The sequence below is a fragment of the Vanellus vanellus genome (assembly GCF_965231255.1).
Source record: "Vanellus vanellus genome assembly, chromosome: 5".
NCBI classification, from domain to species: Eukaryota; Metazoa; Chordata; class Aves; order Charadriiformes; family Charadriidae; genus Vanellus; species Vanellus vanellus.
This window is the reverse complement of record NC_138910.1, coordinates 55,001,332-55,289,689: the sequence shown is the minus strand read 5'-3', so window position 1 is coordinate 55,289,689 and position 288,358 is coordinate 55,001,332. Positions and strand designations below refer to the sequence as shown.

The 288,358-nt window shown below is 37.5% G+C and overlaps 5 protein-coding genes and 1 long non-coding RNA gene across 7 annotated transcripts; 4 read left to right on the top strand and 2 right to left on the bottom strand.

The window, feature by feature from the left end:
* Window positions 1-92,985: 92,985 nt before the first annotated feature.
* On the bottom strand, window positions 92,986-203,199 carry CDC73 (cell division cycle 73; the record flags this gene model as incomplete). Its single annotated transcript, XM_082484334.1, has 17 exons — window positions 92,986-95,746; window positions 97,028-97,169; window positions 99,298-99,398; window positions 101,274-101,435; window positions 108,977-109,064; window positions 109,448-109,483; window positions 112,654-112,711; window positions 166,072-166,136; window positions 177,245-177,323; window positions 178,585-178,683; window positions 191,175-191,391; window positions 193,641-193,729; window positions 195,486-195,538; window positions 195,627-195,689; window positions 196,717-196,786; window positions 197,764-197,869; window positions 203,069-203,199. 17 exons carry the CDS (start codon window positions 203,197-203,199, stop codon window positions 95,710-95,712), a joined length of 1,596 nt encoding a protein of 531 aa, XP_082340460.1. The 3' UTR covers window positions 92,986-95,709.
* B3GALT2 (beta-1,3-galactosyltransferase 2) lies at window positions 140,622-141,890 on the top strand (the record flags this gene model as incomplete). Its single annotated transcript, XM_082484520.1, has 1 exon — window positions 140,622-141,890. One exon carries the CDS (start codon window positions 140,622-140,624, stop codon window positions 141,888-141,890), a length of 1,269 nt encoding a protein of 422 aa, XP_082340646.1.
* A 3,225-nt stretch (window positions 203,200-206,424) lies between the features above and the next one.
* Window positions 206,425-210,088, top strand: GLRX2 (glutaredoxin 2; the record flags this gene model as incomplete). Its single annotated transcript, XM_082483932.1, has 4 exons — window positions 206,425-206,498; window positions 207,110-207,179; window positions 208,641-208,817; window positions 209,391-210,088. The coding sequence occupies 4 exons, from the start codon at window positions 206,425-206,427 to the stop codon at window positions 209,508-209,510; spliced, it is 441 nt and encodes a 146-aa protein (XP_082340058.1). The 3' UTR covers window positions 209,511-210,088.
* A 7,023-nt stretch (window positions 210,089-217,111) lies between these two features.
* Window positions 217,112-223,723, bottom strand: RO60 (Ro60, Y RNA binding protein). The gene is made up of 8 exons (XM_082483388.1): window positions 223,126-223,723; window positions 222,403-222,623; window positions 222,012-222,158; window positions 220,425-220,562; window positions 219,981-220,097; window positions 219,131-219,244; window positions 218,583-218,729; window positions 217,112-217,322 (listed from the first exon to the last, which is right to left on the bottom strand). The coding sequence occupies exons 1-8, from the start codon at window positions 223,703-223,705 to the stop codon at window positions 217,170-217,172; spliced, it is 1,617 nt and encodes a 538-aa protein (XP_082339514.1). The 5' UTR covers window positions 223,706-223,723; the 3' UTR covers window positions 217,112-217,169.
* A 5,370-nt stretch (window positions 223,724-229,093) lies between these two features.
* Window positions 229,094-251,591, top strand: UCHL5 (ubiquitin C-terminal hydrolase L5). 2 transcript variants are annotated; one of them, XM_082484335.1, is made up of 11 exons: window positions 229,094-229,254; window positions 230,864-230,927; window positions 232,627-232,732; window positions 240,676-240,801; window positions 240,888-240,949; window positions 241,033-241,163; window positions 244,470-244,533; window positions 245,645-245,747; window positions 246,204-246,317; window positions 248,249-248,347; window positions 250,617-251,591. In XM_082484335.1, the coding sequence occupies exons 1-11, from the start codon at window positions 229,173-229,175 to the stop codon at window positions 250,659-250,661; spliced, it is 996 nt and encodes a 331-aa protein (XP_082340461.1). In that variant the 5' UTR covers window positions 229,094-229,172; the 3' UTR covers window positions 250,662-251,591. The 2 variants fall into 2 exon arrangements, with proteins under 2 accessions (XP_082340461.1, XP_082340462.1); XM_082484336.1 differs by lacking the exons at window positions 229,094-229,254; window positions 230,864-230,927; window positions 232,627-232,732 and adding an exon at window positions 236,402-236,580.
* A 408-nt stretch (window positions 251,592-251,999) lies between these two features.
* Window positions 252,000-272,311, top strand: LOC309672748. Its single transcript, XR_014269260.1, has 4 exons — window positions 252,000-252,059; window positions 252,988-253,129; window positions 271,002-271,287; window positions 272,169-272,311. It is a non-coding gene; the product is annotated as an uncharacterized lncRNA (long non-coding RNA).
* The last annotated feature ends 16,047 nt before the right edge of the window (window positions 272,312-288,358 follow it).

Sequence of the window (288,358 nt, the reverse complement as noted above, 5' to 3'; positions counted from 1 at the left end):
AAACTTAAGTAGGAATGTCCCTAATTTCTGTTGTTAGTCTGAAGTTTCTTTAAAAAGTGTGCTACTCTGTTCTATTTCTAGTCTTTAAAAAGTTTTTCAGCCTAATTTAACAATGCAAGTGAAACAAAACAAGCAATTAGCTAGTCATTAGTTACTGTAAATCAACATGGACCTTCTGAAGACTGTGAAGTGATATCATTTAGGTAACACTGCTGACTTCCCCTTACCTTTCTTTTAAACTCAACATTTTTAGGAAATTCTATCATGATGTTGGAAAATAAATTTATAGATATTTAATTTTCCCTTCTTTGACACCAACCTTCCATTCCAACAGTGAAAACTGGAAAAAGAGAATGTACCTTACAGTGTTTTGTTTGAGTTTTTTGTCAATAGCACACAAGCTTTATTTATCTTCTAAACGTCAAGGTAGATTTTAAATGTATTGTAATATATACTTACATTTTTAGGGAAGAATGAGTTGGTAAATTATCTTTCCTAATGAAATGTGCTGTAATTTCAGTTAGATTTTAAATGGGGCATGACTCATATTTAAAAGGACCATTGCATAAATGCCTATTAGTTGCAGCTTAATGAGTTAATTCCCAACTCATTTTTTCTGTCTCTTTCTACATGATTCTTGCAAACTTATACAGTACAAGGGAGCAACTCACTTTCTTCAGATTAGGATGAACTACTCTAAAATGAAATTATTGAGCATTGGAAACTATAGTGCACTCCTTTCTAGTCCCTGCCTGTAACCGAACAGCAAATAAAAAGAATTAGAACGCAAAAGCAGCAGAATCACAGAGCTTACCAGTTGCTACCCAAAAATAATTACATTGTTATCATGGTAGTGGTAAAGTGCTAGTCTTCATTGCTAATAATTCTCATAGGTCCCCTATCTTTACAGGGACCATTGCCTTTAAGTCATTAATGTAGAATAGATTTGCAGCGGTGAGTAAACAGGATCGATCCTGTTCTGCCTCTTATCTTACCCTTTCCACTAAAGAGGCAAAACTGCCTGCCTTTAATGGCTTTCCTTTTCTAGTGGCAGAAAAAGAACTTTGCATCTCAGTTAATTACCATGTGCTTTGGTTTACTTAATTTGCAAAGCATGATGTCTCACTGAAGAAAATGAGAATTTGAATACATGTCCAAAGTACTTTGCTAAAAAGAATTGGACTTCAGCATGTGTGTGTTTACTTGCATTGTTTCTCTAGTACTACATCCCTGTAACACATTCACTCCACAATATAACTTCCCAAAGTCCATGTGCCAATTTTCACCCCTATGAATCACAAACACGTCTTATCTCACACAGATTGCACAGGAGGGATGTCATCCATGTTTATATATGTAGATATGGACAATGACTTATCACTGAACTTGGAGTTGTCTCCAATAAAAAAAAAATGTCCGCTAGCTGAGAGAGCTTGTAAGAAAATGGCAGATAAAGTGGATCTCTAGTGTGGATAAGGTATTTCCATTATAGCAATATTTCTGAGACATTATAGACATTCTTTCTACACTTCTAATTCATTGTTATTATTATTTCTTATTCTTCACTGATTTTTCAAACAGTAACAAAAGGAAATTGAAAAGTTCATGACAGCAAAATCAAGCCTTAAGTGTATTCATCACACAAACAGCTTTATCCCTTGGTATTTTATGCTCCAATTCAAACAACACATCTGCTCATAATTGCATGCATGACTCGGTGAGATTACTACAGGCTATAAATTTATGTCTATGAGTACTGGAAATATTGTAGGAAGGCAAGGATAAAGCAGATGAAACAGGAAGACCTTTTAAGTAGTATATATAAAACACAATTTCAGACTTTAAAGTATCTCTTAACTTGTTTTCTTCTAATTCAAAGCCAAGGTATTTCCATTCCTAAGTCTGGTTGTATTGATGGACTATCATACAATTACTTTATAGAAAAGAAACGCTTATTTAGAAACTTGGAATTTCAATTTCCAAGTAATCAGGATTTAGATAATCACAATAAATCCCAGCTTCCAGGATGATATACATCCAACTTCTCCTGGAGTAATATACCAGTCCTTTATTGTTCCTACTAAAAGAATCACCTTTAACATACACATCTCAGGTCTAGCATTTCAAAGTTGATTCTATCTCACCTTAAAGCTGAGAAATATTTTTTTTTAATTCCATAATACTGAAATATTGATTAATTTATAGCTCTTCCATCAGGGCTCTATAAAATCTTCCTTCCCTATAAAACTCCCAATATCCAGTGGCATCAATATGTGACTGGTATCTCTCCCTCCTTGTATTTTTTCAGAAAAGACGAGTAAACCGGAATATAAGCAATGGAAAGCAGCTTGTATTCTAGACAGCATGAATATCCTGAAGAAAGAGTGAGGTGGGAACTCTCTCCAGGCAATTGGGCTTGACGATTTTGCCTATCACTAGAAAGGAAAAATACCAACGATTTTCAATAAGGGCTCTCTCTTGACCCAAGAACTCAGTATTGTGAAGCTTCATTGCATTTATCATTCTCTTCTCTATTACAGATCTAGTAGTTTATATTAATGCACAAGGAGGAATTTACAGAGCTCATTCATTTATTAACATAATTTTTAGGAGTGTAACATAACTATTTTATGTTAGGGCAGTGCTGTTAGTTAATATAGCATTGAGCATAATCTGCCAGCGCCTCACAAAAAAAAAAAAAAAAGCCATACTGGAAAAACACAATGTGAATTTCTTTTCATTTTTATAAGTGCCTTGGAGTGTATATTCTTCCACATTATACCTTTAATACCTCTTCCACCATAAAAAAACTTCCTGGCTGAACTTGTTACCCATGATGTTGCACAATATAAAGTTATTTGAGCAGAATGAAGAATGACACCTTCTGTCGTTTGTTTTATATCTGTATGTTGTTTTCCAGCCATTTACAGGAGTATTTAGATCAAGTGAGATCCCTTTTCTCCTTATGTGACTCTTATGCTTCACTTCCTGCAATGATATTCTGGTGTGTAATAGACTGTAATGGACTCAAAACTTGTATCCATTACCATTTCCTGATGATGATTCCAGATCTTGTCAATTTTAACTTGAGGCTACAATGAACCAGGAGTATCCAAACACCTTTTTCCAATTTTACAGCACCAATTGAATTTGCTGAGCCAAACAGAGACACCTACCATCATCTAGCATTAGACTGACTTACATTGCACAGCCACATAAAGTAACAAATGAGAGGTCCCGATACTCTTGGGAGCAGGACAATTTCCCTGTTTACTTTTCCCAATAGGTGGATAGGAAGTCAAGCCAATTGAAAATGGTCCTGCTAAATCTAAATAAAAAAAAAAGAAAAATAATCTTGGAAAGAATTGGGACATGTTTTGGAAAAAAGAAAGGTCTTATAATTAAATTTCCAGAGCATATATTAATGAATAAGAACAAGGACATTTGTAAAAGGATTTTTCATGGAAATCACTGTTTTCTGCACAATTTGTCAGGCCCTGTAGCGCAGGTCAAGGTTTAAGGCTGACTCTCTCAAAGAGGAATTAGAGCCGCGTTACTTTTATTCTGTCTGTACCTCATTCTGTCTCTTTGGAAGAGAATGGAATCACAAAAAAATAAAAGCTAAAAATTAGCTTAAGAGTCCTATAGAGGTCAGGGATTTTTAATTTTTTAAAGGAAGTTAATTCTAAAACTGAAAATTCTGCAGAGAACTTTAAGTTTAGCAGCCTAATAAAACACTTCCATTCAGGACTGAAGTTTTTATGTCCTTGAAAATGCTTTTGTAATGAGATAGATGATAGTTTTTCTATTTGAGTAACAGTAGCTGCCCTTTCTCTTAGCTTTGTCAAGGATTTTTTTATTCTCAAACACTGTACCAATCAATAGCTGTTCGATAATATACTTGATTACTGCAGTATGTACAACAGTGTTTTCTGCCTTCTAATGTTATAGGGAGCAAACGTAAGGAGAGATTTCTTAACCCCTTTTGGACACTTTTCCATGAAGAGTTTTTGTTAACCCTTTTGAGCTATTTTGTATGTTGTAATTTATAAAGCTCGAATGCCTAAACACAAAAATGACATTTTTCTAATTTCTTAAAATATCAACAGAGGTACTTCACTAAGTCGCTTAATATATCAAGCAGTCATTAATAAATCAGAAAAAAATATCAAAATACTTCTGTGCAACTTATTTATCATAAGAAATCATTGCTTTTACATAGATAAAAGGCATTTCAGAATTATATGAGAGAATAATTTCCACAGCTAATAATAACGCTTCTCAGATCAACTTTCTGATTCTGTAACTTGAAGATCCCAGAATTCTTCATAAAAACATGCCTTAGCTTTATAACTCTGAGATCAGTAATGTTAGTCCTTTTATAGCAAAATGCTTAAACATTTGCATTCACAAGCCTAAAGTCAACCGTTTGCCTGATCTGATATGGATCAATTACCTTCGTTTTACCAATTGCAAGCAGGAACACAGGAAAGATAAACAGTCTTTATAAAAACAATCTGTGCCAGAGAAAGAAGCTGAATTAAAGACATCTAATTCCAGGACTCCTGGAAGTCCATCACTCCTAGTTATTAAAAATGAAATAAGATTATTTAAGCTTTTTCCTCCTCTTAGACACTTTATGCATTGCTTTCCCCAGGTGCAGAGCCTATAAAAGAAAAAAATACAAGGTATTCCAAATGGTTTATCTAAAATGAGTGCTAAATCAATTGTAAAGTTGTCATATAATCTTGTACACCTTCAGTCTAAAAGTTTAGACTGCAATAATGTCTCAAAGATGCCTCGAAATACAAATGGATACTATCTAGAAGTCAATGAAGCTGCTGAACTGAAAGGTTAACCTTTGAGATTGGATCAATATATCATGCGGTGTTATAAACATAATTGTTGTTGCCTTTTTGTCTGAGATAGGCCTGCATTAATCAGAAACAGGAAAACAAACAAGCAAGTATTTATTAGCACAGAATCTTTTTTTTTTTTGAGGTAAAAAAAAAACACTTTTTTTTAAATGCCTGTTTTTAAGCAGCAGTAATAGAAGTGGAGACCAGGCTTACAAAAAGTGCCTGATTATTCCCACATTCCCACACTCCTACAAATGTTTCAAAGGGCTTAACTGCCTCTTAAGAAATTAATATTATAGGAAATCCAAAGAGGGAGAGGCTGAGTTATGAAAATAATGCAATGGTGGGAGAATACATTCAGCTCTTAATGTGAACATTTTACACCTCTAGGGTGTTGCACATCTTAGGCCACATAGCGTGGAATGAAATTAATTAACTTGTCAGAGTCAATGAGACCATTTCTTCCGACATCTATGAACTTTGTTTTAGGTTATATTTTCAGTCCAAAGTGTGACAATGGATAAAAATACAAGAGACTATTCAGATACCTAGTGTCTTTTTATCAGTACTCTATTGTATGGCCTTAGGCAACTCCTACCCTCATTATGCTTTTGTTTCCCCAACATGTAAACATTTCTTCACTGGGGAATGTAAGGCACAACAAAACCACAAATAAGTGTAGAGGCTTGTGTGATAACTTCCCTTTGAACTGGGTTATTTGTAGATAACACTACCATAGATAGTGATCAAAGGATGAGTATCTCAAATTTCCAATGCTGAATAAGAACCAGCTTGCAAATAAAATCCTTGTTATCCACTAAACATCTCTTGCAGATATGGTCAATTTATGAGGTTTCTGAGTCTAACTTCCACTCCGATTTCTCCCTCTCAGACTCTCAAAATACATTTAACTCCTGGACTTGCCATAAATAATCTACAAAAGCACCTTCATAACATTGGTAACATTGTTAGTTAAACATTAATTTCTAACTGAATAGAACACAACTAAACCTGTAGTAAAAACGCAGCTAATGAAGCAGGACTCTTCATGATAGTATGAAATTGCTGTCCTTAAAGTCATATACCCATGTAAACATTTCTATCTTGTTACATAGAATGTGAGCACATAAGAAAGCAAGATTTTACACATTCGCATTTTAGTGGTGTTCTTAGTAAAACTGATGAAAACTCAACAACAAAAAGACTGTTTTCATGTTTATATATATTGTGAAAAATACCCAACCTTTGCCAATGGCTATAGCCAAATTTATCCTACACAAGGAAGCTGTTATAAAGAGGCAATGAAAAGCAACTATGCAAATATTCCTGCCAGAAGCTGGGTAGACATTTGTGCAAACACATAATATACATCCCTTCTAGTTAGGCAAAAATGGTCCTCAAGTATTTAGAGATTATGAAAATTAAATGTAAACACATGACAAAAAAAAAAAAAAAAAAAAAAACACACCAACAAACCCAAACCTACATGTTACAGTTTGCTGACTGAACAAGCAACATAGTTTCTTAATGTCATGGCGTCTTAAGACTATTTGAGGAAAAAAGAGATTCCTTTCTTAAAATAACTGTTCCTTTGCTCAACGTCTTGATACTTGGATCATTTTCAGTAGGCATATCCCAGATAAGCTGAAGGCTGACGTTTCCTAGTTTGTGTTCAAATTTTCTGATAGAAGATACAAAATCTGAACACAGCCTTTGAATTTAAAAAATATTTCCTAAGAAACCCCAGGAAAAGGGATAGTTTAAAAAGAATGCATGTATATAATACTGGTTTTAAAAGAAAATAAGTTTCAGAGACATTTTATTAAACCTAGTAGAATTTTTTCCTTCAGGAAATTGTGTTTCAAAACTTGAAGCCAGAAGCTGAATGCAAGTCTTTGTTTTTAAGACACAGGAAAAGGAAAATTTGATGCCCACAAATCCTATGCTATATGACCTATAGTAAAATCATAGAAAGGTTTAGGTTGGAATCATAGAATCATAGAATGGTTTAGGTTGGAAAGGACCTTGAAGATCATTGAGTTCCAACCCCCCTGCTATAGGCAGGGACACCTCCCACTAGACTAAGTTGCCCAAGGCCATGTCCAGCCTGGTCTTGAACACCTCCAGGGATGGGGACCTTGAAGATCATTGAGTTCCAATCCCCCTGCCATAGGGGGTAGAAACACCAACTGTTTTCTAGCTACAAGAAAGATATTGCTAAATCTTTGTAAAGATAGTCACATTCTGCTTCCCATAACGTTTTCCATTATTTCAATCTAATTCTGTTAAATAGGCATACCTGAGAGGAGAATTTTAACCGTTAATCTCAATTGACTTACCAATCGATTTACCATAAGTAAAGAACTCTGTCCCTACTTATTGCCAAACCCATGCACCAAATAAGATTGTCTACTCTAGGGACCAAGCACTAATCACATAGAGATGTAATTAATCTTGCTTTTGGTGATTGCTAATTCCCTTTATATATGATGATACCTATATTTAAGAACCTTTCAATGCATCACTGAAGCATGTGAAATGTTGTACTCATTCTCCTATTCAGTGACAATAAACTGTACTTAATTCATCGATAAAGCCCATTTTACTATCTTTAGTTCTTTGTAAGAATCAGATAAAGGCTGATAATCATATGTACTAGTTTCTGTATGAGCCCTCCAGCACCCCTTTTCCCTTTTGGTTTTTATTTTGGTTTTCTTTTTTTTTTTTTTTTTTTTTTTTGTGTGTGTGTAATACAAATGTGTTAAAGATACTCCAGTGCATGGAGAGCCTCAAAGAAACACACACTTTTATTCACATATACAACACAGGAAAAAAAACTCCTCAGATGCCTTCAGGGCAAATTGCAGAAGTCCTGATTTTCCAAAGTGCTGGGCACTGGTCAGTCCAGCTAGAGTCAGCTGAAGTATATTTACACTAGAGAATCACACAAACACCTCCTGCTTCCTGCTGTTGCTGTCTCCCATTCTCAGTGTCTTTGCAAAAGGCACAGAAATGCAAAAAAAAAAAAATAGTCAATTAACAGAGTGGAAGTTTAAATGGATGCATTGACATGTGCAAATGGACAACTTTTAAATTGTGATTGATCTCTCCTATATGTCTATGTGCCCTCACAGGACCACCACTAATGCACTGTTAACAAGTGTTCCATCATCTGATTTTAAGCTTACCGAGAGACTGGATTAAAGATTCAGGCATGAATCCTGACTCTGTACATCTTTCTATGCAAATGTAACAAAATTGTTCCGGACTCAAGCATTATAGGTGGCTAATTTCCTTAACTGGTTTTTCTCATTATAAACTTATTTTTATTAGGGTTTTTTGTTTGTTTTTATTTGTTGTTTTTATTGTTGTCCCAAGGTGATCTGACACTTCTTCCTTTACTAGTTTTTAACAGTAGAAGGAACTCTCCATCTCAGGAAAGGGTCTGCTTGCATCCACAAAATGAATCAATGGGTATGAATCAATGAGAACTTTTGTATTATTATTATTCTACTATAAATAACAACTAAAACCTTTGCGAATCACAATAGCTGAAAATAGCAGTGAGGTTTGAAACAAAATAACAGGTGCTCTGTAAAATCTCTGTTCTATTCAGCTGTCTTTCACATGCGTACATAGGCAGCACTGTTCACATGCTTTGCCATTGAAGGACTGAGTGGATAGACAGACAAACACACACAACAGATGCTAGCAGAAAGTTTACTGTCAAAGCGGTATTTCACAAACGATATTAAGGACTATACTAAAGATGTTCAAATTTATAATTGCCAATATCAAGAAAACAACCAAACAACAAAAACTCACAACAACCATCCTGTTAATCAACGACAGAAATCAGCTTTGTCACTTTAAGTGTCAATTAAATCAAAAATATCTGGTAGCACTGAAAAAAATCTGCTGCTGCAGTAAAATACTTAATGTGATTAGATTTAAGTGTGGAGATGCATACTGAGCAAGGAAGACACAGAACACAAGCTCAAAACCTAAGGGTTATATTTTGACAGAAAAAGCTGAATAATTCCAAAAGCTTTAGCTTTGCAGGCAGTGAAAGGAACCTGATCTCAGAACATTTCTTGGGGTTAGGACACACAGTCCTTCTGAATAAGAAGCTTTTGGCAGATTCTGTCTGGAAGAACAACTCTTCTGGTTTTTTAATCTCTCCCTGTACACATAAGCCCAATTATACATAGCCCTTTGTGAGCAAGCCTCTTTTGCTGCAAGAAAAGCTCCATTGTGGCTGCCAATTTACTCTTAACTTACCTACCCATTCAGCACAGCACAAGATGGCAGCTTCAGCCAGCCAGAGCTCTCTCTCTTTTCCCGTCACCAAGAGAAAGCAGAACCTCTCCTGCAGAAATGTACTGGCCTACAGCATTGCTCTGAGCCATCTAAGCAAATCATTTCAGCCAGAGAAACAAAGCTCTTAAACATAGCAACAAACAACATTTCACAGAGAGAGGAAACTGGCTAAGAACAACAATGTGAGCATTTGAGATAGTGCCAGCTTATGCAGCAGAGAAAAAAGACAAAAATTCATCCAGCTACCCTAGGAAAAGATGTGAGAATAAAGGATAGAGTGTGGGAAAGGTGCCCTAAATGGGATGAATCTGAGAGGCATAACTTGAATGTGAGAAAGCAACATGGTACAGTGATCGGTTATTCATGTTAACGTAAAGAGCACACGAAACATAAAGCAAACCGATGCAAGAGGGTTTTCCTCAAAATACTACTTACTGGACTAATGTTACTTAGAAACCGACAAGCCTGGTATCAGTGTTGCATTCTGAGTAGAGCAACTGTTTTCCTAAATAAAGGTATTGGCCTCTACAAGGGCCATCTGCTCATACTCTTTATTTTCAAACTTCTTTTGATGTGTATTCTCATGAGCATTTTAATCTACATGGAAGATCCTGATTTTCTATATTGTTCTAGCATCAGAAATACTGTTTCATAATTGTATTACAAGGTCATGGTAAAGATAAGAATATACGTTTGCTAATTTTGCAAAGCTAATACCACAGGCAAAAAAATCTGCTCAGACAGCAGACTAAAGCACCTACTCTATTTTCATTGTCTCATAACATATTCCTTCCATGCAGAAAGGAGCTCAGATATTCTTCTTGATTCTGATCTGACATTTGAATCATATGTTTTTGCACTAATTAAATCTCCCTACGTATCAATGACTTCATCACATAGTCACATTACCCCTGTGTGCTGATGACGCATTTCTTATTCATGCATTTTTTTCTTCTCACTTGATCTCTTTTAATCATGGCTTTTTTGAACATATAGTTAACAGACTTCTTCTAGTGTTGCTACTTTCAAGAATATTTGACCTGGCCAAAGCAGCATAACTTTGATTCCTGGTTACTCATTAATGTTATTACTCCATAACTACTTTCATTTAATTCACTTTCCCCTTTAATACTGTTTGCGGTAAAGCCCTGTTCTAGTCAGGCAATACTTACAAACTACAATACACAAGATTAGTTCAGCTGATGCTATTCTTTAGTATTCTACAGTCATGCTGCTCACTTTCATCAAGTGTAGATTTCACTATTGATATCTAGAAAAGTCAGAGTGGGTGGAGGGTTTGGAGACAATTTGAACCACCTCACTGAAAGTCTCTTTACTGCTCTGATAACGCTAGCATTCTGATACGTTTTTCCTGCAGCCTTTAAATAAAAAACCCCAAAAGAATGTTAAAAACTTCCATCAATATTGGATGGCTTCAGGCACACCTTAAAAATCAAAACTGATGGTGTTCTGCTAAGGAATAACTTACATTTCACACACCCACCCACTCTTGGTAGCCAAAACAGAGAATCATGACTCTAATCTTATTTCTATGCAAAAGAGCATTATACATTCAAGAAAAGCTTTCGGTAAAATGAATCCAAACTACTGTCTAGTTTCAAAGTATATTAGTTTGGTTTATTGCCACCTATTTCAAATGTTCTATGCAACCTGAATAACTAACATAGATTTTCGTGTGTGTATAAATATATGCATATCAATACAAAATTAATAATGGAGCGCCTACATTTCAGTGACATGGTCTTGCTTTTCCTTCGGTATACGTTTCTCTAACAGCACAGAGTCATTTATCTCTCTATCTCTCTCTCTCATTTAGGAATTTCTACCCACCGGTGGTTTACAGATCCAAATCAGAAATATTTCTAAATCCAACAAAACTAATAAACATTTCTGCAATGTCAAAGAGCTTATTTATTCTACAAAGAGGAAAAAAAAAATCTATGTTTGTTATAGAAAGGCTGGCCTACAGAAATGTACGTGGTACTCAATGTTGCTAGTAAACGTAAGCTGTGAACAAACTTTTTTCATTGCATGAATAAATATTTCTCTGCCTTTCATTGTGAAGCAAGAGTAACTTAAATAAAACATATGCAACAATGTAGTTTTATCACTACTAGAAGCAAACGAGAAGACTAGAAAAAGTTTAAGTTTGCATTGTCTCCCTTTCCTTCAGGCTTATTTTCTCCTCTCTGGGTCTAATACAGGACAGCAAGGTTGTTGGCAAATTCTGAACATACACAAACACAACACAGTTATACACCTCTTTCAAATTTCTTGAGCCAGAAGCATTATGAAGAAAGTTGCAGGACTTTATTACATCTCCCCAGCCCTCTGTATAGCCATACAAAGAAAAGAAATATGAAAATGTATTGTTTAAAAGGCGGTACAAAGGATGAACTTAACAAAAGAAAAGAGAGTCTCTCAGGCATCATAGGAAACTTGAAGTTCTAACATTCCCAAGGACATCCACACCTGTTGCTCTTAGACACAAATTAACAGACACTGAAATAAAAAATAAACAGATTAAAAGAAAAAGAAAATGCCAAATTAAAAAGACAGTCAAGTTAAAGCGAGGATTAGAGAGAAAACTTAACTGCAATCTCAGTCTGAGCATGAGAAAATCATTATTAATCATAAACCATGTCTCGTGACATCCCTAGCCTTGTTGGAACAAATTTGTATACTAGATGAATTTCTAAATTGAACAGAAGCACTTTGGGCTGTGTGTATCTTCTTCCCCTCCTTTAACAAAATACCCCCACTCACACTAGGTAATATCTCATTCAACGCATAAAATTACCATCTCCAATGAGTCTGCTTCACACTACATGAGACATACTAACAAGGCAGGAAAATTCACACAAAAGCCCTTAAAACTCACAGGAGAGATTTCCAACTGATGTGAAATGTCACGGCTCCATTGACTTCAAATAGAGCTATGCCATTGCATCTTAGCTGAGGATGTGGCCTGCAAGCCTTTATCTATCCAGCAGGCTAACTTATCATTCAGACAAAGCATTAATGTCATCTGTTAGGTTTGCTCTGAAGAGTATATGGAAATTTCAGCCTGCGAGCCAGCAGGAAATACATGATTTTACAAGCATGAATTCATAGCAGAGCTGATGAAATGAAGCACTGAGTGCAGAACAGATCCCTCCATCAGAAATCATACCACTTGGAACATGCCGCAAAACCAGCTCCTCCAGGGCTCCTCTCAGAAGAGGGACAGACCGAAGAGGTAAGAGGCGGTATGAGAAATACAGGGCAAGAAAAGTGAGCATTTTCAGAGACCTTTTTTCTCAAGAAGTATCAGACATAAAAAGGAAAATGGATTAACTGTCAAAACAGCACTGTAAACATAAAAGGCCCTATGGAAAGGTAAGACGTTGGGAAAGTATGTGCTCAGGCTCCTTAAACAGCACTTTTAAAGCATAGTTGTCAATCAAAAAAAAAAAAAATCACATTCAAAGATAAAATGTTTCTATCTAATATTGTTCTTAATAACGCCTGAAATTATCTAAGAGCAATTTCAGGCAAACATTCGTGGAAGAAAAGAAAATCAATTTTCTTAATTTATTTTATGCACTTTGTGGTACAACTTGCTTAGCTCTTCTCCATGTGTAGTCAGTTTGGCACCAGCCCCATGAAACTTTGGCTGTTTAGTAAAAAGGATGCTAAGGCATGATGAAGTCTATAAATGCATCAAGGTGCAGGTACTTTTAGAGAGAAGATACAGTAACTAAGAGGCAATGCTAAGCCATGAAAAAATGACTACACTGGCCATTACATTTACAGCCAGAGTTAGCAGTAGGTTTTTAACCATGAGAGGAGAAACATCCTGGAACTGTCTTCCATTTGGAGTATCAGAAGGAAAACCTTGCCTGCTTTAAAGATGGAATTATTTACATTTCTGAAAAGGAGAATATAATAAGGGGCCTGCAACAGTACAAGGTTTGCCACTGTTTGATAGTTATATGTTTCAAGGGAAGTAATTTGATGATCCCAAAATGATTTCTATTGTATAGGAATCAGAGGAAAGGCTGGAAGCTGAAAGCCAAATAAAATAAGTCCCACAGACTCAATTTCGTAGGTTCAAGAAGTCTGCGCCGTTACTTTCTCCCTCTAATTCACTTCACTACTTGTATTTGCATGGTCAGATCCACGCCTTTACAAAGAGCACAATGTTGGGAACCCCTGTGTTTTGATGCTGGAGCCGATCAAAACCTCAAATTTCCTTTTTTGTGGTTAAACACAGACTTTAATAGAAGATTTGTTGTGCCCTGGAATGAAAAGGAAACAATTTTACAATACACATCTGCACAAAATGCATAACTGTGTCAATTCTCTAGTTCCTAACTGAAACAAAACATGCAACCCTTGATGACTGGGCATTTGTCAGACTGCCCAGAGCCTGCTGCTGTAGTTTCAAGAGCTGATGCTATCTGGAAGCCAAAGCTCCCATCAGGATTCTTCCAAGCATTTCCATGGTTTATGTGGGGGAGCTGCGAATAAAGTCAGAGTTCCCAGGACTTTCAGGCTTCTGGCATTTCTGCATGATGAGGCTGCACAAATGCACAATACCCAGCCCTTGCAGCCCAAATTGTAGAGCTGCTGCAATATTGCAGCTCCAGGAAACCTAGCAGCTTGCCAGCTGAGTTTGTTAGAAAGCAGACTGGTTTCCAATAGATGCAAATGCAATTCAGTTGGGACTACAAAAACCAGGCAAAATGTTCCAACTTCAGCAACTCAGCATTTTTTGAAGAAACACTGCTTCTTCCTGCATTCTTGACTACTGTAGCTTATTTCAGATGAACAGTAAATTCCTTTAAGAATATTTGTAAATTACAGGGTAAATACAAAGCAAATATTAAACACAAAAAGAAAACTAGAAGATTACATACAAGTGTCTGGAATATAGACTAATACACGTAGCCTCATGTCTAACACCACCGATGTTTCATCCACTATTTCTACAGTCCTAGAATCCCTGGTTAGATATTTGTCTGCTTTGTAACTCATACAGGTTTACTTAGCACTCTGCACTTTTAAGTAAAACTACTACTAATTAAGATAATTAAGTGATTTGAGTTTAACGTGGGATTTGGTACTTCTCTGTAAGTATATTTGGTTTTGCTTGGCAATAAATTAGTCAAATATTTAAAATTAAGAAATTCAGAATAATGTATATCTCCCTAATTTTAAGTACATTGCTTACAAATACAATTATTGTTACAGTTAAAGTACAGGAGTTGAGCTAAATAAAAGATTTATGAATGCTGATCTTTGACCTGTCCTAATCCTTTTGTCCAAAGCTATCATAACTTGCTTTTTTTCTCAGACATAAGTTTATTTGTTTTTTATCAATGACCAGTATAACATGCTTCTGATATAATAGGGCAAAATAAAAACGTCTGCAAAGTAAGATGCAGAGACTTAAAACATCTCCAGCACCTTGCTATAGTTTAAGGCCCAAATTCTGAAAGGATGTTTAAAGGGAATTCTCCAGGTGATTTGGTACATGAGATCAGATAAGATACCCATAACATCACTTCTGGGATTAAAATCTTATTGCAGACACATATGCCCACACAGAAACACTTTCAGGCACCTGGCTGGCATCTGGTCTATTCAAGACCAAACAATTTTTTCTAACGTTGCTAACTTTTGCCTTCCAGTCATCTCAGATTTTTGACTGACCTTGCTTAAATACATATGGATGCTTATTTTCAGAAAGATATTACCAAATCCTTTATCTCAATCTTGTGTGTAATGGAATACATGATAGCATGCTAATGTATGCATTTCTGCGCTAAAATTAATTATTTACACAATTAGTTACTCAGGTAGCATAGTTTCTTCATTCAATTCCTAAATTAAGTTACTTTACTTAAATGAATAAGTTAGACATAAATAAAACATATTTGATTTATACTTTCCATAGAAGCTGTCTTCATTTCTACTTTTAAAAATGGCAGAGAATACTAACCGAATCAAGTTAGGCACACCTCTGTCACAATTCTTCTAAGGCTTGAACTGGTGGGAAAATTAGCTATCTGTTTGAAACCTCAGGAGAGAACGACCACAAAATAAGGCACACAGGTTGAAAGCGTAGGGAGTCACGAAGGAAACCCTGAAACACGCAGAATGAGATGGAGATGCTGCTGAAGCCCACTGCCTGCTGCTCGGGACTCTGCTAGTGAAGTGCCACTTGACTAGCAACAAGTGTGTATTGGAATGCGTTCAAGTAAAAGCAACACACTAGCTTGTCATGGGCCCGTGAAGACGTCTCTCTGAGCATCAACACTTGTCAGCTTGAGCCTCACTCCAGACTTGTACCAAAGTTTGCCTCCAGACAATCACAAGAGCAGAACATTAAACAAGGAAAAGGCATAAAGGCAGAAAGTCTCAAACAAAATCTAAATGAAAATGCCACAAAGGGACAAAAGAATTCAGGGCAGAACATCCATCGAAGTCAGTGGATAGAGTACAGAGAATATTGGTAGCCTTGGTTGTTGGAGTCCTCCATAGATTAATCTCCCCATATTTAGAGAGAGTCTCCGTATTTGACCCCACCCACCAGATACCTTTTAAATAATAGAATAAAACTAAAATCTACCATGGAAGAAAATTCAATGTTCAACTTTTACAGCAGAGGCTTTTCCACAATCACACTTCTGAGATATTTTAATTGTAGAGGAGCCAGATCAATAACATCAACATCAACAGTTTTATTCACTACAAAGCAATAGGATAAGAGGAAGAGGTCGTATTTGTATTAGAAAATAAGCTAAGCAGGGAAGTTCTCTGCAAACTTCTAACCTAAGGAAGACCAAAAATCTGGATTTGGGCTTTTCATTTTTCTTTTTCTTCCACTTGACAACAGTAGAAGGATCACCTTTGTGTCTGAAAAGTGTTCGCAATATTTGTCAATAGCAATTCTAAAGCTTGTATGTCTGGAAAACTCTTTAGTAATACATTGTTTCCTAATATTTTTACTACCTAGATCAGTACTGATAGATTTCAATTCTAGTCAGAGACAGCACGGGCCTACAAGCAGATACTGAGTGGGAAATGGCCTCAGTCATTAAGTTCTATGAAAAGACATCCATTAGGTAAACAACCACCACCTTAGCCACAATTTTTAAGGGAGGTTGGGATTTCCTTGTCCGACACAAATGTGCTGGGCAGAACAGGAGCCAAACTGTTGTTTTTACTGATTCCTTTCAGCCCAAATAATTAATGTCACCTGTTTATTCTCACAGAAAGCATTAACCCTTTTTTTCAATGATTAGCTCTCTGGTCTCAGGGAAACACAAGATCTGTCGGCATTCTGTACTATAATAATTCTATATACCTTACAAGTAACAACTTCAGTATTTTCATTCATGGTAATTTAAAAGCAATGCCAATAAAAATAATGTAATTTCTTGTGCTTGCATGTCAAACAATAAAGGTATGTGAACACTAAAATTCATCCTGGTCTTAAGAGATTCTTACTGCAGTTCTATGGCGCAGACTCTTCATTATAAGTAAGAGACCTATTGCAAGCAAGCTTCAGGTCCAGAACGAGGCTTGGATTTCAAATGATAGCAGATTTTGATAGTGAGAGAAACAGAGATGATCAGAGAATGTCTTAAACTTTATATACAAACTTAAACATATGCCAAAAAGAACATACCACAAATATTCCTACAGTATTTTAGATTTGGAGATTTGTGAAATGTTAGTCACCTTTTTTTCTCTCATTCTTTAGGCAAAGCAAGAGAATAATCATATGACATACGAATACGAATGTATAGACTTCTTTCCAATCCAAAGCAAGAATGGGAAACTGAATGGGTCATAAATAATTTTACCTGTTCCATATTCCATGAAGTTAAATCTGAGTAGCTCAGAATGAGCTGGCTGCAGCTGCCTCTTATGAAACTGCAATATATTTAGTAATTTAGGTCAAAATATCTTCAGGCACAGATTAAATCCAAACACAGGGACATATATCATTTAAGTTTGTCTTTAATCTTTCATATTGCTTCCATGCTTCCATATTATTGCAATGAAAGGATTTGGAGCCTGTCTGTATAATACCTGTGAAAGACCTTGAGAAAGCCACAATAATAGGAAATTTTATGCCTCGATATTAACTATAAATCAATGCACGGAAGAGAGAGACATTTTCCAGTATTAAGAAGTGGGCACAAAAGCATGACTTAAGCAGGAACCAAATGAAGAGGATGAAAGTTATAATGGTGCTCCATAATCAACACAGCTGTGCAATAATTTGATTTTCCTTATAATGACGCTATTTAGACATGCCCTGCATATTGAAGATTGAGCTTAGTACATAATTATTGATTAGTTATAAACCATTTGTGTTTTGTGTTTATTGCATCTGACAATAATTATCATACATTTGCACTAATTAATTCATCATCTTTTATTACTGGAACTGAAAGGTAACTAGCATGAAACAGCAGAAAGGGCACTGAGAAGAAAAGTAGAGGGCCCTGTAAAGCAATAGCATTATTTGCAATATAATACTACAGTGACGCTCTTTGCTTTTTTCATTTTTATAACAAATGGGGGCAAATGATTTTCTAGCTAAAGTTTACTTGAAATTACAAGTAAATTGCTCTCCAAGGCATGCTGAAGTGAAATTCAGCAAATATGCTGATGAGATAGATACTGACCTATCATTCAGTCTTAATGTTAATTTTTTTCACGAAGGTCTGTGAAATTATTGGTCATTTTGGAATACATTCTAGAAATTGTGCAGAAGATTGTCTGGCTTTGGGAGCAGAAGTTCTTACACTACACATCTCATACAACAGTGTATTGAAAACTTTACAAAATGAAGCTATATAACATTTTGTGAAGTGAAGTTTGTTCCCTAAGTAGAAAGAAGAATGCTTGCATTTTTACTTATGGATGGCTTCATCAGCTAGTAATAGAATTGCTGTGAAGCACTGATTTTTATAAAAACAGTGTGCAACACTGCACGGTGCAGACAGCCCTAAGCCAGAGCCAAATGAGATAGATGCTAGAGAAGTAGCCACACACCAGCATGGCATGCTACTAAACCTTATCAAGAGATGTAATATACTAAACTGTAATACTAATGTGGTTCTACTTGTAAAATCTGAGCTTGTAACTAAGTGGCACTGCTATACTGTATAGAAGTACAAACTGGCCTATAGATGTGCTGAAGATACACATGACGCGCCATTGTCCTTGTGAATACACCTAAAAGGGATCAAATAAGGCAGTAATAAAAAGAGTCAGGAGCTATATAGAAATATTTGGACTTTTACTCACTAAATACATTTATAATTTGATGGAAAGACATATGCAAAAAGCACCCTGCTCTTCCAGAGGCCCACATGCCTATTCCTTAGGAGGCATCCCTAGATGATAGTAAAATTAGGCATTGCTCTCTCTGTTGAACTCTGTGTGGTGTAGACAAGCCAAGGGCAGGCAATGACCTGAAAGTTCATGAGCTGGAGGCATGGTGAGTGTGGTAAACATGTTGCAGGATGCAACCCAGAGCTCCTTCATGGGATACCAATGGAGATGTGGCTAGCAGAGCCATGCGCTTGCCATTATGAATTACATGCACCATGCATATTTAGTCTATACTTTGCTTCTCTGGTATGGTTCAGATTGTTTTTGAAATGTGAAAGACCATGTAAAAGTGTACAGTGCGGTTCCTGTACAGCACATTCATGTTACTGGCTGATGACTGAAGCAGACTCCAAAATTATGTTTATTTTGCCAAATACACACTCTGTATACTTTACTAATGAATTTAATGCCTTTTGAAACACTATAGCAAACTGTACCTATCTTGTTATGTGAGAGAAATGCATACTGAACTGAAAGACCCTGCTTTACTAAAGTGAGGGAAAGGCAATTTCAGACCACTGAGCCTGGTGGCTTATGGGTGGTCAATAAGAACTTGTGGCAGTGAGAAAAAGCGGACAAATAAGTTTCACTTTATCAAACTCACATGATCCTAGCAAATGTTTTCCTACTTTTATATCAACTTTATTCTCAGCACATCTGTCAGGCAGATTGTGGTGTTCTTAAGCATAGGAAAGCAAACAAATGACAAGAATTTTGTATAAAACCCTAAAACTCCAGAAACAGCAAGCAGTTCTTTTCATGCTTAAATTTGATCTTTAGGGAGCAATAGGATAAACTCTCACAGAACGGCCTGATAACAACAAACAGAACCCTTGAATAAATGGAATTTTGAAGATAAAACTCACAGAAAAGCAGGCAATCATACAGCAAAATGCTACTGAATAAATATCTAAACACTTGATATAGCCTCAGAGCAACATACATCACAACAATTCGCACTTTTATTTTTTGTTTTGTTTTTTGGCAACTTCACCCGATTTAAAAACATTCCAAAGATTGTTTCAAGTCCCAGAGTTTGGTTCAATCATTTTGTATTTAGGATATTCAAAGGTATACTTATGGTACCCCACTTATTGTGGCTGATGATATACTAGTATTTTCTTAAGCACACACAAACAAGGCAGTGATGAATAGATTGCTTAAATAAAACAAGAAATGTGACTCCATCATTTGTTTCAGCCCTCAAATTGTGAATGATGCTGTACATCTTTCACATACATTCACCTCTCTTTCTGCCATTTTTGTCCCTATTGAATTAGTCCTGATAAAGCCTCATCTAATACTTGACACCCATTGAATGTTCCACTGATTTTTCATTCTCCTCCCCAGGCAGCTCGCTCTTCTCTTTCCCCAATTCCCACCCTCCAAACATTCTTCTTATTTTCAGTTTCCCTGCTAATGATTCCTCCTGCCAATCTGCTGACATTCCTGGTTTATATCTAGGCACCAGGACACCGATCACCTCTTGAGAAACAGACAAGGCAGCTGTCCTACACAAATTTCCCAGGTAAACAGGATAGTAAGTCCAGGAAGCATTACAAGCATTTTATACGGGGTGATTTAGGAGTTCACTGGTATCAAAGACAGTAGGTAGCTTATCACCTCAACCTGATTTGGTACAGTCTTTATCTTCATGTGCAGTACAAGGTTTAGATAATGTATTAATGGCCCTCTAACTCAGAAAAAGTCCCAAAATGGAAGACAACTTCTTCCAATAGAATTAGAAGCTCTAGTCTGGGGGGGGGGGGGGGCTGGGAGAGGGGAAGGGGATCATATTAGCTTTTGAAGTTTGCCTAACATATTGAAGAAATAAAGGTGCAGTTGTTTCCAGTAACTGTTTCTTTTCAATGGCACAATAAGAGAATATGGCTACAATTCATTCTTTCATGCATTCATTCTTTCATGCATTCATTGTTGATTTTCACACTGGGAAATACTGTAGCAACATATGAAACATCATTCACTAAAAGAGGTACCCAGAGCAATTTGTTTAAGTATGTAGATTTCCTTCTTTTTTATTTTTGTATCCTGTGGAAGAGGCTTGCTTTACCCCATCATAACAACATAAGCAGAACACGTAAGGTAGAATACCTGTGTTATCGTCATAATTTTTCCTATGTTTGCAGATATTCTATTTTTTTAGCCAGATGATATCTGGTGTAATGTTAAATACTTTCTTAGAATGTATATTTGTGCCAGAAAATACCAACACAATTGAGCAAAATGTCTGATTAAAGGGTTTTGCAAATTCTTCAGAATTTTCATCAGTCCCCTCAGAGCTGATATTTTCTGTCTATCTTTTCACCACGCTACAAAGAGCCAGCAGGTGACATCCCCTGCTATACCAATACAATCACCCTGCTGTAGAGGGTTAATGACAATCAAAGCACAGTTTAGCATGACTGACAAATGCATTCATCCTTCATGTTGTTATAATCAGGAAGTTGATTATCAATAACAGAAAGACCACTGGAGAACACTTACTTGATACTAGCTGGGCAAAGTTAAAACAGACAACCATAATTGGCTATTTTTCAACAGACACCCTGACAATAACTAAAAGATAATTAGATTTAAGAGTAAATCTTTTTTGCTTCAAAACTCTGCCCACATGTGTCCACGACAACATGAAATAGAACCATGTTGTGCTAAATGCACATGTAAACATGCACTAGAAAACAACTAAAGGTGTGCAACATGACAAAGCAGCACAGTAATGGGAGTCGCATCATTTTATTGCCTTCATTTTTAAATCTGAACATAGCAGTGGAAGAGAGATTCATTGATTCACTCATATTCAAACACAAAATTTCTGGCAGTCCTTCCCTAAAAGGCAGTCTAACTGAGCTGTAATTACAAGCTATTTCAGACACAACTGAAAGCTAACATGCATCATGCTCTAAATTAACTCTCACAGTGCTGTCCTGCTCTGTAAAAAAAACAAACTGGACTTGGCTGCTGGAATGTCTGAATTACATCTTCTGTTGACCCTCCAGCAACCTTAATTTCTCTCACTAGATTCCCTGACTCAACAGTTTCACTGAAACTGCTGTATATAAAAATTTAATAAGTGAAATTTTTAAAACTGGTGATTTGTTTGTTTTGTTGTTGACTTAGGGAAAACCTAATGGGAAACTGTTGACACATTGTAAATCGGGTCAAAATTTCTAAGCTATTACTAAATAATGAATAATAGTTAATGACTTGTTTGATGGTTAAACGTCAAGATGAAAAGGCCAATGAGTTTAATGCTATAACAAATTGGCGTTAACTGTATTAGCAAATATTTTTGCAGCTGAAAAGTATAATTACCAAATAAACGATAACCTGTTTTCAAAAGAATAATACCACAGCTGATGTATCTGAGGCAGAATGAGAGCAAGGGAATGTGTCCATTGTTACAAGTTAAATAAAAATAACTGTGATGCAACACAGGTAAATTTTGCAGCTCTGAAACAGAGAATTTCTCTCTATACCTATCAAATAAATGGAAAGCATGGTTACCCTTGTGTAAAAAAGAAAACCCAAAACAACAACACAACTTTAAATTATCTTTTCATCTTCCTTCAATTGTTTGATAATACACAATATACCACTGTTTTTAAATGGTGCGACTAACCTGGCACAAACTAACCTCTTATGTAGAAAATCCTCTAGTAGAGGTTAAGTCACAAGGAATCTGCATTAAAAGTTTTTATGAAGAGTACATTTACCACCAGTATAATTTGGGACAGTATTTAAAAATGCCAAAATTGTACAAACCCTAGGCTTTACCACTATCTTCTGTGTGTCTCCACAACAAACAAAATATGCGCATATTAATGTGCACTGCAAAGATAACTAAGGCACTCTTAGTTTAAGATTGTTTCTTCAGCTGTGTGCAAAGAAGAGCAAGATCAGTAATAAAAAAAATGCGTAAAGTTGTTCAGAACGCTTCTATAACAAAAGCTAACATTATTCAACTTACAGAAACAAATGAACAGATTGTACAAAGTATTGGCAATGATTTATCAAACCTTAATAGGTTTCTGAGTCAGTGACTGATTCTCGTTCCAACCTCTTTTCACATACGCAGTTGATGAGAACTGTGATAAAGCAGCACACACAGCGTAAGGATGAGGCCAGCTCTAACGCTGCCTTTCAACTGCTTTCCTCACAACAGTCAACTTCTTTTGTTCCCCTTTTCCCTGCATGATTCTTTATGTGTGTATCCTTAGAGATTGCCCGTAAATTGAGGCAATTCAGTAGGATATCATGGAAAATGATGTCTTCACTGTCTCCTCACCCAGGGTCATCCAGTAATTACTTTCCCTGGGGATTAAAAGTAGAAGTGCTTCAGAGCAAACTAGTCACACCTTTGTCCCGAGACACAGGGAAGTGCTGTCCAGCCGCAACCCAGTCTGCCCTTTTGCCTTCAATAAGGTGAGTATGGATTTATTTTAATGCAACTGCATCCAGTCAGGCCCTCGGGTCCATTTGCAATTAAGAAACAATCATGCAGTGTGCACCTAGCATAAAATTCTTTAAAAAGAAGGCACAAGAATGTTGGTATTTTACTACAGTTGCAAAGTCAAGCCTACTATAAATACCTCTGTCAAATAAATTGTTATTGGAAAAATACTTTATTCAAAGAGGAATTGAATACCAGTTATCCTGCTTGTAAGCCTGAATTTTTAAAATGTAATTTCATGAAACCTCAAAACATTTTACGAAGTGAGGCTTTATGGAATTCAATTTGACTTATACCTGACTTTGATCAGTCAGCACACTTATGGTGATTGCCTCCATTGTCATGCTACCTTCCCATCTGACAGTCTTCTGAACTAAATGTAGTCTAAAACATCCACTCTCCAAAGCTAGCTTGCTATTACAGAATTAAATAGAACATTCTTGTTTAATTGCACATAAATTTGATCATTCTACACTCCATGAGGGATTATGAAATAATCACTTCTCTTATCCTTGGCCTCAGGGGGCGAGGGGGGAGTACCATAAAGTTTGCAAATTCCATTTGCCACATGAAAAGAATATTCTAACGGGTGTGGAGCACTCTCAGGTTCAGAGTAACTGCAGGATGTATACAGTGGGTTGCACTATCTGGCTTCATGGACAAATGACAATTATCAGCAGCTTTGCAACTGCCCTTTCTGGCCCAGTTCTGTGGTGAACAGTCTACAGATGTATTGTAGGGAAAGATATAGCTACACACTGATATGTGTATATATAACGAATATTCGTAATGAATAACTAATGCTAGAACCTGGGTTAACTTGGTTAAAATTACAAAAAGTAGTTCTCCAGCTTTCTAACTGCAGGACAATGCTCTGGAAACTATTAAAAAATGTCCAGTTTAGCATACTCTGGGTGTTAGAAACCGGAGGCTTCAGCATCCTTTAAGACATCTGGTTTTAGCCATTTTAAATATAGGTTTCTAAAAAAGATAGAATTTTTTTTAGTCTCATAGAATAGTTTTGTTCTTTGACAAGGTGGTTTTCTGAAAATACAAATGGTATTGTGAAATCACCAGATAACATATTTCAACTTAATAGTTTAGTGAATTTGCCTTATCTAGACATAAATAAAAAGTGACTTAGGTATTTCTGTTGAGGCTGGATGAACGGAACTTGTTATCTTTTTAGAAAAATATTATTTCAAGAGCAATTAAGTATTCCTTTAAGTAAAGATTTAACCAAATTGAATTTTTAAACAATGTTTTTATTTAATACTTTTTTTGTAGCATCTGGTAGATTTTACTCTGAGATTTAGCTGGTCATTTAAGATTAATGGACAAAAGCTTGCTTTACACAACTTTTATTAACTGAAAAACACTCTTAATTCACATAATACATTACATACTACGTGAAAGTGCTGTTATTGACTGTGCCATTGCAACTTTATTATCCTGTTAAAAGTTAATGTTGTAATTGCTCCTGGGCCATTGCTTTTTTAAAACTAATATAGGCCAATGGTGTAATTAATTTTGTGCAATTCAAAGAAGCCCAAGAGAATTCTTAGAGCTCCAGGATTATGGGCATATGTTTGTGAACAAACTGGAGTGGAAAGTACAGAGTTAACTAATCTGATATATCTGGAAGCAAAAATATTTATATGCAATAAGATAGTCGAGAAACAAGATGGATTTTTCTCATAGGTAGCTTGTAGGTAAGGTAAAAATCAAGTGTATGTACAGTACCATCTTGAGGGCAAGATTATTTTGAAGATGTTACCACAGAAAAAAGGAAAATGTTAAAAATTAATATAACTCCATTTTACCATCAGTCTCCAGCTGCCTTTGCCACAGCCTCATTTGGAACCAATACTTTCAGAGCTGACACTAGAGGAGGAAATGTTCTCCTTCTGCCTGGCAGTAGTAGAACCTCACCCAGCTTTTCGGAATACAAAAAAGACAACATTATTCCCAAGAACGGTCAAGTATGTATAGTATTCCCATGCATGTCTTCACATAGAGATTTCACTTAGTAGTCTCATCTTGGTTGCAAGACTACTCTAAATAGTGAAAAAGTTTCCAGCAAAAATTTATCTAGTCAGATATAATACACAAATATGTCATGAAAAGTATCATCAGAAAGGATTTTGTATCTCTTAGTAATTTGCCAGTTACTCAAGCAATAGTGTAATGTATTCAACCTAACTTCTGATCACACGAGCTGACTGTAATACTAAAATTGTCTAAACAAGGAAAAACAGCTTTGCAAATTTAACTGAGGTTCATTTGCAGGCAGACAAAATATTTTTTCCAGCAGAAATTCAGCTGCAGTCAATCATCCTTTGTAGTTCAGATGGCTAACTTGTGTGAAAAGTACAAACTATCAGGAATTTTACATTACTCCAGCTAATTTAGGTTACCACCTTTTTTCCCCCACAACTCAGACCCAGCAGAACATTTAATTCCACAGACAAGCAAAGTAGACTTCCTTTCCTCTGCCCCTAGTTACTCAAGTGACCAGACTTTCAAACATCAAGGAAGCTGAATATTTTCTATCAGCTACAATTTAGATAACCTCCACAACCTAATTTCATGATGGAATACAAATTTAAGACAACAGGATTAGTGAAATGAATTAGTACTCAACAATCTGAATAAGGTATCCAGATCTCGACTAAATTTTATAACAGACTTGCTTAAAAAAAGTTACCTTTAAAGTTTACACCTTTGTGATGTTTATTTTTCTGCTTTGCTTAAATATTTTTTAAAGCATGTGCTTCTGTGAGTGTTTTTACAACAATGCAGGAATTCCATGTCTTCCTTTACCTCTCTAGGGCCAGGCATGAATTTGAAAGGGCTATAGAACAGCTATGTGAAAATGCATTAAGCTTTCATACAATTCTAAAACAGTAGCACATCTCCTTTTTGCACATCACCGGTACCAAGAATTACATTAATTTTAACATCACTGACAACGGTTAAGTCTTTATTGCAGGAGGACTATTTAAATAACTCTGCACAAAAGAGGTTTTTATTCAGAATCTTTGAGCTACTCCACTTATAGAGGGAGGGCTGGCACCAATGAATTAAATGAGTATGTGCAGAGTTGTAATAAGTGCAAGTGTAGCATAACATACTAGCACACTGCAGGACATCCTTGTGACTTTGTCCTTGCATTGTAAGAGCATATTCCTGAGTGGATTTCGTCTTGGAGAATGTGACAAGGAGGTCAACCAAACCCACTTACTATTCTAAAACATGTCCTTACAAATACATTTACACTGATAGGTTCAGCCTTGCTGAATCCCATGCTTGAATCAAATTAAATCGTTTCAAACATAAGAAGCCATTATCAGGAGTATGACTGCTGTTCAGTCTAGCCCCACATTACAGCAGACAGGCATTCAGTGAGTGTTTAATCAGGGAATGCTTATTAAACTGCAGGTTTGTGCTGTTTCCAGGGAAAATATAAAAATAGAAACTTACTCTAGCTGTCAGTCAAGACAATTATTTTAATGCTGCCACTCTTAGTTTAAAAAAGTTAGAAGCAGCTGAGTTTAAATACATGCACTCTCTGCATATTCACTATACTTCTGTACCTTATTAACCTTTTGCATTACACCAAGTTCAGTTTAAACTTGCTATACTCTGCAATTTAGCTACATTTTTCATTGTCATACACCTACAGTGTCTTCGGTAATCTTGTTCATATAGTACTTCACCTTACTGATTATTCTTGTTAACAGAGAAAGCTTGGGGTGGTTTGTTTTTTCTTTTTTTTCTAAGCATTTCTGAACAGTAAATGAACTCAGAATTGGAATATGTAGCGGTATCAGGGAATAGCTGACCTCTACAGTTCGGATTTTGACTTTGAAGGGAGGAGAGAGAATGTTTGTCACTAGAATTAATAAGCACAAGGTGAAAGATTGGAATGAGGGAAAAAGTAGGAGAAGCTCTGGAGTAGACAGCCAGGAGACAATAGGAGGCAAGGCAGTTGATGTGAATTAGCTTACTTCCTTTTTTCTGCTTCCACCATAAAAAAGATCAAGAAAATAGTCATGACTAAGTCATAACTTGTTCTGTGGTTTGCACCTGAGTAACTGTAATTATCTACTGTCACACTTCCCCACCAGGCAGATTGCAAGACTGCAGATTAAGCCCCAGGGTGAGATGATCTGCACTTCAGTGGATACAGACTCACTGTACCTGAACATTCCATACAGCCAGCAGTGTGGAAGAACAACCACTAAATCACAGAACGTTGAAAAGGAAAGAAAAACAAAAGAAAAAAAATCCAATTTTTAAGATAATTACACAGGGGGGAGTTTACACTCTATGCTTAACACTAAATGACATTTACCATATGCTGAAATTAATCTCTGAGGACAACAGTGATGGTCAGCTATTTTCCAATAAAATAATTTTTAATAGAAGAATTCACTTAATAGAAGAAGTTTTGGTGACATTTTGATTGCAAATTGTTCCTTGGATCCAGAATGGAATGTCTGGTCAGACAAGGAGAAATACAAAATGCAAACCAGGAAGGATATCTGTTTTAAAGGGAATCTTAACAGATGGAAAAGGCCTAGCATCGGGACCATATTCAGTCCTGTTTAACCTCAGGACTTGAACTCCAGTTTTATGGCAGGTGAGTGGAGCCGACTAGAGAGGGAAATCCTCTGTGGCACAATGTTCAGCCAGCTATGAAATGGCTCTGGCAGGATCAATGCTGCCTACCTCACAGAATGAGTAACCTCCCGGTCCCAAGCATTCCCATCTCAAGGGGAACTTTATATGGAAAATTTGGGATGGAGGCAGGTTCACACCATACAGACCTGGAAAAGTTTTTAAATCTCAGAAATGTTCACAAAACGGGAAAATCATTCAGCTCTACCCTTATTAAAAACATTTTTTCTTTAACACTAAAGTTTATATAAATCAAATGCAAAGATAAATTCCAGTTTTAATGAAGGTAAAAATGTATCTGGGGCCTAAATTCTGACTTACAGTTCTTTTCGTATTGGATGAAAATATTTTAAATTATAATCTGAAATACTGATTAATGGTCAACCAAATATTCTGATAAGAAAAAAAACTTGTATTGCTCAAAAGTAGCTTAAATAAGTTGTAAAATATTCTAAGAGAACATGATGTTAAGCTTGACTGAAGAAAAAAAAAAACATAATATTCACATTGGGTAAACTTGCTGACTCTTAGATTGGCATATCTAAAAATCACTCAAGACATCGCTTTGAAAACATCCATACCCATCATGCAGCAGTGCTAAATAGAAAACAGAAGTATTGTAGGAGCACTATTATAGCTATCTCTTTGAATGTTTTGTTTGCTTACTTTATCTGAGACTCAATACATCAAACACAAATGGGAAAAAATCCTCATAAAGGACAAACAGGAGAAGCCACAGTGCCAGCTGGCATGAAAAGGGTGCAAATTTCAGTTTCATTCCAGACAACTGAGAAGAAATAGCAGTGGGATACAACATCTTAATATTTAAACATTCTCATAAATCCATATACTTTTTACTCAAATCCACAAGTGCTGAATTATTGCACAATTCAACATAAAGAATAAGTAAGTTTGAAATGAGCCATTGCTCTGTTGAAGATAACAAAATTGTCTTTCATTCAAAATTTCATCCCGTAGTGAAAAACAAAATGCTATTAAGCCTTTGGGCTTGTGCATCTTTACAAGAGCTAAAACCATGAAAGGACAAGAACTACCAATTCATAAAACCCACCTTTTTTTTTTTTTTAAATTAGATTTTCTGGTGACCAAAGAACTGAGATCAAAGGCAAGTCCTAAAATAAATATTCTTTCTTCTTCATCAGTTAAAATATATTACAGTACAGATTACAATTTTTTTCATTTCTGCACAAAACCAGGCATTCTCCATTTACTTTCTCTTCTGTTGCTGGAAAATCTGTTCCTCTGGTCTTGCCATTCTGTTCTTTGCATGTAGAGACATTATTACATCCCAATATTCTCATATCCATTAATTTCTCATCAAGTGTTCAGCATGTCCGGGTAGGTGATGAAAATTGAACTGTCCATTCACTATGTTCCGGCCAACTGACTAAAATTTAGGATCAAATGCAATAGAAAGAATCAAAGTTTCTTCTGCAGCAGAATTTCTGAATCCTGATTTCCCATGTTTTTCCTCTTTGCAGGTTCTCTACTATCTAACCGTCTGCTTACTTCTAACTTTACTTCCTGAAAAAACTAGTGTAAAAACCCAGACCTCATTGATGATACAAACACAGATTTGCAAAGGACCTTGAGATGATCAGTGGGATGACTGCACGTGGTACACAATTCTCATATGAACATGGGAGCCATATACTTTCCCTGGACCTTGCACCAAAGGAAATTTCCCAGACACAGACAGTACCTGCAGAGCACAACTATTTAGCTTTAGGTATCATACTGTCATCCCTCTTTCAGAGAAAATGTCTAAATTCTACTCCAGCCCTCTACTGTCTCTCAGCACTGATGTGGAGTGGCCCCACCATGACTACAGAGATACAGCTTGGAAGAAAATGAGCAAAGCATGTGTGAGGAGGAGGTATTAAGGAGCTAAGGAGGAAAGAGGAATAAATGAAAAAAAAAAAAAAAAGAAAAAAAAAGGAGCTCTCAATACCAAGGGATCTGAATCTGAACCAGAATAATTCCAAAATATGTAAAGGAATTAAACAATTTGCCCTCTCCTCTAAGAAGGATTTCTCTCCCATGTTCTTATTTCTAAATCACAGTAATTCCATGTCTGTATGTAAAAGGCAACAGCTATATAGAAGACAGATTTTTTTTTTCCCCCCATCGAATGGTAAACCATGGCTTAATTGGACACCCAAAAAGCCTTTTTGTTTTCCTTTTCATTAAACAGTAGTGTTTACCAGAAACCTTAAAACAAAGGACGTCTAGCAGAGTACTAGGATCAATATATTTTTTAAATATTGTTTTCCCATAAAAGCACTTTCATTTGCTCTTCTTTCTTTTCAGTACAGACAAGTTCCTTCTAAGCCATAGCAACTGAATTGGGATTTACACATTTCACTCTATAATTTTAACTATCCAGGCTTGCCTACTTGCTGCTCAAAGTCAACATACACTAAGCAGGATTATTTTTTTTTTTAAATAAAATCTACAGCATAATTGCTAGAGTTTACACAAGGCATTCTTTATTGAAACTGTAAGCAGGGTAAATAGCACAGTACTTTCCAATGCTAGAATTTCAATCCATTTCCAGTTAACCACTACAAAAAGAATATATTCTAAAGACTTTTGACTAGACTAGAAATGTATCACTGTTACATTAAATCCATCAGTGTGTCCATCACAGTGGTTCAATAACTAAACCACGAGCTGTAGAATTTGATTCTAGGCCAAGCCAGCTTTTATCTAAAAGTAATGCAAAGTTTCTTACTGTTATGGCTCTGGGAGGAAATCCTGAATCTGTAGCTCAGTTGACAACCCAATATAAGAGCAGATTAAAGGATAATAGTTTGTGTTCCTTTTATTTCATGATGCTTGAGTGCTTGGATTGGCCATGATGCACCCAGGGGGTTTAAGGTTCAAAAATGTTGAAAGATCAATGCTGAAATAACAGGAGTTAGATTCAAAATATGTCTGGATCAACAAGGTGAGATTCATTGGTAAAGACACATGTGCAAAATAGCAAAATAGATAGAAAAAAAGAAAGCTCCAAAAACATGAGAGGCAATTTTATACTGTGAAGGTAGACCACAGAATAAGAAACACAAAATGTACTCTCTACATTTTTTCTAGTGTGAACGAATGCACTCTGGACTTAATTGTATTCTATGTATCTCATTAGAGCAAAGAAAGTGGTAAATCAGAGAAGCCAGAGGAGAGCAGCAAAATTTATAGATACGCAACTTAGACTTAATTACAAAGGGTAATTAAAAGAAGCAATATACACACACATATAGCATGGCAACATACTTGTAAGGAGAAAAGGGAAGCGAGAAAGGAAGAAGATTGTTTACAAATATTTTAAAGCACCAGGAAAGAAGAGTAATTAGGAGTAATAAGGAATAAAGGAGAATACAGCTGTGATTGTATATCATGAAACACATTTGAACAGGAATTCTCTTCAGCTTTTGAAATGTTCCCCAATGCACTTAACTGATCCCTTTTAATCAAGAATACCCTGAGTAAATACTATGAAAACGTATACTGGTAAACAACCTTTGCTAAGAAGAGTGACTGAACAGGACTGCTTCACCTCTAACTCCTATAAGGACTGGAGCTCCTATTGGGTAGAAGTCACCTGAAAAGAAAAGTACTGAATAAACCTATGTGTATGATTAGGTCAGTAGCAACAGAGCCATATACACACTGAGGAGGAAAAAAAAAAAAAAAAAAAAAATGAAGAAAAGGCAATCGCTCTTCATATGACAGGAAATGACAGGAATGTAAATTATGGGAAACATGATCTATTCCAAACAAATTCCACTAAATGAAAAATGGTCCTATAGAAGCAAAGAGCAGTATCCCAACTTGTGTGTCGACCTATACTAAAGGGGACTTTCTATCTTCATTTCAGATTTGACACATTTTTCCTCTCATGAGCAAGAATAGCAGCAATTAGGTATCTTATCTCAAAATACTACAGGGATATTAATGATCAACTTATAAAGAGAAACCCCCCAAAAATTGACCTGTTGATCTCAGTGAGGCCTCCAGAATCCACACCAACTGAGAATCAGAATACAAGACGGGTTATGTTTTTTACTTCTTTCTTACTGTTACTGTGAGGTGAATTTTGCCATAATTTCTAGGGATAATTTCTAGGGAAGAGGGAAAAATCATAGATTCGGGGTGGGAGGGGGAGAAGAGCACCTTAGCTAACACTGCAAGTGGCTAATTAGTGGCTGTACTTTATTTCAGAATAAATCTGCCAACAATATTAACTTACAACACAAACATACTTCAAGCAGGCTTAAGAGTTAAAAGTAAGCAGATATGAAATATTGAGGACAGCTACCTCTCTCATCTCTGAAGAATCACTCAAGTTCAAAAGATGTTAACATTTTTACTTTTAATTAGTTGCCATTTTGATGGCAGCCTCTAGATAGCATGAAAGAGAATAGAACATCGATGGGTGGTTATGACAAAATCCAAGTCATCACCTTTCCTTCCAGATTTCCTAATCATCTTTGTTACTTCCAGAACAGTGGGTGAGATTCAAGAAAGTTGCGAGCACAAAAAATCCCCAGTCTCCGTCAGTACAAGACTTTTTTCCTCTTTACAGCTGCAGTGAGGTTGTTCACTAAATAGCAATTGAGACTCTAGGGAATAAGCACCACACTAAGCCTCGCTTGGAAGGGAACACAAAGTCCCTAAGGTATGCCCCGTAGGCTCAGAGAAGAAACACAAGGCTGCAAGCTGCCAGTGTTAATATATGAGATTCTGTTGGTTTTTTCCCAGGAAATGAGGTAAGTCAAGGAGAAATAACATCTGTCTGAGGCAAGAACACACACACATTTAAGTGCTTTTTGAGGGTGGAGAATGAAACAAACGGGTTCTTTCCTTTTGACTTTTTTAGGCTCTCCGTGGGTTTGTATACTGTTCAAGCTATTAAAAGAGAGACTGAGAAAAATAGCAATCAATAGTGTCAGCTAAAGGTGACAAACAGCACAAGGTACTGGAGGGACACACTGTGAAGATGGTGGCTGGGCAGTGATCAATTGCATTTCGAGATGAAGACAGACAGAGGGAGCAAAAAGAGGAATCGATCCAGTCTACTACATCTGCAGATATAGGCACCTGGAGCAGGTAGCATGTGACAGACAAGGGTTTAGTCTGTCAATAATTCATACTGCTTCACTGCATAACTTTTAGTAAGAGTCTGCCTTGAAAGCAACAGTATTGACACATGTTGTATGGTAAAGTTTTACTAGAACCTGGCATCTCCGGTCAAAAACAATTCAAAGCACACTACTCAGGATCCAGTCACCTTAGTCCTTTCTGCTGAATGAGTTTTAGGCCAAACTAAAAAGGAATTTGAAATACTGGTTTTGGCAGAAAAAATAATAGAGAAGCACTTCCAAAACTAGACAGAAAGAGGAAATCAAAAACAATCCTCTCTTTTAAGTGGATCATTCAATCCAGCTCCACACTGTTCAAAAAGCTATCCTCATATTTGGCCAGCATGCCTGATGTGATTTACTAATGAATTCAGCTGATTATAAAGGCCTGGAACCTGAGTGGGAAGAATGATCTAAGACATCTGAAAGCAGAGGCTGCAATTGTGAGATGCTTCCTGGGCCAAGGGAAAAGAAGGATGCTATTCACAGCCTGGATTGTATGCAGCGGCTAACAGAAACATCCTGTATTACTGAAATGTCACTAGTGGGCTGGTATTTAAAAGTGAATAGGGCTCAGCCCAATCCAATTTTTCCAAACCCTAGGCATTCAACTATACCAAGTGTAAAGTTAAATATGAAAAATAGAATTTTAATACTTACTTAGGAAGAACACAGGAATAAATCACCCCCCCCAAAAGTCTCCCATAGGAGAGTAATAAACATCACAATAAAACGCTGATTTTATTTGTAAAGAGGCAATGCAGCTAATTCTTTTAATAAATCTTTAATGTATTTGCTTGAGTTCCTGGATTTGTTTATTAACTTCAGTATAACCATTCTCAGGAGAAAAGATTGGTCCCTCAAGCATTGGTCCCTCAATGTCACAATTGTCAATTAATATTCCATTAATTTATTTCAAATCTTCTAAGTAACATTTGATTTAATTGGTACTTTATTTATTGTGATAGTCAATGTTATGCAAGGTCAAGCCTTTGATTAATTGCATATTCACCTTTGAAGACGGAGATAAAAACTGGTGGTGGCTATTATAACAAAATCCATATAGGTAACTGCAACATCTTTAATGAATGATAGAAAAAGTAAAAGTAGCATTTACCAAAACTCAGGCACTTATTAAATCACTCACAAAGGTTCAAAATTATCCTTCCACACAAACACTCACATATTTAAAGATAACAGATTGGTTCAAGGAGGCACACACATTTTAGCCCTGGTGACATCCATTCCTGACTGTATTCTAAACAATGTCAGTTATTTCTGCAAGAAGTTGTCATTGCAGTGTGAATTGTCTTTCAAACCACATGACTTTTTTCTTCCTGGCTGCTGGCAAAGACTCTGGTAAATTTTGTGACCCTCACATGAGAACACTACACGAGGTGCATCTAAGAAACTATTTCAAACTGTTGTATTGAAGAGTTTCTAAATCATCTATCCCCTGCTACTGCTGCTTATTCTTCTCCCTCTTCTTCTAAGTCTGAAACTGATGCATGGTTATTAATTTAGGACATGGTTATTAATTTAGAACATGTTTGGTTCCCTGCATTTGCTTAGTCCATGTTATACAACTCCTCCTAGATAAGCACGCTGTACACAAGTCATTAATTGGTACAGAAAAGTTCATACTATGCTGAGCAACAAGTCCCTCGTATTATAAAACAGGCCACTTGGCTGCTCTAGTGAAGTCTCTAGCGATAATTCACAGAGGAAAGTCAAAATGATTCAGCATTCAGCAGAGCCCTAAATGTTTCAGAAATCTGTTTTCCAAAACAATTGCTGGTACCCTGACAGCTATACTTAGGCTTTATACAATGCCTACAGATAAGTACATTTCCAATCTCATTACAGTGCTATCAACAGAAGCCAAGCATTTAAAATGTTTCATGCATTGGTTGAACCATATTTTAGTTTAGAAAGAGCAGGTAAGATCTGTTTCTTCACAAAGAGGCTAGACATTAAAGTAAACAAATCAACAACATCAATCTATGCTGTAACATCAAAGCAAATATCGACTGCTACATTCCGCTGCTGCCTACCAATAATTAGTGAAATTAAACAGACCGAGTTTCTCACTTTCATTTTTAGTGATTATCCACCATTTCATTAGTTCCAAATGTAAAAACTTGTTGCCTGTCAAAACAAAAGATGGTAACAACAAGCCCTTGCCCTTAGATGAGCACAGCAGGTTTTCAGCTCCTCAAAAATAAAGGCAGCTGCAATAAAGACTACTTGTGGTTGTTCATGCAGTTTGGTACATAAATCTTAAAATGTTCCATGTCATAGGCAATCTGTAATAAATTATACCTGCTTCATTAAGTTTCAGATGCACAGTTACTCTGATCATTTTAGGTGTTCTTCTGAGTTTTCCTAAGGCTAATGTCATTTGCTAATTATCTCCCTCCTCCAAATCCAGACCCATCTAAATCATCACCTTCTTACCATTCAGAAATTCTCTTGTCCAAAATCACAGGACGGAAAAGGAAAAGGGAGAGGGAGAGAGAAACCATAAGCACCGATTTATTTCACAGGGCCGAAGTGAGTGGGAACTCTGTGACTTAAAGTCTATGCAAGAACTGAACCGCATAAATTTCTAATGTGCTCATAAATGAAAAATAAGCAATTATTAAATTCTTATCAAATGTAGTATTGTCTCCACTACTATGTTTCTGCACACTTTTTTTCAAGAACATACTTTCAAGGCCAGATTTTTTTAAAAAATAATCTCAAAAAAAAAAAATCTTCTCTGAACAGAACAAAGTTGTTCCTAAAGTAATTTAGTGTCTGTGTGTGCAAAAAGGCAAAAAAATGGACAGGAATCTTACAAGTTTAAATAATTACCCCTGAACACAAAAATTAGCCTGTCATGTACAGAATGAAATTGTTTAAAATGCATTTTTGCACGTTGCACTCTGATAAGGGAGACAGGCTTTTAAAGGACAGAATTTGTTCTAACGATCCACCTGAAAAGTATTTTTTAATTTAAAATTAGAACTTTTATGGAGAAGTAATGGAGTATTTCTTTTTGATAAGCCCCTCCACAGAACAGGGATCAGAATGCAAATTACAGTTATTTGCTCTAAGTGGTTTTCCATTAGAATGGCATTAATATGAAACATTTTCTTTTTCCATTTCATCAAGACATTTCACAGTGTTTCTGCTACCTTTAAGACATGGTATATTAATTTAACAAAATTATATATAATCTTGGGTGTATTATGTATGCTTCATTTACTTTTTGCAACATTCATTATCTTATTTTTCATGTTTGAACCTGTCAATTGATAACACAGCTACATCTCCTTTCAGAAGATCAGGTTTCAGATCAGAGAAGCAAAGTCTAATTACAATAGTCATTTGTGAAAAAATGAGGGTTTTATTAAATAAAAGGATGACACAAGCCCTTGTGTTTAATAGTCCAAGTTCTTGTAGGTAAAAGCTTTCTTTTTCTCTCTCTCCCATCTTTCCTGTAGTTTAACCAGCAACACAAGTAACTGATAAATGTTTGGGGATTTTTACCCTAGCATAAACTAATCACGCTGGCAAAAAGGTGCTGTAGTATGAATGATCTGTAGCACCAAGAACACACATAGAAATTATTGAACACGTAGAAGTAAGAAATAACAAACTTATCTGTGGCTTTTTCACAATGACTATTCAAAGCTACTCCCACATACTGATTGCGAGCAGTGGGACACCACTCCACCAAAGGTAATCCAAAGGGCACATAGGACCATCAGAGCATATACTGCATCACCCTTTCTTAATGACTGAAAAATGCATTTTTACCAGCTTTTGGTTTAGCTGCAGGACCAGTGAAAATTACTTCAGTCTCCGTCTCACAAAGTATATTCTGTCTTACTACTTACCTGACTGACAATTTCCGCAGTTGTGCAATGAAAATAGATATGTAATAGATCTGGGATAACCTTTTTATCAAGCTTGTTTTCTATTAAACGCAAATCTTTTCCATATCTGTTTTCAAATAAAGCTGCACAAACAATTGTACTAGCACAGCTCAGAAGGTCAAAACTTGCATGCAGATATAAATTCTGCTTAAGCTGACATTCCCATAGAAAGATGTGCTCATTAAATGACACAGCCATGAGAAATGGTTCACATTAAGGACCCCTTTATAATCTTGATATTCCAGGCCACTAGAAAGGTCATTTGGTAACCTCTGTCAGAGAAGCTTTGAGTGTCCTTACTTTCTTCACACCACGGCATCAAGAAAGCATAAGAAGTGTTTTCTTACTCCTCTAATCTCTAATAATTTCCAAGGATGTAAAGCATCAGCAATGTATAGCAAAGAAAACTTCAAGAAACAAATGAAAACAAACCTCAACACCCTCCAAGACCCAATTGCTGCCACCACAAAGATTATACAGGCTTTTTGTCTTCCACAATCAGCATACACGTGGCTTGCTACATACACACAATAAACTAGGGGAAAGTCAGAAACAGAAAATACAGAATCAATAATCAGTTTTCTTATTCATGAAAACATAAAAAGGGGGGAAGGTTTTTGTTTTCCTCCACCCCGTCAAGTGCAATCACTTTCACAGTAATGCGCAGTGGTCTGCACGAGTAAACACAGCACTTAACACTTCTGGATTAAATTAGTAAACCTAATCTTTTCATTTTGTTGTGTCATAATTTTTATTCCCTTGCCTCATCCCTTTGGCTTTGTAGAGAAGGTTAAGAACAGCCCAGTGGAAATTTCCAGCACACAAGCTGTAAATCATAGTCCTGGAGGTCTATATAGGATTAAGTGAAGTCTATAAATAAATATTTTATTATGCAGAACTCTTTAAAAAACACAATGCTGGAAAGGGAGAAGAGAGATCCAGTGATGTATCTGTGACAATCACCTGCCAGAAAAAGTTGTGACAACTATCAGTGAATATAAGGACAAGAGGAAATGGCTTCAAGTTGCACCAGGGGAGGTTTAGGTTAGACATTAGGAAAAACTTCTACACTGAAAGGGTTATCAAAGACTGGAACAGGCTGCCCAGGGAAGTGGTTGAACCGCCATCTTTGGATGTATTTAAAAGCCGTCTAGATATGGTGCTCAGGGACATGGTTTAGAAGTGTGTCCTGTAGAGTTAGATAACGGTTGGACTTGATGATCCTAAAGGTCTTTTCCAGCCATAACGATTCTATGATTCTACAAAGAAAAGGCAGCAATACCAATTGTTCCACTGGAAGAGGTGGGCAAGCAATAGCACTATAGTATGGAGATAAATCAAATGAAGTAAGACACTAGTGAAAACTTGTGCTTTCTATCAAAAATGCAGAAAAATGAAGGCAGCAAGTGGGATGAAGGAAAAGCAGGAAGGAAAAAATATTCAGGATGATGAGCAAAGAGTATGTTATTAATTAAAGTGGAAATCCCTGCACTAGTGGCCACTACGGACAATTAACTAACAGTTTATTATTTATTTTAATTACCTGACCAGAAGGCAGCCCACATTAAAAAAACATCATAGTATGTAGTAACATTAGGTTTCAAGGGGATTAGCTCTTTTATAACCTGTGTTAACTAGTTTACAACAGCCATAATGTGCTTTTAAGTATATTGGTTCTGTGGCTGCTGAGAAATTGGTTTTTCTTCATCAGCTGACTATTGATTTCCTATCAATCCAAACACTGTTTCACCATTTCTCTTACATGTTTTCCATTATGTTTTAAGATAACCTTACACATAGAGTATGCAAAAATGACATAAATTTTGGTTGGTTTTGTTTTTGTTTTTTTTTTTTTCAAATGTAGTGATTACTATATAAAAGGAAGAAGCTCAAATCATTCAGTTCTTGTTCCAACAAATCTCCCAGAATCAAATCCTTCAACTGCCTTCTGTTTCTCAGGTCACTCATACCACTGTGACCTGCACATAAAAATAACACCAAATCAGCAAATGAAATAGGCAGTGCAAAGTAAAAGAATCCTGTCTGAGATTGTGAGTTCTCAGCTAAACCACTTTAAGATCACACTTGTCCCAAAAGTGTGGGGGACACTATCTGTATTTCTCTATCTGTATTTCTTTCAGTGAAAGAAGTGGTCATGCATTTCAGAGCAGAATGCAGCCCATAAATATTAAAACAAAACCAAATTAGTAAAATACAATCTTTGCAGTATCTAATTCACCTCAGACAGCTTAGCAGGGATCAGTCCAAATCCCTATGGGGGCAACATGTGAAAAAGCCCATCTCTCCACAATCAAGAGTTAGACTTGATCTTACTCAGCATCCATTGTTGTCAGCTGGCCTCAGCATCTCATCTATGCTTGAAAGTCTTCATAGACTATCTACAGTACTGGGCTGGGGGTATGATTCATTCACACTAGCACCACCTAAATAGGTAAACTGACAAAAGTCTACAGAGATGCAGTTAGACTAACAGTAAAGTCATTTCATTTCAACAGCTTATTTCTCCTCAAGTAACTTAGTTTAAAGCTCTCTTTTGTTCTAGTCCTTCAGTGGTGTGGTTCTGCTTGTGTGGCCACCCCACAAAAATTCCCCTCTGACAGCATTGAAAAGGATGGTATAAATGAAAGGAAAAATCCCATTTCTTATGCTATATTTCAGAAGAATCAGAAAAAGCAAGGTCAGTCAGCAGTCTCACATAAACAAGTGCCATTCGAGATGTTACTATAAATGAATCTCAAAATATTTTGGAACAAATAAGACAAAGATGCAGATGTCAAAATGTATCTGGACAGAATATACTGAAAAGTAGAAAGGTGACAGAAAAAGAAAGGTTTGCATTAAGATAGAAAAATGTGAAACCTCAGACAGGTGCAGAGTTGCAAATTTTAAAAGAAAGAATGAGAGAAATTGATGCCGGTTTATGTGTCAGTCTTATGGTATTTCACAGAGATTCAGAACCCATTTATAGGCCAAAATCATTCAACTGGCTCAGAAAATGATATTTTCCTGCACTAGACAGGCCAGTCACTGGGAGGGTTAAGGAAGAATACATCTGAAATACACACAAGTGTTTCTTTTATTAGAACAGAACTGAGGTCATAAAAACAAAGTCTATCAACTAAGTTCTCCTACATGTCTTGTTAATGTCATAAGCACACCATTTTTAGTTAGACAAGCCAAATAATTATTTATTTATATAAAATAGGGCCATGCTAATAGGAGATACTGCACAAAAGAGTACATCAGCAGATTTTCTTATGACATCTCACTTCTAGTCCAATGATTTGCTGCTGCCAAAGGGGAAATCCATCTTCCGAATCCTCCCAGGCCTGAACTGCCTCTTTTTCTTTTCCAGCATCTCTGGTTCTTTCCTGGCTTCTCAGTGAGCTCATTCAGCTAAATATATATATTTTTTTTTAATGTCTTTTTCTTCTAGTTTAGGAAACCTAGCAGGCTCTCCAAGTCGTCAGACGAGCACCAGAGGTCAAGTGACAGATTAGGTTCGCAAAAGCAAGAGAGAAAAGAAGTCTACCCCTATCCTCAGTCACAGACTATCAGCCACCTCTTGAAACTTCATCTGAGCTACGCTGCCCTGAGAAAATCCAGTGTGATGAGATTCAGATTGAAGTCTCTATTCCAAATTAGACAGAACCAGGATCTATACCCTAGGAAGATGTTCTTCCTACTACAGATCCCTTCCACAGTGAATTAATCTGCCTTTGCATTATCATTCATTCCTTCCTGAATTTAAGAAATGTCTCCAGTAAAATCTTTACCAAAATAGTGCATTTCTACAAAAAGATTTGATCTTACTATAGCAACAAGTTTCACCTCTCAAACATAATATATATATCCAAAAAATCACTGCCAGTAGTCTGTGGGATTTTTCTTTCATACTGTAGAGTAATTTATGGGGAACACATGACAGCAATTAGCTGGAGAATATGTCATGCAGTACAACTGAAGTAGCATTTCTACAGAAAGACAGTAAATTTGACATTACTGTTAAACTCTAAAGTCTTACTCGTACCCGGCAATTGCTCTTTACAGGGAGGGTGAATGGCTGATTACACAAGGTGGAATTTCACTATCTTCTAGACATAAATGTCCCATCATCATTACACTCCTTTGCTCACTTTGAAATAATTATGGCACTTAAGAATGTTGCTTTAGTACATCGTCCTTTTCCTGTTTGTCTGTCGCTGCTTCTTATTAAGCTGCCTCTAATAGCAATAACCGTACCATACACTCCCCTAATTCTGCACTCCTCCAAGACAACTCTCTCTTGTAATGATAGATAAGCAAAGAGGCTCCAATTATCCCTATTACAACAATCATGGGAAGATGGCCTTATAAGTTGGGAGGCGGTCTAAATTAAGGACTGTGTAATTGTCTGGACTGATCTGGTTGCAAAAGAGGAACACGAGCATTTTAATGAAGCAAGAAAACCAACCAGCATTTTGTTGAAAGTTCCTAGACAGTGACTGACCATCTCATCTAGGCATTAAAAATACATTTCCTTCTAAGTCCTTCTAAGACAATGTTCAACATGCTAAAAAGGGAACTAGGGTTTAAGCAGGCTGAGTTTGGCTTTTTTTCTGGCTTTCAAAAGAAGAAAAAGGAAGATTTCTTTCTTATTGTTTAAAAAGATTTGATTTATAAGCTTCATCTAAGAAGGTTTCCATGAGAAACTATCGCATTCCAGACCTGAGAAGATGATTATCAATAACATATAACGTAAGCTTTACTTCATAAACACATAAAAAGTATTAGTTACCCAGTAATTTGCTCAAAATACTGACTGTCTGACTATTACTGGGTTTGAACTGTTGGATGCAGACCCGAAGCTCAAGAAATGGGAAATTATGCATTTAAATTCACTAGTTTGTGTGGGTAACCCAAGCATCCATCCATCAGGAAGGAAGGATAGTACAAAGACAGACTAATTCTCTCCCAGATAATTCTACCTACCTCAAAATCAGACCTTAAACAGAAACATAGATGCTGTTCAAGTCAGAATCCAAAACCTACTAATAAGAAGAAAAAGTGGAAATATGAAAGAAAGGAAAAAAAAAAAAGGGTGTTGAAACAATCAGCTTCCTCACAGTGGAAAATAATCTTTGGAGAAATTTTATATTCTGTTATCAAAAATATGTGAAAATTTGTAATCAAAAAGCAAGAGATCAGCTCTATTGCTTAGTTCTATGTGACAGAATTATAGAATATAGCAATCACCTCAAAAAATAATCTACATCAGAGTTTTTCAATTGGTTTGATGGATCACATGACTTTTTGGGGAAAAAAAATATCTACAGCCGTACTATATATCTCATGTTGTCTGGAGGCTGAGAGAGTGAGGGGAGAACAAATCAGTACGTTGCATATCAGTCCATGCAATTTTACTGCTTTTACAAAATCATACATTTTGTTATTATTTTCATGACACGCCAATCAGGCATTGACAACAGTCAAGAGCTCAATCCCTAGTATGTGGTGCGATTAGCCATCTATCCACTGCACTTCTTTGCATGCACGTTTCAAAACTTTTTGCAGTTCTCCAGATCACCTTTTGAGGTTTTACCATCCATACACAGCACTTTTAGTAACACCAATGTAGTGCATTTCCACAGGTGCCCCTCTGCTCCCCCTTCTTCAAGAAACATCAGTTTTATCTGTGATATCCCCAGCAGACACATGCCTGCTCTGTTCTTAAAAACCTTTAAGGACAGAACAATATGTCCCTTAGAAATCCCAAACGGTTCCTGTTGTACTACATTTCCCTTTATGCAATTTGAGTCTGTTCCTTCTTGTCACGGAGCTGGACACTGGTATTTTATTTCAAATTTCTTTAAATTTATTCAGTAAGATTTTTCTCTTTAAAAACTCCTAGATTGTCCTCCCAGATTTACTGGCAAAATTCCCATTCTCTTCACTAATGCAGTATCTGTATCCATGACAATAAAAAACACATTTTAATCCAATATTTCCTTTCTTCTATGACAAGCTTTCCAACAGAAAACACGTTTAGTAAGTTGTCTGAACCATATGATATTCATCTAAGATGTCTGAAGGAACTCAAAGATTAAATGTTTGAACAATTGACAACAACTTTCTCATTAAAACTGCCTCTGAGTCACATTAAATGTAATACCCTCCTGAAAATTTGGCATCAGACGGTTACAGAGAATGGATCACCCGGAAAGACTGGCAGCCTTATTGGAAAAAGGGGTAGGAAATAAAATACATAATATTTTCCCCATAGATATATGGACAAAGCTGACACAAAATTTTATCAGTAACTTACTAATTTCAGTGTCTCACAAATACATTGGAGTTACCTGAGTGAATCTACAGGCATAACAGACAGATCACGATTATAGAGTCAGCCAGGATTTCTGAAAGGCTTTAAAAGAAGTTAACACATATTATGAGATCTGACCTTTCCAGGTAAATAATGTGTTAAGAAACCATTACAGCATACTGTTTAAAAATTATGGTATTTGCTGCATTCTAACAGGAAGCCCTATGTCCCTTCAAAGGCTTCCCTACACATCCATTGGATCTTCTAATGCATTAAATTAAGTTAATATCTCCTCCTCCTTATTTCAGAAACCAACAAATTTTCATTTTTTAAATAAACTTAAAAAATTCTTAAGCAAACTGATTTTTAAGAGACCAAAATGCTTGGAGAAACTGGTTTTTAAAAGATTCAGAGAAGGCAGCAGACTTTTTTCCTTATTTAGCACTCACACCATGAGAGAGGGACTTACCACCAAACATACTGATATAATTTAGTAGGCATTAAAAATACCATTCGTAGTAATTGCTATGAAGCACAAGTCCTCAGTTTAAGAGAAATGCTTCAAGGGTTAAAGGGAGTCTTGCCTTCTGAATTGCTGATACAAATTCATTGCATTTTCATTTTCCTCTGAGCACAGTCTTGCATTCCAGGTTGGGAATCGAGGGTCTGCATATAACTCCAGTGCTTAGTCAGTTGACAAAATTTGAGGTTCCTTATGTACAAGAAAATGAACAGTGAGGAGCTAGTAATTTCATCACCTGCCTCATCCCTCTCTAAACACTACTATACTATAGCACTATACTACAATTATTTTTATAGATCATGAAAATTAGGACTTCTTGAGACCTTGAGACATCTTATTTGAACCACTCTACAACCCTTAGAGTGATCAGGATCCATGTTAACTATTACAAAAGATGTGTGCATGTGCACGAGCAGATATGTAACCTGCAGTTCATTTGTAAAGTGCAAATTAGCGTCTTAAAGCAGAAGGAATTTTTTTAACTTAACAACATTACAATTTTTACTTTTCATCTTATTTTTATTCTATGTTTGCTTCAGCTGAAAGCCCTGTAATAGCAGTCCACATAGTATTACGTATGTATATTAATAAAATTCTGTATAATCCGCAATGGCACATATATATATTGGAATATGCAAAACTTACAAAGAGATCACATACTTTTTTTTAATTTGCAATTAGGCAAATTTATTTATCTTTTTAACATTTGATATTTGTTCCTTCTGAAAAAGAAGGTATTTCGAAACAGTAATTTACATTAGCAAGAATTTTTCTCCCCAAATTCAGCTCATTTGGATCCTTTTCTAAGTGATTGGCAAAATTGGGAAGGAATAGAACTGACTACACAGGGAAGAATGTCATCTCTGCTTCTTTCCTGATATTTGAAATAAAATACCTTATAAAAAAAAGTTCATTTTCAAGCTTGGTTGTTTTTTCTTTTTTCCTATCAGTTGTCACTGAAATAGATTTTATATAAATTACTAACATAACAGTACTGATAATTTTGTAAAGGTTATATGGAAATTGTACTAACATCAAAAGTCACATTTGCGAACTTTATGACAGCTTTTGCTATGTTGTTGGCTGATTTAAATTTCTTTGCAGAATACCAATCATATTCCTACATTTGTAGAATAAAACATGAATAAAATATGAAAGTTTGACATTAATAAATATTAATTTACAAGTCTTTCTTGAGTTCTATTCCATCTCTGGTGAGTTCTAAGTAAAATGTTAGTAGACTCACTTCACAAAGCTCCATTGACCTCTAATGATCATGATGAAATTTGCTTTTCATAATGTTCTTTCATGGGCAGTCCATAACACTTTTATGTTGAATAAGGTTACATTTAGCATTTGAATCACCTTTATGATAGCTACGTATAATTTTTATATAAATTAACTTGGTAAGGAAAGGAGGCATAAAAGATACAAGTAAGGCTTAGTAATACAGTTTTTAAATGAAAACTGTAAATTCAATTAGTGATAATGAAATTATTTCAGTACAACATCAATATATTTTGTTATTAAAACTAAATGTGAGCAAAATGTGATAATGATAATCGTTTCTATTTTAGGTGACGATTACACTGAAAACTAATAGGCTGAAAATTATTGATCACATAATAGAAGTGCAGGCACTCTATGAACAGCAAGAATCAAACAGGATAGACAAAAAGGTATGTATGAAAGTTTGAATATTGATAGAATGTCCAACAGGGTGAAAAAATACAAAAAAAATTAGGAAAACAGAGTTATCACTTTCCTGTATCTAGTGATTCCCAAAATAAATCAATGAATCTATACACGCTCCTTTCCATATTATTGTTCCTGGGCAATAACCAAACAAGGTGTTGAAAAGGAATATCTCAGGTTATAAAAATTTAACCTTATGGAAATATTCAAAATCTGCTAACATTTTTTAAATATGGCTGTGTTAAAGGAAAGCATTTTGTCTTTTAGGGTTTTTTTTCCCCATAAAAGTGTTTCACTTTAAAAAAAAACAAAACAAAACAAAAAGGTTTATTTGGAGTCAGGTTTTATCATAGGATTTGATGCTATCAAAGATGCAACGTTTTTACACTTTCAGTTTCTTCCCTTTGGTATTTGTATTCCCCCCAAAATTACAGAATTTTAAGGTTTTGTTCTGAATTAGAAAAATAATTCTTTTTAGTATGTTGCAGTGTCCCATTAAATGTATATTACATTTTTTTCTGAAACTATTCCTAGAAACTGGTAAAATCTTGGACTGTTCTGAATTTTGTCACTTAGCTCCATAAATCAGGATCCCAGCCCAGTCCTAGGAATCTCAAGGGAGCTGTAATCCAGTGGGCACTCCTGCAGCAGCAATGTTGAGCAGCCTGTTTCAGAATGGCATAAGGTAGCAGATCTACCTTTCTAATTTCTACTGAAAAGAATGAAGTTTAAGAAAAAAAAAACGGAGGAAGACTGGAAGACTCTACTGATTGTGTAATGAAGAATGGATAAATAATTAATAAATTACATTGGAAATTCCTTATGCTGTTATGTACCTTGTAAAGTAACAGGTAGATTCCCAATTTAGCCAGACATGGATCAAGGCTGCAAATACCTAAACTGGGGGACTGGCAAGAGAAGTGCTGTAAGTCATGATCTTGCTATAGTTTCTGCTGAGCAATGATTGAATCGTAATCAATAACTTTAGCTTGCTCATCCTTTTTGGTTACCAACATACATTCCACATGATTTCAGACTTCTCACAAGTTACGGTGAAATTTGATTGTCAGAGGAAAAAAACGAATGGTGACAAAACAAAAACCTGAATTTTACCAGCTCAAAATAGAAATTAAGATGCAAATAAAAGAAAATATTTTTTTAAAAAATGCAAAACTGAAGTGAAGCACTAAATCAACGTGACCAATACGGAAGTCTGTTCCTAATGGAATCTTTCATAGGAACAAAGACAGCTCTAGAAAAAGATTGACCTTAAAAATTAATTTTAGTAAAATAAGCTAGCATTGGCTAGAGGCTAATTTTTTTCTCAGCTTTGCATGAAGGTCAACCTCAGACTGACAAATTAAACCCCAGGTAGCATAATAAAATTTCAAGATACGGGTCTTAAGAGGTCAGCTAGGGATAACATTAGTATGCTAACAAAATACAGTTTACAATAAGAACAAAACAAAGATATCAAGATGTCAGAAAAGGATATTTAAGATTTTTAACTCTCTTTTTGACGAGAAACAGAAATTTCCACTGGAAAGTAAATAAATATTCATGAAACGGTTTGAGCCATGAGATGAGTTTCTCTGATTATGACAAATTTCCCATCCACATTATGATGAGGCTGTCATCCTGAATATGAGAAGGGAGGGAAAGAAATATGGATAGAGGTTTACTATCTCTCCAAGACAAGAGAATATTCATAAGAACCTTTCATACCTCTTGGTGTTTCTAAAGCAGCAGTAACTCGCTTTCTGCTTGGCTGTCAATAATGAAAGAGAAGCCTCTTTCCTTCTCTATCAAAAAAAAAGTGTTTTTAACAAAGAATAAGGGATATTTTTACTCATATTATGTACACTTAGAAGTACTAAAACAAAGCTGTAGAATTCCATAGACTCAGGAGAGAGTTATAAACTCAACAGAATGTTTAGATTTACTTGTACTCCAATATTTTCAAAGTTTAAACGCATCCAGTTTCTGAAAGAAATCTAACATGGGCATCCAATCTAAATTTCTTTCACAGTTTACCTCACAGCAGACAGTCTGAAATTTCCTAGAACAGGCCAAAAAGTTTGGAATACTTTTAGTAGCAACTGCCTGCTTTACCCTGTCACTAAAACCTAAGATTAATTCTCATTCACCCCTGGATTTTTCTGTGTAATGAAAGATGCAAAGAGCAATAGCCAGTGGTGTGGCCAGGGAAGATTGTGATATGTCATCATCACTACTAATGAGACACTGATTTTTCTGCATTCACTTTTGAGTACAGAATATCCTATCTCCAAGAAACAGAAACAGTAAGTCCAGAAGCATTAACATTTAACAGCAGAATTAACATCTGACAGAAAGACAAGACTAATTACTCTAGTCACTGTATAGGACTTCTTTCATCTGCCTTTCCACCTTATGAGTTTGGGAAGGTTTTGTATCCATAAGTCCACTGCAATTGCAAATCAAGCTAAACTTGCAATGGTTGCTTTATGAAGCAACTACTCACATGCAATTTGCAATCAAACTTAGGCACAAAGAGCAAAAATTAGTGGGAAGGCAAACTATGAGTGAAGAGAAAGCTCCATTTCACCTCTTTTTTTTCCTAACATTTCTACGCAGAAGTTGCTACACGTCTCGCTACATCCTGATATACATTTGCCTCATTTACATTCGGACATGCTGTCAATTGGAAATACATTTCATCGCATAAACTCAGAAAAGTTTCAGAGTTCCTGGAGGAAAAAGAAAATCTTTTGTTCTTCAAATCACTAGGCTTATATAGCAAACTGTTTTATCCTAAAATTTCCAGCTTCTCTTACAGTGGGTTGTGTCAGTTCATACCTCATTGCATGAGGTAATACAGTAAAACTGTAACCCAGCATGAATCATCACAAAACATACCAGTTAGAAAGCCACACAAGAAGTCACTCTCATGGATAATAAACATATAAAAATGTAATATGTTATGGTACTCGCAATGATGCAGCCAGCAGCGAGATGATACAAAGCATTTCAGCAAAGTACCAGCTTTGTAATTTCCTTTCTGACAGGTATCAAAGATCATTTCATAATGAAAGTGATTTTACTCCAACATCTAGTAACTTCTGATGACTTTAAAGCTATACAATATATTCTAACTCTTAAAATAAGTAATATTACTGTATCTAAAGGCAGAGTAAAAGTAAATTCAGTCATGTTCAACTTTAGCATTAAGCATACATCCACTTTAAAAGGACCATCTGCATGTCTGTTTTACAAAGAACTCCAACATTGAACAATTTTTCACTAACACTTGCTTTTGCTGAGCTCAGGCTGATTTACACTACAGGACATTACTATAAACAGACTGCTGGAAAGTCTTGAATTTGAGTCACTTTTGCAAAAGATTGTATCATTATCTGAGATGTTTTTCAAGACCTGATTGCAATGTCTGTACAGGCTACTCTTAAGTGAACTAATATGACCTATAATGGAATTCCCAAAAAAGAGAAATGGCACAGTATCGAGCGCAGACTAACTAAAGTGCTTCTACCAAACAAGTATTGCCCACGAGCCAGGTTCGTATGCTCATTTTTTCCTTTAGTTTGTTACTCATGCAGGAAAGCCTCACTCATAGAGCTTGAAAAAAAAAAAAGGGGGGGGGGGGGGGGGGAACGAACACACCCAAACAAACAAAAAAAACAACTGCCCACACAAAGAAAACTAGAAGTAGTTCTTGTAGGGCAGTCCCAAAATTTGAAATCTCAGTGTGGAGCTCTGTAAGACTGAAACATTTAGGTAATCCATTATAAAGATAACACTAATAAGAATTAGCCACCCCTGCATCCTTTAAAAATCCTAGCCTGGATTAATATATGTAACAAGACAGTCTCACAAAATATAGAATCTATAAACAAGCTGCAGTTCAGTTGAGTAAATGAAAAATACAGTGGCAGTCTTCAGTAGCAAGTAGCAATCTGTTTTAACGGACCATAAAGCAATCTTAAATGAAAGAAAATGAAAGAGCAGTTTAACATTTTTTTTGCAAAGCCTTATGACAATGACAATATTTACAGCCCACACACGGAAACACAGATGGGCAAAAATTAATCTGCCAAGATAACTTTTCCCAAACTTGTGGTGGACTTGCCTGTATGAAGGTTTTATTATGATATGATTAATAATGCTATTCAGAAGTACAGGGTCAAACAGCGGCACGGTGGTATAGACGTGGGTAAAATTACCTATTCAGTGTAAAGAAGTATATCACTCATTTCTTTACACACATATGAAACCTATACAACACCGCATGTTGTTTTTCAGCATCTATCTACTCTTTTCACTGAAGCAATGTACATATATACTGCATAACAAATTGACTTGAATAAAAGAGTCTGTACGGCTATGAATACCATTGAGTTTGCCGGTACTGCAATGGATTCTGTGCTAATTTCTACAGTAGGATGAGGGGAAATTGATATATCTTTTTTCTATTTTTAGTAAACCAACTTTTATGTTCCAAAGGTCAGTTATTTCCAGCAACTAGAATTGATTCTGAAATAGAGCAATATTCCCTCCTCATCAACACATTTACTTTTGTCATTCCATATCAGATATTTCAAGTTCTCAGAAGAAAGTACAAATTCCTTCTGCCATTTGTACCTGTTATGCGACTGAGACTCAGTCTTACATCCATGTACAATTAAGTTTATAAAAAGGTCATCCTAGCGAATTCCACACTAAGTGTAAGATTACAAAAGCTTGATTCAAGCCATTTATGTGGGCTGTATAAGAACAGTTTCCTGTTTTTAGATATTATATTGCCCTGTCTTACCTCCCTCTATAACTGTCTGGCAATCTGTTTCAGAAACTTTTCCTCAAATTAGGCTACACTTCGAAAAACACAAGGCAAAGTCCATACCACATGGACTTCAGGCCATCCTCTTTGGCCATAAAACATCTCTGATTACCAGAGACCACCTTTTCAGCTGTATGGCACTCAAGGTCTGAATTACTGGCAGAAAAAAATAAAATACAACAACATTTTTATTGCCTGTCTCAAAGGATGCAGTAATTAATTTCTTCTTAGTAATGTTCTTCATGTATGCTGTTATTGTTATGGTGACTGTTATAGGACTGCTTTAATGTGAAAATGAAGGCAGCACGACTAGAAACTTCAGAGGAAGACTTCTCTACAAGGGTCAGAGATAGCAAGTGAAATACAGAATTAAGTAGTGTGTGTTGTTATAGCCCAGAGATATTCTTTTGTTTCCCTTTCCCTCCTTCTTTCTTTTTCTTTCTTCTCATAATAATAATAATAATAATCATCTCTTGAATAAAACTACCATAGCTGTTAAAAAAAAATGCTACTGCAAATTTCAACATACCAAACACATTGGAAGGTTTTGGGATGTCAAAGTAACCTTGAAATATTTTATACTACTTTGTTTCCATGTTCCCTACTTGTCTTTTACTCAACACAGTAATTTCAGGCAGAAAAACTAGAAAAGGGGAGGGAGGAAGATTTAACATCAAATTTTGATCAACAAGAGACTATTCTCTACAGTGCAAATGAAGCAACAATACAAATATAAGAAATAGAGCAAGGAAAAAAGTCACTATGATCACAATTCTAAATAATGTGTCTAATATCTTTGCTGAATTTGAATTTCAGCTTGAAAGTATTCACACACTTAAAGTAGATACTTCAGTCCTTGGCTGGGTCAGGGAATAAATTTGTAAATTAGACCCTGTATGTAACAAGATCTACTACAGTAGTTTCTGACGTATCTTGGTTCATAGACAGAATAGTGTGTTTGAATAGCAGCATCATGCTTAGATTTTTCTGGACAAGCAATAGGATGTTCAATTTTAAATTGTGGTTTGTGTGGATGCAAATAACATCATATGATCTTGTAAGCAATATGTTGCTTACAGGTTGGGAACCACCATCAATAGAATATAAGAGATCCATATCCACTTTGAGTCATATACACTCCTTCTATATTTATAAAATTGCATATTATATGTATTTTTTCTTATTTAACAGAATTGCATCTCTTAGCTCAAAAAACGAAGGCTTATACTTTCACGTAATTCAGTCTCTGCTGTCAACAAACCACTCGGGCCCAAAGTTTAAATGCATTTAACTACTATTTTGATAATAATTATCAGCATCTATCAATAATTATCAGTGTGTACATGTATATATCAGCATATCAATAATTATCAGTACTTACATCTATATGTCAGGCAACTATCAGTATCATCAGCGTGATACCAGTATACAGATTATTATAAAAAATGTATATTATTCTCTCTTTTCCATGCTTTTTTTCATACTTTTACTGCTATATTCATGAAGCAATAGCTCAATTTCCTCATTCAGATTTTTGCTTTATACTTGGCACCGAATGTTTACAGTAAGATGAGAATTGGTTTCTTCTTACACATCTGGGAGATCACTGGCCTCTTCCACATTTCTACTTTAAAAATAAAAAAAGAAAAAAAAAAGCTTGGAAAAAAGATCTTTCAGGCTTTCAGAATGTTGTTAGTATCATTGTATAATCATTCTCTCTCACATTCTTGTACAAAGATGTGAGGTCCCTATAGACAATCAAACACCAAATGGTAATGCATTATGTTGATCATGCTTAAAATATTACTCGCCTTAGGCTCTGTCAGCAAAATCAGCCTCTCTCGATGATTTCCTGACTTTTGAAGCTATAAGGGTTTACACACATTTTCACTGGGGGAAGCCAGACTCTTCTTTACCCTTAGAGATTCTTACTCTAGAATGCGTGGGCAGGGATTCTGCACAAATACAAAGGTCCCTCAAGATGAATACAGGTGAGACTGAGTTTATAGCAGTAAACAACAATCTGTAGTTTCTCTCATACCATCTTTAAGATAATAGACATTGTCATGTGAAAATAAAACAAATACAAAGTTGCTCCAAAACGTGCCAAGCAAGTTTGCAATACTCTGAGTAGGTGTACCTACAAAAAAGTACTCCTAGCAAAGGTGCCTGGTAAACCCTGAGACAAAAAATAGGACTGCAGACTGTACGACACAAATAGGACATACAAATACAAGTATAAATACATTCCTCAGTTTAAATAACTGGCAAGATACACAGTTTTCATTTATTCCAAAATTTCACTGACCTATCTTTTCCCTCATATATTTAAAACCCATTTTTAGAGCTCTAGCTTGATTACAGGCAGTCATGTGTGTCACGATACCACCTGGAACATGAAGTATTACAGATTTTAACAGTAAATTCTATACCATCCATGTACTTCTGTTATTAAAGGCAGTTAATTATTAAGCCCCTAGTTTTCATAATACTCAGACAGTAATAGCCAGAGCAGCCCGACAACCTAGGCAAACAAGTTGCTAGCAGAGATGAGACCAAAATAATACAAGCAGCATATTCACAGATGTTTGTGCCGGGGCCTGAACAGTATGAATAGGGGCTAGTTTCTGTCTCCTGCAAAAAGCACGGTGTTTCAACACCCTTGAACTGATTAAAACCACATGGCTGAAAGGTTCATCTGTGTTACCAGATTCACCAAATTCTTTTTTTTAAAAATAAAAAAAAAATTAAAAAAAATTATTTTTAAAGAAAGGATTTTTGTTGGTTTTTTGTTTGTTTGTTTCTTCAAAATGCATAGAAAAAAATAATGCAACTAAGGCTCTAACCTAGGATTTAGAAAGACCTAGATTAAAAATATTGTACCGTCTCAAATTCCCATCATGATCTTGGTCCTTCAGTTCCTAAGGGCTTCTATAAATTGAGTCACTTCTCTGCCTCATAGTGGGAAGCATAATATTAGAACAGCCATACCAAAGCCCTGAATCCTGACTGTGACCATAGCAGAAGCAGATGCTTAAGGAACATGTTTCACCACTGTATTTTGCCAGTTTTTATCAGTCTGCTATATCAATTTATTTCATCTTCCTTAGATCTTGTATGGTGAGAAATGGTAAATAATTGTGCTGTATTCACTCTTTCCAGGCAACTCATAACACTGCATTATCTGCCCTCTGGTAAGTTTTTTCTTTTTCCCCAAACTGGAAATACTGCAAATGTTTAAACTCTTCTAGCAGAGAAGAGACACATTCCACTGCTTTATTGTCCTTCTCTCTACACTTTACAGTTCTCTACTGCATATTGTCAACATTTAGAGCTGGAGGATTAAGCAGACATTCACAGATTTGTAACAATACCATGACTACTGGTTTCTGTTTTCTTCTCCATTACTTCCAAATAATTTCTAACATTGTATTTGCCTTATTGACTGTATTAGCTAAATACTCAAGTCACATCAGAAAAACTGATTTTTATTAAATACCTCCTCCAATTTTCTATCAAATGCCACTGCTGGCAGAATGTTTTACTATCCTTGTAGATCCTGAAGATCCCTATATGCTGAAAGACCTGAATTATTTCATTCAAAAAAGAAACCTATTTGTCTCTGTAAATTAGTCACTCTGATATTCTCAGGATAATTACAGTATTAAAAGTCAGAAATTAAATTAGAAAAGTGAAGGACTGGTTTGAGAGTTAGCAGCACTCAGCAATGCCAAGTACCAGTTCAGGTCAGGAAATTAAAAACACTGTGGTCAGCTGAAACAGAGAAAGTGGCATGGATAAAGTGGGCTCATAACTGACTCCTCTAAGGTGCAATCAGATAATGACTGATTTCATCTAGTCAAAGCCTCGTAATTTGAAAAGATACATGAAAATGGTATCTCTGGGAGCACAGGCACTTCTGATATCAGAGAGGTGTTACGATTCCTGTGTTTTAATGGTCTTAAAAAGAAAAACACTGTCTAACATACCATTTCATCACACCTTGAACTTTCCTGTTTATATACTTCTCATGCTTGATACACCTGCCATTTCTGAGATACGAAAATCTTACAACCTAAGGTAAGAAGGCAACAGGTAACTGGCGTTATCACGAAAGCCTTCCATAGTTCTGGATCACAGTTGTTCGTGGTGTGTAGCTAGTTATTCCACATGCGCTGGTGGACGCATCGATATTGTGGAAAGAATGAATAAAAATATGTACAATTTAGGACAAACACTCAAGAATTTTTACTCTTCCGTGTATCCCAAACTGGAAACAAAAGAATAAACCCCCACTTTTTTACTCATTCAGAAAGCATTCCCCAGCAGAGATAGTGGGCTGTGTAAACAGCATATTCCAGAGTAAAAAACCATCCTCTGACCCACTCTTCCGGCACCATGTGCTCACAACAGTCATGAGGAATGAGAAGCAGCTAATGCCATGAACTTCACCTACAAATCAATAAGAAACTGGCACGATTCCTGGAAATGCAGGCCTAAGCCGTATTTTCTGGAGGGAACAGACAGCTGCTTCAGTCTGCAGTCACTGCAGTTTCTATGGCTATCTTGTGTAGTCCCACTGACAGCATAAACAGTAATCCACTCCGGAGGAGACAAACGGGGAGGTCTAAGCCACAAACAGCTGACATCCTGCTAGAGACGCTCGTCTGTAGCACCTTGTGGAACCTGTCAGAGAGCAAATCAAACCCTCACATTTCTATTTTTACTTGCAAGAGTTTCCCTGGGGATTACCTAAGAATGAAAATTAATGGCTAGTATATATACCTACGTACAGCATTACTTTCTAGCTTAGGGGGGAAAAAAATCTTTAATGCCTTATGCTGCTTAAAAGTTTCTCTTCTGCATAGGGATATAGGATTATTGTTCTCTTAAAGACTGGAAGAGGACGCTAAATTAATTCTCTCACTGATAAGCAGTTACTTTTCCTGTAAGAAAACAATAATCAGTTTATTTTCTAAGTCAGAAAACTACTGATCATTACAATGAAGATGTAAAAGTTGAGAAGTCCTTAGATGAAAAGTCTAATGGCAGCATTTAAGCAAAGACAGCATGAATAAAGCAAGAAAACACGCAGGAAAAGGTGCAGATACTGCTTAGTCCATACATAGCTCATTGCTTGGGCCTCATCTGCAGGATTATTTTTCCTACAATACCCTACCCTTCTTTCCAATTACTCCACTTGAAAAAGTGCAGCAATGAGATCTCTGACAAGGTATCAGCTAGCGTTTAGGATCAGATATCCATGCATGACCAGTACAGCAATAGTTGCCAATTTCTCTATAAGTACTAGTAACTCCAGTTGGTACTGGTTATGGCTACAAAGCACTTCTGGAACCAGACAGAAGTCAAAAGCAATTAGACTAAAGTCTGCATGGCAACATGCCATGAATAATGTTCCAAACCGATGCCAAGCTCAAGTCCTAGGAACGATTTAGCAACATCAGCCCAACACACTACCTAAACTGAATAAAGTTGGCTCCCAACAGGGACCAAAAAGCTCCTATTTTCATCAAAATGGATCAAAACCTTCCATTTATTTTTAAGAAAATATACTTTATTCACATCACTGACAAGTAGAGTCTGTTAGAAGGCAATCTTTCCTTGAAACAGAAATGTTTCTTCCCAGAAGCTTGCCCAAACGATCTTCTGCCTCTTCATTTCTGTATCACACTCTATCTTCTTGTAGAAAAATGGCAAAAGTTACAAATGAACACATGCACAGAGTAGATATTTATTGTGAAGGTGTGATGCTCTATCATATAAGCTTGTGAGGAGAAAAAAAAAAATTAAACAAACAGCTAAAAACTGTTTTTGTAAAAACCTGTGGAATGAAAAGTATTTCTACATTCTTAAGAATTCATTTATCTTTGTATTAGCTGTTCGAAAAGCAGCTTGAAAAATGTAACAGTGGTTTCCACATAGTAACACTTGTCTGAACTAAAACAAAAGCTCACAAATAGAGGGGAGTAGCTTGATTACATTAAGATTGACCACAATCCGAAGGGACTACAACCAGTGGGAAACTCATTCAAGACTATCCGCTAAAGAACTCCCTTTATAGCAAAAGAGGACAGTATCAGTGTAAACATACAATTCAGCAGTCCAGATTTTACTACTAGGGACATGATTACTGGAAAGTACCTCTGTGAAACTTGTGAACATAGATGGCAATGAATATTTGACAGAAACTTCTGCAGTACTTTGAATGTCTATATTTGACCTATACAGGCAAAATAGACATCAGCTCTTTTCTGTTACTTTTTTCTTCTTCAGTTCAGTCAAATTAACCCTTTTTTTAGAAAAAAATTAGAATGAAAAGCTAAAATAATATGGACATATAAAATATATCTTCTTTTTCATAATAAAAAAAAATATCTATTAAAAATATTGGTTCAGAAATATCTAGTTCTTGAAATTTAGCTGCCTATCAGCCATTCCATCCAGAGTTTTTTCTCTGAGGTGACAGAAGAAAACACACACTTTACTCATAAAAGTTATTAAATTGAGATAAATAAATTAACTATACAGACATCTTGGAATACTGTCGTCATCTTGCATTAATGCAGAAACCTGTTGCCCAGATGAAAAGTAGAGTGATGAAGTGACTCTCATTCATTTGGTATTATACTTTGCTTAACACCAGTCTTAACTTTCTGCTAAGTGACAGCAGATGCCTTGGCCATATAAGTCAGAAATGCTGAAAATAAAAGAGGGTATATCCACATGTAATTAGATTTCATTTTCAGGCTTAAATGAATTCTGAGAATAGATGACTGTGGTAGCCCTTGGAGCAGTCCTCCTTTTTCAAGAATTTAGTAAATATGCTGTAAGACTTTTGTGCCACACACAAATCAATCACATACAGACATGAAGAGACAGTGAGTCTAAAATGAGTATGTTTAGAAAACTAAATTAAATTCAAAATATTTACCTATGCAATATTTGAGCATAGTGGTGCCACAGAATATTCTTGAACAAGAAAAGCAACTTATGTTTAGCATGCAGTTTTTAACTGTAATTTTGAATATCAAGCACAGTATCAGTTTTAAAACTTAATTTAGGACATGTATTAGATCTTATTTGTAAATCACAAGAACACAGCTGCATTGAAAAGCTACAATCAACTGTGGAATGTTGAGTTTTTAAAAATTGTATATGAAAAATTATTATTCACATTGTAATGATTTTCTTTTTAGCTGGAGGATATTTCTCAATTGGCCAGGTTTAAAAGACCTGATCATCAATTTCTTTGAATCAAGTTGAGACAGAATATTATGAAAGATCCATTTCCTTTGTAAGATAGTATTGCTGTATTGCTCATTTCCCTACAGCTATACTATTTTTTGAAATAAAATATATATAGCAATAAATGTTAGTGTCTATGCCTAGGTAGAAATGCAGCAAATCCCCAAGTAGGTTGAGGGCAAGCTTACAACTGGGGTTATGGAGTGAGAGAGTTACACAGGCCTATTCAAAATTGTGTCTAAATGAAGAAAAATGTGATTGTTATATGCTTTAAATATTTTTTTTACATTTAGGTTTGAAAGCAAATCTTTCTAAATACTACTAATATAATTATATTTTAGAGCACACAGCTGCCACTTTCCCCCTGAAGTGATCAGGCAACCTACCATCACACAGTGTAGAGACCATTTTTGCCATTATGAATGCTTCATTTATGTAATAAAGCTAATTTTAGTTGAATTAGCTTTCTAACTTTACATTTCACTATTACAATTACAGTAAACCTTAGGATGCTCTGTCTTTAGAAGTTAAAGCAAAGTACTTATTCAAAAGCAGAAGGAGCTATACAAAAGTTCATTAATTAAAAAATCTCACTGTCTAAAAATAAACTCCACCCATTACCAAGGAGATTCTAACCCCTCATCTGGCTGCGAGTCTCCTAATACGTTTTTCCTTTTTATTCACTCATCTGAAGAACTTTTGATACACAACAATGACCAAGCACAATCAGAACTAGTCCATTCATTGACACACTAATAAATTAATAGTTGATCTAATTAACCATTTGCCAAAATAGCTAGCTGCTACAATGTTATTGCTTGGATACCATCATTTTATTCTATCCAGGCAATTAATTTCTAAGACACTCGTATGCACGAAGCTGCCAGTTTGGCATGCTGGCCTCATTAACTCAGCTGCCTGGCTTCTCCAACCCTATCTGCTACCCATTTCTGCGACAGTCCTCCTATGCTTTGACACTGGTTTGTACCTGTTTAGCTCTGTTGTATGGCTTAAAGTTTTCAAAAGACAAACCACAACAGCGGAAAGATGAATGTTTAAAGTAAGCTATCCTGGGGATGAGTGTCATCCGGTAACCTTTTCAGGTGGGTAAGCAGGACTGGAACATCATCAGCCAATACAGCTAGCACTGAATCCCATTTAATTAAGATGCGGATGATGTTCAAATCTCTCATTCTCCATTTTACTTTCTGGAACAGGCAAGCTGTCATCTGGAGGTTTACAACTGAGACTGAGTTGAGTTTTGCACTAAGGGCAATGCTTCGGTGTTCTTTTTTTAGCATAAAAAATTCAGTGGTCTCCGATTCTCAAGGAGAAATAAAAAAAAAAAAAGCTTGTAAAATAATGCATTTTTAAAAAAAAATGAAGAAGTAGGCCACTCAAACTCACTACCTTTTTCAAATCTTAATATTAGAATAGTGTGTTTTTCAGGAAAGCCTGTATATAATTAGAACTCACTGACTGTCTTGCATACAGGATGTTTGGATTAATTGATATTTTCTCATGACCACTTGCTATAACAGATTATCAGCAACAGCAAAATTGGAGAAAACTTGTTTAGAAATACTACCAGCTTTTACTGTTTTCTACTAGAAGGAACCTGAAAACTTACTGCTTTAATCCTTTTTTGCCTGTTTCTCTCTGCCCCTCCTCTTTGTAATCCAACCTTTGCCTTCTCCAAAGACAGCTTGGCTTCACTCCTATTAATGGTAGGGAAGGGAAATCCAATATTTAACTGAAGTTAATGTCATATAAGCCAGCTTCGAAATGGTAAGAAAAAGAATCCTCTAGTTAGGAAGTGATTAGTGAAGGGAAAGATAAGATTGCTTAGGTGCCATAATAACGCCTACTTTAATAAGTTCATGTTTATTTTAAAGGTATACTTACTTTTAGTTTTTCCAAACAGTGCTTTTTTGGGAGAGTTGCAAGAGATGTGGTATATCTTCCTACTTTACTCTTACAAAACAAATTGTATTAAGATGTACCTATTTCTACTCAAGTAGAAAGGAGATTATTATTTACAGATATTTTTAAAGTTCTGTTCTCCCTTTGTATTTTTTCCTCAAAATATGATTTTGCAGCAAGACAAAAAAAATAAACAACAAGCAAGAAGAGCACCTTTTGATACCAGTATAAGGACCTTCTTTACTCAAAGCATAAGTATCTGACAATCTAAAGACAATTTTGGAATGGTTTTGCAAAGTCAAATGAAAACACCGATTCAAATGAAATACCAAATTTACTCTCATTTCTTAACTCATTAAGAGTGAGTAAAAAAAGAACAGGAAAGCTTTGTAAAAGCTGGTAAAGCTTTTACAGATTTCAAGAACCAAAACACTGAGTTTTTCTAATGAAAAGGCTTATTTAATCTAGTAAATAATACTCAGCATCATTGCAACAATCAGCACGTTCAGACACCACAATATCGAGCATCAGCAATGACAAGAAAGTCATATTTTCTTTACCCCTGAGAATAAAACAGCTGCTGAAACACCTCAACAAGGTATGCACTAGCATCTCCATTATCCAGACTTTATAAACGAAGTCTGGGTTTCTTTCTGAAAAATATGTTCCAGTTTATCCCCCAGACCAGTTGAAGGGAAAATCTATGGCTTAGGTTGCCTCATGGGTTAGCTTAGATAACAATGGCAGTCTTTATGTGCCTTTAACACCACCAACAAAACATCTTATTGTTACGAATAGTAATAATGTGATCAAAATTCAAGGACACAGAGAGAAATGTCCTATCTCTCAACTATGTTGCAGCTACACTAATATTTCTGAATTTAGTACAACATCGGTGGAAACACTCTGCTGATAGGTTTTTAAATAGTTTTCTATCACCATTGTATGTGTACAAATCAATGAGGAAAAAATACAGGCCCATGGATAGTCAGGAGGTTTTTCTGGGTAGCTGATACTTAAAACACAAGGAGCAGTAAGACTGGAGTGCAGATCTCTATCAGATTTTGTTAGATTTTAAATCATACTTTGTAAGTTATTCAAAGCATGTTGTGATCCCGACATGTTTGAGAATACTTAGAAACATGGATGAGAATTGGAACTGACAAACCATGCAAAGAATCTAAGTGGACTGTCATTTTTATTTATAGTGTCAAAAAGGACCTCTTCTTATGTTACTGACATCATGATTAGGAAGTCTGCATATCACCACATCTTTTGTGCATTTAACAAGTTGCATTGTATCACTGAATGAGCTAGAATTATTGTTCAATACGTTTTAGGATGGATGAATTGATCCTAACAGAGGTAAAAAGCCACTCCTCCAAAAGAGATACTAATAACAGAAATTAATATAAAGATATTATAACAGCATCAAGTATTGCTGCTAATGACTTACAGAAATATATTACTTTAGTAGTGAACTACTGCAAAACAATAAATGCACATCTCATTAGATATAAGGTAATAATGCCTTTATGGTTCATATTCACCCAATACCCCAAATACAGTTAGCAGGCATTAGCCTTCTTTCCCATCATCTTCTAGTTCACAGACAAAAGGCTTTAGCCAGTAACATATCCAAATATTTTGCTTTAAGTCTCAAAATAAGTTTCTGGCAAAGTCAAGAATAGATCTTATATCTATTGAATCCCCTTCACTGCAAAAGAAGCCGAAGATAATCTTTCATTCCTCCAGCTGGGATACCGGAGCACTTTTAATAAGTCCCCAGTTCTCCATGATATTTGAGTAACAAACACATTGTGTAACATTTTCAGGTGAATTAAATAAAGGAAATAAGGAGAGAAAATTCAATTAATGCAGTAGTCTTGAACCTGAGGTCTAATGTTTTACATGTGCATTTTGAACAAGCTTCAGACCTCTATAAAGAAAAAAGGTTGGAAGATCCTAACCATGCAGAGGATGAATGGAGATTTTTGACATTTAGGGCACATAGAATTATGAGATAAAATATTTGGCATTGCCAAGCTCTCACTGCTCTAATTCACCTGCCTTCCAAATCCCATATCCTGTTTTGCTGTTCTTGCATGATGTCCTCTCCCAAACTCCTGCATTTTTCCAACCCCGGTTTCTCTCTCCTATCTAGGAGACCGCTCTCTGCTTACACAGTACTCACCATAACACTCCTGGCTGTCTCCTCAACTCATTTCTGGCGACTGCTAATTCTTCCATGTGCTCCTATCACCTCCAGCACATTAAGATATTCCTGTTAGACCGTATCGAGGGATAGCACAGACTCATGCCTATGCCACACTGTTGAGAGAAGAGGTCCTGAGGTAACCTGGCTTTAGCAGGAGCTCTTTCAAGCCCCTTCTGAGTAGTGGTACAGACAGCAATAGCGAGAAATGAGTCTGCCTGTGGCCGTCTGCCCTGAGGAGCTGAACTGAGGCTACTTTGTCACACCTGTGCACCCAGCTGCAAGAATTTAAGTTCCTGGAGGGGAGGGAGGGAAGCTATTTCTCTAACATGCCATGGCAATAACTACTGATACATGCAGCACGTTGTCCAAGGAGACAGGACATTTACTAGGGGATGTTTATTCACGTTTAATCCTACCGTCTCTACACAATGTGTTACATTTTCCCTGCTGCAAAGTGAAAGTAAATCTGGAGGGCTTGGGGATGCAAGGGAGTTCCCCTCCCTGGCTTGGTGGGCTCCAACCCAAGATTCCTCCCATCCCAGTCAGGCACAGGTAGCTGATGCAGTTCCCATTTGTGGGTCTGGCCAGTGGCAGAGTAGAACATGTACACCACAGGCACGTACACACACACACACAAATACGTTCAGTAGCATGCCCATGTACACACACAGAAGAGAGCACACTCATACAGAAAATAGTCAGGAATAGAGCTTAGTGAGAAGATACAGTAAGCTGTGGTGACAAAGTGTAGTGCTCAGCCAGGCAAAGGTACTGACCAGCAGCCTGCTTGCAGTTAACCATCCCTTTTTTATCCCCCCTCCTCTCTTTTTTTCTGTGCTCATTCATCTTGATCTGCCCTTATCTCCCCCTAGATGAACAACCCACTCCCACATACTTTTTCCCATTGGTCCCGGTTTTGCTACACATATGCCCGCTTTTTGTGTTTCTGATCCCATTACCTAGGTCATCTAAGCTTTCTGCTGTATACTGACCAGGTTACCTATGTTCTGTCTGTATTGCAAGATTCCACTCCTCAAAAGCTTCCCAGTACTGCCCTCCAATTATCTGTGAAGTTCACTGTCTCTCAACTAACTCCCCATTAATAACCTGTGAAATCCAGTTATACCACAGCACTGTCTGTACCCAAAGTTGGTGTTTCTGATCCCATTACCGATGTCATCTCAATCTTATATGGTATTACTGACATGGCTACCTAGGTACTGTTGGCTTTGCAAGATTTCCCTTCCCAAAAGGCCCCCCTTGCAACTATTTGTGAAGTCAGATATTTCTCACGTAATTCCCCCTTAGTTATCTGTGAAATCTGACCATTTCCCATCCCAGCACACACCTTCCCTCCACTCTTTTCTGCACTGTCACCCTTTCTGACACCTCTCCATGCCTTGAGTTCTCGCTTTCTCTAAACCTGCCGATCCTTCCAATTGCTTATCCCAGTCATCATCCTTCTGATCTCTCTTCATCCCTGAAGATGGATACTCAAGAGAAAAACTAGGTGATTAATGAAATCTAAGCAGATCTGACTTTTCCTTGGATAGGGATGGAGTTATGAGAATTTTTACATATATTTATCCTCCACCAAAGGATAAAGAAGTCTCTTCATTTGTTCTGTTGCTTTCCTCCCCTTCAAGTCCAAGAAAAACAGCATCTTAATATATTCTCCCTCCCTTTTCCTCCATCAGGTTTTTGCTTCTGTTAACAGGAAAACAGTCATCCATAAGAACTCCCTCCAGCAGATGTCAGCTCCTACTTCTTGTAATGAAAATTTCGCAATGAAAACAAGCAGAGAAAAGGGGATGATGAAGCAGGGCTCTTCAGCATCAGCAAGATGAAAAGTTTCCCTTCCCATTTACTAGTGGTGTAACAGCTGAGCTCCCATTAGTTTAACTCATGCACTCAGGATTCATTTCTTTGCTACCATTAATCACTTTATCTCTCAGCGAGAGAGCAGAAAGGTGCAAAGGATTCTGCTTTTTGGGATCACGACAAGATTCTCCCGATTGAATAAATTACACAGAAAAGAGTGAATAAAGCATAATTTTTTAATCAAAATTATCAAAGACTCCTTAACATTGATGTAAATAACTATGCTGTGACGTTTTGGGATATTTGCACATGGCTAATGCAGGGCTGAGCCAATTCCAGAAGGAGTTGTCAAATTAAAACCCTGTTGCTTATATTGGTACCTACTGCTCTAATCTCCCCAGATCACACACTAATTCAGTCAGTCCTGTTTCTCATCTTTCCAATTTCCAGCAACACCAAAACACTATTGTGATCCATTTACACTGCAGAAACACCTGCCAGAGAAAGGATTCATTAGCAACTGCTCTTACAGTAAGCAGAGATATACAACAGAGCTCTAGCAGGAGCACCAGAGTTTTGCCATAAAATGAGTACTTTTTTAAGAATCTTTCAGCACTATGCTGCTGGGCTTGACCTTGTTCTGAGGAGGAAGCATCACTGCCTCCTCTCTTTGAAATGGTATGTTGTGGTCCAATGCAGCCTAGAAGAAGGGACGGCCTTGGTCACCAATAATTCTTGGCATCCGTGCAGTAAGTAACTAGATAAACAAGGCCCATATAGCAAATTCCTTCAACTTCTTTGTAATAGATACAGCTCTGCAACTAGAGAAACAATAACTCAACACCAACAGAAAAAGTAGAGATTAAATCAGTGGAGCAGGGAAGTAACTTTAAATTCCTAAAAAGGAATTGGGGAAAATGGGCAAATAAATCATACCTTGTTGTCATTTTTATTTTTAAGTTAATAGGAGCTGAAGGAGATTCAATTTTGTAGACCAATACTTTGCAGAGAAATTTAATTTTTATAACATTCCATTTGGGGCACATTAAGACCCCCCAAAAGCTGCTTTCCAGAGGATAAGGAACATCTGTTTTCCGATAATCAGGGCTCCTACTTCCAAGTTAGGCATCTAAAATCACTTTTTCAAAATCACAGCATTTATTATTAAGGCACAGAATATTAGTGATCAATTCACTATGTCAATCCAAATTCTGAATAATATTCATTTATTCAAATGATTTCTTCAAAGTCAAAACTGACACTTAAGCACTTAGTATTTACCTATACTCTTAAGCAATTGCTCTCCAATCATTTTAAGTGTAACCATAAAATTAATGCTTAAGGGCCAGCCAGAGCGAGGACTCACTATTGAAACACTGTAAAAGATTAGTAAATTACAGCAAAGACCATGCAGCCTGAGCAGGCAAAACAGATAAAATGTGGAGAAAAGAATATAAACACAAAGCAGAGGGATCAAGGATTTCTTTGGAAGAAAGAATAGATTAGTAAGCTAGGGATAAGCTAAACAAAGAAGTGAAGAAAAAGAGGACATTGATACTAAAGGCAATGAGGGAGAAAGCAAGAAGGGCAAGTGTGGATACTGATATCAAAAGTAACCATAGACTGGAAAAGTGGGAAAGAAAGAAAGGATTGGATAACATGATCAATTGTCACAGAATGGAGGACATCCAGACCCCAGGAAAGATGCTGAAAGTTCAAAGGCTCCTGCTTTGCCTGCTTCCACATAATCCAATCCACTCACTTGACACAAGAATATACACCAGTGAGCAATTATCCACCCTCATAGGGAAAACCTTTACTTAAGCTCAGAGAAGCCTTATTTTTCGAGACAATATTTAACACTCTACACTCCAAAACTAAATTTATCTCAACCCAATTCCTCCATAGTGCTCAGTTCAAGCCTTAGTTTTATAAGGGTGTCCAATTTTAATATTCGTTCAATATCTTAAAGGCTAGCAAGTTCTTATTAATTTAGTAATATAGTATTTGAAAAAGAAAAACTATAACTAAACAGTGCCATTTAATGTTGTGTAAAGAATACCTAGGTTACTAATTATTTATTTTAAAAGTCACCACAAGATTGGATTTTCTGTTCTTTTTCAAATTTCGCTAGCAATTCGTCACAAGCAAGTTTTTGTATGTTGGCTAATGTACTCTATACTTGTTTTATTTTCATTGGTCTGCATATCCCCATTACAACTGAATTTACTACATTTGTTGTATTTTACATATGTTGAATAATTTCTGCTCTCTTTATTACCTCTAAAACTGGGTTTACACAGCTCCCAAGGCCGCATACCTTTGCTGACCAGTATCTGACCATGCGCCTTTTTTTTTTTGTCCATGGGGCCTCTGGTATCCTCATATACTTGTACATTCAAGGCTTCTGCCCATGCCTGTGCTCCCTTGCTCTGGTCTAGCATCATAGATAGCTCACTGTCCACAGAAGAACTAGTCACAATTGCTTTGCATTAGTTTAAAAAGCATTCACAATGTTAAGCGTTATGCTACACAACTGTACAAAGCTAAGCAAAAGCTAAAACAAGGTAGGCAATAGTCCCCTGGTCACTAGATAATAATCTAGCAGCAACTAGATGATTGCTGTTATAGCCAAACAAGCTAAAAAAAAAAAAAAAAAAAAAAAATCTCCATGCTGGCCAAGACAAGCCTAGACAAAACCTGACAGATACTGAAGTCTGCACTGTTAGTTTAACACAATACTGTGACCAGTTACAAGCAACAGCAACTCCACATTTACTGGGCTGTAAGACTATACCATAGATCATACAAACACATCCACCGTAGTAAAGAGATTTACACAGCTCTATTTTCCTGGGTAGCTGCACAGCTCTATAACAAGACATTGTTACCTGGTATGGTTTCATTCAATGATAACATAACTTTGTTTTATTCAGTAAACTTGCTACCTTTAATTTCCTATTGCTTTACAGTTTAATATTAGGAGCTTAGGTAAGATTTTAGTTGTTATTTCTGCTCCATGTATCAGGCTGACTCTAAAGAGCATCTGTATATCTGGCTTGGTTGCATCATTTTCTGTTAATATCCACCTTTCCTTTCTTCTTATAAATCCATTAGGACACAAATCGCATTTCCAGAAACCCAGCTAAATAATATCTGAAGCAGTATCTCATCATTCAAGGACAAAAATGTTTTATACTTTCATAAATGGGAGATTAAACTCCAAATCTACATTGGATACCGAAATCCTGAGTAAATGTGTAAATATTCAAGCATACGCTCTTTAACTTCAAAGAAAGCGTTTGTCACCTGGCCTGGTTTGAGGCAAAACAGAATCAATTTTCTTTTCAGTAATTTTACTTTTCAGTTAAATCTCTAACTGAACTTAACAGATATCTGAAATTAACGGCATATTTTTCAGACTATGTCTGCTCCAGAGTCATAAGGTCTGATATTTATAGTTAATGCCAACAAATGGGATGCAGAGATGCGCCTGCTTATACTTATTTCTATAACCACCAAGGTCAGCTAAGTTTGTTATGTGCCCCATTGGTTCTGCACCTGTGGGGTGGGGAGGAGAGGACAGGACAGGAGACCCAAACCTGACCAACAGGGTATTCCATCCCATCTGCATCACGCTCAGTAATAAAGCTGAGGGATCAAAGGGGTGAGTCTCTTTCTTCAAAGGCTGGTATCCAAGGAGGACTTTATCTGTTCGTCTGCCTTTGATTCCAATGTGTGTGTTCCTGAGTCCAGAGCCAGAACCCAGTTCCCATCCATCACTGAGTCCACTCTGGGACTTTTCCCAGTGCCTGCTGGTGATGTGTTCATCATCCTGGGAGCTCGATACTGGTTTTGTATATATTATATATATTTCATTATTTTCTAACTGATATTATCTTTTTTTTTTTTTTATTAATAGTTCATTAAAGTAGTTCAGCTTCTTTTCAACCCGTAAGTCTCTCTCCCTTATTCTCTCTTACTTCTCTTCTGGGAAGGGAGAGAGGTTAAAAAGAGCCTCTGTCACTTGTTAATTAGCCAACCCATCCCAAACCACAACAGTCACCTCCAAATAGTTCAAATAGGAGCGAGACTAGCAAAGAATTAGATTATGTGAAAACTGGAACTGAGTAAGCTTGTTTTGATTTTTTTGCCTGTGTAGTCTGTGATCCTATAAATTATGCTTTGGTCATATCTGTAAGACTAACCTCATATCCTTATATTGGGTAAAAATACTCACAAATGTGCTCTGGGAATTTAAGAGTTATTAAAATACAGAGAGGCCCACATCAAAATAATTAAAATTAACCTTCTAGGAACCACAAGTCTGTAGCACAAAGAACAGGCACAGGGGAAAAAGTAGGCAGGGATCCCATGAATGTTTTCCTCTAGGACTCAGGCTGTAACCTTGACCATTGAGTAGCATGTGGCATACCACTGCATTTCCTGCTGAAATCCCTTTGAAGATTTTAAGTTTCTCATGCTCCTTCCAGTGCCCTCAAAGCTGTTTTTTCATTTCCTTGTTTAATGTTTAACTCAGAGATTTCTCTGCAATTCTTTAATAAAGCAGGAAAATCATTGCAGTTTTTCCGTAAAAAAAAAAAAAAAAGGTCTTATGGGAAACATTTTTATAGTGTTTTCCTTTTAAAAAATACTGATGGGAAAGTTTCTATAGTGAAGAGTCTGTATTGCAAGTAAGAGAAGTTTGGAAGAAATACCACGTAATTGGTTTCCATTAATGTAACTAGGAAGCTGAGCTGAAGTTTATACAATTTTATACTTTGGGAATTGATACAGAGCAATTTCATTGTAAGAGATGAAGGTAGACACAGAAATCATAAGGTTCCATCATAAGATTTTTCCAGTTTTGTTAGAGTGGGTGTGGGAATACCAGTCTTAAACAGGCCAAAGTTGAGCATGGGAAGAAGGGGTAATAACTCACAAAAAAAAAAAAAAAAAAAAACACCAAAACCAAAAAACAGCCAAACCATTTTTTTTTCTTTCCCTTATACCACAGTTCTTTCAAATCAAAGGCCTTCTATCTAAGCCTCCACAAAGCTAGTTTCTCAAATTTACCTAAATTCCTTGCCTGATTTCTGTTGGAAGCTCAGACAAAACCAAAGCATTCCTAGGGAACATTACAGTTTCAAGGCTGCAGTGTTTTCCAACAGAAAGGCATTCTTTCCAAAAATTGTGAACACTTTCAATATCAATACCAGTGTTGGCTCAACCATTTTAGATGAACATTTCAGTCAACACTTCTGGATTTTGTTATACTAATTAATTTTCCTGCTATTCCCATAACTTCAAGTATCTGAACTTAAAAAATAATTTCTGCTTACACTGAAAAGTGCTTCAGAATTCCATTTAAAAACCTCGAAGGAGAAGACAAATAAAGAAACATCCCTGCTAAACTTATTGCATATTTAAAATCTTGTGGGTTGTTGGTTTTGTAGTCTTTAGTGCTGGAAAATGGAAATGGCAACTTATTAGAAGGCCCAGCAGAGAAGCAGCTAGCATATACACTGTAATACACTACAAATAAATGGAAAAATCACTCCAACTCCAGTAAACTTAGTGTCTATGCCTGATTTTATTAAGATGACGGGTTTGCCTTTTTTTTTTTTTTTTTTTTTTTTTTAATGTACTGCTCCTTTCTTTAGCTTTCCCTAGTTTTGGAAAATATTTGCCTGTTCACTCTTGTCTGAATAGTGAGAGTTTTATTATGCCTTAAAGGAGTATAAATAAAGCTATTAAGTAAACATGCATTTTTCTCTTCCTAAATCTCAAGGTGAGATTTATTTTCAAACGAGGTATGTCCTTCATTTCTCCTATTGTTTGCATATGCTAATTTCTATGCAGATCAAAAGTTTGACATATTCTGGTGCTTCAAGTTCATAATCACAAGACAAAATGTATTTATGTGACTGAAAAGTGGTGTGCTCTGTTTTTAGTCCACATGAAAAGGGTATGGAAAAAGCCACGGCTCCAATATACATGGCAAGAGGGAAGGGAAGGGAAGGCAAATCATTTTTATGATTGCTGAATAGAAACTGGATGAGAAAATAGCCTCTTTTCTTTATTCATCTCTCCAGAGACCAACTGAGAACTTCAGCTTATGAAAATGAGCTGTTCAAATAAACTATTTTCCACTGTTCTGAAACAGTCATGTTTCTTTGATAAGCAAGAAAGAATTGCTTAACTTCCACAGAAATTAGTGGTGTTAAATACAGGTGTATCCAATAAAGGTGTAACAAAGGACACCATATCATGCTGAATATAAAGTGACCTCAGTTTACAAAGACAAAGGAACAAAAAACACCTTTGCCTGACAGAGCTGTTCTTAACCCTGCAGTCCTTAGTGGTGCCAGCTGAACTTGCTCCATTGCAGCCTCTGCTAAGCAAGGCTGAGGAGGAGATAAATTTAGACTGTGCTGGACCCTACGCTCTCTTTCCTGGCTTTGCCAGCTATGACTGTGCCTGTCACTGCAAAGAGCTTAAAAACACATTATATAAACAAGGGATGGATTGGATTTTTTAGATCAATTTCAGTTTATATGTGGACGAGTAGAGTGTGTTGAGCTGGTTCCATCCCATTACTGCATTGCATCAGACCACCCCTTTTGGGCAGGCAGTACACAACCATATCTTGTGTTTGGTTATAACAATCGCTATGGAACTGGCAACTTAGTCTGCGAATTTGTATTGCTTTTTCAGACTCATGATGCTATTTCCAGAAGCCCTCCAACACCTATATAACGTCTTCTGTCCTTTTTTGGAAACAACAAGTTATGATCTGTTTAGTCCTAATCAATACATTACATGAAGTTAATCAGTTTGTCTTATTACAGACCTCTAAATCTTAAGAATGTTGAAAACTGAAGTTTTGCTTAGCATAGGTACTAGATTGGTGAAACCTTCCTCAGGCCCCAACCTGTAACATTCTGAATTCCTTCTTAGTCCAAGAATAAAGGCTAGTAGTTTTGTATGACTTTGATACACTGAAATTTAACTAACATAATGAAATTGTATAACTAATACTAATGAAGATTGTATGCTTGAACTATAATGCTTGGAAATGAAGAAAGGGACCATCCTACCTAGAGTCAGCAGAAGACATGAATTTCAGTTGCATATAGTGAAGAAAGGGACCATTCTACCCAGACTCAGCAGAAGATGGATGAGATCCAGGTGCAGATGGACCAAAGAGATCATGAAACTGTATAAGAAGGTAAAAGCACCTGCACCGAAACTCCAGTCATCGAAGAGGACACGTAACCATTGAACAATTTGATTGGACAAAAGACACGTTTGTCATGTTAACAGGTGCATGAACAACTTATGTCATAGATTGTGAGGCTTTAAAAAGCACAGGAAAATAACTGAGGGGTTCCCTCTTCTTGGAGGCACCCAGGCCAAGCTGCATTAAACCGACTCTGTGACAAAAGCTAGGGTTCAAACTCCTTTTTCCAGTCAGAGACTAAGATTGGATGCAGCCACACACAGACTCCTTTCTGAGAAGGAGTTTAGAAAGCAAGGGGGTCCAGTACGAACCTCACAACTCGGTGGAAAGGTCTTCCCAGACTCTTTTTCAACAATGAATTACCTCATATTAGATTGGCCAACAAATATAAAAAGTAGTATTGCTTAATAATGACTAAGTTCGAAGCCCCTTGTGAAATTATTTCTGTATTTTCCTCTGCTTCTCCCTTTCTCCTCCCCAGATTTCTTCTCTGTCCCCTTTCCTCAATTCCTGATTTTTTGTTTGTGCTCTATCATTTTACACCAAAAATTAATGCCCTTACAAGTCACATGTTAGCCACAAGTCAATCCTACATGTTTTTTCAGACATCAAGAAACATAGATACAAGAACTGTTCAAAGGATGGTTTTTATTTGCCATCATACCTATGTGAAGTCGAAGTTAATGAGTTTGAAAATCATTTAATACTTTTGGGGGTGCAGGGAGAAGTAACCAAATTAAAAATGCCCTATAAAACTACTCATTTGTTCTTCTAAACAGAATATTTTCTATGATCCTGCCTATGAGCTGAATCTTTCAGAAGTCAACCAGCATCTCAACATGAATTCTTTTATGTAAAAGACTATTTATTAATGCAGAGCACACAATGTCTACGTTGTGGAAAGACAGTGGTCAGATGAAGGTGAAGTCTCAATATTTAAAGGCAGTCAAAGCTAGAAATGAGGGAAACTATCCGTACAGTATAGAAATAGCTTACAAGATAGAAGAATTTCTGGGTGTTTGCAAGTTCTGCAAAGGTTTCTGAAACTGAGGTGTAACTGGGACACAGACTGAACCTCAGAGTTGTAGGTTTGGTGTCTTTTGTGTTTTGGTGGTGGTTTGGTGGGATCTTTTTGTTGTTATGTTTTTTTTTTAAATGTACTCAGACTGCAGGGACAGCAAAGCTTCATCAGCCTTTAATTCCCCAGAGGAATGCACATGAGATAAAGAGTTGTCATTTTAAAAGGTGTTTTCTGCTGTCTGCATGCCCCTTCTTTAACCTTCCCCTGAGAATACAATCCCAGAGAAAAAGCACTACAGTTCTGGATTGAAAGCCCTAGGGATCAGGAGGCTGAAGTTATCCCAAACAGGGAAAAACCTCTGCAGGTACAGCAAAGTACCCCCCTCCTCCCCTCCACTCCCCTTCTTTAATTTGAGATTAGCCTGAGACTTCAGTTGAGCTGCTTCCAGCTATCAGGATAGCAAAATATTTATAAAGTTGATTTGGTGCTCTCATGTTAGGATATCATACAGAGTCTGACACTTCTTGAGAAAACTGACTCACATCAAATCACTAGTCTCTGGCAGAAATTATATTTAAAACATATGTTGCTACCATAAAGTGCTGGTTTTATTTTAGGAATGTTATAAGTTGATCCCACAAATTGATGCGAGACAGAGTCAATTAAAATTTGGAATATTTATTTAGCAAGCGGCAGCAAGCAAAACAGCGCTGGGCGGCCCGGGAGTCTCACTCCGCCGACGGCTCGCGCTCGGTTCCCGAAAGTCTCTGGTTTTATACTCTTCTTTTTCCGGTAGAGAGGTACTCTGCATCTGCACGACACGACTTGTTGCTAGGGGGTCATTTTCTGCTTTCCTTTTCCTCCTGGTTGTCGCAGGGATGAAAGATTCATGTCTTCCTCACATCATGTACTCTTCGTCTTCATGAGCCCCCCTCCCCTCCTCCAAGTCTTTTTCACATCTTACTTTGTTTGCATAACCTGACCTTTGCAGTTTTAGCCTTGCCCGCTCACAGGATGCTGGCTATCTTGCAACAGCAGGTTCAGCAATTGCCTTTTTGTAAAACAATGTGACAATGCGAGTTTCTAGGTTTGGTGAACAAACAGCGCTGAGCTTATCACAATTCCCCCCTTTTACTTTTTACTATTTTGTTCATCAAACCGCTTAAGCGCTTGTGCTTGAGCTTTTATTGTGCTTGAGATAACCTACTGTCCAGACGGTCCTTGAGCGACTGGTTGGATCAGCAAATGATTTTCTGTTACTTATTACAATTCTTCCCCTCTTTTTCTTTTATTTACAAGAAATTTGCTGATCAAACCTGGACAGTACTTCACAAGCTGCATTTAACTCAGAGTTTTCATCTGGTATAATCTTCATTTTTAGTTTTGATTGCTTTATTACCATAAGTTGCACTGTTTTTAACTTGTTCTTAACAAAAGCTACAAATTTGTTAACAATAACAAGGCCCGAAGGTTAGAATTAAAAACAGTATTATGAGGGGTCCCGCCAGGGTGGAAATTAAGGTAGTTAACTATGGTGCCAATTGAAGGGTTGGTGTTCATTTTTTTGAGGCCGTGGTAGTGAAAGGATACCAGCTTTCATTTCCCCACTGTTTAATACCTCTCTGCCTGTCCTCGTCTACTCTCTTGCAGAGAGCAACGGGATATTAATATCTTCTCGGCAGCAGCAGGTAGTCTTCAGGGGAATTTTCTGGCTTTTCTTTTACCACGCCTTTCTCACTTTAGTAACTCTGCTGTTAATTTATCAATAATTCTTAAATATATTTCCACCTGTTTTGTTGCTGGACCTGTTTCCAGAGGAATCTTACAGCACACTGTCTTAAGGCTCAATACCAGTTCATTTCATATACCTCCTAGGGTTCAGATATTGATAGTTCTTATCCCCAAAATAATTTACAGATTTTTGCTTGACTTTCTGATTCTTGATATGTCAGATTTTTGCGACAATTCATACAGCAAGATTGCATGTTAAACGAGACACATGACCACTTCTTACCAAACTTTGCACACTTGCAAACAACGTAACATAGGTATCCAGAAGTATGGTGCTTTATACATGGTTAAACTATCCGTTACTTCTCTTCTGGAAAAGTGCATTTACCAGTCTTGTTCCTTAATCTTACTCAAAGGTCTCTCGGTTCCGACATCATAGTCCACCTTTCTGGGAAGATAGGTCCTTTTATTCTGCTAGTGTGGGTCTATCCTTTCTCCGCTGTCCATACTGCTGTATCTGTGTTAAGTAAAACAACAAAAAGGTCCCTCCCAGCGGGGCGTTAATGATGTTTCTTTCCTGGTTTTGATCAACACCTGATCTCCAGGTTGGATTCGGTGTATGGAAATGTCCAAGGGAGGTCTCTTCTTTTAGTGAGTTCTAAAATATACTCCATTAAGATTTCATCTTCGACTTTCAGGTGTTTTACTAATATTCTGAAATTGTAAGGCATCCCATACAACAATTTAAAGGGGGATATACCAGTATCTGTTCTTGGTTGAGTTTTAATATGTAGTAAGGCTAATGGCAAACATTTAACTCAATTCATTCTCGTCTCTACCTTTAGCTTGGTTAGATGCTTTTTTATCTCCTCATTCATTCTTTCTACTTTCCCAGAACTTTGAGGATACCAGGGAGTGTGGTATTCCTATTTTGTCCCAAATAATTTAGTTGCTTCTTGATTATTTTGGAGGTAAAATGTGGGCCTCTCTTCCAAGAGAACTTTAATAATTGTTTTCGCCGTAGTTCTTACCACCGAGAAGGCTTCTACAAAGACGATCAACCAAGACTAATAGATACTGATATCTCTCAACCTTCGGTAATTCAGTAAAATCTACTTGTATTTTTTTTTTTTTTTTTTTTTTTCAAATGGTCTTTTAGCCAATTCACGCCCTTCTTGTACTTTTTTTTTTTAAGTTGTCTTTTATTCACTTTGTGACAGGTTAAACATCTTTCTAAGATCCTTTTTGCTAAACCGTATATCTCGACACAGGCATAGTTAGTTTCAAATTGATCTACAAGGGCTTGAATTCCTCAATGGGTTCTGCTGTGTAATTTGTTAAGTATGCCCCGGGCTAATTCTTTTGGTAGGATTTCCAAAGGTATGTACCACCTCAAAGGCATACTTGGAATCCATATAAATAGTCCCAATTTTATTTTCTAAAAGTTTTTGGTGCTTTCAACATAGCATATGATTCACAGGCTTTTGCAGACCCAGCCGTATTCAATGGCCCCGATTCTCTTATTCGAAAAGTGTACTTATCCATGATGGCATATCCCGATTTTTGTTTCCCTTCCACTACTCATGAGGAGCCGTCCACAAAGAATTTTTCTCTTTCATCTAATTCTTCTTCTTCTAAATCTTCTCTTATTTTGGTCTGTAGATTTATTAACTGGAGACAGTAGTCTTTCTTTGGGCTCTCCGTATAAAAATTGGGCCGGATTTTGAATGGAAGTCATTTCCATTTCTAATCTAGGGGAGTTAATCAGAATTTTCTCATACTTCGACAACCGACTGTCAGTAAGCCATTTATCAGCTCGTTGTTGCAACACTCCCCGGATGTTATGGGGGGTATATACATTCAGTTCACCTCCTAAGGTGACTTTTCCAACCTCCTTTATTAATAATGCGGTTGTCACTACCACTTGCAGGCAAGTGGTCCACCCCTGGCTTACAGGATCTAAGATTTTAGAATAATATCTTACAGGTTTTCTCTGCCCTGCCTATCCCTGGGTCAAATCCACATATGTTGTTCTATTATCCACATTGATGAAAATTTGAAAGGGTTTACGGATATCAGGTAAGTTGAGGACAGGTGCTTCTATCAATTTTCTTTTTATCTCTTCCCAACGCCTCTTGTCCTCAGAGGTCTACTTTACTAGTTCATTTTTAGTTAATTTCATTCATATAAATATTTTACTTTATTACTATAACCTTTTATCCATTGTCGACAGTACTCTAACAATTCTAATTGTCTTGTTTGCCTTTTATTAGTAGGTATTGTTAGAGGCAAGATTCCCTTTACTCTTTTGGGATTTAATTTCTAATGCCCCTTTGTAAGCCAGTGCTCTAGATATTTTACTACTACTTCTGTAAACTGTAATTTAGATCTTGAAACTTTTAGTCTTTGGAGACTTAGAAAATTTAGCAACTTAATGTTTTCAGTTCTAACATCTTCTTGAGTTTTTCCAGCAATTAGTAAATTATCTACATATTGTATTAGAATCAACTCGTGATTTAATTTATAGGATTCTAATAATTGCTCTAAAGCTTGTCCAAACATATTTGGGGATTCTGTAAACCCCTGGGGCAAGACGGTCCACCGTAATTGTTGTTTTCTATGTGTTTTGGGATTTTCCCATTTGAAGGCAAAATAATCCCTGCAATCTTCCTCTAAGGAGGAGGCCCAAAAGGCATCTTTTAAATTTATGACACTATACCATTTGTAATCTGGGCTTAATTGATTAAGTATAGTGTTATACCAGACAATAGGACCCATCCGGCTGCTTTACGGGCAGGATGGGAGTATTGTGAGGAGACATACAGGGTTTTAAAAGTCTTTGGGTCAAAAATCTCTAGATTATTGGTTGCAACTCTTCTCTCCCTTCTCTGGAGATGGGATATTATTTTATCTTAATTGGTTGGTCTGGGTCTCTTATGGAGACTGTGATCGGTTTAATTTTTTTTTTTTTTTTTTTTTTTTTTTTTTTTTTCCACCGATCTTGGGCTATACTAGGTTTCTGGATTAATTGTGGCTTCATGTTCCGCAGTTAATAAGCATAATTTTACTTTTAGTTTCTCCTGATCTACTCTCAAATTAATTCCTAATTTTACTATCAGGTCTCATCTCAAAAAGTTATATTCAGCTTCTGGAACTAATAAAAATGTTCTCACTCCATATTTATTTGGAGTTTCTATCGTTACACTTTTTATCAGGGGCACTTTAAAAGTTTTCCTCTTTGCACCAATTACTCGGAGTTTTTCCTTTGATTCAACACATCCAGATGGTAACCTTTGGACGGTTGATCTTTTGGCGCCCAAATTCACAAGGAACTCGGACACTTCGTGTTGGGGACTCAATTTTAACTTCATTTAGGGCTCGGTGACTTTACGAGTCCCCAGTAAATAGAAACTTTGACCCCTCTAATCTTCATTAAAATCTTTTTGTCTTATATTCCTTTTCAACAATGTTTTTATAAATGTCGGGGGGGTTATCTTTCCTTTGATATTCACTAAGAGTTTTATTTATATTCTGTCTTTGAGGAACAGATTCTTTAATTTCTTGATCAACTCTGGTGCGCAGATCCACCATATGAGTTTTATGTTCAGTGTCTTGATTAGTCCAGTTTGGCCGCTGTAGTAGCCATTTAATGTCTGCACCTGGACTATGTCGATGTTCACTTTCCTCTATTATAAAAATTCTTTTTTGCTTAGGGCGAACACACAAACTCTGCACCTCACTCACTCAAACACTCACTCAGTCATATAAAAGAGCCTATTACACTTCTCACTCACACCAAAAGATTTTCTAATTAAAACAATAGCTAGTTACGTGTAACTTAAATCTTAAACTATTTGCCGTTTACCACTAATCTGCACCAAGATAGTCAGACTGATCACAAATCTAAATTGGCCAATATAAACATTTTCTTATTTGTTTCTTTCTCTCCATATTTCCATACAATAGTGAATCAATTTCACTTTGTCCTTACCCCGCCTAGAAGGGGTAATCATCCTAATATTTGATCATTAAACTCAACGGACTGTCTGGTGGTATTTGGGGGGGTCTCACGTGAGGTCCCAATCCACCCATGGAATCAGAGGGCTTGCTCTTCCTCTGTCCCATCTTCCGGAGTGCCTTCTTACACACACACACACGCTCCCCCTATTCGTGGCCCAGTCCCTCGCGGGAGATGGGAACCGCACTACTAAGGGGTCCGCACTCGCTTCATCCGGTGGACTACTAAGTCCGGTGGACGTCTCACATTATCACACTCCGGGATACCCAACCCCAACCGAACGGATAACCGGCCTATACTCACGCGTTCCTGCGTCTTCGTTCGGGGCTTCGTGCACAAAGATTACAGGGTTTGCCGGCTTTCTTTTGCTTGTTGCCGAATTTAGGGTTCGTCGGTAGAGGATGTGATGCGATAGCACCCAGCCAGGGCCGCTGAATTTCAGCGGGGCGCCTCCCTGTATGGGGCTTCTCACCAGATTGCCTCTATCCGAGTCACAGCACCAAAATTGTTATAAGTTGATCCCACAAATTGATGCGAGACAGAGTCAATTAAAATTTGGAATATTTATTTAGCAAGCGGCAGCAAGCAAAACAGCGCTGGGCGGCCCGGGAGTCTCACTCCGCCGACGGCTCGCGCTCGGTTCCCGAAAGTCTCTGGTTTTATACTCTTCTTTTTCCGGTAGAGAGGTACTCTGCATCTGCACGACACGACTTGTTGCTAGGGGGTCATTTTCTGCTTTCCTTTTCCTCCTGGTTGTCGCAGGGATGAAAGATTCATGTCTTCCTCACATCATGTACTCTTCGTCTTCATGAGCCCCCCTCCCCTCCTCCAAGTCTTTTTCACATCTTACTTTGTTTGCATAACCTGACCTTTGCAGTTTTAGCCTTGCCCGCTCACAGGATGCTGGCTATCTTGCAACAGCAGGTTCAGCAATTGCCTTTTTGTAAAACAATGTGACAATGCGAGTTTCTAGGTTTGGTGAACAAACAGCGCTGAGCTTATCACAATTCCCCCCTTTTACTTTTTACTATTTTGTTCATCAAACCGCTTAAGCGCTTGTGCTTGAGCTTTTATTGTGCTTGAGATAACCTACTGTCCAGACGGTCCTTGAGCGACTGGTTGGATCAGCAAATGATTTTCTGTTACTTATTACAGGAAGAGATGAATCTGAAGCAGTCCGCATTGCATAAAGAACTACCAATATTGCCATATGCATATGCTAAAGATTTGGTTCTGAAAGCTGCCTTTTACTTCTGAAGGAAAAACTGTTTTCGATCTCTTAAGTGAAGTACAATAGCACCAACTGCTGCTGTCTCAACCGATGACTGCTAGATCCTATTACTATAAAAGCATGAACTACTTTCCAGCACAAAGGCTCATTTACCTCCCGAATCAGCTGCAACCCATCTTTGGCCTTAGCTGCCAATGAAGCTCTTTCATCTCTATTCAGATGCAAACCTCCCTGATCTGTGTGATAAGAGAGAAACCACCATGGGGAGGGGGAGACCCAGCTAGAAAACAACTTTCTGGTTACAAAACAACAACAAAAACATCGCCCCCAGAAAGGTCAACGGAGAAGTATTTTATTCTTGCCAACAGATAATATTAAAGAACTCCTGTGTCATTCTTTAGCTTTGAAATGGCCCTTACAGATGTTACATATCTCCCTCGCGTATTTCTATGTCTGTCCCGCCTCCTTTGACTTTCTCAGTGATGATGAGCAACACAGAGCTGCACTGAGTATCCAGAAGCAGACTTCAGGGTCTAACAAAAGAAAAACTGTTGGAGCTCAGCAGCTGTATTTATTTGAAGAGTTTGACTTGCACTCCTTTACTAAAGTCTCCTCTACTGAAACATTTGGGAAAGGAGGTGATTTTTACACAGAAAAACAAAACAAAACAAAAACAAAAAAAAAAAACCAAAACAAAAAACAAACCACCAACTCATTGCACTCCTGCTCTATTCTTATTCACGGAAATCTTATTTCACACATGATGCTACTGCATCAACAAAATACAGCAGATTGTGTGGGTATGTCCTTTAATAATTTGGAGGTAAAAATAATGAAGCAATTACAAGGCAATGTTTACACCTGTAAAGAACCCCAATGCTCAAAAATAATGGCTAATAATACTCAACATCAGTAAGAGGTTAGAAGTTATTCATAATTTCTAGTTGCCTCTGAAGTATAGCACACACATCAGGACCACATCACCTTACAGTCTTCACTCTGGTCAGAGATAATTGGCAGTTTTCTACGTATGATTATGTCCTCTAATCTGTGCTACAATTTGATTATTACAGCTTTGGTGTTTATTGGCATTATGATAACTACAGAATTCCAGAGCACTAAAACTTTCTTGACTGCAGCTTTTGAACAATTAGAAATATGTAACAAAGTAATTCTGCAAAGCTCAGGGAAGAAATTTTTAAATATTATATACAAAGACATCAGACTTAAATAATGCAAATATATTGATGACCTCCATAAACACTGTTTGGAGAGATAGCACACCTGCTTTTCACCTCTAACAGTTCTACTTTCGGAACTAAGCAAATCATATTGTATTAAGTAACAGAGGACAATTTGCTGATCCAACCAGTTGCTCAAGAAACCATTGTGGTAGACTTGTATTGTGATAGACTTGTTAATCAAACCCGTATAAGCTATGCAGCATTCCACAATATGCTAATCGCTGTAAACCAGTATAGCCGGAAGAAGTAAACAAGATATGCTAGCCTTGATTGCTGATAAGGGAACACATACATACTTTTACAACTCTAAAGTGTTCCCGAGGCCGCAGAAGAAACAAGCGAAAAGTCACATCATCCCGGAAGAGAAGGACTATAAGAGGAGGACTCCGGAGGGGATAAAGTGTGAGCCCAGGTGGAGCTGCGACTCCCCGGCCGCCCAGCGCTGCCTTTGTTTTCCTACCTTAATAAATACTTAGTGAATCTGTTTTTGATTCAATTGGTCTTAATTTCAACTATAACAATATTAAGGTACTAGCTCTAACCCAAAAACTAATGCCCCAAATCAAAACCACTGTCCCAAGATAAACCACACTGTAGCTGATAAAGTGCTCTGGAAAGCCAGATAATGGCCCCTTCATTTGGAACGGGTACATACCTTATGCCACCTTCCTACACAGGAATTCACTTCATTTTGATCCATTGCATTTCCCTATAAAGGGAACAGATTGCCTTAATCAAATGAGCGAACTCTGGAACCAGTTCAACATCTTTCAGGGGCAAGACATTTTCAGCAATTGTTATTTTTAACATGTATGAACCTGTTCTACTAAATTTTCTTCTAGCATTGTCCAAATAAACCTGTCTGATTATGTAAATGTTTCATATGTTCTGCTTTTTCTTTTTTTGAGCTACTTTGATAGCAAATGACATTCTTGTGAAAGCTACAGCAGATTGTATTTTCTGTTACAGTAAAGCAAATCTCTCCATATTTTTTTCCTGTGTAGTAGAGAAGAGAGAGTTTCATCCTGTAATTCCTACATCTAACTCATCTCTAAAACTCATTATTCCATGTGCATATTGAAGAATCTCAGTCTCTAATAAGCACCCATCTAGATTTTTTCTTTTGACTTTGAGTAATATTTTAATATCCATTTATACCAGGGATCATTGCAAGAATCCTACACCCTCATATTTATCAAACAAACAAGTGTTGAAGGACTACTTTACTAAGCAGTGAATCAGTCCTTGTTACTTCAACAATAGCAGAAAGCCTCATGAAAGCCTTGAGTTTATCCTGAATAGTTCCTTTTATGTTAGGAATGAGGATGCTTCTCAGGAGGTTCATGACTTTGCCTGAGTTCAGGTGGAACATGCTATAAAGACAAGACCATATTCCATTTGGCAGCCTTGTTGCAGGCCAGCAGAATATGCTGTGCACTTGAAAAAGGCTTGTGACATGGCTGTAGTTCTAGATTTATCAGCTAGCAACACAGACAGTTGTCTGAAAGACCTATTTTTGTAAGAGAAAGCCTTCCTTACCTTCCCTGTATGAAGAACTGAGTACTGATGAGAAGGCAAATTAATTTCTTGATTAATCAGGAAAAGCAGAGGGACAGCAAAACACAAAATCACCCTCTGTTTTGTGTGAAGATATTTTATCAGAAGGGATTAAACCGCCTCCAATACCTTGTTAGAGGTGTGAGAAACACGCTCACTGTATTGAATTTTAGTCCGGGGCAAATTCAGTGGAGCAAAGAATATTTATTACAGCGCTGGGAGTTACACAGGGGATTTCTCCTCCTGTGTCTCATTTTTCCCTTTACAACCGCTTGTTTTTATTTCATATTCCTTATAATTATTCATGTTTCTTCTTGGAACATAGTTTGCATAATCAATGAGTTTTTGGAACGTGACCCACCCCCAAATACGTAATCAAAGAGTTCTTGGAATGCTACCCACCCCCAAATACATAATCAATGAGTTCTGGGAATGCAACATGCCCCCCTCCCAGGCGCTATGCTTCTTCAGGGGTCTTCCTGATAGTCCATGGAGGGAGGGCCAAAGTCTTTATCACCATGTCCTTCTTGTGGCTTCTTCATTCTTTACACTTCTGTGGTTATCTTAGCTAACTACACTACCCTTTGTTCTGCAAATTTTTGGTAGTTCTAACTGTTGCTTTCGTCTGATATCCTATTTAAAACTATCCCTTTTCCAAACGCATAGCAAGCACACACCCATCTTAGCTGAAGCCATAGCGAGCACACATTCATTTTTAGCTGAAGCAAAATTTTTGCCAAATTACTTATTACAGAGGTGATAGCTATGAGGCTGCGGGGAAAGATATCATTATAGAAGAGTGCAATGGCAAGATAAACAAGTAAGTTACCAGCGGTTAAAAAGAAGGCCCAACAAGTATAATCATAATCAGTTCCCTCACAAGACAGCCTTGGTAGAGCTATCTTTGCTGTTAACCTTCTCAGGAACTGTAAAACAATAGGGTCGAAAACCTGTATGCTTCCTGAAATTGGTAGGCTGACAGGTAAAAGAGCTCTATTAAGTTTCACTTGGCATACAAGGGAGAAATTTGAGATCTCTAAACTTAATTAATCCAAAACATTCAGTACTCAGTTCCGGTAATGAGAAATGCTGAAAAGCTGGTTCTCTATGTGAGGTACACGCATCTCAGATCTTTTTACACTTAGTGAAAAGTCCCTTTACTGACGAGGAGCAATAGCCCTAAGAAAAAGATTGATTCTGTGAGACAAATAACAGTCAGACCAGATCAGTGAAACTTCAAGACCTCTGTGAGATTTGGGAGCAGAAAATGAGATCTTTGAATGTTCATAAGATGCATAAAGCTATCTGTATAACAGATTTTTGCCTTGTGTCTCACCCTTACTGTCAAAGCCACCTTCTGTCTTGCATCAGTCAATATCTTCAGGTGGAAGGGAAGAAGAATCATACCCTAACATTAAACTAGGAAGATAACAGGCAGAGACCACTGACTACCAGGCTTCAGATTTAAAAAAAAAAAAAAAAAAAAAAAAAATTGATTACCCTGTTACCCTGTCAGGGACAAACAGAAGTCTCTCAGGGTAACCTGAAAAAATAATACCCTCAGGATAGTAGAATCTCCTACTTATGAAAAGACATAGACTAACTCATTCACCAGTGGTTAGAAGATCAAGTAGGTAAACAGATAGGCAGATGGGTCTAATTATTTGTGCATGAGTCTCAGAGCTGAGCTACATTTCAAGCCAATTTGTTTGGATTTCACCTGAAAGTCCCCAAACTCTGAAACGCCTTTCACACTGTTGAATGCTGCAATGAGGTTCCTCTGAACACAATTCCCATTCCAGGACAGATACAGCTGTGGAAACAGATTTGGATAAGGAATGGTGGTGAAAAGATACCAGCTCTGGATGTGCCCCACCAGTGTTTTAAGAAGCACCTCATGCTCTGAACAGTAGCTAGTAAGGAACAAGGCACTTCAGACAGATCACTGTTTCAGCGAATATCAAAATTATACAGTAACATGTCAAGGCTTAAAACCGGTTGGGAGGTAGGGAGGACTTTGCAAACATGGGGAGCAGTGTGACACAAAAAAAGCTGAGACTGAATGGGGGTGAAAAAGTACTGGGGACTATTTGAAGCCAAGGATTTCAAAGGGCCTGCTCCTTCTTTGCTATCCCGTTTCAGTCAAACTAGCCAGGCAGCTACAGAAACAGGGTCGCCCCATTCCCACTACAGTGAGCTGCTAGAAGAGCTGGGAGCTTGGTGAAGCACCATAGACTCTGGCAGTGTGGCCTCCTGGCCATCTCACCAGCGTGTTCAATACTATACCAAGCATACAGGTCCCACAACACGTATATGCACGAAGGTTTCCACTTCAACAGATCTCTGCAGTTGTAGGTTTATTTTTAACCAAAAAAAAGTTATTTCATATCGAGTTCATATACATGGATTAAGGGGGAGCAATTGGAAGACAAAATCTACCTTTTTGTTTCATTTAACTGTTCACCCCTCCAATCTTTCTTTTCACTTCAGTTCTCTAGATTCAACCCCAATTCACGACTAGCTTCATCCTCCCACGATGTGCCATTTCTTTCCCCGAGTATATTACTAATTAAAAAGCATTCACCATTAACCCTGCCTTTAAATTAAAAAGTTGAATTTACTTCACTTATGTGCCCAAACAGACTATTGGTCACGTGGAAAGAGTTATTTTTCCTGTGAATATAGAAACATTCAGGTTTGTGAAGGACACTTGCATCTCCCACAACTACTGCTGGTAGCACACAAATTTGCAGTAATACCTGGCTCAGTTCTACCATTTCTGTGAGAAATTATCATTTTAGCCTATTAGCAAGTTGCTTATGAAATGTTTCAGATGTAAGGGTTATGAAAATAAATGAGGGCTAATTATATTGGAAGTCACCTATCTAAATCATCTTGGCAACTCTGAAAATATATGAAATTTCTATAAAAAGCTTGTTAAAAAAAATGGGTTTTCATGCTAAGTTTTTGATTTCCACCTATAAGTGTGTCACACTGGTTTGAGGGAAGGTTTACAGCAACATTAATTTAGACAAGACTAGAAACACTGTGATTATTCTTAAAGTGTTTAGATATCAATTAATAAAACTGTGGTTGTCTCGATAATGGAGGGAAAAAATAATAGCCAACACTTGAAGAAAGGCAGCAATACATTTTTCCATTAAAAAATTACTATTATGGGTACAGGCTTTTATTTATTTAAAGCATGTCACAAAAAGTAACTTTCTCAATCTGGATCGGAAAGAAATACAAAGCAACTCTTGTAAGCGCTTTTCTGCTTAACCTGAGGCAGGTGTGAATTAAGCAACACTACTAATCGGCAGGGGAAACAATCAGCAAATAAACTTGATTGTTAATATTTACATAGGAAAATCAACTTGGCCATTATTAGAAGATTACTCAGAACAACATTTAAATAATACCGTCTTCTGCTAATTATAAACTGACTGATTAAACTGAGGAGACAACTGAAACGCAGTAACAGGCCTGGAGGCCAAAACTTACCTCTTTCCTCGGCAGCCCCAGAGCCTCCTGCTCTCCTGGGCCAGGTACCTCACCGGCATGGTGATGGGACAACGAGGGGAAAATAACATCGATTTTCTTAAAACTGCTGGGGGGTGGCCTATGAGTGGGCAACCAGCCGGTGCTGGGCTGCAGCCCCTGGGCAGGGCCTGATGGGGGGGGCTCCTGAGGCTGTGGGGGCTCCTGAGGTGGGGACCTCCTGAAGGGCCTGAGATGGCGGGGGGGCCTCCTGAGGGGCCACTCGCTGCCACCCAGCAGATCCCACACCAGCAGGGGTGCCCTCCAAGCCCTGACAGGAGGCAGTCAATCCTCTGCTGCTATAAGCGTGTGAGGGAGTCAGTCTTGCTTTGGAGCAGTGGTTATTGTTCATTTTCCCCGGAAAGCACCAGTAAGTCTGGTGTCATGGAAGCCCTCCACTCAGTAAGGAACATGAGCACATGACTAACTTTAGGTGCTTCTATTTAAAGGCAGATATATGATTAACTGGGTCCCAACATTGAATTACGTATCTCTACCAGATATGAGAATGATCAGTGGCCTTGAAACAGCATGAGATAGCAAGGAGGCAACTTGGGGAATTTGTGGGCTCAGAGAAAAGTCCAAGTCTTTGGAGATCCCCACGTCCAACCTCCTCTAACAAGCGGGGCAACAGACTAGGTCATCCAGAGACCAGTTAAGCCAAGTCTTGAGTACTTCAGTGAGGAAAAATTCCCACCACTTCATGAGCAACCAATTCCTATACTGAGTCGCTCTAATGAAGATTTTTTTCTTTTTTCTTTTGTCCAGACAGAACTTCCCCTCAAGCAGCTTGTCCCTGTTGCCTCTTGTCCTGTCATCACGCATGTTTGTGAAAATAGAACTGCTGTCTCCTCTACAGCTACCATTTAGGTAACGGAAAACACAGTTGATCTTCCCTGAGCCTTCAAAAAAACCATGTTCGTTTCTCTTCCAGTGATAAAATCAACAACACTGAAGTCAGGTGGAGAGCGGAGTCAACACAGGAGAAACATACTACATAAACAAACCAACCAACCCAAACAAAGTGCATTGGTCTTAGAAAAAAACTAATGCTGACAAAATGCATCTGTACCCCTGAAAAGTGAAAACAAAGTAATCTGTTTACATTGAACCATTTAAATACAACCTCCATTTGAAATGTTTTATATAACAGAGAAGTCCCCCAAAGAACTAGTTAGCAGGGCTTACATTAGCCACAAAGTCACTCCCACCACTGCAGGATCAAACTTAAGATGAAAGCTACTAGAGGAGTACAAGTTTTAGGCTAAGACTGCAAGCTGTTCACTTACCCTGAAGGCTTAGATCTTTCCACAGCAACTGAATTAGCAGTAGCAAGAGCCTAAGTTTCATGGATTTTTTTCATTAAATGTATGATGGCCATTCGTGACCTTTTTATGCAGAATCTAGAGTGAGCTTCAAGGGGGCACCTACATTATTGCTGCAGTTTGGATGAGGAACATGTTTCCACAGAAAACCCAAATGTTCCCTGCTTAGTTTGCTTGCACTCTGTTGTTGCTTGCTATGTAGGCTTTCCACATCTAATTTAGTTAGATATATTTACTTTAATACTGGAAATACTTGATCTAGAATCATTAATTTTTTCTTTGTGCTCTTTTGCAAGCATAATAGCCAAAAAGACATCTGTGGAAAATTATAGGAAAATTGTATTAGCTCTGCATGACACAAATAATGATATTAGGGTTTGCACTTTATCCTGTAACTTCAGTAAATCAGGTTTATCATTCTGTTGAAAGATGCACATATTACTTCAAATAATTGGAGATAAAAGGGGTGTAACAGGAAGGTAGACGTTAATAGCACAGAATTTCTTTGTAAAGCACACAAGGCATGCTATTTAGAAGCGTAAGTCAACAGCAATCATTCATACTCTCCAGCAGACAGCAGGCAGAATTTTTGCCTTCCAGGCATATATATGATGTTTGGACTTGCTACCTTCACAGGAAGGCAAATAAGTTATCAAACACTGGTGTCATTAGGTAAAAGCAATGAATTTCTGGAAAATTTAAAGACTCCAAGTAATCCATCTCAAAATCAATACTTTACAATATAATTTATATCAATCACATTACAGCATTGCTGATGCAAAATGAACCTGGCCCTATGCAAGCAGCTGCTTTCTCAGGCACAGGTGGGGACTTACAGCTTTTCCCTCACTTTAAAAAACTTAATAATTTTTTTTTTTTTTACATTGTGATCAATTTCCAATAGTAGAAAAACTGCTGTCTTTAGCAGTTATTAGCTACATACTCAGCTAATGTAAAAGCTATGTCAATTTACCTCATGACCTAAATTAGGGTTTTGCAGGGTCAGCGAGCTTACCCAGGGAGAAAGATGCAATAGTTAGCTGAGTCAGATGACTACTTCATTAGGATTGTTTCAGTTGCATGTTCCAATAAAGGAAATGGCATGATGAAAAAGTTGCATCATTTTTTTAGCACATAAAGCTTAACCTGAAGGTTCCTGTATAGACTTTTTCTGACATTTCAGATAATAGAGAAACTACATATCACTTCCTCTAACCTCCAGAGCCTAAAACCACAGCAAAACCCCCAAAAGTTAAGCCAAGATAAATCATGATTGCCAGTAGCCACTGTGGAAATATGATTCCTTTGATGGTCCTCAACCTCCTCACCTTATCATCATTTTATGACACAGCAGAAACCCCATTTCTCTGTCTTGTTGCTAAAAGCTTCAAGGCTATTGCTGGTTATTAAGGAGTCTTTTAGTCTCAAGACAATGCCACACACTGCATTTCTAAGTGTGGTATGGAACATTAAGAAAACCCAGACATTTATCTGTGTATTTCAGATATAAACTTTAACTCATGTTTCACTACTAAAAGAAAAAAAATTGACACGGATATGAAATTATCAATGACTGTTTACAAGGTGAGCAATATAGTACTGGTCAGATGAATTGTTTTCACAGAACTAAAAAGTGGGCAGGTACTGCAATACAGTAGAAAGATGTGAGACTGAGAAAACAACTGGAAGTAAATGCTGTGAACAAACCAATGGACAGGAGCTAAGAAAACTTTTCTACAGGTTGAGATAGTGTGGGAATGACGACTTATCATGTATTTGTATTGTTATGCCCCCAAAATCCCATTATTAAGCAATGACCGCAAGCCACTTATTTTTCCTTTTTTTCTATTATGTATCTCTTCTCAGATACACTACCACCTGCAATGGACATTATTTCGTGTCACAAGAGATACTGTATATTTAAGGAGCTAAATATTAGAAAATATTTACACCCGCCCCCTCCCCTGATGTGACTGGTAACACATCTGAAGGCATTAATCCCAGAAATAACGGTATAAATCACGACTCCAGAATATGAGGGGAAAAATACATTAAAACACTATGTTGCACAACATGACACACAAAGAATTGTTGGGCTAGTGGCAGCAAATTTATTACCATTTTGAGTTAACTGTGTGAAAGGTGAGAATGGTTTGAAGATACTTGTGTGACATACCGGGACCACCTCATATTGAGTGGATAAATCCCTGACATATTCAATGCATTTAGCAGATTTCTGGCAGATTTTGTTCTGCTCAAGTTCTCAAAGGCTATTTCTTGCTTTTGGGAATGGCTAGAGAACACAGCCTTCTTCAGTCTGCATCAGTGTAAAAATAAGCCTCCTGAGAGGCAAATTATTAAATGCAGAGTTCTCCTTAGCCATAATTTCTTAGGTAGCCTAGTCACCATATTGATTATTGTCTCATGTTGTATGGCCAAATGTCAAATTTGTTCTGCAATAAAATTTCAACATATGGAGAGCATTGCAATTTAATTTTGCTACATTACAAAAGTAATGATGTAAAAAATTACAACATGCATCATGAGGGATGCACATTTCTTCTCAGTGGAATAACGTGAATGTACATGCATATAAACACAAAATTAACTGTAATTTTGTACTTACAAGATTATCCAGCTGGCTTGATATTTGGGGGAAAGAAAAGGCTAGATGAACAGACCAACAGATACTGACCAAACCAGAAAAATCAAGAAGTTGAAAAGTGAAAATTAGTCAAATTCAGGAGAGATTTTATATCAAGTGAATCTGTGGATCATTCAATTTGATAAAGCTAAAACAAGATTATTGGGAACATCATTTGGGACATTAATCCAGAAATAAATTTGTTCTACACAGACTTCACAATGAATTGTTGTAAGCATATTTCAGTCTAGTAATCTCACTTTAAGATTTTCTAGGGTTGGGGTTTTTTTTGGTTGGGGGTTTGTGTTGTTTGGGTTTTTTTCATCTTTAATCCCATTATTCCCTTTTTAGCAACTTTTCAGCAACCAGACTAATCACTTTCATCATGCATAAAACAGGAGCTCTTTCATACAAGTTTTATTACAGAATAAAAAGTCCTCCTCTCCCCAGTGGAACCTGCAACTTAAGTTTCACACAAGATGTAACAAGTGAATTTAAGCAAAGTTAGGTCAATAGATGGCTGAAGACACCTACCATACAAAGTGGCTATACATGGCATTCTGAAGTAATTAAATTAATCTTTCACTCTAACACCTGTGTTATTTGCAGGATCTTCACCAGTGATATTTGCCGTAAGAACAAGTGGAGCACTGCTAAATAATTTTATTCTATTCACTTCAGTTATATCTTTTTAAAACCCACAGACATATTTTCAGTAGCAGGTTAGCATGAAGAAAATCACGACAGCCATTCTCAAGAACACCAGAATGAAGAACACCTGGCAGATAACCAAAACAAGCTCTGCAATCAGGGCTTTGAACATGTAAAAGACCACCTTCTTCCTCACTGCAATGATCGTGAGTACGAATGCTTGAATTGAGGAAGGGGTCAGCCGTGATGTCCTACTACAAAGAGGCAGCTGGTGAGGTACCGTTCAGTTACACTATCTTTTTCTGTGACCATAGGAACTTTTTAAGGGCAGATTGCAAAATTTATCAATAACTCATAGCCCTAGAAAACAATGAAATCCATGCTTTCTGCTCTTGGGATTAGTATTAGTTGCCGCTGTCACCTCACAATTCTTATGAAATTGTAAATAGTTCTGACTATTACGAGTGTTGAATAGCATCTGAAAAACAAGTATAAATTTTTTTTATTTTCTTCACTGCTCATAATTTTGTTACATTAGATCTGTCTCTCACAAAATCAATAACAAAGAAAACTAGTGTGGTGCTCCTCAAATCATTTGCCAGCTACTGAACAAAAGCTGTCAAGTAATTAAGTGGATAGATTTCATTCGGTCTCAGGTTAAGATTGACTCAGCTCAGCAAAGCTCAGGATAATCATTCACCATTTTGCTCTTAATACTTATCTGCAGTCACAGGGAGAAATCTACAGTTAAAGATCCTTGGAGAATAACTAGAGACATAATAATAATTAAGGAAATAATAACTAGTATGAGTTCAATAATTTTCTGTTCAACACCTCAAAGCTTCATTACTACAGGTCAAAACTAAACTAGAGAGAAGCACCATGGTCAGTAGGTAACACTTGCATCTTTTTTTTATATATATACATATATTTTTAAAGTTTGTAACCAACTCCTTGATATGTAATAGGGAAGAGCTTGCGCTTCTTGTGCTTCCACTGCCCTGTTCATGCACTGATGAAGATGGGGCAGAGGAATAATTCATGGATGTGTGCTGAGCTGAGGTCCTCAGAAAGCTTGCAGGTTTGGGAACAGTCCCAGTTTGGGAGACACAAGCAGAAAGAATGCATCAGGGAAGAAGATGAGGGGCTGGATGGGTCTCCTGGATAGGATTTCAAGAGGGCAGGACCAAATGAAAAACTAGAAGCAGTTTCTTTAAGGTATTTTTGACATTTTGTCTCACCAATAAAAACCCATTCAGTATTATATAAACTACAAGGTTGGTCTTGAAGGATGGGAACAAGAGAAACATTTTTATTTTTTTTTCTTTCACAGCTAAGTTGACTATTGCATTTAGAAAGACATCCCTTTATGCTAAGAATTTTCAAGAGTTGAACTGAGCTGATACTAAACTATTTGGGCCCACTAACACAGGCCAGAATTTATCATCTACAAACTCATTTAACCAAACCTTCAAGCAACTGCAGTCAAAGATTTACCTCTGACAGTTGTCAGCGATACCTGCCGGAACCTTGTGAAGCAAGTAACCAGTTTTTCTGAATTTGAAATAAAACACACTAGAGCAAAGGAATTCACAGATGCAAATAAAAAACATAAACCATGATACTTTTCTTACAGATTTTATGTACCACCTCATATCTTTCAGTTGTACATGTGAACTAGTCTCTGCAATAAAGTTTCAAACATTTGAGATTGTTCTTTGCATTTGCATTCTTATTTAAAAATCATAAAAATTTTGTTTAAAGAAAAATTAACACAATAAATCAGTCTGGATGCACGGCCTGTCACTGTGCACTACCTACCAATGAATTTTGCTGGATTAGATCTCATTATTCTCAAACTTACCCTCTACAATAGCATCACCACTGAGAATAACCTATAAGACAAGTCAATGACAGCTGAACAATGGACTTGATGTTACCCACTGGATCACAGATCCATTAAGAAACCATCTTTATCAAGTGCATGAGCTCAACTTAAAGAACTTCACACTTGAAGTGTTCTGTCTTCAATCACTGCCTCAGAATTGTTGCATCATGTTAGCACTCGTAGGGTAAAACAAACCAAAGAAGGTAAAGTGCACAATTGCTACTGAAGTATATAACTGTGCAGAAAATGAAAGTAAAACTGCCATCTCTCTTCCAAAAAAAAAAAAAAAAAACCAACTGAAAAACATCAGTTAAGTAACAAATGAGCAACTCAGAATATGACATTCAGAGATTCCAATTTGTGGCACATTTTTCCACAGATTAGTTGAACTGCAACCTACTTGGCCAACAGTTTCTTCAGGCAGGGATTTTAATTTTTCATGAACACATTGCTCTAATAAAGTCCTTGGCATTAGTTATGGCTTTTGAATTAAAATGCATTCATGACATTGAATTTTAAAACCCCAAAGCCATTAATTTTGACCAGCTTTCCCCGCCCTCCCCCCATCCCCCGCACAGTGTTTGCAAGAATTAGCAACTAAGTGCATATTTCACCAGCAAAAAGAGTGAAAGCTGTACTAATAAAACTTACTTTTGCAGGTCCCTGCAGAGAATGGTAATATTTTATACACTGACTGCATATCAAATGAAAGTCAAAAACAAATTTGCTGTTCTGATAAAGGCTTATCTGTCAAATATCACATAATAGTTCAACTTCCGATCAAGGGCAACTTAACACACAATCCGCTATGTTGTCGTCTGTATTCAGAAATAAGATTTACAGCATTGCAGAAGCGTTCTATAAATTGTCTAGCTCAAGCACTGACTTTAGTACCTATTTGTGAAACTATCTCCCCACAAAAATTTCCAGGTAATAACTAAGTAGCTGAGCCTACTCAATTGAAGATGCTGATCTGCAATTTCTTCAGGTATGCAAGTCCCTGTGGTCGCCCTACTTTACCTTACAAAAAAAAAAAAAAAAAAATCCCCCTTTGTCTGCTTTGTTCAGGGTAGCATTCAGAAAGCTCAAATAGTATAAATCATAGGTATTTTAGTTTTTAACATAAAATCATTACTTCAGATATATCTACTGGCCCCTATAACCTTGCTACTAAAAGAAATCATCACCTGCTGACAGTATGGGAGCCCAATAGCTGACTTCAAACCAGTTTTCATCTTGTTTTATCTCGTTTCATCTCGTTCATCTTATGAAACAGTGTAGAGTTATGACACTTAAGATGCTTCATAGAAACAGCCAATTTGATATCCGATTCCCATGCTAGTATCATTCTACTGTTCAATAAACTACAGTCAGTGAAGTAGCTCAGTTTTAGTTATACATTTTAATTGAGTACAATTTACACACTTTATACACCTCTAAGCAGTGTGTCAAATTTGCTCAACAATAAGAATGCAGATCACTAAAACAGATGTCTGATCCTCCAGCTTCCCCAGTTCTTAGCATCAGTTTTCTTTATTACTCTACATTAACTTGTAGATAAATTAAGCATAACGTGTCTAAAATTCCAGCTGTGTTGCAAAACGCTGCTGTAAGGCTAAATTTTTAAGTCCAAGTAGTTTCATAATCTATGTGCAGTTATTTATGAAGGCAGCAGGAATGCTATTCTGACAACCTAATTAAACTTCCAATAATGTCAGCAGGAATCTGATTGCAAAATGGCTCATTTTATAAACATCACTACTTTTACGACTGACAAAAATATGCACGATCAGGTGCCAACTCCTTCACAAATACATATTTTACAACTTGTGTCGTAAATTGCTTGCAAGTACAAAATTCTAAGATGTTAAAAGGTCTTATGCTCAATCCATAAAAAATGGCACAGTTCATACAAAGATTTAATGGATTTTGCTCTTCTGCCAGTTTCACATCCATGTAACTTCACTAGTTTCAGAGGAGTTACTCCCAGTATATACATAAATTTACATCTAATTCAAGCCATCTCCTGTATACAATATTGGATGTGGGATTACGCGTGTGTTTAAAACACAAGACAGAAAAGATAATTGGACCTTGCCTATTTTAAGACCACTATATAGTCTGTATAGCACAGTGCACATGAAGCACACATTTCTTCAGAATTTGCTTTTTAAAGTTTGCTGCCTATTGCAGAAGCCATCAAGTACTGATTAAATCTGAAAAAGTTACATTCCTAATTGGAAATCCTTGAGAGTTAAAAACCCATACATGATATCCCACTATTTAAAGCAGTAATGAACCCTAAACTGAACCACTTCCTCATGGTAGCGATCGCTGTGTTTATAGCCATTATAGCTTTTCTAATTGCAGTACAGGTTAAAACAAAGTATTGAATGTTTTAGCTCACTCATATATGACATGGATACACTTAATATAAGCTTAAGTATTGGGAAATTTAGTACCGACCAATGGCACATACAAATAGGGGATCTTCTGGTAGTTCTGTATTGCCTGTCACTTCGCAGAATCCATTCAAAAATCCAGTGTCAACTTCTTACAATCGTAAAGTCACTGGGGATTTTTGTTTGGTGATTTGTTTTTTTTTTTTTTACGTTTCCATTAAGACCATTTAAAAATAGTAGTCTCAATATAGTAGGGATTGAAATATGTCAGACCTCTCAGTCCTCACAAATTTAAGACATAGTTTTAAAAACCTCTTAAGGAGATGTGCCTTCTGGTTTTATTAAAAATGAAGGTAACATCAAGTAAAAAGCAAAACTAAAGAATAGGTAGAACATTTTACTTTCGTCAAACCGTAAATGTAAAGTATATTAAAAAAACATGGTTTGGAATTTTAAGAACAGGAATATAAACATGTATTTGCTATCCCAGAAAAAAATTCATGCGGGTGTTACAGTATTTGATCATTCTCTACATCCACTGGTATGCAACATGAACTTAATGTTATTAAATAGATACAGAGATACCATAAATTCATACAAATACCAGGGTCTTCTGACCTCAATTATATTGTAAATCAAGCAAATCTGTTCTTTGGTAATTGGAGTAGGTTCATTTTCCATTCCAATGCAGGACTGTTAGAAGGCCATATTAGCCACTCATCTCAGAAAAACTACACCTCCTGTAGACATAGTCTGGGCTACTTTTGTCACAAGAAAATAATGTTAGAGGTATAAATGCAAAGAAGTTAAAAGTATTCATTCCTTACGGTGGCTGTTTCAGGAAAAAACGTCCAAACTCTCTCCTTCTCTATTCACTGTTTAATCTAGGTAACATTTAGACTCATATGTAAAGGTATTTTGATAGATGGGAATGTACACATGCACACTTTTAGTTTAAATAAAGAGACCTGTGTGGAGAATGGCAATTTAAAGTTAGCATGACTTGAAGGTATGCCCATAATAAAGTTCAAAGATTTAGTAAACCGGGACGTTACAAATCCAAAAGTGTTTCTCAATTTTTTTCATCTTCCCTTTTTCAACAAAGACTGACAGAATATACATATACAGGTCGACATTTTGATTTATCCAAAACAATTTTCACTTTGCTCAGTTTGCAAGTCCTATTGACTAAAATGTAATATAATTCACAACAAAATATTTTCAGTAAGTGGAACAATAAGCAAAGAAAACCAAAATAAGCTCAGAAGCTAAGTGGTTTAGAAAGCCTGGTAACATCTATGTGTGCGTAAGTGTGTCTATAATTTTTTTTATACATTATATATATAGACACACACACACATATATACACACAAGTGCGCACATGCGCACACGCACACACACATTTGTAACCTGCAGTGAAGATCAATCTATTTTCTAATAAGGAACAAAACACATTATTTAAAAATGTGGCTAATATAACAAAACAGAGAAGAAACTGCTGCTATCAAAATATACAATTTGGATTGCAGACTAGAAGGCTAACAACATTAAAAAAATAGTTTTAAGCAAAACCCCTTTGCTTCTGAATAGAACAGGTATCAACCTGCCATAGCATGAAGCATCCAAACAAGATTTTATAAAAAGTTTAAACTGTGACCCTTCTTCATTTGTAAAGTTCTTGACGTATCATATAGTGCGAACTCTGGTCTCCAAACTGGAGCCCCTTTCATTTTTCTCAATCCATACTTCCGGAAATAAATGGCAGCTGAAGAATTCAGAATCTCAAGTGAGATTTGTGCTTTACCATATACCTGAAAAAAAAAAAAAAAAAAAAAAAAACGAACAGAAGACAACATTACTACTCTTCTGGTATTTATAGAAATTTTACTTTCAGGAATAATATGCACAGACTTTGTTAAAACAAAATTCTTAGAGAATTAGCAAATTGCTAAAGAGATGCAATGTCTTATATGACATACAGCTCTGTATTATGCACGATATTTGTCCCACTAAAAGACAGTCAGCTAAAACCTTTGCTTTGAAGAAAATTCATGTTTTTTAAGGCATCACATGACTTCTAACGTTGGAAGACTGTTGGTAAAGATAACTCTAGTTCATTCTGGAAATTCAGATATATAGTTTAGCTGAGACTTTTAAATAGGAAGCCATAGAAAGTTTGATACTTGGAACTATTTTGACAATTCCCACAGGATTTTTCTTTTTGAAGTTCACTCAATCATTCAAGCAGTTTGCTGTGCAATCAACGTGAAAATATTAAACATTCATGAAATGCATGGGCTTCTTCCTTCCCACAACATTTCTTCAAATGCTTCACAGTAAGAAATTTTCTCCTCTACAACATGAAAAAGGTATTGCAATGAACTTTACTATTCAGAGAGAGTTCTGAACCACAGAGGCTCAGAGTCAGAAGCAATACTGCTCTTCACAGAGGTGCTGGTGCTCCTCCATCCCTCACTCCTCACGAAAGGCAGGGATAAGTACTTGGAAGGTCCCTGAGATACAGTAGAGTCACTAGTACAAAACTCATTAGGTGCTGCATCTTTTTTGACTTCCTTCCTCTTCTACCCAGTGCTGTGGGTTCAAGGGAATCAGGATAAGATAATGCATTGTGGCTCTTTATCTTAAGGTAGTTCCTCACCTTTTCTAGACTGTCACCTAGTGAGGTGGAGAGAGAAAGGAGAAGAGCTTGTAAGCTCTGCAGAACTGCAGTCCAAGGGGAGGGCTGGGGGAACAAAGGAAAACTCTACAGCGCCTAGCTTGTTCTCCATTCTTTTCCTTCTGCCTGTAGGGAGGTGGGGAATCATGGTACTAATCAATGATTAATGGTAAATACCCGTCCTTTAAATCCATACATATTACACTTTGGAGACTATTATTTATAGTCTATAACAAAACATATAGTGGTATATATTTAACTGTATCATCAGGGAAAATCTAAACAAGCAGTATTTTCAAGCTAAAACATTGTTCAGATGTCTAAGCTGTATACAATTCCTTTGTTGCCACAGCTTCTCATTCCTGTTAAACATCATAGAAGCATGAGCATAAAGAATTTTCAACAGGAAACATACCTGTCCAAAGTTTCCCAGAAGCGTAGAAATACTGGCCTGTCCAAGTGTCTTTTGTGGTAGCTTAGTTCTAACACTGTTACATCCCATTTCTGTACATTTGGATCCAGACGTACTTCATCATATTTGAGATGAAAAGCTTTAACTACAGGAAATGGGAAAACATTTAGTATACAAACCTGATGACTTTACAGTGTTGAATTATTAGTCAAAGAGAATTCCCTCTTTTTTTCAGAATATTCTGAGCCTGAGAACAAAATTAATGTGCCCACCTCTCAAGAAAGTCAACTAGTTAATAAAAGGCACTGAGCTAAATATATAGTGGTTGGTGGCCGCTATCAGGCTCTCTTGCTATTACAGGTTTAAGTGAAAGGGCAGACCCTATTTTTAGACTCTCAGATTCCAGGAGAACAGCAGACATTCAATGCCAATTCAAGCACATTTTCTTTGGGAAACAAAGATTTTCAGAAAGAACATCTTTGAACTGTTCAAGAATAAAGAAAAAAAAAAAAAAAAGAATTTCTGAGACCACTGAGAAGTAAGCCTGGCTATTTCCTGAAAGCCTATGAAGATGACTGACAGCAGAATGCCAGTGCCCCAAATGCTACACAAAGCATTCTGGGAAATTTAGTAACTGCCTACTTCCCCTGATCTGGTACTCACTTACACTTGGTAAAATATTAACAGTTATTTTGTTCTTGGGAAGTATTGTCACATGTGAATTATGTAAAGCCTAGCGTGAATACAGTGAGTATTAAAATCTTCTTGTGATTCTTCTTGATTTCCTTAGCCAAATCACAGTTTTGACATAATCCAGTGCAAAGTATTCAAGTCTTGTACAATTCCAATCTGGAAACCAATTTGATGCATTTTGTATTTTGGATATTACTGGAGAAGTAAAGCAGAGGCATTTGCAATCCAGAGAGACCTGGACAGGCTTCAAAGGTGGGCCTGTGCAAACCTCACGAAGTTCAACAAGACCACGTGCAAGGTCCTGCACATGGATTTGGGCAATCCCAAGCACAAATACAGGCTGGGTGGAGAATGGATTGAGAGCAGCCCCGAGGAGAAGGACTTGAGGGTGTTGGTTGATGAGAAGCTGAACATGAGCTGGCAATGTGCACCTGCAACGCAGAAAGCCAACCATATCCTGGGCTGCATCAAAAGCAGCATGGCCAGCAGGTCGACGGAGGTAACTCTGCCCCTCTACTCCGCTCTCATGAGACCCCACCTGCGGTACTGTGTCCAGCAGGGCCCCCAGCATAAGAATCATAGAATCGTTATGGCTGGAAAAGACCTTTAAGATAATCAAGTCCAACTGTTATCTAACTCTACCAGGCCCATTTCTAAACCATGTCCCTAAAGAAGGACCTGTTGGAGCACGTCCAGAGGAAGGCCACAAAGATGATGAGAGGGCTGGTACACCTCTCCTATGAAGACAGGCTGAGAGAGTTTGGGTTGTTCAGCCTGGAGAACAGAAAGTTCCAGAGAGACCTTATAGCAGCCTTCCAGTACCTAAAGGGAGCCTACAGGAAAGATGGGGAGGGACTCTTTATTTATTGTTGTTAATCTTAAATCTGTCACTCAGAAGCCAATAGTCACTATAAAAAGGTCTATTTTCTAAGGTGACTCCACAATGAAGCAACAGAGAACAGAAGTTTCTTTCAATGTTATCACACACCTTACAGTCAGAAAGCTGGACTGTGTGAGAAAAGTGCAGTGTGTATAAAAGCAAACTGGGCATAATTGTCATAACTCAAAGAAAATGTTCAGATCTATACAGGGGTCACATCCAGCTCACAAATTAGAAGCATCTGTATCTTATTAAACTTGCAAGTTTTTGTCAGACACCATATCTTATTTGTAAAACTTTTTAAGTGAAATACTAGGTGATTAATCTTCTGTCCAAAGTAGTAATGAAATCTGAAGACAGTCTGTAAACCTGTTATCTATGAAGTGTTATAATATACATTGTCTTTTCACCTTTTTTAGAAGCTTGCAAAGTAGATTTATACAGTAGCTATTTCTGAACCTCTTGTACAGACGACAGCTATGAGAAGATTTCCGCAAGCTTCCACAGGTCAGAAGAGAAGAATTGCAGAGGGTACATTAATAATTTTCCATCTGTGTGAAGACCTAAGCACCTGCATTCTCAACCACCCAAGTCAAGCGCACTTTGGCAGTACTCTGCCATAAGCTTAAACACCCCACAACAAAAACTTAGAGTAACAAACGCCAAAACACTTAAAAACAGAACATAAGAAAACCCTTACTTTTTGCAAAGATATCAACAGGTGATCCATCGGGCAAGAGCCAAGGCCAGCCTTTGAACTGCCAAGCAGGACCCTGTACAAACACTGCCACCACACGATCCCTGCGAACACAGAAAAAGATGGACATGCTGATGCTCTTGAACATCTAATTACATGTTTTCTTAATCAGGCAATATATCTTAGCATAGTTTCTTATTTTAGTGACAGCAGTATAGCACATTTAACAACCACACCTCCAGCACAATTGCTTTTTCTCTGCTAAGCAAAAAAATTTCGTGTGATTTTTCTGGACTTCTAGCTCTGTCCCTTTGCAGAATGCAGCTCACTCTCTCATGTTACATTTATAAGAAGTCAAACAGTGTTTATTTCTAGTCATTATTACTTTGCTTTTAACAAGTGCTCCAACATTTTAGATAATCTTCTACAAATAACACTGTAAACTGAGATGTATCAATTTAAAAGCCTTTATTCAGAATAATATTAACTTCTATTCTAAAAATTTATCAGAACAGACAGCTGCTAAATTTCTGCTTCCAGTTGCAAAGTGCATCATTTATTGTAAGGGTATGTAACCATTACCTACAGTCCAAGAAAATAAATTTGTGATTAAGATGAAGCTTTTACATTAATGAAATATTAAAAAAAAAAAGAAAAACAGCTTTGAGAAAACATGTCCTCCCACATGTTCTATCTTTCTTGAACATTTACATCATCCGACCACAGTTCCTACCTACTACAACAAATAATTACCTCCCTAATCTGAACCTCAAAGTCTACCAAATCCCAAATGGAAAAGAATAATCCAGGTGGAGTTTTTTTGTTTTTTAAAAGACAGATTAAAGCTTTGCTATTTAAAATGATGTCGCATGTTTTGTAATAGCTAACAGAATAAAAAACAAAACCCAAACCAACAGTGGCAACATGTTGATTTCTAGATACTAATATCTGATTCTCCACTGGATAAAAATAAGGCAAAAAACCACACCACTTCACCTCTTTGGTCAGAAGCACTATGGGAACCATTTTAGATGGTTCTTAAAGGTTTGATCACGAAACATTAAGTGTTATTTGATATCTAGAATTTCAAAACCACAGATTTCTGATTAATTCAAGTTCTCAATATAAAGAAAAATTAATTTAGGAACAGGACCTTTTCAAATTATTCCTCTCTATTAAAATCTATTTTAGAAGTTACAAAGCCACCAAAAATGTCATCGTGTGTGTCTAAAATCTTCACACTCGTGAGGAAGAAGTAAGAATGTTGCCTAATTCATTGCATCAAATAAAAAAAAGTTTCTCCAGAATTGTCTTGTTTAAAGAGAAATATGTTTTCATAGCATCAAAGAATGGGCTAAAGAGAAAATAACGTTTCCAGCTTTTACTTAAAAGTAAAAGCTATCTACAATTCTGTTTCCACAATTGAGGCTCTCCCTTCAGAAGTAAGCTTCCATCATTGAATCCAATTCAATGGATCTGATTCAATACTGAAACCACAGTTCAAGTCTTTACTGTTTGATGTGTTATCTTTCTTTATCTTAAACTATTAAAAAAACTAGAATGTCAAATGCTGAAGGCCTGCAAGCATATCTTCCCAACAGACTCTCATTCAGAAAGCAGGTGAGAAAGGAGGACTTTTCTCTCAGACCATGTTCCAGTGACTTGCACACTACAGTATCACGAACCAGAAAACTCATATGAATATTCCTATTTTAACTTCTGGAACATTTCAGGCAAACCTAATAAAAATAGTTGTGCTGCTCATACTGTTAAAATGTAGTGTTGCAATTTCTTAAGATCTTTCAAAGAAGTTTAGTTTCATATTATTTTCAGCTGAAGACTCCTATACAATTAATAATCAAATCCATTCTTATGTCCATATCTTTACTTCCTAGTGAATTTAGCAGCATTTTATTGGACCCCTCCAAACTCTGCATTCTCCTGGTTAAGAAATTTTCTAAAGGGGAAATCTATTTTACCAGTCTTGTGGCATAAGTTTCAGAGGTTGGTCTACTACTCGATACGGTACAGTAACGCTGACTGTAGTTCCCCCAGGCTGCATCTGATCCTTCCTTCTCTGTATTAGAGTTTCATTCTCTCGTTGACAGCCTTGTTTCTTCTTTTCATCTGATGGTACAAACCTTGGGGAATAAAGAAACATTCAGTAGACAAAAGCAATTTATTTGACGTAATCAGCAGGAAAAGTAACAACTTCATCAGAACTTTGCATTATTGGCAACAGTCACTGAAGCCATCATCTCATTTTCACTACGCCAAGGCTCCATCACTACTCGTTCAGAACAGCAAACAACCTAAGAATAATGTTTCATAAGCCCTTAAAACCAGTTGTACTAAAATGTCCTCTGTCCCTCAAAACTAAACCCAGACCTGTTATGCATCCATCGCATTCCTCACCTACCTTATCCCAATACATTTGCAGCTGAGAAGCCTCATCACAAGCCACTGAATGGCTATAACTCATCCTTTTTAGCGATCAAGGGTAACATGGGGAAGGTCAGGTACTAAGAAACACTGGCTTCCTGGAGCAAATTTTAGAGCTCCTGCTCTTGGAGCCATCAGAATTATGTTTTCTCAAGAAAGCTGAGATTTTTGGTCAAAAAGGTTTTTGAATGAGGTTTTATTTTTTTGGATGACGGTGATTTTACATTATCAATGATTCATCCAGTTACTATGATGTATGCTACTACAATTCTGGATTATTTCTTTTTTCCTAAATAGCTTCTCTGATAGGTTAAACACTTGGAAAATATGGATAATGTGATCCTCATGTCTTATGTAATCTCTGTATGACAAAACTAAATGCTTAAGATGTGACCCCCCTGAATGAATTACAGATCTTTTATTTTTCAGGCCCCCACCTTAAGAAAAAAGAAGCGAATTTTCATTTCAAGAGTCTCTTTTTTATGGTGATGATAAAATAAAATACACAGAACAGTTCTCAAAATTGTCCTCATAAATGTGAGAGTAGCATAAGCCTTTTTACTGATGAATCTCAGTGGATTTTGTCAGAAGGGAAGATAACAAAATCACGCATTTTATGGAACTAAAACTATTTCATAGAAAGGTAAGCTGATGCGACCAGTAGTATCACCTGCCAGGCCAGCAAAAGAGCAGAACTCAGTCCTACCTCCTCCTAATATTCTGTTCAGAACCACCCAGCTGTGCTACTAACACTGTTTGCTGCTGATATTTCATTTCCAAAACTTCTGATAAAAAGAAACATCATGTTTCACTTAATTGCAAAATTTAACAGAGTATGGGTGCTACATTTTAAAAACACAGTACTCTACATAATTGGTAAGATTTCTCTTCATTATAGTACAGATGGTGCTTTTTAAAAGTTTACTACATTTCTCGAACAAGTTGTTTGCACCATTTCTATTTGTTCTCTTCAATCTATTTCTATTTGAATACTAAAACCCAATTTGAATGTGCTTAAACAGGCAGACTGCACTTCCTAGTGCTGGAAAGATAGAAAAAAAGGAATGAAAAATGAAATATGAGGAATGAAAAATGAAATATGAGGAATGAAAAATGAAATATGAGGAATGAAAAATGAAATATGAGGAAGAGTTCATTATTCAGTCAACTTGAAAATACTGTTTTTTGCAAACATCTTATATCCACTGAGAAAATGGCAGCTTGGGGAAAAAAAAAAAAACCAAACATGTTTTAAGGCAGCACCTGGAAATTGTCAATAAACCTTCAAGCAAAACTATTTTATTTTCCTAACATAGATAAACAGATGAAGCCCCTTTCTACTCTTCATGATTTAACTGTGTTTCAAAACCAGAGTCACAACCAATGTCTGAAGTGTGCATCCAAATGCATACAATTGCACTGGAAAATTAAAAAAAACCTGCAAATGACTATGAATTAAAGTTGACTAATATTGCAAATATAGAAAAAGTATTACAGATGTTAAATAATACGCTATAAATTAAATTATGATTATCTGTCTAGTACACGTAAAACACCACCATTCTAAAGAAAATATAGACAAAAGCGCTATACAGGATACAGTGGGAAAAAGTACACTTAGGCCACCTAGAATATTATAAAAAACCCAACATTAAGACAGTAATTTCACCAATAATTGAAGTAATTAGAAAATAGTTAATATTTACATATCTTTTATCTACCACAACTGACTGACACATAATCGCGTGCTACACACAAGTGTTCAACACAGTTCTTCTTTGGAAAAAGCTATGTGACATCAGCATTAAGTATTTCTAGTGAAGTTGCTAATTTAAAAACTCAAAAGCGAGTTGCAACTTTAATCATGAGCATACCTAATGGTCTGTCCTGCCAAAATGTTGCACGCTTTGCTTTGCCAATGCTAACTGATAGAAAACTCTGTTTTATAACTTAAAACGAGGATTTGCTTGGTGGTCTTGAGCTTTTAAGAAAGCCATTCATGAGTCGCTCCTCACCCATCAGAACTAAGGAATCTGGGCTGGAAAGATGGAAATAAAATGTTTGGGTTCTGGTTTTGGTTGTTATGGGTTTTTTTAAAATAATTTTAAAAATTACAACATCCACTTCCTTCCCTGCCTCCAAACTCCCTTTTACCCCAGTGGCAAGGTCTATATGAAAAGCCAGAATCACCTAAAATGGTGGGGAGTTTGAGATTTTTGGTTTTTCTTACATGTCCCATGTACTGAATGAGAACAAACTCTTACACAATATGTAAATAAAAAAATGAATAGCCATACGTACATTACAGTGATAACCAAATATTCACATGAGCGGCAACCTAGAAGGTCACATTTTTAATTTAATTTGTAAATGTGAGAAAGCAAACACATTTTAAGTGGAAAGAGGAAACCTAGCCACCCCTATCTAATTAGGCAAGAAGCAATAGTGCTATTTTACAGAGTCTAACAATTTTACCACCGTATCTGAGACCCCTCAAAGTTGGTCGAAACAGGCATTGTCAATTCTGCTTCTAGCTTTAAATGTTTCTGCATTTAAGAATTCATTTCAACACTGGTTTATTGACAGTTTCTCTCCATTTCAGCTAGAAACTGCGTTATAGCCATTAAGGCACCACTCAGTTGTGCCTCAGTTATGCATCTTCTAGACAATAGCTTTAGTTTCATTTACTGTAAAAATCTGAATGTTTTAACTCATTTCTCCAGGACAGCACATGAAATATCTTGTTATCTGAATTTTCTGAAGAAAAAAATATCAATGAGCAAATTCACATGGAAGAATAGAGAAGACGACCGTCAAAGAAAGCAGTGAAGAAAATGCTTACATATACGTACACACACAGAGCACAGGAATAAATGACAGTTTACAGAAAGTTTAGGAAATATATGCTTGCATTTCCAGGACCCATCGATTCAGTAAGTATAATAAAAGCCCTGTGCTCAAGAATTGAGAATCAATAGAAATTACTGTATGATTCTAAATATGATCATGGCTTACTCCATCACTACCTGGACATAAAAACAAGCTTAAGAAATCTGAGTATTAAGGAAAGCAGAAAAAAAAACAGCATCTCTCAGGAATTATTTGCTACAATACTATAGCTGGTGGCTTAACTACACATTTGTACTTGACACCTTTTTCATCATCCAACACCCTAGAAATGTGTTCTGAATTCTGACTGTGTACGAGCTTACATTTTTTTGTTGCTTCTCCAGATTACTATTCCTTAGGGGGGGGAAAAAAAAAAAAAACAAAACACAAACCCAGCAAACCTGTATCTACTTAGAATGCATATATACCCCTACTAGGAAATTAATAGCACTCAATTCTCTTGCTGTTAATTGCCAAAATCATTATTCACATAAAAACTGGTGCACGTTCTCCCTTCACAGAGGCAGCAGGTCCCTTTCCTAAGGTAACAGGCAAAGGATTGAACAAGATCAAATTATGGGAGGTAACTGGTAAGATACTATCCACTGAACTGCCAGAGCTGATCACGCCTGGGCTCTAAACTTACATCAATTGCTAGCATTAAAACACTTTCACTGAGGTCAGGTCAGCACTTTCTGGCCCCCAATTCAGACATACTGAAAAACGCATGGACAGACAATAAGCCAACTCCAACGCTGGACAGTAACTGAGATCACTGTAATATACATTTGATTATGTTTAGAACTGGAGACTTATTTTTACAACACCCTCAATATTTTTGTCAGATTACAGTATCAAAAGCTTCCTACACTTATTTTTGCAAAAGAACAAAGTTTTTTTTTTTGTAATACATCATCCCCAAATCTTTCAGATAGCTCGCTCAATATCAACTCAGTGAGTTGCCTGGCTGCATATGGCGAAACATATCATGAGTAAAAGCATCATCATCATAAAAATACATAATCATCATCTAATCATTTACATCTGCTTGATGTAATTCCTGCTTCGCTTTTGATCCATGTAAATCGTAAGTTTTGCCTCTGAAAAGCCTAACTTCAGATATTCTCAAATACTTACTCTGGAAAGCCAGATTTTACACAATAATTATGATATCCAGTGTTGCATTCAGATAGTGAATAAGAATAAAGTGTGTGGTATGAAACATTTTTTAAGAAGCTTTGCAATATAAAGTATTGCAGTTCTGATTTTAAATGAATTTCTATATTTTTAATATTTTAGAAGCTCTTCCTTTATATCTTGTACTTGGCTGCTTAGAAAAAACCTTTCTAAAAAAGGTTATCAAGAATATTTGCATATTATACAGCATGTGAATTGTATATATTACAATTATATATAGAAATGTCCCCCTACAAAACCCAAGTTGCGATAAATATATCCAACAGACAAACTGGGTATCTTAAAAAAAAAATATCTTAAACCTGTAACATGCTTCCAGTTTTTCATTATATATATATATATTTAATTCTACTCATGATAGCTTTCCTGCTTTCCATATTCTCTACCTCAAAAGAGAGCATAATGTGTGTGTGATGAATTAAACATGCTAAGCATCACACAAATGTCAGCCAAATTTGGCAAGTAAAAAAAACCCCAACTCACTACAGAGCCATGAAAAGGGTTACTAAAAATGCTGGTGTAATTAATAAGTTTCTTTCAGTCCTTGCCAATTGAGTTTAACACCTACCATAGTACTGGATGAAGAAGACTGTTCTGTTCATTTTACAACAACCAACCTAAAATATCTGCCAACGATACCACAATTACTTTTTCTCATATCCAAAGTGACAATGCATTGCAGTCCAGTTACTTACAAAAAAAATCCAGCATCCGAGACAAAAAATATCCGAAAAGATAGGAATTCCCAGCTATGACTAAGATTTGATTTTAAGTGGTTTGATCACTAATTACAATTTCAGCTTTGTTGCTTATTTTGTTTTAAGAAACATTTAAATGAGGGGAATCACAAAAGTCAATTTATGAAACCCAAATACTCATTCTTTATTATCACACACTTCAATGAACTGCACTGCCTTAGGTATCAGACAAGGAAGAAAAAGTTGCCCTGTAAACATGGGCATGTCACACATATATCACAGCTTCTGTACCCTAACAACCCTGGGGGCCTCATTCTCCCAGAGTTCTCCTACATTCCTTTTCTCCTACAATCCTTAGCAGTTTGGCTCGTACTCTTCCAGCTCCAAAAATCCCTTCTCCTTGTGCTCTATCACTGATCTCTTCTGATGGCTAATACAAGCAGCTAATTACCTATAGAAATGCAAAAAATTCAAATCTGCCTGCATCTTCCTAAGCAGGGGTAAGGAAAGGATTACTAATTTGGGTGTCTTTTCTATCTGGACAATATTTCTTTATTCCAAAACTTGTGGCAATGGCATGTCTTCCAAATCTCTACTCTTCCTGTCAAATTCAGCTGAAAGTGGGGAATGAGTTAAAGGCAGCAGCGACTTAGAGGCAGAAATTAGATAAGTCTTCTTTCCTTGGAAAACCACCATATATCTATCAATCACACTCCACATCAAGGCTAGTTCTATACTCTGCATACTTGAACAGTAAAAACAAACCCTGCAGCCATTCCTAAATAAACTACTTCAATAAATTTGAATGCAAAAAAATACAGGCCAGGTGGCATATTTTCTAGAAGAGTGCTAGAACTGCCATGGCTGAATTAATATTTTGCTCTTCTGAATTCTGCTATTGCATTCCTGATTCATTAACATACTTTTGTTTCTTCACTTTTTCTTTCCTACTTCTTAACTACATCAGTGCCCTTCTTTGACCCCTCAAATTTAATTTCATTTTTTTCTGGATCATGTTCTTTGCACTCTAGCTATCAGCCTCCTCCTGGGGCAGGTCTTTACAAGTTAACTGTAGCTCTACCGCAGAGCAGCTGAAAATAGCGCAAGCCTCCTGGCACAGATATACTTAGACATGTCCTATAGGTGCTTTATTCCATTATAGGTATTCCTGTACCAGAAAGTCATAAGTTACATAGATGTAAAATCCAGGGCTTTTACTTACGAAATTTTTTCTTAAACATAAAAACCCACATAAACAAGCAACATCCTCTGTCAACACAATTATATCAGTCCAGAAACTGCTTGCACATTAAACTAGAATGTTAAAAGCCGGCCTTCTCTCTGATTAAATATTTCAGAAGAGGCACCAAGAGTTCAGTACACTTACTGGATCTTTGATGATACGTGGCAGTAATCTAGGAACTAGAAATAGCTGGAGATCAGAAGGCACCCAGTATCTCACAGCACAGTTCAAAAAAATTCTAGGGCAACTCCAGTGAAAGCTGTAGCACCATAATAAGGACAACCTATTTTTGAAGAAAAGCAGTGTATAGTCTCAAAAAGGACAAGCAAAGTACTGAAGGTGGAAGAAAGAAGAGCTCTCCATTTTTTGAACATACCATTGCAGACAGTCTGTAACAGTGTATTTCTCTGTGAAAATGACAGTCTGTTTCAGAGAAATTAACTGGTATTAACAGACAGGCAACTCTAAATGCCATGATCTGTTGGACAAGCAGAAAGATGTTTTGGGGGTTTTGTTTGTTTGGTTGGTTTTTGTTTTTTACCATAATAGTGAATTTTACCTTACCATGAAGAAAGTGTTGATTGCATTCAGCCGTAATGAATTAAATCTTAGAACCAGATGTGTGATGCAAGCAACAACTTTTAGCGACTTAATATTTCACTGAATGAATACTTAATGACGATGCCTTACTCTTATTTTTGTTGTATGTGAACTTCAAAAAAAAAAAAAAAAAAATCTTTATTTACACAGCCAGCTGACCTGCTCAGCTGATACAGTCGTTTAGCTAAAACAGATGCCACCCTCTGATCCCCTTCTCCTTTATAATAATTGTGGTCATTTCCTGAAATCTTTTCTGAGGTCCATGAGCACATTGTCCTTACTCATCTTCTCGAAGTCTTCTTCCATTGTAAGGGTTCGCTGATCACATGTGTGCATCTATGTTACATAAAAGAAAACCACTACAGACTTTAAGACTTTCTTTTCAACCCGCCCGTTTGGCCCACAGGTCATAACTGTGCAAAAATTCTGAAAATAAGTTTTTGCTTTTTTCCTACTATTCAGGAGTCAGTAATTTCTTTTATACTCTGGTCTGCAAAACTAGCTTTTTATGAGACAGCAGACACTCCCTCTTGCTTAATTACCAATTTGGTACTAGTATACCTTTATATTTGAAAACCATTTTGTATACAGTATGTTCTAATCAGCTACTTACTTCAGATCTTGCAGAAGGTCCTTTGCATTAAGCATCGTTATTAGAGAGGTTGTGGCTGCTGGAATAATGATTATGGGAGTTCGAGATCCTGTAGAGATAATAAAGTTAATTTGCCTGTGGGTTTTTATTGTTGTTGTTGTGGTTTTGGTTGTTGGGGGTTCCTCCCTCCCCCTTTTTTTATTAAAGGAACTGTGCATAAAAACAAAACTCTTGTTTAACAGATCAAAATCACTGAAAAATATTCAAGGAAAATTGTAGTAAGTCTTTTCTAAACTGAAGGTTTTCATTCACAAAAAAAAAGTGTACCTCTGTCAGGAGTCTCTAAATATAGCTAGGACCCATATTTAGCAAAAGAAAACCCTGTTGGCATTCCACTGGCTGTTTATATTGTTGCTGGTAGTTCCAGCAAAAGATAGAGTGGGCACAACTCACACAAAAATGAAAAGGATTGTGTATCTAAAATCGCCTCACCTTTTTTCTGGTTTGGAGGTGGTCTTGCTTGAGAAACTGAGAAAAAACAGAAAATATGGCACAATGACTAATATGTAAATACAAATGTTGTCATGAAGCAACATTTCAATGCTTTAGTTGCAGGACTGAACAGAGAAGAGTCACACTATAGTCATTAGATCATTTTCACAGATGCAATACACAGTTGAAGAAGGGATTTATAAATTGGGTCTCAGTATGCAGAAGACAAACAGCTTTTGACCATCTGAAACGGATGTTGGGACAGTTGAGTCACACTCCCCTAATTTTACTGAAACTAGTCATCCTTGTCCATTTTCCTCAAAAGGTCGGGGCAGTATAGCACTGACAAAAATTGCCAGCAATCTTGAAAAAAGCTGCTTGTAGATCTTCAGTTCAGTGGTGTCGAACCAACAGGAGGACTGTTTCACAATAAACTAATCTTTACAGACCCTCACCTTTTCATTAGCAGTTATTATTGTAGATGATATTTGTAGAATTTAGCTATCAACAATCCAAATCTGAATTTCAGGCTTACTCACGTTAATTTTTGGATTGTGGTTTTTGAGTTACATAAGCAATTTGGGTGCCAGAAACAATGAAACTTGACAGATACAGTAGCACTCAAGCAAAAAAAAAAAAACCCAAAACCAAAAAAAAAAAACCCATCAAAAAAACCCACTCCCAAAAACCCACACAAACAGGTAAAAAAAAAAAAACCAAACACCCCCAAAAACCCAACAAAAACAACCCCAACCAAAACCCTTGAGCAACCCACCAAAAGAACCCCCACCGATCAAAAACACACAAGCAAACAATACTGGCCAGACAGAAAACAAAGAGTGTGACCTGTTCCCCCAGTAAAAATGTTTCCACTTCAGTCTTCCACATTGTGACCTCCTCAGTTTGGGAGATACTTCAGTGCAAAGTTGGAAGAGCATATTTGTTTCTTCACTTTAGTGCTATTACTGAAAAACCTGGCTTCTTCCAAATAAACATTTTCTAGTTCAGTTTTCGTGAATCCTAACTTAAGGAAAAAACTGTTGTGCTTTATCGTTATCATCACTTGTGTTTATCCTAATTCACAACATTAGAAAATGGTGAGTAGTAGAAACATTGATGCAGACTAACTGAAGTCTCAACTGCTACTATGCATGACAAATTTCATTAATTGACTTCCAGTTTCATAGCACCAACTTGTTCATGTTTATTTATGACCAACTGTTTCAGAAACTGGCTAGAACAGTATAAATATTCACAACACATAGTTGCCATTGTTGAAATATTGAGACCATATCCTTAATTATCTTTTCCTGACACTGTCAAATGCACAGATATAATTGGTGACACTATATTGAACTACATGAACTTTACCTACCCAGTGAATCTAGGTTTATCCTTAACATTAAACAGTTCCTGAAATATATATGGGGAGGATCTGTAAGAAATTTGATAGCTGTACCAAGACACATTAGTAGAAAATTAGGTACTGCAGAAAGGTGCACAAAAAAAATAGATTAAAAGCATATCTCATATGCATTTTTTCAAATCAGTATTGTACAACTGTTTCGTTCAATTCAACTAATGCTTCTATGTGCAAATCAGCAGCCCCCTGGAAATTGCACATTTTAAATACTTTGACTGCTAAGAACCAAGTAACTTTTTTTTTTTTTTTTAAAGTTCCAAACCCCGAAATATCCTAGAACAGGCAGAAAGATAAGGTTTGGGTTTTGGTTTTTTTTGTTTGTTTGTTTTGTTTTTTGTTTTTTTTTTTTTTTATGAAGGAAGCAGTACATACTTCCTTCAGACTATACCTCTTCATTCTCTCTTCAACTTACAATATAGAGGCAAGATAATAGATTAGATTGGCCTTAGAGAAGGGCCATATCAGTATAACCTGTATATGCAAGAAAAAAAAACCAAAACAAACCAAAATACTTCTGCCACTTTATGACTATGAAGTTACAGCTAGCAGTAGGGACCTGTGACAATTCAGTCATATTTCTGCTCTTGCCACTTCTACCCTTTTCATGCTGCTGTCTGTCAACTCCATTTGCATTATTATGCTTAACGGGGCTAGTGAGATAAATATGACAGGCAGCATGACCTTTCTGGTACCAAAATAACAAAACAGAAGAATCTGTGCACAACAGCATTCAGGTATGCTGAGAATATTCAATATTAGAATAGATTTGGGGAGGAGGGAAGGGGGAATAATTTTTACAATAGTAAATCTTAGCATTAAACCCTACTAATAAGTCTCAAGGAATTAGCAAGGCACACATTGAAAGCATTTAATAGTCTCAACAATAATATACAGTACTCTAGCATTACTTCTAGAAAAAGTATATTAATTTTAAGAGGTAGCTTTGTTTCCAGATGTCCAAAATGTCCCCTTTCCAATGCCTTCATAAACAACAACCATCATGTTGTTATTAAATAACACCTTTCACTCAAGACTTCCTTCCACCAAACTAGAAATTCTAATAGTATGTAAACTAGGTGCAGATACGCACACAGCCGTTTAGAAATACTGATCTTCTCATATACTGTCTGTACCCTTACACTCTTTTGAAGTCTCTAATGGTTTCTAATCAAAACACAACAAAGTACCTATATCATTCTATCTTTGAATCTAAATTGAGATTCAATCTGACATACAAAATTAATTTTAAAGTCCACTAATTGGAATTAAAATGCCAGTTGATGACCCTGGCCCTATTACAAATACCTTATGTGCTAAGAAGTGTGAAGAAGTGATGATAACGCATTCAGAGAAAGACATTTCTGATATATTAACAACAGAATTAATAATATATCTCTTTCTGAGATTAGCTTTTCTATTTAGGTTGTTTCTTCTTGAAGTATTAAGCAGTTATTATATATTTGAGCTGGCATTTGTGAACTACCAAGCTGACAACCAAGAAGTTTGTCACTTTTTAATTTCATTAGCGCATCCTTTCAAAGGGATAATTGGACAACAGACCAAAGAGAATGAACCCAAGCCCCAGACCCTGAACCATTTCAATTCGAGTTATGCACGGCATAACGTTAACCAAAAAGTTATGTGTTATTGCCAATACATATGCAGTTAAAGGCCACAAATACATGATCCTCACTTCATTCTTCAGCTAACTAGAGTCTTCAATAGTACTTTGAAGCTCATACTTATTTGGGACAGAAGCACAAATGAAAGTAAGTTACCTTACCTGGTCGTGGTACAGGCTGTGCTGCTGGAGTTTGTGTTTTCCGAGCAGAAGCACCTTCCTTTTAAAAGACAGAAGAGGTAACATTAATGGCTGGCCTTCTTGTCATGTACGTGTTTTTTTTTTAAATGAACACAGAGCTACAGAGGGTATCATGAAAACGAGGGCAATACATTTCCATTAAAGAGGAGAAAGAAAATAATGAATATATTCAAAACTCTTTACTGATTCTGTTTCAGACTTGGGGAAGACAGACAACCTCATAAGCATAAGCTTTTAACAGGTTTACATTAACCATCAAATGCCAATCAGAAACTTTTTTCATATAGTCAAAGAAACCTTTTCTCTTTATAGCAACATTTCATTTTACCTATGATCACTTTCACAACGGGTTAATAACTTAAACGTAACCAATTGACTACAGAAATTTCGAAACAAGTTCTGCTTATGCTCTCGATGGAAAACTAGGACCAAGAAATTGCAATGCATTCCTGCCTTGAAGAGTTTTAGTGCCCAGAAATAGCATTCTCATAATTAGTTCTGCTCATGCCTTATCCAATTACCTTAATGTAACAAACAAAAGACTTGCACTACTATTTATTCTTGTTAACTCCGCAGAGTCAACACGCCATGGAAGAGAACAATGAGGTCACACACGTCTGGTTCCAAAGCAACACTGAATTCCTGCAAGAACAAATTCTCTTCTCTGTTACTTCTGTGAAACCTCACTGAACAAAATATATACTACTAACAATATTACCAACGCTGTAAAAAAAAAAAAAAAAAAAGAAAACAACTACACATTCCAGCTACTTCAATTCGCAAGGCTGACAGAAAACCTGCTAACATGAAACCATGAATTTTATCTGAGAATGACTGAAACACTATGTGAAGTGTACCCTACAACTGTGAGACACTCAGAAAGGTCACAGATCCCACCCTGGGAAAAACCTGTTTCAACGTACTCCAATACGGCATTATCACATTTGTGTGTCCATGCATAAATAGCAGTAAGTTCTTTATTTCAAAACTAAAAAAGCTAATGAGCACGGGACTAAATGCAAGCAGACTCAAGTTCCGTGATTTAAATTACACCTAAAGAAAATGCTTTTAAGTCTGTACCATGAAAGTTAAAACTGTTTTTATCTCAAGAACTGTGAAGTACAAATAGAAGAAAGGATCACTTGACAAGCCCTCAGAAAACACAAATTTACTCAAAGTATCTCTTCCCCGAGCTTTAGTCAAAGCCACCCATGATTAGTTACAATAGGCTGGAGCTGACATTTGGTACAGTGCGCAGCTTTTGTAACTTTTACAGTCAGCAACCTCCTATTAATCTTCAGTATAAGGATTTAACCCCCCATTGCAAGAAACGGATTAAACTCGGATTTCTCCTGCACTCTTTTCTGCTTATTAAAATACCAAATGTAGGGCACTTGAGTCAGTAACTGTTATTTTAAGACTTACTTTTTTAGTATCCGAGAAAAGGTATTTTTGCCAGTGTCCTTTTACAATAATTACTCAGAAAATGATAAAAATCAAAATACCACACTGTAAAGGAAGAGCAGCAGGAAAGGCTAACTACCTTTGAGGAGCCTTGTGACTGAGAAACAGCAGTTACTTGAAACAACCTTTCTTTTAACCAAGAAAGTGGAAATAAATCATTTCGCATCTGTTTCTACAGAAAAATGTAATTTTTCCGTGTGAAAAGACTGTTCCTGTGGTGCATTAATTACCCAATTGAAGAAATACCAAGAATTCTCCCGTAACATTTCCTTATATTCACAGCACTTCATGAAATGGAAAAAAATAACCCCTGTTAAACTAAAGAAACGTCACTTCCTGTGATGCTACGTTTCAAGTTTCTAAATCCAATTCAGTTTGCTTGGCTGCTTAACTATTACTGCCTGCAGCACCACAAATCCATTCCTCTTTTCCTCTACAGAATCAGTAATGCAAGTTTTCTGTCTCCCCTTCCACTTATTCAGTGCCTCCAATGTCCCAAACCCACCCCGCAGGTCCTATGGCAGCTGCAACAAAGGGAGGAAACCAGGAGCTGCTGCAGAGATTCTGGAGTTTTGGTTACAATTCGTTCCAACAATTTCCAAAATCACAACCAAAGCCTTGCTTTGGTTTCCATGTAACTTGTGCTCATGATTTCTCTCTTCACCACAATTTCCATAAAGCACCAGAATATACATAGAATCAAGCCTAACAAAAAAAACGGCAAATGATCTATTTGGGAGTTTTTCCATACTTTCCTCTAAATTGTCTTCTCTAAAGTGATTGAAGGGAAACTTAGTGCAGAAGCCTAAAAGGAAAAGGCAGAGCTTTGAGAACATTGCAACTGAAACCAAAGCAAATCCCCAAAACAACAACAAATCACATTAAAAAAAAAAAAAAAAGAAAAACAAAACCAAAAAAAAACCCCAAAACAACGAAACAAACCAAACCAAAACACACACATGAAAATATCTGATTAATGGTAGGAAATAAATTCATTTAAATAAGTAGACACAAAAGACAGCTACCACTTCCACACCTATGACCTTTCTATTTGCAAGAACAATGTCTGCAAATCAATAAGTGATGGAGGCCACGGCTTTCAGTTCTGTAAATCACTGCCTTAGACTGCAATAATTTCATGGATGAACCGCAGCTCACAGCTCCTGATATTCTGGCATCTTAGCACAGCAGCTCAGTTGTCACCTACTGATGGCATAACATCCATTCTTTGTAACTGATTTACATCTTTCTATGATTATCAGTGACCTAATCACCACCTCCTATTATGTAAAAACTGTAGACAATGTTGCAAAGGAAGCTCTGATCAATATTTCAAGCCCGCAGTTCTTAAATGGTTGGTAAGGAGAAAAGTATGCTATTAACATGAGGAAAAAACAAGAGTGCAGAGCAGTCGTGGTTGACAAGATACAGTTAGTCGAGAAGAAAAACTGCTTTCAATAAGCTTTAATTAGCAGGATAATTTTGCTAACACACATTTCACACTGTTCTGAAAACAAAAGATGCTGAGCTTAGATACAAAACCTAATATTTTTCAAAATAATTTACAGGTATAAGTTTTTCCTACCACACCACAGTGATTTATGATACAAGCTCTGTTAACAAGGCAGGTATAGCCACAGAGAACTACACGACAGGATTTGTCCCAGAGAAAAAGAAAGTTAAGTTGATGGAGTAAACTTCATTGTTGGTTCATTCAACCACACAAAGTAAGCGCTGCTGGTAATTAATGGCATGTTACCTACTCCCAGGCAACTTCTCTTTTACATGGTTTAACTCCTTGTAAAGACAGTGGCTTATTTCTCAGTGAGCGCACAGTAAGACATTTCAAATCTTCTAATGTGAAGTTTTTAATGTTAATTTTACTCTTAAGTAACTAGCACACTGCAAATTCAAACTCCAGTTAGGGGAGCTTTTGTTTGCGCAGCTGTACCCTAAACATCAGAAGCAGCAAAAATCACTGTTAAGCTATTTAAAGAACATTAATTTCCTCAAAGTTTCTGAACACTTAACAGTTTTGCTCGAAGATGACATACCTAATTCTTATGCATAAGCCGTTTGAGACTGTTAAGGAGTATATTATGAATATTCATAAGTTGAAACTAATTTAGTAACAAAACCATGTAATTTGAAAAATACAAATCTTCCTTAAGACGACCACTTAACATTGTATTTTAATCGAGAACATATTACTTGGTTTAGTTGAGCTAATTTACCATAAAAGGTTATATATAGTTTACTTATGATTTACATTAAATATATGAGTATTTAACCATTCAGAAGCAACAACCTGACATAGGGTGAAATCAGGAAAACAGATAGCAAAAGTGTCATACTTCCCTGAATTTCACTACTTCGTTTACAGATACACCACTGTATATATTTTGCAGTGGAATTCATTCCATTTCAGTACTAATGTTTCCTATCACATTAGACAATTACAAAATGTCTGCTCCATAACTGTTTTTATTTTAGTGTATGCCTTCTCCTACTCAGCATTGTGCCACCTAAACAGCTAAAAATACTGGGTTCCCAACCCAGCGTGTGAATAGAAAACAGATTAGTACATGTGAAAAAAAAATTAAAAAAATCCAGATTCTCACTTATAGTCAAACAAGGAAAAAAAACCCCATACCCTGAAGGATGATTGACTTGATTATTGTATGCCCTGGTAATTAAGCTTTTGGTGTGTTCTTCCCTTTCCTCATGTCTTCATACAATTTCTGTGTTTGTCTTAAAAAAAAATAATAAAAAAAATCAGACACTGCTATGTGCTCTGCTAAGTTTTGTGAGAGTAAACTATGTTTACAATAACAAGAAGCTTTAGGTCTATTGCATAAAGTCCCTTAAATTTGCATGTTTTGCATACAGCTTACTTCACACCTTTCCTTTCACATGTGGATTCGTTTTCCCTTCCCTGGTTCTACATTATACAGGCAAGTTGCAATATATTATGAAGACGCAAATTGTTTTGAACATATTCTCAGCACACCTGTCTGTCCTGCAATACATCGCATCCTCAATCCATTTTAATGTAAAAAGTTCAACAACTTTCAAAAGATCTATGTCTTGCAATAGTAAATCTGAAATATTCCATCTACACAGACAACAAAAATTATCTGACCAAGAAAAAAAGTAAAGATAGTTGTATTGAGTTACCCAACAGTGGGGTTTGGTTTGGATTTTATTTTTTTTTTTTAAATAGCTTTTAAACCCTGCTGCATTGTTTGTTGACCTTTTTAATAATAAAAAAAATAATCTTCGTGTTAATTTGCAAAAACCACCAATTACCAATATTCACCCGACACCAGGAGCTAACTAGTATTTTTCTACATTCTAGAAAAAAAAGTTATCTATATTTTAGATACCTAGTACTTAAGACTAAATGAGTGTTAACACTGCAGTTAAGTTACTTTTACTCATTTCTCAACTGGAATCAGAAATTGCCTGAAGACAACTCATGCTACATTTTAGGAATTGAACCCTCATGTTTTAAGCAATAAAACATGTTATATTGGTAGTATTTTTTTCTTGGAGGCACATTTCACATATACCCAAGTTAGTTTACTCTCTTGATGCACAAAAAAAAAGCTATTAAATGTTTCTTATTTTGGCTTTGTAAGTTACAAATAACAGAAGGAAAAAACTCAAACTATTTCATTGCACATTCAGTATCCCAACTGGTTTCTATGTAGAGATGCACAGTCTGTAATATTTTGACCTTTAAAAAAATATTAGGAGCAACGGACAGAATCAACAATTTGATGCCATCTTGTGGCTTTTTTAATTTGGCCAATTTAATTTCTATCTTGTTCCTTTATAACATTTAAATTAGTACAAGATCTTTACCCCAAAATCTAAACATTATTAGATAACTTGCATGCCCCCGCACAGAAGTAGTACAAGTAAAAAGTAACATTTGATTCTGCAAGAAGTATTAGCAACCGCTTGCATATAAAACATAAAGCAACTTTCAGCTTGCCCATCCATGATGGAAGACAATTCAATCAAGGGCTGTTTTATTCATAAAGATGAACATAGTAAAACCACAGCACCGAATCTTCAATGAGAAAGAAAATAAATACATGTGTATGGTAAGCTTGTAAAATTACCTTTAAGAACAGACTTCAATTTACCTATTCAATTTAGGGCAGAAGAGACTAAGAACTCATCTTAATTACCAGCAACTATACTATCATTGTCTGAGAAATTTGAAGTATCGAACCTTTAAACATTCCGGTAAAGCCAGCCTCAAGAACTATGGCAAAATCTAGAACAACAGCTTAGTTAAAGAGTATTTTTTCTAGAAATTAAATCTTGTATACATCAACATGTGACAAACAGCCAAAACAACGGGACAACTTCAAAAACAGGTATCTAACATCTGGTCCAGATGCTCTACTTTAATCTTGACAGAAACACCTATCTATTTCATATAAATAGTTTAGGTTTTGAAACCACAGGGCTTTGTTCTAAAAATCTGAAGCCCTTAAAAGCCTTGGCGGGGGGGGGGGGGGAATTCCAAAGAACCAAGCAAAACAACCTAACCAAGTTGCTCTGCCTCTGCAGTCTTCCTAGTAACTATCTGACTTCAGTTCATATCAAGAAAATTTTAATAATATTTTAACTAGTGTTTCACATCATCATTTTACTTACACGTGAAACTGGGATAGCTTATTTGCATACTTCTGTGCACACAAATCTGCATAAGCAATCCCCCAAGACAGATATTTAAATAATAAACCGCAAGCTTTTAAATGCCTTCCTAATTTAAAACTATGCTGTAAAAAATAGAATTTAATAACAGGATCTTAACTGTTTTGCAAATACTGCTAATATCACAGTCATTTTAACTTCCATTGCTGGTAATATTAATAAAAAAGGTCATTTCTACTGTTTACATTGTTTCAACTTCCTTATAGTCTAGAAAAGAGAGTGGGAGTTTAAGCAGAATTAAATTTATTTGTATAGAATGAATTTGAATAGGAGAAGAGTTTACCATTATTTATCAAAGGCTTCTGATACCAACTGCCTAAGGAAAACACCACCACAGCTCTGCTATTTCTTACTTCAACCACTAAAAAAACTGATGTGACAAAAGGGGTCAGTACATATTATATAAATCGTATTTATTTCCAAATACAAAAGTGCTTATACTGAAGATCATGTCTTATCAACCACAGTCTGAAGAAGAATACCAATGGAAGATGGCCAATCCTCAAATTCAGTTGCAAGAAAGAAAACTTGATGCCCATCTTCTTACAAAGATAAGGCAAATTTCATTATAGTTTTCAAAATAAAGTTAGTACATACAATAGATTTCGCAAGTGTAAGGAAATCAGATGTAGACAGTCTCTTCTGAATGAGTACAGCATCACAATGATGGAGGAGAGAGAGGAAGGAGAAGCAACGGAGAGTGGCAGAAATAAAACTATGCTGGTGTCATCAAGGGACTAACCGAAATTTAGAAACACTAATACTTGTTGTTCCACAGCATTCAAATTAAACTTTTGTTTACAAATCTGGTCCTTTATTACTCCATTACAGAATTAAAACTGACAAGTTTACTCAAATTTTGAAATGTTGACACTTTAAGACGTAATAAAGAACAGGATTTTTTTTCAGTAGCAGGTTAGGCCTGGAGATCAGTGTCACCGAAAGAAATTAAAGAGACTCACTGCAGTGTCTTGTTTATTACAACCAGGTTAAAAGAAGTTCCGTTTAAGCACAAAAAATATGACTGAATTAATTGGACTGCTTATAGATAGCTTAGGCAATACTCTGGTTCTGCAAAGAAAATGGATGTAAGCAACACATAGCAACTGAATCTACACAAATACTGTAGTGACTAGGGACCAATTAAGGACAAAACTACAGAAATATGCTAAAACAATAATAATAAAAATTATTGGAGATGCTTTTGGAAAGAGTTAATGAAAGCAACAATTACTGATATGCCTTAAAACTTCAGCATTACCCTCAAAGCTAAGCTTTCAAAACATTTCTGAACAATCTTTAATGAAATGTGCTACAGCTCCTCCCATCTTTATCTTTGCACAAAATAGCAGTAAAATTAATATCTTCGTCTTGAATTTACATCAGTCATGTAATTTCAAACCGTTGCTATTGAAATAGCAATTTTGAGCTGAAGAGGAATGATGGTGACAAAGCCCAATTAAACATGTAAGCGCTTCCATTTTCCTGGGGATAAGCTGTTTTCATCAAAAACCAGCAACTCTTAAGCCTGAGAAGAGAACTCCACAGGTTTTGTTTGTTTGCTTGCTTTTAAAAAATAAAGGCCTGCCTATAATATACATACTTGTGTTTATTTAAATGACTCATTCCCTTGGAAGTACATGAAAAGACAAAAGTAGGTATCACTAAAACATTATTTTTTGCTTAGAATTCTTTCCCTTTGGGTTAATTATCTGAGCCAGCCTCACACACATTACTTGGCAATCAGTAAGATTTTTCACAAACACAGTTTGAGAACAAAAGGATTGGTTCATCTTTCTCAACAGTCAGGTGCAAAGGTTTATACACTACTGGTTTTTTGTATACTAATATCGGAACATGCCGCATCAATTCAATAGAACTGGAATTTGCATAATTGGGAATTTACTACAATTTGCTAATGTTTTAGTCTCCAACTTTCAACTTAACGCATTCATGAATCTCTAGTTCCAATAATACCTGTAACTGTTAAGTATTAGTAACTCACATGAAGTGTTTTTTCACCAGAAACATCACAGAATATGGGGCTCAAACAATTCATTTGCATAAAAGCACTGCTGACATGCAAGCTCCAAAAACACGTAGAAAAGCACTGTTATTTTTCTATTCAGATCCTGCTTTGGAAATTATATTCAAGGGAACAGTCATATATACATTAAAGAAAATGTTGCTCAGTACAGAGCAACAGAAAAGAACCCACTTACACCTGCATTCTGTGAGCAATAAATTTGAGAGGAAAAGGCTTAAAAGACCTCAAAAAGGTTCCTTTGCAACTTCTGAAACACTCGTGAAATGCTTTGTGTGAGCAGATTATTTTTAAAAGCTCTGCAGGTACCTAAACAAATCCACATGGATCCATAACTTCTGCACCTCCCCCCCAAAAAAAACCCAACTGAACCAAGACCCAAGCAATTGATTAACTTTATGTGACACTGTTTTATATTTCAATGCAACAGAAACTGATGAGATTCTTTCCAGACTTTCCTTGGTTATACTGAATCCTGTTGCTAGAACAGGAGATGCTGTAACAGTAGAATTCTAATACACAGGAAGCTATTAAAGACTTCAGGGTTTTTTCATGATTGCTTGTTCAACAAATTATCCAGCACCACTTTTTGCCAGTTGTACTTCATCCTGATGTGATTGTCTCCTGTCTATTCACTGAAAAAAAAAGTTTTAATATTATTCTTCCCTACCTTTCCATCTTTAGCAATTGCAGCACTATGGTTATACATTACATTATGTTACAAGAAAACATAATTATCATGTGTGGTCATGGCCAGAGAGATGAAAGCAATTTTCCAAGTAATCACCTTGGAAGACTTAAAATATCAGGAGAAAATCCTGAAACTGTATTCCTTGAGGAGCCAATGCACAAAGCTGAACAGTGGAGTGATGAAGTCTTAGTTGTTTGTGTTGCCTAGAAAAGCAACTGCCGAGTTCAAAACCAGCATGAGCTTTTTCAGGATCAAAAGCTTTAGCTGCAGCTATAATAAATTGTAATAAACAAGCCAAGAGATAAGAGGGCTTGAGCGATGACAGTGATGATTATAAGAATACAACAGACTATAACCACTTCAACATGGAAAGGGCTATTTTGAACTTTCACAGGCCAGGGAAAAGTCTAGAAAAATGTTCCAATTGCAGAACTGTCTTGACACTCAAGGCTTCCTCCTTTACGAGCAACAGCTAATCTACTATGCAAGTTCAGCTGCAAAAGAGTAGGTGGTTTTTTCAAACCACAAAAGGTGATGTTCTTGAGGCCTAACTGGAACAGGCTGCTAGTATTACAAAAGTACGGGTCCGTGCAGGCAGCCAAGTAATATTGGTAATGAAATTTATGCCATCTCAAATTTTCTTCTTAACTTATTACTTTGCGGGTTGCACACTAAGACACCCCAAGACAGTCTTGTGGGACACACACTTGCTTCACTGGCTACAGCAAAGTTAAGTGATAGCAACTGTAGGTATAGGAAATTAAAAAGTACTATAAAAGGGAAAAAAGTGTATTTCTAAGAGTTAACGTGCTATTTGCAAACAGAGTAGTAAACCTCCAGCATAACATCTGTGTAAAGCCCTCATATCAACAAACTGTCCATTGAGACAGAGCAGATTCACTATCTTTGCTGCTGCGACAAAAATATTGACAAAATATTGAGACACAGGAGATTATCTGTACAATATCAGGCCAGCAAGTTAGAAACAGAAGAGTAATTTACTGCAAAAATTTCTGAGTTTAGTCCAGCATGAAAGTCTTATGATTTTTGGACTTGCATATGCGGCAGTTATCCACACACTGTAATCCCCCCAAACTGGGAAGACTGGACAATTTAATCTGCTTACAAGGTAGCTAGAATACTGTCTCTAAACATTTGTCCTGCCCCAGCTGCATAAGTTCACAGACTTCTCTCCAATTGTTGTATTAAAAAAAAAAAAAAGACAGCAAAAAAATTATATTGAAGAATGAAAATTAACCGAAGAAACACCATATTCACAAAAAAAACCCCAGATTTTGTCCTGCTCTCACTCTACAGATCTTATTGCTTTAACTCATTTAAAAAACAGACTGAAAGGAAGAAAATATGTTGTGTACCATGAAGATAGAAAGTGAATCAAATCAGGGTGCAAGCACAGTTTTTTGGTGAATGCTGGTGAGAGGACAATGGGTGAACAGAGTTTTTTGTTTGCTTTTTGACACTGTGGCTAAGCACCCTCGTATCATAATGGCAGCAAAAGGTATTACTTCTCCATGGCAAGAACGCAAATTTCATCGTTTCCCCCTTTCTCAAATGCCTAATTATAACCTTACATTTACAGCTTGTACAATTAGAAGAGCCCCTGTGAAATGTTTGCCAAGCACTATATGTAAACACAGCGTTACTCAAGGTTAAAACACATGGGAACAGCAACAAAAACTCCAGACAAAGGTTTTTGCAATAAAAGCGCCGCTAGCTGGGGGGATGGGACGGGATCTACTCGCGTTACTGCTACCCCAGATTCTGTTCTCCATCTCCTTTCCTCATACGCGACAACATAACAGTCTTTGTCAACTGTTCAGAGGAACAGTGTTCAGAGGAACTGGTCTACACGCAGCTTTTATCACAAGAAGCTGCAAAATCTGACACATAACAATCTGCCCCCAAACACAAAGTTATTGGTCATCTTGTGAATAAACTTTTAGTTCATTAAAAATACTAAATCCGAGAGAAACCAACGATTTTGAACAGACACTGAACGCCTTGCATTTTCAAGGTTCAGGCTTGCTATATGGTGCCATACAGAAAAGCACTATTATGACTGGAGCTGACAGTGGATTGGAATGTTTCTTTCTGCCTGGTGATTTCATACACTTATCAAGTAAAACAAAAGATTTCAGTAGGTTTAATTTCAAAGAAAACACATCTATCACTGGATCAAAATGTTTACATTCAGATTTTCACAAAATAAACAGATCCATGAAAACGCTTTCCCACACTTTAACTCAGGGCACAGAAGCAATTTAGGATTTAAAAGAATAGACATACAAACTTCAAGAACCAAACCTATGAGGTTCATAAGAAATGTATTAATAGTACCTCAATCTTAGTATTAAACTTTAGGAATGACATGGCCTCTAGGTTCCCATGCTTTATATACTTAACACAGTAAAACATCATGGAAAAAAAAACTTGCACTCTTCAGTATCCTCAAATGGCTGCTCCACCACTAGTAAAAATCATTAACATATCTTTCTCAGTACGATATTCTGAAGTCTGAGCATTTCCCAAATTTATGATAATAGCATCCCACCTACACTAGTCACAGGAACTGTGACAAACTGTCTTCTAGACTACCTAGATCTTTTCCTTGGACTGCATTATGTAAAAGTTTTATACATACAATCATAATTAAACATCCAGAATCAAAATGCAATTGTTTGGTACTGTTATATGCCATTCGTGGTTCTGTTCTCCAATTCTCTCTGCCCCCAGCTTTACCAGTGAGATCCATTGCAGTACATACTTTTCATTGTAGAACTCTCACTCCAGAATTTTGTTTTAATTAAAACATGATCTTATTTACAATTATGAAGGAGCACTCAAATTAGACCATAACATTTTTTATCCCCCCATCCCCCCTTTTCCAAGAAATTTCCACTCAGTGCAACTGGGTAATTCCAAAAGTTTCTCTCCCTAAGCACATATGTAAATAGCTTAAAAAGTGAAAATATTTTGCAGGGATCACTACTACACAGCACTAAATCACACAACTGTACATGTCTGCAGTAACAGCCAGGAAGCCGCCTGAATCCAAAATTCTGTCCTAGATTAAGCCTTTATACTTATCCAACAGATTCCAAGATTAAAAAAAAACCCTAATAATCCCTCAAACACTACAACAAATTAAAGCCTTCTGTTTTGTATCCAAAGAGCAAATAGACAACGTACTGTTCAACTTTCGGTTGTCTTCAGTGTGTTCTAAAAGGCTGGCTCTTCGACAAAAGTTATACAGCCTTTTCATAGGGCTGTCTTACTTCAAAAAGAAATCCCGTATGTGAATCAAGCAGCAGAATCACAATATTAATCATCATATAACAAAGTCACCTGGGACACAGAAGTATTTTAGTCACCCATCATAGATTAATATGTTGAAGACAAATAATAGTAAAATAGATACCATGTTTTCATCATAGCAACAATGCTTTCTACTAGTATCCTTCTTGACAAATATTTAGGTTGAAAGAATTGCCTTCAAAATGTTTTTCACTAGCGTGCATGCAATAGAATTCGTGTATTATTGCTACAATCTTATATACCAAATAGATTGTGCAAACTGCTATTGGTATTTGTACCCTGAATTAACATATCCTTCATACCACCTTACTGTAGAATATAAAACCCAGTGATGTTATATGCCTATATCAAAACCTAACTTTAATGGCAATAAATCATGCATTAAGTTAAAATAAAGGAAGGATTCTGGCAGTATCACACAAAAGGAATTTTTCCATTTGGCCTTCTGCCTCTACTTTCAGCTTCCTTTGGCATTATATCTAAATTCCCCATTATTCTTCTCTCTTTAGTAGAGAAGATTAAATTAAGCCCTTCTCAAAGTACTAAGAAGACAGCATTCAACTTTTATTTTTTCACTTTATACACAATCCATATAGTAGATAGACTATCTCCAAGCTTCTATCTATGCATTATGAGATCTGGTTTATAAAATGACTGTTCTTTGAAATGGCTAGGGCACAGCTTTATTTTTGGTAGTGCAGAAATGCAGTCCTCTTAAATGAAGGTCAACTGAGAAGGTCTCGTTCCTACAGTCTCGGGCCATTCTATTCAAAGCTGAAGACAGGAAAAGGGCCATACAAAAACTCTAAAAATTTTAGGATCTTCCTATTATGTGATGACTTCTATGAAGTCTTCATCCATCACTGCAGAAAAATAACCCCCTGACTAAATGAGTGGACTCAAAAGCGTATTTTAACACAGGTTTTGAAAGTTTTCAAATGACTGTCTCTCTCACTCCCTATACACCCTCCCCTTACATGTATGTATACACAAATGCATCTTTAAGAACTTCCCACTGTGAATAAACCTCTAAGCTGACAGACTATGCCAGTCAGCACAGACACAGGTGAGGTTCACTGCAACTATTTCTGCTACTCAAATGTTAGCAAATATCAGTCATCCATAATGCTCCTGCGGATTTCACAGTTTATCTGAAGAAAATCTGCCTTAAGCAGCAAGACCTCTTCAGCTCTTCTTTAGCCCTCACATCTGTCCTGTTACTTCAAATAGTTGTTTCGCCTTTGAAACGTCTACTGTCAGTGATAAAAAAATAAACAAGATTTTTTTTTTTTTCCTACAGCAATCTGTTGCAAAGTAAGATCCCCTCACTGGAAAACTGAGTACTTAGGCAGCAGGAAATAAAACTGAGTAAGCGACTAAGAGCAGACAATGTTTTGGAAGAGAGTTAGACTTCCAATGCCAAGAATGATCCAGATGAGGAAAAAAAAAAAAAAACCCCAAAGTGTAACAAGACTCCTCTGTTATGACACCCTGGAACTTTCTGTACGTGCTTAGGAGGGCTTCACCAGTCACAAACAGACTCAATTTCATAGAGACTCATCCAATAACTTCCTTGTCTTAATCCGGTCGTGCTCTACTTTTATGACAACAACACCAAAACAAAATAGCAGCATCACCTTTTGAGAAAGGGCAGCACATTAATTTTACGTGTAGCTCAAAAGGCTGGTAATAAGTACAAAGCCTCACACATTTCTATTTATTCCTGTTCTTCTAAAAAAGACATTTTGAAACTGTATGAAAAAAACAGCTATTCCAGATTTTATGCCAGATTACATATTTCTTCCTTATTTCTCAGCTTCTACATTGTCATATTCTTAGGTAAATGAATATGTACCTATTTTGAAGGAACAGTAAAAACTCTTATCTTCTCAAAGAGACCTTTTTGTCACTGACTAGTGCCCACTTTGAAGAAAAACATCTGAAAATTAGATAAAAATAATGACAAGGCACTACCAGTATGAAAGCTGTTCTAAAAAACCCCAACTTATTACTGCCATCAGATCTCTATCAACTGGGATCAGATATTCCAGGCAGCATATTTCCCATTCCAGATGACAAGAGGTGCCTTAGATTTAGCGATTTCATTAGCTCAGGGCAGCTTCATAGAAACACAGCTAGTTTACTTCCCAGGCCAGCAGGGCTTCAGAAACAGCACCACCACACAGCATGGAGCTACTATTTATAAATCTTGCAAGCATCTCATGTATGCTGCAGCATTGTTTCAAGAACAAGCAAGCAATTCTACACAGAGTCATCAGAGCTTATTAGCTCTAGCCACACGGGACCTGAACCAACTCCACCAGACCATTCAGAGTAGGCTGATGCATCTATTCCCTAATGGTCGACGTTCCACAAGGCTTATTACATTTTGTGCATTATCATGTGAATACACAGATCCAATTTTAATCTGGCATTGGTCCCAATCAACCTGCTAGTGAGAGAAGTACAGAGATTCAAGAGAACTGCTCTAACCTTCCCCACTGCATCCAGCGTTTCCCACGTTACTGACATATCTCCTTGCCCATTCCCTTCCCCCAGCACACCACAGATAAGTGAAAGTTAATTACACATAACAATAAAAACCTCTTCTTGTCATTAGGCAAACCCAGCATAAAAATACAGATACTGGTGCATAGTTCCAGACAGCACTGTACAGGGTCAACTAAAAAAAAAAAAAAAAAAAAGAAGTGGCAAAAAAGAAAAGATTATTTTCACAGCAAAGAAGCCTTCCCCATTTGAGGTGACCTAGATTCTCAAAAAAAAAAAAAAAAAAGGGGGGGGGGGGGGGATTCCCTTTCTGTATTGTATCCAGGCTTCATTAAATTAAGAAGGAATTTCCATTTCATTTTATTGCTTTGCTTGCTTACCTAGACATGCAATAGAAATAGAAAATGACTGTTGTCTTTTTTGCACTATTGCACTTCTTACTGATATTAATAGAATTACAGGGCTTTTTATATCTGGCAAAATAAGTACCTCAAAGGAAAACAGTAAGACGAAGATCCAAAGGTGCAAGGGAAAAAGAAACAAAAGGTCAGGTTTGGTCTCCAAAAAGCTATTTCTTTTCTTCTGCAATGTAAACCATAATATGCACGCATTAACCAAAAATTACAGAAAAAGCATTTGTAGAAGTCTGAATGCTTAGTTATGCAAATCCTTGAAAGGAGACTTAAAAGAATCTGCAATATGTAACCCATCATCCAAGGTCATGAGATTTGCTGGGTTTTTAAGAGGATGACAGGGTTTTTTTTGTTTGTTTTTTTGTAAGAGGTTTGGGGTTGTTTTTTTTTGTTTGTTTGTTTTTTTTTAAGATGACAGATGCTCCCTATAAATTTACTTTACTTTAGTAAAATGGATCAGTGATAGATAGCTTTGCAGATGCTGATTAAGAGTTACAAGAATATATATCTCTATTACAGAAGAATATAATCTTTAATTTTAGGGCAAATTCTATGAATTCAGCATTATTATATTAAATATATCCACTATTTTCTGTTAAACACACTCTTCCCTACAGTATGCATTAATGATTTTTAATGTTATGTCAAGATGGACAAAATGCAAGAGAGCTGTCACTGTTTTCTTCCTCTGTTAGAAGCCACGTAATTACAGAAAATAAACACAGGAAATGGAGTTTGAAATATAGTTTAGGATAGCAGAAAACAATAAAAATTCCCTAGTTCTGAACCAATATTCTCTATCAATTAACATAATGCAAACTGAGCTCTAAGGATTTCCTCTAAATAACGTATTTGAGGTCTAGAAGTCCTGGTAACTCTGACTCTACATTAGCAATTTATGTGAAAAATATCCTCAGGCTCCTGAAATTAATCTAGAATCTTACAGATTACAGAAGAAATTATGACCAAAGTTATTCAGACAAAAAGCATGATTTCCACAGTATAGTTTGCTTTTCCTTGGAAGTCACTAAAGGGATGCTATCACTTAAGTTTAATGGGAATTTCAAAAGGAGAAAGAGAAAGTCTGCAGGACAGACTGGCTGGCAACTAGCGGTATGCAAAGTCATTTTGTACAGTAACTTGATTTCCTTGTTCATCAGAAGCATATACAACTGAACACTTACTTCCAAAGGATTTTTGCCACAAAAGAGAATTAACTTTGAAACAACCAGAAATCAGTTCAATTATATGAAGCACACTACATGATGAAACTCAGCACATATTAAAAATCAGCTTCTCATTAATACACACTGACTGGAAAGTACTTCAAGTTGAGGGAATCATTAACATGGAACAACATTAGGAAAAAACTGATACATGAAACTGGTTGGCCAAGCTGAACTAGGTGGCGTGCAGGGTGTTTTAGGTCCCCCAACTTGTCAAGGAATGGGCAACAGGGAACTGCTCTTAAGAGGGGACTTATTCTCCATTTTATGATCCAGGTTTTCTGTTGGATATCAACAAATATTGCTTAAATTTATTACAGGGATAGAACCTCTTGGATCACTGGAAAAAGGATTTTTCCACAGATTTTGTTGTTTTTCCTAGTTTAAGCATCTGTGCTTGAAGAAAAGGCTTCAGGCATTTAAGACACTTGCTAAACCTTTGTTATTTCTCTTGTAATCCCTGTATGTCCCACTGAATTAACTGGAAATGAGGATACCTACAGGATGGAGCTGTAGGAATTAATACACTAAAGCTACTGAAGAAAGGCGACAGATGGATAGAGTCAATACAGGTCTCAACCCCAAGACACGTGAAATTCCAGCTCTTCAGTTTCATATTATTTAATGTTAACTAAAGATCTGCTTCACCAATTTCAACTTCAAAACTAGGAATTTTTGAGGGTGACCAAATGCCTCCATACTCACATACACCGGGGAAAAAATTTAGTGAGCAAGATGAACAGTTGGAGCTGCTAATCTCTTAATCAGCCTTCCAAAAGGAAGGCTGCTGGGCAGGAGGTCTGCATGCTGGTGATGAGCCTGATAGGCAAGACTCTTCAAATCATTGGGAGAGAAACGCTGGATGCCTGATGATAGCTTAAGGGAAAAGGGTCTTTCTGTGCCTGTTGCGGGAAGGAATCGGGCAGAGAGAAGGGGCTGGATGGGTGGTAACAGCAGGAACAAGGCATTTTTCTCCTTAGGCATAAGACTGCTGACCTATTAACTCCCCCAGGATGCCATCTTCCTGCTTTAAGAGATTTGATACATAGAATCAGCTCCTCCCCAAAGTCTCATTTTCCATAAGAATTTTCATTTAAAGTTCTCATGCTGGGGGTGTGAAGGTGGGTGTTAGGGGTAACTTGATCTCATAGTGCAGGCGGGTGAAATGAAACAAGTCATACGGTTAGGGGAAAACCAGAAGTCTGTTTTCCAGTCGTTCTTTAAGCTGCCTGTGAACTTCTCGTGCTTCTGCTGGTTGGTCTTCTCCCTCCTGCTATGCTGAATCAAAGCTTCACGAAGTCCCCACTCTTCACAGAATGCAAAAGGAACACTTGTGACAGGCAGAAAATATTACTGCTGGCACTGGACTTTCAGTTCATCAGGGGAGAACTGCGCAACCAAAAATAGTGCACAATACAAATGAAATTATATTGTCCATCCCCAGGAAAAAAAAAAAAAAATAATCTGCATTTAGCACTTGAGATCAGCAATAATTAGATGCAAAGCCTGGGGGAAGACATGAAAAATCAAAATACAGAGAAGAAAGACAATGTCATAAAGCAAACAACACATTATTGAGGAAAGAAACGTGTCTGGACATCCAATTGCATCCAATATGCAAAATTTGCATAACACACAAAACCAGAACAGAAATAAAGTAGACCAAAACCATTTTGTACTTTGGCTTTTCAAGTGAATTTTGAAGCGTTCCAAACCTGTGTTCCTCACAGGAGGCTGTGATGGGAGAAAGGACTGAATTCCAGTTAGATACCTAGAATGTCAGTTTACTTAATAAAAAAAATACAAGCTTCGGAATTATGAAACATCCCTTGAAACGTTTCCTAAGGCACATGAAATAAGAAGTACCCTCCTGATTTGAAAAGATCATTCAGTCTTTTCTCTCACAACTTTGCAAACTTAAGGGATGTGCTTATATTCCTTACTGAATTATACAATTATCAACTACGCATTAGCAAACAAAAATATACACATTTCACAATAACTGGAAACCTTTTCCAGTGTTGTCACCATTTCAGATTGATTGTTATTGCTGTATTTCTCTTTTAAGTTTAAGTCAGTCAAATATGAATTAAATCACTAAGTTTATGACTTGGGTGTGATTACAATAGAGTGCAAAATCTTGGCCATTTATTAAAAAAAAAATGTACCAAGTGTAAGCTGGGTTTCTCAACTAGCTAAGCAATGGTGAAAATCTGCTAAGGAATATAAGGCAGGCAATACTGACACTTGTGGTCATTTCTAGATTGCTATTTCTCATTCAGTTAAAAACATGCTTGTGATAGTTATGAAACACATTGGGATCACAAAGTAGCCAAGTAAATTACAAATATTCTACAACCCTGTCCTCTCCACTCTAAATGACTAATGGCAGACGAACAGAATGGCCACTGGCCATATACCTAATAATTCTTAACACAGAAAATTGAAACTAAGCATTTATGACGTTCTGTATTAACACATTTCCAGAATAAAGTTTAAAAGCAAATAACCAGCCTTGAAAATGTTGCCATTAATCATTTTGAACTGTCACTTGAAAGGTTTTCAACACATTACAGCTGAAATAATACTACATGTTTCTATGATAAAATAGAATAATCTTTGCAAAGTACTCATGAAGTATCCAGAAAGCACATTCCATATGGGAACATTCAGTTGACAGGTCAGCTATGATGTACGTATTTAGTTTAACTTTCATGGGACTCACGGCCACCAGGCAGAAAATTACCAAGCAGTACACACCTGACTATCGCGAGTACTCTAAATTGCTTTGAGAAACTTCTGTTAATGTTGTCAAAAGAGAACTTTATTTAATGGCTCAACCTTAGTGTCTGATTTATTTTAAAACCAGTTAGACATGATTCTACTGACACCCTCTGCAGATGACATGCAGGAAGTTTAAGTTTTTTGAAGAAAATATTGCAAACTCACACACCTTTGTTATGCATAAGTACATTTTGCATAGTTCACAGTTGTCACGTGCACAGGTTATTTTAAGCAGATGTCTTTTACTCCTTCCATCTGCTTCTAGCTTTGCAGAACTCACTGAACTGTCAAGCTTTCACTGGGCACGGTAACTCCGTAGTGTTCCTTACACACACGCTGCACATCTTCACATCACATCAGAGTAACTCCTCCTTAGCCTTAATAGATGCCAGCATTTCAAACACTAACATTGCAGCTTCTAATTTAGGATGTAACCATAGTAACATTGCAGAACATACTATTCCTTGGATCAAGAACAAGCAGTCCACTGACCCTTCACGGTGAGTTTTAGCCGAAATAAAGCTCATTCCAACCTCCAGCCCAACAAGATTACTCAAACCTTCAGGTCATATTTCCAGTACAAAGCAAGCTCTGCCCTCCTGAAATACCCAGAAACAGTCAGTATCGTATAAAAATAGTAAAGAAAGTGCTCTAGAAGAAAAGGAATACGTTCCTGAAACTTTGACTCTTTAAAGCTACATCAGCCACACCCAGATAGAAAGCAGTGGAAAAATCAAAGCTTTTCCTTACTTTTCTGAAAAATGAGCTGCTCATCCTTTAAAAGCAAAGAATGAGTGAACATAAGAAATTGTTCATTAAGATTCAAGAATTCAATATTCAATTTGTTCACATGGCAAGATGACAAATTTTACACATATCAACAGGCAACAGTTCTGCCTGAACTTTACAAGCTATGCACAAAAGCGATATGGTCATATAATTAAAAGCTAAAGCTGACATTCGTTCCCTTCTAAATTCACTTTAAAACATATTCTGTTCAGAAAAAAAGGCCCTTGGGATTTTTGTACATTTAATATTTACTAATGAGCATCTATTGAAACATAAAACCAGCTCTGCCTGCCCCAATGTGTAAACTTACTACACATAACTCACAAACCTTACGCTTCAGGTATAGTGAAGCGGTAGTGAACAAATTAAGTGGAAACACTATGGATTTTAATAACCATTCTGCTGAAATTTAGACTTGTTTCCCGAATACAATGCTATGTGTCTTACCTAAAAATTCGAAAATCAGAGGCAGATTTACATGCTGGTATGCAAAAAAACCCCATTACTTGCTTCTATGTAAATCAACACGAGTAAATTAACTACACAAATATCCCAGTCAATATCCTACTCATAGCTCAGAACACAGCAAATTGACAATACTCCTAGCCAAACTCTGTCACATACTTCTATACATACAGCAACAGATTATATAAAGTTCTGTATATTATATAGGGTAAGGATAAGAAAGCTTTGTGCATTTAAGTGGAAAATTCAGTAGACTGAGCACACATGCAACCTTTCAAAGCACTGATCCTCAATTATTCATAATCATCCCAGAACAGTAAGTGGTGCTGGACACAGGTCTCTCCTCTCTCACCCCACCACCCTGCTGACCTCCCCTTCATTATTTAAATACAATATTTTTTTAGAGCGTAGGAGATACAAGTCTTTACTGATATGCATGTTATATTTGTAATTAATATTTAGGGAGTATGCTCATGTTCCGAAAATGTCCTCAAATAGGATCATAGGATTTGTGGAAATTGTCATCAGGATAGGAAATGCATACATTAAAAACAAGACTAAATTAATAGAGAAAGTTAGTGTACACAGCTGATTTAGTTAGGAGGATATAAATCTGATTATGTTCCTAGTAAATTATCAGAATACGTATCTAGAATAGTAAAACACACTGACTGCCTGGGGAAGCCTTATTTGCCAGTAGAGGATGTACCTACCCCCAATCCTACTAACCAGAGATACCATGAGAGAGCAATTATATTTTATTTATCCTTTGGCTAAAAAGAAAACAAACCAACAACTCAATAAAACCCAACAAAAAAAAAAAAAAAAAAAAAACAGTCTAAAGAGCTAGTCATTAACTTTTCAAAATAGAGTGGACACACATAGTGACTAATAAATACTTGGGTAAGTATGCTGCTAGCTTTCTATTGTCTAAGCTATCTATTGTGATATTTTATTTATAACATATAGTAAACATAATAAGATGCTTCAGTATAGGAGGGTCAGTATTGAAAGGACAGAAATGAAAGGAACACAAGTTTCATTAGGACCAGAAAAACATTTTGTATAATTCAGGTATGTCTGTAACAGATAAAAGACATTTCAGATCCATCAATAATTGAAATCAAGTGCCCCCAATTCTGCAATATCAGACTTCGACCTTTACCAAGGGAGAAAGCCATTAACAGCAGAAAGACAGCTTAACAGCATGTGCTTATACATTAGCATTGTTCAGCTTAATTGACTAACCTAAGATTACAAAAAGCAGCTTTTATAGCCTAAGCATGTGTAAAGGAAGTATGAGCAAAATAAATTTTTATTTTTTTCTTTGGCATGAAGGTGAAAGATTTATACTCAAAGAAAGCCAAATGGGTTAAATCAGGCTTTGCGTAAAGGAAGTACAAGCAAAATACATTTTTTTTTTTTTTTTTTTTTTCCTTTGGCATGAAGGCAAAAGATTTTTAGTCAAAGAGAGCCAAACGGGTTAAATCAAGCTTCGGTATTTAAATGCTTATAATTCCTTTGCACTGCAGAACAGCTTTTGGAATACAGGAATAGAATGTCTAGCATTAAAAATTCCCTAGAGAATCGTAAGTTACACTGTCAAGGAAAAGTGAAAACAATTTGAAAAAACCCTCAATCATTCATTTAATAATCATACAATTTTTATACTATTCACCTATCATTGTGCTTGAACTGAGTACGTATCATTTATCAAATAGGAGCAAGTGCCTGTGAAGCTTTCTGGCTGCCTTTGCATTTAGTCAAAATGAATGCAAACAATCACGTGGGATTCAGCCAAGCAATGACGTTAAATTCTGCTCTGTCAGAAGACAGCATCTGTCAAAGCCCACATTTAAACTGCTGCCTGCCTGTGCAGCAGCTGAGGAACTACGGAATGGATTTTATAGAGCAGAATCCTCGGTTAAAGCAGCTCAAAACCATTTCTATTACTGCCTAGCAACAATGAAGGAAGGAACAGAGGGGAAATCCTATTACTGAAGGCAACTGAACCACTACGCGCTAGCACTCCCTGCTAACATTACCATTAGAAATATGGATACTGAGGAGAAGAGAACACAGCACCGCATTGTCCGACAAGGGAAACACCAGATGTAAAAGCTCCAATACGTCGGCCGTGAACGCCAGACCGCCCCGATCCCAACAGAAACGAGAACTACTGTCCTTTTGTCTGAAGGATGAACAAAAAGCCCCAAGACAAGGACAACACTTATGAGCAAGGAAGGTAACACAGCAACGAGCAGACAGATGGACAGATTGGATACTGTGAAAAGCAATCGCAGGGAGCAGACTGTTGGGGGATGTGCGCATGTTCGATAGCATCTTTTTTGCTGAAGTGATGGCGTGCCAAAACTATTTTCTGTGGGTATAATCCTCGCACCATAAATGGCCTGACCAAGGAAGGTATGTCAAATCCTTGTGTGTGATATTCATTTGATTTGTCTGTTACCTTTTCAGCCATTACAGATAACAATCGTTGCTAATTTGCAGAGCCCGGAGATAACATGTCTCTGAAAAGGCAGAAAGAATTCTAGCCGGTTTTCCTCTCCCACGGCACAATGTCACTGCCTTACACTTACTAAATGCATTGCTTTCAGTCTGCACAAGGCTGGTGTAGCTGGAAAGGAGGGATTAAAGGGATAATGCTGCTGCTGTAATGATTGCTTTTAACTGAGAAATTAAAAACTCAAACCCCTCCAACACAGAAAAAACACAGTTAGAAATCCTCTCAAACTAGGTCAGAATTAATCCTTATCTGAAGTAATCTTAAAGCACTGGGAAAATGGCCATGATGAGACACACTGAGAGCACCGAACCACCAAAACAGACCACACAGACAAATTACGTTATCTTAGAAGTACCTTCAGACCTTTTTGCACTTGCATTTCCCCCCCCCCGAAACACAAGCAAAATGTCATCAGGCTGATAGCAGCCAAGCATAAACCGGGAGCGTGCGAAAGACTGGACATGATTTAAACCATGAGCAGTGCAATCAGGCACCACGTTTTACAAGTAACATCAGGCTCCCCTGACATCCCAAAAGGAAACCTTCAAACCTTCAAAATGGTGAGCACATAACTTATCTCATGCCATCACTGCAATTTCTGTTTAGTATGAAAACACTGACTGTTTAACTTTGATCATAAAATGACATTCCACCTAATTGCCATTCTTTCCTATTTATTGTTGAAAATTAAATACTTCATCACTAGTGGCAAACAAACAAGATGAATATTTGCAATACAAATTTAAGACTTAAATCTATAGCAATTTAATACACTACAGAAAGAAAGTGCTTACCTGCAGAATCTACCAATAAGCTATAATAAATCATTAAATGTCAATACAAATGTGCTTTCTTTGCCCGAGGCAATGCTAACATGCAATAAAACAACTGCAACTGGAAGGAGTTCAGATACCTAAGGATGCAGCATACAACAGTCACTGGTTTCAGATCACTTTTAAAGACATCCAGAAGATAAAGTCTCTTTCCAGAACTTTTAAAACAAAAAATTCTACCTGCAGGCAATACTCCTGGAGAAGCATGTCTCGCTAGTGGTGCGACTTTCGCATCTGACATTTAAAAACCTGCACATCAAACCCCATCCTGAGTACTGTTTTGTGCAAAAGATTAACGCAGTTTGTAAGTGAACTCAGGCACATTATGCGAGGCCTAAGATGCAGCCACTGCTGCTGTTTATCAGAATACCGACTCAGGCTGCCTTTTGAACTCTTCCCTCTAATTAAAGAGTTTACCCACACAGCTAATCAAAATATGAAAATCCAGGACGTGTGAATAGGAAGTCGAATGCTTCAATCTGCAAAGCTATAATTATAGAGCAGAACTGAAAGTACAAGGAACCAAAACACCAGCAGAGCACAGACCACAAATAAGAATTCAAGAGGCAAGCACAGTTTATATATTTGGCATTTGATTATGCATCAGTGACTGCACAGCCAAGTGCCAAAAATGAAGTAGAACTACTATAAATCATATCTTCAAAATACAGAGCTACATGCAACAACACACTTTCAGAGGACAAGGCGATTGTATGGAGACCTTTTGCTATACTTAGGGGTTGTGGTTTTTTTTTTTTTTTTTTTTTACCTACTGCCAATGGTTGGTACCTGTCCATAAGCTTCTGTGAAATGAAATTTTAAATATTTGGGCAAAAGCAGTAACCTTAATTAAAAAGCGCGAGAAAACCAATATTTTTATGATACTACTTGATGGTGGTTTAACGCATATTGACAGCAGCTTACATTATTTTAAAACAATGCATGCTAGCATGTAGTATTTTTTTAAAGGAGCAATTGCTATTGCTGTATTTCAAATGCTTAACACCCACTGTATATTTGAAATGTTTACACCTGAATTACAAAGAAAATCAGACACAGAGTTATTTGTGGGTTTTTTTTTTAGTCAATAGTTTTATGAAGCTTAGAAACAGATGTGGGTCCTTCCCCTACCCATACAATGCCTTTTTAAAGCGCAAACAGAGATTCAAGATTTTCTAGGAAATGCCCACCTAGAAAAAGCAAGGAAATAAGTGAGAAATTACTCTTTAAATTTCTTATGATTCTAGTTCCATCCCTCACTGTAAAACTTATCTTAATGTGCACAATGTGAGCAGTCTAAAAAAAAAAAGAAAAAAAAAAGGTTTCAGCCATTACAACTGCCTTTTCTGAGATACTTTTTCAGTGCATCATAGAAAGACAGCACCTGAAAACTCTTCAGTTTACACAAGTATCTACATAAGTTCAGATTCTCACTTTCGCCTATTGCCACATGAAAGCAGGTGCACAACGGAACACTACCTCAGTTAAAAATTAAACACAGATTAGTAGTACAGTGCAGATTTGCTGAAGTATTTGCATTTAATAACTGCAGTTTTAGAAGTGGAACAATTCAGTGTGACAAAATTAACCCAAATTCTAGCTGCTACTCCACATTCATAAAATTCTGGTTCTTCCTAAACTGCATACACATGCAATGGAATGATAATTAATCTAGTATTCCCACTGTTGCCCTCCAAAGTGGTATCAAACAATTAATTTCCCTGAGATCTAGGGTACCCTTTGAAGTGACATTTATGTTTGCTTATGCAGAGATATTCTTCCCAAATAGCTAAGTGTTCATTTAAAACTCACTGCACACTGCAGAGAACCTAAAAATTATTAGTTCTGAGGGCAGGCTTTATTTTCTAAGCATGCAAAAGCAGGTGCAAATGGTCAGATAAGCATAAGTCTTCTACCTTTGGGGCTTATTTTCTTTCACGTAAGGATAATGTCTGAGTTAAAGCAGCATAAAAGAGTAGTGTGGAATTTCAAGTTAATTCAGGCCACATACTTTAGACACACATGTTTAACAGCTGTAGACTGGAAAATAATTTTTGATAGATATCTCAGTCTACGGTAAGTGGCATCAGTCCCAAGCAGGTTAAAAAAAAAAAAAAAAAAAAAAAAATCAGGAATACTTTCGGTGAGCTTGAGAACAAAATTCATGAACGCTGTGTAACAGCACAACGATGGGGAAGAGCTCAATAGATCACTAGGCAAATATTTTACTATTTCAGAAAGAGAATTAAGGAGCAGCGTTGCCTTTTTAGATACGTTTACAGTGTTACAATCCACAGTTAAAATCCCCACTTACTTGCTCCTCCTAGTGGAGTTTAGCAAGAGAGACAATTCCAACTCGGTGCAATACTGCTTCCCCCTTGCTTCCAAATATGGCAAATGAGGCATCTTCTGCATACACGTTATTTTGTTTATATATAAACTGACATACAGCAATTAAAATAAAGCTCAGTTACGAGTCTCTCCCTACCCTTTTGAAATACAAATTTTCCTTTACATGAACCAGTCAGATTGAATGTTCACACACGCACAATTTAGTATTATATATATAGTATTCAACTGCCATCTCATCTTCAATTACTTCCTTACAATGTAAAATCCTGTAATTTCCAATATAACATGTCACTTAGCTTTTAAATGCAGAAATTAATGCAAATATTGGTTTTAGAAGATAGCAAAGCAATTAATAAATTATACATTTATATTAGAAATAGCATTTTCTATGGACTCCTGTTCAACTGTCATCCTTTTTCCTATACAAAACCCTAGGGCCCAGAAATAAATTAGAGCAAATTGAAAATCACAAATGAATTGCTACTGTGCAGTGAAAGGTTCATTTACAAGATGATGTGATCAGCTTTTAATATGCAGCATCATGAAGCTGCCATATTGACTCTGCTCTTGAATATGAAAAAAATTTAAGAGAAAATGAAGTACAGACTACTTTGGCACTTTTTCCTACAGTTACAGCTGTTGGTAACAATACTTGAAATTTCTGTATGATACCAGAATTATAGTACTTACATATAAATTTATAGAGGGGAAAAAACCCCAAAGTCATGTTCTTCAGACAGTTTACCAGGAACTTGGTGTTCTACAATTTTACTTCCAGTAAATACAAACTTTTACCTCAGATTTCTGCCTACTACAACAGCTACAACCACCAACAGCTTAATTTTACATCAACTGCATATGAGCCTGGCATAACAGCCAAGCGTTCCATTCAGTATTTTCCTTCAATGTGGAGTAGAAGGTTAAAGGTGCCGAAAAGGTGACTGAAAATGTTATCCTGCGTTACCATCTGAGGGCTACGAAGTGAGGTTACTGGACCCTGAAAATTAATTTTGACAGGTGCATCTTCTCATTGACTTTCTGAACACAGTCGGGGCCGGTGGAAACACACCAAGCAGTGTACTGTGACTAACACAACTCTGCCATAATCAACCTTGCGCCGTCTGTCCCACCACCAATACATGACCATTTTACAAAAAAGGTTTTTAAACTGTGAGCCGTACTAGCCTCTGCACGTCAAATCAATTTTAATTAATGCCAGTAAGCCTTCCATCTGGTATCAAGGCCTTTTCATTCAGTTCTTCTCAAACACTGTACAAGGATTTCACAGTCAGTATACACAAAGCTATTTATGGCTACTTCACACTTTTTCTGCTAACGTGATCAATTTATTATTTTTTCGTTTTATCTTCGGTACCCAGGATGTTTTTCAAAACTTCTACCATGCAAAAAGAATTTTTAAAAGCTAACAAATCAAGTCAACTGTAATCACAAAATAAGGTTGGCTTTTAGCATAAAAATCAAACCTTGTTTATATTAACACGGGCTGGTTTTTCAAAAAACATTGAACTCAATTTTATGTTTACGTCTACTTTCTCATTATAACCTGTTATATTACAAGCACGTAAAATTAAAGATTTCTGATTTTCTTTTTTTAAATCTTTGCAGAGTGAGCCATTTGGAGACAGTTACTCGACATGAACAAAAAAAAAATGAATACCAAAGAATAGCAGTGGATTCAAAAACGATCGAAAAAGCATTTTGCTTGGCCATTGTCTCATATCCCATCATTGGATTCTTACAACATGCTTCAGTGGAGAAGACGACACTGCTGCTGTGCAAAGATGACCTGGAATTCCAAAAGGTCTCTGTTTCGCACCCATCTCATTGGCCTGATCTCTCTCGTGTTTCTTTTTGCTATGTTTCTGTTCTTTAATCATCACGACTGGCTGCCAAGCAGGGCTGGATTCAAAGAAAATCCTATGGCTTACACTATACGAGGATTTAGATCTACAAAAAGCGAGACAAACCACAGCTCTCTAAGGAACGCGTGGAAAGATGCCGTACCTCAGACGCTCAGGCCTCAAACAGTCACCAACTCCAACAACACAGACCTGTCACCACAAGGAGTAACTGGTTTGGAAAATACACTCAGCGCCAACGGAAGTATTTACAATGAGAAAGGTACGGGGCATCCAACTTCGTATCATTTCAAATATATCATCAATGAGCCTGAGAAATGCCAGGAGAAGACCCCTTTCCTAATATTGCTCATAGCTGCAGAGCCAGGCCAGGTGGAAGCTAGACAAGCTATTCGGCAAACTTGGGGTAACGAAAGCCTGACACCTGGCATCCAAATTGTTCGTATTTTTTTGCTGGGGTTAAGCATCAAGATAAATGGATACCTTCAGCGTACCATACTAGAGGAAAGCAGGCAGTACCACGACATCATTCAACAAGAATACTTAGACACCTACTATAATTTAACCATTAAAACTCTGATGGGAATGAACTGGGTTGCATCATACTGTCCCCGTGTTCCATATGTTATGAAAACTGACAGTGATATGTTTGTCAATACCGAGTATTTAATACACAAGCTTCTGAAACCAGAACTTCCTCCAAGGCACAAGTATTTTACAGGTTATTTAATGAGAGGTTATGCACCTAATAGGAACAAGGATAGTAAGTGGTATATGCCACCTGATTTGTATCCAAGTGAACGTTATCCTGTATTCTGCTCTGGAACTGGTTATGTTTTTTCTGGAGATTTAGCAGAAAAAATATTTAAAGTCTCCCTAAGCATCAGACGTTTACATTTAGAGGATGTATACGTGGGGATCTGTCTGGCCAAGCTGCGAATTGACCCTATGCCTCCACCCAACGAGTTTGTCTTCAATCACTGGCGAGTTTCTTACTCCAGCTGTAAATATAGCCACCTAATTACCTCCCATCAGTTCCAACCTAGTGAACTGATCAAATACTGGAACCACTTACAACAAAATAAGCACAATGCCTGTGCCAATGCAGCAAAAGAAAAAGCAGGCAGGTATCGCCATCGTAAACTGCACTAGAAGGACAACACTCCCTCTCTCAAATGTACTCCGTGTGCAATTTGTAAATACCGCTGAACGCATGTACAGTGAAAATGGATGAGCTTAATGGGACAGCCTTTAGTTGATCCCCATCACATAGTGGAGTCTGAAAATTATTTTTTTAAGTTAAAGTATAGCTCTTAATAACACTAGTATTATGAAACTATAACCAAAAGGTTTTCCCAGAAAATTTGAGGAAAAAAAGGAGATGGTATATAAGGATTTTTGTGTTAACGTGCAATAATAAGCATGCACACTTTGGTGGTACAAATGCTGATTTATGTGCCAATAAAATATAATTGAGCCTATTTTCCACACTAAAATTTTGTTTAAAAAATGCATTCATAGCTCTAGTTCTCTTCAATGTAATAATTTCTTGTTATCTAGTATTGCTATAAAATGAAAAATGAGAAAGTCAGGAAATGCACAAAGGGCAGATCAGTTTTACCTTCAAATACCACATTAAAATTATTATACACTTCATTAAGGTACAACACATTTAGCAATGCCACATTTCTGATTTAGTAAGACACTACCCATTAAGCCTAAAACACTAAGTACGTACTCTCTTTAAGTAGGTCCAGTTTTGGGAAGGTTGCTTATTTTGGTTAGGAAGGAGGGGATAAATGAAATCAAAGTTCAGAAAATTGCCATTTTGTGCATCACCTTTGGAAATGCAAGTGGTGTTCCAGATTCAACTACATTCTTCTCAAAAAGTTGACTGAAAGTTACTTCATTCTTTAAAAGTCACAGGGCGAGCTCCTAAAATCTGGTGCCAAGTAACATTCGTCTCGGCATCGTTAATAGTAGATTCAATGAATTTGTGCAATTTCCTCTTGTAACTTCAAGGTAACTAAAAGGCTGATCAGAAATGCAAAATGGAACCTCAAGTCTTTCACTGTAGTCTCAAAAACATCCCATTTTGTGGAAAGAGGGAGAAAACCAACCAAATCTTTGTTGATTTTGCTCTTTCCTGCCTGCCAAAAAGGTGAAAAATAGGTCTGCTGGAGAAAATTAAGCCACACACCTTATGTTATATAGGTGGGGAAGACTAGATCATGGTAAAATTTAGAGTTCCAGATAGCAACATGGGTGAAAACAAATTCTAAGCAATTTCAGAAATTAAAGCCACAACACATACCACTGAAAATAAGTTGAGAGAAGTAGGTTAAATCTATTTACAGGTTTCCAGTTTTCTAACAAACAGAACTTTTAAAGTTTATTTTCCAACAAATTTACAGCAGAGTTGTATCAGATTCAGGTTATTACTGTTTGTCACAGTGCCAGGGTAAGCAATACCCACCTCTGATTTAGCAGCAAATGACGGAACTGTGATTAGTTTTCTGTTTGACTGGGACTTTTTAATTGGATAAAATACAAATATTTGATGTACTTTTATTATTTAATAAAATTGATTATATTTATGGTCTTCAGACTTCACTTTTTATGGAAAAGCTGCTCAGGAAGAAATAAATTTCTAGCTTTAGCATTACTTGACTTTTCTAGTGTTCCCTAGTTCTTAAAGCCTAGTTTTCACACCATGCACAATACAGAGATCACAGCAGGTTTTTTTTTTTTCTTTGTAATGAAAAGACAAATCATATTACTGAGCACTCTGAGCAGCCGTAAGGCTGTCTGTATCCAGGAACTTACACACAGACTGTATCACACTGGACTAGCCCTCTGAAGAAATTCTAGGAGCTCTTATTGATGATGGGTATGGGAATTTGCTCGTCGCTGGTGGGTTTCTTTTTTTTGTGATCCTCCACTAATTTTTCTCATCTGCTACATTTGAAGTATGATAATAATACATCTGTGCATTTTCAAAATACCTCAAATTGTAGAAATGTCCGTTTCTGGGGAAAGTAAATGTGTGTAAAAATAGTAACTCTCTGCAGAAGAGATTGAAAGTGCGTCCACTCAGTTTTGGTGATGATTATTGGCGTTCACGTAACACAGAGGTGCAAGCTGCGTCAGAAAAAGCCTTTGGGACCCTTTCAGCACCCATTTGTAGTTTTCTTCCCACTCCATCTGCCTGCTTCCTTCCAGCTAATGCAGGCCACAGTTAATATTCCAGCTGAAAGCCACCTGGCTTAAGTTAACTATATGCAAGCTTTACACAACAGTGCAAGTTTTAGACAACCAGAGTAAGTGTCGAAAGCCAGCTACTACTCAGGGGTGTTTGGTTCTGCAAGATGTACAATGCCATAAGTGGCTTCTCCTCGAGTAATGCTGACCAAGAACACAGTCCATCCTTTTGGAGGGGACTTCAACACTGTTCCCTGCCTTCAGCACTTTCAAGCTAGACTATAGCGTGCTCAACTTGGATTTTACCAACTCTGGCTAGTCCAAAACGCCGTTACTGGCTTCTCGGTATAGTCCAAGAGGTTAATAACTAAACCTTAAATAGTTTGGCACTGGAATCATAAGTTTGGCAGCCAAACAACCTCTCGGGTACTCCACTTTGGAGCTCGTGCATGATGCCGATCTGCCTGAGCTTGGCAGAATTACGGTACAATGCCCACAAGTTCAGTATATCAAACCTCTTCCTAGTTAAAATACTAGTGAGGAGTATAAGATACTAAATAAAAAGCCATTTTTAATGCCCTTTTAAGGGTCCAACATAATTTTTAAAAATTTGTATTAATGTTCGGGTATCAGTTGAAACTACTGCATAAATATATTTGAATCATTATAAAGACAGCCAAAGGTTACTTAAATCATTTGTATCCGAGTACTGTTTTCTTGCACAGTTCGTTACAAAGCTTTCAGAAGCAGGAGGGACAGCTTGTATAATGAAGTATGCAATTATGGAATGAAAGATCTACATTCCATTCTCTGAATGTTTTTACTGTTTTCTAGCTTGTGTTTAAGCTATTTGCTTACTCTACTAGAATATAAAAACAGTTCGTTCATGTTAAAAATAGTGCAATAATTATTTATATCATTAAAATCTTTGACAAGTTCTCTCACTTCCTTTCCCCATGAAGTAAGACAAAAAAAAAATGCATTTTCATTAGCAATAGGATACAAGCTTGTATCTAAAAGTCTAACATGTCTGCAGTGCAGTAAAATAAAAAAGGATATAACTACTTCATTCATGGAGGTATAGAAGTTTGTATAATATTTGCTTTAAATGTTTTTACTTCTCTGTGTGTCTGCTTCAGGGTGAAAACAAATACAAAAAGACATAATGACCCAATGTATTATAGGAAAAAAGTATACAATGTCATCAGTACCATTATTATGGCAAAGAAAAATCTTAGAAAAGCGAAGCATGGTAAGAAAAATCAGAAATGGGAATTCCGTAATTTTTCCCTACTTATTTAACTTTCATCTAAATAAAAATCTACACGTTGATACTAGATGACCAAAATGGAAGTCCCACAAAAACACATTATTCACCAGCAACAGAACTGTTCCTTTCAAGTTTCCCATTAACTCAGTGACGTGGGGTATTTGCAGATCACACATCTATAGATTTGAGCATGGAAAATGCACAACTACAGGTTTTGATGTAATACAACTGATCCTATCCCCAGCCATTGACAGATCTCTCATAGGTAAAATCTCACGATCTGCTACAGCCTGAAAAAAAATTACAAATAAAGGTACTTCCAAGCCTCAGTCATTGGTCTGAGGGAAGTTTCAGTGTCCATTAAGATCTTCACTTAAGTGTTATAAATTATTTTTATGTCCTATAAATTTAAAATTATATGATGGCAGTGATCTAGAAAAGATGAGACAGACTGGCTTTCAGGTTCGCCTTACTGGAATAGTAATTTAAAATTTGCTTTTCTTTGCAATGCAGTAATATAAAATGTGTCAGTCTGTATTTATAAAATATTTTCAGAATATATTAACATGTTAAGATACGCATTAACTATCTCAGAATCCAAGCTAAATCAAGCACTGGAGGGGAAGGAAGCCCCTAGTAGCTATTACTTTAGGCTGCTTGCCATTCTACTAATTTTCCTGATACGTTAACACAATCCCCAATCATACTTCAATCCAAAATACCTACGTAATCCCACAGTGCAAGAAAATCTTATCTCTTGAATGAATACTCATTGCAATGTGTGAAAACTTCCTAGGAGGAGATGAAAGGGAGACGGAAGATGCTATTAGAAGCTACTATTTCTTACATTTGTGCTATTAGCAAGAACAGGCTTGTAACTGATTTGCAAAAGCATCAGTAGTTGTTCACATATTTGTCCAATTTAAAAACCCATTTCTTAATCCCTATTTTATGCTGTCAAATACCACAAGCGAATAAATATTGGACAATTACTTAATTAACTCTCCTACAATAACTGCACCTATCAAATTTTAAGAGCGTTATCATCCTTTCCATTTCAGATCGCTCTTCCAAAACAGCACGTGATTCAGGTAGCACGCAGTCTCGCCCTTGCTGACCACAATCATTTCAGATGGCAGATCATACCTAATAGACATGGCATTTGCTGTATTACTACAGATTACAGCTCTAGCCCGTCCAGTCCCGCCTCCCATCTCCAGCTCTGCTTCCTAAGATCTAGCCGCTCCAGGAGCGGAGCACAGGGGGAAGGAGGGAGGCAGGGAAGCTGCACCACCGGCTTTGCAATGCTGCACTGTGAAAATGTAGGTCAGAAAGAAGAGAACGTTGTCTTTGCTTTGTACCCACGGCAAAAGTGAAGTCAAAGGCTTTTTTCGGGGTGGAAGGCTGGGGGAGGGCTGCAGAGAACAACTTCTTACCGTAGGTCAGTTAAAAAAGCTCTTGAATGTCAGAAAACAGAAGAGTGAAACTAAAAACACAGCAGCTGATCAACATTTCACAGGTTAAAAAAAAAAAAAAAAAATATAGGGCAGGCTCTGTGGTAACGGAAAGCATTAAAAGTGAGGCCAAATCAGAAAGCAGGATCTGAATTCCTATTGACAAGGGTTTGCACTTCTCCCCTTCCACAGAAAATAAGAATCTATTATTAGGCAAATCCATTCTTCTAACAAATTTTTTTAGTTTGTGTTAGCAGTGCATACTTTTTATTATGGTCAGAACCAAAGGAACCGCAAGACGTGACACGGTGGCATGAATAGCAGGTCAGTAACTCCACAGAGAGTACTTCACACATATAGGACTGTCAGCATACAGTCAAACCAAAAGCAAAGAAAATTAGATCAATTGTATCCAGGATTTATATTTCATTTTCAAAGAGTTAATGCCAGTCTTCATTTGTCCCTGGTTAACTCAAAAGAAATCCAAGCTGGTACAATATGGTACCTTCCTTTCACAGTTAAATGACTGCAAAGGAATTTAGCTGAACATAGGATATAGATGAAAACTACCACGTTGCCGTTCTGATATTACCATGGCAACAGTTACAAGAGCTCTCTTAAGCATTTAAATCTGACAGTTTTCATGATAACAACTAACTGGATCATAATGATGCATTTTGGTTCACGACCTAACTGCTGTATAACTCAAACCACAGGGTACGAACCATTCCCTTCGCTTTTCTCAAGACTATGCTTGTGGTCAAAACATTCTGAGCAAGACAGTAACCTTGAGTTACCACTCTCTCTCAAAAAAAAAAAAAAAAAAAAGAAAAAAAAAAAAGAAAAAAAAAAAAGAAAAAAAAAAAGAAAAAAAAGTTGTTCCTCCAGCACAGGGAGTACTCATTGCTTAGAGCTTTATGTACTCTCAGAGGTTTCCATCTGAACGCTTAAGTTGCACACAGTTGGTGTAACAGGGTGGAGAACTCAACACTACTAAGATCTTTGATGGGATTTTTCTCAAAGGGCTTTCATTTGCCTGGGAAGGCTTGAGAGAAGGATACGCTTTCTAAAGGGTGAATTGAATAGCTGCTAATATCTTCTAGGTATCATTTGCCTGAGAGAGGAGGAGAAGGAGGAAACCAGTGTTTTTCTACAATATTTATCAGTTTGTAACCAATACAAAATAAGAAAACCCTTCAAGCCGCTTTTCCTTACCAGAAGCCAAAGTGCACTGAAGAATATACAAGCATGCCTCTGAGGACAAGTGCATCAGAATAAGTGCATCTATCTCCTTTTAGCCCATTTAACTTTATCTAATATTAATTGACGTTTCAACTGTTTAATATGAATATTTGGTGAACCACTCACTCTGATCTCCCAGATGCTCAGTGGGAGAAGAAGAGGAGAAAGAGAAGTCTCTTTTTCTTTGCCTCATTAGAAAGTGAAGTGTGTGAAACACATTTCTCATGCTAACATTTTAAGGATACCAGCTTTGATATTGTCTTGCAATTAATTCAACTGAAAAAGATGAAGAAACTGAGAACAGTGTGAAATCCTCAAAGGTTTAAAATTTCCCAGGATGACAAAAATCAGGCTAGGGGAAATAGCCACGCTTGCAAGGATGTAAGAGATTAATCTTTTTAACATAAAAAAGTCCTCAAGAAGTTCAGTATTCCCAGTTCATTCTTAACACTTTTTAAAGTTTTGTATTAAATTAAAAACATCCATGCTGTCATAAAAATACTAAATACCTCGACTCTTGAAAAACCACAACCCCACCACATCTTTTCTTGTGGAAAAGCCAAGTGTTCCCACATCTCAGTAAGCTGAGAGTTTAAAACAGGAAAAAACAACTACCACAAGAAATCAGTTGTTAATAAAATACCAAAGAAGTCACCAAGGAAAACAAAGACCTTACTCACTGCCTTTACTAAATATTTAACATATCCTGCATTTAAACAAGCTGAGATCTAAGAAATAATTTGAGAATAACAGAGACATTCTAGGTTTCATTCGGGATTTCTATGTCGCTGTCATCGCTTCCAAAAGAAGCACGACTTTAGTATACAAAAAAAATCTACATCATAATTTAAGCCTGTTGTGCCATAACATAGTGGCTGATACAAGATGATAAAGCAACAATGCAACACTGGAAAACATCATCTGTGACTCAGTCAAAAATTTAATACTGCCACTTAATGCAAATGCCTGTCTTTTTATAGGCATTCCTCCAAAGTCCACCTAGGCATTGATTTCTGTAGACATAAAAATTCAACTCAATTATCCAGCCTTCTGAATCAAGAGAATAACCAGTTTCCCATTGTATCATCTTTGAATAATTTAAAGTATTGTGTTTCATTGATCGTTTTTTAACATAGAAAAGGGTAACATTTTTATGTCCCATTAATTTAAAGAAACGAGATTACAATTCAGTGGTACTCTTAACGTTACTTAAGACTCTAAAATAAAAGTAAATATCATATACATACCTGAGGGGACAACTAACACATCTGTTCCTCAAAAAGCAAATTACAAAGCTTATGCTGTAAGCGCACCGAGGCATACCAAAAGGGAAAAAAAAAAAAAAAAAACAAAAAACAAACCAACAAACTTTCTGAAACCATTGTTCCTATATAAATGTATGTTCAACAGAAAAGTATTTTCAATAATGCTTCTATTAATGTCATGAGAGAATTCTGTCTTTCATATCTGAAATGATTTTTAAAAGTCGATGCAGAAGGTTACTTCTATCATTTCACCAAATTTGAGACAGTTTATCTATTTTGGAAGTTAAGCACATTACTTAAAAAAGCTAATCTTCTTCCTGAATTCTCAAAATGGTAAAAAAAAATAATAAATAATTAGAGGAAGAATGACAGATAATCACAATTATTTTACCTTATAAAAATTATAATTTCTTCAGATTTAAAAGCCATAGTTACTACTTTATACTATCTAGCTGTGAATTATCCCTTTTAAAAAAGCAGGCAAGTTCGCTTGCTACATCCAGCAAAGGTATGATTTTCTTCCTAATCAAAATTCAGTTGAGAAACGAATGCTGCAAACAACTTAAGATATCCAACTTTCATGAAAGTTAATAAAGGAATGGCAGCCTTCTGCCAATAATTTGGGGGCTTTAAGGTGAGTAAAACATAATGCTGCCATATTCATTAAAAAATGCACTGTATGGGTCTCTCAACATTTTTTAATTTTTTCCCTTCCACCATTTCCTCATTTTCCACTAGTCGAAGTTAAACAGTTCGAATGATTTATTGTCCAAATTTCACGCTAGCAGAGCGGAATGGAAAAACTAAAGTACACAATACCATTTTTTCCCTACCCCTCTTCCTATTCATCAAAAAAACTTTACACACATGAATACACACTTTCTCTAACTAACATCTTCCGCACACATTCCATAAATCAAGCCTTTTTGAGAAACACTACTTTTGTTATATGTAAGACTCCTTATGATAACCAGTTAAATACTAATATTTTACCTCTTCAAGTTCTGTAAGAGAAAAACACCTATCGTTCTTGTATTAAAATTTTTTCATTGCAAGATTTTACATGGAATGAAGTGTGTCCCCCCCATTTCTTATGACAGTATTATCTTAGACTTGTGAGCACCTGAACTCCTAATACTTGGATTCATAATACCTTGATTTACTCATAGAACAGATGAATCCTAGAATGTTCATGACAAAACTGATCATCATGAGCATTAATTGTCTCTTCTTTTTTCTCACCATCCATGCAAAACTGAATTGCAAAAAGAAGTACACACTGTCACATTATAGCTAGGATATAGCAAAGTACTTTTGCATCAGTTTAAAGTGCTGAAAAGAAAATATTCACTGGCAGAGTCATTTTAGCATATACAACTATGATCCAGTTTAACGTTAAGACAAATTTCAGAGTTGGACAGTGCTCATGCTCTGAAAGGATGGACTGATTCAACCATGCCAGGACGCTGAGTAGCTGACCTTCACACCATTTATCATAACCAGCTCTATAATGCAAGGTGCTGGATAATTTCCATTTTTTTCTGTGACACTTAAAGACTCTTGAGCAAAAATAGCTTTACATATTTGCTGAACATATTTTACACTGACTTTGTCAGTTACTTGAAGTGAAAAATGATCACAATGAGATGTGTTGCCATAGAAAAAAAGATTGCCTCCCACCACGGCCAACTAAAAAATTTGGCACTTTGTTGGTTTCAGTGGCCCATACAGACACAAGAATCCATGTTCCTAGTTTGTCCCTGGCTTTGGGGAGTCAACAAAAGTGGAATTCATTTTATAATGGTCAATAAAGGTTTCTTTTCTTGCTGTCTTACTTACCTTTGACAACTGCCCCTTCACAGCTAAGTTTTTTCTCAACTTATCGAAAAGATATGTGGTAACCCACTAGAAGTGAGTCTCCACAAGATGCAATACGAAAAACTAAGCATTTTTTCTAAACAAACACCATAATCTCCTTCCCCACCCAAACACCTCAAGAACATGCTAATGATGAAACATTCTCTCTCAGAGAAATTTCTAACTGCTCTTGTTTATAACACCTGAATATTAAGAGAAGACACAAACCTGTCTGGTTCTGAGAAATACTAAACTGCAGTTTCTGAATTTTCCATACAACATTTTCAGAGCTTGAGTCCTTTAGATGACATCAGAGAATTGGTCATATATGGCAGACCAACTATTTGCTTAACAGTGGCATAAGATGATATTAGACCAAATCAAAACGGACTTGTTTCAATGGTTTGCCAATGTACCAATACAGATGTAAAAAAAATTCAACAAGTACAAATAAATGTTGATTAGGGCCAGTTATCACCAAAAGTGTTACCTGAACTTCCCCATTTACTGAAAAAAATAATGATAGAACACAGAAATTCACCTATACAGACTCCCCTATATGGATGTTTTAATCCGAGACTACACTATCCTCCATATATGCAGTGTGGGAGTAGAAATTATCAATACATTTACTGTGTTGCTGCTAACTACATTAAATGAAAAATATAAAAGAACAGTAGAAATATTTTGTAATTATTGTCGATTATTCTAAACTTTTAAAATTGAGACACTTCAGTAAGTGTTACACAGTACATCTCTTTATGTGAAACAGAGGTATAAAAGACGCAAAACCAAAGAAAGCCACTTTTGGGGAAATACGCAGGCAGAACAAGCACCAAAGGCATTGTAAGAGAAAATATTCTGCCCTAAGCAGCTTAGTAAGTAAATGAGAGGACAAATTTTAAGTGGTAGGCTTCAATTGATCAGTTTAAGTACCGGAAATGAGTGTTTTTCCTTGTGTAATGACAATCCAAAAAGTGTGAAAGGAGTGACTATGCCCTAAAATAAAGTCACCCTATTAAACATCCACAGCAATTTAATTTCCTATTCCCTTCTCACCTTAAAGACCCCAAACATTCTACATAAAACTGAAAGCAAAACCATCTACCCTTGGGTTTGCCAACCAAAATAAAATCAGAAGTTAAAAAACAAACAACCAAACAACTAACTTTGCAACCTTTTTTTTTTTTTTTTTTTTAATATGCACAGAACAACTGCATTATGAAAATTTAAAAAAGGGTACTGAATTTACATGGAATCCAGAATATCTTGAACTGTGCATGCTGGAAAATGAGCAGTCCTTACAGGCTAGTTAATAAATACCATCATAGTTCTATATAATCTAGCCGTTACTACCTGGACTGAAGACCGGTAGTTTAATTTTATTTGTGGCTCTGGTTCTGATCAAATCTGCAATCCTATGTGAGCTGGTACTGAACGCGCACCCAGCACTAAGAAATGGAACCTCAGCAACAAGAAGCAGGAAATGCGTACGACAGTCTGGGGAAGCTGCTCCCAAATTTAATGGGCTAACAAATGACCTAAAGGTTTATAAAGATTCAAGGAAAGGTGAGAAGTCAAAGCATATTAATTTAAATGCATTAAATTCCCACATGAATTTTCTATCTAATGCAGGATTAAATTGGCCTTCACTCACTGTAAACCAAGGAAATTAAACTAAATCTAACTAAGGTAATTTTATTCCTAAAGACATCACCAGCCAATGGCAATTTAATGCATTGTAACTTATGAATGTTGATGTTGTACACTTTGGTAATTTGCTTTAATTTGCTTGAGTGCCTTGATCTAGATATAGCCTTAAGGAATACTTGTATATTGCCATATTAGATTGCATCATCCTTTGTATTAAGGAGAAAAGGTTATTTCTGAATGGCAGAACCGTGAAGCACTTGCTTTAACAGGAAAATAGAGACGATTGTCAAGGACTACTACTTCCTAATGACTCCTAGCCAGGCTTAGGTGGCAACAGCTTCACCCTGGAAAGACTTGAGGTGTTTAATTACAAATAAAAATAATTTAAGATTTCACCCTTTAAAACAAATCCTGTATTGGGGAGCTCAGCAGCTACAAGAGAAGGCTGGAAGGAATTTCCAGAAGATCCTCGAGTCCCTGAAGGGCACTGACTGACTCAAAGGCTACCAAGAAGAAAACAGGTCCTGTTTCAGGCAAAGAGAAGGGGATTTTCCACACACCCCCCTCCAAAGCTACACACAACTACTGTTCTTTGATTAACATTTGCATGAGTGTAAAAGGCACTTCCATAAGCCTACCTGTTTGTCACAAAATCCCTAAACGAGATGGGAATCCAGGCACACCTGATGCTGAAAAAGGCAGGTAACTTGTGAACTTAAACCATTAGATAGCTCCCAGGTCAGCTGCAGGCTGGAGGCTCCGACAGCCAGCTAACAACCTACAGTAGTTCAGAATCAGTTTATATCAAAGAGATAACACCTGTGAATACTGCTAGAAAGCACACGGGGTCTACCATGAGTCTCTCCTACAGCAACTTGGTAATAAGGAGTATGCAAGACTTCAGCCAGAGCTTTATCAATGGAAAAGAAAAAAAAAGATTAATCAAAATAACTGAAAAACAACTGAAACCAGTTTTAGATAAGCATATACCTTTCTTAATAGAAAGGTTTTAAGTTTTATATATTTTACAGTGAAAAACAAAGAATTCAAAAGCGAAATACAATTCACATAATACCTACTTTTACACTAGAGTACAACAAATTCACTACAGATCAGTGTTGGAGCGAATAAACTCTCAATAAATAAAACCAGAATACATCTTTTTCTTCCATCAAGACAATGTCACAAAGCACAAGAAGTTTAAAAATTATTGAAAGCCCTCCCTCCCCACCAAAAAAAAACCCCGAATCCTATTACAGAAAGGTATAAACGCCTTTCTGCAATTTAACTAGAAGCAAAATATTTTTCCTGCATCATCTTCAGACTTGCTAGAGAACCTTATTCTACTTCTTTCACCCTTGAGAAAAGAAAACATCTGCCCACCCCATCAGAGTTTAATCTTTTTATGGACAGAATTAATTTAGCTTACTCCTGGGGAATGTGGTAGGAGAGGAAATTGGCCAAGCCTACTTGAACAAAAGTGAGCCTTTTGTTTAAAAAAAAAAAAAAAAGGGGGGGGGGGGGGAGGAGAAGCACAAAAAAATAACATTTCTCAAAGCTGTGAATGTTCTTTAGTTATGCCACATTTATGAAGTATCAATATATCTCTATGCATTTTAATATAGTTTAAATATGGCTTCACTAAAGAAACATCACTTTACTGAACATAAGGCAGAAACTCCTTGAAGTTTGCCAAATATTAAATGTCAGGTTTATCAATCATTTTCATTCCACTTGTGAGAGGCATCAGAAAAAGTTAAATTATTTCCTTAAAGGTATGATTCTTATTCATAACTGAGAATTTTCACAAATATTAGTATACCAGTAACTACTGTTTAAATGTAATACATTCTTGATCTTAACCTGGAGGATGTTGAGCACTTATCTTTTATATTCTTTTCCTCTCAGCTCCATATAAAGCAGTGATAAAATAATACTTGAAAATATTTTCTCTGTATTGTAAATTTCCATCTATAAAACATTCCCTGCATATGGATTATTGTTATGGTACTCATTGTTTAAAAGGATCTAATACCTACGTTCGTATTTGAAAGAACTGCAATTCACACTGTTTGATAATACAAGCCAACCACAAGCAGCTTTCCAGAGAAGAAAATAAAAGGGCATTAAGAGTCTTGCTGAGAACTGCCAGGGGAAGGAATATAAGAAACATATTGAGTATGTGGTTTTGTTGTACAGTACAATAACATTAATATGAAAGTTACCCTTATTAAACATTTAGTACATCCAAATAAAGGTGAGCAAACTGCCCGATTAGGCTATTCTTTTGTTAGTCTGAATGGCAACTGTAACAAACAAGTAAATACAATTTTCAAAAGGTTTCAGGTATGAACACAGAAGTCAATTTACGTGTTCAAATTTCACATATGAAATTTGAGCCAACTATAAAACTACCTTTTAAAACCAGATGTAACATTACATTGCACCAGGCAGTCCAGAGTCCCTTTAGATTTTAATTTCTAAGATATCATTATGATCCATTTAGTATTCTTATATGTATTTTACTACTTTAATCTGCATTTCACCTGCTGTTCATGTCCAGATATTTTTGGAAGTTTTTTCATGACATTATTTTCCAAACCTAATTATACATGTGAAACCTACTATAAAATTGGTGGTTTGCACAGCATACGATGTCACCCTAAAACAGAATGGATTTTATAGACCAATATGAGGTAGCTGTATATATTGTGTATATTATAATATATTGTATACATTATTAGCTACAAAATATTTGGCTTAAGGCCTTACAAAGCCCCCTCCATCCAGAAGTCTTCTGTTTTACTTAGTAACCACAACTAGTCAGGCAGGTTATCTTTTTAATGACAACTGGATTCCATTTTAATTTCAGTAATATTGCAAACTGTTTGCCTGACTTACATCAACTGCTCCAAAGATAACTAGTAAGTAGGACTGATGGATACTGCTGCATGACGCACCCTCAAGTCTCCTTATTCCAAAGTAAAAGGAACAGGTTTTTTCCCTCCCCTCCAGGAAACAGATTTGTTAGCAGGCTGCTTTAGTAACATTCCCTCCCTTCTTCCACAGTATGTTTGGAACCTACTTCACAATTTCAATAAAACCTGTAGAGAAGTTATTGCCTTTGTCAATTTTTATGAGGACTGCTGGCCAGGGAAGTGAAACCCTCAAATTACTGCTCCCAAGAAGGGAAAGGCAGGCAGTGCCTTTTCTCTGTCTCCTCAAAATGGCAGCAGCAAGCCACCCAAAACCAAACAACTCTAACTCATCAACTGCGCTTCCCTCCAGGACGAGGGAAGATACGAGGCGATTGCCACTTTTCTTAGGTGGAAGAGAGATTTAGGTGATTATAGAAAAGAAATACATTACTTTTATGCCCTATGAAGAAACCTAACATTTTTAAAAAATATTCTAAATTAACAGTACTATGAATTTACAGCAACTAGACTTACAGTTAACCACAAGAAATCTTATCACATCACTACATCACTTTGCTTAGTCACACAAAATTTTGCTTCACACTTCAACTGAATTTTTAAAGCCTATCTGTTGCTTATGCACAAAACCCACTCATACACCTTTAGGGAGGGAAAGCGTCACCTGCTTTTAACCTCAAAGAGCCAAAAAAGTGAGACATCTTAATTCCAACAATACATCCTAAGTCTCCTAAAGCAGCAAACCAACTAAATAGTAACATCCTAAAACTTAGCCTGCCAAATGCTATGGTAATGTAAGGTGAAATAAAAACATGCTTAGTTAATATTCATGTTACATGAAGTCTAACCCAAAGTTTTATACCCTAGCTAATCAAAACATGTATTTGTAGAAAACCAGTCATTCTCAAAGTTATTTATCAATTTCTTTCAATTTACCAACTGCTTTAGATAAATTTTGACATTTTAAGTACACTGGACTATATTCATATAATAGCAGACAAAAATCTGAGAATTGCTTTTACACCTAAAAAAAAAGAAATCGGAGGTTTTTTTATCTCCAAGAAACTCACATTGACACCATGCATTTATCAACTCACAAGATTAGAAACCAGATGGATTTTTTTACCCAATCAGTATCTTCAGTGTGAAGTCTCAAGTCCTATATATATGAGGTTCCTGTGACTTAGAAAACCCTCAAACCAAAAGCCTCCAGAAAATCCCGCAATCCTTTTGGGAGTAAAGAAGGACAAAATAGATAGTGGTGAATGAAAACTAAAACAGACAATATATCTTTCAATGCTTACCTGCATGCACTTTCATACATACGCAGGTCTCCCCTTAACTCACTCAGCTTAGCTGAGCAGTGTCTTTAAGAGAGTTTTAGATTAATAAAGAACAAAGAACCACCCTTCCAGCTGCAGTGATGCAAGTAGTCCACAATAGCATATTGCTCAGTGAAAAAATAAATATAGCTACAGATGGCAGCTCTGCAGATTGCAATCACAGGTATATTACAGAAGGTATGATCAGTATTGCCTAAATGCTAGCTGAGTGAGCCATAACTAATGCAGAGTTCATTATATAGTCTTTACAGTCATTTACCTAACGAGAAAGCCTACACTGAAACAGACTGTATTCAGGACCACCAGCAGCAAACCTGAGTAAACCAGGACTTTGCCTATAAATTGTCCTAGCAAAGATATATAAAACACATTTAAACATCCTCAAAGCGAGGATGCAGATTCAACAGCAACAGCATGTGGCTGCATAAAAGACACAGGCAGATTAACACCTGGATTTAGATGGAACAATAAAAATCACAAAATCACATGACCAAAATTCAGTCAGCTTTAATCAATTACCTTCTTAAATGGTACAAGAAGGAATTGCCTTAAAGGCTTAAAAATATCACCTATTTTGCTATTCTAACTGGACCTCCTCATTAGTGATGTTGCACTACATTGAAATAGCGTTGAACGACATCACTTATAATCCGTCCCCCATAAGTCTCAGGACCAGGGTTCTTACCTTAGCATTTCATTAACATCCGCCTCAATTCTGAGCAGGTTTCACGTACTTGGAAAATACCATCTTTGCCTTACATATTCTGATGCAAGAACTAAAGCATACCTGCCTGCAACACACTCTTGTAATAACCATACACCTGTGAAGAAAGTCTGCCACACTGAGATACCCTCTGGTTGGATTCAAACACTAACAGCCACATACTGACAAGAGTTCACTAAAAGAAAAAAAAAAAAAAAAACAAAAAAAAAAACCCAAAACAAAAACTAAACAACCCCAAACCCACAACTGCAAGAAGCAGCAAAGGAGGTGGACTTTTAAAATAGCAACTCCAGAACAAAGTCCACAAATTGAAACAGCAGTCCTTAAGAATGTTCAAAGAGGGCCTTGACAATAAGGACAAAGTATAGAACTTATAAAAATAAAAAAAACTCAAAGAAGAGTTTGCTCTAGCTTAACTAAGTAGCAGTCAGCAGCATGAGTGAGATGTACGTCAAGACTGGGCTTTGAGGCATGTTCCTATGGACATTGCTAGGGTAACAATCAAGCTATCGTACTTTCCAAGCTCAGAAAAAGGTATGACTATGATGCTAAGTTACATATAAGCAAGTACTCCAAGCAGAAAACTTGTTTCCACAAATAATGAATCTTACCTTACTCCAATAAGAGCAAATCACCAGGTAGTAGTGTCACATCGCTTAATGACAATGGTATAATATCAACTGAGTGGAGAAGGAAATCATCTCAGATTAGTTACGTAAATGACTCAGATGATCATGAAATACTTGAACTGTAACTTTGACTTAGTTACTGTATCAGGAATTGCAAAGTGTGTTAGAAACCTTCAAAACTTTGTTAAAGACAATGAGATGGCTACCCATGTGATTATTTCGGCAAAAGCAGAAAAACTTGCAGGGAGGAAAAGGGATGTTAAAGTGAACTGCCTTCTGGTCCCCTGTCTGTCACATGCTCATGTCTACTGGGTCCGTAAGACCTTTACACCGCCTTCAATAGTTGCGAATAAATTACAACACTACATAATAGTTAAGTTGTTCTTTCCCCATTAGAAGAAATTTAACAACTGTCAGTTGAAGATGCAGCTATTACATATTCAGTAGATGTTCGGATATAATTTGTAGAGGGAAATATGTTAACAACATTGTTTATTGTTCAGAACAACTAAGACAAAGTACAAAAATCTGTAGCTCAAGTTCAGCTGGTACTATTGCGCAATGCCCTATGAAACTTTCATTAATAGATATTACACATAAATCTAAGGACCTGAGAAACACAAATCAATCTAAGCAGCTATATAGGATTCAAGCAGACAATGGACATCCAGTTCAAAGAACACAAATGAAGTTTCCCAGACATTTTTATTTGGGGTCACGCTTCCAAATGAGAGTAACTCCTGAACCATTCGTAAAGGGTTTGAGTCCAAGTGCACATGGCAGATGAGCTTCTCAAGGAACACCCACAGGGCTAGCAAATAAACTCATATCATGCAGCTTTAGGTCAAGACAGATCTAGCAAGTCATCTTATAATTAATACCAAGAATTTTTAAGGCACTCAAACTTTTGTAAGTAAAGATCCCTGGATGTCTAAAGCTCCACTTCAATGTATGCTGAGAAATACTTCAGATTCTCCTACTTGGCACTCCTCCATTTAAACCACTGAAGGACCTGACAGGCATGCCACAAGCATACTTAGCACGCTGACACAATCAAGTTTCACACAGAACAGTGACTTCAGACGCGTTCATTCAGTAAAAAAAGCTAGATGCTCCAGGTCTTGCTCCCTCTTTTGTTCAATAGCTTACTGGGCAACATAGCAATGCCTAAATTCCAGATGTGTGACCAGTTATACAACATCCACTTCTTTTCTTGAATTTGCAGTTCTTAGTCTCAAAATAAAATAAAACCTATTATGAAGAACAAAACAGGCAGTTCTATTGTATAATGCAACACAACTGCAAGATACCTTGGCACAGATGTACGTGACTTACAATTGCTGAGAAAAAGAGTGCAGCACTGTTCAACCTAACACATTTTCTTGAAAGCAGCATTTGTATGTGATTTTTCCTTGGTTTCTATCAGCTTGATTACTTACACTAAAACTCTTTAAGGGAGAGTAATTTATTTAATGTTTTATGACTAAGGCAATGAAATGCCAGCCACTGAAATTGTTTTCTGGACCTTAAATGTAAAATACAGTAATAGTTCTTTGGAAACCTGGTTGCATTCATCCACTCTCATTAGAGTAATACAGACACACAAGGCCGCCTAGTCTGTTACCCCAGAGCAGTGTAAGGTTGCTGGCAGACTGTTCCGGGGAAACATCCATTTCTCCAGCTCAAGGATTTTTTTTTTTTTTTTTTTTTTTTTTTTTTTTTTTTTTTTTGAGTTCGTGGTCATGTCCTAGACCTTAGCCCTCACGGTTATGTCTGAATTACAGTTATAGATAAATATGCTTAACATGAAAAAAATCTGCAAATCCAATAAAAACAAAAGTCTCTACCTCCAGCATCATCTATGGAATGCTCTTCTCAGACAATTATTACAGTTTTCCTCACCTCCTCTCAATCGTTAAAAACTGAACAGTGTGCACACAGAAAGTTCATGGAACGCTGCTCGTGGAGGGGAGTGGGGGTGTGGACAGGCTGGTGTTACACTTGCGTCAAGAATAATGACCAACTTATGCACAGACTGCATGAAAATTACGCTCTGCTTCAAAGCCCATTTCAAATGCTTTCAAAGAGTCTGTTGTTTAGTTGACTCATCCCACAATAACACTGCTCTCAAATATTTTAATGAGATTAGGACGTGACACAGAAAACTGGTGTCATAAATAAATACTAGATAGGAGAGAGATAACTAGTTAAGATGTATTAAATTTTTATTTTTTTTAAAAAGGTAAGTGCTATTGAGAGATATAGAGACAATGCCCAATTCCACCATATGCTTCTGAAAAGTCATTTCAAGTTCCGGCACTGAATCACAATCTTAATTCCTCACAATAAATTAAAAAAAGATCTCATGGGTTTACCTATTTACACAGAAGCATATCCGTTATCTGCAGGCTCTTATATACAATAAGTGCATACACCATGCTGGTTGCTTCTGCCTCAACATGCTACCTCTCCAGTGGCCCAGTCTTTAAGCAGCTAGAAACCTAGATTTCCCTTCATTCTGCTACACGCTAACCCTTTGAAAGTGCACCAGAGGTTAAACCACCTCTCAGTTAAAATAATAAAGTCACTTAGACTATACCATACTCAAAATATTCTGAGGGCAATAACAGAAACATCCCTCGATTAGCCAATGTTCAAAATCTGATACTGACCACAAACTGCTGAAAAACGCTGCTGAACCAGTCTTCCAATTCTTCTAAAATTAGGCCTGCTTGTACTGTGGCTTACATAGGGACCCCCTTTTTTGTTAGTTGTTTTCTTTGGGATTGTGGAATGTATTTGTTTCGACTGAAGTGCAATGCACTTTCTTTAATTACTGATAGTCTCACATGTTTACTCTGGGTAATTTTACAACTGAGAGATTGTTGTAAAGCCTGGCAGTTTACACTGGAAAGATGGATGTTACTTTTGTCAGAAAAACATTATCACTGAACTCAGAAGCACTGAAAACTTACATAGAATTTCTTCCTAGAGATAAAACTTACATGTTTGAATACACTGCAGAAATTTGCATTTAAGTTCACTACAAGCGACGTGCCTCAACTGAAACCCTAACTATACTGATTCTTCAAGCGTAGCCCCAAGTTACCTGGTAAGGATATCATCTCAATACCTAGAAGAGCTGTTGTATCCACCCCTTTACTGAACAGTAAGAGAAAGAAATGCCAACAGTAGTTCTGGCTGCTTATGAGTGCAGATGATCAACGACATATTCTATTACTAGCAGCAAGAACAAAAGACAAAGGAAGCTTCTGAGCTCCAGCAGCCGCAAACACTAAAAGAAATCAGAAGTTAAAAAACAGGAGAGCTTTCTAGCAATTAGGAAAGGCAATGAAGTAATTTCTACAAGGGCCTACTGCAGTACTATGCAATCTTTTTTGCCTGCACCCAGTGTATAACCACACTGAATCACAGCTCATGACCAGTCAGGACTCTCCAAACTCAGGAAATCGTTCCACAGAACTCCATATGTTATCACTCTATTCCCTTCTTTCATATTGAAGTAATGAAAACTTAAGAAAAAATCCACAAAGATGAGTAAAACCAGCATCACTGTGACTATTATTGTCATGGAGAAGCAAACATTATTTGCATGTGCAAATGTGTAAAAAATCAATCCAAAGCATGCCCTCAGCTTGGAAGAGGATACACTTTAGTACCAATCTATAAAAGCCAGCTTTATCAGACACTCACGGAACAAGCAGCTTCTCCCGTATCCTGACATAGGTGCAGAGAGCTAGTTTGTTCTGATGTTGAGATCTTAAGCTATAGTAATGGTTAAATACTTCACATATCCTAGTTACAGAAACCAAAAATTCAATTGCATTTTATGTAAAAGGTCAGACCCACTTACCAGGCTTCCACTAGATTAACATTTCTCTTTAGGAAAAGCAGGAGGCTAATGCCCTGAACATGTCAAATTCACACAAGTAAGAAAGAACACGTTCAGAACATCGGCTTAAGATTCTCTCTCAGCATTCCCTCACACCCTGCGTGGTACAAAAATGCTAACATACTTATCTTCCATAGCTCTTATTTGATCCATCTCAAACAGTAAACTTTCCTACTTAAAAAACAGGAGTTGCCCTGCTATGCAGGGGATTATGCTTTGAAGTGAAGCCTGCAGGTAGACCGGTAAGTTTCTAAAAGTCATGCTGCACAATTTGCAACATCAACTGCTGGGTAACTGGATAGCAAGAGCTACCACCAGTAGCTTATTCGCTTCCAATCCATCATCAATCCAGGCAAATAAGAGTTGCCACAGGCATTAAAGAAAAGCTTACCAAGGACAATGCCCTGTTATAAACAATTCTGGGTCCAAAATAATGAAATCATGCCTTCACAATAAAAATTCATTAAATAAGTCAGTTCTTCCTAAGAGAAAGTAAGTATGCCAATTAAGCAAAAACCCCGTTACAGGGAAGAACTGCCAGCAGCACAAGTTATTTTAGCTGACATTACTTCAGAAAAAGCCCACCATTCACCATCTGTTCTGGCACAAATTTTGAATGCTAAGAAACTTTCCAACATCACTGATGAAAAGAAAGCAGTTAAGATGCAGAAGTTTTTGTTTTGCTGGTAAAAAGAACAAGCATCTAGGACAACTCACATTTCAGCAAGAACAAACACAAAACAGAAGTTTTGCACGTTTCATAAAAATCTTTACAGAGAATTACAATAAGGCAGAGGGCAAGTGGAAGACATGTAGGGAATACAACACAAAACAAATAAAAGCTGCTTATAAATTTTACATGAGAAGCAGGTGGGCAACTCCAGACAGTGGGTCATGGTTTACACTCCAGGTAATAAGCATATGTCTACAAAGTTTTTTCCAATTGCTAACAAGATCAAAACTTTTGGAAGCTAATGGATCCATCAACCTTTTAAAGAGAAGACTAACCATCAAAACAACCTGTTTCATTCAGACAAAGAAAATAAAGGACAATGTGTGACAAGGGAGCCAAAGGCATCAATGTAACACAGACAGAACACAAGTCGGGGTAGATGGTATTACCAATAATGTTAAACACTCAAACAAACCACTACATTAGGATAAAAATATATATATATATATATATATATATAATTCCTACCAACATGCAACTCAATAAAAGTTGAAACTAGAGCAAAAATAAGAAGATATAAAACAGTGATAAAGAATGAAGATAAAGTAAAATACATAATTCATCAATCTCAAGGCAATATTTATCATTTCAGAAGCAGTAAGAAATTCTTAATGCCTTTCTACAAATCATTGGTGAGATCTCACTTAGAAGACTCCATGAAATTTTACTTCTCCATGCTTAAAAAAAAAAAAAGACAAATTCTAACTGGCATAGCTAGAAAACTCACATGGAAATTGAAAGCCTATTTCACAATAAGACTTGTTTAGCCAAGCAAAACAAGAAGTTTTAAGAGAATATGACTGCTCTCCATAAATACATTCATGGAAACAAAGACTATAGAAGGAACAGAGGAGCAACCTAAGGCAAGGAGACCAGTGGCGTAAAAATGAACCTTTCAAATTTCACCATTTATCTGGAAATAAGAGATCTGAAGTTTGACGACAGACTCTAACAAAGAGCTACCTAACACTTCAAATGCCTTTGAAATCTTTGATGAGTTCACAAAAGGGATTATACCAATACTACGAAGACAGCAGATGACATCATGTAGGTAGAATGCAATTCCAGTGCTATCCTCCATATTCCTATGATTTAGCCAATGAGTATAACATACTTTTCCGTTAAACCTCTTTCCCATTTCCTCCCTACTTTTGTCAAGCATAGAAAACAGGAACGAAACAAAAAAAACACACCCACCACCTGAGTAAAAGCATAATATAAGATTTGCTAACTGGTAGGAGATTAAGTATTCTATACAAACAATGATGTGAAGATTATGGGTTAGAATTAAGTGGTCCATCACTGTGACAAAGTTCAGACAAAAACAGATGAAAATTTCCATGCCACATACTTCACAGATTTATTTCTCCCCCATCTGAAACACAAAGTCAGTATGTCACCACAATTTATGAATGAGCTAAACATCTAGGGCACCTTTTTAATAGTCTGGAAAATAAGGCTTCAAAAATCCCTTACAAGTTCGTTCTTAGAAAAACGCTAAGTGACAGATGGAGGTTTAAGATTTCTCATGACACCAGAGGATGCATTATGTGTAGTCAAGCAATACCTCTTAAATAGTTATTAAAAAATAAAATCTAGTTTATGTTGAAAAAAGATTTACTAGTAATTTAATATCAGTTGTATTTTCCTTCTTAATGGAAGCAACCAGCAAGAATGGTTTAACCTCAAAACTCCATGTATGCTGAATACATGAGCTAGGGTTCCTAGAATAAAAAACCTTGATTATTTTTTAATGAACTTAAAAAAAACATCATTTTTAGAGTTACTGTGCATCCCTTCACTTTTGCAGCTTTTACACTGACAAGCTTAAAACATTTCAGCATTTCTATTTCACTATAATCTTGGTTGGGGGGTTTGTGCCTTTTTTTTTTTTTTTTTTCTTTTTTGTCCCCACAGGGCAATTTATCCAGAACCTATTTACTAAGGCATTTACTAAGCCATTTCAATTCATTACCACTTGAAATAGACATATTATACAATAGAAACTTGGGTTTGGTGTAACACCACTGCTTGATCTCTTATAAAGCAGCCCTAAATCCTGCAAGGTTCAAGAACAAATATTCAGACATAATAGGTTATTTTCTTCCTTCACCCAATCAATTTCTGAATCTAGAAACAACACTGTTCAGAATGAGTAGACTCCTTCCTTAAAATATTCCTTTTTTTTTTTTTTTTTAAAGTATTTTTAAGTCCAGAGGAGGTTGGGAATGAAAGACTTGGGCAAGAATTTTTATCAAACAAGAAAAAGCTCCAATTTTTAAGAAATTTTCATTCAAGATACTATTTTATGTTCAAATTAGGAGTGCAAATTAGAAGTAGTGCATGGATTTAGGATAGTGTTTAGTGCTGTCTATTCATTAGATTTATATAGGTATGCAGATGGCAAAAACCTTAACGAGAGCTCTACATTAGTTTTGTAGCATCTGTCCTACTTACAAGTAGATCAAAACAGCATTTGTTTAAGAGCATTCAACCCACTTACACAAAAGCAGACAAATATTGGCCAAAAACCCCAGAAATCTGTTTGAGGGTCTCTTTCTCATCTGTGTTTGTAGCAATTCCACTGACAGCATTGTAAAGTCATACAAAAGAAGTCCGTCTCACTAGGCTACAAAGCTTCAACAGTAACGCAGAGGTCAGATTCTTCCACCACTAAACAATTTTATTGTTATTAAATGCAGAGTAGGAAACAGAGTGATACTCCAAAACCTAGTGTTATTACTTCAGTTTTGTGAGTATAGTTTTATCAGTTATCATTATGAAAGATGTCCCTCACAGACATACATAAGGCTAGCAAAAATAGCGGTATCTTAGTATAGTCGAGCACAAAAAGGCTGCACCTCCACAAGAACTTGCCAGCAAAGCCTTCCCAGCACACCTTTTTACTGCAGACAAATCCCTTGAGCAAATATCTCTAAAACGTGCAGACCAAATCAAAACACGTTTTATCTTTTCACAGAGAAGAACTTTCATCAATTCTGTTAGTCAACCAAAGTTACCTTCCAGAGCCTAAGCCAGGCTGACAGAGATATACATATATAGGTATGCTATCATTTCTTTAAAACATATGTAAGAAAAGAGTTTTAGCTTACCGTTACAGACTTCAGAGTCATTCCGTGATAGGTGCCCATGGTATCAATTTTAAAGCCTTCCGTTTCTGCAAAGGAGAACAGTCTCTTGTAAATCATTATGAACGTAAGGACGTCAGGTCTAGATGGACAACACTGGAAATATCTTTGAAATTATTTTTCCAGAGAAAGCATCTTGCTATTGGTAGTGATTTAGGTTCTGTTCACAATACAAAACCTGGCTAGTAATTAAGAAATCTGTGTTTTCTTTAGACAGAGGTCCGTTTGGTATTTCTGCTTTCTGTAACCAGAGTAAGCTTTTCCTGCTGCACGGAATCATTCAAACCACTCCAGAGAAAGGATATTAATTTAAATCTTTGTGAAAATATGTTACAACATGCATGCTGTCTCAGAAATTCTCTTCACTGCAAAATGGGGAAGTACCTCATACTCCCAGAATGCATTATAATGCAACATATTCAACTTGTAGTTGTATTAATAGAAAAAATAGACTTAAGAAACCAGTTTACATCCTGAAAATAAAACCATAGCCACTTAACATGATAAATTCACTTCTGGAGTGCAGAAGAGCAACAATGTCATTGTCATATGATACAGAGGACAGAATCTGCATAAATTCACACTACCAGACTAAAGGTAATAAAAGGGGTTGTTTGGGGGTTGAGTTTTTTCAGTAGTTTTAATCAGACTGAATTTATGCTGAGTAAGTGCCAGAAGCCTGGAAGTGCTCAGTGACTAAACCTGCTGCCACTAGCCTGTTTGGTTTTGAATACTCCTTTTTCTGTCCTCTATTCTCAGCACCCTATGCTCACAGTCAGCTGCAGAATATTGCCACCAGGACATGCAAGAAAACCTTCTTCTTTTTGTAAATTCCCTAGCCTCATGCATCTACTGTCTACCAACCACATCAACAAACCACACAATTAATTCATGCTTAAAATGGCATCATTATCACCAATCACACCACGATAAGCAGGTATTTGTCTACACCTAAGCAACTTTTGGGCTATTTCAACTAGACTTGGATAATGGTAACTGATACTGTGCAGAAATAGCAATTCGGAATTGGAAATTTTGCCATTTATTATATCACCTTCATACAATGCATCAGTACAAAAACATAACAGACCAAAAATAATGCAGAATCAAAGTAATGCTCATACCTGAACCTACAAAAAGTCCAAGAAAAATATTAGATTTTCAAGACTGTTAGAGCTTCTTGCTCTTATCATGAGTAAATTAACTTAAATTGAAACCCAGACAACCTTGAAAACAATGCAGATACTCTGGGAAGCATCTATGGTTGCTCATCCCTTCTTTCTTAGATGAGGAAGATTATCAGATGCTTGTAGGAAATGAGGCAGAAAAGTTTCCAAGATTTAATAACTCTCCAGTGCCTAGAAAAAGATACCCAGGAGTTGAAAAATGATGATAACTCCTCTCACCACAGAGATAGGTATCTACTTTCTGAACACTGTTTTTGGTTTTACCTTTCCCCCCTCACCCTCTCAATTATGCTACCAGACCTCTCACCAGCTACCAAGTGGAGAGGCCTAGTGTTACCAACCACATTTTGTTTTACCCTAAGTGACCTCAGCTCCAGCTATTCTTCATCTTGGCTTCACAAGGCCACCCTCTCCTCCCCTTCTGCTGGATTTAGCATTTTTGAACTAGAGTTGATTCTGAGAAAGCAAAATGCAGGTACAGACAGACATGAATGCAGCCTTTTCTAATAAAAAAGAAGCCTAACTTTATAAATTGATATTGCCTTACCGCCTTTCCCCCAACCCCAAGATGTAATTATGCATTGAGTCATAGCTCAGGGCTCATACAGCTGAACTTGAGCTGAAGACAGTGAAGTTGCATCCCACCAATGATTTCATGGATAACAGTTTTCTCTGTCACTATACAGGTCACTTTTTCTGGGCAAGGAGCATATTAATATTTCAGGTGGTGCCTGGGGCCTTGCAGAATACTTGGTAGAGCTCCCCTAAGTTGAAGGGATGCTTTTGCTGACATGGAGTGACATAAATTAGAGGGGTATAATCTAGACTGACAGTTGCTTGTGAGTTTCAGGTCACCAACAGAGGAACCTTTCCCCTTTCCACACTGACCTATTCCTCTTGCCTGTGACATGAAGAATTTCCAACTATTTTAACCAGATGTTCTTCCCAAACTCCAAAGAATACAGATGCCCCTTAACAAGGCCAGCAAAGCAGCATCCCTCATTGTGCCAGGTCTGTCAGAGTTTCTTTCCTATCAGCACAAATCCTGGTTCTATAATTAGTTGTACATGTTTGTTCCCTGTTTCGGTTATTTCTTTCCACAGGACTCTTTTTTCTACTTTTTCCCCTATTAAAACTTCACATTCCTTCTCAATTAATTAAGAAACCCTAACCCAGGTCTTCATCAGCATTGCAAAGGGAATAAAGGCTCACAGAGCCCGCAGCACAGCTAGAGAGTAAATCAAAGGGGAGAGAGGCACCTGGCAGGGAATAAGCCTCTGCTCAACTGCCAGTGGTTTCATCTTTTGCAAAAATCTCCCCAAGTCTCTTGTAAAATGTGTCCTGGTTCATTTAATGAGCCACAGGAGCCACTGACCAGAGGCTCTGGCTCTCACCAGCTTCCTGCTGCTCCCAGCCTTGTGCTGACCCTTCCTCCCAGCAGAGGAGCAAAAATCCAGCATCCTAAAGAGCCACGTGTTGCCTCGGGCATTAGAGCGGGCACTTTTTCCAGCAGCTACACAAGCCTTACAATACTGTTTAACAGTTACTCAGGTAGTAAATAAAACAGTTCTGAGAATCTGTAAATAACGGCTTAGTACTTCTCCTTATTAATGTAAATCTAAGAGATGCTAAATGGTCAAAGTAGAACGTAGATACCCACTTACACTCCTGCAAAGAGTTACTGCAGCCACTATGAGGTCTACCGCAGACCCCAAGGGTCTGCTGCCTGCAGGTAGGGTGGGATGAGCAGAAGGAAGCACTTCCCAAACTGCCCACCAGCTCTCAGATTTACTGCCTCAAAGTCTCAAGCAACTGTGCAAGTTAAGCATTGCCAGCTTCCAGATAATCACAGCAACCCTCCTTTAACTGGTAACAGCATGGACACTCTTTTCTCAGAATATGGCTTTTTTGACCTGATCCTCTCACATTCACCATGTGATACTCTACCAGTCAGCCACTCGCTTTTCTTACAGAAATAAACACTGCTACAAGCAAGAGAGCCCTGCCACTTGCACTTTTGTACCTTTTTGTCAGGTCTCAACAGTTTGCACACTTGGCAACATACACAGTAGTACCTTCAGCTCCATTTACTGTACACGGCCTGTGCAAAGCAGAAAACAAATGCTTCCAAGTCAGGGACTCCACAGTTACAGCTGCATTCCCACTTCAAAAAGTGCTGAGGGTGTTAGCCAGGTTAATGCAGCTGGTTGTAAAAGACATTCAAGGACTAGGCTAGAAAGCCGAGAAGCACTTCTTCCAGAGCATTCTCCAAGGGCAGCAGCTGACCCTGATGCAGCTGCTCAAAAGCAGACCTGGGATACAAGAGGAACCACAGGTCACAGTAAAGAGGAGCAGAACACAGAGCAACCTGGAGCACCAGGGGATGTGCCCCCAGTATATATCAGCATAAATGCTGTACCATACCCTCTGACTAAGAACACAAAAGCAATATGTTTCTCCCCTGCCTTCCAAACCAGCTTGAATCTGTGCTGCTGAGTCACGCACCAGTACAGAGATGAAATATTAATGCCTGGCCAAGAATTAGTTTGCAACTTGTTTCAAAATCACAGCTTCACTGATGGTAATAGAGGAAGCAGTTAAAATTGTAAGCCATGTACTAAGAAAACGGTATTTAAGAAAAGAGCCTTTTAAATAAAAGTATCATGATGGCAAGCCTTTGGACTTCAAATTAGATGCAGAACAACTGTCAAAAAAAACCCTTACTTGAGAGTCTTCAGTACACTGGGATTTTTCAATAAGATTACAACAAAGTTATCATACACATTTCCTTTAGCAAAAAGCGGTCCATATCAAATACTTTAACCTCAGGTCTAACCCCAAGGAGTAAAGAATATGACCAAAGCCCAACATTTATATATTGTGACTAACTATATTGCAACTTTTTCCGTTTGCCAAATATTATCAGTTTTATAAACATATAAGCATTGTTAAAAACACTGAAATTAACAAATACCTTAAAAACTTTATCTTGAGAGACTAAACACAATAACTAGTATGGAATAATCAATTCTAATGCTTCAAAAACATAAACCATCACCAGTTGACATTAAGACTACCATTTCTCCTCCAGTCATTGCATATATTATGATCACAATTTCACAGTTCAATGACCCAAAGACTGACAAAAGAATTGCACAGTTTTCCAGTGTGGTTCATCACTAGTTACCCTTCTAGCATCACCATGCATCAATCTGAATGCCTTCTCTCATTTAAAAGAATTAGACCTGCAAATGAAAATATGCGCCCTAATGCATCAGCTTATCGGACTGATTATATTCTCCATCACCATTTGGGCATACGTTCCATTTACTTGCATACAAATATTAATGTTTAAGTGCCTTCCATTTGCCTAAAGCCCACTGCTCTGTGTCCATCTAGCTCGCTCTGCATTTTGATTCTGCACCTGCTGCAGCTCTAGCCATCCAATCTGGCTGCAAACTTGAGTGCTGATACATTACCAAAAGAACAATAGTTTTAAAAAGACCCAAATTAACCTGAATTTCTGGAAGGAAGTCTAGGCAAACAGAAACAGAACAAAGGAGCATGCCACTGAAACACTGAAGAGCTCAAGTTAAAGACTTTGTTTGATTTGTGGACGAATAAGACTGAATAACCACTTCTTTTTTCAGCTGTATACTCTTCAAACCCCAGATAGCAACAGCTCTGCAGACTGCCTGGAAATGATTCACTACACCACTTAACACCCATGGTAATTAAATCACTGACACCAAATTTCATTCTACATACGAGTTTACTGAACACTCCTTTTCAGTACTGTACTCTAACAACTAAAAGTTAGAAGTTTCATGTCTGAATTTCCAAGCTACACTAATTAGTTTACAAAATTCTCGGCACAGTTCATATATAACAGTTCAGTAATAATCTTACAAGTAATTAACACCCAAGTTCTTAAAAGTTTCTCACAGTACTAATAAAAAAAAAATTACAGTATGAATCTGTGTGAGTTTTCCAGCACTGAAGTGAATGTACAGTACTGAAAGTTATCAAACTACTTGGTCACACAAAGGCAGAAAATTGTGATAGACCGCAGCCTTTGTCCAGATGTGTATCTCTTGCACACATTCTCTGCTAGAAAAAAAAAAAAGCAGAATCTTATTTATTGCATTCATTTTTAAGGTTATAGAAGTCTAACAAGGCAGTCAAGTTTCAGAACTCTGGATCTCCTGCTACCAGTTCTCTATTCTATTTATGTAAACAGAAATCATACAATTTAAAAGAAAATACAAGAAATACTTCATAAAGAAACTCTCTTAACAATGCATAGGAGAGAGAAAAAAAAAGGTTTTCTGGTCCAGAGTCACCTCAAGTTTAAAAACTCCATAGTCCTCTGTTGCCTAGCCTTAACACTTATGACTGATTGAAAGCTAGGCATACTTCTGAGAAACTGCAGCTATATTTGAAAATCCAACACAATTACAAGAATAATTCAAACATAAAATTACAATAGCAGGAAGTCAACATCAAGCTTTCCTGAAGGAAACACTTGGATGTAGTAAATAATATTCTTTTCACCATTATGGACTGAAATCACGTGGCTGTACAGCAAAACCCTCTCCAGTTTATACTAAACAGGACCAAAAGTATTTTATTTTTTTTTTAATAACAATTGGCTTCTGCTATGTTGAAACCTTGACAACAATAGCAGACAGACAAGAATAACACTCCTGGAATATGCCTTGCAGACCTAACACTTGGAGCAGCACAGAGAAACTTTACTTTGCCACCTATACTGAGAGATTCACTCAACGGGTCAAGAAAATGTAATCTTCAAGATTATCAGCCCAGCACTATTTCAGTCTGCAATTACCAAAGAAACAAGCATGTGGAAAGGAAGATCTCCGGTAAAGCCACCCAAAAAACTGTGGGGGAAAAAAAAAAAAAACCAAGATACAGCATCCAAAATAGCTTAGTACCTAGGATGTCCTGTAGAACAATCACATCAGCTCAGTTTCAGTATACCACTGGCTGAGCTGCAAACCATATACACCATTACATATATCTAAATATCAAACACTGAAGTATACAGGAGAGGACCTGAGATACCTTCCTAAGTGTCCAATGACATTTGGGCACAAGATTTTTAAATACTGAAAAGGATTTAAAAATTATGTTGCTCAAGAATACATGACAGATAGACTGTCATTTGAACAAGATGGTCTGTGGCATGAATAAAATACCACAAAGTAAAGATGCACATTAATAAATGATATTAACAAAGTGTAAATATAAGCTAAAGGGAGTAATATGAAAGAAAGGAATAAAACTACAAAGGGAAAGGTAGAGAAAGCTGAGCACAGAGCGGAGCTCTATGTTGTTAAAGAGAGGGTACCATCACTGCCCGCCAGCATGAAAGAAACAAAACCAACAGGAAGGAAACAGCAGTCGAGGAAAGTAATTGCAAGGTGCTCACCTCCTCACCTCAAAACCGTTTGAACAGTTCAGCATGATGGGTGCACTGCCAAATAGCATATTCTTCCACTGTGGAAATATCTAGGACATACAAGTCCTGCTGCAAGAGACATTCTAATATGTTTCCTATGGCATATACCACAGAACTTTAAGAGTGTCAAAGGAAAGATTTCTCTCTCCTGCCTAACCGAAGGTGCGGTAACAAGTCCCCCCAGCTACCAACTACTGACTCAGGGCTGCATAAGCAGCTCCGTTGACTGCAGGTGTAACCGATCATTTGCTCTTCAAGAATAGTACCTCACAATTACCACCCCCCCCTCACATTTACCATTAAAGGCAATCTAAACCATTCTAGCAGTAAATCCTGTCCCATCTGGCATGAAGATTTTAAGTAAGCCAGAGAGGCATCCTGATACACTGCATCAGAAATAATGATCCATCACAAGAAGCAAAGAAATTTGGCTGCAACTCAGCAGTTTACTTAATGCATCTCATGGTAAAATTCCTAAATTTACCATCTTAGCTCCACAAGCTTTAAATTGTTTATGCTAAGAACAAGACTGTTAATGGAAAAATTCTGTCCTAAACCACACAAATAATCCAAGAAAGAAAAACAGTTCACCTTTTTGCTGCCTAAACTTTAAATCTCCATGAATACTGTAGTATGATATGAAAATGCAATCAGACAACAAGCTGCAATCATGATGCAAGTAGGAGAGGACTGCTGTGAATCCTTCCTGTAGTTTCAATACCTCTGATGAATGAGCAAACAGGTGAGAGACAAAGAAAAAAGCTTAAGAGATGTGAGTTGTAGTCAACAGCTCAATGTCCAAGTGGAGAGCAATGACGAGTGGTGTTCCTCAGGGATTGGTACTGGGACCCATGCTGTTCAACATCTTTGTTGGTTGTCCCACATAAGACAGTGGGATCGAGTGCACCCTCAGCAAGTTTGCCAATGATACCAAGCTGGGTGGCGAGGCAGACACGCTGGAGGGGAGGGATGCCATCCAGAGGGACTTGGACAGGCTAGAGAAGTGGGCCCAAGCCAACCTCATGCAGTTCAACAAGGCCAAGGGCAAGGTCTTACATCTGGGTCAGGGCAATCCCAAGCACAAATACAGGCTTGGCGGGGAACGGCTGGAGAGCAGCCCTGAGGAGAAGGACCTGGGGGTGCTGATTGATGAGAAGCTCAACATGAGCCAGCAATGTGCGATCGCAGCCCAGAAGGCCAACCATATCCTGGGCTGCATCAGAAGCAGTGTGGCCAGCAGGTCAAAGGAGGTGATTCTGCCCCTCTACTCCACTCTCGTGAGACCCCACCTGGAGTAATGCATCCAGCTCTGGACTCCCCAACATAAGAAGGACATGGACCTGTTGTAGTGAGTCCAGAGGAGGGCCACTAAGATGATCAGAGGGCTGGAGCACCTCTCCTATGAGGACACACTGAGAGAGTTGGGGTTGGGGTTGTTCAGCCTGGAGAAGGCTCCAGGGAGACCTTATTGTGGCCTTTTAGTACCAAAAGGGCACCTAAAGGAGAGAGGGAGAGGGACTTTTTACAAGGTCATGTAGTGACAGGATGAGGGGGAATGGCTTCAAATTGGAAGAAGGTAGATTTAGAACAGATATTAGGAAGAAATTTTTCACTCTGAGGGTTGTGAGGCGCTGGAACAGGTTGTGGCAGCTCCATCCCTGGAGATGTTCTAGGCCAGGCTGGATGGGGCTTTGAGCAACCTGGTCTAGTGGGAGGTGTCCCTGTCTATGGCAGGGGGGTTGGAACTCCATAATCCCTTTCCAACCTAAACTATTCTATGATTCTATGTTGCCTCTCTTGGCTTTGCTTCAATCTTTAGCCAGGATCACTACTGCACACACTGTTACATCCATCATACTACCCTCCCTTCCACAATCGCTAGCCAACCACACGCACAGTCATATAGGGTAAGATGTGGAAACCCTTCAGAGTGACACAAATCTATAGGGTTCAACTTTATCTCAGCTGTTATCCATGATTACTAATAAACATGGATACAATGGTACAAAGACTGCAAGTTATTATACCTAGAACTTAAATAATCATCCTTCTTTTCCTTCAGACTTCTTTCCCAAAATCCCCAATACTGCAAGCTTTCCACAAACACGTGTGATTCCAAGTTCTTACTAGATTAACTGTAAAAAAATAGTCTCTAAGGAATGATAAATGCCTTAATTTACTCTTATTTATGACTGTTTCTGCTTGCAACCTCACTTTTGCACTGAATATTTGGGGGTCACAACTTAATTTTGAGGGCAATTAAATTAAAAATCCATTAAGGAATGAGTTCACTTGTGATACGGTTGCAAGGTATGTGTATAGTTCAGTTTTAAGCAAATCACATTACTAATGCTGAATGGCACAGGAAAACCTTAATGTGTAATTATGGCTTTCAAAAACTACCGGTATTGTGAGTTTCAGTTAGACTATAATTTTATAGTTTTATAATAGAATACCCCAGAAGTAAATAAGATCTTCTGTTATTTTCTAAGGTTAATTTGGAGCTGAGGAAGATCTGCAATATCTTTAAGTCCTCTCCTAAGAAATCCAGACATTAATTACTAGTTCTACAGAACTTCCATAAATGCCGTATCAGTACCTTTCATAAGTCAATCTTGTCTTTGAAATACAGTCTTTTGAACACCTAATTTGCATTTCCAATGCTAGCCTACACTTTTTTAACTTGCTATTACACCAGTGCTATTCTTAAACTATGCATTTCTTTAAATACACCTAGAAAACTGAAACACAAAATTAACTCTGTATTTAAACTATTATCAGAAGCAAACTGAAGAAGTACTAGTAGAAATATTCATGGAATGTTGGTTTTGTTGTGTTTTGTGGGTTTTTTTTTGTTTTTTTTTTTCTTTTCTTTTCTTCCTTTCCCAAATTCCCTTGGCTCTTATTATAACAATGAATTCTTCATGGATGCTACTTGTAGATTGTTTTCAATGCTGAAAAAGCTAGCAAATATCCTGCTTTGGCTTTTTTCTCCACCCTCGCCCTCCCCCCCCCCGCAATTCTAAATTAATAGTAGTAAATAAAAACCACTGCACTGAAATAAAAGTATATTGAGGCCAACAGGGAAAAGACTTCAAGAGGATATAATAGAACATCTGACCAAATTTCTTATAGTAATTTTCACACACACAAAAATCCATACACCTAAAGGATGTATTCGTATGTAAGTGCATATTTACAAAACTTTTTTTTCTTAAATAGCTTCAGAGATGGCTACAATCAGATTCTGAAATTCTTGTACATTATCCAGTATGAGATGCAAGGAAAACATAACCTTCACAAATTTGTTATGGCATGAAATTCTCTTGGTGTTTTATTTTATGCCTTTCTTTCTCCAGTTACAATTAAAACTGAATATCCTAGTAGTACTGTAATATACTCATGCTTTTTACTTATTTATATAGCAAAAGTGATCATGTCATTTCAATATAAAATTGAACGCAATCAGCTACAGTTCAGCACTTCCACAAAAACTGAGAATTCACATAGACAGCATATGAATATTATTCAGTTTCCCTGAATAAAAAGCAGAACTAACTTGGACAAAACCAAATACTCTAAAAGATGCAAGCTGAATTCTTCATCTACAGTTTAAAATAGCATTTAGCAGCATTTAAGTTCTTGCAGTCAGAAAACAAAGCCCTTTGAAGCATGCCTGGGAAGTTTCATTAAAGAATGATTTTGTTTGAGAACTAGAAGAGAAAGGCAACTCAAGTGCAACAAAATTTGCCTTGCCTGCAAGAAACATAATCATCCAACTACAACAAACAGGATTTGCAAAACAAAACCACAGCAAGACGTGAACATGAAATAACTAGAACTGGTACTAAAACAGAAGATAAAAAAAAGCGCAAGGGGGACAGAAGAAAAGTTTTGAGTTAGAAAGACAAATCATCACTCAAGTTCAACTTTCCACCCTGTTTTAAAATAAGTGAAAATTCTTAAATATTGTAGATTATTTCCATCTTTTCAGAAGAGAGCTAATATTTTGCACTGCTGTTACTAGGTTTTTTTTTTAATTTAAAGAGACATAACAAGCTAATAATATTTACTTGTAATTACTGGAAGCAACTCATAAAGTAATTGTGATTGATTGAGGACAGGCAATCTACTTCATTTTATGCATCTGACAGTCATATTTGCAGTTCTGCTTTTTATTAATTACATATGACTTTCCGCAAAGAAATAATTAATTTTTTCCCCCAAGAAGTTTTGGTTTTACACTTTCAGTTTGCTTCCTAAGAGGTAGAAATAATTTCTAATAAATAATATTTTTCAACTTTATTACTTGAAAAAGCTATCTTTAGGCCTAGCTACAGCCTTTTTTTGGCCTTTTCTTAGGTTTGAAAAAAAAAGGCACAGAAAATCCCCTAACCTGAACTTTATAACTCATCAGTTTCATTTCCCAATTATTTTTCTTTTAAGAGGAGCATTGCAGTCAACTTACCCTCTTTGCCTTTGAATCTTTCCTGATCGTATCTGTTATAGGCAGCTGGAATAGGTTGCTTGTTTCGTAAAGTGGGATCCTAAAACAGATAATAAGATTTGTAAAACATACTAAAAGATATTTGATGAGTTTTGAAATTCATGAAGTATTACATGGAACCGCTCAAGAGTATAAAGTTAGTTCACTTATGTAGAAGTTTCAATGCATTTGAAAACTTCTGAAGTTTCCCCTCAACATTCACTCACAGTCTTACAGAAATGCAGTTTAGAAGTACATACTGAAAACAATGACAACAACCTGAGACAAAAGTAAAGTAGCAGTAACAAACTACATTAGCTAAAATGTCTAAGTTTTATAGAATCACTGAGTTTACACAATATCTCAAGCAGGGGGGCGGGAGGGGAACTGTCAACTGACAGCCATGATTAAGCATTCAGCCACACACACAAAATGTTCCTTGCCAGCCTGATTAAGCTAAAATTCTGCTAAACCTACAGAATAAGAACAAATTTGGAGGGGAAAAAAGGCATTCCAGGAAAAAAAGTTTTTAAAAAGTGCCAATCTAGAAGCACACTAAATATAAATCCAATCTTTTTTGTGGATGGCTGTTATGTATTCACAACTATTCTGAATGGGACTTTTAAATAGTCCCATGCACAATTTACAAAATTCAACACAACGCAAATATAAAACTTGAAATTCATCTTACTATTTAGATTTAGTTATTTGTTAAATGCAGTACCAGCAAAAACAAATCCAAGGATGACTAAATAGCTTTTATAATAGACTGCCACTAAGTTGAAAAATTTATTAGGTTTAATAGAACTCAATAGTAAACAGCCCAATACAAAACAAATCCTGTCTAATACCTAGATAGACTTAAACAATAAAGCTTTAAGTCTGTCCTTCTGATTTATTACAGCAAAAGAAAGCTGGTTCAAGCTGTTCCCACTCATGAGTCATGTTCCAGATTCTTAAAGATTTGCCACCCTATCTGTCAGAAAAACAGCAAAACATTTTGTTTGAAATGGCAGTAGTCTCATCTAATACATTTCTTGCAAATAGATGCAGGATGTCACCAGTGTCTCATAGACACAGAAGCTGGCACTAGCAGTTTAATCTAAGTAACAAGAACATATTGAACAAATTAAACTAATATATTAAACTCTTTAAATACCAATAAATGTAATTTAAGTCAAAGAATGTCTCTGAAGTTATGCTTTAAAGTTGTGCACTCACTGGAACTAGGCCAAAACAAATTTTGTGTTTAATAATGACATGACACTCTGCTCTCACTTTTGGTGTCACAGCCTTCATAGTCATCAAAGCGCTGCTCTTACCGTTGGTGCTGTGTTTGGTGCAGGTCTTTGCTCAGGTGCTCGGCCTTCTTCTCTGGCTTTTACTGATTGAAGAATTGCAAAAATATTCTTGGCAAAGTTCTGAAAAACACATCAGATAACCCGTGAACCTTGCTGACTATTTGCATTTCACATAAGAACACCACAGGTTGAAGACACCATTTGGTTAACTTGTGCTTCACAGAAAAACAAAACCTGTGCACCAATTTTTTTAATACATGTTTTCTGATTATTTTTCTGTGAGAGGATCCAAACATAAACAGAGTTCTAAGGCATCGTTGCTACCCCCTACTCTTTAAGGCCCACACTTGGCGAAATCTAAGTGGCTTCATTATGCCACAAGGTAAACTGGACTATTCACAAAATGCCTGTAATCTTCTCCTGGCTTGCCTACCATGGCCTTACAGTTCCTTTGGAATTCTTCACGCTGTAGCAAGAAGGAAAAACTTTTACTCAAGACTTCCAGGACAAGTCTAATCTCTGAGGCCCAGGTATGTATCCACTAATGAGGCCTGTCTGCTCACTTTTGGCATCCTGACAGGATGTCTTGGGTACAGTTCCTCTGTCTGCCCAACCCTACACTACAAGCAGCTTTCCTCCACCCAAGCATACTCAGCTACTCTTCGGGAAGGGTCTTTATGAACCTTCAGGAGGCCTTCCCTGATCCTGCATGGAGCAGCTGAGGCAAAGCAGACAGGCAGCCACCTCCTGGGCTTACCAGCAAAGCTCTTGAGCAGAGCAGAACATGCTTCAACTGGTTGTTAATAGTCCACGAGCACAACCCCGTCACACTGAGGTGCAGTTCTTTTAATATTTGTTTTGAATTACGACTTCACTCCACTTGGCACCAAATAATTTCAGCGGTAGAGCCTTTCATTTTAAAATGGAGGAAGCAAGTACAGAAACCACATTCACAAATCCTTAATTCGAGTGATCCAGCATAATTCTAATAACTTCATGCAGTGTTTTGTCAGATAACCACCAAGTCATTGAGGCACAACTGAAAAAATTACACTGATCAAGGCTTTTAAAACACATTCCTCCTGGTAATATTAGGACTGCTTTATTCTAAACAAAAATGTAAACGATAAACTTTTGAGAGGCGCATACTTATTAAATTACCACTCAACAGGCATTTTAAGCTAAAGAGATATGTGTATACAATGTAAGTCATTACTGACAATTTTCAGTAATGGTTTATCAGTAAAAGAAACCTTTAATTGATTAAGGAAAATGGCTGTTTTACTGGTTATAGTATAAAGTACTCACAAAATGCTTAGATTCTTCCAGAGTATTGTATACTAACACTGAAGTGGTGTTAATTAACACCATTGGCGTTCCAAAACAAAAGCATTAATCATGAAACAAAGACTTCTGGGGTGAATTTTGCAGAAATCATTTAGAGAGCGCTGTAACACAAAGCTTCTCTAAGCTTATTTCACTTGACCTCCATCAGCATGTTGTCAATCTGCTCCAAGCCAGAGGGGCAGGAACTGGAAGACCACCAAAAACCACTTATAAAGGCAAAGCCATTCCTCAGGCAAACCCAGTTCTTTTCACAAAGACTGAAAGAACTCACACAAAACTGTATTTGAAGTTCTTTTCAGTCACAAAAATCCGGGGGGGGGGGGAACAACAACTTTAAAGAGCTCTGAGCCATGCACTTATTTATATGAGGATACTCAAAATCAGCTCTGTTCTTCAGAAAATAAGTTTAAACTACACGCTTTTACTGGAAATTCAGAGATTTCTCCTAAACTGTGGACTGGGCAGCATATCAATCACAATTCTTGTCATTGCTGTGCTTTATCACATACTGTCTCTTGGAAACGACAAGCTACTCAGTCTTCTGAAATTCAGGAGGAGGAACTAATTAAATAACAAGAGGAGGAATTTTGTAAGCATGATCATCTATGGAGAAGCCCAATCATCTTTCAGTCACAAGGAAGCTACGACCAGCTTTCACATCCATATTTCATTCACAAAACCTACAGTTAACATACTCTTGAAGTGACCTTAAATTTCAAATTATGACTTTTTCAAAGGCATTTTAGCATCTCAAATTTTAATAGCCTGAAATTACATGTCCTGGACCAAATTTTAAATTCTTTCAGGGGAAAAAAAAAACAAACACAAACAAACCAACCCACAAAAAACCCCAAACAAAAAACACCACAGGTTTTTCTCCCATCTGCTGAAAAGAAGTCACTAATAAGCATGGAATTACAAAGTGTTCTTGCTGACATCTTTTTTCCACAGCACAAAAATGCAGGCCCCACAAGGCCGCAACTAATATCTGTTTGGAAGGGAAAAATCACAGCAGCGTTTTAACAAGCACTCGAACTAATATCATCATCTTGCTGTTCATTGACTTGGTCAAGGATGTGGGATTACATTACTGTGACAGAAAATGATGGAGCAGGAAGTCCACTGCAGGTACCAACTGATTTGCAAAGCCCTGCAGAGTTGCAAGACCGCTAAGTTTTCATTGTTCATCCCTTCAGAGATCAGAATATGAATATCCCCTAGCTCCTGCCCTAGATTTAGTTAAATTTAAATACGACGTGCAACATTTTTATTACCAAAAACTTCTGATCTGGGGACAGAGCAGAAGAAGAAGAAGAAAAGAAATCTGTTTATCTGCACAGAGTCTTAAAAAAATCTGAACATGCTTTAAAAAACAATGCTTAAGAAAATCCTTCGTAGGTAAAAGGACAATTCCATCGATTCTTGTTGTTAGCTGCCTAGAGCACTGCTACTCTCCTGAAAGCTCTCTCTGTTGATTCCAACCATGTCTACACCTAATAATAATACACCACATTGGGGAAAGAAGGAAAAAAAAAAAACACAAAAACCAGAAACAAAATGTTACAGCAACTACCAAATCAGGCTTTTGTTATTGTCTTAAATAAAGCTCTACTGTAATAGATTTTTCTTCTCATCCTCACTCATGCCTCTAAAAAGAGGATTCATGCACTAGATGTAAAATGGAAGGGAAAACAATGGTAGCCAGAAGACAATCTATAACAGCAGCTATGTTCAGATAAACATAGTCAATCATCTTACAGAAAAAGAATCACAGTTTTTTTAGGAAAGCCTGCAACAGCATGTAAACTCTCAAAATTGGCTGGCAGAGATGCTATATCACAGTATGGTCAGGGTTGGAAATGACCTCTGGAGATCATCTAGTCCAACCCTCCTGCCAGAGCAGGGTCACCTACAGCAAGTTGCACAGGACGGCGTCCAGGCGGGTTTTGAATGTCTCCAGAGAGGGAGACTCCACAACCTCTCCAGGCAGCCTGTTCCAGTGCTCTGCCACCTTCAAAGTAAAGAAGTTCCTCCTCGTGTTAAGATGGAACTTTGTATGTTCAAATTTGCGCCCGTTACCTCTTGTCCTATCACCAGGCAACACTGAAAAAAAGACTGGTCCCATCCCCCTGGCACTCTCCCTTTAACTATTAATAAGCATTAATAAGATCCCCCCTCAATCTTCTTTTCTCTAGACTAAAAAGACCCAAGTCCCTCAGCCTTTCCTCATAGGAGACACATTCTAATCCCCTAATCATCTTTGCAGCCCTTTGCTGGACCCTCTCCAACAGATCCCCGTCTTTCTTGAACTGGGGAGCCCAGAACTGGACACAGTACTCCAGATGCGGCCTCACCAAGGCAGAGTAGAGGGGGAGGATGACCTCCCTCGACCTGCTGGCCACACTCTTCTTGATGCACCCCAGGATGCCATTCACCTTCTTGGCCACCAGGGCACATTGTTGGCTCATGGTCAGCCTGTTGTCCACCAGGAGTCCCAAGTCCCTTTCCACAGAGCTGCTCTCCAGGAGGTCAGCCCCCAACATGTACTGATCCATGGGGTTATTCCTCCCCAGGTGCAGTACCCTACACTTGCCCTTGTTGAATTTCATAAGGTTTCTCTCTGCCCAACTCTCCAGTCTGTCCAGGTCACGCTGTAAGGCAGCACAGCCTTCTGGCGTGTCAGCCACTCCTCCCAGTTTTGTGTCATCAGCACACTTCCTGATGGTACACTCTATCCCTTCATCCAGGTCACTGATGAATATATTGAACAGGACTGGAACCAGTACTGACCCCTGAGGGACACCACTCGTTACAGACCTCCAACTAGACTCTGCACCACTAAGCACAACCCTCTAAGCTCTATCTGTCAGCCAGTTCTCAATCCACTGTCCATTCATGTAACTCACACTTCCTAAGCTTGCTTGTGAGGATGATGTGGGAGACAGTGCCAAAAGCCTTGTCGAATTCAAGGTAGACAACACCCACTGCCCTCCCCTCATCCACCCATTCAGTCACCACATCATAGGCTATCAGATTAGTCAGACATGACTTCCCCTTGGTGAATCCGTGTTGACTACTTCTGATAACCTTCTTTTCTTCCAGGTGCTTGGAGATGACACCCAGAACAAGCTGTTCCATCATCTTTCCAGGGATGGAAGTGAGGCTGACCGGCCTGTAGTTTTCCAGATCATCCTTCTCACCCTTTTTGAAGACTGAAGTGACATTGGCTTTCCTCCAGTCCTTCTCCCATTTTCCTTATTTTCTTTCATTTGAACAACACATAAAATGCAGAAGATGCTCAACTGCACTGACAGGTGCATTTGCAGAGAGCTCACGTTACCGCTCAAACTACCCTCCATACACTTTTGACCTGTACATACCATACTACAAAAAGTCACACAACAAGCATACTACCACACAGACAATTTTAAAAAGAACCACCCTAATAAATAGGTCATCTTATTTGTGCTTTCAGGACAGCAGTAGTTTAAGAAATTTGCAATAAAGTACTGGAATTTATATAGGTAACGAACTGAAGCACAGTACATGACAATTTTTTTAAACTGTCAGATTAGGGAACCTCTAAAAAAAACTATTGATGAAACTTATTACTAACTGCTGGGGAAAAATAAAAAGCAGACACTTCCTTTCACAAAAAGCTACTCTGGGAATCAAATAAACATTTCTTTATGTTTCAGTCAAAAAGTTTGGTTAAATATTACTATAGTCCACTGTACTGAATTGAAAATATGTTTTCACTAAAAAGTTCCACTCCTCGCTTGTTCTGTATTACCTTCAGTAAATTTTTATAAGCAAGAGTATTATGTGAAAGACAACTGAAACAATTTTAAATAGCACAAAGGCAAATTCAGAAGTATGAAAGAGCAGCAACACTATAATACCCTGAAGATACAGCACAGTGTAAAATCTGCTCAAAAATCCCCCACATACATAATCCTGAGTTTATTTCTCCTATGAATGCAGCATATGGAAATATGTTTTATAAAATAGTTCTGTAAGAAGTGCTTAAGAATGGTGAAGTTACTTTACAGCTGACCTAAATTTTCTTTCAGGAAACATAATGCTTTATTCTACGGATTTTTCAGACAAATTTGATGTACCTATTTACAAAACAAGGTTCATTATTACTCAGTATAAATATAATTTTTATAATCTGGCCCATCTTACCTTTAAGTGCTGTATTCAAAACACCTGCACTAATGCCTAGCAGCAATACAAGAGTCTTCCCAGGTTTAGGAAGTAAGCTAAGACAGGATAGAGTAGAGTTTGGAAACTTAAGCTATCCCATGCCATTACACTTCTGCACAGCCATTCTAAAACCACATGCTTGTTCCATTTGAAAGCACTAATGAGGATACTAGTTGTTATTAACTTGGCACAGCTTCACTTTTTCAATCTTGCTACTATGTTCAGCGCTATTGTGAATTTCAAGAACACAGAACAATTCTGCCACCTAGAGCCCAAACATAAAGTTGCTTTTAGAATCAATTTATTTTAAAATATCCAAAATTTTACCCTCAGACCTTTTAGCTGTCAAAAATGACTGAAATACTATTAGTCTTGCTATAAAATTATTTTAATTTAAATATTTTCCAGTTACAAGATCATATAAGAGAATTTACTGGAATTGTGAATATAACTAGTATATTATTAATCCACTCACAGGTGACATCACTAGTAAGAATGCTCAAAAGCATCACTAGTAAGAATGAACAAAACATGAGAATTGAAAGTAACTGAGAAAGTGGTTTCTCACAGCATTTACTTCAAAAATGTTAGTTACTGTTAAAAGGATTAACCCTACAAATAAAAGACATGAAAATAAAAAATAAAGTATGCAAATACTAACTGCAGTGGCAATATTTTCCAGGTGGTAACACAAAAGTAAAATACTGACCACCACAAAGCTGAGCTTCATTTGGGGGAAAATGAAAAGTTTCTGCTATACAGAAAACCACAAAGGAATAACGTTCTGAGATAGTTCAGGGCAAGACACCGCATTAGATAAATTTGCAATTGTCGGTTACATCCAAGGTAAATGCCACATACCAGGAAAATGCTAATCCCTCTAGCTAGGTCAGCTATAAATTCCAATCATCTTACTCAGTTCTGGCTGCCTCCATCACTAAACATGCAAACACAGCCCAGAAGCTGGGGGTGGGGCAGTGGGGAAACAAAATCAAGATTATGGAATTTAATACATACAATTCACAGTCATGCTCTATAAAATGAATTTACAGCTGACTCCATTCCCTTCTGCATTAACTTCCTTTTTTATGGATACACAATACACTGGGCATCATCAATCTTTTTTTCCCCACGGAAAAGCATAACTAACTAGTACATTACAAGAGGACTGCAATAACTAAAGATATCAAATCTGAAAAATTATTCTTTTTTTTTTCTAATAAAAAACCCTCACATAAGAAGTTGTTTATTTAAACGAATTGCTTGTTATACAAAATAAGATTCTTGTGCTTTCAAAACAAAGCTTAAGAAAAATATGCACTGGATAGCCTCATCTAAGTCACATAAGAACAGAGAATATAAAAATACCAGGATCAAGGCAGAAAAACATTTTACTTGATTCAGGCAATGGACAGAGGACTATTTTTATACATATAAAAAAGCCATAATTTGGACTATTCTCTTCATTTTTTGGTAAATACAAAACAGGGAAAAGATTAACTACCCAGATTATGAGAGAATTAAATTGGTCAGTCCGCAGAAGTGAAGCAACAGCAAATAATAAATGAGACCTTTGCTTCAACATTCCAACCTAGACCTATCAAGTTACATGCACATAAAGAAACAATCTTATATTGAAAAAAAGATACAATTTCATGATTCAAAGGTTATGAAACTAGAGGGACCAAGTTTCACATAACTCTGATCGCATACCAAGTTTTAACACTCTAAATAGTTTTTCTGTCGTTAACAGATACCTTCAGAAGGAGCCTACATCTGATCATTCCTCTGTTTTATACACAACCAATTCTGTTAGAAAAACATTTACCTCAAATTCAGATTACTCATGTCCAGCTTACATGGTTCTACTTCATTGCTTTTCCTAGGAACGTTCCCAGGCATACAATAATATTAAGACTCCGTACAGGTCGTTCTGGACTCCTCGTGCCTTGCAATGTCTTCAGAAGACTTACAAAAGACTCAAGGAAAACAGCAAAGTAGGGATTTACAGGTGTGTTAAAAGAGGCTAAGAAATCCCCCAAACCAGCAGCTGGACAAGTCCCATGCAGTTGCTGCACACAGATATATAAATGTGTGTCTGTGTACAGACTCACATGCATGAAGCGTGTACAGCCACTGTTCCAGCTTCTTAGTCAAAACCCTTTAGAAAGGTTATGTGGTATAACCTTTAAGGTTCCCCATATGTTTGATAGGATGGATTAAGTTACTTCTCCCATACGTATGGTTAGAGTTCACTTGAGAAAAGGTAATTCTAATATACTAGCAACTGCAAGAAAATATGACCGAAGAGTGCTACTCAATATTTAAAGTTCTAGCAATAATATCTAGCATATCCCTACAAAGAAAAGGATGGAAGATTTTATTTTTTTTTTAAAGCATCAGAAATGCTCAGAGCCCACTATTCCTACAAGAATGCTGGTTCATTTCAAAGACTTCCAAATTCACAAGGCCAGTACTAGTGCATTTCCAAGATTCTAGTTTTAAGATTTTTTGACATAAAGGTAGAGCATGTTCAACCCAGCCCACCCAGTTACCATGCTGCTTATCTAAAAAATATTTCTGAGCACTCCGGGACGTTAAAAAAAAAAAAAAAATAAAAAAAAAATCAAGTACATCAGCCATCACCAACAAAAATACACCCTCCAAATACACCTGTGAATGCTGAAGCTCCTGCTTAGGCTACTTTAATTTGTTCCTACAGGAAGAATTCAAGTGCCACAAGCACATTTAGAGTAGAGACGGAATGAGGAGGGTTTTCCTTCAGAAAAGATTGCTGAAGCCTGCTACAGGAGATTATAAAAATCAAAGGATTATTCAGGAAGGAAAGATAGAGGAAGGACATGAAAAGAAGTAACCCATTACAGTTTAAACAGTTTTTTGTTGGCGTTCAATGGCTTGTTTTACAAAACAGCCAGACATTTATCTAAAAAACACATACACAACAGAACTGAAATCTCTGCAAAGCAATAATTCAAAACTTAACGCTCCAAACACTTATGATGGTAAATATTCTATGTATGGCTTCAAAACTTTATCTACCAAATAAGATATCCAGTTCTATATACAATGGTTCTCTCAATAAAGAAGTTACAAAAATAATATTTTGTTAGTATTTTCCCCTAGGATTTGCAGTTTTGAAAGTGCCAATGTTAATTCTGACATATCTTCACCAGACAGTATTTTAGTTCAAATTGATTTAACATACATAAAAATCTGACAAAATTAACCTGTTCTCCAAAAGTAGTTTCCATAGTCAATGGTGTGACTACATTATCAAGAACTCATTCGTACCCTTCTTACGTGACGTAAGTAAGCATCTGAAATTATTATGTCTGCTTTACACAAAAAAGGCCACCAAAAAAAACAGTGAGACACTTCCAGCAGCAAGACACCTTGTCCAAATATCAATCTACAGATTAAACAATTTCCACTTTTTCTTCTTTAAGCCTCTCTCCCTACACATGTACTGCTTCTCTTCTCCAGCACATCCAGCTGTATCGGGTCTGAAGATAGCAACTCTCTTACCCTGATTTTTCCGTGTGTTTGTGCAGCTTAAGATGAGAACTGGACTGCATCAAGAGTGAGGACAAACAGAAGAAATTAACTTCTTAAAGCCTCCAACAATTGTGGCTCTTAAAACAATGGTAGAGGAATTCAGAAGCAGCTCCAGCATCAAGTACTTTTATTGCTTTTGAAGTCTGACTAAATTTGCAGTTGGTTACACTGTTGGTTGACTCACCAAAACAGCAATGTTATGTTGCATGCCTTTAGCCAAACCTGAAATTAAATTGCCTTAAACAATATATTCTCTCAAGTAGTTCTAAAATTAAGCTACTATGAGAGGAAAAAAACCCTTAGACTAAACAGATGCAATTTGGCTCTGAAAAGTGATTACATAAAAATGTCACATTATTCATAAAATCTAGAAGACTACACTACAGACTTGGGGAAGGCCAACAGATGTTTAAAACAGACAGCACAGGATGACTCATCTACTAGCAATTAAATCAAACACTATTTCCAAAAGAAGGTAGAACTGCACAATAATCAGGGAGAAAACTATGGAAAAATACCTCAACAAAAAGTTCTAAGCAAAACAAAAATAAGCAGACAAATGCAAATCCTAGATATCTTAAAAACAAGAGAGAACAGGTGAACTGGAATGTCTGATTTTACAACAGGAACCTCACAAAAATCAGTAAACAGAGAGCCAGGAATGAATGAAACGTCTGATCAAAAGAGGGTAACAGAGGGGGTTGTACAGATAAAGGACCTGTGTGACATATTATAGGAAGCTCAGAGTCAAATTCATAGAATTCCAAAGAATGATAGTGAATGTATGATAATCTGTCCCAATTCATTAGAGCATTAGGGGCTATATTGCCAATATAAATGGGACAGTATAGAGACTTCCAAAGTAGAAATCAGTAATTATGAGAGATTGCAGTTACTTTGCAGGTTGGATAAATGTCAAGAAGGGAAGTAATGCAGCAATTAATTCTTTAGCTATGATAAGTAATTACTTCTTGGAGCAACTGGCCAAAGGATTCACAACAGAAAGAAGCACCTCTTGATTTAGTCCATAGTACCTATTTTAGAGAGGTAGCCGCTGAAGAATATTGTACCACAGAAGCATCAATGCATTCAAATTCAACATTCTTGTAAACAAACAAACAACCTACAGCAAGGAAAAAAAATCCACTGCTATGATTTCAGCAAGGGGAGCTACGTAACAATGAAGATGCTATCAAGATAAAAAGTAGCATCTAAAAAGCCAGAACGCAATTATCATGAAAGATATTAAAAAAGAACACTACATCACTGGAGACTTTTTTAAAAAAAAATCCTGGAACAGTTCTATAAAGCAAAAAAGGCTTTTTGAAGTAAAAAGCAAACTTCAGAATCAGAAAACATGTCCAAAAGGAGAAACAGCAAATACTCCATAAATATAGCTAAGATTATTGCCATCTACATAGAATTTTGAGAAGCATCTTGCTGGAGAAATCAGTACTTTTTTCAAACACATCAAAAACAGAGGAAACCTGCCAGAAAGCTGATAAGGACAATAGATTATTTTCTTTTTGCTGTGGTCTGATCTTCCTAGTGTTGTTCTTTTGCATCTTAAGCTATCCCTGCATCTTTGTTTACTACAGAGAACACTGGGAAAGTTCACACACAGGAGTTTTTCTCTGTGGAGAGAGCGAGCTTGAGGATTCAGATATTAAAAAGTCAGACACCATACGGTATGTAAACTACTGTTGAAGTCAATTTTGGTTTAAACATTCTAGAAGGAAGAGACTACAGATAATTCTTTTTACTGTAATTTTTCACTATCTGCTTGGTATAGATTTATCAGGCACATTAGCAATTCAAGTATCATACAGAAAAGTCATAACAGAGGTTGCAGAGGGGTATCATGCTTCCCTGATCAAAATTCTTTGAACGAATAGGCAAGTAGATAAGGAATGATCTGCCTGAGAGAACATATCCGAGTCTCCTAACAACTTTTGAGAAGGCCTTCACAAGGGTTCTTTAAAAAAAAGAAAAAGAAAAGAAAAAAAAAAAAAAAATCAACCAAAACCCCCTCCCAAGCAACCTACGAACAAACACAAACCCCTGAGCTGTTCTGGGATAAATCACAGCCCTGGGTAATAAGAGATGTTTCCCCATCTACTTACTCTCACTGTTACTTGTACAAAAATATAAACATTAACTTTCGATGATTTCTGTCCATGCTATCAAGAATGCTCCTGCAATCCTGCACGAAAAGAAAAAGACTTGCTATTATGCCTACTATATTCACCAGGTGAGTCAAAGTAACTGCATGCTGGAGTCCAAGAACTCGATGTCTTAGTTCTTGTCTTTCTCCCCAAGATAGGTTTTGCTATCATCTGCCTCATCTGACTATTATTACAAGGAGACTACAACAAAACATTCAACTCTTTCCCCAGCATCTTTGCAAGTTTCCCTTGGAAGATATATGAAGATACAAATGCCATGAATGATTCACTAAAGGAGTAATAGCTACCCACATGCCTCAGTACAAACATTTCCGATGGCTAAAAAGGCTTTTACCAATGTGTCAACTGTTCAGCAGTGAGATTGCTACAAATCTCACAGACTCAAAGAAGCAACACTCACTCTGCATGTAGCATGCAGGTACGTGCCACATGCCTAGTAATTACCCCATAATTCTTGAATGAAATTATTCTACCACTAATGCCATAAGACCAGCTTGTGAAAATCAGCACTATGTAAAATACTGTTAAAAATAAGACAAATAAAAACTGGGACCTCATTTACTTCTAAACATTATTTTCCTGTCACAATACTTGAAGAGGAAGTGAAAGCAAAGGATGCAATTTGACAATAATCTCAGTAAAACAGACATTTGCAATCTTTTAGAAATTGACTTACTGCTTCTTTGAGAAATTTAGTGCCAAGTATCACTGCAATAAAGAAAGCCTGTGCAAAGAGAGCAAGCTGTCAGCTGTGCTTGCAACCATGTTCTGGATGGCACATAACCAAGGGCAGCTAAAGACATGGATTAAGGGACAAAAATATACAGAAAAGCCTCCTCATGGTAACGCTTCCTGGTTTTGTTCATTTTAGCATTTTCTCTCCTTACTACTTTGGTGCTTTCCACAGTTTAGCAGCCTTTGGATTTTCAATGGCCACGTGTTGTTACTTCTATCAGTGAGTCCCCACTTTTGTCTGTTGCGAACCTGCAGGTACTTTCATACAGCCCTCCCAATTGTAGGGTTCAAGCCAGCTTTGTTTAGGAGGAATTAAGCGATTACTTGGTATCTTTTAAATGGCTGAAGCAAGTATTTTGAGATATATTTCAGGCTTACACTAATGAGGTAAGAATGAACTCTTCTGTCACTGTGCCAACAGCCTCCAAGCCTACCTTTACCTAGAACACTAAGCATAATCCCCCCCAGTGATCTATAGTTAACAAGCCAGCGATACAGAAAATAGAAAATGCAGTTTGTCATTCAGATCATAAAACAGCTTGGTATCCAGAGCATTACCTTGCCTGTGCTTTGTAAGATTGTAGTTCTTGTCCTCCATACTCTCTCCCTGCTGACAATATCTCTGGTTACATCCACTTCAGCATCAACAAAACTTCTCTGTTTAAGAGCAGTTATGTCATCATCCAGATCAGTTTTGATAGTGGATCTTTTCTTTGCCATGATTTTTGCCTTGATAGCAGCAATTTTTTCCACTGACATGGCTTCAGACAAGGACCTAAATGAGGAAAAAATAACAGATGAGACTCAGAAGAATTGTTCATGCAATTATTCAAAGAATTTGTGAATGAGTAACTTCATCCTGCTTAAAGATTATGGCTACGCTATAAATCATAAAATAGTCATCTTACATATAGTTGAAGATTACATGAGAGTGGCGTTGCTGCTTCAGGCATGAGAATCAAAATTCTGACAAAGGACTCTATCCCAGTATTAGCACAGAAAACATCAAAAAATCCCAACTATAACAAGCAGAATTAAAGACTGCAAATGTAAAGCATCAGGACTAACACTTGCATTTACAACATCATCTGAATTTCAGGTCCCCATTATCTTTAGTGGATTACAATTTTGTGTGCAGTCGATCAATCCCTGGCTGCTCTGAGGCTTTCAACGCATTAATCTAAATTTCAGCTGAGGTGCTGTTACGTGGATGTGGCCACTTGGAAGATATGTTACCTTTTCAGAGCCTGTATGCCAAACAACCAACAGACAGTAGTAACTTTGTCCACATTCACCTGTCTTTGAGGTACCTCAGTTCAATCCAAGAGTGCAACATCTTTGCCTGTTTGCTTTTAATCGTAAACACAGTATTTTGTTGCCAAACAGTGAGCCCTACTGCTTTGCAGTTGAGCTGAAGGAAAAAAAAAAAGGACTGAATTGTGCAATCCTAACCGCACGTACCCAATTCAATCGTACATTAATTTTTTTTTTTGAGATTATATTGAAAAAATAATACAACAAGTACTGGTTGTGAAGTATTCTCCTTTTACAATTAAGCTACTGGAAAGGGAACTTTTCTGTACTGCTGTTAAACAAAGTAACAACAGTGACAAGTACAGAGTTCAAACTCACTGCCTGTAAACATTATTTGCACTTCCTTTAAAAGGGCATTTTTTACATTCAGCATTTTAAAAAAACTGTAAATACAGAATACAAATTAATTACAAATAGTACTCAGTAATCCTCACTGCAGCATTGTCTCACAACTCCAAAACAAAGTTGTGATATGCTCAAGCTAGCATCCAAATTATTAGTTTATACAAAACGTGTGTACTTTTGCTCCTTAGACTTTCTGATTTTAAGTCAGGTATGACAATCAGATTTTCTTTTCTCTCTATAGTTTTCTTTTAAGTATACCTATACGAGAGACAGAGGAAGAAGCATGCAAAATATGTATTTTTCATGTGATTAGGTGTAATTATGGATTCTATAAATGCCTCAACTCTGCTATATTAATTGTTGCAAGGCTAACTGTTAAATTTAATCCCAGTAAAGGACAGACAAGCATTCACAGTATTGTTTAGGCTCAAGAGAAATTTCTCAAGAACATTGTTGGTCTATCAAGTAAAACTACTTATCTGCAAAACCCAGTGCAAAGCAGTACATTAATTCATGTTCATACACCTTAACTGTAGGAAGCATGACTCCCATTTTACATTACGGGAGCTGATACACTGAAGAAATTAAGCAGTGACCTTTTAAGACTTCTGAACTCAGGTATTCAAAAATGAACTACTAGAGTCTGGTATCCTACTAAGGCCAAGTTCCTCAGTATCAATGAGATCTTGCAAGAACTTAATTTCCTTTCTGCTTGGCTTTGGGAAGATATGGTGCAAGACTCAAAACCAACTGTGATTCTTTGCAAAATTCGGGATTGATACAATGGAAGAGGAAAGGTGATGGACAAGTTCTTAAGCACGTGAATACTGATTACTACTTATGGCAATGACAGTGGTAGCCTTTGGTAGCCTTCAGAGGCAAGAAGTTAACCTCTGCAGAGACTCAAACAGAGTTTGTGTTACCCTTTGATCTCTTCTCACAATGTTTTCCTCCTTTTGCATGCAAGACATCCCTCAATACAGGACATTTTTATTTGAAATAGCGAGATAATCAGCTTCCCCTTACAGTTCTGCTCAGTGCATTCAACTGCCTAAACACCATAGCAGAAGGAAGCAGAAATGCCAGACTTGCTGGGAACAAGGGACAACTGTCCGACCACTTCTGAAGACAAACCAAACAAATCGCATGCCATGCCATCTGAACTTCCACTCAGAAAGTCTGACCAACAGGAGTCTGACCAGACATGAAGTTCTGCCTCCTCAGGCATTACTAATGTTAACATCTAAGGGAGGAGGACTCCCACTGAGAGCTGTTGGACAGAAGTAAAACCGGCTGCCTTGAATAGCACAAGTATTATTATCAGTCCTTTAATTAAGCATTATCCATAAGAAAAATTATTCCTACCTGATCTGCTCCGTTTGCACAATACCTTCTTTATGTCCTTCCAACCGAGCCGCCAACCGCTCCTTGTCAAGGCGCACACACTCTTCATCCTAGCAGTAACAGTAACATTTAATTCTAATGTTTAATTTTTTGTGCATTCTCTTTAAAAAAACAAATACAAACAGAATTAAAGCTATTCAGAAAATTTTATTTGTACATTTGCAAGGATAATCTTTATTTCCAACTATTTGATCTGTGCACTAGCCTTAACTGTACAGCTATTGGAAATTTCCTCTCAAGAACCACAAAGTATAATTGGAATTATGAGGGAATAGTAGTTTCCTTTTCATTAAGAGCCTTGCTCAGTTAAGAAAAATAGAAAAATCAGTCAGAGAACTTGAAGCTGGCAAACAATGCACACATTCAGGTAGGACAACAGATATACACACATACATATTTAAGGTAAATTTATCAGACGCTCAAGTTTTCCCAGATATTTACTCAGTGACATTTTTGAAGAAAATAACTGCTCAGAACTATTAAATTTTGATGCAGAACTTTTATAAATGGCATTCCTAGTTAATATAGAAAATAAGTCAAGAGTAAGGAAGCCTTTAGTGACTCCAGCCAGGTTTGAGACGTGTAATTTGAGAAAGCAGTAGAGAGATGTAATCTTATGCCACCTTTTCAGCTTCTTAATGCTGGAACCACTTGTGTTCAATATGTCTTACTTTCCCACAAAACTTAAATCAGCATCAAGGCTGTCCTGTTGCTAAAAGGCTGTTTCAAAAGGCTGAAGCACAGCATAACCAGCCATGCCCACGTATCAGGAGAGACCTGGACTCTCTACACTGAGATGATCTCCAAATAATGTAAAACAGACTTTACAGACTCTGAGCTGCCAGAGCAACAAGGAAACAAACAAAGATGGCCATAAGCTCATTAGGCTCATATGCAGAATTCTTCATTCTCCAAATTATGGGAAAACATACCGGCATCACAACCACATAGGATAATGTAAAACAAAAATCTATAGATCACCAATAGGTCATCTCATGTGCCATTAAGAATGCATAAAGTTTTTATGATTCTTATGCAGGTATAGCTAAGCACAAACAATGTTCAAATCCAATTCTCACATAAGAGAATTTAAATATTAACTCTTCTTCTAGGAAGAAATCTAATCAAAAGTCTCAGTACTCTGAAAATGCATACACAGCCAGATTTATAACAACTGGAGGAGACAACTGGATGGACATATTTAAAGGAAAAAAAAAAAAATCAAGAAAAACATTAAATCAGTTTTTAAAAACAGGCAGAGTTAAGTAATACAATGTGCGTAATAACTAGACACATTGCTTCTATTCCAAAGGCAGTCATGAAAATACACTGTTAAATTAATTACCTACGACACAGCTTCAGAAAATAGTAATCACAGGGACAGTTTCATATACTGCTATAAGGAGACTAACATAGCAGGTAAAACAGATAAGTGTCCATTGATAGAGATCAGACTGGCATTTAAGTCAGAATGCCAACTCACGGATTGCAACAAACCGTAATCAGTCATTAAACAGCACTTTTATTCCAATACCATAGTTCTTAGCAGACAGGCCATAATGCCACAGGTACTTACAGACATGTGGTCAAGCTTTCCCCTTTCATACTACAACATACATCTAGCAACTAAAATTCCAAGTTTAAATCAGAGGCTTAAATTCTAAGTCCTTCCAGTACATGTTCTCACTAACAGAAGTACTGTGTACACCCAGAGGACGGGTAACCCGACCAAATTGCTACAGAACCAGATAAATACTGTAATTTACCACCCCCCTCAATTTGTATTGATGGCATTACTGTCATTACCTCTATTCTTGGTTTCTTTGCTTCTGCTAATATTTCATCTGCTGCTCTTTTAACTACAAGAAAAAGAGGACATTAAAAATGCAAGATTGTAGTAGACTTTCATAAAATAAATCTCAAAGTTATTTTTTAGGTAAACTGTACCTTGAGTGGACCGTTGAAGACCGATTTCAAGTGGAGCACTTCTGTCTATACTTGATGAGGTTGCTGTAATCAAACACAACATTTCATTTAAGTACAAAAGATTTGCAAACATATTTAAATATAAAAGGAAGGAGGACAACATCAATTGTAACAACAGAAATTCTAACTAGATATTAGGTAGCAAAGGTGGTCAAACACTGGAACAGGAGACACTCAGAACCTGACTGAATATGAAGTTAGATCAGGTTACTCAGGGTCATTTGGCCTTTCTTTGAAAAGGGGACTGAACCAGATGACCTCCTGTTGTCCCTTCCGACACAAATTAGTTAGCGATTCTATGACCTGTATATACCATATAAGAGAAAACAGAGTCCCAAAGATAATTACTTTATAACTTGGAATCAATATCTACTAGTTTGTCTAGTTTGGGGGATAAAGACAACCTGCTGGTCCCTTTAAAATATATATAAAAAAAATAGTTTACTGCTCATTACAGGAATAATCTCATATTGCCGTATACTTAAAATTCTAAGACCACCTACAGAACAGAGCAATTTATGAAAGTAAGCCGTATTTATCTTTCTCTCAGAGATACCTCTTTTCTCTGACTATTGTTAACAAGAGTTTTAAGATGATGGAATACTAAGCAAATCTGGCAGACTGACAAAGCAGTGATTTGATATATTTTACTATACTGAAGATTTTATCCCACAGTCTTACTGCATTAAGATCAATGCACTACCAAAAGTTTCCCACAGTCTAGAAAAGGAAAAAAAAAAAAATAGAAACGCTAAGTATTCTACACATAACTATAAACTAAAGGACGTTAGTAACAATAAAAAAGTAGCTCACTTCTAAGTGAGTACGGAGGAATGCAGCTACTATCTAAGCAGCATAAAAACAGTTAATTTCAGAACAAAATTGAAAAATAAAAGAAATCCGGACTTCATTTGAGAAGTTTGAACATATTCAGTTAAGCTGCAAACTGGCCACCGTTAACCATGCTTCCCCTCCTACCCCTTGCTTGTGCCATAAATTATGAAGCCGTAAAGTACACGCTGTGTCTAAGTTAAAAGAAAGCATCACTCACATGTTTCCCCATTTAGGTATGCAAGCAAGTCTTTCCTATCAGGTCTTCTTACCACAGGAATGTTTTCAGTCTGAAAAGACAGCAGACTTTACATTAAACTGTTATTCCCTCAGAAAGTCTCTTGCTGAAAATTTTTCACTTCCTGAAAACTACTCATTACACCAAGATAGGAACACGTGTCCTGCCTCCCAAGAAAGGATAACTATCAAGCTTAAAAATACAATTACTTCCTAAAAGATGTTCAGCTCCACAAAATGGAACATATTGTCTGCAATAAAACTGCAAGACAGGACAGCCTTTTTCCTCCTTCACTTCAAACGTGCAAGTAAGATTAAGAACTAGCTTTTAACACACACTTCTCTGTCAGGAGTGAATGATAGCACGCAAAAATGGAGTATTCCAATTTTGTTGTTCCAAGTACGTAAAACACCCAGCACTGCTGTATCAGGTAACCATGTGGCAGTGAGGAAGATGAGGCGTGGGCTCAGAGAAAGCAGTCAAATGGAAATCAAAAGGATTTTCTCTTTCAGAGTTCCCCTATCTTTATTTGTAGAACTCATCAAATAATTTCTTAAATTAGATTGCATACTTCTGAGTCCACTCCAAAGCTATTCTGCTGTACTTTTCTCCGTTTTGTAGAGCTTTGCAATCTCAGGCACTAAAGGATCATCTAAATTGGGATGACACAACAGACAACACTTGGACAAAAGTATTTTTGAAATGGTGCCAGAGACAACTGTGGCCACAGAATATCAAGAGAAATGCTGCCATTACTGTTAATATTTGGATGACAGACTCCTGTTGTAAATGCAGCCTGGTGGTTTGAACAGATAATCTTAGGAAGTGAACTGTCAAGAAAAATATTCCACCTTGATAGGGACTGTCATTTGATCCCTGTGTAGAGGTGTTCCTTTTTAAACACACACACAGCCCTTTTCCCCCAGCCAAATTCATACACTTAAATGCTACTATCATTCCTTGAAAATAACTAAGCACATATTACTTATCACAAACAAGACAAAATAAGATTTTATATAGTCTACTTACTGCAGCACGGCGGACATAAACAGGATGCGAAAGGTGCACATTATTGAGCAGGAACAAGATAGAATCCAAAGTGTAGTATTCTCTGGGTTGGCCTTCTTTCCCTGTCCTGTAAAATCATGAAACAAAGATTTAACATTTAACCTCCTCATTTCGGTCTCACGGACACTTTTAGCAAAGTTTGCTTTCCTTTCCAGATGACAGTTCAAAAAGCAAGCAGTAATATTATTATCAGGCTATTGCCAAACTCGTGAACTATCAATCATGTGAGCAAATACGAGTGAGGAATGCGTGTTCTCAGAGCCGCTTTACTGAACAAATTATAAAAACTATCCAAAACCATCCAAAATAAGAGCTGGATGGGTTGCAAAATATACAAGAAGCAAGACTTGGGAAACCCTAAGAACACATTCTCCTGCATCTCAAACGTATTTATTCTGTCTGCCTTATTTGGGGCAGCCAGATGAACATATCTGAACTGCAAATGAAAAAAAAAAAAAAAAAAAGTATCATATGCTCTTCAGGTGTAACAGGACAGAGTTTTCACCACTCGAGAAGGCACAGTGAAAAACCTCACAATACACAAATTCTGTAAAGTCTACAGAGCAAAAGGTTCAAAACAGTGCCAAAAGGTCAAAGTAAGGAGAGACTAAAAACTAAGTGCACACAAAGCTAGCAATACCAAAACGGACTTCAAAAATCACAGTCAACTTCCATACTGAAGTCAGACTACTTCACAGCAACACAACAGCATTAAGTTCAAGCTCAGCATCAAACCAGCTTGTTTGAAAGAGGTGCCTTTTAAGTCTAAAAACGAATCCATTCTGTGTAACAATCTGAAAAAACCTAATCCCTCAAAACAAGGCCAAACCGAAAAACACAGTTTCACTCAGCTCCACGTGCATCAAACGTAATTCCCTCCTCACACACACATTCACCCCTCTATGCCGTTACTAGAAGATTTTTGCAAGGGAAGCAACCCCTGTCCCACTTTCAAAACAAAACCTGCTCCCTAAATACTTCAACTGCTCTGAGAAATGGACCTTTCCATCAGTTTCACAGCCCTCAGCGGGGTGAGACCAGGGATTCCACCACCCTGCCCCAGGACCTGCCAGATCTACTAAATGCAACAGAATTGTTAAGTGTGTTCTCTCCATACTCTGGATATAACGCCACTACTGCTTTTCTTGCAATTACTTTTCTGAAATCATCTAGATTGAGAGTGTCCAATCACCTGTTCAGAGCTCATTACTAGCAGTAAGGCTGAAAACATTACCTTCATAATGATGCCTGAGAGAACCAATACATGAATAACATGCAGAGAAAAGCGATTCAAAATACCAGGAGAGCAGTAGAATACAGGATCTTTCCAATACAGTTTCTTCCTTCACACGGACTTGGCTCTGAAGGGAAGTCTATGTTACATAATACAGTTGTCACTTCGTTTCAAAACGAACATTTTAGATTATCTCACTTTAGAATAATTCATTATGTCTTTGAATTGTGCCATATCCACTGAACAGTATACAAAAAGTGCAGCTGGTCATCTGTTCAAGTTTTTAGCAACGTTTAGCAGTAACTGACATAATTTAGAAAACAAGGACTGAAAGGGTATCTATTAATTTGAAAATACAGTGTTACAAAGCCACAAGCATTGCCAAAGCTCAGCGAGGCACAGCTGGTACCTCATCCCTTAGACCACCCACACAAGAAATCCCCACGCTCATTACGGTTCTAAGAGGATGTTTTATTAGGAGGAAAAGATACTGCACATTAAAGGGAAAGCATCAGGTGGACAAGCAGTTGTACGCAAGGCAAAAATCTAAGTCTAAACTGATATTTCAGCATCAGTTTGTGTTCTTTTCAGATTTTCCAGACAGAAAGAACCTGCTCAATAAACAGAGAACTAAAACCAATCTGATCTGAAGGTAGCTTACCTCATTCAATTTACAAACATCCAAAGTAGCAAAAGAAATTAATTCTCTTATTTCCCATATTTAGTAATGGTATCGATTACTTAAGAAAAAAACTAAAATCTTAAGATTCAGACCTCAAGAAGTCCAGTACTTTTATTTTTGCTTTAATGTTTTTTAAGAGTTGCATCTCTTAAAAAATTAAAACTCCAGCTTAAAAAAAAAAAAAAAAGGAGGAAATGTTTACATAACACGAGAGAAAGTTTCACCTGCTTGTTTTTAATACCAGAAATTTATTTCCTGCTCATCCATTCACCCTCAGTGGGCGCCAGGATTTTATTCATTTTTAACTGCTTTATTTGCTCTTTCATATTTCAAAGCATGATTTTTTACAGAGGTACTAAAGGCCTGTGTCTCATTCACAAAAGAAAGCAGGAATCTTTAAAAATACAAGACTAGGCATGCAGAGCATCACAAAATTACAATACTGATGACCAGCTGGTCACTGTTTAAAAACTTCTCAGCTGTGCATACAAGCCCCTCTGCCGGACAAACAAAGTTTCTCTGTTAGATTGATTCCTTCATTTGGTTTTGAAACAGATTCTATAATGACTCTTCAGGAGCAACAGATCAGCCACTAGACCAAACCACACGAAACACCTACTCTTAGACCTTCTTCATGTGCCAGCAGGGGTGTTCATATAATTACTATCTGGAAACTAACCTGGACTAAAATGAATTTCTGCCTTTCCCCTCCTTCCTCCGGGTTACTTTTAACCTGGCTCAGTTCCTCAGACCAATTCACTGGCTGATGCTTGTTCTAGCACAGAGGGAAGGCAGCGCAGGGCAGCACTTCTGCCAGCTTAGATGCTTAAGCAGCCACAGTGTTAAATGCCTAGCGGGACTATTTCTAATTCTAGCAGGGACAGAATGCCACCACTGCTGTTTGGACTTGCATTACTCTCTCTCCAGACTGGCAGTAGAGATGCAGTTTCAGCAACCGCGCTGTGGACACCTAAAAGAGAAATCAAGATTTGCTTCATGAAAGACTAAGCCACTATCAACTGCTCACTGCAAGCATAGGCTGGATCCTGTTGAGTGACCTGAACACAAAAGGCTTTGAATCTTAAAGTTTTTGAAAACGTTCCGCATAAGTCCCTGCATGAGTCTGGCAATTACATAAATTAGCAGCTCCTAGACTGTGGTGTCAAAGCTATTGAGCGTGGCTTGCAGAACTGGTCTCACTCTTACTGTGTCTTCAATTTAAAGATTAGTCATATATAGTTCCACGGTGATTCCCAAGAAACATTGTGAATTGACAGCAGTCTGATCCCACTAGAAGTTCAGAAGCCACTGGTCTGAATCAAGATTTACTAACTTAATTCAAACAAAAAAAAAAACAAACTCTAGAAGACATCTATCACAAGAAGCGAGAACACAAAGAGCTATTACGAGGTTACCACTTCTGTTCTGAGCATCCTCAGCTCACCCACAGTTCTTTCTTCACCATGAAGATAAAGCTGCCTTAATGTACCCAATACAGTTTTTCTCTCCAGCTGCTGTCTTTTTGTCTTTTGTTAACAATTTCTGGGCCCAATTCAAGTTCTCCTAAGCAGTAGTAAAGTTAGGCTGGCATATCAATTTCTCTGTTCTCCACAGAAGAGCAATGAAACTTGTCAAATAAACCATTACTTGTTACTACTTGGGAAAAGCAACTTGTAGCAAGGAAACCACCACAATTGCCTATACAGCTGTTCAGCAAAAATAGAACTAAGACTTTTGAAGAATTTTAAAACTTAGCTGCTTATGCAAATATTTTTCTTCCTCTTCAGCCTAGCTACTGGTATCCCCCACTCAGCCAGGAAGTGCAAATAATTCCTAAACAAGTTTCTGGAAACCTGAAATAGATAATGAAATAGCACATTTCTAGTTCTGAATAGAGTGCAAAGTAAAATCAGTTTGAAAAAAAATATCTCTACAAGTTAACATAAACAAATAGGTTTTTGTCTTTTCTCTCTCAAACAATAAGTCAGGATATTGGATCAATACTAATATTCAGATCATAATTATGAAAAAAACAACAAAAAAATATCCCTGATCATAGACTGAACTACAACGGGGGTTTTTTTGAGAAATCTGCAGGTTCTTCTATTTTTCCATTGAGCTTCACAGGACAAGGTACTCTCTTTGATCAGCACCTGAAACGCTCACTATCTGATATTTAACAATAACCTTTTTTTCTCTGGGGTTTAAAAGAGATTAATTGAAATTAAACGCAAGCAGCTGCTAAATTCGGAGGAAAGGAGAACGAAGAACTCCCTTGCATTGTAAGGAATACATACCGTACTAGAAAACTCAAGAGGTAGAAAACCTCATTTTCTAGAGGTTTTGGGAAAACAGGCATTTTACCTAACAGAGCCACTCAAGCAACAGAAAAGTTGCCTCTTTTTGTTTGTTAGGATAAGAACAACTAGGAAACAGCCTGTGTCAGGTCCAGCCCGGGCAGAGCGAGGCCTCAGCTCGGAGCAGGCTGCGGGAGCAGCACAGCGCCCGCAGAGTCCGAGGGGGCTGACGGGCAGGTGACCGCAGAGGCAGCGCCGCTTTGCACCTCCCCGACTTGCCCAAAGCTCCAGCAAAAGAGAAGTAGCCCGCATAAAACTACGACGGTCAAAGCGTAACGCCCGTTTTTTCAGGCAAAGCCCGAGGAAAAAAAAAAACCAAACAAACAAACCAACAAAAAACAAACAAACAAAAAAAAAACCAAAACAACTTGGAGAAGCTGCCATCTCATCGCATGAGCCTGCAAGACCCGGCCCCATTGCGACCCTCCAGACCCCCCCCCCCCCTCAGCGCGGAGAGGCCGAGAGAAGGCCTGGCCCCGGCCCCGCTGCTCTTCCAGCCCAGGGCCGAGGCACCGGCCGGCCGGCCTGGGAACCTTCCCGAAAGCACCGGCGAGACCTCCCTACCCCACCGGGCTGCCGGTAACACCAGGGGAGGTAGACGCGGGCCCGCCCCGCCGCGAAGGCTGCCGGCCGCACGCCGCCCAGCGGCCCGCTCGGCCGTCCCCCCTCCTCAATCCCCCCTCCTCCGGCGGGACACCGCTCCCGGCGCGGCAGACGGCACCTCGCCGCGCCCAGGCGGGGAGGAGCCGGCGCGGCCCCGGTGCGCTCCCCAGGGGCCCTGCCGGGAGGCGGCAGCCAGGCCGCCCGCCCCCGCCCGCCTCGCTCCCGACAGCGCAGCGGGGGGCGAAGAAGGGCGGCGGGACACCACCACCCCCCGCTCCCCGGGCGCTCCCCCACAACTTCGGGGCAACTTCTCCCTCCGCCCACCCCCCCCCTCTCCCCGCCCGCCCCTTCCCCGGGCGAGCGGCCGCCCGCCGCAGCCCCGCCGCTCACCCCCAGATGACATAGTTGGTCTTGACGTTCTTGGGCCAGGAGAACTCGCCGAAGATCACCTCGTCGCCCTTCACCACGATCTCCTTCTTCTGCGTGTTGTACTGCCGCAGCACGCTCAGCACGTCCGCCATCTTCGCTCCGGAGCCGCCGGCCGCCGCTTCGCTCCTCTCCGGCCCGGCCCCTCCGCCAGCCGCGCAAGGACCCCGCCGGCAGGCCCCGGGCTGCCCGCCGCGAACGCCTCAGCAGCAGCAGCAGCAGCGCCGCCGCTACCGTTCACGCCGCCGCCAGGGGGCCACGCCGAACCCGTTGCCACGGAGCCACGCGGCCCCGCCCCCAGGGTTGGGGCCACGCCCCCGGCCAGGCGGGGAAGCGGCCGCCGCCCTCCCCGCGGCTCGGCCCGTCGCTTCGGGCCCACGGTCGTCCCCAGCGTGGCCTGCGATGCCACCGAGGCACAGAGGGCAGCACGCCTCTTTCACGTGACAAACAATTAAAAAAGTTCAGGCAGCAGCCTGTTAATTGCCCCCGCGCCCCGGCCCGGCCCGGCCGCAGACAGTCGGTGGTGCCCGGGGCAGCGCGGCCACAGAAAAGCATCAAGAAAAAGAGAATAAAAGCTCACAAAAGCTGCGCGCTCATCTCACACGGCAGGTTAGAAAGAATGTCCTCTAGAACCTAGATGGGGGGGAAGATGAGACAGAAAATCTCTGCTTTGTCAATCACAACAATGCAATTTAATTCTGACACCAATAAGACCGCAGCAAAAAAAAGTAACTAGAAAAATATTTATTGCCTCTGCATCTGAAGAAGAAGAAAACAACAACAACAAAAAATGGTAACAACGCTGAGCATACACTATTTTTTACCCTGCAGGGTTCAGGATTTCGTGGAGCTCCTATGACGCTCAGCGGAGCAGCCGAAGGGCTGCGGCTGTCAGAGGTGTTGGTGCTGTCAGGTGTGTTTGTGCTCTCTCAGCGCTCCAGGTGAATATCTTTTCTTCCTGTGAGTAGCAGGAGACTGACCAAACAGACTAAAAGTCAACAGCTTATGTAATTTCTTGTTCTAAGATGTTAGGGATATCACTGTTAGTGTCAGAACTACACAGCATGCTGATTATTGCATGGGCATTTATAACATTTCACATACGGTATCGAAATAGTCTAATACACAAATATACTACAAGACCTAGTAACATGATGAATTATACCAGTTACTTCCAATATTTATTTTTCAACTGGTACAGAGTAACATTTATGTACTTAGGAGACAAAACCGTAATGAATAAACACAATATAATTTCTCAGACAGGATTTGGAATGAATACCGGAGCTACGGCTCATGAAAAATTGGAATGGAACTTGAAATGCTTCCAGTGGGCCAAGTTCCGTTTCTACGTCTCATCCCAAGCCCCCCCTGCATCACCTAAACCAGCGTTACCTCTTAAGAAACACATCCCATACATCCGCTAGACTACCAACAACTCTTTCTTCAGCGAGATACAAAATCATTATGTTGCCATGACACAAAAAAGCCATTCATTTTAGTTACGCTGCAGTCTGTTGCTCAGTAAGCAGTGAATGATGCAGTATATAATCAGCTGCAACACATGGCTGCAAAGAAATTTATTTTCACGTTTCAAGAAAACATTGTAGTTCTGGTATACTTTTTCACTTAAAGGTGCCCTCATTAGAAGTTTTAAATGGGAGTTTACAGTTTGCTTTGGGGATCAGAATGAGATTATTAATCATTATTTTTATCGCTAAAGCAGGATTCGATGAGAGATGTCAGAGAAGCTATTTTCATGTGGCATTAGATACCCAAGAGTTTATCACTTTTTTCACAGGAGCTTAGGCTGGAAAATCATTACCTGAAACAAGAAAGCACATTACCATTTAGTAAAATGAAAGTTTATCATGTAGGTAAAATGGTTCAATTGCATTTTATCACTAATTTATCAGTGCCGTAGTCTAACACATTATTCCGATGTTTTATATGAAACCAAAATTAAGATGCAAAACAAGGTTTGACAATTTTAGATCATAGGCAAGTTCATTAACATTAAGAACATCAAGAAAGATTGTTCAAGGCTTGTAATACAGGAGGAGCAAGACATACCATGTCTATATATAAATATGAATGTTGTGTATTCAAAGTGAGTAAAACCAACGCAGTACCCATCAGTTGATTTCTTTGCACTATTTTTTAAAACATAGGGCTGACTACTGAACAGTGATCCAGAGCACAACTCTGCAAAACTTATCCTCTCAACAGAGAGGGGCAGAGAAGTTTCTGCGGTACTGGACTTCTTGTCTAGATCTCAGTGGGGAGACTCAGAGGATATTCCATAGGTATGCCCTGCCAAGGACATGCGTATTTTACCAGGGATCGGGGCTCCAGAGCAAGTTATGTGGGGGTGAAGTGAGAGAATATTGCTGAACAGCTCTTACTAGACAGTCTGAGGAAAGAAAAAAAAAAGAACCACCACCACCCCCACATAAAGTAAAACCTCCAAATTCGTTAATTCTTTAGGAAGAAGGAAAATTAATTTTCCAGGAGTCACTAAAAACATTCCACGTATTAGAGCATTAGTCAAACACACCGTAAGCATAACTTCCCAGACACCAGGCTGACTCCTTTAATCCTTCAACACATTACCTGTTGCCTGGGAACGCTCCTCTTCCATGGGCAAGTTTCTCACTATTCGAATAAAGTGCAAGGCGGGTAACAAACATAAAGAAAACCAGGCAACGGAAATGCTGACGGAAAAGACTTAAAATTAACTTTTTCGTTTGACAGAGCAGAGGCACCGCCAAAACCCGACCTAGCACCTGGGAGTCAGCCCCAACAGGCAGGAGACCACACGGATCCCACACCACCCCCCCGAAGTCGCTCCGGGGCCTGCAGGACACCCACCCCACCTCTATCCCCTCTCCTAACCGCCATCCCGCCGACAGGACCGCTTCGAGGCGTCTTTACTACCCCTACGTCGCAATTCCAGAACGGTTTTTCCTCAGAAAAAAAACGGTCTGACAGCACCTCCTGTACTCATAACCGGTAACACCGCCCCGCCGCGGCTGCCGGGCGCTCCCGCCCCCCTCAGGGCCTGCCCCCCGCAGGCTGGGCGCCGCTCTCCCCCCCACGCTGAGCCTCCGACACCGCCGCTAGCAGGTCCCTCACCTCAGGGACTCGCCAGCCCCGGGCGTGGCGGGGCGTGGCGGGGCCGCCGGGTACGCGACGCCTCAGGATACAGGCAGCGCAGCCGGCAGCCCCGCGCGCCGCTGGGAGGCGGGGCGGGGGCCTGAGAACTGTGTCGGACCGCCGTGAGGACTGCGCAGATACCCCGCCCCTTCCTGTTGGCGGCCATGGCCCTGCAGAGGGCGCTACGGCGGGCGGCGGCGGGGCTGGGACTGCGGCCGGGACCGGGACCGCGGAGAGGGTGCGTCCGTCCGTCCGTCGACGGGTGCGGGGTGGGAGCTCTCCGCCGGGGTCTTTGGGCCTGAGTCGAGCCCGAGGGGACGGGGCGGGGCCTTGCTTTCTGCCTTCGCGCCCTTTGAACGCGCGTTCTCGGAGGAGCGGCCCGGCAGGTGCCGGGGCTGGTGCGGGAAGGTGGGGGAGGCCCGGCTGGCAGCGGGAGGTGCGGGCCTCGGAGCGGCACGCCTGCGGGACCCGCTCCTGTGATGAAAACGAGCGCCGTCCCTTCTGTGAGAGTCGGGTTGTGGCGCTGGATACAGCCCGGTGTCAGATTTGACACGTATCTGTGTTAGCATCGGGAGGAAAAAAACCCACAAAACCAAACAGTATTTGTCATGTAAAGGCAGCCGTTCTGGTTATTTATAAGTCCGCAATATCCACCTCTTTATTTTCATCTTCCTGCAGGCATGTAAGAACTAGTATGACTGTAGGTAGTGCAGCTGAAGTAAACTTCCACACAATGGAGAAATGACATTAAATATTTAAACAATACGGTACAAAGCCAACCTTTAATTTGTGAACTATAAAATGTCATTTGTTTGAAAGCTCGAATATCTGACTTCAATTTCTCTTTAGTTTTAGAATGGGGAATAATCTGCCTGCTTCTGTAGGATTGTCTAATGATGCTGCTGTGAATCAAATACAGGTAACATTATTTACGCAATTGTTACTTAATTTCAACAGTTCTAAAAGCCATGGTTACTTAAAAGCTCTTCTCGTTTATACAAAGAAATTCTGTACATAGTTCTGCTTGTTGAACCTGATTCTTGTGTTTATTAACTAATACTGGCAGTATTGTTTATTCACAGACCTTCCTAGGCCACATCCATTTTACATTTTTTCAGACCTCTACTCAAATTCAGTACTGCTGTCAATATTGCGGATTAAACCTTGTAAAATGACTGATATCAAGTAAAGTAAACATTTAAAGAGGAAGTTGTTTTTTTAAAGTAAGTTTACTGATACTGAATGACAGCCTGAAATCACCTTGAATTTACAGTAAGGTAATAGGCGTATTTCTTTCTCCTACGCAGAACCCTTTTTGTCACTCTACTTGCCACCGGCACATCCTCTTTGCCTTAGGGACAGGGAAAGCTGCACTAAGTAATTCAAGGAGATGCAGCTTGTTTGGCAGACTGTAGGACATCTGTGACTGCAAAGCAAAAGAGGGTTCAGGGTTGGCACTGTTGCATGCCAATCATACCACATGTGCCACAACCATTCTGCTCAGTTTTGGAGTTAAACACAGGTCATACGCAGCTTCATAGGTGCCAGCAGTGCTGCTGGTAGAGATCATTAACGCCAATTCTTCTCCATTTCTCTGCTCCCACAAGAAGATCATAGCATTACTGAAAGTAAAGATGCTGCTACATTTTAACTGATTCCAGGTATTCTACTCAAAGAATAGAGCGTACCTTTTACGGAAAAGCTTAAGTGGAGTAGGATAAGTCACTTTATCTTCCATGTAGTTCTCGAAACTGAAGTTGCACCTCGCTGCCTACTGAGCTTCTGCGCAGATGCTTTTTGGGATCTGGCCAAGTGCAGCTGCACTTTTTGAGGTCCAGACTCTGACTGGTAGTCAGGTAGGAAGCAGTTTTTATTCCGATGTGTCCCTAAAGAAGGTGCTAGGCCACCATAGAGGTCTTCAGAGCAAAGGTGGGGTGGATATGTTTTGCACCCACCGTACAGGTGATGATACCTTCTTGACAGATGCTTTGATAGAAGTCACTGTTCTGCCTCTTGTTTTTAAAGAAAAGTAGTTCATTCCTCACCTTAAGATTCTTGTGCCTCTAGATTATAAGTAGGGAAAACTTAGCAGCTAAACTAGCTTTTCACTTTACCTTAAAAAATAGGGCATAAAGTACAGTGCAAAGTACAGATTCTTCAGAAGTAGCCAGCCATCGCTGCAGCATGGCTGGGAACTCCTCAGTTGTCCCTGTTAAAAATACCTCAGGAAGCCTTTTACAGAGCACAATTTTCCTGTATTTGTTACCGTAATAGCAGATTTTTAACTTCTGTATTTTTTTTTCGTGATGGTTCGATACTGTTAAAATACACTGACTTAAAACCAAAGCATGCTGACTTGAACATTCTGTTGAACATACAGGAGATTATTTCAGACAACTGCGTGGTGATTTTCTCTAAAACAACATGCTTCTACTGCAAAATGGCAAAAAAACTTTTTGAGGATATGAATGTAAATTACACAGCTGTAGAACTGGACATGAATACAAATGGAAGTCAGTTCCAAGACATTCTTGAACAGATGACTGGTGGCAGAACAGTAAGTATATTTTCTTCGGTGTAACAAGCAAAGTAAGAACTCAGACTACACAAGCTCCTAACGGGTTATGACCATACCAAGTTCTTCATTTTTTTGAGACAAGTCAACTTGGGATACAAGCTCCTAAATTGAAAGACAGGGTACTGCAGAAGGGTTCTGTACCATCTCTTCCTCTTGAGACCCTCTGGCTATCCCTCTGAGGTGATATTTTCCGTACTGCCACTAAGATAAGGGAAGCATCAAAGCCAGTTTTCATTTGTATAGGTATATTTAACGCATTGGTGTTTAACACTTAACCTTGTAATGTCTTAATTTTGTATACTCTCACTTGACTCAAATTATTTTAATTTATTACAATCTCCCATACAGCAACTTTATCCCACTTTTGAGGGGCGCGTTAACAAAGTTTCCCATCTCTGTAAATATTATGAAAACCTATGAGTTGTACAGTAATACTAAATATGTGTATGTAAGAACGTAACTATTGTGTATATAATAGAGTCCATGTGGGCTTGCTTAGATTTTTATCTTTTTTCCAAGAACTAACTAATGCAATTTTCATTTTCTGTGTAGGTCCCGAGAGTGTTTGTCAATGGGACTTTTGTTGGAGGTGCTACAGATACTCAAAGGCTTCATGAGGAAGGCAAACTGCTTCCATTAATTCATCAATGTCAAGTGAAAAGAAAATCCTGAACAGCCATCTAGCTTAATTTAGTCTTCTTTTGTATAATCAGAATTTCAGACAAGTTAGAAGTTCACGAAGATCTACTGCATCAGCTGGACTCAATAACTTCAAGTCATGGATTTCTGAATCACAGATAATTCTCTGACACAGATTTTATGGACTTGGCAAATTTCTTGGTGTCCTTCCCTCAGCTTTACCACAACCAAAGTGGTGATTAAAAAAACATCATGTACTTCTTGGGGTCTAAGTGTTAGACAGCGATGTCGTTTTATTGCTATTACATCCTGATACTATGCTTTGGAGAATTATAGACTGTACAAGAATAATCATGTAGTCTTTTTTCTGAAAATTAGTTTGCTTACTAGCTTTGTTCTGACAGTTACAATAAGTGGTCAGTGTAATTTAATGGTTCCTTTAATTCTCTGAACATCAAATTGTAATCATGAAGGAAGTATGAAGCAAAACAAGTTTGTAGTGCTATTGCTGTATGCATGTCTGCCTTGTACATTTCAGTGTCTGATCACCTAGCTACCAAGTTGTATGTCCAGTTGTTACAGAAAACAGAATAAAGATTCTTGCAGCTTTAGAGGGGTAGGTGATGGCTCTCATCTTTACTCTGGGCTATGAAGTATCAGTCATCATTTGGGAATATCCTTCTAGGGGAACGAGACAGTTCGCCGTCACTAAACTGCGCAGCTACAAACTACGTTATGATCAATCCAACAGTATTATGAAACTTAAGACCAAGTAAAATGGGTCTAATATGCATAGAGTTTATTTAGTACTTAAATTCTACAGTCAGAATGCAGTTTACTAGCGATTTTAACTTGCAGTTAAATGTCTAAAAGAAACGTCTAAAATCCAATAGTTTCAGTACAATGTACATCCAAAGCCAGACCAGGCAATGCCAAGACTTGGTTATTTCAAGAAAGTTCATATGCAAGTAGAAAATTATATCCCATTCTTCAATAAAAGGGGCCATTACACTCCTAAAGGTGCACAGTTTAGAATAAAAACATTAGTCAACGAATTTTTGCTCACTTCTTGTGAATAAGGTTCCTATCGTTTCCATTGCTTTCAGCACTGCATGCACCAAACTACTTTTTTCCCCCCTTAAGGGAAAAAAGCATCACGTTTCTCTTCAACTCCAGATAACTAGGACTGTAAGAGTACCATGTAAATTTGACAGCTTCATTTCTGTGATGCGGGTTTGGAAAGTTTAAACTGCATCATATGTAGAAAGTCTTTAGTATACAGTTGCCTGCACTGTGCATCTTTAACGTGTAATGAGCTAATTAAAACACACTGACCTCAGTTATATTTTTATTATTGCAGTTTACTGTATTTTGCAAGTTTCACCAGTGCCTTATTAAAATTTTGTTTAGAAGGACACACTTACCAAGGTAAATACACACAAATGTGCATGTCTCCCTGAATTTATACTTAATAAAGCAATTTATTTTGCACATAACAATGGTAACCAAGTATTCTTTTTTCTCTGTGTAGAATTCTTAGGCCAGTTATGTTTTCTCAGATTAACAATAATTTCCCACCTGAAAGCTGGTAAATCCATCATGTAAAAATAACAATAATAGTACGCAAAGGAATTTTTCAGACTTTTCATTTTGTTCCCTGTTTAAAAAAAAGTCCCCAAACAGTAGTCTAAAATAACCCTTTGAGTTCTAAGTGTCAGAAATCCCAGGGCATTGTCACTGAAGGCAATATTCTATTCCAGCTGTTGAGAAAACATGCTGTATGCCTGCAGATCCGAGTGTGTGCCCGTTTATTAAAGATATGTCTTAAGGCACTCAAAGGGTTAATTATGTTTCTTTTTAACCATATTAAGGCTCCCCATCCAAATAGTTTCTCAATAATTTTGTATCATTTCATAGAAAGTAGCAGCAAGACAGTGCCTTCATTATTGGATGGCACAAAGCCATGTTATGTTTAAGTTATTTAAACATGATATGGCAGTTAAAGTGTGGTTCTACTCTAGGAAGAACAAAAAAAAAAAAAAAAAAGAGGGACTCGAAAATAGTCATTCAAAATTTCCATATTTTTTGCTTAGCATTGTCTCCAGGACAAAGCTTTTTATCTTAAAGTAATGCTTGCCCTGGGATCTGAAAGTTAAAAATGATGCACTACAAGATTCTGTACTTACACTGAAGACATACCTGCTCATCCAGCTTAAATACCATGAGAAGCTGGAAACAAATACCAAGTTAATTAAGCAGATAGAGCTGTTAATGTGCCCATTTGATGCTTCTTTACACAGAATTAAAGAGTAGAACTGCACTTTTATAGGAGAATGTAATAGAAAAGACATTGCATTTGTAACTAGTTGTGCTTAACTCTAAGCTGGTAAGGTTAGGAAAACAGCTATTTATATCCATTATTGGTCGATGAAGCATTTGTAAAAGTTTTCAACATACCACATATATATATGCAAATATATATATATTTAAACTTAAATTCAGAATGCAGGAATACCTAAAGAAACCACGCATTACAGTATCAAAATTATAAATCCAAATGTAAGCACACATATTTAAAGACGCCATACCTTCTGCTGAAATTAGCTAGCGTTAAATCTTAGCTCTTGGAGCAGCACGTACACTGTCCTAGTGTTTTAACTTTCCCCCCCCATAACTCTTACTCAGCAATGTAGTACGCTATACTGTATCATGGTAAGATGAAACCTCTACCATTCCAGCAATAAAGTCATTAAAACAGCTTACTTACAGCACGTTTGTCCACTGTGAACCAATGCAAATAGCAACATAAACCAATAAACTGATGAAATGCTTAGAAAAAAGATTAAAAGCACAAGCGAGACAAATGATTCTTTGCTTAGGTTTACTTCTACATCCTATTCTTTTAAGATTTTCTCTAATCAATACTGTAAAGAAGCTGCCCGTTTCTCCAGAATATTAATTTGTTTCCCTAATTCTGTATGTAACAGCAGCTTGATTCTATGTAACAGAATGGAAAGCTCCAACCCACTGAACTAATTCTAGAAAACAGCTTTAAATTTGGAAAACCGATTTTAAGCAGTCACTTCATAAAAATAAAGCCATCCACAGGCAGATGTTGGACTTTTGTAAATAAGCAAAGTATACTTTTGTCACTGATCTTTACACAAACTTTTACGAAAAATCTGATAGATACAGCAAATTAAATGTTTTATAAGAGATTTATATAAACAAAGGAATGAAAAAAATTATCCCGTTTTTAAAAATTAAGATAAATACTATGACATCAGTTCTGGTATAAGTTATTTAGCTAAGCTAGCACGCTCAATGACAGCAAGAAGGCAGAAGAAGAACAGAGGCAAAAAAAAAAAAAAGGAAAGGACAAGAGCTTGTATGTGAAAAGAGAGTCAAGTATAGGCCTGAGGTGACAAGGACAGGGGAAAGGAGAAAAAAGACAACAGAGAACTTGAAGGGCAAAGCAAAAAGGTAACAGAAGAAACAAAATACATGGAACCAATCCTAACGCTTCTGGTATGGTGGCTATGAGTTGTTAAGCAGCACAGCATTTAGCAATGGAGAAAAATATTTTCCTAGTGTTTTTACAGACAGAGCCATTATTAAAATACATTTCCAAAACTGCTGGTGTATTTTTTAAGCCAAGAATATATACTTCACTGAATACCCTTTTAAACCCATACCCATTTATGGGCCCCAATTAAACAACAACCATGAAAAAGAACACCACAACCACCCTAACGATCTATGTTTAACAAACAGGTTTAACAGTGGTTTTAAGCAGCAAGATATTTTAGGGCCAGTTATTCATGGCCCTCACATAGTGGGCACTTAGACTGGCCCTGCTGAGTTCAGATCTACACCTACTTTTAAACTTCTATTTTTTTAAACACAGAGGACTGTGTAGGTAAAGACCCCATATTTTGCCTGTAATCTAATTCTACGAGCTTCCCAAACTCTCCTCCTCCTTGCTACAGGTCTAAAATTCCTGACATGAAATTCTATTTCTTGGCAGAATTATTACTGTCTTTATTCAATTTATTGCATAATGCTGATGTATGCGTTGCATGGTTCTTAAGAAATTTTGAGTGCCCTCTGCCCTCTCCACATTCTTGATTGTACCCCTTGCATGAAGAAACCGGACCTTTGATGTTTACTTCTTACAGCCTTTCATTACAGAAGAATATTTTACCTCTGTTGTGTTTCCAACCCTTGTAACCTTTTCTTCTTTCTTAAAGCTAAAGTGCCTGAACATGATAGTCTTAGACATAATAGTCTAATACTTAAGAACTGTTAAGGGGGTCACAGTGAAATGGCAGTCAAACTGAAAGCCTATTAATTCTGTTAGGTATCAGGAAACCTGCATCCACCCAGTCTACAATTGCACTCTGCATTTAGACTTTTTTCTTTAATTCACATTTTGAATAAAATTTACTGTCTTCAAACTTGCCCCTGTTCAATTTTTTACTGGTAAACTGCAGCGCACAATTATAGCCCCATTTTTGTTTTGTTGGTCAAAGTGTTCCTCCAATGCAAACAACACTATTAACTTGAATGAGTCAGTGTCTCCTCTTCGGTGAAACGGTATACTGAACTAATGCTTAAGTTTAGCAACTTTGTCTTAGCTCACTTAATTATTTTTTGTACAAAAATTATTTTTTGTACAAAACATTACAGTAATTATTGCCTCTTTACATGTCCAGGTATTGTTTTGGAAATTACCACTTTAATAACTAAAGACTAAAATCAGGACAAATTTATGTTACGGCAAACGAGCCATGCTGTCCCCTAAAATTCAGTATATGGGCAGATAGAAAAGATCCAGTTTATGCAAAATGGATATGCAGCATTATTCCTCTATGCCCCTTACTGTAAGATAATAACAAAGTCAGACAGAAAACAGTAGAAACAAAGGTCAACACACTATAAAGCTTCACCTGTCGGCAGTTACTTCAGTTTCCCCTCTCTGTGAAAATCTTAAAGGAGGAGCAGATAACAAGATCTCATTGGTGCTAGTTTTACATGGGATAACCAAACCATTTAGAATGTTCTAACAAGATTTTTTAGTACAGAGGTATGGTAAGTATTTAGAAGCATATTATGTACTCCAGCATGGTTTACTATCTTTAAGATGGCGCATAGCTGTCCAGTGTCAACAGATACAGGGAGCTACTTTTTCTCTAAGTTCTACTGAGAAGTTCATCTTCACTTACACTCTAGTTCAAGGAATTGTATTTTAAACTGGACTGCTTTCAAAGATGCAACACTACTATAACTGTTCATTCAATCTGTTAGTAACTAGTCTAATCTTTTACTTGCAGTAAATGTATGCAGTTAACTGCGCAAAGTTACTTGAAATACTTGTTTAAGTTTTCATTTTATATTCAGTCCAAAATATTTCCTATTACTTCACAAATACTACTTCAAAAAAGAAAAAGTACTTGCAAAAGATCCTTATCTATCAGTTACTTTCAACATCTCTAGCTTAGGAGGAAAACACCTAATCAGATGTTTGACTACTGTGTAATTTAAAACACAATACTACCAAAACCAACCCCAAAACATCAGTGCATTTACTTGAAATAATTATTAACATGTATTGAGCAAATGAGTTTACTCCTCATATTCATGGTGTTTATTTAGAAAGGAAAGGAGACTATAAGCGCTAAGAAATATTTCACAAGAAATGGCTATTTTCTTTTTCAAACTCAAAGTGCTATGTCTCAGCTTTTGTAGGAACACTTGTTTTTTTCTAATTGTCACCTGACAAGCTGGTGGCAGTCCTGTATTCTTCAAGCATTCTATCAGAGCTGTATCATAAGAGTAGTGATAATTCCGAAGTAACTACATTCAAGTCCACAAAAAGGTAACATTCCTACCATCAGTTCTTTGAGCCACGGTTTTAATGTCAGAAAAGTCTTCCCTCACTGTTTTGATTCATTCATTAAGGTAGAGTATAAGTATGTAGCAGAATACCTTCAGTAACATGTAACCTCACATTTTAGCACCAAAAAGATATCCTTCCTACATAATGCAAGCTTTGAATTTATAATCAACATGTACGAGGCATAATGAAAAGTGTTACAAGTATCAAAAGTATATTATGAACTTGAATTTTACATTTAAAAGCTTGGGGTTTAGGCAGAAAAATATGGTCTTGCATGTCATTTATCACAACTGGTTTTTTTTTATAAATCATAATTATTTTCAAATTAACATCAAATTCACTGTTTAAAACAGCCAGAATTAGCATAAAAGAGGCTGACATACATATGTCTTAGAGGAAGTTGTAAAAGCATCACTAAAAAACCTTTCTCACCTTCTAAGACTGTGATCTACTAAAGAGATCTTTTAACTTCCCCCCTATACACATATACATAAAACCACACACAGAGAATTAAATATATATACACATGAATTGCTATCAATTCCTGTTCCAAAGTGATAAGATATTCACTAGCTTTCTCCTTATTTACTCACACTCTTACTATCAGACTACAAAAAAAAAAAAAAATAAATCCAGTTTCAATCACTTCCTGAACAAGATTTTGAGAACATGGAGGCAACTGTACATTTCGCAAAAGTTTTTAAGAATTGGTCACTATAAACTGGAGGTAGTTTTGAAAAATGTTAGCTTGAATTAATTTACGAAATCAGAAGTAACGTTAATCTACAAAAAGATTGAAAAAAATGAAATACTCTCCTGTTAGGAAGATTGTTTCTGTACCATTGAATACGTTCTTTTGAAGAAAATGTAGCTTTTTGTTTCTGGTTGTTCCCACTCAGCTTTCAAGAGCAGGCCAAGACACATGCACTTGTTGATCTTCCCCACTGAAAGCGTGCTGATGCTTCCTGAAGTTATAACATGGACCGATTGTGGCTTCCCAGCCATTTCCAAGGTCTTTTTCTACTAAAAACACTTCTTAGAACTTCCTGTAAAGTGTATTATTTCGAAAATAGTGCTTCTGAAACTGCATTGTACATAAACTGTCCCTCAATTTATCTAAAGAGAATTACACTTTACTCCTGAAAACCCAGATGATAATCTAGATAGAATAAGATTAGCATGAGCTCTTCCACTTTCAGTTATATCAGTATAAAATTTCACTGGGTAACTTTTATACTGCGTCACAGTCACATGGTCTCATACATGCCAGAAAATACTTCTTTTGTAGATGTGAAGTGTAACAATGGAAACTGTTGAACCTTAGTAATTTGTTTAAAATACAAATATTAAAAAAAGCCCAAAGAAAAATCCCTTTCAACGAAGTTGCTGTTAAACTGACATTAATAAAAATACTAAACGCGCTTTTGTTTCCTGCCCCATACTAAGAGTAATTTCTCTATTCTTGCAAACAAGCATTCCACAGCAATGGGGCGGGGGGAAAATTAAAAATCTCTCAGTATTTATGATCTGTTATAAATGAAATTAAATTATGTCCTGTGTAACCCTGTAGCTACTTTTAGCATACTTCCCGCTGTTATTTTAAATTATGTGCAACAGGAAAAAAGAGAAAAGAGATTTCTCATCTGCTTTTCTTGTTTTCCCTTCACAAAAAGGTAACATTCTGATATGTATATAATGTGCCATATTCTAATAAAGTATATTTGGCTGGGAATTCCCAGGGTGAAGTCTGTTGCCAGCAATGGACCCGCTGGGAAGAGCAGATGTCTAGAAAATTAAATCAAATCCAAAGTGAAGTTTCGAATAACATCCAAAGCTCCTGTATCAAAGCCACATATATCCAACATGCCTCTGTCATCTGGATCTGCGATCGTAAAACCATTTGAGGTCATTCCACAAACAATCAATTTAGCGGGAATACCCATTTTCTAGAGGAAGGACGAAAAAAAATAATCAGAAAACACATATACAGTAAGTTAAACACGCCAGAGGGTCAAATCTTGCTATGTTGCTTGCATAAACCACTGATATGGTAACTAGATATGCCATAACCAGAATTGCAGACTGCCGTTAACATTGTACTTAACCTGCAGTAGATATATTTAAATAAATGGAAATAACTACAATGATGTATATTAGCACAACTTTTCTGTAATACTAAGATTCACAGATTATTTCAAACACAAACATTGCAATTGCTATTCTGCAGTTCACTCTGACAGAAAACTTTCAATAATAATTATCAAATTATCTAATAGGAGCCAAAGAGTGTGTTTTTGTCTCAGGCCAGGATTTCCAAATGTTCGTTGAGCAAATACAACTGTGGCCTGGACAATTCTGCTAAATGAGCTGAATTTGCAGGTTAGTAACCTGTAAGGTAAAGCAAAGCAAGTGGCATGAAGGCCAGAGTAGAGGAACTCTGTTCAAAGAACAAATTTAGGAATCTCAACTAAGAAAACTAAAACACAGTGGGCAAGTTAAAGATTTTTGGTTTAAATTTCAACTGGGTGTACGTGGTATGAAAATTAACGTCTATACATACATGCTTGCCAAAGAGTATTTTTTGTAGTCTAAAAAATAGTTCCTTTAAAGCATAAAAGATTGTTTGCTGATTCAATAAGAGTTTCTAATACCAATGGGCTTGGAGAAGGTATTTTTCTTAGTTCTATTTTAAAATTATGAAGCTGCACAACTTACAGTAGCCCCTTTAAAATATAGTGAGCTTTCTTCACAAGATACTATCACCTCATCCTACTGACACCTTCCCTACAGGCTTATTTTCATTACTTCATTCAAACTTTCTGGTATCTACTGCAGACATCAAAGTTAAATTTAATTCTGTGAGCCTAATTTCATTCTGTAAGAACTATAAAAAACTTAATCAATTATATATAGTATGAAGAAATTCATATATTCCCTGAATACCAAACAAATTTTCATTGATATTTTAGTACACCGATCAGGATAGGATAATTGCAAATCTTTTGAGCAAATCAGTGATTTTAAATACTTGCTATTAGTGCAATACATGCACTAATTCTGCCTAACTGCCAAATATATCAGTCTTTAACAATATATAACTATTGACTGAAAAAAGCCACACCTACTTCAGTCTCTAAAACTTTTTTAGAACTGGTATTTATTTGATACTGTATTAATCAATTATAAACAGTCAGAAGCGTATTTACCTCTCTGTACTCTCTAAGAGCTGTTGCAGGATGAGTATTTCCAGCAAAGGTCTCATTGTCGGTAAATACAATGAAGACATCAGCAGCTGTCTGAGTTTTTTGAGCCCATATCATTGGAAGGGAACAATCAGTGGTACCCATTGGAATCTTAAAAGAAAAAAAATATATAAATGGAACACATTAATACAGAAATCAGTAAACCATGCAAAAATTATTTTTTATGCAAGCTTTGTGTTTTGTCACACTTCTTTGTTAAACAACAGTTCATTTAATTTCAGTTTTCTTCAGGGTTTTTTTTTTGCTTGATTTTTTAAACATTCTTTCTGAACTAACTTCTGACCTAACACTGCCATTCTAAATTTCAATGCTTAATACCCAGCAGCTGAAATAATGATATTTGCTGGACTTACTCTAAATAAAAGGGAGAAAAAAATTCCACTCTTTTACTGTACAGATAAAGACTAAACCCAGTACTAGAATTGATTACAAAGAAAACACAATATAACTGTTGAGACTTTTTTTTTTTTTTTTTTTTTTTTTTTACATACTTCATACATTTTCACTAATACTTGAGGTAACGTCATATCAGCCGTCACTGGGCAAGGGACCATTTCATGTGAAAAGGCAACAACATGGGAATCCTTCTCAGTACGTGCTACAACCTGAGAAAGAGGAACACAAAAATAATTTAGTTATATTACTCAGAATTTTTAATGTATGAATCGAGGCATTCCCTACCAAACAACATTAGATACTCTTTTGCATTTAAGTCACCATGGCTCCTCATGTGCACTAATGTGTCACTCTACACTTTAAATATTCTGTAATATTACTACAAATAAATGTAGCAACAATCAGAGCTAAATAACTGCGCTTATTACTATAACTGAAGATACTTCCACATTTCTGCTCTGCTTTCTGACACAAAACACTAAATATTTTTAAACACCAACAAAAGTTCGACTTCTCTGTAATATAAATACACAAGAATTTTTAGAATATAAATTCTATAGGGGGAGTGATTGTGATACAAAGGCTATATCGATAACTCTAATGCAAACAAGAATTATCCCCAAATTTCTTAATCCATTCTGTATTACTCTATGGATGCTTCTGAAAAAAAATAACATGTATTTTCAGCTAAGGTAAGTGAAAAAGCAGTCTTGACCACTTTCATTCATACTGGAAAACGACTGCCTCAAATTGATCTTTCTGAATTTGATTGGCGCCTTTAAGCATCTGGTCTACCAGTGAGACACAAGGTCACATCTTCTATACCCAGAAAACATTACATATAAAAGTTTCCTTCTGATTTCTAATCAGCTTTAGAGCACCTTTGTATCAAAAGAGCAGCTCAAGCTGCAACTAGCTACAAGTAAAAGAAGTTTAATGCCTCACCATACACATTGCTGCTGCAACTGTGCTGGCGTTGAGCACGCTGCCCAAAACTTTTTGTGTCATTGATGCACTGACATCAACTGCAAGTAAGAAGCGTTTTCCTGTTGGTTCAACTGTCTAAAAGCAAAAAGAAAAAAGAAAAAAAGAAAATAGGTACACATCATTAATATATTAATTTCTTCTTCCTTCTGCTTTCAACCCTAAAGTGTTGTTGTTTTTTTTTTTTTTCATTCTTTCTGGGGTAACATTAGGACAATAATGTTGCCAAAAGCTGAATATATAATGAAGTTTTGATTCTTTGTTTAATATAATACCAATTCCTAATATTTTTGTTACAAAGTTTCAAAATCGTTATCCACCCAACAAACCTTCCTTGATCATTTTATAAGCTTTCAGAAAACAGAGAATTCTTAAAAAGATTAACAAATTGAAGAACTATATTACCTTGAAAGTTTTGTAAAATGAGGCATCTAAAGCTTCTAAAATGTCTTCATCAGGACGCCACCAAAGCTTCCCCCTGCTTCCATGTCCAGCTTTATAGGTTTCTAATGCAACCAAAATATGGAATGGATGTATTCTAGCCTACAGGCAAGGGAAATCAACAGTAAGTTTTTGAAAATCTGAACTCCATAAAATAAAAAGAAGAAAAAAAAAAAGGTAACAAACTAAAACTAAAAGATCCTACTACAAAAATCTCTGTGTTAGTACATTGTTACTTTACATTTTTTAAATTTGAAGAGTTCATGCAGCCTTTACACAGCTGTTGTATGAACAGATACTTGTCAGGTACCAGTAACAGACCTCATTCCCTTTCCAGAATCCTCCAATGAATTCCAAATGCTATTTTATGCCATCACCAGAATTTTGGTGCAATTTCACAGCTCTATCTATGACTGCCCAATGCTATTTTCTATCACAGGCTTACAGTAAAAGAAAGTCCCTCTCCTGCTGAAGAGAAAGGAGTTGAGCTTGGGAAAGAACAAACTTAAAAGTTTTGTATCAGATACAGTAAAACTGGGCAAAAACTATTTCAGAATACAGCATTCATTTTCCTCTTACTATAAGACAGTCCAAACACTTTCTTCTTTTTTTGCTTTCCCTACATAAACCAAATCAGTGGTTGCTGCACACAAAGGATTCCAAATCACATTTTTGCTTTACTGATTTATCAACATTTTGTTATCCTTTTTCCTCAAGGGGAATTTCACTACCAGCAGCAAACTTCAGCAAATCTGAATGCCTCTCCATTTTCTGTCTTCCATCAAGGTATTGTGCCACCAGCTTTGCTCCCCCTTCTCCAGTGCCTCAGTAATTATGTATGATTAAAGCAGAAAGCAGAGAAAGGGAAGAGCCATGGGATGGGAAAAAAAAGGGACTTACTGTTGTTCTCAATTCAACTACGGTCTTGAAGAAGTTAAGTGTCCTGATTTTAATCTCCCCAACTCACAAAACTATTAGTAAAAGCTACTTGTCTTCTCTATCTCCCATTAAATTCCTGAATATTTGTTCTCCCTTTGGGGAACCCTTTTTTCCCCCCTCTTATTTTCTTACCTCTTTAATGGATAGTAAAGCAATCTGAAAGGAGAAAGTCTCGTTGTTCCAACTTCTTTTTCCTCTCAGATGCTATGCTAGTTTCTTCATTCACTTCCTAGGATCCTACACAAGTGACTTCCACTCACTTTTTAAGCTTGTATTGCTGATTCTAAATTACAAGATTTAGAAGCAATAAATGAACCCAACAGGCAAAGCTTGCCACAGCCCTAATTTTAGAGAAGATCCTAGCTGTCAATCTCCTTAATTCGTAGAAAAGTTTCGGAAATAGAGGGGGAAAACAATAAAATGACAAATGATAAATAGAAGCTTTAAAATAAAGGTGCAGGTATTCCATCGCAGTTTTTTTAAAAAAAGAATAAACTACACATTTCCTCCAAAGAACATCCCTTCTATTTTGTAAAGAGGTAGCATGAAGAAATACAGCTTAGGAAGATTAAAAAACACAAAGGCTGGCACTGATTATGAAAAAGTTCTTACCTTTTTTAGCAGTTTCTCATTTCTTAGTCTTTCACATACTGTTGCCACTTCCGAACCTCGTGGTTCAAGCACTGAATTTGCTGTCAGCTTCCCCAAATTTCTCAACAATACAGAAATAGACATTTCCTTCAGCAATGCCTTCCAAACCTATGATCAAAGAAAGAGAAGGGAAAAAAAGATGAGATTCCCAAACTACAAGAACTGACATCTGTACATTAAATAACTGTATTTTAAAGTAAAAGTACAGGTTATATGAAGATCTTCATTCTTTCAAGTTAGCTACTTGGGTAAATAACTTGAAAAACAGCATAAGGGCTATTTATGGAAATCTAGACTTAAGACTGAAAAGCATTACCTTAAAGAGAATACAAACCTAATGAAGTTTACCTACCTCCTTAGATTTCAGATGGTTTGTCAGGAGATGCTCTCTAACTAGACCATATTCTTCTATTAAGTGAATAACTTCCAATTCATCTTTTGTACGTTTTACTTTCTCCACCGCCTCCAGATACTTTAAGAGTTTTTCAGTCTCAGCAGAAACTGCTTTGTCTTTATAAGCCTCTTGGACATCTTTCCACCCTTTGGTAATATATTTAGTGACTATAGCAGTTCCTATTGAAAAGAAAAATATTTTCCAAGCAGGATTACCGTCTTTATACCGGCATTTATCTTTCTAGCAAGCAAATGAGTTAGCAGGTTTAATTCTCAGACCTGCCACGGAGCTACAAAAAAGGTCAGCGACACACAACTTAGAGCAGTAGTTTAACCACTGTATTATTCTCCTTAGAAGGAAGGAGCCTAATGTATTTGAAACCAACAGAACTTCCCACGTAACAAAGTGTGTTATTTCATCATTTGTAAGCAAACAGGAACAAATTGAGGGAATTGTGTTATTTCATCTTCTCTTGACATAAGGAAGAAAAAGAAAGAACAAACTCTGTTTACCTTGAAGATAAACATGTCAGTTTCTGATAGGCCCACTCACAGACAATTTACAGAACACCATCACTAAGAAATCATCAGTCTACAATGGTACTTGGGTCTCCAAAATAGTTCCACAGTAAATATAAAAAGTTTAAAACACAGTATTTTCAGGTAAATAAAAATTTATTACCTTCACTGGCAGGTTTTAGGTGGGACAACCTCAGAAGATCTTTATGAGACCAACCACTTCTTTGTTTATATTTTGTAACTGCTAAAGCAACAGCCATGCCATTCTTTCCATTGTACCAATCTGCAACAGCTTTCCTCAGTGCACGACCCCACATGCCGCATTTCATGCCCTCCTTCAAATCTTTTTTAAATTGGATGAAAGTAAAGAGATGGGTTGGTATGCAACACACCTCAGGAACTGCTTTGAATGCCGCATGTTTCGTTTTTGCATCAGAACATTGTGAGCAAATTGCAAGAGCAAAAAGCAGGGGCTCTTGTTTTGCTGCTCTGCCTTCTTGACTAAATGTCTTTATTTCTTGAACAACTTCACAACCTCTACCCTCTTCGATCAGTCTTATTAAAGCTTCTGCATTTTCAAAGCCCAGCTTCTGCTCCTTGATGTAGTAAGTACCACCTTCTGAACCAAAACACAAGAAACGTTGCAGTCGATTCATATCGGTGACATGCCACACATAACCACTTTCTGAGTTCGGCACCTGCTTTTCATTCGGGAGTTGCACTTGGTTTTCCTCATCCTCCATTGTTTACACTTCCAAGAGGTCTGCTGAAAGAACAGTAAAGTTTATTGATAACTATTGTGAAAACCTGATGACTCTACTCTTTTGTCACTTCTTAGCAAAGTAAGTATATCTTAGCTGTACACTTGTAATTTTTCCTTCATAAATTTAGTAAGAGTATACTCTAACTGTGCAATAATACATATCAGTTATGGGAAAAGAAACAAAAAAAAATCTCTGAGTTACAATGGTGACAAGTTATTTCCTTAAAACCAACTTAGAAACTACTCAACCCAAATAAGTGGCACGCAGAAAACATGGCTGGTGTTTTGCCCTTTTGCCATTAATATATTACACCACTTTCTTCAGTAGATTTTTGGATTGCATACTAAATTGCTCAAAACTCAGATCTTGCCTTACTCTATTTAGCTGAAGAATTGGTAATGCTGACCAACTGAAGAAACATGATGCTAAAATAAAGAACTAAAATACTAGAAAACTGTTCAGTCAGAAGACACTGAGAGAGTTAAAATATGGCAGGTTTCCAGTGAGACTTAAACAACAGCTTTTTAACAACTGACAGTAGCTCAAGAAAAAATTATCTTTATTACAGGCTCAAATAGTCTGCTGTTTCAAGTGAGATCCAAGAAAACACAGACATAAAAACAAATTCTATATTGCTTTACATTTGAAAGTAAGAAGCAAAAACCAGCACAAAAATTCACGACCTTTCAGGTCTTTATATTTATACACTCTTGAGTTGCAAGAGAGTTCAGCTGTAGGCAATATTTGTAGGCAATAACACTGCTCCTACTTGAAGAACATCTAGCATGGTAAAATTCAAGCCATAACATTTAAACGGAAATAAATGCAGGTGAAATTAAATCAGCAGAGTAAGGGGAAGAAAATTCATCATCATCACTATCTCCAAAATATTAAAAGTGACAACAATAAATTCAGTTTTCTCAGCTCACACCAAACAATAAAAAGACACTAAATAGCACCAAGAGGTCCTATTTAAAAAATAAAGAACCAATAATCCACTGCAAACTGCATATGTATCTTAAAATATGCACATACTAAAGTCTAAGCACACAAAAATGACACTTCAAAGAAATCCACTTAAGAATTTTTAAGTATTGCAGATATCTACTTTTGACGTGCTTGATGGGATACTGAAGATAAAAGTCATTTTGCTTCATGATTCTATGATTTGCCAGGATAAACTAGCACAAATAAACGTCACTAATGTAGACAAAGATTTTTTTTCCCCCAGTTTAGGTAACACACTGACTCACGAATAACTTCCCTACTTTTTCTTTGACACAGAATCTTCCTTTCTCTGCAAGCAACTAGCAATGTACCCTTCATCCATTCTTGCCTACTGCAGTAATGTGCTGTTGCATCCTGAATTAAATAATAAATAATCATCAGTGCTCCCACTGTATTCTATATGCTGATAAATCATAAAAATAGAAGCCATATGCTGGTACCTAGTTTAAAAATGCAGGTTTCAGTTAAAAATTAACTAAGAAATATCTTTCATGGTATTATTCAGAGCACCAGTGCTCAGTTATTTTTCTTAGTGCTTAAATATTCTAACCACGTTTCCTGCCAAACCAATTTAAATACACATCACGGTTGAGGCGACTTTTTCACTGACATCTGAAACATGCAAATACACTGAAAATAACAAGGGTGGTATTCGCAATGCATGAATACCATATCAGCATGTTTTAACATCTAAATATATTTTATTTCAACACACTTCAATTAGCTGGTTTCATGAAACCGTAGATAATGTTTCATAATAAACATACAAATAAACATACAAAATGGAAACAAAAAAATCACAGTCAGCATCCATTAATTTATCATTAAAAAATGGTATGTGGAAAGATACTGAAAGCCACCATTATCTCGAAGCAAAAATAAGAATGGGAAACATAAAGGATCATGGAAGAGTAACAGCATCTCCATATATATGAAATCTTGAGAATAATTTCTTGCTGTGTCTTTCATACCCCTGCTATAATAAATATTACTACATTAAAATGAGACTAATGGGAAAACAGTCACCTATGGATTACCGAGACTTAAACTGAACTGGGAGGACCGTGCCTTTGGTTAAAGAAAACATTTATGATCTCACTTTGCTGATGATATTAAGAAATACTAGCACTAATTTAAATATTTTAGGTTTTTTCCTACATTTTTCCATCTGATATGTCAATTTTATTTTAATTCTCATTTGGAGAGTTTCACTTGTCCCCACATGCTCAGTTTTATAATCACTAGTAAAAAATAGCTACCATTGTCATCACCACTCTGAGAATGGGAACAAAAGCTAAATAAAGTAATTATAACGTTTCTAAAATTACAAATAATATTTATCTGGTTTGAAATCTAGATTTATTTAGAAAATACTGTAACACATGCCCAGTATTTCCATCAAAGGTATCATCCTGAAAGGCAAACGGTTCACTACTTCATTGTTACATGTGAATATGCAGTGTGATGTTAATTGTACTATATTAACGAAGTTTAAGAGCTAAATATCAGAGAAAAAAATTCTCCTTCTGCACTTCTCTATTAAACTATATAACAAACCTAACCTACACATGTTAATAATGGATAATTTTTATGTTTACTTTTGTATGGACTATGTTTATATTTTAAAAGATAGCTGCAGATGTACACTTCTAGTTTTTCTGAAGCTTAGGTCTTTAATTTGCCTTCTTAGGAATATACTATGAGCTACAAAAACAGATGCTGTTATGATTTCCACCTCTTATAAAGCTTCATTTTCACTCAGCCCTCAAAGTCGTCTTGTCAGACGGAACATAGTTTTTCACAATGGAACGAATTACCTGCAGTACTTATCCCATTAAAAATGCCTGCATCAAGTCTTCTGAAACCGTTAATAGTTACTAATGCCTTCTACTACGCAATCTAGGACACAAAACAGACTTATCTCAAATGGCTTATTGCTATCACAGGGATTTAAAAAGAGTTTCAAACCAACATAATATTTTGGATCCTAATATGAATTGTAAATTCTCTAAAATAAAATTGTATTTTAAAAATTACCCTTGAAATCTGCAATAGCTGATGCAAACCAGTAATTTCACTACTAAACAGTCACACCAGAAGTATCAAATTTAAACTTTGCCAGGATCTACTGGAAAAGCACGTATTCAGTTTCGAACTATTTAAATCATGTTGGCTATTTCTAACTCCTGTTTTATATCTTAACCTCACAACCTCCCAAAGCTATTCCCTCACTGTAACCAGTCCTTCTCCTCTGCCCAGACCTCAAGCTTATTTTCTCCTTTAACACCTGCACAACACAGACAACTTTCATCCTCACAAATGGATAAATGCAAATACGCACTTGGCATATGCTCTACCATAACTCTACTCTTCATTTCCTGAGCTGCATCAGTGAACTTGAATTTCAAACACTCATGGAGGAGTTATCAAGGATATCCTAGTTCCATGATCATTTCCAATTTCTGAGCTACTTGAATGCAAACAGCAACGTGAAAAGCCTTGAAAGTCACAGACTACATACTTTGTAATGAAAACCACTGAACTACTATTCATGGTTGCTCGCCATTATTAGTGAAAGAGAAAAACACACCAAGGGATTTTTTTTTTTAATATATATTCCAAATACTATATAAGTTAATCTGTAAGTAAAATATGGCTTTGACTGGTCTGAAACAGCCTATACAGCACTTACATCTTGATTGGTAAGCCAGTATCTTTATGTTGCTGTACCGTAACATGATTGAGTTTGTAAATTAACCTCGGTTATTTTCTATAAGTTTTACAATTCACCCCTAGTTTAGTTTTCCTAAGAAATAGTGTCTTACAGTACAAGTTTTAGGTATATATGTAAAAAAAAAAAAAAGGCAGAAAACTTTAGTACAACTGCAGGTTGTAACTTCAGTTCTTAAATTTAACTGCTATGTTAACAATAATGAATCAAACTTTGTAGTGAAAACATATGGAATTAAACTTTGACCCAGTCAGATCTTCCATGAAAAAAAATGCATTGACATTTTAAAAACACTTCAAATTGTCTTCAAATACTTCAAAACCCTATACACTTCATTCTATAAGACACTGCATTCTCCCACTCTGCTCTCAAATTTTCATATAAGCATTAAACTGAAGATTATAAAGAATGCTTTTTAGTTTATTGAGCAGAAAGGCTACAACCATCACACTGAGCTACGGTGCCAACAAAACACACCTGCGCTACAGCACAGCTCTGGCAACACCACAAGTCCTCATACTTCAGAAAATAAGCATCCCTGTGTAAAAAGGAATGCTAGGAGAACGTTTCCCAAATCACAACTGGCACGATCACCTGTATGATGGCAGCACAGGAGATAACAGACTACACGAACCACACGCTGGAAAAAAAAAAAAAATCCTGCTATAGAATTTGCTTAAAAAATTTATTGACTGGAGGGAAAAGGTAGCTTAGCTGACGTAGAACAAAATCGCATAGAAAACGCATTTAAAGCTGATACCCCAACACCTGTGAGTTTAGCTGCCAGTTTCTGTAAGGACGATAAACACAAGCGACGGCGAGGCAGACGAGTAACCCCCAAGGACGCGCCCTATTAATCCCCTCACGGGGTTTCCAACGCCCAGGTGCCAGGCAGGAGGTGGCCATTTACCGAGACGGCCTCTCCGTATTCCTCCCACACCCACGCCAACCTCTCCGGAGTCTGACACGGAGGGGGAGCCCACACCCCCACCCACACGCCCGCCGCGCCCTGGGCTACCCAGCCGGGACCGGCCCGCCCGCCCGCCCTCAGCGCTCCCCCGGGAGGCGCGACTTGCCTGCGAGGCCGCGGCCTGGGAGGGGCCGCGGGGCAGGGCCTGCCCGGCCTCCGACGCCCAGCGGTGGCGCAGCCCCCGGAGAGCTGCCGCGGCGGGGAAGGGAGGACACCCAGGACGGCGGGCGGTGGCGGAACCGGCTCCGGGCGCGGGGTGCGGGGGCAGGTAAGGCGGGTGCCGCTCCGGAGGCTCCGCGTCTCCCGCAGCCCAGCCCAGCCCCGCCCCGCCGGCGCCCTGACAGCATCCCCGGGACCCGGATGGGGCCGCGCCCACCGCCCACCGCGGCCGCACTCTGGTGCCCGGATGGAGCCGCGCTGACCAGCCGGAACCGCTTCCTATCGCGGTGCAGGGGGTTTCCCGCACTTGCTGCCGCCGCCACAGGAGCGGAGCCGTAAGGCGGAGGCGTGCGCGGCTCCTCAGCGGCCGGGGCGGTGCCAGCACCAGTAGCGAGCGGCTGCCCCGGATCCAGTCCCCGTCACCGCTTCCTGCTCCCGCCCTCACCTCACCATAGAGATGACAGGCGCGGCGTGGGCCGCGGGGCCTGCCGGGAAGGGAGCGGCGTGCCTCGGCCTGGCAGCTTAACCGGCCGGTCGGCGGCCGCGTCGAGCCGTGAGGGAGCGCGCGGGCTGCCGCCATGTCGGCAGGGAGCAGCGCCGGCGAATGGTGCCTCATGGAGAGCGACCCGGGCGTCTTCACGGAGCTCATCAAGGGCTTCGGTGAGGGGGGGGGGGGGAGTGGGGCCGGGGTCGCGGTCGCGTCGCTGGGCGGGCTGTGGGGCGCTGAGAGGCCGCAGCCCTGCTGGTGCCTGCGGGTGCGAGACCGGGCCCGCCCGCCGCGTCCAGCGGGGCGCTGCCTTGCTCCCTGATGAAGGGCGCGGAGCCCCGGTGGGCTGAGTGCAGGCGCGGCGTGGCTGCAGCCCGGGCGGGCGGGGAAGGACGGCGCGGGGCACGGCGGAGGGGAGGCTCGGGCTGGGGTCCGACGCGCTCACCCCCTCCCCCCCCCCCCATCTTCCCCGCCAGCCCGCGCCGTCGGAGCGAGCGCTGCCGCAGGGGTGCGGGGCGCACCGCGAAACCCGCTCCTGTGGGAAGCGCTCAGCGTGGCGGTGGACGGGCGTGAGTGGGGATGACCGCGGCTCTTCCGGCCGTGGGGCCTGCCCGCCGCCCCCAGCCCCTTCCCGCGTTGCTGCGCCGTCCTTCCCCGGCAGCCTGCGAGTCCCGCAGGGATCCGCCGCAGGCAGCGGGCGGCCTCCCGGCTGAGGACGGGGGAAAGCTGTGAGGGCCCCGAGCCTCAGCCGCGGTGTCGGGCCGCCCCGCCGCGGCCCGGGTGTTCCCGCTTTCAAGGGCAGTGGGGGTGCCCAGTGGCATGGCGGGCTGTGCCGCGGAGCCCGTCCTATCGCCCCAGGGCCCATGCGGGCTTCGGCCCGAGAAGCTCGATAAGCACATGCTGCGTAGGGGGAGGACGCACGGCGCCGGGAGGGAATACCTGCGTTTGCGAAGGGCCAGGTCCGTGTTTGGGCCGTGTGCCAGCTGACTCGGTTACAGAGCTGCCAGGAGAAGAGGACGTTATGGGAACGGGCTGCGACCAAGCTGAGCTGTGGTGTTTGGGCGGCAGGCTGGGCAGCCCACGAGAGTCTGCTTTGGGTTTTAGAATGTTAAATTTTATGCCGAATGGCATTTAATATCTTTGGCAATACTGTTGTTATATGTTTATAGCAACAGATAAGTCTATACGGGATTTTGGCCAAAGAGGCAAAATGATTTTATTCTAGATCGCAGTGATTTATAATTTCTGTCACGTCTTCCTCTCACAAGTGAAGTCCAGGCACGCTTCTTTTCTTGTGTTTGCATTTAACTAATAGGTTAATCTGCCACTTGCTAAGAATTTGAACTTTGAATCTTGAACTTATGGAAAAGTCTTGCCTGAATGCCTTGTTTACAGTATTTTCAGTCTACTACCATGGGTAATTTTCTCAGAGATAAGTGTTTTAAGTTTTTCTTTGGACTGACAATGTCTGTAAAAAGAATATTGTTTTTACTTGAGCAAAGGACACGAGGTGACCAAAGATATGTTAATCTCCTCTGCTTCTTTTTTAAATGAAACCATGTTATAAAGAACATCACCATACAGAGGAGAAATTCCTGAAATAATTTTTCTTGACCTGCCATCTTTTTAAGGAAGGTACATTAAAGCCTGTAAATAGACTTTTTCATAACCTGTACATACCAGTTGTAAATGTTACTGTAGTTTTTTCATGTGTCTGTCTTTACTGGCTGTGTCCTTTTTAAATGAGGTAGTTGAAGAAACCCATATCTTTCCTTTTTTCAGGTTGTAGAGGAGCACAAGTTGAAGAAATATGGAGTTTGGAACCAGAGAACTTTGAAAAATTGAAGTAAGGCAGTTCTGTAATCTGCATGTGTTTTATTCACATTTGTGTGAAGTCGCTGAAAGAATGTGTACTAAACTCTGGGGTTTTTTTGGTGGGTTTTGTTTGTTTGTTTTGGTGTTTGTTTTTTCTTCAGTTTCCACAGAAGTTCATTAGTAATGGATTTTGATTTAATTGAATACCTGGCCATTAAATTACTTTATATTAATTCCCTGGTACTTAATCTAGCTTTTCTGGCTTTGGAAAGAGATGCTAATAGCAGCTAGAATGTGAAAATGGATTTCTAATGATTTTGTCATTGGCTTGCATTACATCCTTTGACAAATTCCTGTTCCTTGCTTTATCTCCCTTCTTCCTTGCATAACATGATACTCCATCTGTTGCCTTAAATAAATTAATTTACTGTACTTATGTACTTTTGTAACTTGTTTTTCCTGCAGAACCACTTCCATATATATGTGAAGGCAAATAGTCCTGTTATAACTGATGATGATTGATATATGGAATGGTTCTGCCCTCATTAAGCAATATTAATAATTCTGCCATTTTGTCTGTGATGCATTGAGTGTTATCCATGTTCACGTACAAGATTTCAAGGAGAAAATGCCATCTAACCCAGACCATACTCTATTCCTGTGCAGATATCCTATGCTTGCATAATTAATCTTTCAGAAGATGTAGTTTTAGAATTTTTGACTGACTGAAGATATTTAAGTGACACCCAAATCGCAGAAACGTTACTTGAAGTTATTTATTTGCTGCCTGCACTATGTACTTCATCAGAACATTACCTGTTTTGTTCATAAAGTAACAGCTTTGCTTGCTTGTGCTGTCAGATGTATATCTTTCTAGTCTTGAGTGATGGTCAGCTTCCTTCCTGCACATACGTGCAATATTTTCACTTGAATGCTAAGAGTTAAAGGATATAATAATACGTAGCATTTTTTTAATTCCCACAGTGGACCCACTGTTTAAAAAGACATCTCAGACTTCTGGACAGAGCTTAGGAAAAGTTTCTCATGCCGTACAATGATGTGTTTACCTTTTGTAGATAAACCTTTTGTGGCGGTGACCTTAAATTCGGTTTGACACGATGAATAAGTTTTTGCTTAATTGTAGCTGTAGATTTTGTAAGAATTGTTTCCTTTGCTAATAAATTTTTGGTTTATGGGAATACTAAATAGAGTGTAACATGCAGTAAAAGCTGTTTACTAAGCAAGACATGATTTTAGTAGAAGGGAAAACTTCTCAGAGAGATAACTCAAAGCATGAAATTTCAGAAGAGCTCCTCTTCTCTTTAAATATTTCATTTATGCCTGAAAGGATTACCAAAACTTTAGTTCCAGCTTTTGTATATGATTGACAAATGTTTTGATAGCTATTTATTGCTAATAAATTCCAAAGAGTGTTGTGTAACTGTAATAGTTACAGTAACCAAGAAAACTGACTTACAAAAATTACTGACTAAATGCTAATTCAGATTCGGATTGTTTAGCATGTACAGAAAGAAGCCTGAAGTATGTTCTGCCTAATTAAAAGACCACATCTGAAAATTTCAGTGCAAGTTCCCTGTGTTTAGAAAGAAATAATTAAGAGAATTACTGTACCAGCATACAATTAAATTATAGTAGAGGTTTCTGGGTTTGGTATTTTTCATCAGTATGGATGATTTATTTTTTTTCTTCCTATCAATTTTAATTTTTAGGCCGGTACATGGGCTGATTTTCCTCTTCAAGTGGCAGCCTGGAGAGGAACCAGCAGGTTCTGTTGTTCAGGATTCCAGACTGGATACAATATTTTTTGCTAAACAGGTACGGCAGGTTCAGTATTTTTTTAGATATGTCATGAAACACGGCTTTTAATACTGAAACATAAACTAGCTTTTTGTTAATATGTACACAAAAATTAACATTTTACGAGGTGAAGTAACTTTAACAAATTCTGTAAGACTAGGAACTGTGTATTAAAAGATGATTAACAAAGCAAATCAGATTGATCTGTCAAGTCAGACAAAAATATCATCAGGTATGGAAGAGTAAAGCTCTTATTTATTTGTCAACCATTTCCTATAAGAGTAAGTAACTCTTCTGTGCAATAAAGAATTAATTGGTAAATATTCTCTGCAGAATGAGCAAATTATTTTTTTGAAACCACTTTCAACAAATTCTAGGAATGCTTGCTTTGGTCCAGTTTTTATTTCTTGTGTTTTTCAAATGCTCTGCAGCCAGGGCAGCATAACTCTAGGGTAATACTTTCCTTTAAAAGTTTGCAGACCATTTTGGCATGGAAGTTTTAAGTATTTAAATAAGTAAGGTGAGTTTAAATTAGAAATTACAGGAAAATTGTTTTTGCTAATAGAATCCATTGTGTTTTATTAAATACTGAGTAGTACTGAAATTCTCTGTTGGCTTTGACAGGCTGCTGTGTGTATTGTTTGCAAACAAGAAAAGCAAGAGAAAGTAACTAGAATGAAAGTAGAAGTACTTAATAAATGTTTTTAGTTCTTTTTAAAGACCTGCTTCTCAAACAGTGGTAAATGTAACAGTCCAAACAAGAAGTGTAACCCTACATATGTTAATTAAAAAACATTCATATCAAAGGGCAAGTTATTAGGCTTTCTATGAAGACTGACACATAGACTGGTTGTTGTTATGGGGTGTGGGTTTTTTGTTTGTTTGTTTTATAGTGGGTTTTTCGTTGTTTTTTTTCCCCATAAATGCAAAAGTGTTTTATACATAGTTTCAGGATATAAAGAAGTCTCCACATGCTTCTAGCTAAAAGTATAGAAATATGGAAAACAACAGAAACATTAGGTACATCTGTAACTCTCCTGGCTACTCTGTACATGTTCTTCTGTTGTGCAGATAACCATCTTTAATTTGTTTCTTTTATAATCACCTTACTGTTTCATGCTATTGTGGATGACTTTATTCCATGGGTTTTTTTAATACTATTTTCTTCATTCTTCGCGGGCTGCGGCTCTTGAGTCCTGCCAAGCAGTGTCCACCATTCTTATGATACAATGATCAGCAGTAGTTTGCCAAACATCTTCATAGGTTGATGGGTTTGATAGACACTGATTTAGGTTGTGATTTCTAGCTAATCAGACGTACTGTTAGTGATAGTAGGCTGTGGCTACAGAATAGCCTTGATGCAAAGAACCTCAGGGAAAATCCTTAATAAAACTCTAGGGGGGTAGTTATGAAGCAGGAGGAAATTACCCTGATATGAATCTGGAGAGTTTATTTGGAGAGGTTTTTTTGATATGAAGGCAGATTTACCCTCATTCAAGGATTTCATCTGTCTTGTTTCCTGTGAGTAGATGAAGTTCTCCCAGAATTGCTTTTCTTGTGGATGCTGAAAAGTTTCAAAGCATTTGTCTGCTTGCTGCACTTTGCTTCCCCACCCCACCCACCCCCCTTTTTGAAACATGACACTGTGTTTAAAAACAAGTAGCTAAGAGGAGCTTTGAACTTTAAATCGGGATTGCAGAATGTACGTTGGAAAACTTGTATTATGTTAGACTTGCTAACAATGAAGTCTTCTTTCTTTGTAGCTTTCTTTGAAGCATTCATATTTTACTGTTTTCTTAAACCTGAACTCTCTTTGTGGAGGTGTAGGAACTTTCTAATTTTCCCCTTCCTTCACCTGCTGCCTTTAAGGAGGGTGTGCTGGAATGACTCTTAAGAATTTCTCAATTTCAGCATGGAAAGTGATTTCTAGAAGTGTTCACTATTTTAAAATAGTAGTACCTAGTTATGCCACTTGGTGGCATGGAATACACGTTTCATAGAATCATAGAATGGTTAGAGTTGGAAGGGACCTTAAAGATCATCTAGTTCCAACCCCACTGTTGTGGGCAGGGGCACCTTCCTCTAGACCAGGTTGCTCAAAGCCACGTCCAGCCTGGTCTTGAACACCTCCAGGGATGGAGCATCCACAGCTTCCTTGGTTTCATAAGTAACTTGCAAAGAGTTTAAAATTAGAATATCTTTTTCATGTTTTAGTGTTGTCTGTTAGTCAAGTGCAGTGGCTTAGCAAAATCAAAACATTTCTTGTAGACATACATATGCTTGTGTTTCAAGTCAAGTTCAGTTTTGCCTGGACTGAGGTGTTGTAACTGAACTAGTGAAATAGTCACAAAGAAATAAAAATTAAAAGTGAACAGATAAATGAAAGAAACTGGTTTTGATATTTTGGGGGGATTTGTAATACCAGTTTAGCTCTGGTGACTTTCACATTGGAGGAAATTAGCCTTAGTTAGAGATCCAACTTGACAAGCTATGTTTTGAGGACTGATAGTGTTTTTCGAGCAAATAGCTGATCTGATGAGAGCCGGATGTCTTGGTCCTCCCAACCTGTCTCTTTTCAACTTCATGGTTCTGTTTCTCTCTTGCAATGGCTCAGCTGCTCATTGAACTTCCCTGAGCCAGTGCAGCTCATCAGCCAGCAGTTTTCTGTAGATTCTCTGTGCATATTTTCTGGGCTGCTCTCCTGCAACATTATGAGATGTATTTGTTCAGTGAGTCTGTACAGGCCAAAGCTGGTAAAAGGTAAGTGAGAGAGAACAGGAGTTTCTTTATAGTAGTATTGAAGTTGTTGCATTTCTTGAAATTGCAGTCTGTGAATCCTCCTGAGTCACCCAGGAGCACAAGGGTGCTTGTATTAAGCATTAATATTAAAAATTTCTTTTGTAAAATAGCAACTCCTTCCAGCTATCATGCAACTGGTCTCACATGCCTTTTTTATTTTCTCTATGCATGTTTTAAGTCCAATTTTATGGTGGCTTTGAGGATGGGGTTTTATTGTCTTTCAAGAATCTTCTTCAGATGTGAAGACTTTTTTCTCTTCTTCTTAATTACAAAAGTAATGAGTAAAACAACCATATGTTCATTTGTAGGCTGGAACCCCAGAAAAAATAGGTTTGTTTTCTGGATTAGCAACATTTTTATGACCTTTAGGATTATTGGTCTGTTGATCTGTATCTTCAAAACTGACATGGCACTGGAGTCCTAAAAATCTCAAGAAGTATTTGTCTCGCTTTTTCCCTTACATTTTCTTCTTTTAAATGTTACCATCCAAAGAGATCCGCTACAATCCATTTTACTGCAGAGTAGTCGTCTTGCTCATGCAGGATTCAGTAACTGTTAGTAAGTAACAACAATTTAGTATGGAAATAAATGATGCCATTACAGCATGGGTGTGTTTCTGTTCAATTTAATTAAATGTTCCATCTTAAATATTGTTTCATTTGGGGGAAGGGGTGGAACTTCAGTTAGCTGTAAAAGACTACAGCTGTCAAACTGTGTCTAGCAAAACATGTTTAAAATTGCATTAGGAAACACAATTTTGATAAGAAACTAGTGCATGTTCACATTTTACTCATATCCACTTTGATAGTGATGTTGTAGTTGAATTCCAAATGACAGCTAGCTCTTGTTCAAAGTTAAATCACGAGTATATTGGGGGGGATTGAATTTTAAAGTCTGTCTAATATGCATGCATATTAAAGGATTTTTTTTATGGTCACTTTTATGTGCACTCATGTTAAATATGGCCTCCCTGTTATGCCTAGGTATGATTTGGTCCTCTATTTGAGGCCACAGAACTCTGGATGATCTTACATACCCTTTGAGCTAGGATACCTAGGCACAATGAGGTGAGTTAAGGATACAATTTCAGCCTTAACTCTGAATTTCCTGATTTCTGTGTTGCTTAAGTAGGCCCTTGTTGTTATGTTTACACACAGTGGCTATGCGATTGTACCACTCAAGGTATTCAGCTGTCTTCAGCACTGTTTTGAATAGCTGTATTCTGTGCCGATCACCACAGAAGTACGAGTGTCTTGACAAAAAAGAGTTCCATTGTTGCAGACTTACGTACTGAATTTTTTTAGTTTAATTGCATCTTCAGGTTTTGTTACTGAAGTATTGGTATCATGCCTTTGTTTTGTGCCATGGATTTATTTTTTGCTGCATTGTGATGATAGAACATTACAATTGTGGTAATACACTGAGAATGAAATCTATATACCTTCAGAAAAAGGGTCTTCTAAATGATACTGTTAATAACAAAACTTTGGTCTTTATTTATCTTTGTGCCACTAATGGAAGCATATTATATGTATTTTTTTTAACATTTCCAATACTTCAGTTGATTACAAAGTCAAACTTTTTGACATTTTCAGGTTTGGCTGCATTAAGAGGGACCACACATCTGTGTTAAAACTAAACTTGGGATAACAGATAACTTAAAAGAAGTAAAATGAACTTGCAACATATCTAATGAAAGTCCAAGTTTTTCAGAAATTGAGTATAACTATAGGAAAATTATATCTTTATTCCAAAAGAATAAAAATAAATAAATGAAATTAGATAGGGTATTTAAACAAGAATAAGTTTTGGAACTTTGTCCTAATGCTGAATTTTTCACACTGACCTTTGTAAAGCCAACTGTTTTGTAGCACTGGGATGCTTAGTAAGTGAACCCCAGTGATTTGCTGGTTATACTACCAATTGCAGCACAGAGTTGCCCACAGCTTTTTGAAAAACAAAATAGGTAATCCAATCAGATGGAGGGTGCAAGTCAAGAATTTGAAGTGCTTCAGCCTTAAGTCGATCCAGAAACTCAGATTGGATCCTTAGGGAAAGTTGCATGCCTATGAAGTTATGCATCTTATTGAAGAGTGTGCCAGAGCAGCCTATTCAAGCAGTTCCTTTGTTTTAAACTAAAATTCACTTGGTGATCTGGCAATCTTCTCAGGTTTTTTGAGATCATCTCCCTAATGTGCATATATATATATATATATGTATATATATTATCATTTTCTTTCAAATATTATTAAACACACCTTGTAGCTTTGCTAGCAAAATCTTTGAAATACAAGTATCTGCTTTAAGTTGGAGTCCTGAATTTTGATCAAGCAAATATCTCACCAGGACTTCCTGACCAGAAATATATGAGCAAACATTGGGATTTCTGGACAAATACAAAAAATCCTCTTAAGTTTCCTCAAGTCCAAATAAAAATATGGGACAACCTACATATGTTACCATGCTGTCCAAATGCAGAAAACGTTTTCTGCCAATGCTGAGACACTTTAAGAGATACCCACCTACCCTAATTTCCAGTGTATCCTGACCAATTTGTCTTTCAGAGGATTCACTAGCTTGTGTGTATGGCAGCACTGGACTGGCTGTGTGCATTGATAGGATACTGTGCCCAAGTGACAAATAAACCTTGCGCTCATCTACATTTGGTACTGCAGTCACCAGCTCCTCCTCACTCTGTACTCTTCACCCTGCCCATGAACTATTGCTAGCTAGGTACCTCCTGCTTCTATTTTGATAGTTCTCTTATCATCTAGATAAAAGAACACACTGTCTTTTTATGTGTATCACCTGCACTTGCTTCTTTTTCTCTGCTACAAGACTATTCTTGCTGCCTTTTCCCTACCTCCTGCCTCTCACTTTCTAAAGAGTATTTGTAGTTCTATAATGTATTTCCATTGCAACAGCTAGGGACCACTGGTTTAAGTTCTGTGTCTATTGCATATTGTTTCTAGCAGTAAGACAAGATTGTTTAGCTTGGTCCTTATATACTTAAACAGACTCCTGTCATAATGTAGTTGAAATACAAAAATATATTTGCGCTAAAAGGCATCTCATTTGATGAGACCACAAATTCCCTGCAGAGTTTAGTTTTTGCTGCTGTTTAAAGCTTCTGTATCCATCTGGTCCAACACAGTTTCTGTGTTGATCTTGCCTCTAGGCACAAAATCCTAGGCGTAGTTTCCCTTTTTTGAAGCCATTATTGCATTAGCAGTCTGCCAGAGCAACTCATTGTTCCATCTGGATTTTTCAGTAAAAATAGTACCACTTAGTGCTGTGCCTCCCCATAATGTCTTGCATTAGTTATCATTTAACAAGTACAGTTTGCTGTAGTGACCCTCCCTTCATTGTAATAGCACTGTTCTAATAGTTCTTCACCACAGGTGTCTCTACCGTCTTTCTCCTTTCTTTGTCAGCTTAATTAAAAAGCTTGTGACCACTGCTTCAGGTTAACCTGCTCTAATCCACTTAGGATCTTCCTGCTTTCATTCTAGTACTACTTTTACAACTTTGTCTGATACCATTTTCTAGTCATATCTCAGAGAATCTTTAGTTCTTGGTTCCTTTTTCTGTTTTATAGCATTAATTCTCTCAAATTATGTCATTCTAGTAGTTTGTGGGTTTTAATTTTTCTGCTGCTGTTCATTGTTTCACTGCCCTTGATGGATCTTCCTTCTATGTCCTTTACTTTGTAATTGTGTGAACTCTAGCCTTTAGCTTGTGTACCAGTTTGTTTGAGTTTCAGTTGCTGCAATCTGTTTTGTGCGTGTAGTAGACTCCCTTGATTACTATTTAAGTCAGCTAGATCGTATTTTTCTTAATTTGAGGAGAGCTTTATTGTTTCTTTACAGGTGTAATCTGAACTGAGAACAACCTGAAGTATAGAAAATGAATATATAATGTGGCTTGTAGTATTAACGTAGTAGGTTTTCCTTTGTTAGGGACTAGTTTTGAATGTAAAACAGGTTGGTTTTTTCTTTTTCTTTTTTTCTTTCTCCTTTCTTGTTGGAAGTGGTTTCGCATTCACAGCCCTGAACTAATTTTCATTTTTTTAAATACAAAATCAACATCCTCTCCTCTCTCCCAGTCCGAAGGTACAAGTAGCGTTTTCAATTGCAAAATAGTCTCATAGACTGAAGATGCGTTATTTTTCCTAGCCTATAGCTTACTGAGAAAAAACTGCTAATATTAAGTCTTTCTTGTATTATGGCCTTACACCATTTGATTAGTGTGCTTTTAATTAAATCTCAGATTATATTTAATAATCTTTGTAGTCTCTCTCTTTCTTTAAATACTGTATTTTAGTTTGGGTATTACTAAGCAATATTAAAGACATAGCTGTAATATGAAGAGGTTTGTTTATATTTTCTAAAAATGGAATATTTATTGCTTAAGCCTAAGGAACAGTGTCATGCAGACTGGTAACTTAACTATTAGGTTGAAAAGGATTGGTGTATTGTAAATTAAGAAACAAGTGAAGAATCTAAAATTTCATATGTCTTATTATTCAGCAAACCATCTTTTAAAAAATCTTTACATCTTGGAACACCTCTAAATTTTATAAGTTTATCTGTAGGATATTTGAAATTTTTTGTCCAGTGTAACCTGTTTATAAAAATTCTAGGTTCCATAGTGTGCTTTATTGCCCCAAATTAACGTTTTGTTGAGCTCCTATTCCTGGTAGGAATTCTGAATGTTTGAAGGACATGCTCTTTGGGAGAGGAGTTTACTTTTTTTTTTTTTTTTTAACACCATAGATATAATAACGTACTTTGGGCACCTTGCTTTGAGTAGTACTTGTTTTTCCACTGAGATCAGAGGTTCCTGTATTTCTTCTGTGTCCTTTATTAATTACTTTGGGGAGGTGGTGAGACAGTAGAATCACAGAGTTTCTATGTAGAGGTGTGAAATAGTAGTTTTTACCAGTGAATTGTATATGACAGCTATCTAGCATTCATTTTGTTAGTCTCCTACAACAAAGGCTTTTCTGTGGCTACTCAGACTAGATTTGCTGCCTGTTTTAGAGTAAAGGTCTAATGAGAATCAGTATAGAAAGTGTGTGTTTGTAATGAAAAATGTTGCCCAGCTTAAATTAAATTTTTATCACCAGTACTGAACAAATTCTCAACACTTTTTTTTTCTAGGTAATTAATAATGCTTGTGCTACTCAAGCCATAGTAAGTGTACTATTAAATTGTGCTCATCAAGATATCCATCTAGGAGAGACTTTGTCAGAATTTAAAGAATTTTCACAAAGTTTTGATGCTGCGGTAAGTGCCTACTGTTTTCTGTATTTTAAGTATTATAGTGTTATATCTATGTTGGCTTATGATTTGATTTTGTTACTTACTTTCAGATGAAAGGTTTGGCACTAAGCAACTCAGAAGTGATTCGGCAAGTTCACAACAGTTTTGCGAGGTAACACATGTTTTAAGTCTTGCCAAAATTTGAGCAAATTCTTTTTCATCTCAGATTTTTTTTTTTTATCGTTTTCTTCGCAGACAACAGATGTTTGAATTTGATGCAAAGTCTTCAGCAAAAGAAGAAGATGCATTTCACTTTGTAAGCTATGTTCCTGTTAATGGACGGCTATATGAACTAGATGGCTTAAGGGAAGGACCAATTGATTTAGGTAATATTTTATATTTTTCCTGAACATCCTTCATTTTAACCATAGCTTATTGCAACAAATTGGTTGTGTGTTAGAGGATCAAACCAAATTATTTATTAAAATAAAGGATATCCTTAAAGTTTTCTTAATGTGCTATTTAGGCTTGTACTACTTTGCGGTCATTTATATTGTTTTATTTTTATTGGTCTGAAAATGCAGTTTTCTTCCTGCTTCCTCCACACTTCTGATTATCCCTCCTTTCATTCAGTAATCAAATGAACAGGCCTTGCAATCCAGTGGGCTTCTAATACCTTAATTGTTTTGTTGCAAGAGGGAAATTTACATAACCCACTTCTCCTGGGTTTGCCCTCCTTACCTGAGGAAATATGTTGTTCTTATGAGCTGTTTCTAACAAAACCTGGTAAACCTATGTAATCTTCATGGCTTTCCTTACCGATAGTGTGCAATTCCTTTTGCTAATATTCTTCCCCACGTCTTCCTTTTTGTGGTGTTATCACCCAAGACAATTATTATGTCATGTTTTCAAAGCTATTTATTTTCCAGGTCTATTACAATTTATTAATTTATTTTATCATTTGTTTCTTCTGTGGGAGCATGTGTTTACATGCTACCCTCTTTCTTCTTACATAGCAGATATTTTCTCAAAGATTTTAAAAAAGAATAGCTACTTTTAGCATAGTTTTATTCTGTGTAAGACTTTTTTTCTGTTTTGTGTCTTGTAATCTTTCTTAACTTGCAGTATACATGCCATCTTGTGTGTTGAAAAGCTCTACAGTGCCTGTCGTGTATCTGCACTTTCTTTTGAGTCTGATATCCATCTCAGTATGTTCCATTTCCAGTGTTTTCCTGATTTTCTTGATAGTTATATTTATTTTTAAGCTGAGTAATAGCTTGCTACTAAATCTCATTTTTAGTCTGGCTAGAGAGACTAATAGAGTCTGCAGACCTACCAGTGACATAACTTGATTTAAAGATCAAAGAGATAATAGCTTAAGGTGATTTCGTAAGTTGATAATGCTTCGGTAACAATTTCAACACCTTAAAGCAAATGAAGAGACTCATGATTTTTTTCCGGAAGGAAACGCAAGAACTGGTTATCCGGGACAGAGACAGAGCTGAGGTACGCAATGACTTTTTTGCCTCAGTCTTCACTGATGAGGACTGCAGCCACACTGCCCATGACACAGAATGCAAAGACGAGAACTGGGAAAATGGAGAACTGCCTACTGTAGGTAAAGATCAAGTACGAGACCATCTGGGCAATCTGAAGGTGCACAAGTCCATGGGACCTGATGAGATACATCTGCGGGTCCTGAGGGAACTGGCAGATGAGGTCACTAAGCCACTAGCCATCATATTTGAGAAGTTGTAGTGGTCTGGCGAGGTTCCTGCTGACTGGAAAAGGGGAAACATAACCCCTATTTTCAAAAAGGGAAACAAGGAAGACCCAGGGAACTACAGTCTCACCTCTGTGCCTGGCAAGATCACGGAGCAGATCCTCCTGGAAACTCTGCTGAGGCACATAAAAAACAAGGAGGTGATTGGTGACAGCTAGCATGGCTTCACCAAGGGCAAGTCATGCCTGACAAATTTGATGGCCTTCTACGAAGGGGTTACAGAGGCAGTGGACAAGGGAAGATCAACTGATGTCATCTACTTGGATTTGTGCAAAGCGTTTGACACCGTCCCACATGATATCGTGGTGTCTAAATTGAAGAGACATGGATTCAACAAATGGACCACTCAGTGGATAAAGAACTGGCTGGACGGCCGCACTCAAAGAGTTGCGGTCAACGGCTCGATGTCCAAGTGGAGACCAGTGATGAGTGGCGTTCCTCAGGGGTCGGTACTGGGACCTGTACTGTTCAACATCTTTGTTGGTGACGTGGAAAGTGGGGTCGAGTGCACCCTGAGCAAGTTTGCCAATGATACCAAGCCGGGTGGCGAGGTAGACACGCCGGAGGGAAGGGATGCCATCCAGAGGGACCTGGACAGGCTGCAGAGGTGGGCCCAAGCCAACCTCATGCAGTTCAACAAGGCCAAGTGCAAGGCCTTACATCTGAGTCACGGCAATTCCAAGCACAAATACAGGCTCGGCGGGGAATGGCTGGAGAGCAGCCCTGAGGAGAAGGACCTGGGGGTGCTGACTGACGAGAAGCTCAACATGAGCCAGCAATGTGCGATTGCAGCCCAGAAGGCCAACCATATCCTGGGCTGCATCAAAAGAAGTGTGGCCAGCAGGTCAAAGGAGGTGATTCTGCCCCTCTACTCCACTCTCGTGAGACCCCACCTGGAGTACTGCATCTAGCTCTGGAGTCCCCAGCATAAGAAGGACATGGACCTGCTGGAGCGTGTCCAGAGGAGAGCCATGACGATGATCCAAGGGCTAGAGCACCTCTCTTATGAGGAGACGCTGAAAGAGTTGGGGCTGTTCAGCCTGAAGAAGAGAAGGCTTCAGGGAGATCATATTGCAGCCTTCCAGTACCTAAAGGGGGCCTACAGGAGAGCTGGGGAAGGACTTTTTAGTAGGGCATGTAGTGATAGGATGAGGGTGAATGGCTTTAAACTAGAAGAGGGCAGGTTCAGATTGAACATTAGGAAGAAGTTTTTCACTTTGAGGGTGGTAAGGCACTGGCAGAGGTTGCCCAGAGAGGTCATTGAGGCCCCATCCCTGGAGGTGTTCAAGGCCGGGCTGGACATGGCCTTGGGCAACCTGGTCTAGTGAGAGGTGCCCCTGCCTATGGCAGGGGGGTTGGAACTTGGTGATTTTCAAGGTCCTTTCCAACCTAAACCATACTATGATTTTGTGACCATAAAAGTTATCTATCATATATACTTTTATATTTTTTCTGTGTCTGACTTCTTAACATTGTATTGCGTCTACATAGTATTAACTCTTTATTTTGTCTAAATGGAACAGCTGTAACTACTCATACTTTTTTCTTTTGCTGTCTACTTTTATGTTGTCATAGCGACTAATTTATTTTGTCATAAAAATCTTACATAACATGTTTTCCCCCACCCCCCCAGTTCTTTCTTGTTATCAACAAAATAAGCTAGATTCTTATGCCCTTAAACTGTACATTTGCTCCATTGCTTTGGCTGGTACATTATCTAAACATTGTTATTAAAAAATGTCTTCCGCCTCCTAAAAAAAAAATCACCTGAGTAACTTGAGATTGCAGTTGCTAAGGAAAAACTCGTTACATACTCTAAAGTTCCTCCATAAGCCTGAATTGTACAAGTTTTGAATTTGCAGTAAGTCTTGCAAAGAAGATTAATTTTTTTTCTTTGTGTTTTTTCTAGGTGCATGCAATCAAGATGACTGGATAAGTGCTGTACGGCCTGTTATAGAGAAACGTATTCAAAAGTAAATGGTCATGATGCTTTTAAAATATAGCACCTTATATATGTTTAAAAATTCCTTATTCTTAATTTCCTTCAATTAAAGGCTTTCAACTGAATTTCTAAGGAATGACGCTTATGCATCATTTTTATATGCATATCACTGTGTGACTTCAGAACCTATTGCCCAACATGACCCAAATGTGATGATAGATAAATCTCAAATACGCTGTGTTCCTGTATGATTAATCAAAGTAGGTATCTGTGTAGTGAAGAGAGATCCTACTAGTATTCTGAAAAAGGAAGAGCAAGATTATTAACTCTTAGACAGCTGTGGGTCTTTGAGTGGAAAAAAAAGAGTGCCATTACCATGGATAAAGTTTGGGGGTGTGCTTAAAATTAAAAATACCAGAAAATAACTATATCCATATGGCTGGTATTTACAGAGAACAAGTTTTCCTTAGGCATGTGGCTTATTTTAGAAATTTAAGCTAGAAAAACGTATGGTAGAAGTCTTCCTACTTCTTAGCTCTGACCTGAAACCACAGCCCCAAACTTATTAGAAATAAACTTGATTTTATGCCATTTTTAGGAAATAATTTCCAAAGTCTTTTACTTGAAGACTTTTTTTTGATAAGTAAAATATTACTACCAAATCACATTTGAAGAATTTAAACTCTGAAAGGCTAATTGTTGAATGTACTTTTCACATTGTATGAAGAAATCTCCAATGTTTTCTAACAAGTAGCAGTAAAAAGAAAGGAAAAACTATTGTGTGCAGCACAGTCTTGTGCAAGTTTTGTTGTCAACTATATCATGTTTTGCTTTCTTTTTTGGATAGTTTCAATATTTATTTTTTGTGACCACAGACAGGAATAGTAATATCTTGGTAGAGGAGGTTATTAGGAGTTATATCTTGGATAGTGCTCATCTGAGGCCTGAATTTATTTTGTGACAAGGTTGTATCTGTAGCGCAACTTAATTTAATAGATCAGTTTGTGTTTGGTTTTTTTTTTTCCACAAAATGCATTCCCTTATAGTGAAATCCTGGAGGAGGTTTTTGAGTTGTCATGTTAATGATTAATTTTGAAGGTGGTTTGTTTGGTTGTTGTTTTCTTTTTTTGTTCCTCATTTAGATACAGTGAAGGTGAAATAAGGTTTAACTTGATGGCGATTGTATCTGACAGAAAGATGATATATGAGCAGAGGATTGCAGAATTACAGCAGCAACTTGCAGAGGTAGGCCATGGTATTTAAGTTACAAGTAGTTTTCTGATAATAGTTCCGTGTCTTTGCTTTATTATTCACCTCCTTTTTTCCTTGCTCCAAATAGACTGAAAACTGAAAAAAGCAGGGAACAATTACTGTCTGTCTGTCTAGCAGAGTGCAGTGCTGTGTTGGTGCACTGATGCAGCTCTGGTTAGTTCTAAGTGAGTTAATTTGAGCACTCAGCACAGTATGACCATGTCATTGTGGCTCTCTGTCTTGACTAATTTGCTCTGGTAGTGGAACTATTCTTTTCCTAGTACCTGAGCTAATCTGCTTGTAACTAACTGCAGAAATTCCTTAAAAGTTCTTATAACTAAGGAAAACCAAATCTTTCTGTGACAGAAATACTCTTAAGACTTACTTTAATTAACACAAAATTAAAAATGCAGTAACGTCATCCATTTAACTCTTTCTGTTTTGTGGAAGGAGGAGCCTATGGATACAGATCAAAGTAGTAATGTGTTAAGTTCTATACAATCAGAAGTTGCAAAATACCAGATGTTAATTGAAGAAGAGAACCAAAAATTAAAAAGATATAAGGTATGTAGCCTTTGCTTTTCTGATGAAACTACTGAAAAAATTGTAAGAAAAACCCAGTTTTTATATCTATGGGAGACTGTTGCAATTAATCTGAAGGAATTGGATGGGTAGTAGAAAGACAATGTTATGTAAATTCATGTCGCATACCTGAAATTGCAGGTTAATTACCAGTTTGCTTCCTTTTAGCATAAGGTTAACAAGTCAATTTGTAATGGTCTCTGTTGCTCCCTTTGTTTTGCCACTTCTTTGTATCTTTCTCACTTTAAAATACTTTTTTTTAAGCACAGTGAGTTCTAGAACTCCTACAAAGAAATTGCTCTCTGTGCCCCGGAAGGCTGGTGAGCCTTTTCGTGCTGGAGTTGCTAATTACAGCACTCTGTGTAACGGTGGCCTCTTGCTAAGTAGGATGTTTTTGTTGTTTTTTACTAGGACTTCGATGTGTTAGTCCTAAATTTTTTCTTCAGAGCATTCATGTAAGCTCTTCCAGCTCTCATTGTCAGTAATGAAGAATGTTGATGCATCAGTTGATAATGAAGTCTAATCAGGAGATTTTGTGAACTTTGCGTATAGATTCATTCTGTGTTTGCATGCAACTCTCCTAATCTGACCTATAGGCACTTGCTTAACTTCTAGTGGAGAAGCTCTCCTAGGGTACTTGAATTGTTCTTTTGTTATACTTTACCTGCTGTCTTTTCCTCTGTGGCAAGCAGTGAAGGCACAACTGGCATGTTCTGCGTTTTCCTAAATAAGTACTTTGTGTGTGTGCTGAAAGCATATCATTCTTTGACATGGCACATGAAAATGAGATATGGTAAAGTTTCTCAGAGGTCGTCACTTGCAACTTTTTTGATAATTCCCTAATACTTTTAAAGGGATGTTTTGAGGGGAAAAAAAGCTAGGTAACCATTTTTTTCTTTTTTTTTTTTATCCCTTAACCTATTTTGGAAGATACAGAAAGTGGCTAGATTAAAAATAATTTTTAAAATAAAAGTTGTATATATCAAAGGATGAAGAAATGAAATAAATGTTTTCACTAGATTTTGTGGGTTTTTTTCACTAAAAATGAAAAAAATATTTTCATTGGTTTCTAGAAGGTACAGACTGATACTTTAATAATGCTAATGATAATTTCAAATATATTTCTGCAGTACAGGTGTTAAGTTGTAAAGTGTTATTGTTATCTGTCTCTAAAGCAGCGTGAGGATGCAATCCCAGAAACTATATTAAAAAAAAAAAAAAAGACCAAAACCCAAAGCATGTGCTTTACCAAGCATGAAATTAAGCAAACAAATGAAACTGGGTGGCAAAAAAATTTAAAGTTCCTATTGTATGTAGTATTCTATGTGGAAACTGCCTAGAAATACACATTTTTTTTTTTTTTTTTTATGTTAGGTTATCTACTTGGGGTCTGTGAATGTCATTCCTCTCAGTTGAAAAACCAAACATTCTCCTACCTTTCTGAAGGATTGAACCCTTGTAGAAGCTGCAAAGTGTTTACTACAACAAAAATAGTTATGTTTTTGCATTACAGAAATGTTTAAGTGTTCAGCCTAGGCTGAGGTCACAACTATGCAAGGGACTGTAATATACATAGGTCGAACTGCAATTTAAGTTGTGGAAAAAAAAAAAAGTGAATAGATAACAGTACTTGTCAGTGTCATGGCAGTGGCTAAACTATATGATCTCTTTAACCATTGAGGGTTTTTCAGCTAGTATGACAAAACACTATAACAAGAATGTGTGCCTTAGCCAGTAAATTCATCTGGCCTATACTTTCTCACCGTGTGCTCAGAATTTTATTGCTTCAACTTCATTTTTAGCTGGCTGAAACTTAAAAAATGAACTCCAGTTCGTGGGGGTGGGGGAATGGATGTGAAAAATCCCTGTTTAGCCTTATAATATTTCTGTTAATGCTTTTAATTCCTTTTTAGATTGAAAATATTAGAAGAAAACATAACTACCTGCCTTTCATCATGGAATTATTAAAGACTCTAGCAGAGCATCAACAGTTAATACCATTAGTAGAAAAAGTAAGTATTTCCTAGCTGACTTTTAAGAAACAGTATATTACTGTATTTCTTCATACCTTCTACTTAAAATTAAAAATGCAGTCAAATATCTTGGAAGCGTAAATGGCATGGGTTTATTTAAACCATTACATTCAGATATATTGCTACTTTACCTGATAGCGTGTTGCAGTTCTGAAGCGGCACAATTCCAATGGAGATTGGAGATTGTGGGACCAACCAACCTTGCACTATTATGCAAAGACAAACTGTATCTCCCATTTGATAACCTAAACAAATTTTTCTAATGGTGATATAGGAAGAGGCAATTCAATATCAGCTAAATGATCTGGAAAACTGCCCAGCAGAAAATGTGGGGGTGTTGGTTGACAGCTGGCTGAATATGAGTCAGCAGTGTGCCCAGGGGGTCAAGAAGGCCAACAGCATCCTCACTTGTATCAGAAATAGTGTGACCAGCAGGACCAGGGAAGTGACGGTCCCCCTGTACTCGGCACTGGTGAGGCTGTACCTCAAGTTCTCTGTTTAGTGTTGGGCCCCTAGCTACAAGAATGTCTTATGAGGAGCAGCAGAGGGAACTGGGGTGGTTTAGCCTGGAGAAAAGGAGACCCTGTTGCTCTCTACAACTATCTGAAAGGAGGTTGTAGTGAGTTGGGGGTCAGTCTCTTCTCCCAAGTAACAAGGCCTTTTCCAACCTAAATGATTATATGATTGTATTACAGGGCATAATATGTTACAATACAAGGACGCATTATTTGGACTTCTCTACAGGGGAAAGTCCTATTAAAAATTATGATGTATAGCTCCAGTTGTTATGTGGTAGAGTTTCTCCATACTATCTTGATACCACTTTTTGAACTGAAGATTATTTAAACGTGTGTGTACAAGATTGATCCCTTTTGCCTCTGATCCCTGGACTCTTTAATACTCAGTTGTGTTGCTTTATCTCGCTATCGACACTAGATGGCAACCTTTGCACAGATGTTCTGCTAATTTAGCTTGCTTGAAATGTGTTGGTTTTTTTTCACATTCTCTGTTCTTATACTGTTTTACTGGCTCATTGTTTTCCACTTTTAGGTGTCTAGATAGTTAATATTGATTTACTATTAAGGTTTGCATTAAGGCTTGTTTATTAAAGTGTGTCTGTCACTCTGGCAAGTTTATTAAACTGTATGGCTAGTCAAGGACTTGAATTGTAATAAGATCACTACTGGCTTGCATATCTACTCATGTGCCATAGACAGTATCCCTAACTTTGAACTGACACTGAAAAAGGATGTCTATATTATATTTAGCTCTTTTTTTCATTATAATTATTTAGTGAGTAAATTCTTTAACTGTATTTACTTAGGAAAGTATGTTTGCAAGCCAGTAGTTTTTATAAGAGAGTAACTTTTGCATTCAGATTTTAATCTTTTCCTTATTTGGGTAACTTGTGGAGTTTTAATCCAGTTTCACATTAACAGGATTTACTTACAACACCATCAAGCTGCTTTTACAAGTAAATTTTCAGTGAACCCAAGTGGCTGGTGATAACAGATCTTAATTAGAAATCACTGAATTAGATCCTGTTCTGTTCAATAATAAGTGGTAACGAGCAGCAGTCTGATTCAGAATGAGCAAATGTTTTGACAGAAAGATCCCCTCTTCTTCCTTAATCTTTTTGCACTAAATTCATAAGGAAGAAAATGCTAGTTCCTTGTCAGTTTGAACTATCTATCAATTGATATAAATTATGTGAGAATCTGTTTGCAAATATCTTGGTATGAACTCTTGTGGGATTTTTTCCACTCTGCTCTTTGAAAGATCTAAAAAACTAAGACAGAGTTCAGTCTAAGATAGTGCTTCAGAGTTTAATTTGTGGTAATCAGTATATCTGAATGCAGTGTTTTCATGTGCCATAAAATGTTTTCATTAGGAAGAGTTATTTCTATGTTAAATGAAATGAATATGGAGGTCTGGAAAATGAAGGTTAAATTATGTTTTAAAAATAGTGCTTTTTCTCACCTCTCTTTTTCCCTATGGAAGTTATGTAATCTTATAGTTTCTTTCATATTATGTATTTAAACCTGTATGTATTCCTTAAAGGCTTTATGTATGAAACTAGTAAAACAGTAGTGGGGTACTTCTGAAGGGTCGTAAATTTACATCTTAAATGTCTTTCTACAGCGTATTTTGTTGATTGTTCAAAAATGTAATGAGTAAGTCATTCATAGCTCGAAAAAGAAGACCTTTGTCTTATCAGAGTTTGACATCGTGTCCCTTTGTTTTCTAGGCGAAAGAAAAACAGAATGCCAAGAAAGTTCAGGAGGCCAAGTGAAGATGACTTTGCAAAATGCGTACAACTATGTGCTTCTGAAACTATTTTCATGACAACAAATAAAACTTTTCATAAACTTTAAATTTTGTCCAGCGCACGTTTGACAATTGTAACAGTTTGTCTTGTACTGTATGCACGAGTCTAATTTTCTTCCTTCACCTGCATCTTGTGCATGTAGTACTGCTAAGTAATGTTTAGGTTCTCTTGGTCAAATTCAGTATTTAACAGTCTATCTGATTTCTGAAAGCTTGGAAGTGAACCTAAAAATGTACAACGAAAATGTACCCATTTTGTCCCACTTGAATATATGATAACGATACAAATGCCAGAGTTTAAGTATAAGCATGAGCTTCCTTTGCTCATCCCTACTAACAGTTATAATGCTATCCAATTGTTCAGTGACATACCCTGTATCTTTGTTTTTATGAAGTATGTGTCTAATTTTTTTACAAAATTGAAAAGTATTAATTTAGCTGTAGAAACAGTTTCAAAGACCAATGTATAATCTCAAAAGATCAGCACTGCTTTAGTAGAAAAGATAATAAATATTCCCATTTTTATTTTGGCAAACTTTCTTCTGTGGTATTTTATTATTGGATAAGATCATTAGGGTATTTATTGGAGATCATCAGCCTTGTGACTTTGAGTATACACGTTCTAAATTTGGGTTAGACAGAAGACACATTATTGTTTTGGGGAGTTAATATTCTTGGATACAAGGGAGTACTGTTTTAGAGTATATTAAAGTTAAGTCTTTAAAACAATGCTTTTTAATTGACCTTGGGAGGTAATTTAAGAAAAAACATGAATGGAAGATTCTTGTTGGTAACAACATTGTAATGGAAGATGCCTGAACTGTCTTCCCTGGGACATGGACCAAAGGGAATGTCTGGGGAATTGAGCTCATATGGTGTCCTGCCTTCTTTGTGCTGCTTGTATATGAACTAAGAAAATTGTTTCGGTAACAATAGTAACAGGGCATTGTAACAATATAAAATATTTGAATCACTGAAACACTGTTAGTGTATATAAATTTCTTTAGAAAACTTGCAGTTTCTTCCTAAAAGACTCAGACAAGAAATAGAAAGAAAAAAAAAAAGGTGAAAGAACCATGATCCTTTGGAAGACATTTAAAACTAGTAAAAGACGTTTGTTTTGCTTATTTTGCCTTTAGACATACTTCATTGAACTGTTAAGTCTTATGGGCTCATATGATAAGAATATACTATTTTTAGAGAAATTTTTGAAACCTCAATATAAAACAAATTCTGTTATCTGTTGGTGCTTCATATATATTGCATATATATTGACAGGATAAACTTTTGGCTGAAGAAGTAAAACGTATCCTGTGCTCTCCTACTGTTGAGTGGATCCACTTGAGTCGTTGTGGCTGGAAGGGTAAGATCTGTTTCAGAAAAGAACATGAGATCCATGTCTGTGTTTCGTACAAAATTGATCAGGTTGATGAGAACATTAACTGTGTGTGAGAGTTTTCTACTTTAGTAATGCATTGCAGCAGTATTGTTCAGGGGAAAGGAAAGACTGTTCCTCTGTGAGAGGCATTTCTGAACTTAAAATTATACTCTAAACTCCATTTTAACCTGTTGAAAAGGTTTGTCTGTCTTTTTAAGTGGTAGCCTGATTCCTGCTGCACCCTGACATGCTTGCAGAATTTTGATACTTTCTGTAGTAAAACTTTGCTGTTCCATAATAGGTGTCAACTTAAATTCTACTGAAGTTGTTCCATTCTCCTCCTATTTGCGCGTTTGGACATGTGCAAGAGAAGCAATTTTGCTAAAGTAGCAAATTATTGTTGCAATTGTCAACAAATTTTAATAGTATTTTATTTTAGAAATCAGAATAACTATTGCAAGCAAACTTTCTGGATTTGTGGAATAAAAAAGAGGATGGATGTAAAGGTCACATTTTAACAAAATTTGTTAGTCAAATGTGTGAGGGGAACTTTTTCTTTTAAAGGTTATTTAGTGCAGAACAACTCAAAACTGGTGTACTTTGTTATATTATAGAATATCTTTTTTTTCCTGATCAAAACCCATATGGTAATTCTTGACCATTTTCACCAAGTTTGTAAAACCATTTCTTGTAATGCATATCTTGGTTTTAAAGGCAATTATTTGTATGTTGCCTGCTTTTAAGATAGTGTTACATCAATGTAAAGCTGTATATGAAATTGATGAATGACCAAATTAAAGGTTCCAAAAAAATCAAAATAGAGATTTGGGCCTTAATCCATCTAACAGTTTTAAGATACTGTATTTTGCTGTATACAGAATGGTGAAAGGTTTGTGTTCTGATTTATTTCAAGGGCTGCTGCTTTCTGCTGATATAAACATATGGTGTGGCGTAGCTGTCAGAACTGAAAATTTGGTATAATGAAAATAAACAGTAAGTTCAATTTCTAAGAAGAATTCTGCCGTACAGCTGCTGTTTCCTGTTGCCTGAAAGAGGTCAGTGTGTGTCCCATATGCTAAAAGTTTAACATAAAATCCAAATGTAAAACTTCAGCGTGATCTCAGTGTTGTTCTATGGCTGCCAGTCTTAACATAGTGCATAAAAATTTAAGAGTCCTACTGTAGCCTGATTTCTTCCTTCACTGGGTAACATTTTATATTTTGTATGTGAATTATTTTAAAATAAAAATTTGGTATGCAGATACAAATTTAGAATGCAAGTTTGCATGCTCAACAGTGTTTTGATTTATGAGTGAATAGCTGCCCAAAGACACATTAAAATGCAGTAGTCTTATTTTTTTGGCTAAGAGAGCGAGAAGAAAAAAGATATACCGCTAGACTGATTGTTTACTTCAGAGAAAAAATATTTTTTTCTCCAATGTATTACTCCAAATAAAATTTATTTTGGTCACAGAAAAGTCAGATATAATGAACTTGTACCGGAAGAGTTTGTTATCCCTGAGCAAAGTATTAGAAGTATTGGATCCAATGGTTGTGGTGCTGGTGACAGTCTTGCTCTGTGCAGGGAGACAGGGAGATTATGTAAAATAAAAATTGTCAGGCATATACAACGCCAGTGTTTTTGTATGTTTGGAATAGGTGATTACACTTGTTTACATATGTTCATGAAAATGACCTGTTACTAGCATTTCTTCAATTTGAATTGCAACATTTAAAACTTCCACAGAAATAATTCTTTACTGGCTGTTTCATTTAGTGCAAATGAGCATATCTGGGTTTTCTTGAAAGTTCGTGACATCGCCTTTAATAAATGGGTATTGCAGGGAAAAATGGTTTTGCTATCTGTACATATGCATATCAGCTTCTTAAATGTCAGATCGAATAGCAGATTCATTTCTTCTCATGATGCTGTAGAGGTAGAAAATGGAGGATATGAAGTCTATAGGTACTTTTGTACAACTTATTTTAATGTAGTCAATAAAAACAGGGTCACTCCAGAAAGTGAATGCTTAATGACTTTCATCTCTTAGAGATGAAAGGGCAATATGACTTAAGTTGACTGTTATGGTAGGGAAATTCTTTTTTATCCATAAAAAGATAGAGGAAAACAATCCACCCGCCAGATACAAAGAGAACTGTTAAAAAAAAAAAAAAAAAAAAAAAAAGTAAAAATCACTTGAAGGTGGAAAACCTATTATACTATATTCACTTATGTGTACAAAATTCTCCCTCTTAATGTATTTTCTGGAGTGTTTTCTGAACTTGACTTTAACTCAGAAAATGCCGACAAATCTTTAATGGTATTTGAAATTTCTCAGTTTCAGTGACAAATTCTTTACCTACGTTTTAAGATAAAGTTCATAAATCCTCTCTATGCTGCCTCAAAACTGTTCTTGTAGGAAGCTTTCCTGTAGGAAACTTATGCTGTGTGTGTGTGTTACTCTACTACCTTGCAGTGTAATATTGAAGGTCATTGATTAGTCAACAATGGATTTATCCCTGAGTTTCCAGGATTAAAGTGCTAGAAGTTGTTATCTTTGCAAGACTTTAGGTCTCAGTGACTTAGTTAAATATGTAGTGTTGGTATACTCTTAAGAGAGAATGCGCAACAAATAAAAGAACAAGTTTTTAATTTATTTTAATGGCAATAGCAGGGTGTATTCCAAAGATCTGACCTTTGGGCAGTGAGGTTGTGAAAGCTACATAAACGGAGACTAAAAGTAGAAAAATAGTAAGTAAAGGGTGAGTAGATAATGTGTATTCATTTCAACCATGCGGGACTAAGATAAGTAACTTTTTATCCCTAAGATTTGTAAAAAGTTATTTTTTTTCTTAATCTCTTCCATTGGCTTTGGCAGACTTGTCATAGTACTACATAAAATGAGTGACTATCAGCAAGTGGAGGAACTGTTTGAAATGTTCTTGTCTTGTAAGAAGTTTTGTACAACTAACAATGTGAGGATAAATTCAAGTCAGTGTTTTAGCTGCAGTGAAATAGTGAAATCTTTGAACATAGGTGCATTTGTCATTAAGGAAAGCTGTAAAAGTGTGTTGCCTTGCATTTGTACAGGCTAAGGAAAATATACATGAAAAAATATTTTAGCTCACTTTATTCATAGTAGACTATGAACCTGAGCTTTGAGAGCATTTACCATGGTTTGTGTGTAGTGCGTCCAGAGAAACTGGGGAACAATTTGAAGGGGAACAATTCTACATCCTAGGTGTATCCAAAGCCTTGTGTGGCACCTGCCTAACTAGGTGGGTACTAAACCTTCCATGTCTCATCTTAAATTTGGTCGTGTTGTATGTTTCTATTGGTAAGTGGCTAATCAACCTCTTCATAAATTAAAGCATGTTTCAGTATGGCAGTAGTAGCATCCAACCTTATTGGATTTGTAAGGCATTTGTATGGAACGTTCCGGCTTCTGATGAACATTTGGTTTTAGTTGTCTTCAGAGTTGGAAGTACTTCTTCAATCCTGTCTTGAGAAAGCTGAAACTCTTCATTCCACTACTCAATGAACATAGTGTTTGCTTAATCAGCCTGAATAGCTTAAAGGCAAGGAGATCTATGCAAGAATTAGAGTTGATGTTGAAGCACATACTGTTAGTTTTTTGAATCTTGTGTATGAAGGAGTGCCTTCAAAATTAGTGGGTGTAAGTGGGATGGCTAAGTCGCATCAAACTGACAATGCAGTTACTTCCAGAGTAAAATAAATGTGCCCAACAAAGAATACTTGTTGGAACCTCGATCAACTTCTTTATTTGTTTTCAACCTCAAAAGCATAAAAGGCAAGTTCAGTGAAGAATTGTAAAGTTTGTAGCCTGTGTTCACTAAATACCTTTGTGAAAGAATGCTTATATTCCCTCAAAAGCGTTTTAACATGGTTTGCTACTCTAAGGGGCTGTATCCAGTGTAAATCCGTACAGAGTGCTCAGAAAAGTTTGAATAATTATAGCAACCAAAGCAACCATAGTAGAATTGTGTTACAGATACTAGTTTTCGTAGGGGAGGAGAAAAAAGTTATGTTTAAAAAAAAAAAAAAGTCAAAATTAGATTGTTAACAATGTATGGGCTGGATTGCTAGTGAAACTTCTTTCTTTTAAAGTTTGTGCATTTCTGAGGTGGGAACTCTGTGGGATTATAAAATACAGATTTTCTCTGAGGTCCCTGAGCATTCTCGTAGAACAAAATTTATAGAAATTCATCCTTAGAGAAACAGCTATGGAGGAAATAGTTATGTTTATATGTTATAGGTCTCTTTGGTGAACACCTGGTAGGGATATTTAAATCAGTCATCTGCATGCAGTGGGTTTTTTGGTTTCTTCACTCATGTATTTTTATCCCTTAAGATCAAAAATAGCAACATGGCTCATAGTAGGTTCTGCTAGGATTCTCAATCTTTTGTGTTCAAGAAATCTCTTATTTTGTTCAAAAAATCTCTTATTTAGTGAAAGTGGTGATAATGCAGAGTTGTTCCCACGGGGTTACAATTACAAGGTTAAGTGAAATTGAGGTAGGTTTCCCGTTACGTGCAATAGCCTCAAATGTTGCAAAAAAAAAAAAAGTTCAACCATGGAGCCTCTCTGTCTGATCTGGATAATCGCACTTACCTCTATTAATAAGATCTAATAGAGTTTGTTATATTGAAGGCACTTTGCAAGTCTAGTTAAATGTTTTGCCATGATAAGCAAGTATTTTCCATATTTTGTGTTTGTTTGTGCTTTAGTTACATCAATTGGAGATTATGCTAATATTTGATTTCTTTTTTTAGCTACACGTTGCTAATTGCTAGGGTTACATCTCTGACAATAACTAAGCAATCATCTACAACTTTATCAGTATCTGATATTTACAGTTCAGTGAATGAAAAATAAAGCATGCTTTTAAGCAAATATTTTTATTAATTTCTGCTAACATTATTGATGGCAGTCTTGTACCAAGATAGTTGCTATATCCCAATTTAAACAAGAAAACATGAAATAGCTGTAAGATATTTCTCAAAAATAATTTCTGACTTGAACATCCAGTAGCAACTCTTATTTGAAATACTTTCCACAAGTGTATATGCAAGTGTGTATGTGAATTACTATTTCTTCACAGCAAATGCAGAAAAATGTTTTTTATAGTACAAGTCAGATTTCCTTGTCCTTAAGGGAGGATATTGTACTACGTAAGACCAAGCAGTTCGGGGTTCAATGCTCCCTGTCAAGTCTATTAAGGTATTATTAAGCTATTGTGCTTTTATGGTTGATGGAAAAGCAAAGAGTAACTCTTGAGGAAATAAAACGCGTGCATAATTCTGCTGATAGTATTTAAAATAACCTTCTGAACAGTCCAGACACACTTGACTTGACTCATCGTGGTTACTATGTGGCGTGCTTCAAAAAAATAAAGCAGTACCATGGCTTTCGAATTTTGTTTCTCAATAGAAAAATTGTTTTACAAGGGTGAAAGAGAGTATTATGCGCTTTTTCTTGTACCATGTCTTTCTCATTCCCCTTTTTATCTTTCCAGTAATGCTCTGGTCATTACCCAACCACTTAGAAATCTACAGAGCATTTCAGGAAGTGTTGTGCTCAATATTTACTTTGAAGTTTAAATCTGGTAGCTCTAAGAGTTGGTCTAAACATGACTACAGATTCCTAGATTACTGTTGAAAATGCAGTTTGGTTTTAAGGGGGAAAAAAGAAGAAATTTAAAAGTGGAGCTTCTTCAGCCATTTAAATTTACTTTTCCCATGTTACATCTTTCCATGTTACCCTGACCCCCAGCTTCATGTCCCCACTCACTTAAGATGAGAGCAAGGATTTGCTGTCTAAAGTGATGAAGCATCATCCAGTATGTGTTTTTTAGGTATTGTATGTGAGGGATATTTATTTTATCCTCTTTTACCAGAAAGGTGTAACTAGCCAAACAGACTGTGACTTTAATCCTGGAAATGCTGTAGTGATGGAGAGAAAAGAGAAGTGTAGATTGTTAGGATAGCCCTGGGGATGACAAAAGCATTTATGTTTATATGTCTCATCTTGTAACTTTAAGCTGCAGCATGGGAAGAAGTGATGTCTTTACAGTGATTCCCGTTTTCCTCCAAACCACTGTTTTCTCAGTTCGGAGAACACTTATACTATTGAGAGTTACCAGCATTCGATGACGTACCGGTTTTCCCTTTGACTTTTTTTACCCTCATGTAAACTCATTTCCAACTCTCAGGTAAAAAGTAGAAGGAGAGTGAGTGATGTGCTGAGCTTACTGTATCTGTCTCACTGCTTTACCTGCTTGTTTACATGAAGGAAAAAATCATTAGAATTAAATGTTGATACATGGAAGCGAGACAGACATTACTGTCCCACTCGACAGGAACTGGTAGAGACTGTTACTTAACATTGTCTACATACTAGCGAGAAAACATCTTCTTGCCTGCCTGACAGATTGATAAAGAGAGAGCTTGTCTTAGAGAAGTTTTCACACTGTGCTGAGAAATGGAGAGACAAGGACATTAGGATTATGCTGTCCCAGATGCCTGAGACTCATTGTCCAGAACTCATCTGTGTGTCTCTGTACAGTATTACATGTGCCATGGAAAAAAAACTGGGGGAAAGGAGGGCTGTGCAGCTTCTCCTCTGACACATCATTCAGTTTAGTAAACCTATAAAAGGAAACAAACCTAACAACTGAATGCACTGACTTCACTTATCCAGGTTCTTCTCTGTGTATTCACAAGTCAGTAGAAAGATGTTTTTTGCCGATGTGGCCTTACTGACCAGGGGTTGGTACTCTGTAGTGCTATCCTTCAAATGATGGGTAGTGGTTACCTAAAGGTGTTGTGAGATGCTTGAAAATTTTGATCAGGCTCTGAAGAAAAGATCTCTCCCACTACCTGTGCACCTTGGAGGGTCAAGTATTTATTGTTAAGATCTTGAAACTGTCTGTGCCCTTCGAATTTATACTTTGTGAGAACTCATTTTGCAATTACTACGGGACTGGCTTTGGTCCTCTTTAAGACAATTTGGATTCCGTTCAGTGATTAAGGCTTTTTGAAGTTCAGCAGTCATATCTTGAAGCATGAAATTGCTCATTAGTTTTAAGAGAAAATAAGTGAGAATACGTGCGCATGCAGGGATGAGTATGGGAACTTGGGTGCCCTCATGTGAAAACAGAGAAATTCCTGTTTCTGGAAAGTTTAATTATTCTTACTGAAACTATCTCCTCTTTGTGGAAACAGCTGGTACACCAAATACTGTTACGGCAGATTTCCAGCATGTACTTAGGCTATGGAGTAGTCTCGCTAGGTCTCATAATCTCTAGCTTTAGAACTTGGTATCTTGGCCAAAGAATCTTGAGAAATGTCTCTCGCTCTAGCTGCCTTAGAGTTTGCCTTGGAAAAAACGAAGAAAGTTGAATAACATTTCTCTGGTAAAGGACAGCAAGGGAGATTTGGAATAAGGTGATATTGCATTAAAGGGCAAAGTAATTTGGCAGAAAATAAACCCCCTTGCGTTCCAGCCTGTATCAGAGGGGCTGGGGGGCAGCTAGGCTTAGATTCTGAGCGATGCCCAACTCAGCATTGAAAGTCCAGTCGCGTTCAATATGTATATTGAACTATCACAATTACAGATGTACTAATAACACCATACACAATTTGATCTAGCAGCGTTCCATGAACTAGCACGGCTACACTTAAGGATTTGGATGTCGTTCACTATGAACTTGCATGGCTAGATTGCTGAAAAGTGTAGTTATTGAAGCAACAGATGCACGAGTTCTTTTTGGATTGCCGGTCATAGTTACTGTCTGCAAAGCATGTGCAAATGCTAATGATGTTAGTAATACAGCCTGGCTACAAATGCACCAAGTGATAAAACAACTCTATGGAGATTTATAAACTTCCCAAGGAAACACTTGGTATAGCCCAAGTCTTACCCACAAGCGTCCTTATGGGGGGGAAAGAGAGGCTCAGCCTGACGACTGATCCCAGAAGTGATGGTATTTCCCTGACCGCGTTGGTATCTTCCCTGACATCCCTCCTCTCTTAAGCTATTTTTATACTAGTTTTTACCTTTCAGGTGGAGCTTGAGGGGCTCTAGTCATACATGCTTTTGTTATGATTGGTGTAAAATTTTCTTGCTTTGCTTTTAAAGGTTTAGACTGAAAAATTCAGAGCGCAGACTCTGTGAGGAGTGGTTGCGCCTTGGAGGTGGGTAGTATTTGGGATGGAGGTGTGTTTTGGTATTATAATGACACTATAATGAGCAAAGTTCACCCAAAAGATAGCATTTTGTCAAAAAATGACAGATCATTGGCTCAGGGTAACAATTAGGCAGCTTATCAGTTCTGTAAGACCTTCAAGGGTTCGATTTGACCCTCAAGTTCACATTTTATCACAGAGCTTGGCCATGGTGTCTCCACTCTGCTCAATCCTCCACACTGTTTTTCTTAGAGTTCGCGCACCAGATTCCACCAGTGTCGTTAACTTCTAAGGTTGCGTAGGGAACCTCTGTGAAATGTATCCTTTGCATATCAGCTGCACTCCGTCCCTGGAAGTTTCATCGATGCTGTACTTTTCTTCAAAATGTGAATATAACTTAATCTCTAAGTCACCTCCAGTAATTATCCCACAGGTGGTAAAACCAAATTGGGAATAATAATGGGAAAGCCTAAGAAAGAATAGATACAGAAATCATTAGTTGCTTCCTTTTTGTTTTCTTTTCCCAGAAGAAGGGGAAAAAGTTGGATGAAAGGTACTTCCTTTGGTGATCAGATGATGATTAGTGATTATATGGCAATCAAAGTGTAAAGTTGCAAGTGAAGTCTTTGGATGTAGGGTGTTCTGGGGCAAAGGAGGTTTGATGCTCTCTAGAGCTGCTAGGGTGACCCTTCAATACATGGCATGTTGAAATAACCATGTAGGCTTTTCACACGTGTTTATACATTTGTATGAGATCTTGCGTCTGAATTTCCTGAAATATATTTGAGGCAAATATTTGGCTTAGACAATCTTTCTGTTCACAGGAAACAGAAGATCAGAAGATCTATGCCATAAATTTGACTGATTTGTAATAAAATTTACAAATGCTAATCCCTGTGATAGTCATTTTCCTTACACAGTACAGGGATCCTGAGTGTTTCTTTTGGATGTAGTTAGACCTATTCACATTCTGCTATGCTGTTTCTTTGAGTAGTTTTTCAATATATACAGCCTCTTCTTAGTACTTTATTTTGCATTTTTCTGCAGTGTTGAGCATTTTATAACATGGGTTTGAACCTACGGAAAGTTGAACCTGCCCTTTAGCTTTGATTTTTAGAAATTCATTCTTTGGTTTTATGTCAAACAGTTCCCTATCTGAAGTATGCTGTTACGTGAATGAATTGCAGTTTGTTTGAGGAAGTTAATTCTGTTGGCATTTGCTGCAATTATTTCTAAGTTTATGGTGTTAGGTAATGAAGAATCTAAACCTCTTAGTATGTTGGAAACATGTGAGAGTCAGACACGACAATAAACACATCAGTGGATTCCATAAGCAGCATGAAATTTAGGCTGAGGAAGTAGCAATAGATAATGCTGTAGTATGATTCATTTTCCATTAAATCTGATTCACTTCTTGTGACTCATAATAAATCATTGATTAAACATAAAATGATCTTCCTCTCATTGCAAAAAGTAGAGAGGTCCAATAAAAATAGCCAGGATATTTGGTTCTGCCTCGGAATCTGTTCAGTAGTTGCTTAACTGAAGGTATTCCAGTTGTTCGTGAAAGTTCCCATAAGAATTTCATTATAAATTCCTGGTCAGAATGAATGTTTAATACTTTACATACCAGAAATGTCATCCACAAGTTTGATCAATTAAGTAAAGCAAGGAAAAGTAGGGAACCAAATTATTGAGAGCTGTTTAAAAGAAAGCTATAATGAGTGTGGCTGAATTTCAATTTACTTGTAGTGTGACAAATTCTTCCTTCTCCGTCTCAAAAGTTTTATGATTACGGGAAGCATTCTGGATAAGAAATGTGTTATGCACATGCAAACTTTATAACCAAAATCATTTGAAAATCGAATCTTACAGCTGAGAAGAAAAAAGTCAATGGAACAAAGTTTGAGTGCAGAAATTTAGTCTTTGCTTTAAGCTTTGACTTAAGAAGGATATATTTTCCCTTTGATATTGTTTCACTATGTATACTTAAATTGATGCATTTGACTTGCCATTGTTGCTCAACAAACATGGAAAATAACATGACAAATAAAGAGGGAAAATACTGTGCCTATGTTGCATGCCTAAAGGAAAAATTTCCCCCCTTTCTCCCACCTAGCCCTGTATTTCTGCTTTAATGGTAGGCTCGAAGTTTTGAACATTCCTGAACCTCTTGCACTTAATGTACCATCCAGAATAAAGCCTCTGGCTGTTCTGCTTGAAAGAAAACACATTGCCAGAGCCCCAAATGCATCCCCCCTCCTTTCTTTCCCCTCCCGTTGTTACACTTAAGGTCCCTGCATTGCAGCCATGCCTGGCTGTGTACCCCTTTAATCCAGACCCTGGCTCTGACCCACAGACTTGACTTTCTGGCTTGACTTCAGACCGATCTTATTGCCGTGGACTTCCCTGGTAATCACTGCTTGTGCCTGACCCTGGTTACTGTCTACATATCTGATCCTGACCTTTACCTGCTGGTTCTGCTTCTTGGCTCGACCCTTGGACCTTCTTCATATCCTGTCTGAAGACCTGGACTGTGCCTGAGCTGGCTCCCATCACTGGACCTGCTCTGCTCACCTTGGCCAGGTACAGAGGGACTGTGCTGCTGTGGGTGAGGGCACTGCCCTGCCTGCCCCTGTGTTAGCCCAGCTTGTCCTCCTAGGTAGAGCAGTCTGCCCTTGCTGCTCCCTGACTCCCTACTGCTCTGGACTGAGCATTGATCAGACCACAACAGCTTAACTGAGTTGAACTGAATCAAACTAAAACATACTGAATATCATCAAAATCACAGCTATGTCCAGGACTTGGTGGGTTTTAAATCAAGTTTAAAAAAAATAAAATCTGGGCTTTTTTGATGAGGTCTTAAAGACTCCTCAGGTATTCTGAGGGTTTATATACTTAATTACATCTGCATCGCTTTCTGACAGCACTGTCCTCAGATTCTAAGCTTAATATTTTGATAGATTCTAAGCTTAATAGTTTGATTCCTGCTTCTACATTAGCTGTTTATCATAGTTATTCTAGCTCTCTGGAGCTTAATGTGCTTCTAGATTTCGATTTTTCTCTTCTTCTTTCACTTGGTGCCGTACTTCTCATGCTTCAACTCAATCAGATTCAGTGACTCTAGAGAGACCATTCAGTGCTCACACTGTACTGCAAATGTTGCTTTTTCTAGCTTCTGTCTTCTTCCTAGCTAGCCATCTCGAGATGTAGTAACATTTTAATGTGAAAGCAATCCTCAGTAACTTTTATGAAGGAACTGTCCTGATGACAAAACATTCAAAACAATCACATTTCTAATGATTTCATGATAGTAGTGTGTTACATACATGTCCCTTCTTTGCGTATCTCTTTTTCATGCTCAAACCCCTTCAATATCTGGGAAAGTCTAATTCCCTGTTTTTCTTTCTTCCTTTGCCAGTTACCAATTGGGATTTGAACTGCCAATGATGTTTTGTATTTATAAAATATTTTATAAATATGTAATCTTACAGTAAAATACAAATACAGAAGTCAAAGCCAGAAGAGGCTGTTTGGTTGATGGTTTCAGAAATATTTTCTGATTTATTCAGTTTAGGACACTAATCTATGGTTGGCTTTGGAGGCCTGGCCCCTGATGGTGTTTGTGTGAGGGAAAGGAAAGGGGGGTGTTGGAGGAAATTTGTTGTTTTCCCTGGAAATGATGCAGCAGTGTCCAAATTCTATGCAGCTGGAATTTTGGTTCAGCGCTTTGAAGTGGGATGAGACACTTCCAGTAGATAGTTATCCTTTCTATATTTCATGACTCACTCAAAGCTGCATGCTGTGCCATCTGCTAACAGTTTGAAGCCACCAAAAACCTATTAACAGTATTGTCTGGATTACTTAACAATAAGTCTGACTAAGCGTGCCTAGAGCTTGACGTAGACTCAGGATACCAAAAATGGTAAAAATGGTGACCACCCGAGAGGAAGCCAGGTGTAATTGAAAGGGCTTAGTGCAGTGCAGAAATTGGACGCTCTTCTGTCTTGAGGAGAAGTTAGCAATGCTTGTATACAAGATGACGCTGGAATTGAAACTACTTGGAGAGTTTACGGAAAACTGAAAACAAAGAGCTGAAAAAACAGAGCTCAATACCAACAAAGAGTACTCAGACTGGAAAAACAAGAAAAGTGGCATTTTCTATCACACAGACAACTCTGGCATCTTCTGCAGAAGTGGAAGGGATTTAAAAAGACATGATGAGAAGGGTGACGATTTATATAATGCTAGAGCTACTTGTTTTTAATGTTAGATGGAAATGTATTGCAGTAATGTTCATGCAGTATTTGCATCAGGATAATTGCGTCATATGTTCTTTCCAAAACAAATGAGTACAAGTAGATATACAAGAGATAAGCAAGTTAGATAGTACCATCAAAGACAATGTCCTGAGAGTTTTGTTCTCAGAAATCTGGGGCAGGGATTGGAAATTTTGTAATGAAGGTGGAAGAAACAGCTGAAAATATGCCTTGGTTGGATGGGAGAGCAAGAGAAGTGAGGAGAACCCTGTTTCTTTGTGTTGTAAGGAAATAAGAAGTGTTCATTATTCTTATAACTCTCTCACCAATTTTCGTTAACACTGACGTCTCAGAAATGGTTACTTTTCGTTAAGCAGACCTAGATGGCTTTTCTGCTATGCAACGCTGAGTTATAAACTTTCTCTTCTGCCTGTATCCATACATTACTGTAGGTGACAGCTGGAGATATACACGGGTATGCAAAGCCATCCATGCATCCTTTCTGTTGACGATGGCTTCTCTTTGACCCCAGAGCTACATTCACTGACTTGTGTCTACTGCATGGTTTATTGCATACACAAAAGCAAGGTACAGGAAATAAAAGTTTATAATTCTCAACTGCTGTAAAATCTTAATGACTGTGCTCACAGCAGGCAGAGTGGGTACATGGTTATGCTTCAGGTTCTATTTTAGATAGCCTGAATTTACAGTCCTCATATCTTGGTAAGTATAACCCCTTGCTATATGACAAAAGGCTAGCTCTAAAGATAGTAGTCTCTTCACTGTGGTGAAGCCAAAGTCCAGACCTTTGTTCTGGTATAAAGGTTTGGTTTGTCTATGTAAAGTATTTAATTTCGAAATCATACGTTCATATATTCTTCCCCCCCCCCCCCCGAATAAAAATATTTAATAAAAAAATCAGACAATATGTCTCATTTTATGTATCAGATGCAGCAGTCATTCCACTGGTGAGGAAAAACTGATGTGGACTAATGTGTTTGTTTTTTTTAAAGACGAGCCATGTTAATTGGTTATGGTTTATATGTTTCAATTAGTTTTGGACTTAGGTCTCATACACTACATAAGGAAGTTTTTAATTATCCTTCGCTTTCTTGTGATGATGTCGTGATCAACAGTGGAGCTTAAGAGCTTCACGACTTTTTTTAGATGTTGTCACAACACATTTGAAACTTCTTTTTAGTGTTAGAATATTTTTTTTTCCCAGCATTTGACTGATTCCCAGTTCTGCAAATATTTACATGCATATGAAGAGTCCTACTAAAGTCAGATTTCTTACATAAATAATTCACTCAGACATGTAGGAAGACTCATGTCTGCATATATCATTTACGTACTTGATTAGTTCACTGTCTTTGAGTATTGAAATACTTGAAATACTTGCTGTATTTCTAAACAGTTTTCCAATATGAGACCCTAGTATATAATTGCAGCAGACAAGAAATACCTCCAATGTTTTCTTTCACTCTCTCAGTAAAACTAAGTTCAGAGCAGCTGAGTGATGAATTAAAAATGAGATGTTTAATTTAGACTGGGCTTTAGTCCATATTGTTCTCAGTCCATTATTTATAAGAGGGTTTATGCTTTACTGTTCTCATGTGTATTTACAAACTTGGTAAACACTTAGTGTTTGAGGTCACCATTTCTTTCTGCTGAACCATGTATTGAACAATTAAAGTAAAAAATCTTTTATGTGCTGTTCCTGTTCTTCATTTTTATCTAAACTTATCTTTATTCTTTGCTACTCTTGTAATTTCTTTCCTGACCTTTTTTCTTTTGCAATATGGTCAAAGGAAAATCTATCAATTTCACAAGTTCATGGTAGAAGGAGGTTGAAGAAAAACAGAAAGTTGAGTAATATTTATACATGCACAGGCCACTTCGAAATTACAAAATATTAAACTAGTCTGCTTTGCATGAAGTACTAATTAATTAATCCAGTCTTAATGTATGCTTTTGTATTTTTTATCTCTGAGGATAAAGCATACAGTAACAGATTCTTTAAACTTGAAAACTCCATTTCTTTGACTGCTATGTAGAAGTGGGAGACAAAAGTAACTTTTTTCGGTGATAGTGTGATCTCTTTGTCCAGCTTCTTCAATTGACTTTGGAAATGTTGGAAGTATTAAGGCATATTTTTACTTTTAAGTGTGTGGTGTACCACATACATGGTTAGTACGTACAGAGTTAATGAAGCATAAGCACTAATAAGATTTGTATTTGGTTTGCTGTTAAAACTACCTCAGGATTTACCGAGTAGTCCAACTCTTCTCGTATCTCAAGGATATAGTGTGTAAAACCAAGGCAAGGTTGGGCGTGCCTTTCTTTGGGAGCTACAATTAGTGTTGATAGGTGCCAGCTAGTTTTACTGACTGATTCTTTTTGACCACATCATAGGCTTAATGATGTCTGACATGTCCAGAAAGGCTTGTGACACTGATGGGGTAGGAACTAGTCAGCTGGGATATTTCATTTTCCAAAGATAATCATGTCAGAAACTTGAGAGGCTGAGCTTGCTGCAGAGAGGACTCTCCTTTCTGCCTAAGCCAGACAGGGGGAGCACCAAGTCTGGATGTCCTCCTGCAGTGGAGCCACTTCTGGTTTACAGGTGCCTTCACAATACCCTGTCCTCAATTAATATTTTGTCCTAAACTCCAAGAGAACAGAGCTGATAGCGTGGGATCATCTCTAGCTGTTTGCTCTTCGTGTTTTCAGGCTGTATCTACATAGCCTAAGTTGGCTACAGTATGACTGTAATTTATTATGGTTAATTGGAGTACAACTGGGGAAAATGCAGCCAGCAGAGACTGATGTAGAAAGCTCTTTGCTACTTACCAGAGTGGACAGTGTTTCTGGGTTTTTACTGCATTCTTATTTTCTGACTTTATCTAGATTGAGGGACATCTGCCCTACTGTTATGCTACATACCATGGCCTCGCTGTGGGAAAAGGAGAGGATTTCTGCTTTCTTCCTTGGGGAATGCCTCAACTATGAGGGGGTTATGGAGCAGGTGAGCACTGTCACTGCTCTTTCCCTCTGCACATCTTTAAAAGAAAAGTGTGAATCCCATTCTTCCTTAGAAAGGAAAGCTGTGGGAACGTGTTCATCAGGTGTGTGCTGGACTCTGCACTCAACGTCATCTTCACCTTCTCTTGAGCTTAGTGTCCTGTGCTGGCAGAGGAGGGAGGGGGAGGATTTACAGGGGCATTGCATTGGGTGTTTGCTGTCGGCCACTTGTAGGAGTCTCCATCTTCCTGGCTGTTTTGGACACTAAGTTCCCCCTCAGTGTTGTAGTAGTGAACAGCACTTTACTGGAATTCAGAGACCATCGGACTAAAAGATACAGACTTAAGTCTTCAGATTCTTTAATGGAGTTTGATGCCAAGAGTTTCTGTGAAAATCTTTGCCCTCAGCCACTTGGCGTATCTTCTTTGGCAACATATATTTTACATGATACGTTACTTTTGGAACCGTGTCTCTGTGTTAACAGCCGTGAGGAGAATCAATGTGCACAGCGTGTCAACAAATGACTGGATGTGTGTAATGCAGGGACTACGCTCAATTACTGCCCAGTCTCTGCTGGCTTCTTGGCTTCATATTTTCATACCCAGTCGCTGTAAAGCACTGCTGTAGCATGTTGGATTTGCCTATTCTGTGCTGACGCCTTTAGCAGGAGGTCGAAGTAGGCTAGATGAGGCTGAACAGTGTTTACAAATCGATTATAATTTGCAGAGTCTAACATTATTTGGCTTTAAGCATGCAAAGAAAAATTAGCTTTTTAATATAATTCAAGCAAATCATAAGCAGCGAGTCCTTCTGGTGTAGAGAAGTCTTAAGTCTTATCTTAACTGACTAAGAGTGTACATTAAATTAATCTCAAGCTCCCAGAAGTTAATATTAACTCAATTATACTGAAGTCACCATTATAATATATTTTGGAAATTTATTAAATAAGGAAGTTTGTGCGTATGTTCAGTTGCATCAGTTCTCTTATGATCCATTTTGTTGACATCTTTATCTTTCTTCAAGTCCTTGGCAGTTACTAATTATTAAAGAGAGCAGTCATGCCTATAGTTAAAACAGTCTAAATTGTTGACAGGACTGAAAAAAAAAAAACCTGTAGCAGCATCCCATTTTACCTCAAGACTTGCAACTAATGACTCTCTGGATTTTTTGGTGGTTGGGGTTTTTTTTTTTGGTGCAATTTTCTCTGTATGTTTGGGGGGTTTTATTTAAAAAAAAAAAAAACAACACTTTTTTTTTTTTTTAAATAAGAGTTGCGTGTAGTCTCCTAGCAAGGTGAGATATCCACTGTCGCAGAAAAACGCTCTCACTTGTCAGTCACTGCATTAAGTTTCTCAGCATCCATCCTAGTTTTGTGCACTTGTGTGCCAACAAATATGAAGAACTTTCATTATTTCGTAGCTCTTTTGAACAGAATAATGACTTTTAGTGGAATTTCAAATGTAATATCCTATTTGTATGGGTACGCATAGGGCACAGGGTATTTTGTTATAGTTTCTTGTGGAAAATCATATTCCTTTTGTAAAGTTTGGCTGTGGAGATGGAGAGGTACAAACGTTTGAAACTCCATTCATGGACTTCACAGTAACGTGTGCACTAGAGCTGTTGACTAATAGGAAATGAAGTTTAGCCATGAGAGCCTGAGGTACGGATGTCGTTGCAGGAATGGAGGTTCTTTTTCTTTTAATCCTTAGTGCACCTGCCAAAAAGCTGTTATGAGAACTTCTGTTTTGTTTTTTTTTTTTATTTTATTTCAGCTGAAAAATTTGATCAGTCATGAATATATACAGCATTTTGATTTGGAAGTATTACATAACCCCTTTCTGAAAAGAAGATTCTGGAAAAACCTGTTTTTTAAAGTTTAATTTGAATTCAAAAGGAATCCTTAGACTAGCTGATGGTGCAGTGGAGCCTGTGAAAGGCTCCAGTTATGCCATAATAGATACAGTAAAAAAGATACAGTATGAAGCAAAATAAAAAAAGTTAACAATAGGGTGCAAGAATCTGCGATGGCACAAACTAGCTTATTGCTTCTGCAATCAGTGACACAAAATCAGTTTGCAGCAGCACTAGTTTCTGTATATTTATGTAATTGTGGGAATAAAATCTAATGAGGTTCCTGAAGGCAAAATGTTTTGGTGCTTGTTGTTGGTTTTTGTTTCCTCCTCTGCCTTTTTGGGTTAACAAATTCAGACAGAAGAGGAGCAGAAGAAGTTCTAGCATGAATGTGAGTATTGCATATTCCTACATGTATATGTAGGTGTGAGTGATTTTTTTTTTTTTTTTTTTTTTTTTTAACCAGTATTGACTGTTACAAGTTCTTGCGTGTCAATGTTAGTTTGCATAAATTAAACCTCAGTTGCATTGGGACAATGACAGAAATGCAAAGAAATGCTCCCCTCTCTTTTTCTATTCTTAGTTTTGAACTTAAAAAAAAAATAAATCCTGCAAGTTAAAACTCAGTCTTTTAATTATGGTATAAAGATGCCAGAAAGAAGAAACAAGAAAAAGAACAAGAGATCTTCTTGTGCCTCTTCATTTCATCCCAAACTTTGTCTAAAAACTTGAAGGTGCTACTTGCATTGTTGCCAAGTTATCCTACTTCAAAGGGATGCTCGGGATTTGCAGTATTAGTTCCCCAGAAACCCAGGCCATGTCTGGTTGGTTTTTTTTGTTCTTTTTTTTTTTTTTTTTTTTTTTAATGGTGGCTTTATTCAGTTACTGAGGATTTTTTCTATTTATACAGTACATGTTAAAGAAACTATATGCTTATATTAGGCATACCTCCCATTCTGTTACAACTTGCTTACTTTTTTTTTTTTAGTACGGCTAGAGCAGAACTTCAAAAGCAGTCAGTGTCTTATTCTTATTCTTATTCTTCTAATAAGTTGTTGTTAGAAACTGCATCTAACTCAAAAATATCCATCCTCAGCCTGCCCTTTCAGAGCTGTCCATAACAGGACATGGTTTTGTTCATTCCTCATTTTAAAAGAAAACATCTCCTGTTAAATCTCCTGTATGAGACTCACCGCACCATGGCCTGAAGCAAATGTTCGTCTCGTATTTCATAATATGGGTTGGCTGGTGGGAGAAAGCAAACCTGAGCAAATGGAGAAGATGTATGTGTCTTGCAAAAGTAACTGTAAGCTATTTTTTTTTCAGGACCCAATCTTTCTCCTACTGTCAGAAGGATGGAAACCCATATAAATAGGGCCTGCACAGGTTCTGACATAGATACATTACCTACAACATGGATATTGGAACTTTTGTCCCATGCTCCAAAATTTCCTCTACTGAATTTCACAGAACTTAATAAACTGGCTGAATTCAACAACTCCAGAAAAAGAATTGGGTAGACCATCTTTTTTATGCATGAGGGCAGGAAACATTTTGATGAATTTCTACCTTTGCCTTTCAGGTGGCTGCAGTGTTGCACCTGGGGCATCTCCGGGAAACGTAAATCTTGCTGTTGGCAGAGGTGGTGTGTTGGCTGCTCAGCGGCAAACCAAATGAGAACGAGTCCTGGCATAAATAACAACGGCAGCCCCGGTTATGTAGGGGGTGAAGTTAATGATAGATGTTTTGCTTTTGACGTCCACTTCTGGCTTTCCCTTGTGGCATCAGGAGTACGGTCTTCCAAATACAGATCGCCAGGTTGGGTTTTGGGGCATGGGACGTCCATGGCCCCTGCTGGCGGTGCGGAGGTGAGCAGTTTCTCACTTTTCTTGGACTGTCCGATGAGCTTTTCAGTGTGCTTTCTGACACAGCTCAAATGTACGGCTTTGTGGGTGTCTCTACTTCTGTCCTGAGACTTCTCTCAGGAAATAGCTAAGCTAATTTTAGAAGCAAAAACAGTTGAAAGAGGCCCATTGCAAATGCAGCCAGAGTATCTCCCGTCTAATCAGTTATGAAATCTGATTGATGCTAAAGTGTTTTTTTTAGCAGAATGTTTATTAATCTTGAAGGGGGTGGGGAGAAAAACAACACAAGAGATCTTTTACGAGGCAGACATAAATGAACAGAAGCTCTTTAAAAATGAACTTGTGGGAACTGGGAGATTGATGCAATACATCACAGGGACAGAAAAGCCAGACGACAGCTTTCCGAGTACATGTTGGCATAAAATCAGATATAGAGAAAAGAAACTATGGTACTTTTTGCCTGACATGACCTGAGGACAAATACTGGCTGTTGTGCAGCTCTTGCATGCTTCATGCTTATCTTGGGTATATCGTGTTCTGTAGTGATTAAAATACAGTTTCTGGTGACAGCAGGAACCCAAATGCCCTTCTGAATTGTGTGCAAAGTGCGACAGTTGTTCCTTCAGCGCAGGTCATGTTTCAGTGTATGTTTTAGCAACAGCTTTTTATTGCATTTGATTCCTCTGCTGTTGCTTCAAATGAAAATACAGGAAATACAAAATCTTATAGCAAAATTCTGTTTATAAGGGGTGAGGTAACATGTTGTCAGGGTCCATGAATGTTGCATGGATTCACATAGTGCCAGGAAGGTAGGGAAGACAAAAACAAAATGACTCTTCTACTTTAACATCTTTCATCTAAATTCTTTTACTTCTTTTTTTTAGAGTTGCGTTGCAGAATGAACAGCTGCAGGAGAATACTGTTCTCTTGCTTTTTGCACCATGAGTAGAACTAGTGCTATTTTCAGAGCAGGACTGCTGTTGAGGGCTCCTCTCTTCTTAGGCTGTCTACAAGAGCCTGGGAGATGAAGACAGTGCAACAAAAGGTGTACAAGCTTCTTTACTTGTGTTCCGTCATGTGTCTCATCCATTTTATGGTGTCTGCTCCTGAATAAATCTTTACCATGTTCCAATTCACCACCTGGGTGGTTGTTTTTTTGTTTGTGTTTTTTTTTTTTTAACATATTGAGGATTTTGTCTTATTTGAATCTTAAATAAGTATCAGTAGACTGGAAAATGTTACTAGGCTGCAGTCATGAAAAACAGACTTTAACCTAAATAGAGTAGGTTTGAAACTTAAAGGTTTGAGCCTGGCTTTAAACACTCACAAAATTTTGGCTGCATGTTATCGCACAAGTTACCAGGTGCCAGATTATTTGAAACTATGCATACATTTCTCCTCTGACTGCTACATGCGAAACAAGCAATTTCATCTCATTTTCAGTAAGATGATGCTTCCTGGTCTTCCTTGTAATCAGCTTCAGAAAAGGGGTATTTTGTACGGAGAAGAACAAGCTGTCATAAACGTAGTGCCATTCTAGAACACTTTGTTACAACTGATTGTGCCTTAAATGTCATCTTTGGGAAGACTTTTTTATCTATCTCTTTAGTCTGGGCCAAAATGAACACTGATGAGCTATTTCTTGTGCGATTGAAATTCTCGGAGCACAACTGATAACAGCAGTAACAGTCATGTAACGTACAACTTGTTATAACTCTCTGCTGTAGAGCTCTTGCCACAAACTTTAGTGGGAACAGATGAGTGTGCTGAAAGCTCTTGACAAATCCTATCCAGAGCGTTTTTTGAGAACTGTAGGACCCGATTCAAGGATATATGCGAAGACCCAGCATGAGGCATGGGAGTGAAAGCCCTAAGGCAAGGAAGCTTTTCCACTATTCATGTTCTTAAAATTGTTTTGGTGCTCAAGTCATTTCTGAGCCAAAAACAATCAGATATTAGGCTTCAGCAAACTTATGAATGTCGGAATTATTTTGGGGAATAGGGATCCTTCATTATAACCACATATTTTGCCAAGATATGATGTGTGGCCCCAATTCAAAGAAACTGTAAATACTACAATTTACCCAAATTATTGTTCCCTTGCTATGCCTTAACTTCAAAGAAAAACAGTTTCTTAATAGTTTGTATGAGGCTATAAATATTTTTTTTATTGCATACTGAGAAAAGAATAGCATTTCATGAGTCATACTTATTGTGGGGTCTGTGGACAAAGCTTTCAAGGCCTGATGTGTTCCCACAATATGCAAAAGCCTTAAGGTTCAACAGCCTTGCTTCTTCCAACAATAAATCAAAGACAGATTCATAAAATCTCTGACGTGAATAGCTGAACCTACTTCAAGAAACACCTTGATCACTAAGTTGCTATCAGATCTGAGCACAGGAAGGGAACTATATACAAAGCCTCGTTAAGGGTCAGATGAAGAAAAATGCCCAGAAATTTCTTGGGTTTGCTTGGTGTCATCAGTCTGTGTTGGAGGGTAATGAGTTTACTGAATGCTTTAATGTGTAACTGACAGGATTGTTTTGGGGGGTTTGTTTTTTTGTTTTGTTGGGTTTGTTTTTTTTTTTTCCAAATTATTTACTTGAAATGAAGCCTGCTTAAAAGAGGTGACACTTGGCCATAATTTATTGCAAGTGGCACAAATCCTGTTCTGTTACACCTCTCTAATCCTGCTGAAGCCCATGGAAACAAAGAGAAGGATTTGGCCTTCAGTATTATAACTTAAAACTTTGAGCCACATTGCAAGATAAGCTGTCTCTATACCATTTTGGTCAAAGATTTTAATGTTTCTCTTGTGTGAGAATTACTGAATGTGGAAATTCCAATTAGAGTGTATTTTTTGCAAAAATGACAAAACCAAAACTTGAAAAGACAGCACTTTACCAGGTGTCCATCCCTTGCCTACATAAATATCATCTTCAAATAAGTACCTTTCTGAGTAATCTGAAACAGCACTTGGTCCTTCCAGTACTGCAGGTGTTTTGCTGTCCTACGTAAGCATCAAAAGATGTGAAGTTCAGTGGATGCATCTAGATGTTTAACCAGGTCTTGCTTAGCTCGAAGGTTAGTGGCAGTATCGTCCCTTTTGTCTGAACAGCTGAAATAATAAGCCACATTCCATCATTTGACAGAGTTTTATCTTCTGTACCAATCTGATAGAAAAGAGAAGCGATCAGAGCTGCAGTGCTAATGTCTGCTGGAAGTGATTGAGTGAGGTTCTTTGAAGAAATTCACTGTGTCTTCAGATATTTCATCCAGAAACATCTGTCCATTTTGCAATGGATCTGAGAGGAAAGTGTTGATACACTGAACCACACTGAATGATATTCTGACTGATCAAATCTATTCCATAACATTGTCAAGGAGCCCAGTAAGTACATATGGAAATAATTTCCATTTGTGTGCAAAAGCAAATATAACTGACCTTGTAATGCATTTCTCCAGACAGTCACGTCTATGAACTTTGCATCCGCAGGGATTGCATTCAGATTGCATCAAATGTTTTGCCCGAACACAGAATGCTAAAATGAAACTCTCAGTTTAACTGTTGTTCCCCCTTTTGAGAATGAGATTCTCTTGAAAAGCTTGGGTTTGTTGATTTTGCTCCTACTTGGGAGCAAGAAGTCTCTTCTCCCCACTATGCTTCCATTTTCTGCTTTGCTAAAGTGTAGTAATAATCTGTGATTCCTTTCAGGCTGGAGGCTAGAAAGATGCTAGATTACCATAGAGGTTTTTTTTTTCTTTTTGAATCAGATTTTTACAGGATGGGGCAAAAGTACTGTAATTGATCCTATATGATACATTCAATAATGAAATGTAATACTTAAGATTTCTAGATGAGAGCAATGAGATGAGGGATCATGCTACCAATCTTCTAGTATCTACCAAAACACTGTAAATGCTATGCGAGAATAGATTGTTACATTCTTTTAACTGTCCCTAAGTATGATTTTGCCCTACTTGATAAATGTCAAATAAATTATAGGGAAATAATTGAACGCATGGGAAATTTGCTTTTAGCATTGGTGTTTTTTTAACTGTACTGTCAGTTCCATGAAACAGCAAGATACTCAAGCGTGGAATTCTAGGATGTTCATCTTGTTTACAAATAGTAAGTGACTGCTTCCTTGGTATCTCACCTAACACAACATTGACACAAGTGTCAATATTTACAGGGGGGTTCAGTGTGTCATGGGGTACTAATAGCATTTTCCTGCAAGGGATCATGATTTTCCACCATCAAGAAATCAAAAACTTTTTATTGTTGTGGGGTAGAAGATACTGGCAGCAACTAAAAACAATGCTAGAACAAGTAAACAAAGGCTGACTTTGTATACCTTTCACAGGCATTCATCCAAACCAAACCATTTCAGGTTCAGCCTGAAAAACCAGGTTGAAATAGCTGAAAACAGACACAGAGATGCTACTTAAGGACAAGATGAAGTAATGAGTAAGTCAGTTTTCTGTATCTGTGCTTCCTTAAATGACCAACTCAGCTCTTTGGGAACCACTATGAAAATTCAGATTAACCTCAGTAGGAGATGAATGTAAATATTAGCATGCCTTGAGTAACACCAACCCGATCCCTGTGGATCAGCTCAGTCTATATTTTCCCTAGCTAGTGTCCCAGTTTATCCAATGCAAATTTAGCTTCGATAAGAATTAGTAGGTAGAGAAGGCAGGGTCTCATGTCTATAGCACTTGTCTGTGATGCTGGGACTCTGTTTGGCTCGTTAGGAGAGCAGATCTCCACAGCTTCGCAAACTTCTGCATTTTCAGTCTTGCTACCACAATTCTTCCCAATAGCCTCAGTTGGACAGACATACCTCCTTGCAGCTCTTAGGTTAACCACCTTAAACCAATCAAATTCCATCTCGGAATTTTTTAGGAGTTTCTTTTTGTCCTAACCCTCTCCTTCTCAGACGTTCTTTCATGCTGTCACTGTTGTACCAGTCAGGTACTTTTCTCCTAACTCCAAATGCAGCCTGTTCCCAGGCCACAGGTATTCTTTTGGTCTTAACTTGAAGAAATACGTGCAGAAAGCGCTCACTGTTTCTTCTCAATATTTCTTCCAATGGGTGTTAGCACTCATTATTGAAAACACACATCTCATTTTTAATTTAAATGTACCTAACTTTTGTTTCTTGTTTGGCTTTTTATAGTAAACAAGCAAACCTTGCCCTTTAAGTGCTGACTTTGCCCTCTTTATTCAGGTCCGACTGGTAACTTGCATTCCTATGCTTTACACCATAAATCCTTAGATTTCTGCAGAAAACCTGACAAAAGCTAACATTTTTTTTTTCCTGTGCAGTATCTGTGCAGAACGATCTTCTGTGATCCATAAAGGGAAAATAAGGCTTTTGTTTATTATTATTTATCTATTAAATTAATGTGAATGTTATTCAAATATAAAATACATACAGTGGTGGGACATACTGAAATCTTGAATTGTCAAGTTTAAAACTAGTAGGAGTTAAATGACCAACAGTTTCTCAACACTAGTTCCTAAATAAGGCTGAAGGATTAGTGACAATCTCTTTGCTAAAGTTCTCTGCTACATTTATTGATTAACTTGTTTATTTGAGATTATTGGTCATTTGAGATTATTTTAAGATGAGGTTGGTTGCTGAGACTATTGGCTCCGCTGACCTACAATAGCTTTAGCACTTTTGAAGTTATGACTTTAGAAATGGAAGCTCTGGATTCTCTTAAAGTTTGATAGCTAAAACCTGTATATATTTCTGGGGGACAAAACAGGAACTGTTTGTTTTTCACTGAAATGTCATGGGTTTGTACAAAATGCAATTTCTTGTTTCTCTTGGTCACATAGTACACCAGCTGATGATAAAGAAAGTATGAAAAAACCCTCTATAGTTTTCAGATCTCATATTATTTACATTAAATCAGTGTGAAAGTTAATCCTATAGCACAGGAGAAAGGATCGTATTACAAAATCTTTACTCGGACAAAATGTTGTTTTTAACCAGACTTTATACAATGAGATTGAATAGACCTTTCAGTTGGTTGAGATATTTTTATTTCTTGCGTGGAGGAGAGTGGAGGGAGGAGGGAGAAGCAAAGGAGAAAGAAGAGAAGAATTTGTCAGTGTATTTAAATAGATCAGTCATAGAAATCACATGTGCATCAAACGCAGCTGGTCCTGGTCTTTTAGTTTGAAGATCAGGATAAAATATTGAATCACTGGGGTCAGAAAAGAGCAAAGGCAAGGGAAGCCAAATCCATTGTCAGCAAGTATGTTTCCAAATATAGTATAGTTTAATTGTCTTTCCTTGTTAGGCCTGTTTTCTAGGATTTAAAAATAGCTGTGAACACTCTTTAATCAAGACTTGCCAACAATGATCTGGCAGTGACCTGTGTTGAGCATCCTGCAGGTCTGTGCTGTCTGGGTGGTCACAGTGGGGACAGATTTATGAGTTTTCCCTAACGCCTCCTGGACAGCTGGGAGACCGCCGTTCTTTTTGGCATATAAATGAATGCCAGTTGTGGTAGTGACAAAACTTGAAGTTGGGCCATGCCCTTTGCCTTTGGACAACTACCTCCAGTGGAAAACAAAGAGGTGGGATTTTTCTCACCTACTTTTTGATGTATAGGTGCTGTTACTGAGCAGCTTGCCCAGCACTGCGCTAACAGTGCAGAGAAATAGGTTCATCTGGGCTGTCATTCACCTGCAGTATTTTAAACATCTTTCAATTTAAAGCAGAGTAAACAACTTTGAAATGCCTCTTCTTAAAACAAAATGTCTAATCTTAATGTCTTAAATTGAAATGTCTGATCTGAGAAGAAAGCTAGGCAGCGACTCCAAACAGAATTTTTTTATTTAGGAGTATGAAGTTGGGCAAAACCCCTTCCTCCTCACAAGAGGCTGTTGATAGAGCCCCCTTTCTGCTTATTCTATTCATCAGAGCACAGGTAAGGATGTTAATTTTGCAGCACTTAGTTAAGATCCGAAAGAGGCCTTTGCGTCCTCTGGGGACCTGCTGGAGGAGCTGCTGTAGTGGCAGGTAAATCAAATTCTCCCACCCCAAGCGCTGTTTGGGGGTGTCGCACTCAGTGGGCACCGAAGGCCAGAGTGCAAGCTGCTGTCTCCTCCCTTTACCTCTTCTCGCCCCTCATGTCTAATATAAGGGGAATTACCACGATATATACCTTGCTTTATTAAAATATTTCAAACCGATGTTTAGCAAACTCTGATTTACACCGTGCTGGTCTAAAAGGTACATGTCCTGTCTTCCACTGCTCTCTGGGCAAAGAGGGATTACAGGGACAAAACCGCCTGACGATTCACAAGTGTTTGTAAGAGTTGCTAGAAAGAATTCTGCCTACCCCTTTAATCAGATATGTGATTATTTTTCAGTGCTCTTCCTATTTATACTGTCCTTAAAATTTTCTAAAAAAGTAAATGAACTATTGTTTCTCCAACTGTTTAAAAATAATTTCTTGCTACAGGCATTAGCTTATTTATGTAATTGGGCCAGATCTCAATTGAATGTATATCTGTATCATGCCACTAATTTCAGTGAGAAAGAACTCATTAGAACTGGTAACAGAACTGGAACTAAGCTGATTGAAAGCAGCTGATGGTATGACCCACAAACAGCAGAAATGTCATTATACATGTTTATAATGTCCTCTGAAATGGCATAAGAAAATTATTGAGAAAATGTCTGGAGGCAGGAAAATATTGCATTATCTCTGTGTATTGTATTGTCTTCTTCAGAAATGACTCTGAAGCAAGAATGACTCACTTTGGAAAACTGAGAATGTAATGAAATATCCATGAAAAGGCTGAAAACTGGATGGTTACAGTGGCTACTACAAATAGATTTCCATAAGCTTTAATGGGGGATTTCAGTGAAATATCCAGGTGCTGACTTGGGCAAGTCATTAAATGTATTGGGAGGTGGGGTTGCCGGAGTTTGATCTAGTGGAATAACTACGAGTTCTTCAGACACAAGAAGTATTACAGTGTGGTCCTTATTTTGGTTCCCATTGCCCCTCCTGCATCTCTCTTCTTTCTCGCATTTCCTTGTTTATAACTTTTCCTTGTGTGTTGCAGGGTAATAGTAAATGTCTGCTAATATCATTAACTTGGTGCTCGGTTAAAGTAAATGAGAATGAGGTGGGGGAAGAAAACCCGTGCAGTCAGAGGAATGCTTTTATAATCTGGTAAAATATTCTCAAGAAGAGAAAAAGTAATCCCTGTGAAACGAACTCTGTTCCTGAACGGTCAACAGCGTATTAGACTCTGGACGGGTTCTTCTCAAAGACAAGCTGGTCATGGAGCTCATCATCAATCATTTCTAACGACATGAAGGCAACCAGAGTTATGGAAAGTTAACTGCTACAGATATGTCGTCTTTTGTTTGGGATTCAAGTTAAACTTCTCTTTTTTTCTTCCCCCACCCCTCAAATATTATTGTATTTGAGATCTCCCTCTATTGTACAATCATTTTGAAAACTGTCTTAACTTAGCTCTTCGGCACCTTTTACCTCTTCAGTCTCACTAGAAATACTCATTTACGAGTTCTCTGATCTTACCCCGTGGTTTTGTGCCAATAGCTCGATGTTAAGTAGAGTTTTTCTTAAGCCCCGGCCTTTTGAGCTCTGACATGCAGTGAGAGGGACACTCATAAACACTGATGAGGAAAAAAAGTAGTGTCCCACTCACATGAGCATTGGTTGCTGCACACAAAACTTTATGGCATTGTAAAGTTTCATTTCTTTCCTCTTCCTCGGTTTGAAAAGTTCTGATATTTCTTGTTCTCTATTGTTCCATACTATTTATAACCTCTTGCTACCCAGGTCACCCTCACTGTAGCTCCCCTGCTAGTTTAGAAGAATGTTATTGTCTGCTTTCTGTCTAAAATTACTCTAGTGTGCTTTATCTTCTCTGTTTCCTCTTATTATTCTTCCTCAGATCATTGTTCTTGTTGTTATTTCTAAAATGAGTGTATTGATTTCCCGTCTCTCTCCCTGTCTTTTGTTTATTAAGATGATAAATGTTTTAAGAAAGTCTCGTTTGTTACATATATCGGATCTCTCTTTGATCGTACAAGAAAATTGCTACACCAAATTTAAGAGCTGAATTGCTAGTCTAATAACTCTAGAAGAGACATCGAACACCTCTGTGTTCTTCGTTTCATTACTTCATTTCCAGGTTGCTGGTAATGAACGACTACTTGTTTTCCAGGAACGGCGATTTGAGGGTTTGCATTTACACCTCTGAAACTAACTTCCAGTAAGTGTCTGTCAGACAAACTGCTTCTAAAAAGCTGCTGCTGTAACTAAAGAAATAAAGATATTAATCATCTTAAACTTTCTTTAGCTCATGAATTGGATACGTGCAAAGCCTAAAGGTTTCGGGTCCATAAACATGCTACTTCTTGACCATTCAAGCTTCAGAGTCAAATGACTCAAAGCCAAAAGTTGATTGCAGCTGCTGCTGCTTTGGGTTTAAAAGGTATAAGCATGGAAAACTGAAGTTTTGTTTTCCTACCTGGAACCGTAGGCCAGCCCAGGGTTCTTCGGTCTGGTAACCCGTTAAAACGTTTTGATTTAAAAGTGAATGTTTTCTCCGACAGTTTTCCACTTTTGCTCGCTTAGAGCCGAGTCTTAGTTGGTGTAAACTCGTGCAGCTCTGCTGCTGGGGGAACCCCCTGCCTCAAGGTGCAGTGCCCTCACTGATAAGTTTAAACCTTGTGTTTAAATCACAACTTAGTATCTCATGTCTGTCTGCTTCTGCTGACGTGCCGCAGTTAGATTTCTCTGGAGAAAAGCAGTCAAGGCTCGTCCTGCAGAATGGAATGGTCCTTGGGTGCAAAGGAAGGGAAAAAGGGCACGTGAGCGACTGAAAGCCCACATGGATCTGGGGAGGCAGAGGAAAGAAGCTATGAAAAAGAAAACTGGATGAAGGGCATGGACCCACAAGAGTGGGGAAAGGTGCAAATGGAGAGGTGGATGCTGATTCTTGCTTGTTTGCTCAGAAACTTAAGGAGGACGGTATCCCAAAGCATCCTGCTGGAGGCAGAGTCTGGAGCACCCGGACCCTGTGTCCGAAGAGCAGTGTGGGCAGTGCTGGACTTCAGTGCAGCTATGGCACTACTAAAGGATGGGATCTAAATAGTCATAACAAAAGATAACCCAGCCCATGTGTTGGCACATGGCTGGATACCATTGACTTGAGTGGAATGTCACTCCAGCAGAGGTTTACTGGGCTATATTCGGAAAGATAAACATGAACGTATGCTTATATCCTGAATGTAAGTTAATCGAGTTAGATAAGAGAAGAGAAAGTAAATATAAGTAATACCGTAGACCAGGATGCCAGCTGATCTTGTGATTTGACAGGTCACTTCTCAATATTTGTTCTGGTAAAAGGAAATCTTGTGTATTTCTTTGTAATGTTTGCGAATGGATTCATGTATTTGTCTTTGCGCTTTTCTGCTGCGGCACCGTAAACGAGATAATGAGTGATCAATGTACCCTGCTAACAACATGAGCACTCTGAGTGACACATCAACTGCTCCCACTGAAGCCCAGTGATGAATATAGCAAGAGGAAGATGCGTTATGTGTACAGTATGTAAAAGGATCTGCGGGGAGTTGAGGATGTTTACACAGCCATAAAGAGAACAGGTGTGAGTGTGACTCCAAAGAAAACCCAACATCCTGTTTATCAAAGGAAGTCTCTTGTTTTTTCATGGAACGAGTCGTCCTCGTGTTTGCATCTCTGGACAAGAGAAACGGGGAGCAGTAGTAAAAATAGCTGCAGTATCAAACCTTGTTCCTGAAAGCTGCTTTGCATGGGGGGGGGTGGTTGAATGGCTCGGCTCGGGCAGAAGGAGGTAGTTGCGCAGTCAGCTCCTGGGTGGGAGTCCTGCATTATCTCGATGCAATAGAATGTTTTCCATCTGCTTGGTTGGAGCAGAAACCCTCTCTGTTTCTGACAATACTTGGCATAGCGTTGACACTGGAACTACAATTTTTCCATTGTTGTTCTGACCCTCGGATAACTTCTTGTATGGACAAAAGCTTACTAGCGCGCAGCTAGAAAACGTGCAGTTTTCTGCTTAATGTAACTGGCATTCCTCCACGTTGGCTTTTCTGCTGCATTTTCATTAGCAGAAGGAAACTGCAAGACAGTGGCTGTACGTAGACAACTTCACTCATTTCTAGTAAGGCCTTGCCGAGTGGCGCTGGAGGGTGATGCCTTCCCCACTGGAGGTGTAAGCTGTAGAGTTAACTCTACATCTCAGTGATTTCCAGATCCAAATTAGAGATGGAAGCCCTTTTTTTTTTTTTTTTTTTTTCCCTTTCAGGCCAGCGAAAGTCATCTTAGGCTCCCAAGAGTCAAAGAGCTTTTTTTCTTTTTTTCCATCTTGTATATGATGACAAACAATAAATATTCTATTAGGCTCTACCAGGGCTGTAGCAATAGCAACGAAGAGTGTGTGATGCGTGTGTGCAGCTTCGCAACTGGTTTTATTCATGATGCTCACGATGGAATAAAGCCACGTTGCCTCTTGCCCAAGAGAGCTTGGAGTAGAAACTCAGTGGGGGCCGGACACTGGCTGACTATCGCAATGGCTCCCTTGTGTTGCTTGGGATCGGGAGCCCGATGGGGAACAAGGAGTTTTGGGGAGCGGGGGTGCGGGCTCCAGCCTGGAGGGTCAGCGGCGGTGGGAGGGAAAAAGGAGATGCGGCTGCACAGTCACTCTTCTCGAGGAAGGAGGAGTGTGTTTGGGCAGTGACTTTGCAGAAATAAAATATGCAGGTTTAAGTTTGATCAGCCACAGAGCATTTAGACAAAAAAAAAAATTAATTTAAGGGGAAAAACAAAAAAAAAAGAAAAAAAAGTTTTAGGTATGTGCTGCTATTCACATATGGCGAGCCTGATAGCTTTTTTTGCTGAATAATGGCGATAATAAACTATCTCTAAAAAGAAAACACACCCCTTTATATATGTTGCAAAGCTATTTAAGCTGTTTTTGCAAAATGTAACCCCTGACTGAACTTTGAAGTGTCTGCTTCTAGAACTCCGAGCCAATGCCTTTTTATAGCAGCATACGGACAAGGACAATTTATGTATTTCACAGTATAGAAAATCCTGCAGGCGGTGTTATTTTTAGCTGTGTAACCTTTAAGCATATTCGTCTATACACTGGTAAATTAGTTTTTAACAGGTGAATGACTTAATATAGCAAGCAGATGAATTACAGATGTGGATAATGTCTGTCCAAATTGCTTTTTTTCCTGGCTCTAAATTATTCATCTGGGATGGCCGGAAGCCAGCTATGGGGATTATTGATAAAAGTGAGTTAAGAATAAATTAGAACATTTCTCTTGTGAAGTATAATGTTTCTCTGTTGACTGCATTATTTTTTCCATCTCCCATTAAGCGCTACAAGCCAGACTTTTTTAACCCAATTTTAAACTATTCATGTTCTATTTAAATTATATTATGATGAATGCTTGAGTGCCTTGTTTGTAGGGTGAGGGATGTTCTTTTAAAAGAAATAACCTTGTTGTAAGCGAGAAGACGAACGTTTCAGCATTTTGCTTAGGGTTAGATTTTGTGGAGAAGTAAAACTCTGCTTTTCTAAGGACTTGCCAGCTGGGTGGCTGAAATGTGCAATAGCCATGAATTTTAGTCGGTGGTGCAAGTGTAGTCAATATTCTCCTGTGAGTATCGAAGTTTTAGACCAGCTGTGGTTTTGTATAGTTTTTTGTTCTCTCTTTTTTTCATGATTGCTTTTTTTATTTTTGATAAATCCCAATTCCCGAGAAGATTAAAAGAAGTCTTTGGTCTGTACAGAAAGATGAAGGGGTGGACTTACATATGGGGAATTCATTTGAAATGTGAGAGTGAAAAAAGCATTATTCATTCTAAAGCATAAAATAAACGAGGGTTTCATCTACGAGATGTGCAAGAAAGCTCAAATAACTGTGAAAAATAAATGAGGACTATATGGTGGTGTAATAAATGTGAAGTGACTGTGTCCCTGTGAAGGACGTAAGGACTTTGTTCCACTGTAACGCAGTGAGATTGAGTATTTTGTTGCATCTGAGATTTATCTGAACTCTCAGCTGCCATACAGAGGTTATAATGGAAATCAAGAAAATGGGCCAGAAAGGTAAAAAAAAAAAAGTTAACTAATGAGAAAACAAAAAGGTATAGAAACACTGAGTTGTCCAAAATCCTGAGGTTTCTTATGGAGCAAAATTGGAGTATTTCAGTTCTTGATCACCTTTCTCACCTATGTTGGGGTGAATAGCTGTGAGGAAGGAGTGGTAAAAACAGTAACGTTGAATAATTCTGGTGTTCTGTACCAGAAGTGTGAAGAAAGGACAGCAGCCAATAACCAGATAAGCACTAGGGGTTACGGATTCAGCTCTAAACTCTGACTTTGTGTCATCAGCATATATTTTCTTGGATGTTTTTCTCCAGTCTGTAGTGAAAATAATTCTTTCTCTTACGTATATTGTCAGCAGTGTTTTATTTGTTTCCACGAATGCTTTTTTCCAGTTCTGAGACGAACATTTTCTGTTGTGTACTGCATTTCCATGTGACTTTTAACTGTAAGATAACTGTAAAACAAACTGCAGTTCATCAGCTGTGCTGGTGATACAAGAGAAAGTGTCATCCTAAAAATCTTTCCTGGCAGCCTCCATGCTTCTGATCTTTCTCCAACTCTAGATTTCGGAGCTATTGGGTAGAGTGGGTAACTTGATAATACAAGTAAAGAAAGTTTGTCTTTAGATGAGCGGAGGCTGTCTGAGGTGCAGGTTGCATATATGAAGATACTGTATTTAACATATCCAGCCTTCTTATTTTCGTCTCTCCTGTCTTTAAATTTGTGTGTAACTGGGACAACGGGAAATACCGTAATGGTGTGAACTGTGGTGGTGCCTCTCAATGAAATGTCGTTGCCGTTGCAGTCACTATTCAAATGGTCTTCTCCTAGAAAAGGAGATCTGGTAAGAAATAGCAGATGGGGTCTCTGTGGGAAATAGAAGCCGAATGACAAAGTGATCTGACATACATAACCTTTATAGAGGCCACGCAATAAATTATCAGAGTCAACAAAGCGTAATCAGAGAAAGTTGGAAGTAGAAGATAGCTCTAGTGCGGTTTGAAACTGATACTGTCTCTCAGAAGATTAATTTTTTTTTCCATTTGTTTATGTGCTAACTCGTGACTTGTATCATATTGTTGGACGCTTGCAGGTTTTTAAGATCACTTTTGTTATTTCACCAAGTCTCACTGTTTCCTTATATTCCCTTGTTACTCTTCATGTTCCAGCCAAGGTGTATCTTGATGGCCAGCGTGAAATTTTGTAGGTAGTCAGCGTTGTTTACCGTGGCAGTGTAGCCAGTGCAACAGCTTGTTTTGCTGCTTTTTCTTCCTCCCTGCCCTACCTCTTCCTTCCTCTGCCCTTTCTGCTCGCTTTTGGCTATTGCAGCCCTGCCCCATCCTTGAACTAGTTCTGAACCATAATTGAGCTCATTTATCTTTCTAACATAATGTAAAACATATTAAACTTTTTTCTTTTTTTTTTTTTTTTTTTTTTCTGGATCATTTTCTTCAGTTTCAATGAGTTTAAAAAGGGAACGGGCCTGACGAGTGCCGGAGCTGTTCCTGGGCAAGCTGGCTGAGAGCCGGGGGACGGCTAGAAAATAACGGTCCGTGCAGAGGGGTTTTTCACTAACGCCACGAGAGTCAAGTCTTTCTGGCATCGCATCGGTGTGTACTTGTCCCACTGACAGACTGTAGAGGACCTGTAGGTCTGTATAGAAACACTTGGCCAAAATACACCAGTTTTTGGTGAAAACGTGGGGTTTAGAGAGTGCAGGGCAGAACGAATGCAGCCAGAACTGGGGAGCGAGCCCTGCCTGGCACAAGGGCCAATACTTCCCCGGTTAACCTTGGCACTGTCGTTTCCCTTCTGCCCGTATGAAAAGTTCTCTCTTCCTGGATTTTGCATTGTGTTTCCCTGAAACGTTTCAGTCTCCCTCATGGAAATTATGCAAATGTCAGTGTGCGCACGTAAAAAAAAAAAAAAAAAAAAAAAATCTGACAATGGCACAAAAAGTACAGGACTAAAATAGGTTTTGCTAAAAAAAAAAAAAAAAACACAATAAAAAAATCATTCTATGTAGCAATGGGAGACCTAATTTCCCCTCTTACATATTTAAATCTTTAGGGGATAATTCTGTTTGCCAGTCTGCAAAAGCCTCGTTCAAAAAATGAACTATAAATTTTAAGGATGTGGGTGCACAAATTTTGTGACAATGATGAAGTAAAAAAAACCCTCAGATCTAAAAGCGAATTCATTTGCTGCCCCGCATCCTTAACGGCTGAAAGGGTTTTGTTCACGTTTCAAAACAAGCTGACCTTCGAGCAGGGGCCAGGCACGAAGCCTTTCGCCAAAGGTGAATGGTTTGGAAAACTGAGCGTGTGTGAAAAGGGAAACAGTGGAAACTATTCTGTGTTTGGAGCGCGCTTGGGCGCTGGAAAGCAGCTATGTAAAAACGTCAGCCTCTGACTAAATAGGTCTGTTTTCTACGTGTGTGTGTAAGCAGCCTCAGCTTGCTCCCTCTTCCACGTCCCGCACGCAGGTTCTTGCCATCGCTGCAGTCAATATAGAGGGGGTCAGCGTTTGAGTCGCTGAGCGCTTCACAGCCAACGGCGAACGAAGAAAGATGCTCTCCCAACCCTGGCCGTAAGTGGAATTGCTCTGCGAAGAGGGGAAGGCTGCGGTTCCTTAATTCAAGATGGAAACCTACGTTGCGTATACAACCCGAAAATCGAGGCGCAGAGAAGCAATTGCTTTGCAGACTTTTCTCTGCAGATGTCTTCTTGCTTCATCCTTCCAGCTGCTGGCAGTGCCGCTGCAGAGTCCCCATTGGGGGTGTTTGTGGAATGCTGGGGCTCCGCAGTAGAGCTGCCGAGCGTGCCAGAGGCCTCTCTGCCCCCTGAAATGTAGGTGTCCCTTTGCCAGAGAGTCTGATGGGCAAGGATCAGCCCCGTCCTCCGTGAGTGCCACTCCAAAACTTCCAGAAGGGAAGCACTGGGACCTTACGTCTAGCAAAGCACATGAGTAATGCCACTAAAGTCAATATAGCTTCTCCTACTGGTTTGCTGGTGGCTTGAGGTCCTAAACTGTGACGGGAGCCATCCACAAGCATCTATTTTGACGTAAATAGGTGTCTTACGCGTTGCTACGTTTATACTTCAGCTTTCCGTCAGATTTTAAGCTCATCTAAGAACTCCTGAGGTGTGAGAGGCAGGTATAAATGACCTGAAATTGAGTGTCATTTGTCTGACAGGGGTAGTTAATAACGTTAGTCTTTGAGGGAACTATAGCGAGAAACATAAATAAGAGCAGAACACCGTGTTCCTTGTTCGGTGTCTTGCACTAATCCTGACACGTGAGCAATCTACCAACACAAATAACGTTATCAGATCAAAATCTCCAGCCAATAATAAATCACTCCTGGCGTTAGCAAGGCTCTCGCTGTACAGCAATGTGACCTGCAGTCAGGAAGAGACTTTATGTTTTGTCAGAGAGCTTCTTGCGCTTCGGAAGAAGCCAGCTGCACCCGTACTTGGGAGGTGTGCAGCGCAGGTCAGGAAAAAACCAACAGAGACGTGGGAAGGTGTAAATTTATATCGAATATGTATCGATGAGGTTATTTTCCAGCTGCCCAGAATAGCTGCGGAGGCCGGGGAGTGTGTACAAAACACAGCAGAAGTGGGCGGACAGCAGATGCTCAGTGGCATATGGGTTATACCTCAGCATTGGACGTTATTGATTGCAAATGGCTCGCTGCTAGCTTACGCTGCCCAAAGGTAAACCTCTCCGTACAAACACGTGTAATACTTGAAAAACTGATTATAGGTAGAGAATGAAACTGGCTTTCAGAGTTACTGGCATTTCCATCTGCAGAAAAAAAAAAAAGTCTTTTCATCTTAAAAACTATTTGAGAATAATGCTCAGTGTAGAAACCCCAGTATAATATATAAGACTAT

Excerpts from the sequence above, each read along its gene's own strand:
- RO60 (XM_082483388.1), bottom strand. The coding sequence starts at position 223,705 with ATGGAGGATGAGGAAAACCAAGTGCAACTCCCGAATGAAAAGCAGGTG. Across the intron at positions 222,624-223,125 it reads CCTAAAACCTGCCAGTGAAG|GAACTGCTATAGTCACTAAA; the intron begins GTAATAAATTTT and ends TCTTTTCAATAG. Across the intron at positions 218,730-219,130 it reads TATTAGTGAAAATGTATGAA|ATTCCAATGGGTACCACTGA; the intron begins GTATGTAAAAAA and ends TTTTCTTTTAAG.
- UCHL5 (XM_082484335.1), top strand. The coding sequence starts at position 229,173 with ATGTCGGCAGGGAGCAGCGCCGGCGAATGGTGCCTCATGGAGAGCGAC. Across the intron at positions 232,733-240,675 it reads CAATATTTTTTGCTAAACAG|GTAATTAATAATGCTTGTGC; the intron begins GTACGGCAGGTT and ends TTTTTTTTCTAG. Across the intron at positions 240,950-241,032 it reads GTTCACAACAGTTTTGCGAG|ACAACAGATGTTTGAATTTG; the intron begins GTAACACATGTT and ends TTTTCTTCGCAG.